The sequence below is a fragment of the Phlebotomus papatasi genome, chromosome 3 (genome assembly GCF_024763615.1).
Source record: "Phlebotomus papatasi isolate M1 chromosome 3, Ppap_2.1, whole genome shotgun sequence".
NCBI classification, from domain to species: domain Eukaryota; kingdom Metazoa; phylum Arthropoda; class Insecta; order Diptera; family Psychodidae; genus Phlebotomus; species Phlebotomus papatasi.
Genome location: NC_077224.1, coordinates 74,980,161 through 75,223,953, shown reverse-complemented (window position 1 = coordinate 75,223,953; position 243,793 = coordinate 74,980,161). Strand labels below are relative to the sequence as shown.

Below are 243,793 nucleotides of genomic sequence, written 5' to 3'. Positions count from 1 at the left end.
GATCATTTCTGACTTCATTTAGTGGTAGATAGTACACAATTGTTATCATTAAATCAATAGGAAACGGCTGCTCATATGCTACTTAAGTAGATAATTGCAATTGTTCTGAAATTGTCAAAAACCAGAAATCCTGAAAAGTTTCGTTTTCATGTAATTTTATAAGACCAATTTCAAAATCTAAAACAAGAAGGGGTAGGTTCCACTTAGGGTTAGGCTGATCCTCGCGGATATTTAGCCTGTAAAATTTAGCAATAAATATTAATCCCAAACTTTTGAAATAATTTCGGTCTTATGGGATGTAGTTCTTCCACAACGTTTTCAAAAACGTTGCAAAAATCATGAAAGGTCTAATGGCCTCAGCGGCCTCAGCACACTAGAGAAATCTATGTCCATATTTAATAGTATTTCCTGCACAAGCGTAGGTAATTTACTTTCAATATGGACATAAATTTCTCCAGTGTATAGAGGCCATAAGCCTTTCTGTCCACTTGCCAGTTTATCCCAGACATTCATACATAGGATTGACTTCATATCCTTTGCACAAATTTCTTTGATTAGTTCTGTAATGGCCTCTGCACATTACAGAAATTTATGTACATATTGAATCAAATTCCCTACGGTTATGTAGGGAAAACTCTTCAATATGGACATACATTTTCATAATGTGTGGATGCCATAAGTCATAATGTAGTACCATGTATGATTCCTTCTGTCTTCCCGGGAACTTTTCACAGTTGGGATAAGACTTATTTTGCAGGTGTTAATAGGGGAAACCGGGGTACTTTTAGCCAACAAATGAGGCTTTTTTTCGCGCATGAAAAAGGCTTTAGCCGACTTTTTAATGAAATTATTGTAATTGCAGCAAAATTGAAACAAATATCTTGAAAAAATCTATTTCACAAATTGTTCATCCGAATGGCAATATTGCTTGGAATATCAATAGTACTTTTTCATCTAACAATTATCCATGTATTAGTGAAAAATCATTAACAGTTTTAGCCCGCCACGGAAGAGTGACTACAAGTGCCTCGAGGGCTGTTTCAGTGTTTATCATCCTATTTAGAAAAGGAGATAATTATTATCAAAGTGAAAAATATATTTTAATTAATTTTATTAAATCAGAAACAAAGTACAACTATGAGATTTTGACTAACAACTTAGGAAACCAAATGCTGGGCCTAAAACTCTAACATTAAAATTACATTTTTATACCCATTTTATAAAAATGCTTCTGAATTGTAGGATAACAGGATCAGACTTAAAAATATTTCTGGGAATATGGGGATGTGTTCCTGCTTTCATTAAAAAATTCTTTGCTCAATGTACATTTTAATGGAAAAGAGAAAAATCCAAAATTTGGGTAATGACCGAAAGGGTAAGATCGCGAGTGCAAGCTGCCGAGATGAGGTACCTTCGGGCGGTTAAGGGAATCACTCATTGAGATCGAGTGAGGAATGTAGCCATTCGTGAGGAACTAAGAGCCGAGGAGCTGCTTCTTCGGGTCGAGAGATCACAACATTCGATGGTATGGACATGTTCAACGCATGAATGAAGGAATATTCCCCACAAAAGCTATGTAAGCCATTGTGAGGGGACCTCGACCTCGAGGCAGGCCTAGGACAAGGTGGCTGAATCAAATTCAGGATCTTGCATGGGAGCGCCTTGGGATCGAACTCGAACATCTTCCTGAAGTGGCGGAGGACCGACAGGCGTGGGCTGCTAATTTGGGTGTCATGGGCCCGCGACCCCAATAGGGATAAGCGGTTAAAATGAGAAAAATCCACTATCTACTTCTATTGTACATTGTATGCCTAATTGTACCCCGGTCTCCCCTATATGTTTTAAAAATTACCGAAACCCAAGTAAAAAGAACGGGCAGTCCTTGGAAAACTAAAGATATCCCTCTGAAAATTCACAAATTTAATATTTTATTTCTTGAAAACGACTTAACCGATCTTAATGAAATTTGGCTCAAAGTCGACTTAGGTATAGTGGTGCTACTTTGAGCTGTGGGGCTACCTTGATATACATTTTTTCTCATATTCTTTAAGGAAACTGGGTTTTAACATAATGTCATTTACCTCTCCAAAAAATTACGGAACAAAATAATTGTAGGACCCAGCTCCCTTTCGAAATATGAGAAAAATTATTTATCTGTGTAACCCCACCTCCCTCTACTATTTTTACCAAAATACTTAACAAACTGCTGCAGTCTTATATAAAATCTTGTTGGATAGAACGTGAGCTAACAAATTCTCTATAAGTAGAAAATTTTGCGACAATATTCGTGCCATAACCTCGAAGAACCTTCAGGGAATCTAGATAGTGAAACTTCATCACGTATTAGATTAGTTTTTATTTGAAAATAAATTTCACGTTATTAAATTACAATTGCATAATACAGACAATAATATTGTTTGCATTTTCATCTTTTATATCTCATGTGTTGAGTTCTGCATTTAATAATACATTTTGGTAAGAAATATTGTGTTCATAAATATTATACACAGAACTCCAACCGTGAACAATTAATTTCGAGTATTGCGTTGTTATTTTTACTATATCTTTTTGTTTCTTAAATGTTTTAATTAAAAAAACAGTTAATTGCATTCTTGAGTTTATCTTCTTTTTTTTCTTTTGCTTTACTTCAGGGCGGACGGTTGTGTTAAGCGCAATAAAGAGATATTTCTATTCTTTTATTAAAAAGTAACACTTTTTGAGAGGAGTGAAAGTTGTATAAAAAGTGTAGGATCGTTCAAATTGACATAAAACAAAAAAAAAGAGACTTATAAATTACTGAGAGACAAAAATAGGGGATGAAAAAACGTTGTGCGTTGTTTTTCTGCGCGTTCTTTCGGAAAAAAAATCCCTCTTAAGAAGAAAACTTTTAACAAAATTAAAAAAAAATACATATACAAATTTGTAATATTACAAATAAATTATAATATTTAAAATTATTGACTATACACACATCTTCCTGTCGTGAGAATAGAATCTCAGTAGTGATGATTCGTTTTTCTTTTTGGGGGGATCGAAGATCTTTGTGTCCACGGGGACTATACAAAAAAAGGGCAAAGTACATCGCTAAATGCTGTCAAGGTTCGCTGCATTGAAGCATTTTATGCGCTGCACTTAGCAAAGGATCCTCCCTATCGGGGTTTTGGAGAGGAATTCCTTTTATTTTTTTGGTGAATTGCAACAGTACCGAGCAAAATTCTACACTCATCCTTAGGATTTTTCTCTTCTTCTTCTTTTCTACACAAAAATGCGGATTTTTTTTTGTATTTCCACTGAGGCTTAGGCTTTTGCCAGCCTCGTCAACTCGAGACGAGCCACTTTTTATCCACTTTCGATCTCTCGCGAAACAATAAAATTATCCTCCTCTCATTTTTTTTGTTGCAAAATTTGCTTTCTCCCATAAAATACAATAATAAAAATATTTTTTTTTGTTAAATAATACACACAGGAAAAAAAATCACCACAGACAATCATTTACAAAATGTATAACAAATATTTCTTTCTCTCTTTGTCTCATTAAAACATTCCTTCAAAAATATCTTCGAATATCCTTCTTCGAAGACTTCGTCTATTTTTTTTTTATTCTTTTTATTATTTCTTTTTTTCATTATTTAAATTATTATACAGTTCATTTTCACTGATGACTACAAAATTATTAACGTTATAGTACGTCTTTTATTAGCGATTTAGTAGCGAGTTATTACTTATCTTTCAGCTGGATATCTCCTTCGGTTATTTCGTAACTTAGTTGCGATTTCTCCTTTTTTTTCGTTGATTTTCTTAATCATTTTTTTCTTCATTTATATAAAATAATTATTAAAAACTAAATATAGTTCTTTTTTTATTCAAATCCTCCAGAAACCGTCGAAAAGTCATTTGAGAAATATAGAAATGAAAAAGAATGAAGAAAGAGTGAAGTTTAAACTACCTTTTGAGGATGAAGTAGTTCACAGTGCTTAGTATCCTATCATCCTTCCTTCTATCGTAGAGCGGGCAGTTTCTCAAGAGTTTGAAGAAGCCTTCACCACTTTTTGTTGTTTTTCTTTTGTAAACTAAACAGCGTGAAGAGATACTACATAGACTTGATTGTTTTTTTTTCGGTTAACGGAGGAGATGATGAGGAACACAGTTCACTCCATGAATGATTTTGCAGAATTATCCACTCTTCAGACGCTTTTTTTCTCTTATTCCTTTGGCAGTTTTGTAGTAATTTTCTTTTTAAATCGTCCTCATGACTCATTTATCCACTTTCCACAGAGTTTACCGTGTTCCTTGTTATCTTATCAACTAATTTTTTTTATCGTTTTCTTGAACACTTCTTGTTCAATCTTTTCTTTTTTTCTTTTCTTTTTCTTCAATAAATTGCTAAATCATTCTTTTCTATACATTCTATACATTTTGGAATGTCACCCGTCAGGACAATCAAGAGGACTCAATCCTCTCTCTCTGACCACTCCCTTAGGGCTTATGATAAATAGTCAGGAGCTGGTTCTGGTACAGTTTCAGGATTGGCAAATAGTGGATTGGGAAATTCTGGTGGATGTGGCAATGGACCCGTTGTCTTTGGCTGACGCCGATAGGCCATCAACCAACACGAAACAGCCACAGCAACAGCCACAAGTGCCAGAAGGGCCGTAATGACCAGTGCAATGATCAAACCCACCATTGACACACAAATATCCTCCACACGCTGAGCCGCAGGAGAAACTACAAGACAAATCCCCATTAAAATCAAATCCCACAACCCTCCCCCCAAAATCCCCTCATCAACTTACTATTGCTAGAATCACCCAATCGCTCTTCCTTCCGCTCAAATGTAAGAATGGCATTCGACTGAATGACAATCTCTTCACGCAACTGACCCTCAAGGCCGAAATTACTTCCAGCGAGGGCAGTATTTGTCCTATTTACATTCGTATCTTCAATCTGACGACGTCTCCTGCGCTTGCCAAAGGCATCATAGCCACGACAATTGACCGGTTGACATCGTCCAAAGCAGACACGAATGTTACATTGGAAGCGTATATTGTCACTTGAGGGGAATTTGAAAGCATTGAAACTGGCTAGAAGACTATTTGTCTCCGAATTGTACTCCCATTCGCCAAAGATACTGGGATCAGTGGCACATCCATCATCATCTGTCACAATATATTCATTCTCAACATTCTCCTCCATCGTCTTGGCCACACAGCCACGTGCGAAGCCACCGTAAATTGCTAGAAAAAAAATTTATTTGACAATTAACATTAGTCATTCTGGGAGTGTAAAATTGTGATTGATGGGGAAGATTTTTTTTGTGTGACCAGTTCACATTTTTGACATTTTTGATGCAAAACTCAATCATAGGGGATGGTTTTCAGACTTCGTACATACTCTGATTACAAACACTTCATATTTTTTTTTCCAAATTTCTTTAATGAATCGTATCTAGCAACATTTTAATAGCTAGACTCAAGCCACATATTTATTGAAAAGGTCAGACTTATTAAGAAAATATGGGAAATGACTAGTGATAAGCCCAGATAAGCTTATGGTGGCTGAGATTTTTTACAGGTGACCTCAAAATGCGTGCAACTCGGGGTGCTTGGAAATCGGAATGCGTGAAAATTTGATTGTGAGTTGAATTTTGGGGGTAAAAATCGCGTTGAACCAATTTTATCCATTTCGACCGACAAAAACAGTTTATTCGACGCGATTCTTTACCCCCAAAATTCAACTCACAATCGAACTTTCACGCATTCCGAGTTGCACGCATTCCGAGGTCACCTGTAAAGAATCTCAGCTACCATAAGCTTATCTGGGCTTATCACTGGTCATTTTCTATTTTAAATAGTCTGAGTGGGGAAGACCGATAAAAGCAAAAAAAAAAACCTCATTGATATCGGTTAATAAACATTAGAGATAGAGTCCGGTTCATATGAGTATAGTAAGGGTCGGGGTACAGTGGGTTGGGGTAGAGACGGATGGGACCCATCGTTAGAAAGATCTCGTTTTCAGATACAGTATATGCTAAAATTTCATCGAAATCCCTTCATAAGCACCAAAAATGCAGTCCGGTCGAGACATTTTCGATTATAGCTAGGGTTAGGGAACATTGAGGGAGGAGTGCGAACCACCGTTGGAAAGGTCTCGACTTCAGCTACAACATACTAAAATTTAAAGAAGAAGCATTGTCTAGTTTTCGAAATATTTGAGATCGATTAATCGAAAATCGATATTTCGATTAATTGAACCTTCGATTTTTCTATTAATCGAACCTTCGATTAAATCGGATGAAATTGGGGTGTCATAAGGGCTATAGTACTCCACGAGACATTTCCAAAACATCAAAAGTTTTCGAATTCCGATAATTACAACCGGAGATATGGCCATTTGAAAGTTCAATTTTTGAGCCTTTATAGATAGGGTCAGGGGAGTCAGGGGACCTTAAGTTTGATATTAATCGAAAGCCCTTAGGTCCAGCTATAACATATTAAATTTTGAGATCGATCGATTTCATATGGGCTGAATTATTGAGAAAACAAATTTTGAGAGTGTTTCAAAATGACGGAAGGGGGGGCTGGGGTGGGGGGTGTGGGGCGAGTCTGATATCACCAACTTCTAGCCACCTATCGATATTTAACCTTTGCCGAAAACCGCTTGTCGATATCTCTTTCCGTTCTCTCTCCAGAAGCGTTTGTACTACGGGACGGACGGGACGGACGGGACGGACGTCCACGAAAATCGATTTTTGGCACATATTATATTCATGATCTATGAGTGTTAAAACGTATAAATCCAAAATTTGGGCCCGATCTGACGAGGTCGTATTTCACCTAGGAACAAAAAAGCTGAGATTGTAAAGAATCTCAGCTAAAATACGAAGTGTTAGAATTACGAAGTGTGTGCGGAGCCTGATATCCTTCCTGCGGATCAAGAAAAATGAAACGACATATTTTTTGTAAATTGTTTTATACAGTTTGGTAAGTAAGAGTGTGACCGACTTTATGTGTTTAAAAAATGACTTTTTTATACTCTTCTGTATATCGATATGTCATACTCATTGTCTCCGTTCAGTAATAACCTTTCGAAGAGACAAAGCCACTCCCAAAGTGAAGCCAAACCTATTCGTAAGTTCAAGTTTTTGTGCTCGCCGCTTTAGCACTGATTGCGCCATTTCGAATTTCGATATTCTTGACACTTCAATCGTCAACAATGTGAACAGTAGTATGTAAACGTTTGCTGCTATAAATGAATTCTTATGCAGTTTTGTGGAATTTTAGGATGGCAGAATGTTTGAATTGCAATTTTATTAAGATAAATGTCCTTTCGATGAACTTGCTCGCTTTTGTGTAACTCGTCGGTTTAAACTTTCGAACTTCCATCGGTTTTTTTCTGATATACCTTCGAATCGGTAAAAGAAAATATTCAACCGGAAAGAGCTCTCAAATCGTGAAGGTTATACTTAGATTGATAATAGGCTGGCCTTTCGGAGGCATTTTTTTTCACTGGACATTTTTTAGTCAGGACCTCTAAATTAGCCGATATTCGTCGTGTTAATTCCTTCAAAATGTATAATCTTTTCCTTCAAAATATGTACTTAATAAAACTTACGTTTAACGTCTATAATACCCAAATAAGGGTCTAGAGTGACTCATATAGAAAAAAATCCTTTGGCACTAATCTCAGGGTATTCTATATGATCTGACTGTATTTGATGAGACAAGAAAGTTTTTCTTCGACAACCATATGATCCGACGCTGTTTAGAGGTAGCTTAGCGACCATTTTTGTAGTGTAAAATCAGAAAATGGTTCCACTGAGAGGGTCGTTGAGTCACCTCTAAACAGCGTCCGATCATATGATCGTCAGAGAAAAACTTTCTTTTCTTGCCTCGTCATGTAGAACATCATGATATTAGTGCCAAACGATTTTTTTTCTCTTTGAGTCACCCTAGGACCATGAGAAACTAAGACTATGTGAAAACTAAGAAAAAACAGCGTTTTGAGCGACGTTTCTAAGATTGTTAGATATTTATCATCTCCAAGAAGTCGAGAACATCTTTCCTTAGGAGGAAAAACCTTTCTAATGCCTTGGTGTTGCATAACCATCTTACATTGCATTCTATAAGCAAATCCAGAAAGCGGGAACCACATTTGGAAAGGAAGTTCCAGAGCAGTCTATGTGTTGTGTGATTATGTCTTCCTCGCAATCTATTAATAAGATCGACTGCAGTGGTCACAGTGTCCCTCATGTCAAAACGTTGGGCGCATAAATTTTCCTCATGAAGCAGCAGGTGGAAAAATTTCAGATCAGGGATATGAGCCCGAAGGAGTTCATACAATCTTAGATTTTTTCCACTCATCTCGGGTGCTCCATCAGTTGTCACACTGAACAGATGCGAAGAGCATTATACTGTACAATAAACTCCATAACTGCATCAAGAACATTATTTCCTGTCATGGTCAACAGTTGCCTCATGTCCACTCAAGCATCTCTTCAAATATAGTGGAGTCAGGAAGGACCTCACGTATGAATTTGCAAGTATGAATTTTTCATGCACTCATGGCGTATAACGTATTTCTGAGGTTCGAATGTGACCTCAACTTAATATCTTACAACAAAGAGTCTATCGGTTTACAAAAAACTAGTCGAATATTTGAAGTCAGCTACCACTTATGCAGGTCACGCTCTTACTTAACACATTGTAATGCAAGAAAAATATTATTTAACTAGGACTCGAGCTTGAATTAAATGATTTCTTTATTATGTTGAAAAACAAATATAGAGGAAAGCACGCTACCTTTGCACGATTCAAGCTTAGAACAATTCAATTTTTTCTATGTTCTTTATAGATTTCACCCTTATCTCTTTTATGGAAATTTGAGGCATTGAACTAACTGTTTTAATATAATATTATAATGGGCTAAATTCATTTAAAACATACTGAGGAAAAATGAATTGTTCGAAGCTTCAGGCGTTCGAAGGTAGCGCAACTTCCCCAACTGTTTAATAATGTTTGTGATCCACGTCACCCCTCAATAACACAGATACGCAGAGAATTAAGTAAAAGAATGAAATGATAGAGCCTTCGCTCTATATTACAAACATCGTAAGTGCGATTCGAATCCCTTTAACTGGAAAACCTGTAAAATAGGTACGAGTATAATCTAAACACCTTTGTATAAGAGCATCGAATATTTAATAAACTTGAAAAATTCAATATCAAAAAAGTCTATTCACTGATCGAAAAAATATTGAAATTTAATAAATTGTTCAAAATTTCTGTTCATTTTATGATTTAAAAAGTTTAAGGATATTTTTATACTCAAATGGTTTTTGTTCTGCATGCGTAAAAACAATATAATTGTTTGATAAATTATTGTCAGTAGTGTTTAATTCAAAAGAGTCGAACGTCTAAATTTAGCACCTCAATGATCCGATATCAATATCAATCAACACTGTATAAACAGCAAATTCACTATTTGCTACTCCACCTCAAAAATTTGCAAATATTGACACCATTAAAACCCAGTGTATTGATATTCTGTATAAAACCATCCTGCACAATACGTCATTTAGTAAGCCAAATAGTAATATTTTTCCGACAATTTGTATCGTCAATATTTGGATAGAGACGCAACGCGTGTGTGAAAATTTCCACAAATCTTGTGAAGAAAACTATAGGGTGCTAATCTTCTATTTGCACCCGTTTTTAGCAAAGCACATAATAAATTGCATAACTGGTGAAAAGTGGATACAAAAAGTTAGACTTACTTGCTGGTTGGACGTCAACTTGCAGCATGAGATTGTCACCAATTTCCGCGGAAGTAATCTCCTGGCCATTGTAACTGACAATCTTCATTGAGCAGATGGGCGGTGGTCCGGTGTTGGCAATTGTTCCAGCTGTCGTCAGCATGGACACATTGAAACCAATTGTCACATTTTGCTCTCCCGTTTGGTAAACGCACTTAATGTGATATGCTTGAGCCTTGTAGGTGACCAATTTGGGATGTTTCTGTATCACGAGGACAAAGCTGGCAATTCCATTGACATGAATCAGACCACAACTGCCAAAGTGTACTTTGAACAATTCAGTTCTCTCTGCTGAATCAGAATCAAGATTGACAACTCTTCGACATTCCTCATCCTTACTGTGTCCTTTCACATACAGCACCCCATTGAATCCTGGCTCAGCAATGTGAATCTTCACTTGAACTCCATCAGCCAGACAACTAACGACCATTTCTGGTTGTGGGAAGTCCGTACGGAAGTTTGTGTGATTGCACTGAATCTCAGGTTCTCCTGTGTATCCTGCTATACACTGACAAATTGCCTGATGATTTGTAGCATTGCAGAGAGCATTAATACCGCATCTCTTGTCCACACATGGATCTTCGCAGGTCTTTGTCTCGAGATTGCAGTAGCGATGATCAGGACATTCATCGTTGCTTTCGCATTCTGGTCGATCTGTCCTGATACATTCACCACGATCCGTTAGGCGATATCCATGTTCAATTGGACAGATGCATCTACCTCTCTCATCAATAACCATTCCACGTTCTAGAGCACATACGCAGTGTCCAGTTTCATCGATCTTATAACCAGCTTCTGGGCGGCACTGCATGCACTCATTGTAGATATTCAAGGCAGAGCCTGGAGGACAAACGCATTTTCCGTCAATATCTCTAACGAAGCCCTTCTCAATATTGCACAACGATCTCTTGTCGCACTGAACTGCTGCATTTCCTTGGTAATCAGGCAAGCAAACACACACCATTGTCCTCACAGGTATCGTATCGAAGACCTTACATTCAGCATTAACTCCACATGGTCTAGTAGCATTGCACGGATTGATACATTCACTTCCAATACAAGCTGTTTGAGTTGGACAATCACCGTCATTTCTGCAGATGTCTTCTATAATGCGACAGCCCTTTTCGTAATCTGATACATAGCCCGGTGGGCATGCACATTCAGGACGATGATTGTACACTTGACAAATTTCATTGATGGCACAAACTGCGGTCTTCTCACAAGGATCCTGACATTTGTTGTTGATGCAGGCCTTGTCGAAAGGACAGTCTGAATCACTGCGACATCCTAGGAGGAGACAAGCCTGTCTAGGATCCCCACTGTATCCTGGTGGACATTCACACACAGCTCGGTGATTTATTCCGTAGCACTGTGCCCTTTCTCCGCAAGATCTTCCATCGGCAGCACAAACCGGCACGCATTGTCTATTGACACAACTATGTTGTCCAGAACATTCGTCATTTGACCTGCAGCCAATTCTGATGCACTCAATCTCTGGATTACCTTCATAACCCTGTTCGCATGAGCATACGGGTTTGTGATCTTTGATACGACATTCTGCATTAGGTCCACAATTGCAAGGGTTCCTGCAGATTCCGTTGACGCAAGCTTTCTCACTGGCACAGTCGGAATCTGCAATACAACCGCCTACTTTGAGTACAGGCTCAGTAGGCTTACACGTTCCACTGCCACTGCTGACATAGCCTTCTGGACAGATGCAGATCATCGTTCGGACGGGAGATGACGGTACAACTTCACAGATTGACGGTCGGTGGCAAGGTTCGAGGATAAGGCAAGGGTCCTGACACCGGTGATCAATACATGCAAGTCGAGGTGAACAATCAGTATCTACAACACACTCTGGCACAGGTTCTGGTCTACAGTCTACATATGGATTGCCTAGGAAACCTGGTGGACAACGGCATACTGCCATATGATTCTGTGGACGACACTCAGCTCGTGGTGAGCATATATTTCCGTAAACACATGGATTGACACATTGAGCATTCTCGCAATTTTTATCCGTTGGACAGTCACTGTTGCTTCGACATCCTACCACATGACAACGTTCCCAAGGATTACCACGGAATCCACTGAGACAGCGACACTGTGCTTTGTTCTCGTAGACATAGCATTCAGCATTGGTACCACAAGGATCTCTCACTAAGCACGGACTGACGCAATTCTGGTTGATACATGCCTTACCCGAATCACATTCAGAATCTGTTCGACATCCAACAGTTCGACATGCAACATTGGGATTTCCATGGTAGCCATCTTCGCATGAACAGACAGCTCGGTGATTTTGAACTAAGCATGTAGCATGCGTACCACAATTGCAAGGATTTCGACATTGACGATTGATGCAAGCTTCATTGTCCGGACATTCACTGTCACTTGCACATCCTGGCGGTGTCTGAATGATCAATTGGCGACATTCTCCATTGGTATCAGGCACCCAGAGTTCTGGACATTCACAGATCATTGTCCGGACAGGAACACTGTTGAGAACACTGCATTTGGCCGAAGAAGCACAAGGTTTGAGAACACCACATGGATCCTGGCACCTGTTGTCAATGCATGCCAATTTGCTGGGACAGTCAGTATCTCTGATACATTCAGGCTGACTCGGTGGGATGACCTTGCGTTCGCAGTACGAGAAGGGATTTCCGAGCGGTAGTTCTTCAGGGCAGTGACAAGTAGCCCGATGATTTCTGGGATAGCATAGTGCATTTTGAGCACATGGTGGATGAGCATCAGTTGCACATGGATTAATACAGTGATTGTCGATGCAGGCCCTATTGTCCGGACACTCAAAGTCTGAGTGACATTCCACACGAACGCACCTCTCGAAGGGATTACCTTCCAAACCAGGATTGCATCGACAAGCTGCACGATGGTTGTGCCCGTAGCATTCAGCATTGATTGCACATGGATCACTGACAATGCAAGGATTGACACATTGTCCAGTTAAGCAAGTCTTATCGTCGCTACAGTCAAAATCGGAAGTACATTCATGTTTTACGCAGCCAGATTGAGGATTTCCTGAGTATCCTGGACGACAATAGCAAATGGGATAGTGATCGACAATCCTGCAATCTGCATTCTGACCACAATTGCATGGATTGGCACAAATTCTATTAATACAGGACTCCGACAGAGCGCACTCTGAGTTGGATTTGCAGCCGACTGTAGCTTCAGATGGTGGCTGACATGATACTCGAGGATCGCCAGTATAACCCTTAGGACACTTGCAAACAGGCTCTCGATTCTCAATAAAGCACACAGCTCCACGTCCGCAAGGATCTCCAGCTGTGCAGGGATTGACACACAATTCATTGATGCACTTCCTATCAAAGGGACAATCATCGTTCTTGTAGCATTCTGCTGGCTCTGGGCGAGATGGTGTCTTCGGTATTGGTGAACACTCAATCAGAGGATTACCCTCATATCCAGGAGCACATGAACATATCGCTCGGTGAGTTGATGATGTACACTGTGCATTGATACCGCACTGTTCAACATGACATGCCACAATGCAAGTGCCTCGTGTACAAATCTCCGGATCTGCACAGTCAGCATTTGAAGTACATCCCACAGGTTGTTCCAATTTAATTGGAATACACTTGCCATTGGCATTGGTGACAGTATCTCCTGGACACTTGCACAGCATAGTTCTGTATGGTAAGGTATCCACAACAGAACAGATTTGATCCTGAGATGTGCATACATTGGATTTTCTACAAGGATTCTCACATCTACCCTCAAAGCAAGCCAATTTTGACGGACAATCGCCATCTGTTCGACACTCAGGTTCGACAGGTTGCCTTGGACGGTAGCATTCGACGAAGGGATTGCCTGTTGTGCCAGGGAAGCATTCGCAAACCGGTTGATGGTTGCGTCCCGTACAGGTAGCATCCTTGGCACAAGTTTCAGCTTCACAAACTGGTCGACAGACCCGATTGAGACGATCACATGCTTCATGATCAGCACAATCTTCATTGTACTGACACAAACCAGTGATACATGACACCATGGGATTACCTTGAGTGCCCGGTGGACAGGCACAGTTGGCTCTGTGATTCTGTGCAAAGCATTCAGCTCCACGACCACACTGAACCGGTCCGTACGAGCAAGGATTGAGGCATTTTCCACTGTAACAGGCCTTATCATAGGGACAATCGTCATTGACTTGACACTCTGGCCTATGGCACTGTACATGTGGATCACCACCCCAATCAGCTGGACAGTAGCAAAGTGGTCGATGCAGAGCTACACGACATTCAGCATTGCCACCACAAGGATTACCTTCTGCACAAGGATTAAGGCATTTCTTGTTTACACATGCCTTGTCATCCGTACAATCGGCATTTGATCGGCATTCTGGTGTTGTTACTGTAGGTTCCCGGAAGCAGTTTACAAATGGATCACCTACCATTCCTTGCGAACATACACAAACTGCTCGGTGATTTTGAGCACGACATTCGGCTGTCCTTGCACATGGATTACCATCTGAACAAGGATTCACACAAATGCGATTTCTACAGGCTTCTGTCAAGGAACAGTCACTGTCCGCAGAGCATCCTTCATCCTTCAATGGAGCTGTATTGACAAGTAAGAAATTGTAATGAACACTATTGAAATCTCTATTTTTTTAATCACTATGCAATAATTTGATTATTTTTTCTAGCTCTGGAACTAATTTATTGATTAACTCTTTTATGAGAACACTTCATGCTAAACTTGGTCCTCCGATATTCGGACCGAAAATGATAGATAAAAATCCATGCTAGAAGGGAGATTTTTCATTGTGAAATGTTACCCGACGGGTTATCTACTACTAATTGGAACTGGTGAACGTCGGAGAAAGCCCTATAGACAACGGCCGCAGCGATTCCACTGGATTTCCAGCAGTCTTTTCTGCCATGTCCGCTGATTTGGCCGCTAAAAATCCGCGTGGAATTCCCTGGATTTTACCGCTCAAAATCCACGCATAAGCTTTCGAGATGGAATTGACGCTAAATTTCTTCCTATTTGTTCGCGCACGCTTATACCATATTGCGCGAAAAGCGCTAGTTGAAAACTTGAAGTCTAATTTGATTGCACCGAATCCGAAAGCGGCGAACTTAGCGACACTGCCCATCGGGCAATACAATAGGGGAAGTGGAGCCATCACTCTCTTTGTGTCAAGTGAGAAAAAAGTACATGTGTAAAGCAAGTGGTCTCAAAAAAGTTAATAAAAATCTTGTAAACAAGTTTAAGAGTGTTTTTCATTTGGCTGTATCATCATCACAGGAGGGCCATCGTTTCATCATCCTTTCAAGCAGAATTAACCCCCCTGTGTCTAATTGCAGGTAAAATCATTGGAGGAAAACTCTTCCGGAAAGCGGGAGAATAGAGGTTAACCATTCCCTGTCTCACCCACAGGTATTTTACTGAGTTGAGGGCAACATTTCAAACAGAGAAGAAGAATTGAACTCTCTTTGTACTATCCCCAGGTTTGTCCCCAACACTAGTGTTCCATGGATGCTTGCGGAACTCTGTATAGGACCCTCTAATAAGAAATGTCCACAAGTTTCCATGGACTTTTCTCTGACGAATATTTCCACGTCTTTTTATTAGCGGTATAACCGGAAATTTCCATGCAACGGCCTTAGAGGCTTCCGTGGATTAATATTACGGAATTTCCTCAACTTATCCAGTGGATTTTTTCATATTTTTCTTCAAAATAATTCCTATAATTGATTAAATATGGCGTGAATTTTCATAGAGAATTTCCACACAAAAAAACATCCACAATGGACTATGAAGCATCGAACAGACTGAGCCATTGCTCTTTTAATCGATTTTCAAAGAAGCAATGGAAAAGTGAATATGACACCTTCATTGTTTTCGATTAGATAACTCACTGAGAACAGCGCCATCCAGTGTAAGTAAAATGTCAAAGGCGGGAAATATTTTCAGTTGTTCAAAACAATGTTCACATTATTCACATGTCTTTTATACTAAACTTTAATTTCACTAATGCCTAGACTCATTTTAAATACATTTCAAAAGTCTTCACAAGAGTTTTATGAGTAAAATTTCCTTTGTTTTGATTTTTCTTGACATCAGCTGATTTCGATTGTGATCGATGAAATTTCGAACAATACATTTAAATAGAGAATATTAACGGACTATGTGATATGGAACTGTCAAGAAGAAGCAATTGACCTGGCAATTGTTTTTTTTTTTGTTCAAGGTATTTAAATTAGGCTAATTTTACTAAAATATAATTTTCTTTTTACAAAATATTGTCTCAGAGAACAGAAAAAGATCAAATTGATGCAAAAATTTGTTTGATGTCGCAATTTTTTGAATAATTTTTCCACGTGTAAAAAAGCAATGACCATGTAAAAAAGCCCAGTCTGTTCGATGTGTAAGTGCCAATTGGCAACTTGGAACTTGGAGAGTATTCATCTATCACACGAACACTCATTTGTTCTACTTTTGAGTTGAAAATATTGCTACCATATCGTTCATTTTAGTATGTCTAGCTCGCAAGAATTATAGCGTTAGGGCGAAAAATAATTGCAGAATTTTCGGTTTATCTCCATGGAGTCTTGGGCGGAAAGATATCAGAAAATATACACGGAATATTCAATGGAAATTTTGTTTCAATTTCCTGGGAATTCTCTCAGATAATTGCAAGAAAATACTTCGGAATTTTTTTCAAGGAAATCCACGCGAAAAGAAGCTGATACAGTAGACTCTCTCAAATTCGGGCATTTGGAACCCAAATGTCAACCGAATTAGAGAGAAATTCGCGCAGTAAATTGTTTGAAATGCAACGATTTTTTGTTCATCTGCATACTCATATTGAGTTTACATGCTCATTGCTATTATAAATTTCATGAAAACATTTTAATAATGCAAAATCACATCAAAGCTAAGGCAAATTATGGCAAATTTGAGCATATTTGCTTCATTTGATAATCATAATCGAACTTGAAAAATGTCAAAAAACTTTTTTCGAATTTAACTGCCGTCCGATCTTAAAAGAGCCGAATTAGCGAGAGTTACTGTGAAACTTTGCGGCCGATCGGCTACAGGAAATGGTCAGGTTTACGCCAAGTACAAAAAATTAATGTCAAAAAAGATTATAATGACGGACCCCTTGCCGACAGTTAAATGCAAGAGGCCTTTTTCCCCTCCTCATTTGCAAAGAGGAGAAAGTGATAAAAGGGTGAGGACTCTTCAGCCTCTTTTTTTCGCTATCAGTCAATGTGTTGCGTGATAACCAAAGTGTCTCAGGGCGATTTGCCAAAAAGTATTCTAATCAGTAAGAGAAGTGTTTTCTCTCTTAAATGGTGAAGGAGAAAAGTGAGTGAAGAGAAGAAAAGGGTAGAAATCAAACAAGTGTTGGAGAAAAACGCAAAACTTCATTGGCAGAGAAAGTTCTGGAGTGTCCGGGACAAAGAAAACAGCTATTGGAGCCTGCGTGTCGGTTGGAGAGAAAGGAAAAGCTGATTTTTTTGGTCTTCAGTGTCGCTTAAAGGCTCAGGACTTATTTAAATCAATTTTCTTATCTCCCTAAAGGTAATTATCTCCAGCCAATGTTCCCCAGAAGATTCTTGTTGAGTACAATTGGATAATTGGGCGTTTTTTGTTTTCCATAAAGGTTAGAAGACTGAAAAGGGCACGCCATTTTCCCGCCAAGGGACGCATAACAAAATTCTGGTGTTTATTATCTTCCTAAAGGTAATTTCCACAAATTTTCTGACCAGGTCAGTTTAGAACATTTCTGATTTTTCCCAAAGCTTTCCGCTCTGACACCAAGCCTTCCTCAGTGATCAAGTCTTGTCTTTATTTGCTTTGTCATAAAGTGTCACAAATTCCACGCCCTGTAATATCCCTGACTTTATGATAAAGCTTGAATCCCTGACTTTATGATGAATATTTGACCATTATTGAGGAGGACTTGGAATCTGAGCCGAAAGTTTTGGAAAAATCTAAAATTTTCTAAGCTGACCCTTCTTTCCCCCACGTTCACCGGTTCCCATTAGTAGGAGACTTTTGATATTCTACACGTTTGACAGCTGTCACCCGAATAACAGAGAGCCGAATATCGGAAAACTCTGTGTAATACCATTACGCCAGTAAGTTGGGTTACGTGATTTTTTAACATATATGCACAAACTTCCTGTAGTATTCTTCTTCTTCTTATATTTTATGTAAGGCTTGGGGACTCACTGGGTCCATATAGCCATCATTTGGTATTCGCTACGCTACTCTCTGATATTCGGATGACAGCTGTCAAACGCAAGAGCCTAAAAAATCCCTCTTCTTGCATGGAATTTTATTTGTCATTTTCGTTCCCAATCAACCGAATATCGGTGAGCCCAGTGTAAGTGATCATACTAACAGTCTTGCCTATTGCGCCATTAAGATCCCCAAGTTCAATTGGAGGATACAAGAAGATTTCAAGTACAATTGCAAGGCCTTTAAGTTGCACACACTTCTCTTGAACAAGACAACATTACAAAGTAAACAACAGATACATTATTGTGATAAAAAAATAATCAGATTAAAATTTTAAATTAAAATAGCATTGCATAAAAACCTAATAAATTTTCACATATTCTATTTCGTCTTTTATGGAAAGGTAGAATATCATCATTAAGACCTTTTATTTTCGATCGGAATGCATCAATTTTGTTAAGTAAAATAAAAGGCGTAATTACTTCAGTTTTCAAAAGAGTTAATACTAGATTTGCCTAAACTAACCCGGGTATTTTCATGGAAAAATAATAAATCTTCCGGTAAATAAATCGGTTTTATAATAATTATTGCATAGTGACTTAAATTAAGGGATAAATATGTTTAAAAATGATGTTTGGAGATGATTTTTCAAAAATTTTGATATTTACAGAAAATTATGTACAAAAATTTTGCCAATATTTAAGGTGTATAATACGTTATTTACAACAAATAAAAAAAGAATATTTTGGAAAATGAAAACCTGCAATGAGTCTTTCAAAAAAAAATCATTAGTAATGCAATTATTGATCGCTAAGAGAAACATATGAAGCTTACCTAATTTGCATTCAACTTCGGCATCACCGACATATCCTGGTTCACATTGGCAGACCATAGTCCTGAGCGGGAGTGTGTCTACCACATTGCAAATTGCATGGGCAGCACAGGGTTTGGTTTCGTAGCAAGGATTCTTGCACACGCCACTGAAGCAAGCCAATTTACTAGGACAGTCAGCATCCATTGTACATTCCGGAGCTTTTTCAACGGGAACTAGAACGGAAAAGCAGATTAGTTGTAAACAGTTCAAAATTCTGCACTAATTCCACATTAAGATACTTACTGAATGAGCATGCAACATTTCCATCGCCTGTGTATCCTGGAGGACAACGGCAAGATGCTCTGTGATTGTCTACGCGACACAGAGCTCCGGGAGCGCAGTTGCATGGATCCCGACAGTGTTCATTGAGACAGGCCAGGTGGTAGGGACAATCTGTATCAATGGTGCATTCTGGTCGATTGCAGCTAACCAGAGGATTTCCTCGATAGTTATCTGGGCAGAAGCACCGAGCTTTGTGATTGTAGTCAGATCTGCAGATGGCATTTGTTCCACATTGAGTGTATGAACAAGGTTCAACACATTCCCGGTTGACACAAGCTTGGGTAACTGGACAGTCTGAATCAGAGCGGCATCCTATTTCGTAGCATGCCAAATGAGCATTTCCAGTAAATCCACTTCGGCAGACACAAACAGGTCGATGTACTCTGACATGGCACTCAGCATTTTGACCGCAGAGTCCACCATTGGATTCCAGGCACGGATTCACACACTTCTGATTGATACAAGCCTTATCATTTGCACATTCGCTGTCACTTACACATTCGGGACGAACTGTAGGTTCAACATGACGATAGCATTCCACATATGGTGATCCAGCGAAACCTGGCGGACACGAGCACACTGCCTTGTGATTGATAGCTGTGCAGAGAGCACTCAGACCACAAGCATCGATACACGGATCACGACATCTTTGATTGAAACAAGCACGATCGCGAGAGCAATCAGAATTGATTACACATTCTGGATACGTGCATACCGGAGCTCCATTGTGAACTCGACAGATTCCATTGACAGCACATGGTGAAGGATTGCAGGGATCTACTGGTTCAGCCAGTGGTACTTTACACTCCACGAATGGATCACCAATCAAGTTGGCAGGACAAGAACAAATTGGACTATGATTTATCACATGACACTGTGCACTAAAACCACAAACTCCTGGACAAGGATCAACACATTTTGTGTTGATACAAGCCAAATTCCGAGCACAGTCAGAATTTATCGTACACTCAGGGCGACATCCAGTACCAAATGGATTTCCAAAGTATCCACTGAGACACTCACAGTGAGCATTTTCTCCAGCTCTGCGGCACAAAGTGTTAAGACCGCAGGGAGATGGGTAGCACGGATCTCGTGTCTCTACTTGATCAACCCTTTCTGGTGTTCGAATACACTGACGGAATGCATCTCCAGTTGTTCCTGGAGGACAAGTACAAATGGGAATATGATTTGTTACTGAACATTCAGCTTCAACACCACATGTTCCTGGACAAGGATCCACACACTTGTTGCGAATACAAGCCCTATTCATGGGACATTCAGAATTTCCAACACACTCAGGGCGACATCCTTCATACGGATTTCCATGATACTCCGGAATGCACTCACAAACTTCATTGATACCCTCAACACGGCATCGAGCATTTATTCCACAAGGAGAAGGTTGGCACGGTGTTGGAACTTTCGGAGGCGGTGTTGGTTCCTCTGTTAAACATTAAAATATTATTATAAAATATATACCAAAAATATTCAATTTTTAAAGCTATAAAGGGAATAAACCAATATTGCCAATATTCAGTTTAAGCGATGCTATGAGGTCTCACCTCGTATTTGTATACATTGATAGAAAGGATTGCCAGTGTAACCTTGAGGACAATAGCAATTAGCTGAGTGAAGAGCGGCTCGACACTCAGCACCCGATCCACAAATGTCAATACATGGGTCTTGACATTTCTGGTTTATGCAAGCTAATTGACTAGAACATTCTGAATTAGTCACACACTCAGGGCGACAGTTTGGCGGTGCACCAAAATATCCTTCAAGGCATGCACAAGATGCACTACCATCAACAACTTCACATCTCGAATTGAAGCCACATGGAGAGGGCACACAGGGGTCTATATACTCAATCTTTGGTGGAGGTTCTCCTATAATAATTAAAATTATAAATATAAAATATTCCAAATTAATAAATCTTATCACGTTCACATACTTATTGGTTGACAACGGATAAATGGATCCCCGGTGAAACGAGGAGGACAACTGCAAATCGGATTGTGATTCACAACAGTGCATTTAGTTCCGACTCCACAAGTTCCAGGACAAGGATCCCTACATTTCTGATTTTGACATGCTTCATTAGATCCACATTCAGAATTCACAACGCATTCTGGTCTGCATGTTGGTGGACTTCCAATGTATCCCGCAACACATGAGCATACGGCTTGTCCATTAATTTCGCGACATTGACTGTTTGGACCACAAGGTGAGGGATTGCAAGGATTTGTAATAACGGGTGCTGTGGAACAATTAATTGAAGAAAAAGAAAAGAGCGTTTCAGATAAAGAATTCAGGGTGAAGTTATTTAATAGGAATTTACTTGGTTCCTGTCGACACTGCACGAAAGCGTTACCAGTCATTCCGCTGGGACAAGTGCACATAGGAATGTGGTTGATTACTTCACAGATGGCATTCAAACCACAAGTTCCAGGACAAGGATCGGCACATTTACTGCGCAAACAAGCCTTGTTTCTGGGACAATCAGAATTCAAAACACATTCTGGGCGACATCCTCTGTAAGGATCTCCCTGGTATTCAGGAAGACAAGTACAGATTCCGTCCCGGCATTGTGCATTAGCACCACACGGAGATGGGTTGCAAGGATCATCAAGAACGGGTTCTCTTGCTGGAAAAATAAGTCAACGTTGAAGGAACATTTTGATACTTTTCTAAAGTCAATGGCTTACGTGGAGGTGGGGCCGGGTGACAATTCGTAAACGGATCTCCAGTGTATCCTTCCGGACATACACAGATAGGTGTGTGATTTATTACGGAGCATCGGGCGCCTACGCCACAAGATCCAGGACAAGGATCTCGACATTTTTCCCGAATACATGCTAAACTGCTCTGGCATTCGGAATTGATTGTACATTCCGGTCTACAGTTAGGTGGCGATCCAATATATGTGGCAAGGCAAGAACAAGATGGCGATCCATTAATATCGCGACATTGCGAATTTGGACCACAGGGTGATGGGTTGCAAGGATCTCGATACTCTTCTCTAACGGGTTCTTGTGGAGGAGCTACAAAACAATATGAGTGAGAAGGGAATCTAGGCGAGATATTCTCGAAGGTCTTACGAGGTATTGGGTAGCATCTTGAGAACGGATCTCCAGTGTATCCTGATTGGCATATGCAGATGGGACTGTGGTTGTTCACGTGACAATTGGCATTTGTTCCACAAGTTCCTGGGCAAGGGTCCACACATTTCTGATTCACACATGCCTTGTCTAAGGGACATTCAGAGCTTACAACGCACTCAGGTCTACAACCTGGTGGACTTCCTACATAATTTGGTAGACAAGAGCATACCGCTTGTCCATTCACTTCGCGACATTGACTATTAGGACCGCAAGGGGATGGTTGACAAGGGTTTACGTATTCATTTTCGATTCCTGTGATATAACAAACAAACATGATAAAAATAAAGTTTGAAACACATGATTAGCCGTCACAGTCGAGTCAATCGTCAAGTAATTTTGCATAATGATATGAGTTGAGAAAATAAAGTAAGGCTTACTTTCAGGTGGGACAATATTACAATAGCGGAATGGATCGCCAGTATATCCTGGTCGGCAAGTACAAGATGGTAAGTGATTTACAACTTGACAATCAGCGTTCTGACCACAAGTTCCAGGGCAGGGATCTTGGCATTTGCTCCTAATACAAGCCCTGTTCGAAGGACAGTCTGAATTGAGAACGCACTCAGGTCTGCAACCTTCGTAGGGATTTCCGATATATTCCGGAAGACAAGAACAAGCTCCAGCTCCATTCTGTTCTCTGCAAATTGCATTAGCACCGCATGGGCTTGGAATACAAGGAGTTGCGTGTTCAACTGGATAATCCTGTTGTCTAACTTGACATTGTGTAAATGGATCTCCAATATATCCTTCGACACAAATGCACATTGGAGCATGGCTCACAACTCGACATTCAGCGTTTTGACCACAAGCTCCTGGACAAGGATCTCGACATTTCTGATTTATACATGCCAAATTATACGAACATTCAGAGTTGCTCACGCACTCGGGTCTACAATTTGGTGGAGATCCGATAAAGCCTTGTAGACATGTGCAAGAAGGAGCATCTCCTACTGCCTGACATTGAGCATTTGGACCACAAGGTGATGGTTGGCATGGGTTAATGGGTTCCTGAACCACTGGAGTTTCAACTAAAAGGGTTACGAATAAATAATAACCAAAATCTACGATAACGGGATATTGTATCTTACTTATTGGTTGGCAACGGATAAATGGATCCCCGGTGAAACGAGGAGGACAACTGCAAATCGGATTGTGATTCACAACGGTGCATTTAGCACCGACTCCACAAGTTCCAGGACAAGGATCCCTACATTTCTGATTTTGACATGCTTCATTAGATCCACATTCAGAATTCACAACGCATTCTGGTCTACATGTTGGTGGACTTCCAATGTATCCCGCAACACATGAGCATACGGCTTGTCCATTAATTTCGCGACATTGACTGTTTGGGCCACAAGGTGAGGGATTGCAAGGATTTGTAATCACGGGTGCTGTGGAACATTTAATTGAAGAAAAAGAAAAGAACGTTTCAGATAAAGAATTCAGGGTGAAATTATTTAATAGGAATTTACTTGGCTCCTGTCGACACTGCACGAAAGCGTTACCAGTCATTCCGCTGGGACAAGTGCACATAGGAATGTGGTTGATTACTTCACAGATGGCATTCAAACCACAAGTTCCAGGACAAGGATCGGCACATTTACTGCGCAAACAAGCCTTGTTTCTGGGACAATCAGAATTCAAAACACATTCTGGGCGACATCCTCTGTAAGGATCTCCCTGGTATTCAGGAAGACAAGTACAGATTCCGTCCCGGCATTGTGCATTAGCACCACACGGAGATGGGTTGCAGGGATCATCAAGAACGGGTTCTCTTGCTGGAAAAGTAAGTCAACGTTGAAGGAACATTCTGATACTTTTTAAAGTCAATAGCTTACGTGGTGGTGGGGCCGGGTGACAATTCGTAAACGGATCTCCGGTGTATCCTTCCGGACATACACAGATCGGTGTGTGATTTATTACGGAGCATCGGGCGCCTACGCCACAAGATCCAGGACAAGGATCTCGACATTTTTCCCGAATACATGCTAAACTGCTCTGGCATTCGGAATTGATTGTACATTCCGGTCTACAGTTAGGTGGCGATCCAATATATGTGGCAAGGCAAGAACAAGATGGCGATCCATTAATATCGCGACATTGCGAATTTGGACCACAGGGTGATGGGTTGCAAGGATCTCGATACTCTTCTCTAACGGGTTCTTGTGGAGGAGCTACAAAACAATATGAGTGAGAAGGGAATCTAGGCGAGATATTGTCGAAGGTCTTACGAGGTATTGGGTAGCATCTTGAGAACGGATCTCCAGTGTATCCTGATTGGCATATGCAGATGGGACTGTGGTTGTTCACGTGACAATTGGCATTTGTTCCACAAGTTCCTGGGCAAGGGTCCACACATTTCTGATTCACACATGCCTTGTCTAAGGGACATTCAGAGCTTACAACGCACTCAGGTCTACAACCTGGTGGACTTCCTACATAATTTGGTAGACAAGAGCATACCGCTTGTCCATTCACTTCGCGACATTGACTATTAGGACCGCAAGGGGATGGTTGACAAGGGTTTACGTATTCATTTTCGATTCCTGTGATATAACAAACAAACATGATAGGCATAAAATTTTTAACACATGATTAGCCGTCACAGTCAAGTCAATCGTCAAGTATTTTTGCATAATGATATGAGTTGAGAAAATAAAGTAAGGCTTACTTTCGGGTGGGACAATATTACAATAGCGGAATGGATCGCCAGTATATCCTGGTCGGCAAGTACAAGATGGTAAGTGATTTACAACTTGACAATCAGCGTTCTGACTACAAGTTCCAGGGCAGGGATCTTGGCATTTGCTCCTAATACAAGCCCTGTTCGAAGGACAGTCTGAATTGAGAACGCACTCAGGTCTGCAACCTTCGTAGGGATTTCCGATATATTCCGGAAGACAAGAACAAGCTCCAGCTCCATTCTGTTCTCTGCAAATTGCATTAGCACCACATGGGCTTGGAATACAAGGAGTTGCGTGTTCAACTGGATAATCCTGTTGTCTAACTTGACATTGTGTAAATGGATCTCCAATATATCCTTCGACACAAATGCACATTGGAGCATGGCTCACAACTCGACATTCAGCGTTTTGACCACAAGCTCCTGGACAAGGATCTCGACATTTCTGATTTATACATGCCAAATTATACGAACATTCAGAGTTGCTCACGCACTCGGGTCTACAATTTGGTGGAGATCCGATAAAGCCTTGTAGACATGTGCAAGAAGGAGCATCTCCTACTGCCTGACATTGAGCATTTGGACCACAAGGTGATGGTTGGCATGGGTTAATGGGTTCCTGAACCACTGGAGTTTCAACTAAAAGGGTTACGAATAAATAATAACCAAAATCTACGATATCGGGATATTGTATCTTACTTATTGGTTGGCAACGGATAAATGGATCCCCGGTGAAACGAGGAGGACAACTGCAAATCGGATTGTGATTCACAACGGTGCATTTAGCACCGACTCCACAAGTTCCAGGACAAGGATCCCTACATTTCTGATTTTGACATGCTTCATTAGATCCACATTCAGAATTCACAACGCATTCTGGTCTACATGTTGGTGGACTTCCAATGTATCCCGCAACACATGAGCATACGGCTTGTCCATTAATTTCGCGACATTGACTGTTTGGACCACAAGGTGAGGGATTGCAAGGATTTGTAATCACGGGTGCTGTGGAACATTTAATTGAACAAAAAGAAAAGAACGTTTCAGATAAAGAATTCAGGGTGAAATTATTTAATAGGAATTTACTTGGCTCCTGTCGACACTGCACGAAAGCGTTACCAGTCATTCCGCTGGGACAAGTGCACATAGGAATGTGGTTGATTACTTCACAGATGGCATTCAAACCACAAGTTCCAGGACAAGGATCGGCACATTTACTGCGTAAACAAGCCTTGTTTCTGGGACAATCAGAATTCAAAACACATTCTGGGCGACATCCTCTGTAAGGATCTCCCTGGTATTCAGGAAGACAAGTACAGATTCCGTCCCGGCATTGTGCATTAGCACCACACGGAGATGGGTTGCAGGGATCATCAAGAACGGGTTCTCTTGCTGGAAAATTAAGTCAACGTTGAAGGAACATTCTGATACTTTTTAAAGTCAATGGCTTACGTGGAGGTGGGGCCGGGTGACAATTCGTAAACGGATCTCCGGTGTATCCTTCCGGACATACACAGATCGGTGTGTGATTTATTACGGAGCATCGGGCGCCTACGCCACAAGATCCAGGACAAGGATCTCGACATTTTTCCCGAATACATGCTAAACTGCTCTGGCATTCGGAATTGATTGTACATTCCGGTCTACAGTTAGGTGGCGATCCAATATAGGTGGCAAGGCAAGAACAAGATGGCGATCCATTAATATCGCGACATTGCGAATTTGGACCACAGGGTGATGGTTTGCAAGGATCTCGGTATTCTTCTCTAACGGGTTCTTGTGGAGGAGCTACAAAACAATATGAGTGAGAAGGGAATCTAGGCGAGATATTGTCGAAGGTCTTACGAGGTATTGGGTAGCATCTTGAGAACGGATCTCCAGTGTATCCTGATTGGCATATGCAGATGGGACTGTGGTTGTTCACGTGACAATTGGCATTTGTTCCACAAGTTCCTGGGCAAGGGTCCACACATTTCTGATTCACACATGCCTTGTCTAAGGGACATTCAGAGCTTACAACGCACTCAGGTCTACAACCTGGTGGACTTCCTACATAATTTGGTAGACAAGAGCATACCGCTTGTCCATTCACTTCGCGACATTGACTATTAGGACCGCAAGGGGATGGTTGACAAGGGTTTACGTATTCATTTTCGATTCCTGTGATATAACAAACAAACATGATAGGCATAAAATTTTTAACACATGATTAGCCGTCACAGTCAAGTCAATCGTCAAGTATTTTTGCATAAAGATATGAGTTGAGAAAATAAAGTAAGGCTTACTTTCGGGTGGGACAATATTACAATAGCGGAATGGATCGCCAGTATATCCTGGTCGGCAAGTACAAGATGGTAAGTGATTTACAACTTGACAATCAGCGTTCTGACCACAAGTTCCAGGGCAGGGATCTTGGCATTTGCTCCTAATACAAGCCCTGTTCGAAGGACAGTCTGAATTGAGAACGCACTCAGGTCTGCAACCTTCGTAGGGATTTCCGATATATTCCGGAAGACAAGAACAAGCTCCAGCTCCATTCTGTTCTCTGCAAATTGCATTAGCACCGCATGGGCTTGGAATACAAGGAGTTGCGTGTTCAACTGGATAATCCTGTTGTCTAACTTGACATTGTGTAAATGGATCTCCAATATATCCTTCGACACAAATGCACATTGGAGCATGGCTCACAACTCGACATTCAGCGTTTTGACCACAAGCTCCTGGACAAGGATCTCGACATTTCTGATTTATACATGCCAAATTATACGAACATTCAGAGTTGCTCACGCACTCGGGTCTACAATTTGGTGGAGATCCGATAAAGCCTTGTAGACATGTGCAAGAAGGAGCATCTCCTACTGCCTGACATTGAGCATTTGGACCACAAGGTGATGGTTGGCATGGGTTAATGGGTTCCTGAACCACTGGAGTTTCAACTAAAAAGGTTACGAATAAATAATAACCAAAATCTACGATATCGGGATATTGTATCTTACTTATTGGTTGGCAACGGATAAATGGATCCCCGGTGAAACGAGGAGGACAACTGCAAATCGGATTGTGATTCACAACGGTGCATTTAGCACCGACTCCACAAGTTCCAGGACAAGGATCCCTACATTTCTGATTTTGACATGCTTCATTAGATCCACATTCAGAATTCACAACGCATTCTGGTCTACATGTTGGTGGACTTCCAATGTATCCCGCAACACATGAGCATACGGCTTGTCCATTAATTTCGCGACATTGACTGTTTGGACCACAAGGTGAGGGATTGCAAGAATTTGTAATCACGGGTGCTGTGGAACATTTAATTGAACAAAAAGAAAAGAACGTTTCAGATAAAGAATTCAGGGTGAAATTATTTAATAGGAATTTACTTGGCTCCTGTCGACACTGCACGAAAGCGTTACCAGTCATTCCGCTGGGACAAGTGCACATAGGAATGTGGTTGATTACTTCACAGATGGCATTCAAACCACAAGTTCCAGGACAAGGATCGGCACATTTACTGCGCAAACAAGCCTTGTTTCTGGGACAATCAGAATTCAAAACACATTCTGGGCGACATCCTCTGTAAGGATCTCCCTGGTATTCAGGAAGACAAGTACAGATTCCGTCCCGGCATTGTGCATTAGCACCACATGGAGATGGGTTGCAAGGATCATCAAGAACGGGTTCTCTTGCTGGAAAAATAAGTCAACGTTGAAGGAACATTTTGATACTTTTCTAAAGTCAATGGCTTACGTGGAGGTGGGGCCGGGTGACAATTCGTAAACGGATCTCCAGTGTATCCTTCCGGACATACACAGATCGGTGTGTGATTTATTACGGAGCATCGGGCGCCTATGCCGCAAGATCCAGGACAAGGATCTCGACATTTTTCCCGAATACATGCTAAACTGCTCTGGCATTCGGAATTGATTGTACATTCCGGTCTACAGTTAGGTGGCGATCCAATATAGGTGGCAAGGCAAGAACAAGATGGCGATCCATTAATATCGCGACATTGCGAATTTGGACCACAGGGTGATGGGTTGCAAGGATCTCGATACTCTTCTCTAACGGGTTCTTGTGGAGGAGCTACAAAACAATATGAGTGAGAAGGGAATCTAGGCGAGATATTGTCGAAGGTCTTACGAGGTATTGGGTAGCATCTTGAGAACGGATCTCCAGTGTATCCTGATTGGCATGTGCAGATGGGGCTGTGGTTGTTCACGCGACAATTGGCATTTGTTCCACAAGCTCCTGGGCAAGGGTCCACACATTTCTGATTCACACATGCCTTGTCTAAGGGACATTCAGAGCTTACAACGCACTCAGGTCTACAACCTGGTGGACTTCCTACATAATTTGGTAGACAAGAGCATACCGCTTGTCCATTCACTTCGCGACATTGACTATTAGGACCGCAAGGGGATGGTTGACAAGGGTTTACGTATTCATTTTCGATTCCTGTGATATAACAAACAAACATGATAGGCATAAAATTTTTAACACATGATTAGCCGTCACAGTCAAGTCAATCGTCAAGTATTTTTGCATAATGATATGAGTTGAGAAAATAAAGTAAGGCTTACTTTCGGGTGGGACAATATTACAATAGCGGAATGGATCGCCAGTATATCCTGGTCGGCAAGTACAAGATGGTAAGTGATTTACAACTTGACAATCAGCGTTCTGACCACAAGTTCCAGGGCAGGGATCTTGGCATTTGCTCCTAATACAAGCCCTGTTCGAAGGACAGTCTGAATTGAGAACGCACTCAGGTCTGCAACCTTCGTAGGGATTTCCGATATATTCCGGAAGACAAGAACAAGCTCCAGCTCCATTCTGTTCTCTGCAAATTGCATTAGCACCGCATGGGCTTGGAATACAAGGAGTTGCGTGTTCAACTGGATAATCCTGTTGTCTAACTTGACATTGTGTAAATGGATCTCCAATATATCCTTCGACACAAATGCACATTGGAGCATGGCTCACAACTCGACATTCAGCGTTTTGACCACAAGCTCCTGGACAAGGATCTCGACATTTCTGATTTATACATGCCAAATTATACGAACATTCAGAGTTGCTCACGCACTCGGGTCTACAATTTGGAGGAGATCCGATAAAGCCTTGTAGACATGTGCAAGAAGGAGCATCTCCTACTGCCTGACATTGAGCATTTGGACCACAAGGTGATGGTTGGCATGGGTTAATGGGTTCCTGAACCACTGGAGTTTCAACTAAAAGGGTTACGAATAAATAATAACCAAAATCTACGATATCGGGATATTGTATCTTACTTATTGGTTGGCAACGGATAAATGGATCCCCGGTGAAACGAGGAGGACAACTGCAAATCGGATTGTGATTCACAACGGTGCATTTAGCACCGACTCCACAAGTTCCAGGACAAGGATCCCTACATTTCTGATTTTGACATGCTTCATTAGATCCACATTCAGAATTCACAACGCATTCTGGTCTACATGTTGGTGGACTTCCAATGTATCCCGCAACACATGAGCATACGGCTTGTCCATTAATTTCGCGACATTGACTGTTTGGACCACAAGGTGAGGGATTGCAAGGATTTGTAATCACGGGTGCTGTGGAACATTTAATTGAACAAAAAGAAAAGAACGTTTCAGAAAAGAATTCAGGGTGAAATTATTTAATAGGAATTTACTTGGCTCCTGTCGACACTGCACGAAAGCGTTACCAGTCATTCCGCTGGGACAAGTGCACATAGGAATGTGGTTGATTACTTCACAGATGGCATTCAAACCACAAGTTCCAGGACAAGGATCGGCACATTTACTGCGCAAACAAGCCTTGTTTCTGGGACAATCAGAATTCAAAACACATTCTGGGCGACATCCTCTGTAAGGATCTCCCTGGTATTCAGGAAGACAAGTACAGATTCCGTCCCGGCATTTTGCATTAGCACCACACGGAGATGGGTTGCAAGGATCATCAAGAACGGGTTCTCTTGCTGGAAAAATAAGTCAACGTTGAAGGAACATTTTGATACTTTTCTAAAGTCAATGGCTTACGTGGAGGTGGGGCCGGGTGACAATTCGTAAACGGATCTCCAGTGTATCCTTCCGGACATACACAGGTCGGTGTGTGATTTATTACGGAGCATCGGGCGCCTATGCCGCAAGATCCAGGACAAGGATCTCGACATTTTTCCCGAATACATGCTAAACTGCTCTGGCATTCGGAATTGATTGTACATTCCGGTCTACAGTTAGGTGGCGATCCAATATAGGTGGCAAGGCAAGAACAAGATGGCGATCCATTAATATCGCGACATTGCGAATTTGGACCACAGGGTGATGGGTTGCAAGGATCTCGATACTCTTCTCTAACGGGTTCTTGTGGAGGAGCTACAAAACAATATGAGTGAGAAGGGAATCTAGGCGAGATATTGTCGAAGGTCTTACGAGGTATTGGGTAGCATCTTGAGAACGGATCTCCAGTGTATCCTGATTGGCATGTGCAGATGGGGCTGTGGTTGTTCACGCGACAATTGGCATTTGTTCCACAAGTTCCTGGGCAAGGGTCCACACATTTCTGATTCACACATGCCTTGTCTAAGGGACATTCAGAGCTTACAACGCACTCAGGTCTACAACCTGGTGGACTTCCTACATAATTTGGTAGACAAGAGCATACCGCTTGTCCATTCACTTCGCGACATTGACTATTAGGACCGCAAGGGGATGGTTGACAAGGGTTTACGTATTCATTTTCGATTCCTGTGATATAACAAACAAACATGATAGGCATAAAATTTTTAACACATGATTAGCCGTCACAGTCAAGTCAATCGTCAAGTAATTTTGCATAATGAAATGAGTTGAGAAAATAAAGTAAGGCTTACTTTCAGGTGGGACAATATTACAATAGCGGAATGGATCGCCAGTATATCCTGGTCGGCAAGTACAAGATGGTAAGTGATTTACAACTTGACAATCAGCGTTCTGACCACAAGTTCCAGGGCAGGGATCTTGGCATTTGCTCCTAATACAAGCCCTGTTCGAAAGACAGTCTGAATTGAGAACGCACTCAGGTCTGCAACCTTCGTAGGGATTTCCGATATATTCCGGAAGACAAGAACAAGCTCCAGCTCCATTCTGTTCTCTGCAAATTGCATTAGCACCGCATGGGCTTGGAATACAAGGAGTTGCGTGTTCAACTGGATAATCCTGTTGTCTAACTTGACATTGTGTAAATGGATCTCCAATATATCCTTCGACACAAATGCACATTGGAGCATGGCTCACAACTCGACATTCAGCGTTTTGACCACAAGCTCCTGGACAAGGATCTCGACATTTCTGATTTATACATGCCAAATTATACGAACATTCAGAGTTGCTCACGCACTCGGGTCTACAATTTGGTGGAGATCCGATAAAGCCTTGTAGACATGTGCAAGAAGGAGCATCTCCTACTGCCTGACATTGAGCATTTGGACCACAAGGTGATGGTTGGCATGGGTTAATGGGTTCCTGAACCACTGGAGTTTCAACTAAAAAGGTTACGAATAAATAATAACCAAAATCTACGATATCGGGATATTGTATCTTACTTATTGGTTGGCAACGGATAAATGGATCCCCGGTGAAACGAGGAGGACAACTGCAAATCGGATTGTGATTCACAACGGTGCATTTAGCACCGACTCCACAAGTTCCAGGACAAGGATCCCTACATTTCTGATTTTGACATGCTTCATTAGATCCACATTCAGAATTCACAACGCATTCTGGTCTACATGTTGGTGGACTTCCAATGTATCCCGCAACACATGAGCATACGGCTTGCCCATTAATTTCGCGACATTGACTGTTTGGACCACAAGGTGAGGGATTGCAAGGATTTGTAATCACGGGTGCTGTGGAACATTTAATTGAACAAAAAGAAAAGAACGTTTCAGATAAAGAATTCAGGGTGAAATTATTTAATAGGAATTTACTTGGCTCCTGTCGACACTGCACGAAAGCGTTACCAGTCATTCCGGTGGGACAAGTGCACATAGGAATGTGGTTGATTACTTCACAGATGGCATTCAAACCACAAGTTCCAGGACAAGGATCGGCACATTTACTGCGTAAACAAGCCTTGTTTCTAGGACAATCAGAATTCAAAACACATTCTGGGCGACATCCTCTGTAAGGATCTCCCTGGTATTCAGGAAGACAAGTACAGATTCCGTCCCGGCATTGTGCATTAGCACCACACGGAGATGGGTTGCAAGGATCATCAAGAACGGGTTCTCTTGCTGGAAAAATAAGTCAACGTTGAAGGAACATTTTGATACTTTTCTAAAGTCAATGGCTTACGTGGAGGTGGGGCCGGGTGACAATTCGTAAACGGATCTCCAGTGTATCCTTCCGGACATACACAGATAGGTGTGTGATTTATTACGGAGCATCGGGCGCCTATACCACAAGATCCAGGACAAGGATCTCGACATTTTTCCCGAATACATGCTAAACTGCTCTGGCATTCGGAATTTATCGTACATTCCGGTCTACAGTTAGGTGGCGATCCAATATAGGTGGCAAGGCAAGAACAAGATGGCGATCCATTTATATCGCGACATTGCGAATTTGGACCACAGGGTGATGGGTTGCAAGGATCTCGATACTCTTCTCTAACGGGTTCTTGTGGAGGAGCTACAAAACAATGGGATTGAGAAGAGCATCTATGCGAGATATTGTCAAAGGTCTTACGAGGTATTGGGTAGCATCTTGAGAACGCATCTCCAGTGTATCCTGATTGGCATATGCAGATGGGACTGTGGTTATTCACGCGACAATTGGCATTTGTTCCACAAGTTCCTGGGCAAGGGTCCACACATTTCTGATTCACACATGCCTTGTCTAAGGGACATTCAGAGCTTACAACGCACTCAGGTCTACAACCTGGTGGACTTCCTACATAATTTGGTAGACAAGAGCATACCGCTTGTCCATTCACTTCGCGACATTGACTATTAGGACCGCAAGGGGATGGTTGACAAGGGTTTACGTATTCATTTTCGATTCCTGTGATATAACAAACAAACATGATAGGCATAAAATTTTTAACACATGATTAGCCGTCACAGTCAAGTCAATCGTCAAGTAATTTTGCATAATGAAATGATTTGAGAAAATAAAGTAAGGCTTACTTTCGGGTGGGACAATATTACAATAGCGGAATGGATCGCCAGTATATCCTGGTCGGCAAGTACAAGATGGTAAGTGATTTACAACTTGACAATCAGCGTTCTGACCACAAGTTCCAGGGCAGGGATCTTGGCATTTGCTCCTAATACAAGCCCTGTTCGAAGGACAGTCTGAATTGAGAACGCACTCAGGTCTGCAACCTTCGTAGGGATTTCCGATATATTCCGGAAGACAAGAACAAGCTCCAGCTCCATTCTGTTCTCTGCAAATTGCATTAGCACCGCATGGGCTTGGAATACAAGGAGTTGCGTGTTCAACTGGATAATCCTGTTGTCTAACTTGACATTGTGTAAATGGATCTCCAATATGTCCTTCGACACAAATGCACATTGGAGCATGGCTCACAACTCGACATTTAGCGTTTTGACCACAAGCTCCTGGACAAGGATCTCGACATTTCTGATTTATACATGCCAAATTATACAAACATTCAGAGTTGCTCACGCACTCGGGTCTACAATTTGGTGGAGATCCGATAAAGCCTTGTAGACATGTGCAAGAAGGAGCATCTCCTACTGCCTGACATTGAGCATTTGGACCACAAGGTGATGGTTGGCATGGGTTAATGGGTTCCTGAACCACTGGAGTTTCAACTAAAAAGGTTACGAATAAATAATAACCAAAATCTACGATATCGGGATATTGTATCTTACTTATTGGTTGGCAACGGATAAATGGATCCCCGGTGAAACGAGGAGGACAACTGCAAATCGGATTGTGATTCACAACGGTGCATTTAGCACCGACTCCACAAGTTCCAGGACAAGGATCCCTACATTTCTGATTTTGACATGCTTCATTAGATCCACATTCAGAATTCACAACGCATTCTGGTCTACATGTTGGTGGACTTCCAATGTATCCCGCTACACATGAGCATACGGCTTGTCCATTAATTTCGCGACATTGACTGTTTGGACCACAAGGTGAGGGATTGCAAGGATTTGTAATAACGGGTGCTGTGGAACAATTAATTGAACAAAACGAAAAGAACGTTTCAGATAAAGAATTCAGGGTGAAGTTATTTAAAAGGAATTTACTTGGCTCCTGTCGACACTGCACGAAGGCGTTACCAGTCATTCCGCTGGGACAAGTGCACATAGGAATGTGGTTGATTACTTCACAGATGGCATTCAAACCACAAGTTCCAGGACAAGGATCGGCACATTTACTGCGCAAACAAGCCTTGTTTCTGGGACAATCAGAATTCAAAACACATTCTGGGCGACATCCTCTGTAAGGATCTCCCTGGTATTCAGGAAGACAAGTACAGATTCCGTCCCGGCATTGTGCATTAGCACCACACGGAGATGGGTTGCAAGGATCATCAAGAACGGGTTCTCTTGCTGGAAAAATAAGTCAACGTTGAAGGAACATTTTGATACTTTTCTAAAGTCAATGGCTTACGTGGAGGTGGGGCCGGGTGACAATTCGTAAACGGATCTCCAGTGTATCCTTCCGGACATACACAGATAGGTGTGTGATTTATTACGGAGCATCGGGCGCCTATACCACAAGATCCAGGACAAGGATCTCGACATTTTTCCCGAATACATGCTAAACTGCTCTGGCATTCGGAATTGATTGTACATTCCGGTCTACAGTTAGGTGGCGATCCAATATATGTGGCAAGGCAAGAACAAGATGGCGATCCATTAATATCGCGACATTGCGAATTTGGACCACAGGGTGATGGGTTGCAAGGATCTCGGTACTCTTCTCTAACGGGTTCTTGTGGAGGAGCTACAAAACAATGGGATTGAGAAGAGCATCTATGCGAGATATTGTCAAAGGTCTTACGAGGTATTGGGTAGCATCTAGAGAAGGCATCTCCAGTGTATCCTGATTGGCATATGCAGATGGGACTGTGGTTGTTCACGCGACAATTGGCATTTGTTCCACAAGTTCCTGGGCAAGGGTCCACACATTTCTGATTCACACATGCCTTGTCTAAGGGACATTCAGAGCTTACAACGCACTCAGGTCTACAACCTGGTGGACTTCCTACATAATTTGGTAGACAAGAGCATACCGCTTGTCCATTCACTTCGCGACATTGACTATTAGGACCGCAAGGGGATGGTTGACAAGGGTTTACGTATTCATTTTCGATTCCTGTGATATAACAAACAAACATGATAAAAATAAAGTTTGGAACACATGATTAGCCGTCACAGTCGAGTCAATCGTCAAGTAATTTTGCATAATGATGTGAGTTGAGAAAATAAAGTAAGGCTTACTTTCAGGTGGGACAATATTACAATAGCGGAATGGATCGCCAGTATATCCTGGTCGGCAAGTACAAGATGGTAAGTGATTTACAACTTGACAATCAGCGTTCTGACCACAAGTTCCAGGGCAGGGATCTTGGCATTTGCTCCTAATACAAGCCCTGTTCGAAGGACAGTCTGAATTGAGAACGCACTCAGGTCTGCAACCTTCGTACGGATTTCCGATGTATTCCGGAAGACAAGAACAAGCTCCAGCTCCATTCTGTTCTCTGCAAATTGCATTAGCACCGCATGGACTTGGTGTGCAGGGTGTAGGACGTTCTATTGGATAGTCCTGTTGTCTAACTTGGCATTGTGTAAATGGATCTCCAATATATCCTTCGATACAAACGCACATTGGAGCATGGCTCACAACTCGACATTCAGCGTTTTGACCACAAGCTCCTGGACAAGGATCTCGACATTTCTGATTTATACATGCCAAATTATACGAACATTCAGAGTTGCTCACGCACTCGGGTCTACAATTTGGAGGAGATCCGATAAAGCCTTGTAGGCATGTGCAAGAAGGAGCATCTCCTACTGCCTGACATTGAGCATTTGGACCACAAGGTGATGGTTGGCATGGGTTAATGGGTTCCTGAACCACTGGAGTTTCAACTAAAAGGGTTACGAATAAATAATAACCAAAATCTACGATATCGGGATATTGTATCTTACTTATTGGTTGGCAACGGATAAATGGATCCCCGGTGAAACGAGGAGGACAACTGCAAATCGGATTGTGATTCACAACGGTGCATTTAGCACCGACTCCACAAGTTCCAGGACAAGGATCCCTACATTTCTGATTTTGACATGCTTCATTAGATCCACATTCAGAATTCACAACGCATTCTGGTCTACATGTTGGTGGACTTCCAATGTATCCCGCTACACATGAGCATACGGCTTGTCCATTAATTTCGCGACATTGACTGTTTGGACCACAAGGTGAGGGATTGCAAGGATTTGTAATAACGGGTGCTGTGGAACAATTAATTGAACAAAACGAAAAGAACGTTTCAGATAAAGAATTCAGGGTGAAGTTATTTAATAGGAATTTACTTGGTTCCTGTCGACACTGCACGAAAGCGTTACCAGTCATTCCGCTGGGACAAGTGCACATAGGAATGTGATTGATTACTTCACAGATGGCATTCAAACCACAAGTTCCAGGACAAGGATCGGCACATTTACTGCGCAAACAAGCCTTGTTTCTGGGACAATCAGAATTCAAAACACATTCTGGGCGACATCCTCTGTAAGGATCTCCCTGGTATTCAGGAAGACAAGTACAGATTCCGTCCCGGCATTGTGCATTAGCACCACACGGAGATGGGTTGCAAGGATCATCAAGAACGGGTTCTCTTGCTGGAAAAATAAGTCAACGTTGAAGGAACATTTTGATACTTTTCTAAAGTCAATGGCTTACGTGGAGGTGGGGCCGGGTGACAATTCGTAAACGGATCTCCAGTGTATCCTTCCGGACATACACAGATAGGTGTGTGATTTATTACGGAGCATCGGGCGCCTACGCCACAAGATCCAGGACAAGGATCTCGACATTTTTCCCGAATACATGCTAAACTGCTCTGGCATTCGGAATTGATTGTACATTCCGGTCTACAGTTAGGTGGCGATCCAATATATGTGGCAAGGCAAGAACAAGATGGCGATCCATTAATATCGCGACATTGCGAATTTGGACCACAGGGTGATGGGTTGCAAGGATCTCGGTACTCTTCTCTAACGGGTTCTTGTGGAGGAGCTACAAAACAATGGGATTGAGAAGAGCATCTATGCGAGATATTGTCAAAGGTCTTACGAGGTATTGGGTAGCATCTAGAGAACGCATCTCCAGTGTATCCTGATTGGCATATGCAGATGGGACTGTGGTTGTTCACGCGACAATTGGCATTTGTTCCACAAGTTCCTGGGCAAGGGTCCACACATTTCTGATTCACACATGCCTTGTCTAAGGGACATTCAGAGCTTACAACGCACTCAGGTCTACAACCTGGTGGACTTCCTACATAATTTGGTAGACAAGAGCATACCGCTTGTCCATTCACTTCGCGACATTGACTATTAGGACCGCAAGGGGATGGTTGACAAGGGTTTACGTATTCATTTTCGATTCCTGTGATATAACAAACAAACATGATAAAAATAAAGTTTGGAACACATGATTAGCCGTCACAGTCGAGTCAATCGTCAAGTAATTTTGCATAATGATATGAGTTGAGAAAATAAAGTAAGGCTTACTTTCAGGTGGGACAATATTACAATAGCGGAATGGATCGCCAGTATATCCTGGTCGGCAAGTACAAGATGGTAAGTGATTTACAACTTGACAATCAGCGTTCTGACCACAAGTTCCAGGGCAGGGATCTTGGCATTTGCTCCTAATACAAGCTCTGTTCGAAGGACAGTCTGAATTGAGAACGCACTCAGGTCTGCAACCTTCGTACGGATTTCCGATGTATTCCGGAAGACAAGAACAAGCTCCAGCTCCATTCTGTTCTCTGCAAATTGCATTAGCACCGCATGGACTTGGTGTGCAGGGTGTAGGACGTTCTATTGGATAGTCCTGTTGTCTAACTTGGCATTGTGTAAATGGATCTCCAATATATCCTTCGATACAAACGCACATTGGAGCATGGCTCACGACTCGACATTCAGCGTTTTGACCACAAGCTCCTGGACAAGGATCTCGACATTTCTGATTTATACATGCCAAATTATACGAACATTCAGAGTTGCTCACGCACTCGGGTCTACAATTTGGAGGAGATCCGATAAAGCCTTGTAGGCATGTACATGCAGGAGAATCTCCTACCGCCTGACATTGAGCATTTGGACCACAAGGTGATGGTTGGCATGGGTTAATAGGTTCCTTGGCAACTGGTGCTTCAACTAAAAATTTTATAGCATATTAAAAGGGTAAAACGAAGGATTAGATCAAGGCATCTTACTTATTGGTTGGCAACGGATAAATGGATCCCCGGTGAAACGAGGAGGACAACTGCAAATCGGATTGTGATTCACAACGGTGCATTTAGCACCGACTCCACAAGTTCCAGGACAAGGATCCCTACATTTCTGATTTTGACATGCTTCATTAGATCCACATTCAGAATTCACAACGCATTCTGGTCTACATGTTGGTGGACTTCCAATGTATCCCGCTACACATGAGCATACGGCTTGTCCATTAATTTCGCGACATTGACTGTTTGGGCCACAAGGTGAGGGATTGCAAGGATTTGTAATCACGGGTTCTGTGGAACATTGAATTAAAGAAAAAGAAAGGAACGTTTCTTCAGATAAAGTATTCAAGGTGAAGTTATTTAATAGGAATTTACTTGGTTCCTGTCGACACTGCACGAAAGCGTTACCAGTCATTCCGCTGGGACAAGTGCACATAGGAATGTGATTGATTACTTCACAGATGGCATTCAAACCACAAGTTCCAGGACAAGGATCGGCACATTTACTGCGCAAACAAGCCTTGTTTCTGGGGCAATCAGAATTCAAAACACATTCTGGGCGACATCCTCTGTAAGGATCTCCCTGGTATTCAGGAAGACAAGTACAGATTCCGTCCCGGCATTGTGCATTAGCACCACACGGAGATGGGTTGCAAGGATCATCAAGAACGGGTTCTCTTGCTGGAAAAATAAGTCAACGTTGAAGGAACATTTTGATACTTTTCTAAAGTCAATGGCTTACGTGGAGGTGGGGCCGGGTGACAATTCGTAAACGGATCTCCAGTGTATCCTTCCGGACATACACAGATAGGTGTGTGATTTATTACGGAGCATCGGGCGCCTACGCCACAAGATCCAGGACAAGGATCTCGACATTTTTCCCGAATACATGCTAAACTGCTCTGGCATTCGGAATTGATTGTACATTCCGGTCTACAGTTAGGTGGCGATCCAATATATGTGGCAAGGCAAGAACAAGATGGCGATCCATTAATATCGCGACATTGCGAATTTGGACCACAGGGTGATGGGTTGCAAGGATCTCGGTACTCTTCTCTAACGGGTTCTTGTGGAGGAGCTACAAAACAATGGGATTGAGAAGAGCATCTATGCGAGATATTGTCAAAGGTCTTACGAGGTATTGGGTAGCATCTAGAGAACGCATCTCCAGTGTATCCTGATTGGCATATGCAGATGGGACTGTGGTTGTTCACGCGACAATTGGCATTTGTTCCACAAGTTCCTGGGCAAGGGTCCACACATTTCTGATTCACACATGCCTTGTCTAAAGGACATTCAGAGCTTACAACGCACTCAGGTCTACAACCTGGTGGACTTCCTACATAATTTGGTAGACAAGAGCATACCGCTTGTCCATTCACTTCGCGACATTGACTATTAGGACCGCAAGGGGATGGTTGACAAGGGTTTACGTATTCATTATCGATTCCTGTGATATAATAAACAAACATGATAAAAATAAAGTTTGGAACACATGATTAGCCGTCACAGTCGAGTCAATCGTCAAGTAATTTTGTATAATGAGTTGAGAAAATAAAGTAAGGCTTACTTTCAGGTGGGACAATATTACAATAGCGGAATGGATCGCCAGTATATCCTGGTCGGCAAGTACAAGATGGTAAGTGATTTACAACTTGACAATCAGCGTTCTGACCACAAGTTCCAGGGCAGGGATCTTGGCATTTGCTCCTAATACAAGCTCTGTTCGAAGGACAGTCTGAATTGAGAACGCACTCAGGTCTGCAACCTTCGTACGGATTTCCGATGTATTCCGGAAGACAAGAACAAGCTCCAGCTCCATTCTGTTCTCTGCAAATTGCATTAGCACCGCATGGACTTGGTGTGCAGGGTGTAGGACGTTCTATTGGATAGTCCTGTTGTCTAACTTGGCATTGTGTAAATGGATCTCCAATATATCCTTCGATACAAACGCACATTGGAGCATGGCTCACGACTCGACATTCAGCGTTTTGACCACAAGCTCCTGGACAAGGATCTCGACATTTCTGATTTATACATGCCAAATTATACGAACATTCAGAGTTGCTCACGCACTCGGGTCTACAATTTGGAGGAGATCCGATAAAGCCTTGTAGGCATGTACATGCAGGAGAATCTCCTACCGCCTGACATTGAGCATTTGGACCACAAGGTGATGGTTGGCATGGGTTAATAGGTTCCTTGGCAACTGGTGCTTCAACTAAAAATTTTATAGCATATTAAAAGGGTAAAACGAAGGATTAGATCAAGGCATCTTACTTATTGGTTGGCAACGGATAAATGGATCCCCGGTGAAACGAGGAGGACAACTGCAAATCGGATTGTGATTCACAACGGTGCATTTAGCACCGACTCCACAAGTTCCAGGACAAGGATCCCTACATTTCTGATTTTGACATGCTTCATTAGATCCACATTCAGAATTCACAACGCATTCTGGTCTACATGTTGGTGGACTTCCAATGTATCCCGCTACACATGAGCATACGGCTTGTCCATTAATTTCGCGACATTGACTGTTTGGGCCACAAGGTGAGGGATTGCAAGGATTTGTAATCACGGGTTCTGTGGAACATTGAATTAAAGAAAAAGAAAGGAACGTTTCTTCAGATAAAGTATTCAAGGTGAAGTTATTTAATAGGAATTTACTTGGTTCCTGTCGACACTGCACGAAAGCGTTACCAGTCATTCCGCTGGGACAAGTGCACATAGGAATGTGATTGATTACTTCACAGATGGCATTCAAACCACAAGTTCCAGGACAAGGATCGGCACATTTACTGCGCAAACAAGCCTTGTTTCTGGGACAATCAGAATTCAAAACACATTCTGGGCGACATCCTCTGTAAGGATCTCCCTGGTATTCAGGAAGACAAGTACAGATTCCGTCCCGGCATTGTGCATTAGCACCACACGGAGATGGGTTGCAAGGATCATCAAGAACGGGTTCTCTTGCTGGAAAAATAAGTCAACGTTGAAGGATTGCTCCGATACTTTTAGGAATTCAATAGCTTACGTGGTGGTGGGGCCAGGTGACAATTCGTAAACGGATCTCCAGTGTATCCTTCCGGACATACACAGATCGGTGTGTGATTTATTACGGAGCATCGGGCGCCTATGCCGCAAGATCCAGGACAAGGATCTCGACATTTTTCCCGAATACATGCTAAACTGCTCTGGCATTCGGAATTGATTGTACATTCCGGTCTACAGTTAGGTGGCGATCCAATATAGGTGGCAAGGCAAGAACAAGATGGCGATCCATTAATATCGCGACATTGTGAATTTGGACCACAGGGTGATGGGTTGCAAGGATCTCGATACTCTTCTCTAACGGGTTCTTGTGGAGGAGCTACAAAACAATATGAGTGAGAAGGGAATCCAGGCGAGATATTGTCAAAGGTCTTACGAGGTATTGGGTAGCATCTAGAGAACGCATCTCCAGTGTATCCTGATTGACATATGCAGATGGGACTGTGGTTGTTCACGCGACAATTGGCATTTGTTCCACAAGTTCCTGGGCAAGGGTCCACACATTTCTGATTCACACATGCCTTGTCTAAAGGACATTCAGAGCTTACAACGCACTCAGGTCTACAACCTGGTGGACTTCCTACATAATTTGGTAGACAAGAGCATACCGCTTGTCCATTCACTTCGCGACATTGACTATTAGGACCGCAAGGGGATGGTTGACAAGGGTTTACGTATTCATTATCGATTCCTGTGATATAATAAACAAACATGATAAAAATAAAGTTTGGAACACATGATTAGCCGTCACAGTCGAGTCAATCGTCAAGTAATTTTGTATAATGAGTTGAGAAAATAAAGTAAGGCTTACTTTCAGGTGGGACAATATTACAATAGCGGAATGGATCGCCAGTATATCCTGGTCGGCAAGTACAAGATGGTAAGTGATTTACAACTTGACAATCAGCGTTCTGACCACAAGTTCCAGGGCAGGGATCTTGGCATTTGCTCCTAATACAAGCTCTGTTCGAAGGACAGTCTGAATTGAGAACGCACTCAGGTCTGCAACCTTCGTACGGATTTCCGATGTATTCCGGAAGACAAGAACAAGCTCCAGCTCCATTCTGTTCTCTGCAAATTGCATTAGCACCGCATGGACTTGGTGTGCAGGGTGTAGGACGTTCTATTGGATAGTCCTGTTGTCTAACTTGGCATTGTGTAAATGGATCTCCAATATATCCTTCGATACAAACGCACATTGGAGCATGGCTCACGACTCGACATTCAGCGTTTTGACCACAAGCTCCTGGACAAGGATCTCGACATTTCTGATTTATACATGCCAAATTATACGAACATTCAGAGTTGCTCACGCACTCGGGTCTACAATTTGGAGGAGATCCGATAAAGCCTTGTAGGCATGTACATGCAGGAGAATCTCCTACCGCCTGACATTGAGCATTTGGACCACAAGGTGATGGTTGGCATGGGTTAATAGGTTCCTTGGCAACTGGTGCTTCAACTAAAAATTTTATAGCATATTAAAAGGGTAAAACGAAGGATTAGATCAAGGCATCTTACTTATTGGTTGGCAACGGATAAATGGATCCCCGGTGAAACGAGGAGGACAACTGCAAATCGGATTGTGATTCACAACGGTGCATTTAGCACCGACTCCACAAGTTCCAGGACAAGGATCCCTACATTTCTGATTTTGACATGCTTCATTAGATCCACATTCAGAATTCACAACGCATTCTGGTCTACATGTTGGTGGACTTCCAATGTATCCCGCTACACATGAGCATACGGCTTGTCCATTAATTTCGCGACATTGACTGTTTGGGCCACAAGGTGAGGGATTGCAAGGATTTGTAATCACGGGTTCTGTGGAACATTGAATTAAAGAAAAAGAAAGGAACGTTTCTTCAGATAAAGTATTCAAGGTGAAGTTATTTAATAGGAATTTACTTGGTTCCTGTCGACACTGCACGAAAGCGTTACCAGTCATTCCGCTGGGACAAGTGCACATAGGAATGTGATTGATTACTTCACAGATGGCATTCAAACCACAAGTTCCAGGACAAGGATCGGCACATTTACTGCGCAAACAAGCCTTGTTTCTGGGACAATCAGAATTCAAAACACATTCTGGGCGACATCCTCTGTAAGGATCTCCCTGGTATTCAGGAAGACAAGTACAGATTCCGTCCCGGCATTGTGCATTAGCACCACACGGAGATGGGTTGCAAGGATCATCAAGAACGGGTTCTCTTGCTGGAAAAATAAGTCAACGTTGAAGGATTGCTCCGATACTTTTAGGAATTCAATAGCTTACGTGGTGGTGGGGCCGGGTGACAATTCGTAAACGGATCTCCGGTGTATCCTTCCGGACATACACAGATCGGTGTGTGATTTATTACGGAGCATCGGGCGCCAATGCCACAAGATCCAGGACAAGGATCTCGACATTTCTCCCGAATACATGCTAAACTGCTCTGGCATTCGGAATTGATTGTACATTCCGGTCTACAGTTAGGTGGCGATCCAATATAGGTGGCAAGGCAAGAACAAGATGGCGATCCATTAATATCGCGACATTGTGAATTTGGACCACAGGGTGATGGGTTGCAAGGATCTCGGTACTCTTCTCTAACGGGTTCTTGTGGAGGAGCTACAAAACAATGGGATTGAGAAGAGCATCTAGGCGAGATATTGTCGAAGGTCTTACGAGGTATTGGGTAGCATCTTGAGAACGGATCTCCAGTGTATCCTGATTGGCATGTGCAGATGGGGCTGTGGTTGTTCACGCGACAATTGGCATTTGTTCCACAAGTTCCTGGGCAAGGGTCCACACATTTCTGATTCACACATGCCTTGTCTAAAGGACATTCAGAGCTTACAACGCACTCAGGTCTACAACCTGGTGGACTTCCTACATAATTTGGTAGACAAGAGCATACCGCTTGTCCATTCACTTCGCGACATTGACTATTAGGACCGCAAGGGGATGGTTGACAAGGGTTTACGTATTCATTTTCGATTCCTGTGATATAAAAGATTCATTTTGGGGTTAAAATATTGTGTCGTTCGTTGAATAGGTCATGTTAGGAAGTAGGAAAGACAAGATATTGGGCTTACTTTCAATAGGGATGACATTGCAATAGCGGAACGGATCGCCAGTATATCCTGGTCGGCAAGTGCAGGAGGGTGAATGATTTACAACTTGACAATCAGCATTTTGACCACAAGTTCCTGGGCAGGGATCTTGGCACTTGTTTTGTATACAGGCTCTGTTCGAAGGGCAGTCAGAATTTACAACACATTCGGGTCTGCAACCTTCATATGGATTTCCTATATATTCAGGGAGACAGGAGCAGCTTCCTGCGCCATTTTGTTCTCTGCATACGGCATTGGCACCACAAGGACTGGGATGGCAAGGGTTTATGACTTCCTTGGGATATTCCACTGAAATTTGTTGGATGTTGATTCAGTGTTAGGTTTAGAGAAAGACAGGATTATGTTTCACCTTGATTTTTGGAAGCAGTTTCGTAGCATTTTGGTAGGACTTAGCTTTTTGAGGTAAGGGTTAGGGCATTGGATGGAACTTTTTGAAAGCACTATACTTTTCACCTTTAGCAAAATTTGCATCACTTTCTAATTTGACATTATGTTTTATAGCCACCAATTTTTGTGTTAAGTAATTCCCGATTTCTTTTCGCTGAATATTTTTAGTAAATTTCGTTTAATTGAGCATAGTTTTTTTCTGAATATTGGCAATTATTGGTTTACGTATAGGGAGATACTGAAGCATATAGAAAATAAAAAGCGGCTGCAAATACAGAAAAGCAAAAGTTGACCTACCTTGTCTGAGGATACAGCCTGAAAATGGATCACCAGTGTATCCAGTTTCACAGGTGCAGATGGGTGTGTGGTTAATGACAGAGCATCGGGCGTTGGTACCGCATGAGCCTGGGCATGGATCCGCACATCGTTGATTCATACAAGCTTTTGTTGATGGACACTCTGGATTGATTGTGCATTCTGGTCGACATCCTGGTGGCGTTCCAATGTAGTTTGGCAAGCACGAGCATGCTGGTGTTCCAGCAACATCTCGACACTCAGCATTGGGTCCACATGGTGATGGAACACATACATTGATGGGTTCTGGAGGTTGCCGTGGGATTTCGTAACACCTTGAGAATGGATCACCAGTAAATCCGGGACTGCATGAACAGATCGGATTGTGATTTATGACTTGACACTTGGCATTTTGCCCACAGGTTCCTGGACAAGGATCTTGGCATTTATTGTTTAAGCATGCTTTCTGGAGAGCACATTCGGCACTCACAACGCACTCTGGTCGACAACCTGGTGGAGATCCTACCATTCTTGGTTGACATGTGCAGACTGCTGCACCATTAGCCTCGCGACAGATGGAATTGGGGCCACATGGTGATGGATTGCAAGGATTGATAGGTTCCTGAACGACAGGTACTTGTCGACACAGAACAAATGGATCACCTCGAAAACCTGGTGGACAACTGCAAGTGGGAATGTGATTATACACCTCACACTTGGCATCTTGACCACAAGTTCCTGGACAAGGATCTATGCATTTGGTATTAACACACGCCTTGTTGGGTGAGCAATCCGTGTTCATGGTACACTCTGGTCGGCATCCTGTATATGGATCTCCGAAGTAATTAGGAATGCATGAGCAAATTCCCTCGCGACAGTTGGCATTTGATCCACATGGCGATGGATCGCAAGGATCAGGTGAGGGTGTAACTGGTGGGAGACGTTCGATAATTTGTGTACACTGCGTAAATGGATCACCAGTAAAACCTGGTCGACAAGTACAGATAGGAATATGATTTTGAACACGACATTCGGAGTTAAATCCACAAGATCCTTCACATGGATCTCTACACTTTTCAGCAATGCACGCTCTGCTGGATGGGCAATCAGTATTAACAACACATTCTGGACGACAATTTGGTGGTGATCCAACATAGGTGGGTTTGCAGGAGCACGAAGGAGAGCCCTGAATGGCTTGGCACTCAGCATAGAGACCACACGGTGATGGATTGCAGGGATCAACAGGTCTTGGCTGTGGTGGTGGTTCTTGTTTGATGATGGGTGAGCACCTCGTGAAGGGATCACCTGTCATGTCAGGTGGACAGCTGCAGATTGGATTGTGATTGATGACTTCGCATCTGGCATTAAATCCACACGTTCCTGAGCATGGATTGGCACATTTGAATTTATGGCACGCTTTATTTGACGGACATTCTGCATTCACTGTACACTCTGGACGACAGTTTGGTGGTGCACCAACATATTCTGCTTCACACGAACACACTGCTACACCATTGGCTACCCTACATCTAGCATTTGGACCACATGGTGAAGGATTGCAAGGATCTACTGGTTGAATTGTCACGGGTTCCGTGGGACGTAAGTAGCACCTTGTGAAAGGATCACCAATGTATCCATCAAAGCACGAACACCGTGGTACGTGATTGATGACTTGACATTGAGCACTTTCACCACAGACTCCTGGACATGGATCACCACATTTATTCCTAATGCACGCTCTATCGGTTGGACAATCCGAACTGAGTACACATTCTGGTCTACATCCCTCGTAGGGATTTCCTTGATAGTCTTCGATGCATTTACAAGCTCCAGCATCATTGCGCCGTATGCATTCAGCATTGGGACCGCATGGAGATGGTTCACATGGATTTATTCTCTCTTGTTGCTGTACTACGCACTGTACAAATGGATTTCCTGTATATCCGACAGCACAGGTGCAGACAACAGCATGAGATATAACACGGCATTCGGCATTTGTTCCACAAGATCCAGGACACGGATCAACACACTTGTTATTGATGCAAGCTTGGTGACTGGGACAGTCTGGGTTGATAACACATTCTGGACGACAATTGGGAGGAGCTCCAACGTATCCACTGATACACTGGCAAGATGGACTTCCGCCAGCATTGGCTCGACAAATTGAATTGGGACCACAAGGGGAAGGATTGCAAGGATCATGAGGTACAGGTTCTTCCTTGGGAGCCGGTGGTGGTGGTATCGGTTGACAGCGATTGAATGGATCACCAGTTTGTCCAGCACTACAACTGCAGATCGGACTGTGATTGATAACCTCACATCTGGCATTGACTCCACAAGCTCCTCTACATGGATCAACACATTTCTGATTGATACACGCCTGAGTTTGAGAACATTCACTACTGATAACACACTCAGGTCGACATTGTGGTGGAGCTCCGATAAAACCTTGCAAACAGGAACATACAGCTTGATCACTAACTTGACGACATTGACTGTTTGGTCCGCAAGGTGAAGGATTGCATGGATCACGTTTTGGTTCTGGCACAATTTCAACAACACGACAATGACTGAATGGATCTCCCGTGTATCCTGTTGGGCAGGAGCAGATGGGAATGTGATTGACCACTTCACATTTGGCATTCTGGCCACACGTTCCTGGACATGGATCGCGACATTTGTTGCGTAAACAAGCCCTGTCTCGGCTGCAATCTGAACTGAGAACACATTCTGGTCGACATCCTTCATAAGGATTGCCCACATACTCAGCAATACAAGTGCATTCGCCATTGTTGCAGTGAGTATTAGGACCGCATGGGGATGGATTGCAGGGATCATGAACAATTGGTGTAACAGTAGCTAAAAAGATGACCATTAATTATTACGTAGGGCAAACTCTGAAAAAGGGACTACGACAAAAAGATCATCATTCTTACTTGGTGGAATTCTGTTGCATCTGATGAAAGGATCACCCTCAAAACCATCATTGCATGTGCAGATCGGAACATGATTTGTAACATGGCACTTAGCATCGAATCCACAGGATCCTGGGCATGGATCTTTGCATTTTTGATTTATACATGCCTGCTGACCACTGCATTCGGAATTGAGAACGCATTCAGGTCTGCAATTGGGTGGACTTCCAACATAATCTTCGAGACAAGAACATGCTGGATTGCCCCCAATCAGTTGACACTTGGAGTTTGGTCCACAGGGTGATGGTGTACAAGATGGAGGTCTCTCAGTGGTTGTAGGTTGAGGTACAATTTCTACAAGATAGACAACAGTCAGAAAACGAAGGAAACACAGTAATGTCGGTTTTGCTTACGGATTCTCGAGCACTGAGAGAATGGATCACCAGTGAAACCAGGAGGACAGGCACAAATGGGATTGTGATTCCTTGTTGAGCAATGAGCCTCAATTCCGCAGGTATTGGGACAAGGATCAGCACATTTTTGATTGATACAGGCACGATCAGCTGGACATTCAGAATTCACAACACATTCCGGCCGACACTGAGGAGGTGTTCCAATGTAACCAGGTTGGCATGAACAAACAGCTTGCTCATTAACCGCCCTGCAATTACTATTGGGTCCACAAGGAGTTGGAATACATGGGTTTTCTCTTCTGCGAGGTGGTTGAGTAACTGGTTCTTCGCGACAGAGGAAGAATGGATCTCCAGTGTAACCCGGTGGACAAGTACAGACTGGGAAATGATTGTCAACTGTGCAAATAGCATAGGTTCCACATGTTCCAATACACGGGTCCACACACTTATTGCGGGAGCATGAAAGATGTGGAGCACAATCTTGATTGACTTCACACTCTTGGCGACAGCCTCTAGTTTTATCATAAGGGTTTCCTTCGAAACCCTCATGACAGAAGCAAGCACCAGCTCCATTTCTTTCCCGACACTCAGCATTGGGACCACAAGGAGATGGTGTACAAGGCGTAGGAGGAGGAGCTCGTTCAGTAGCTGAAAAGTCAAATAATCCAAAAACAGTTAGAAAAGAATTCGAGGATTTGATCACAAATTAAAAGAAATCTCACATGGAGGTAATGCAGGATTGCATTGAACAAGAGGATCCCCTTCATAGCCTTGGGTACACGTGCAAACAGGATTATGTTTTACCACACTACACAGGGCATTTGATCCACATGATCCTGGACAAGGGTCTACACAACGTTCATTCACACATGCCAAATTGCTTGAGCATTCAGCATTGATGGTACATTCTGGACGACAGTTGGGAGATCTACCCACATAATTGGGCATGCAGGAACATGCAGCCTGATCACCAATCACCCTGCACTGACTATTTGGTCCACAGGGTGACGGAATACAGGGATTGCCAGAATCTCTTGATGGAGGTGGTACTGAAATATTAATGATTGGGGTGTTAAGGTTCATTCCTTAGGACGATAGAAAGTATCCAAGTGGGAAAAGAAATTCATGCTCACATTCAACTTGGGTACATCGTACAAATGGATCGCCAGTATAACCCTTAGCACAGCTACAGATTGGACTGTGATTCACAACCTGACACTTGGCATTTATACCACATGTGCCTGGGCATGGATCGATGCATCTCTGATTGACGCAAGCTTTGTCTTGCGTACATTCAGAACTAACAACGCATTCTGGCCGGCAATTGGGTGGCGAACCGCGGAAATTGGGTTGGCATGAACACACAGCGTGACTGTTCACCTCACGGCAAATACTATTTGGACCACATGGTGAGGGTTGGCAGGGATTTGTAGGCGGTGGGGTAGTTACTACATTCAGGGAGAGTATAGAAATAAACATTTTTTTTTTACAAATCTCATAAGATGGAAGTCGGAGAAAAAGCAGGACCCTTACCTTGTTCGATGATTCTACAGGCAGTTGAAGGATCTCCAGTGTAGCCAGGAATGCACAAGCAAGTAGGTGCATGATTGTGCACCTGACACTCTGCATTGACACCGCAGACTCCTGGACAAGGATCGCGACATTTATTGTTAATACATGCCCGCGATCGATCACAATCAGAATTTTGAACACATTCCGGACGACATCCACTGTATGGATCACCATAGTACTCAGGGAGGCAAGAGCAGCTTCCTGCTCCATTTCTTTCTTTACACACAGCATTTGCTCCACATGGTGATGGATTGCAGGGATTACGTACTTCCGGAACCGGTTGAGCTAATCAGAAAAAATGGCATTAACACTGGCTCAGATGTGAGACCTTTGCTTTTAGTATGAACAAAATTAGGAATGCTTAGAAAAGTATTCGAGCGGTAACTGATGTTGTGTAGAATTTTAAAAACTCAGGGAGATAACTTTCTTCCGAGTGCGTCAGTGGTGTTTTTTTTTTCAGGAGCACGAAAAACGCACAAGATTCTTTGCCAAAGCTTTCGGCACTGAAGTGCGCCTTCTTCAGTGGTCAAACTGTGATATTGTCTCTGAAAATTGTCTGAACTACCTCCGCTACTCCTAACGAAGGTACACAGAGAATTTTGGGATTTCTCTGCGGGAGCACTGCACTGGACATTGATCAGAGGTCAACCTCAGAGGTCAGAGGTCAACCTCAGAAGTCAGAAGTCAGAGGTTGCCCTCTGACCAATATCCAGTGCAGTGCTCCCGCAGAAAAATCCCAAAATTCTCTGTGTATCCTCATTAGGAGTAGTGTAGGTAGTTAAGACAATTTTCAGAAACAATATCACAGTTTGACCATTGAGAAAGACGCTCTGCAGTGCCGAAAGCTTTGGCAAAGAATCTTGTGTGTTTTTCGTGTTTCTGAAAAGAGAAATACCACTGACGTACCCGGAAGAAGGTTATCTCCCTTAGAAAAGTCTTGGGCTAGAATCGTAATCAAATTTGACAAAAAAAAATACAGTCTTTCTAATCAGGATGAATATGGATGATGTCTTACATCTTGGTATTTCAGTACAAATGGCAAATGGATCGCCAGTGAATCCAACATCACACTGACATACGGGCTTGTGACTAACAACACTACAACGAGCATTGATTCCGCATGAACCAATGCACGGATCTTTGCACTTTTCATTGATGCACGCCAAACTTGGTGAGCATTCGGCATTAATAGTACATTCGGGCCGACAATTTGGCGCTTTGCCAACATAATTGGGTAGGCAGGAGCAAGCCGCAGTATCACCAACAGCGCGACATTGACTATTTGGTCCACAAGGAGAAGGTACACAGGGATCGCCAGTGGGTACCACAACAGGACGTTCTAGATAGTGTTTTATACATATTTACAGAAATGCAATAGAAACACACAATAGTAGAGCATAGAAAGAGAAAAAAATACAAAAAAAGATATGTAAAAGACATGCAACACATAAATCAAAATATATACAAAATATATAAATATATACAAATTTACATGATATATGTATAGTGAATCTACAGATAATCAATCTTGTAAGAATCTATTGAGAATTTTTGTGGATACCTGTACAGTAGAGTCTCTCAAATCTGAATCTCTCAAATTCGAACGCCGTTTCGATTCAAAATGTCAATTGTGAGGTTATGTTAAAAAGTTCGTATTCTGGATGAATGCAAATCATATTTATGTGCTTCTTCCTGAATGTTTACATACATTATGATCGTATAAAATGAAAAAAAAAGTATATTACTACTAAGACTTGTGAGAAAGTACGAGAATTTGATTCAAAGTACAATTTAATCCCACATAAATTTCGTTAGTTTTGAAAAAAATTGTTCGAATTTGGGAGGTGAGAAATGTCAAAAATACCCCCCGAACGTTCCAATTTAGGAGACTCTACTGTATATGGTTCACAAAAATATAAAAATCTAAGTATTATCAATTTGGGTAAGCGTCGGGGGATGGGGCAGCTAAGAAAAAATGGATTTTTCCCAAAGCTTTCGGATCAGACTCCAGGCCACAGTGGTCAAATTTGTTCTCTTCTTGCTTTGTCATAGGTCTCCTTAGTTCACAGGGCATAAGAGCTGGGGCACTGCACTTGTACCTTTTAGATATTTTCACAAATTTCTTATTGATTTTTGTTCCGTTCGTCTTTCTTGGTGATTTCTTTGTTACTTTTTTTTCACAAAGAAGCCACGAAGAAAGACACATTTTTGGCGCTTAGTGGCGCTAGTAAAAAAAACTATGTTTTTCGATGAAATTCGATGTAATGGGATATTGTGACAGGAGGGAAAAAACGTGAAAGAATAAATGGTGAAAAGTGAGAAAATTCTGAATTTTATTTAACAGTACAAAAGAAAAATGAATAAGAAAATTGTGAAATTAGCTGAAAGAGACAAGTGCAGTGCCCCAGCTCTTATGCCCTGTGAACTAAGGAGACCTATCACAAAGCAAGAAGAGAACAGATTTGACCACTGAGGAAGGCTTGGAGTCTGAGCCGAAAGCTTTGGGAAAAATCATTTTTTTTTCCTTAGCTGCTCCATCTCCCGACGCTTACCGCAATTGATAATACTTGAATCAACCGTCGGAAAACACCAATAATAAAAATCTAACTTCTACATGGATGGAAGTAAAGATCTTTGAGTTCAAGCAATAGCAGATGATTCAAACAAGATTGAATACCAGGAAAGAGATGGAAAGATGGCAGAGTATGAAGTATATATAGAGAAGAAACATGCTTACTCTCTTCTGGAAGACACCGCACAAAAGGATCACCCACAAATCCGGGAGAGCAAGAACAGATCGGATTGTGGTTGATTACCATGCAGTGTGCCCCAACACCACAAGTACCCGGGCATGGATCAACACATTTCTGATTGACACATGCCTTATCCTGAGCACATTCTGAGCTTATCATGCATTCGGGACGACAGTTAGGTGGGACACCGATATAGTTCGTTTGGCAGGAGCAGACAGCGTGACTATTTACTTCCCGACACTGACTGTTGGGTCCGCATGGTGAAGGAACACAAGGATTGACGGGTTCGTGTTGTTCTGAATAGCACAAGGATTTCGAACAAAACAGATCTATTAGTAAAATTATCGAGTAACCCTCAGCAGAAATTTATCTTACTGGGTGGAGGTGGAGGTTCATGGCAGGATGTCAGAGGATTTCCCGTAAATCCAGGAAGACAGACGCAACTGGGAGCATGATTGACAACGCGACATTCAGCATTGAAACCACAAACACCTGGACAGGGATCCTTGCATTTCTGATTTATGCATGCCTTGTCACGTGCACAATCATTATTTGTAACACACTCAGGACGGCATCCACTGTAAGGATCTCCAAAGTAATCTGGGAGGCATGTACATGATCCAGCACCGTTGCGTTCTTTGCATACAGCATTAGCCCCACATGGTGAGGGATTGCAAGGATTACGAGGTTCTTCCGTAGGAGGAATTACTAGAAATTTTTAAGAGATTTTGTGAGATCGCAGATCGAAGCAGTGAAACGGTTAGGGTATTCTTACTTGGAATGGGTTGACACCCTGAGAACGGATCACCCGTAAATCCTGTCTGACATGTACAAACAGGCGAATGTTTAACGACATTGCAGAGTGCATTGAAGCCACAAGATCCAGGACAAGGATCCTTGCATCTCTCATTGACGCACGCCAAATTAGCCGGACAGTCAGCATTAAGAACACATTCTGGGCGACACTGAGGAGCCCGTCCGATATAATTGGGCAAACATGTGCACACTGGAGTACTTCCAACGGCACGACACTGAGAATATGGACCACAAGGTGAGGGAACGCAAGGATTGACTGGTTCAACAGGAGCAGGTCGTCCTAGAAATCATCGCGAATGGTTAGAAATTATTCAAAATATGTCCAGTTGGGTGCAAATTACTTTCTTCTGGGACACACTGAACAAAAGGATCTCCAGTTGATCCCGGTGGACAACTGCAGATGGGATTGTGATTTGTGACTTGACATCTAGCATGAATGCCACAGGTCCCTGGACAAGGATCCACACACTTGAGATTGATACAAGATCTATCTTGGCTACATTCGGAGCTGACAGTACATTCAGGACGACAAGCTGGTGGTGCTCCTATATAATTCTTCTGACATGAGCATATCGCATGGTCATGTACTTCCCGGCATTCACTGTATGGTCCACAAGGAGATGGACGACATGGATGTACAGGGATTGGTGGTTCGGCAACTAAATAAGTGGAAGGGTCAGTATTTTCAATATCTAAAGACTGCGAAATATCAATATAATTACTTCTGGGTATTTCATGGCAAGAGAGCGAAGGATTGCCGGTGTATCCCGGAAGACACATGCAAGTCGGAGCATGATTGACAACACTGCATTCAGCATTGAGCCCACAGACCCCAGGACAAGGATCGCGACATTTCTGATTAACACAGGCTCTGTTCTTGGCACAATCAGAGTTCATCACGCATTCTGGGCGACATTCAACGTACGGATCTCCAAAGTATTCAGGAATACAGGAACAACTTCCGGCACCATTTCTCTCCTGACAAATAGCATTGATACCACAAGGAGATGGAGAACAAGGCATTAGAATTTCAGGTTCTCGTAGGATGGCAATTGGGGTGCATCCAGTGAATGGATCACCGGAATATTGTTCAACGCATCGACATATCGGACGATGCTTGACTGTGGTGCAAGTGGCAAAGTTTCCACAAGAACCGGGACAGGGATCTTTGCATCTTTCATTGACGCATGCCAAATATCCAGGACATTCGGAATTACTGGTACATTCGGGACGGCAATTGGGAGCTCGTCCAATGTAATTGGGAAGACATGTACAAACTGGTGTAGTGTCTACTGCGCGACATTGTGAATTGGGTCCACAGGGAGAGGGAACACAGGGATCTCTAGGTGGTTCCGACACAACTGGTCGTCCTATAGAGTGTTTTATGTATGTGCACAATTTTTACAGTGTAGAGATAGTGTAAAAGGAAGGAAGAGAAAATCATGCGTAAGATTATACATATATACAAATTCCTGAAAAAACTATATATAAAAGATAAAGAAATATTTACAAAGAATACAGATACAAGAGAAAGATTCTTACTCTCTTCCGGGGAGCAGCTTACAAAGGGATCACCGGTGTAACCACTTGGGCAACTGCATATCGGATTGTGAACCACCACTTGACATCTAGCATGTATACCACAAGTGCCAGGACATGGATCCTTGCACTTTTCATTGATACATGCCCGATCTTGGCCACATTCTGAACTAACAACACATTCAGGCCGACAATTTGGTGGGGTTCCAACATAATTCGATATGCACGAGCACACAGCGTGATTATTCACCACTCGGCAATTGCTATTGGCACCACAGGGGCTGGGTACACATGGATTTACAGGTACAGGCACATCCCGAACTGATCACAGGTAACCCCAATACAATACACAGTAAGGAGAAAGAGAGAGAGAGAGAAAGAGTGTAGAGAGACAACACATAAGATATGTACAAAAAAATATTTACAGAAATATATAATAGAGATCAAAAATCCCGGAAAAAGGATGTAGATCGAAGTATATTGTTCATGAGGATATCCTCATGATCGTATCCCAACCTTTTCCCAGGAGAAAAGTATAGAACAGAAAGATGATCTTACTTGGAGGTGGTAAATTGCATGCACTTAGAGCATTCCCAATGTATCCAGGTAAACATGTACAGGTCGGTGAATGATTCACCACGCGACATTCGGCATTTAATCCACAAGTTCCAGGACATGGATCGACACATTTGTTGTTCACACAAGCCCTATTGCGTGGGCAATCGGTATTGAGAACACATTCCGGTCGACACTCAACATAGGGATTCCCAGAATATTCTGGGATACATGAGCAAGATCCAGCACCATTGCGTTCCTTACATACGGCATTGATGCCACATGGTGATGGTGTACATGGAGTTGGGATTTCTTCTTTTACTGAAAATTTATACATCATGCTTTATACAGAGGAACAGGGGACTCGGAAAATCAAGTGCAGTCGTACACTCAATAATTTCCAGAGTCTTTGTAAAGAAACAAAAGCAATATATACAACAGAAAAAAAAAGAATTTGGAGGAGATTAAACACCAATGAAAACACTTAGAAGCTAGAGTTAGTTACACATAGAAGTCTAAAGAGAGCTTACTCTGTACTACAACCCTCGTGCATCCTGAGAAAGGATCCCCAGAATATCCACCAATACACATGCAAATGGGCGAATGGGAAACGACACGACATTCAGCATTGAGGCCACATGATCCAACACACGGGTCACGGCATTTCTCATTAATACACGCTAGTATCGTTGGACACTCGGAATTGCTAACGCACTCTGGTCTACAATTAGGTGGTCTACCCACATAATTGGCGACACAGGAACAAACAGCCCGAGAATCCACGTTCTTACATAGAGAATTTGGTCCGCATGGCGTTGGCACGCAGGGGTTCTCATTGATAACAGCAATAGGTTTTCCTGAGATATTTCAGATATTACAAAATATTAATCTTGATCCACGATTGAATATGGGGAATGCACTCGGATTTCTTACTTTCTTCCAGTACGCACTGTACAAAAGGATCTCCAATGTATCCGGGTGGACAAGAACAAATGGGATTGTGATTGGTGACGCGACATCTGGCATGATGACCACATGTTCCAGGACAAGGATCAACACACCGTTGATTAACACAAGACCGATCATATCCGCATTCTGACGTTACAACGCATTCAGGTTTGCAATTTGGCGGTGCACCGAGATAGTTCGGTAGGCATGAACAAACAGCGCGACTGTCTACTTCACGACACGTACTGAAAAGTCCACATGGGGATGGTGTACAAGGATTCACAGGTTCATGAACAATGACTAGACAAAAGTACAAGATAAACGCGTTAAATATGATCTGTAATAAGTTTTTCAATACGCAAAAGAATTCTTACTGGCTGTTGGAATGATGTGGCACAATTGTAATGGATTTCCCGTGTATCCTGGCGTACAGGTGCATATAGGATAGTGATTTGTGACACGGCATTCAGCATTGATACCACATGTACCAATGCATGGATCGACACATTTGCGATTCATGCAACTCTTGTCGTGTGAACAGTCTGAATTTTGCATACATTCAGGACGGCAATTTATATAGGGATCCCCAAAGTATTCAGGCATGCAAACACAAGAACCAGCACCATTTCGTTCTTTGCACAAAGCATTTGATCCACATGGCGAGGGATTGCAGGGATTCACCACTTCAATGACTTGAACTACAAACACAAGGACATTATGAGGCGAGGTGCTTCAAATATATTGGGACAATACAATAACATTTATGGGACAACACAGGACATATAATCCATCAGAACACATTACGCAAAAATAAATCATGTACTGATGGGTACTAGGGACAAAACAGAGGCAGAAAATACTAAAAAAGAAAATGAAATTTAAATGACACTTACCTTGTCTGGGATTACAGCCTGCATAGGGATCACCTTCGTAGCTGTCAAAGCACGTACACATCGGTTGATGATTCTGCGTTGTGCACTGTGCATTAAAACCACATGAACCAATGCAAGGATCTCGACACTTTTGATTAACACAAGCCCTATTAGACGGGCAATCTTGATGAATAACACACTCTGGTCGGCAATTTGGTGGTGTACCAAGCATATCGGGTAAGCAACTACACACAGCTCGGCTGTCAATCTCCCGACATTCGGCATTTGAACCACAGGGACTCGGCAAGCAGGGATTGACTTGTTTTGGCGGAACTGTAACTTCAGGTTTCACAATACACTGTTCGAAGGGATCTCCGACGTAGCCACTTGGACAGCTACAGATAGGATTGTGATTGACTACTTGACAACGAGCATTGAAGCCACATGTTCCTGGACAAGGATCTTTGCACTTTTGACTGATGCAGGCTTGATGCTGTCCACACTCAGAGCTGACAATGCATTCTGGTCTGCAAGCCGGTGGTACTCCGAAATACCCTGTCTGGCAAGAGCAAATAGGTCTACCATCTACAACACGGCAAACGCTATTCGGCCCACATGGAGATGGTTCGCAAGGATTGAGTGGTGTAGGTGGTGGAGCAATTGGTTCAGCTCGGCAACCAGAGAACGGATCTCCACGGTATCCCCTTGCACAAGTACACACTGGAATGTGATTGACAACAGCACATTCAGCATTTGATCCACAAACTCCTGGACATGGATCGCGACAGTGTTGTTTGATGCATGCCAAGTGGCTCGGGCAGTCTGAGTTGAAGACACATTCCGGTCGACATCCAGATGTGTACGGATCACCAATGTATGGTGGAATACAGGAACATCTAGCAACGCCATTTCTTTCAGTACACTGGGCATTTTCTCCGCACGGAGATGGATTGCACGGATCATGGTGTGCAAGAGGTTCGGGAATCTTAGAGCATCCAACAAAAGCATCACCTTGGTATCCTTTAAGGCAGTTGCAGAATGCTGAGTGAGCAATAACACTGCACTGAGCATTGATACCGCATACATTATCACAGGGATTGCGACACTTCTCCTTGATGCAGGCTTTATCTTGAGGGCATTCTTCACTAACAACACACTCTGGTCGACAGTATGGAGGACTTCCGATGTAGGTAACTGCACACGAACAAACTGGCCGATGATCGCGAACTTGACAGATGGAATTTGGTCCACACGGTGACGGAACACATGGGTTTTCAGGCACAATAGGAATAACAGCTTTGTCTTCTGGGTATTGACAGGAGACAAAGGGATCTCCTTCCTGATCTGGAGGACAACTGCAGATTGGATTGTGATTGAAAACTTCACAGTAAGCATTGATACCGCAAGTTCCTGGACAAGGATCAACACATTTCTGATTGATACATGCCCGATTTTGAGCACAATCTGCACTGATGAGGCATTCTGGTTGACAAGCTGGCGGTGCACCCTTGTAGCCAGGCAAACAAGAGCAGATGGCGTATCCTTCAGGCGACACCAAACACCGACTATTGAGGCCACATGGTGTAGGATCGCAAGGATTTAGAGGTACAATTGGTGGGATTTGTCTCTGTTCTGAACAATGAACTTGAGCATTTCCAGTGAAACCTTGAGGGCAGTAGCAAACTGGGAAGTGATTGACTGTCTGACATTGAGCATTGAGACCACAAGCTCCTTTGCATGGATCCACACACTTTCCGTTGACACAAGCAAGATCAGGTCGACAATCTGGGTTAACGACACATTCTGGATGACAACCCAATAGAGGATCTCCAAAGTATCCTTTGCGACAGACGCAAGCTAGAACTCCTCCCTGCTGACGACACTCAGCATTTGGTCCACATCGAACAGTTGCACATGATTCCACCTTGTCATGGACAATAATGGATGGCGTTGAACAGTGTTCGAAGGGATTTCCATAGAGTCCTTGAGGGCAGTGACAGATAGGATTGTGATAGACCACAGTGCACACAGATTGATGACCACAAGATCCTGGACAAGGATCCAAACACTTCTGACCGAGACAAGCCAAGTTGAAGGGACAGTCAGCATTTGATAGACACTCCGGTCTACATTGTGGGTAATTGTAGGCTTCTGGTGTAGCACATGGATCGCAAATAGCAACGTCATTTCCATATACCGAGCAGAACATGTGGTTTCCGCATGGATCTGCAGCACAAGGATGCTTCGGCTCGGTAACTGGTGGCAGAAGTACGCACTGGAAATATGGATCACCGATGTATCCGTTAGGACACTGACACACTGGAGTATGATTCTCCATTCGACATTCTCCTCCAATGCCACACACTCTACCCTCGCACGGGCTCACGCACTTCCTATTCATGCAAGCCCTATCGGACGGACAATCTGAATTGATGGTACATTCTGGGCGACATCCTAGCTTAGGATCTCCAATGTAGGATGGCAGACAAGAGCATATTGCGCGATTGCCACTGACTTTGCAACCAGTATTGACACCACAGGGTGACGGATTGCAGGGAGACGGTCGAGGCGTTGGAGCTCTTTCTGGGAGAACATAGCACCGAGTGAGAGGATTTCCTGTGAGTCCTGGATTACAGAAGCAAACTGGGTGATGTTTTTCAACGCGGCAGTGAGCACCAAAACCACAAGATCCCGGACAAGGATCTCTGCAGCGAAAACCAATACAGGCTTTGTCGTAGGGACATTCATCATCCACGCGACATTCGTAGCCCCTGCACCCGGTGATACTTGTAGGATCACCACCAACTCCATCAGGACACCTACACATGCTATGCCCTTCCGGAGTGATGATACACTGGGCTCCAGGTCCGCAAGGATTGGGTTCACAAGCAGATCGAGGAATTTCACGACAACCACTGTAGGGGTCACCAATGAAACCCGGTCGGCAGTAGCATTCCTCGCGACTGTTGGCGACATAGCAATCAGCGTTACGACCACATGGACCAGGTTTGCAAAGTTCTGGAGTCAAAACGGGTTCAACACAACTCCTGTAGGGATTTCCGACAGTTCTCTCTGGGCAGTAGCAAACTGGTTGACGTGATGAATCACAGACTGCACCAAGACCACAAGGATTGGGATCGCAAGGATTCTTTGGCTCTACGCAGCCTCTGATGGTGTTAGGACTCTCAATATAACCTGCTAGGCAGGTACATTTGGCAAAGCCATTGGGAAGGATTGAACACTGGGTATTGGGACCACATGGGGATGGATCACAAGGATTCTGAGGCAGTACACATGGTCTTTCAGGTGGGTAACCTTCATATTCGGGCAGGCAGAAGCAAATGGGTTGGTTGTTGACAACGCGACAACCACTGTTTGGTCCACATGGATTGGGAAGACATTCATTGCCTTCAGGAACTAGGAAAAAGGAGTTTTTATCAGCAACCAATTAGACCATCTGAAAAAGAAGAGTTGAAATACTTACTGCAATTTTTGAATGGATTTCCAGTGAGTCCTTTCGGGCAGTAACAAATTGGATTTCCCCGATCGAGCTCACACAGTGCATTCAGTCCACATGGATTGGGTTCGCAAGGATTCTGCGGAGGTTGACAGGCAATCTCGGGATTTCCTGTGTACCCAACAGGACACTTGCAGAACGCTTGATGATTGATCACATCGCAGATCGCATAGATTCCACATTGACATGGGGAAACGCATTGTCCGTTGACGCAAGCTTCGTACTGATTGCACTCTTGATCGGATCGGCAGCCTAAGATTCTTGAGCATTCGACATAGGGATTGCCAACATACTCATCCCAACATCTACATTCAATTGCATGATTAGTTGGGAAACATTCGGCATTTTCACCGCAAGAATCTTCAATACAGGGATTGATACATCGACGATTGAGGCGATCACAATACTTGTCTGGAGAACAATCTTCATTGTACTGGCAGATGTTAACATTGTCCATAACTGAAGGATACAGTAAATTAATGATCTGTTGATGATAGTTTTGAAGAATGAAAGTTTTACCTGGAACACATCCTACATATCCGTTGCCATGATAGTACTCTGGACAACTGCAATCTGATCCGTGATTGGTGTTTATGCAAATAGCACCTGAGGCGCAGGGATTGTGCACATCACACGGGTGCTGGCACATCCCTCCTATACAAGCTTCTGTCAAGGTACAATCCTCATTTTGTGTGCATTTGACTGTGCCAGAAAAGAGAAAGGAAGAAAGTGTCTTTTGTGATATTTACAATAGATATTTTCACAATTTGGTGAATCATTTCTTGCTTTTATGTACTAATTGCAATTGAAGAATATTGAGAAGTAGAGCATCAGTGCTTTACATTTATCTGTACATCTGAAACATTTTCACCTGTACAATGGAATAATAAAAAGTTTGTACAAAAAAATGGTATTTGTTGTTAACAAATCCCATTAGTCTTAGCAGGTTAAATTGTTTGTTTTTTAATGTTTTATTTGGTAATATTTTGCAATTAGTATTGGATATGGTATATTAGAATGGTTGGATTATTATCTTACATGGTTCCATTCTGATGCACTTTATTGCCGGATTCCCTTCGTGCCCTTCCGGGCATGTGCATACGGGTTTGTGCATTTTTGTGTGACACAGAGCCGTTGGTGCACAAACATCTTTGAATTCACATGGATCATGACACAGATCCATGTAGCATACCTCACTCTCGATGCAATCATTGTCCGATTTGCAAGGGCCTGGACGTTTGGGAGTGCCTGGTGGTTCTAGTAATGGCATCAGGTGTGTGGGTTAATTCATATTAACAGTATTAACATGGATTTACATGGGATAGTTAACTCTATTAATTGTAAGAAATAAATAGATATTTCAAGCTAAATCTCGGATTGAATCTAATACGGGCTTCAAACCATGGCTTAGCCATATGGCTTAACTGCTCTAATTCCTTATCAATCAGATTTTTTTGGAAAGGACGATGTCAAAAAGCAATAAAATTGCTCGCTATATAGCATTTGGGGACCTTCGGGAACTTAGCTAAACTTCTAGTCCGAAGACCCCTTAACGCCTTAAATACACTTAGGGCCTTGACAGACCTGAGGATTAGCCGAGATACAGCTTAGCGTAATTATATTAGAAATAACGGTTAAAGTGCATTTCCATCATTTTCCACTAAGTCGTCTTTCGGCTTAAGTCGTAAGTGTGTTTAGGGCATTAGGCTGGATCGCGAGATATTTTTTAGCTCATAAAACTTGACGATAAAGGATCAGTCCTAACTATCTTAGGGCTGAAGTAAATTCAGGCAGATCCTCGAGAATATTTTCGCTTAGAAAATTTGACATTATAAATATATTCCAAACTGTGATACTTAATGTTTGACTTCCGGGGGTAACTTTGCTCACATTCTGTTCGTAAGCTTTTTTTTATTTTAGCACTTCAGGATCGATCTGAGAGATCTGAGCATTCATGGTAAATCAGATCAGTGAAGACCAATCTTAAATACTAGAATTAAAGAAATACTTACGATCAGCATCTACTTTTATCTGATCCTTTAGCGCTGAATTTTATAGGCTAATGGTGCTATTCCAATGAGAAAGTGACCATGTTTTTTTTTAACACATTACTGTTCTCAAGTACTAAAAAACACTATGACTGTTCCCATACGTCATTTCAAGGAAAACAATGAGTAGAGAATATTAATGCTGCTCGTCGACTTTTCCCCACTTCACGGGAAAACTCATGAAAAACCTAGGAAAACCCGCGATTGAGGCTAAAGTTGCCAACTCTCGACCATCCAACTGTATCACGCGATCATGCCACCAAGCTGACATGACAGATTACTCCACACTGACTGAATGTCAGATGACATTGTGATCGGGTGAAAACTTGCTCGGAGGTAATATTCGAATTCGGATTTCAGTTGAACTTTTCTTTGTATCGGTTCCTGTCATAACTAATTTGGTGATTTTGGAACACGAAGAGGACTGGGAAAAATATGAAGTTTTCGTGTAGGGATAAGAACTTTACATCTTGTCTATCAAGATAAAGAAAAGTACAAAATACTATGAAAGTAGAAACATTAAATTAATCTTGTCTATTTCCCAACCGAAATCCTAATGCGAATATTTCCACCGAGCAAGCTTTCACCCGATCACAATGCCATCTGACATTAATTGAATAACGTGGGAACAGTCATGGTGTCATGGCCTTTTTTAGTACCTAAGAGAACAGTACTGTGCTAAAAAACATGCTCATTTTTTCATTGGAATAGCACCATAATTCTAGAGAATTAGCATGAGTTTAGGCCTTAACTCTGACATTCCTAGACTTGAATAAGTAATTCTTCAAAATCATATATAAGCGTCACCCGGATATGCATCAAATAGAAATGCAGTTTATAAAACAAAAAGAATGCATAAACCTAACGGGGTGACTCATCCACATAATTAACTGGCAAGACAAATAACTATATCGTTAGGTTTTTCATTATTCGTGATTACTGCAACATTTTGGGTGAATTTGTACGTCCTTCAATTGAAGCATCTTTGGAATTGAGCTTTTCTCCTTTTGTTAAATAAAACCAGAGGTGGAATGATAACTTTTCGATACTATCAAATCGACAGTATCGATAAATCTATATCTGTTAGAAGAAGTTTATGTCGACTTTTTACGCATTGTTGAGCTAATCATTGTGACATTCTTAAAGGAATGAGGCTGTTGATAAATATTTCTATTAGTTATTGGAAGTGCAGATTGTAAACCTATTATTTACGATGAATGGTATACGTTGCAAAAATCATGGCAGTTATAAACGTTACTATTCAAATCCTTCCCTGGGCCGCTTCTAAGCCGTTGCGGTGTCATTGCCTTCAGGGTCTTTGTCACTGTACATATAAGCTGGAGAACCGAGAGAGTCAGTCCGGTCTAGAACGTCAGAGAAGAAGGACGTGTGGACTTGGGTCTCTCGGGGGAATCTGGCTGGGTACTAGAAGGTGTGGTGGCTAGTTGCTTAAGAGAGCCCATTTCCTATCAATTCTTCCAACCTAAGAATCCGACCGGTAGTTTACAAGATATCGTTTAAATTTTTCAGAACCGACAGTCGATAGTATCGAAAACAAGTTATCATGTTATCCTAGGCCTTAACACGCAAATTTGGTTTCAAAATCGGTTTATGAAGCTCAATTATATCCCGCTGAAGTCCAGTTCCATTTAAAAATAGGAAAAAGCCCAATCTAAAGAGTTACCCAATTCAAAGTTACTCTACTTCTCCTACAGCACAATTTATGGCCTCGAATTTTGAATTAGAAAACGAATTAATATTTAATAAGTCAGGCATAGCATAAATCAGCTTATGGCACTCATAAGCATATCATTGCGCATATCATTGCGGAAATACAATCAATAGCCAAAGGAGGCGTGGTCTATATTTCTGGGCGGGTCTCCTGTGACATTTCCCAATAGCGAAATAGTAGTAAATATTACTGTAAAGAGGTTATTGTATCCTACAATAATTTTTTTTTTATATTTCCATAGCTACTAGGCGTGATCAAAATATTTTTATGGACGGATATTATTTAGGGGATCAAATAGTATCAGTCTCCAAAAAAACAAGGTTTTAGGAGAATCTATGGAAAAATTCCTTCTCATTTCATAATCGAAAGTCTGTCTAGAAGATCTGATTTGTATAAAAGACTTCAATCAACATTAAAATGAATAATACAAATTTTTAAAATCTTATCAAACGTTTCCGGAACTTGCTCTTTAATCTGCAATCTTACAGGAAAAACTCATTCGGGAAAATTTAAGTCTTCATGAAAGAAAATTCTAAGAGTTAACTACCCCATGGTGGTTTATTAAAAAATGTAATATTAAAATATATCAGAAAGTTGCCTATCCCTCAAGAAGGTCAAATACAAAATTTGGAAAAGAAATGAATATATTTACAGGAAATCCAATTAGATGTGCAATTGAGAGAAATAAAATATTTACAAAGAAAAAATATTGCGTTGCAATTGTGCATTATCTAATGCAAAGTGCCCTGCAACATTGGTTTTGTTAATAACTTTTCTGTTCTATGTTCTTTTTTTTCTTTTGGTCTTCAATTAATCATTTTAATACCTTTGAAACAGTTGGTGTTAGAAATTGAGTCACAGAGCTTTAAGCAGCGCCCGTGAATGCAAATTTCGTTATTGGTGCAGTCCGCAGTTGAGCCACAATACATGGTAATATTTACAATATCAACATTTGTGGTGTTAAACACAGGTTTTGGTGGCATTAGTGGTGCAAATGTAGTAGGAGGAATCTCAAGCTCAGGCTTTTTTGTGCCCAATGACAATTCTTTTGGTACTGGCGTTGTTGGTTGACGATTGGAATGGGTTGTCTCGCTGATATTCTCAACATCCATCCCAGTACTCGTGGGAATTGTCGTACTATCAAATTCAACTTCAAGTGAAGGATCCCATCTTGTTGATGGTCTCTTGGTATTTCCCTGAAACGCCTTAGTGGTCTTATCATCATCCTTGCCAGTGGTCAGAGATTCTGGACCTTGAGTTGCATTCTCAAATTTGTACCCCTTTGTTGGCACTGTTACTTCCGTAGTTGTAGGCTCTTTAGATTCATCGAAAGTGTTTGTTACAAGTGAATTAGTAGTACTATCAGTGCTCGTACCAATTAAAGGAATTTTAGTAGTACTTTGCGTTACAGTTAAAGGGTTCTCAGTGGTTGTGATTACATCTATTTGTACATGAGAGATAGAAAAACACCAAAAATTTGTCATTTAGTTAATTCTTGAAGAAGTGTTTATATACAAAAGTGTTTGTGTTCTTTGCAAAAAAATACTCAAAGATTTACTTTACCGATCTTAGATCTAACAATACTTATTTGTTCGATGCACGCTCTATACAGACAATTGTACTGAGTGGTATCCATATTTACTCAAAGTAAGCATTTTATAGTGAGAGCAATTTAGAAAAATAAAATCAATCCATCACCATTATCTACATTATTTTCACATTTAGGATTAAGGAATCAATGGGAAACAATCAAATTGGAAGTCATACCTCTGACACAGGCACCAGTTGATGGATCACAATGAACTCCAGGAGGACAATGTTCACAGCCAGAACCAATATTTGGTTCTCGTCCCTCTGAAATTTTGCACATAAATAGTTGCACATAACAAATAAAAAAATTCTAAGCCTTCAAATAAGTTTTCCGTTTTCGGAAATATCTTCGGAAATTGTATTTTTGATTCGGTTGGACATTTGGCAACAATAACAAGTCATATCAAGGAATGTCGTGTTTATCATTAAAAAAAAACATGGTTGATCGATACTAAATTCGATGGTAAAAGGACAGATTTAATTTTTCTGAGAAATTTATAAATTAAAATTTGTGAATATGAATGGATTTTCGCTTCATTTGGAGCAAAATCAACTACATTGAAACTGAGGTATAGAGAATATATAAATAAAAATTTAATACTATATTTATCATGGAAAAATTATGTTTCCATTTAGAGTAGCGAAAAGTTTCCATTTGGAACAGGTTTTAAATTAGCTTAATTTACCCTAGTAGTGAGACTAGAGTTATTTAGTCATGACTAGAAACATTTCAAAATTGAACTCTAGGATACTACTAAAACGCTAAAGGCCGATGCTCCCTTGGATGAAAACATCGGTATCAACAACAATAAACATCGGCATTCTAGAATTATAAAACTTCTAGAATTATACTTTAAATTGCAAGAAATTTCATACTAAATACCAATAGAAGAAAAGTATACAAATGGCAAGTTTGTCAAAGATTTAATCTTTAACTGCTCTATCGGTAAATGGTCAAAAGAAAAATGTCAAAACTGCTATAATCAAAATTAGAACTTCTATCATCTTTATAAACATGGCTAGGTTAGGAGCAAAAAATTAGGCATTTTGCTACGACCTGCAAGAAGTTTTAATATAACATTTCAAAACTTATAATATAGAGTGCACGAATTCTGCTTGAATTTCCAGTAAAATATCAAACTGTCTTACAGGAAATTTTATAAATAAAGAGTATAGAACAATTGCTGTCTTATAGATATTTGTTGTCTTATAGAACAACTTTATGTCTTGTAAACTAAAATTAATACTGTGAAATGAACAAATGTCAAACTGCAATAATTTTTTTTTGAATTTAAATCTCCTGGAATTTGTATCTGCTAGAAGATTTACGTAGACTATCAAACTCAATTCACAACTCACAACCACAACACACCTCACTTGAGAGAAATCCGAAAAAGTTAAAATAACATTCCGGAAATGTTTATTTTACCCTGCAGTATTGATCCGAAATCGGTGTAAATATTCTACTTTTTAGGTGTAGGGTCGGAGGAACGTCTGTTCGACAGGGAACCCCTATTGACACTTTTGTCAAAATGTTGAAAATTATTTAATGTATCTAGTAAAATATAAGTAATATAACGTTTTTTCTGTAATATACCTTTTACTATAAACAGAGATGTTCAAATTTCATATCCCAAATGGTACAGAGTAGGGTGTCAATAGGTGCTGACACGAGTTCTTAAAGTGTCAATAGACGTTCCTTTCACCCTATTATGGGTTAAAGTCACCCTTTTTCATGATAACTTTACCCTTAAAAAGGTGTAAAATTAACATTTAAAAAAGTTGATATATTTTTACACCTAAAAAGTGTTAAAGTTATGAGCAAAAAAAAGTTAATCGCACCCCCGTTTTTTCCTCATAACTTTAACATTTTTTGGGTGTAAAAATATATCAACATTTTTTAATGTTACTTTTACACCTTTCTAAGGGTAAAATTAACATGAAAAAGGGTAACTTTAACCCCTAATGCACCTAAAAAGGGTAATATTTACACCGATTTTGGATCAATACTGCAGGGTAAAATTAACATTTCCGGAATGTTATTTTAACTTTTTCGGATTTCTTTCAGTGAGGGCAGAAATAAACTGTCAAAACTGCTAGAAAAAAGGAAGACTTACGCTAATTTCAATATACAATTTCTCTCATTTTTATTTATGTTTTGGTTGATATGACTTATGCTTTTAATTCCAATAAGATATCTATTGAGCGTTAATTTAAACATACCTGGAATACAATTGCATCCATCGCAGACCAATCCACCCCTGCAATCTGCTCTTGTCTGACATTGACATACTAAGAAGAGCAAGAATAAAATATCCATTGTATTAGACAACTTGCATTATTAATAGAAAACATGAAAATCTTACCTCGAACGCAAACCGGTTGATGATTTTGCACCTGACACTCTTGCAATTCATCGCAAGGATTAGCCTGAATACACGGATCAATGCATCGAGCATTGACACACGCTCTCTGGACAGGACAATCCGAATGGGAGGTGCATCCAATATCTGTGGAATTATATACATCAAAAAACAACTGTAGTGAAACCGAATGAGATGAAAAATGTCGGCAATGCGCAACATAGATCAACTAATTTCTTTTTTTTTTTCAGATAAATTTTTCCGGTTGTATGCGGAACTTTTCAATCCATTGTCATCCTTCGTGTACTCCAAGAAGGTTTATCAATAGAAGATCTTTTTTCCCATCTCTAATTCAAGATCAAAGCATATATTTTTTTTGGAGCATGTGAAGCCTTTTTAATGCATAGGAGAAAATGATACTTCATTTCTCATCACGATACCAAAGATATGAGATAAGATGCTAGAAATGAGAATTCTTTTTTCTTACACTATGTGCTGAAAGCCCATAACCCCAACACCAAGCAATATACAATTGCAAGCAAAAGCGTGCTATATACAAAATAATACAAGCTATATACAAGTCTTATGTACAAGATGGTCCAAATAACATTCAATGAAGTATCACTTGACCTAAAAGAGATCAGAGGATAATAGAGATGATTTCTGTTCAAAGTCTGCAGATCCATGGATTGCGTTTGATGATAAATGCGTGAGGGTGGGGTGGTTTTTTTTCTGGCAATGAAAGTCTCTTTTGCAGTTCAGTTGCATTTTGTTTTGTCTTGCAAATTTTGAATTTTCACGTCAGAGATCTTCTGAAACATGCAATGGCGAAAATTTTTTTGTGCCAAATTCAATAAATGTTGCCAAAAAATGGGCAAGAGGATAAAAAAAGAGATGACTTTGAAAGCAATGGTCTACGAAAAAGATTTCCTCTCTTGTGCCTCATTATCGCTTCTAAACGATAGAAAAAGAGAAGAGAGAGATGAAGTGTCCTGTGTGCCACTATGCCAGAGCTTTATCCTCATCCTCCGAAGCGTTTCATTGCTCAAATGACCACTGACAATCAATTCTCTATTCCTTCAATGTAATTTTAAATTTGTTGTTAACCGAGAGCGCTTCGTTCGCGATGAATAAAAAATTAATTGCCTTGGTCAATTGATGAAACGCATTTTCAGTTACTTTACCTGGTCTTTCATTACAATCAACGCTCATTCCGGCGTTGGACTCATTGCAAATGCAAAGAATTGTGTGATTTTGTGTCAGACAAGGAACAGTTTCAGGACAAAGGAAGGAATAGTAGGTACAAGGATTGATGCAAGTGTTTCCAATGCAAGATTCCGTTGTGTCACAATGCTCATCTTTAAAGCATTCTAGGTAAGAAGTTGGTGTGGTGTCAGCACTTAGAGGAGTAGTACTGTAAATATCAACTTGACCTGATGTTACAGTTCCTTCTGAAATAGTTGTTATCGTTTCAACTGGCTCTGTTCCACCATGTCTGCCTTCAATTTCAGGAATTGTTACAGAAGCTGTTGTCGTTCCAGGAGCTTCTGTTGTTATATATGAGGGTGTTGTACTCCCAGATGATGATGTCTCGTACAACATTGTTGTCGTTTTAGGTATGTTTGTTTCTTCTGTTGATGTAGTTTCGGAGGAACCAGTTGTACCTTGCGAAGTCGAAGTTTCTAACAACATTGTTGTAGTTTCAGGTGTGCTAGATCCCTCAGTTGATGTAGTCTGCTTAAAAGTTGTTGTATTTTCTGTAGCAACCGCTTCAGTTTTAGGGAAATTTGTCGTTGTTTCCCGGTCAGTTGTACCCTGAGGCGGCGAAGTCTCCAAACCCATTGTTGTAGTTTCAAGTGTACTTGATGTAGTTGATGTATTTTCAGTTGGAAAAGTTGTAGTTTCAAAAGCCTGAGTTGTCGCGTCGGAGTGGGTTTCTAACAACATTGTTGTAGTTGCAGGTGTGCTAGATTCCTCACTTGATGTAGTTTGCTTAGAAGTTGTTACAGCCTCAGTAGAAACAGTTTCTGTTCCAGGTACCATTGTAGTTGTGTCCCGGCCAGTTGTACCCTGAGACGACGAAGCCTCCAAAAACATTGTTGTAGTTTCTGGTGTGCGTGATCTCTCGGTTGATGTAGTTTCTGTAGGAAAAGCTGTTGTTCCAGGAGTCTTTATAGTTGTTTCTGATAGGGTTGTGCCCTCTGAAGATGAAGTTTCAAATAGCATTGTGGTGGTTTCGGCTTTGGTTGATCCTTCTGTAGATGTGGTCTCTCCTAATTTCGTTGTAGTTTCATAAATACTTTGAGTAGTATCAGACGTTCTTTCTTCAGTAACATACTGAGTGGTAATTTTCTCTGTTGCAAATAATTCAGAGGTTGTGGGGATGGTGGTTTCTTCGCGTTGTGTAGTAGTATCACGGGCTTCAATCGTTGTGATCTCGGAGACTTTTGCAGTTGTCTCTGTTAGCCCAACTGTGGTTTCTGAATATACAGGCGATTCAGTAAAACTTGTTGTAGATTGAGTAACAATCGAATCAGTGGACCTTTCACTAAATACAGTTTCAGTTCCTGCAGGTCCCAAACTTGTAGTTTCTACTGATTCTGGCTCAGTTCGTGGTTCAATGAAATCTATAATCTCTGTCGTCTTAGTTGTTAAGACCTGTGAAGTAGTATCAGTGAGGTCTTTTTCCGTTGACCGTGTTTCTGGAGTAGTAGTGTCTCCAAAACCTTCTGTTGTTTCAAATGTAGTTATTCTTTCAGTTAGTTCTCCGGTTGTTGATGATTCTGTAAAACCTGTTGTTGATGTTGAAACTAGTTCTGAAGTTTCAGTGGTGGTCGACTCTACTGAGGCCGTTGTCATCTTTTGTGTTGTTGTTTCAGAAACAGTCTTTCCTTCAGTGAATGATTCAGTTATTGATTGCTGCAGAGTTGTATATTCCTCTTTGGCTGTAGTAGTACTTGTTGGGAATGTTTCGTCGCGCCCAAAAGTAAGACTACTTTCACTGTCAGTACTCGTAATTATTCTTTCTGTTGTTGTTGTTGGAACCGTGGGAGTATTTTCTCTCAACTCCCCAGTAGTTGTAGAAGGTACCTCAGTTTCTGTCGGTACTTCCTCAGTTGTAGAGAATTCTCTTTCTCTTGTTTGTGTCGAAGGATATTGTGTACTGGTTGTTTCATAAACAGTAGGAATGTATTCAGTAGTTGTTACTTTCCCAGTCGTTGAAACCGTGGTTTCTGAAGTTGCGTCTTCCTTAAATTGCGTTGTAGGATATTGTTGTGTACTTTCTGTGGAAAATTCTGTACTTTCAGTTGTTAATGTGGTTCCGGGATAAAGTGGAGGGCGTCTGGTAGTAATAAATTCTCTTGCAGTTGTATCAGTTTGTGTAGTCGTTTGATATCTCGCTGTATTATCATAGGGATATTCTGACACAGTAGTAGACTCTTCTGTACTAGCAGTATACCTTGGATAAGTTTGAGTGGTTTTATCTCTAGTCCGTTTGGTTGATTCAGTCATTAAATTAACACCAGTAAACATTTCGTCTGTCACGGGATTATCTGTAAAATCCCCACGGGGTCCTGGACTTAATGCTGTAGTAGTTGTAGGAGGAACCGTCGTTGTTTCGCCACTTCTTGTAGACGTTTCAGCAGATACCGATTCACCTGCTGTTGAATAACTCGTCTCTGTTGTTGAGTCTGTTGAGAAAGTCACCTCTTTGGGTATCTCAGTCGTAGTGAATACCTCGGTTTCTGTGGGAATACTTTGAGTTTCAGCCGTTGTAAAATACTGAGTTATGGGAGTTCCATATTCTTTGCCCGTTGTTGTAGTTCTAACTTGTTCAGTAGTAGTTGCTCTTTCTGATGTTGTCGTTTCAGAAAATTCAGTGGTGTATTCAGCAGTAGAAGCACTCTCTCTTTGAGTTGGTTCAGTAATCTCTTGTGTTACAAATTTAGTTGTAAATTCAGAAGGTTCTGAAAATGTTTCGGTAGTACTGTATATCGCCGACTGGGTTGTCGTATCTTTAAAACCGGTAGTGGATTCTGCAAATTCAGTACCCGTTGTTGCTCTTTGAGTAGACTCAGAATACTCACTCATTGGAGTAGTCGTAGTTTCTGATTTTTGTGTAGAAGTATATCGCTCAGTACTTTCAGAGATTCCTTCAGATATTCCTGCCACAGTTGTAGTTTCTTCAATACCAGTTGTAGATTCCGTAAACTCTGTACTAGTTGTTGCTCTCTCAGTATATTCGGAATATTCCCTCGTGGGTGTTGTAGTAGTTTCTCTTTTCTCTGTAGTTGTATATCCCTCTGTATATTCAGAAGATCTTTCAGTTGTTCTTTCAGTAATTTCAGGAGTATATTCACGATATACTGTTGTAGATTCAGTAGATGCTTCAGTTGTAGTAGGAATAGTTGGGACGGTGATTCTTTTACTGGCCATAGTTGTTGTGGTTTGTTCACCCAAGTTTGTAACTTCAAATTCATCAGGTTCAGTCCTAGATTCAGGAAACCATGCATATTTAGCAGTAGTGTCAGTTACAGTTTCTATTGTGGTTTCTCGCAACTTAGTTGTAGGTTCTGTATGTTGCGTATATACTTCACTAGTCTCTGAAACAGTCTCAGTTGTCACTTTTGGAGTACTAGTTTCAGTAAAAATAGTTGTTGATTCAGACAGAGTTCTGCCTTCTGTGAATGATTCAGTTGTTGTCAATTGTTGAACCACTGTTGTTGTTGCTGTAGTTTCAGGCGTAGTAAATTCTTCTTGAGTTGTTTCTTCGGAAGCATAAGTTGAACCCCTCGTAGTACTTTGACCTAGGGTAACTTCTTCCTCAGTTGCTGTTTGACCAGAAGTTGTTTCTACTGTATAAGTTGTAGTTGATGCAGATGGAGTACTGAATTCTCTTGCTGTTGTCCCAGTTGGTGTCGTCTCCTTTTCAATGGAGTATGTTGTGTCAATTTCTGTTGTAAAATCAGCAATTTTCTTTGTAGTTGGTTCCTCGTATTCTCTAGCCGTGGTCTTACCCTCTGTTGTAGGTCCCTCCGTCTGTGCAAATTCTGTTGATGTGGAAAACAAATATTCTGTTTCTGTAGGAACACTCTCAGTGGTTGTAGTTGATACGGGTATATCAGTTGTGTTTAAAATTCTCGATTCTTTTGTATATCCTCTTGTCGGATAAGTTTCAGTGTACTCAGTTGAGGTTTGATATTCTGTAGTTTCAGGAGTTTCTGAAATAGTTTGTGTTGTTTCCCGAACAGGAACAGTTGTCTTATTTGTAGTCAAGTCTATTATAACTGATTCAGTTGTAGTCTCAGTAATACCTTCTGTCCACTGAGTAGAGTATTCTGTAATTTTTCTTTCTTCAATAATTGGTTTAGTTCCTGTAGTTGTTTCAAATATATCTGATTCTGTTGTAGTTTTGTAAGATGTAGGAAAGGATGAAGTTTCGGGTTGTTCTGTAGTAGTCATAGGAACAGTAACAGATTCAGTTGTTGGTGTTTGTGTTACAATTGTTGTTTTATTGGTCGTCAAATCAAGTATCACAGATTCTGTGGTTGTCGTAGTTCCTGTTGTTTCAGGAATCATCTCTCTGAAGGTTGTTGTTTCTTCAACATTTTCTGTTGTTGTAGTTTCGTATAACTTTGTAGTCATTCCAGTTGTTGTGTCAATAATCACAGATTCTGGAGTAGTTTGTGTACTTATTAAACTTTCTTCTGTGGTTGTCGTTGTTTGCTGTTGAGTTGTCGTAGTTTCTGTTGTAGTCTCTCTTGAAATATCTGTATTAAATCTCACATCAAGATATTGAGTAGATGTTTCAAAAGGAGTACTTGTAATGATTTCTTCTGTTTCACTTTCAGTATAGGATTTACTTTGTATACCTTCTGTTGTGACCTCTTGCACTTGAGTTAGGAAACACTTAACATAGGGATCCCCGGTTAAACCGGGTAGACATAGACACTGAGCAGTGTGATTTGTAGCATTGCAATGAGCCAAAATGCCACAAATGACAGTTGTGCAGGGATTTTCGCAAATCCCCATCCGACAATGCTTTTTGTCGTCACAATCCTCGTGTTTTGAACAGATCATCTTCTCCTCAATAACTGCTGTGAATTACAATTTTAGGTTAAAGTAAATATATTTTTTTTGTAATATTTACAGTGTTATATATATAGTCAAATAATCAAATACAGTGCAGACATAATTTGGTGGTAAGAACGTCTTTACAGTAGGCAGAAAGATAGTCAGAAGATGTAATAGTCAACTGTACAATAAATCATCTGTACAAGGAAACATCACGCAAAAAGTACATACAGTCCACAATGTCCTGATAAAATTAAGATTATTTCTGGGATTAGCTGCAGTCTAATATATACAGAGCATTAGAAGATTATTTTTGGTGGGATGAGAGAGTGAGTAAGAGGCTTTTTTTTTTGTTTCTCATTCACTTCACTTTCCATTTCATACAAAATTTTAAAAAAAAATTGAGTTACGAGGTTTGAAGAGTATTTTTGATAAGTGAAGATAGGTGAGGTGTTTTAAGAGTGAGCATGAGCGTGTGTGAATGTTCTTTTATTTTTTGGCAATTTTTCACAATTATTTTGTTTCTTTTGAATATTACTTGTTTTTTTTTTATTAATTCCTAATATTGCGAGTTTTTAATGTTTGTTTAATTTGAAAGAGGTCGTTTTGGAAGTAATAGACTCTTGGATGGGGTTGGTGTTTGTGTTTTTAGAGACAGTTGGTGTAAGAAGGGGTTTTGGGGGGTATGGATCGAGGTTTATTGGGCTTTTGGGATGTCCAGATGTGAAGTAAGAAAAGATAATAACAGTCGAAGGGATTGATTTTGAGGGGATTAACAGCATCGTCATGGGATTCATTTGGCGTGGGAAGATAATAAAGAGTTTTAAGATTGGTATTACGATTATTTCGATTTTGGCATTTTGCTCTTTACAGACAAATTAGGAGCATATTAGATTTATAGAAGAGATAAATTAAAATTAATTGTAAAACCTGGCTGGAGCAGCTGGGAAATTTTTTCTTTTGGATATAAATTTTAATATAGCGTATTTTCTGTTCATTGTCTTTGTTCCAAGTCGAAGAATTTCTCTTTTTTTTGATCATTTTTTTTGACTGAGATCGTTTTTTTTGTTTTTGAGTATTTTTACCTTTTAGACATCCATTTCGCGCATCAGCCACAAATCCTGGTGGGCAGAATTTACAGATGGGCTTGTGATCTTCGACGTAGCAGGGTGAATTTGCGGCACATGTGGCGTGATCGCATGGGTTAACACATTGATAGTTACGGCATGCCTTATCGGAAGGACACCCAGTATCTCTGAGACAAATACTCAGAGATGGATGGCAATCCTTCATGCAGATGCATACAGCCTTGCGATCGACAACCTGGCACTGTTTATCGGATGGACAGGGTCGGCCACGACGTGCATTTTCGGCACAAGGATTGACACAACGACCCTCAATACAACCCTTATTGGACGCACACTCATCATCCCGATGACACTCACGTGTCTCCGGAGCGCATATCAATTCCCCATATTCATTCACAATAAAACCGGCCTTGCAAACGCACACGGGACGATGTCTTCGAGTTTCACACCTTTTATTACCCTCGCACACATAAGTTGGATTTTCACAAGGATCCGTGCACTGTCCATTGGTATCACAGTGTAGGGTCTGATGGCAGTCACTGTCCTCACGGCAAGCTCGGACGGGTACAACATTGGGTCGGGGTGTCGTTTGGGCAGCACAATTGGGATCTGGGGTGCATTCAATATGGGGCCGACCAACGTAGCAATTGGGACAAGTACACCGCGGTCGGTGTAGAACCGTCTGGCACAGGGCATTTTCCCCACATGCACCGCGCATCGTGCATGGATCCGAACACTGTCCACCGATACATGCCTTCTCGCTGGGACAATCCACATCACTCTGGCACTCCTGGTCTAAATGTTCCGGGAATAACAAATAGTGTTTAGGGTGTTTTTTATTGTTTGTGGTGCAGTGAGACAGACAGAGAAACAGAGAGAGATAGAGAACGGAAAAAGAACATAGAGGTAAAAGACAGATTTAATTTTTGGCTTAACTTTACTGGAACTTTATGTTTTACTTCTTTTTTCTGGCAAAGGAGTAACATTCGACCTTCTGAATATACTTTGCTCATTTAGGGAAACTGCCCGTGCACATGCTTCGTACGATCCCAAGCTTCGTAATGACTAAATTTTCCTATGTTTCTGAATAAATGTTACTTTCAAATATATTTTAAAAACTGGGCAATTTCCGCAATATTTTTAGAACAGTTGATTTTATAAATATTCAATAAGAAATGAAGGATCCTGCCCTCTGGCGAAACACTCAAACTTTTTAATTTTGGACATTAGCTCGAAGAGAAGTGTAAATGAAAAATAAGCCATGCCCCGTCAAAGTTACTAGTTAATAAGAAGTGAAAACACGGGATTTTGATCTTTGATCTTCTCCTCCTTTATTCCTTGCCAACGTTTTGGAGCTTGATGGCGCCTTCTTCAGGTATGGAAAAAGAATGGTGGGAAAAGGATGTCAGGGAACTGGTTCACTACTACTTTTTCACTAATGGATGAAGTGGACATCACTTGGATGAAGTGGTCAGATTGGGAATCTGACCATTGCATTGTGAAAAAGTAGTAGTGAACCAGTTCCCTGACATCCTTTTCCCACCATTCTTTTTCCATACCTGAAGAAGGCGCCATCAAGCTCCAAAACGTTGGCAAGGAATAAAGAAGGAGGAGATCAAAGGTCAAAATCCTGTGTATTCATTTCTTAAAAACTATTTCATAGGCTAAAAATCATTATATTACTAGTTAATAATTATACTCAACACTTAGAACAAGCTTTCGTGATCTTGGATTAAGGGTTTTAGCTGGAGTAGCTCATACAACAGGTATATTGTTTCAAAAAATATAAAAAAAAACATGGAACTTCTAAGCTCTGAAACGTAGGCAAAGAATAAAGAAGGAGAAGCTTGGTCGAAGCTTTTTGGTCGGATGTCATCAAAAACCAAAGTGAATAAATTTTTCCAATTATTTAACTGATATTTCACTTGACTTCATATTAGAAGGCGGAGATCTCGTTGATCAGTTGATAAGAGCATTAGTCAACTCCACGGCGGAGCGATGCATGTATAAGTTATGAGTTAGTTTGAGCTCTGTCCGGTACAAACAACTGAATATCTAGAAAGGGACATTTTCACATGTGATAAGAACGTAATAAAATATAATTGGATGAAGAACTGGCGTGATGTGTATTGATAGGGGAGTCTCCGGTGGTGGCCAGTGGATTTGAAGTCACTTCACAAAGAAAAACATTTCTTCAATCTTTCCCAGAGCTTTCGGTCCTGGATGTGGATCTTCTTCAGTGGTCGACTAAACTATGTTTTTTTTTGTACTTTATGAGGATCGTTATTTTGTGTGGGATTGGACAATATCATCACTTTCAGTTTATCAATTACGAAGGTTTTTTTAGGAAATCGTTTTTACTGATTTTCAACTTTTGAGCAATCTTTCTTTAGATACTGATGTGAATTGGCGCTTTCTGTTAATAATTTTCCTTTGTGTTATCAACCTTTGTGGTATCCTCTGTGTTGATAACACAAAGGAAAATTTATTAATAGAAAGCCCCAATTCACATCAGTACCTTAAGAAAGATTGCTCAAAAGTTGAAAATCAGTAATAACGATTTCCTAAAAAGAACCTTCCCAATTGATAAACTGAAAGTGATGATATTGTCCAATCCCACACAAAATAACGATCCTCATAAAGTATAAAAAAAACATAGTTTAGTCGACCACTGAAGAAGGTCCACATCCAGGACCGAAAGCTCTGGGAAAGATTGAAGAAATGTTTTTTCTTTATGAAGTGACTTCAAATCTACTGGTCACCACCGGAGAGTCCCCTATCTAAACCATAATAAAATATATCACCTGGATGTCACCTAGATGTAGGCAATCTTAGATGGTCTACAATTGAAGAGATATACGGCATTGTTACATATGGTCGCGTAGTAGCAAATATCTCGATACTACTAATAATAATACGAGAAAGCCTAATTCATCCATGGAATATGGCGTCCTGTGATTAACTAACAAAAATTCAATAGTAAAATTTCGAGGAGGCGTGGCCTATTTCATTATAGGCAGATTTTTACGGGCTCTTCTCTTAAGTTGAAATACATCAAAATGTGGGCTCAAGAACAGTTAGTGCATTGTCCTATAAAACAACATTAAATACACAAAGAAAGCCAACTTCTTTGCTTTCACTTAACTTCATTCGTAAGGGGTGTGGCCAAAAATATAGGTAAAGATTATTCAGAAAGTCAAATAAAACTTCCCTGCAAAAAAATAACATTATAAACAATAAATTCCAGTAAAGTACAGGAGTCCTACTTTTTCTCTATAAATGAAAGTTTGAGAGAGTCTATACCGCAGAGGGGTTTACACATTCAAAAATGAATACCCCTTAGAGTCGGAGAAATTGTGTTTGGAAAGTGTGCTGTCTTTCTATATCTTTCAGTGTCTTCTCTAACTTTCAACATTTCGTTCGTTCGTGTTTTAGGGTATGGTTCATCAGAAGACAGATAAGTGATAGTGAATAAATAAATGATAATGGGCAGGAGGTATTGTGAAGGAAAAAGAATTGTCTTGCTCAATATTTGCCGCAATAATACAAATAAAACAAAAATACACGAAATCATTTCTGATTGAGAGAACTGTGATATAGGGAGATTTCTCACAAAATGTATCAATAAATTTCTCTTTTTTGTTTATTTCTTTTTTAATTCTTGTACAAATCATCCAACACATGCGCTCTGCCCGGGATAGTAAGAAGGATTTATTTTTTTATTTGTGGTAAATCACATCATCAGGCAAAAAGATTAATTGATGGTCTAAATATCATCTTAATTCAAAAGGATATATAGCACCTGTCCTATCCTTTATTTGTACAATTATCTCTTTCTGCGACTAATGGGTAGATTGGAGAGATATGTAGAAATAAAGGAGATGAAAAATAAAAGCATCGACTGCAATTTGCATATCAAACAGGCGATAATTGTGTGTAGCTTTGGAATACCAAATCCTAGTTATAAATTTTCACAAAAGATAATAAGAAAAAAAATCATATGCACAGGAGTATTTGTAATACACCAATTATTAAAAAAAATTGTTAGGGCGGGAAATATGTGTAAAAGGAGGGGTAGAAGTGATACCATTGATAAAAAATGTATAAAAAATATGTACAAAACTTAAAAGCTTAATAAAAATCATTAAGGATTGAACACAAGGAAGGACCAAAATTTGCCAAATAGATTAAAAAAATATATATAAACAAGAGCAAAAAACCAATTAATAGGGGTGATTTTAATGCACAAAACAAGACAAAAAAGGATTAATATTTGAAAAAAAAATTGTCCTTTGTACATAGCCCGAGCCTTTACACGTGCAAGCAGCCAATGAACTATGTGTGAGAATTGTCCCGTCCACAGTTCCCAATCTGCAATCTGGCATTCTTTTTCCAACAACAATACAAATTTGTGTCAAAGATTTATTATATATAGAAAAAAAATAGAGTAATAGGTGATGTAAATATTAAAAAAAAAATAACATTAAACAAATATCATGAGTGTGATTTGTGTGTTCAATGTGATATATATAAATGTGATAAATTATTTAAAATAAATATAAATTACATAAATTGTGTGATAGAAATAAATTCAGTCGTAGCATTAAAGTATATACAGCTTTTATTTTCTGCAGGATATATTGTTTTTGGTGTATATAAAATTGGTTTTTCTTTTTTTTTTGTGAAAATAGAAGGACACACTGTTCCATTTTTTGAGATAGAAATAAAAACGCTTCATTGCAGGCAAACCCAGTGAATGATTTTTGTTGATATTCTTTTTATTGGCAAGAATATTAATGGATAAAATTATGTGATATTTTAGAGAGCGAGAAAGTCCCACGATTCGAAGCTTTTTAGACGAGCTTGTTTTTTGAAATCTATTATAGATATCAAGGCAAAAGCTGGCTCTTTTCAGGCACAGATTGGGAAACCGCGATAGTGACAAAGACATTCCACGAGAGAAAAAATCATAGAGAAAAGCATCTTCTTGGACGTGTTCAAACACATGGAATGGTCAAACTCTGTTTACTTCCATTTCTTACGCCTATAAGTAATTCACTTATCATATGATTTGTATTACTTTTTTTCTTGTTTGTTACTTGATTAAAATTTAAATTTTGTCATTTCACAAAGAGTTAACGTTAGCCTACAAATTTATTTTGTCAATTTCACTCTGTGTTACTCACAAGTTACCCAAGCAGCAATGACTGATTTTTATCTATTTTATCTAAGTCAGAATATAGTAATTATAACAACAAAACAGATTTATACTGATTATTATGCCCAACACACAATAACATTTGTTTTGTAACCATGTTTTTGACATTTCAATCAGGGCGAATGAAACCGAGATCTAGTCATCTCGCTCTCTCTTATGTGAAATTTTGAAAACATGTTTACAAACAGAATTGATTCTGGGTTGGGCATTTTGCCTAATGCCTAGCGCACAATAACTTTTGTTTTGTAAACATGTTTTTAATATTTCAGTGAGAGTGAATGAAACCTAGATCTAGTGATCTCACTCGCTCTTACAGGAAATTTTGAAAACATATTTACAAACAAATGTTATTGTGCGTTGGACATAAAGCTCAGCGCACAATAACTTTTGTTTATAAATACGTTTTCAAAATTTCCCATGAGAGTGAGCGAGATGACTAGATCTAGATCTCACTCACTCTCACTGAAATGTTAAAAACATGTTTACAAAACAAAAGTTATTGTGCGTTGAGCATAAATATTAAATAAATGTTTTTATTACAAAAATCCAAAATTTTGCTTAGATTTTTTATGTAAGGCTTTTAATTTGCTTTTTTTTTCAAAACGATAGTATAGTCAGGGTCAAAATATACGAAGCAATGAGAGAATTTGGTAAGACTGACTATAGGATGACCATAACCGATGTGAGGACCAAAGTTAAAGCGAACGGACCGTTGTCACGAGAGTTCCGGGTGAACAAAGGAATTAGACGGGGACGGACTATCATGCGATCTCTTCAATTTGACGCTGGAGAAAACAATCCGTGACTCCAGTGTGAGCCTGAGGAGCTCATTCTCAATAATTCTACGCAGCTTCCAGCTTATGCTGTCGATATTGACATCATGAGACGCAATCTCTGCGCTGTACAAGAGTCCTTCATGCAGATTAAGTAAGTGGCACGAAGGAGAACTACAACTTTGAAGTTGTTAAGTCTTTCGTATACTTTGGGTTAACAATCACAGCCGACCACAATGTCTCAACGGGTCTCGGTCAAAATCCAAAAAGTCAAAATCCCGAAAGCCAAAATCCCGAATGGGCTAAGATTCCGAACGCCAAAATCCCAAATTCTTAAAAATGCCATGGAGTAGCTATGATTAGCTATGATAGTTATGATTGCACCCGATCTTGCTGGAGACAAAGGGACATTTTCTGTGTCCTGGGAAATTATTCTACACATTATTCTCAATATAATTTCATCCCTTTCAGGATTTTGAACATTCGGGATTTTGGCATTCGAAATTTTGGCTTTCGGGATTTTGACGTTCGTGATTTTGGCGTTCGGGATTTTGGCTGCCTCTGGTCTTAACAGAAGCCCGCGCATGGCTGCTTAAAGGTAGCAGGGCCTATTTTAGTCTATCAAGAGTTTTCTTAACAGACTAAGGTACTATTCTGTATAGGACTATGATCCTGCCGGTCCTCACGAATTCGTCTGAAACGTGGGTCCTCAGGAAATAGAAATGGAAATTCTTGGCCGCAGTTGAGAGGAGGCCTCTACGACAGATTTTTGGCCTCGTATGACAGACGATTCTGGAGCCTATACGACGGTGTATAGGCACTACCGAAAGAGAACTGTCGCCAAGCAAATATGCCTCAATAGACTCCAGAGGGCCGGTCACCTGGTTCACAGGAATTAGGACGACTTAGTCTGGAATGGTTTTAGGGGCGGACTCTATGCTTCGAGGAAACGAGGACGTCAGCTCATTGGAGCTTCGGAATTGGAGTACTCGGAATTGGAGTGACGGATCTTGGTCCAAGGTCGATAAATAAGTAAGTACAGTAGACTCTCTCTCAAATGAGCATTTGGGGCGGAATGTCATCCGATTTATCGATAGATGTGGGCGTCAAAGCCTTTGTAAATTCCACAAAAAGCGTTCAATTATAGAGAATCATGATAAAATAGGAAAAACTGCAGCGAAGTTGAGCAAATTAGCTTCATAAATAAACGTGAAAATTGTCAACAAAATTTTTCGCCCGATTGAAAAAGAGCCGATTGATCGAGAGTCTACTGTATACACAAAATTGCTATAGAATCCAACCAAATTGTAGGTGAAAGTGACAGATAAAAATTTTATTAAGTGAAAAGGATTTTTTTTTTAATTTGAGGAATGTTTGCGACGAGTCATCCGTAAATCGGAAAATAAGATATTGGAAAGAAAGGAAAGCAACGATCTACACCAGGGGTGTGCAAGAACCGTTTGAAACCGAATAAACGTCAAAATAAGTTTGTACAGGTAGCGTTTTAACTATTGACGTACAAGTTTAGTTTGACGTTTGTTCGGTTTCAAAGCGTTCTTGCACACTTCTGATCTACACCAAGGAAATAACAATCAAACAAAAATTTGTTCATAAATGGCCCTAGCTTTAAATAAAGTTACTGTCATATTGTTTATTGGCGCCATCTTATTATGTTATTGACAATTGAGTTTCAAAACTTGCAGGAAGACAATGCAACAATCATATCGAAAGTTGTGAATCAGAACTTACAATTCGCGAACATCTTTGATTTATTGGTAATTATATATACACAATACTGTCCATAATCGTATCAAATTGGTCATGAAAATAAATTGAATTTCATGAGTATTTGACGGCTGTCAAATACTCATATCAGATATCAATGTCAGATATCAGGATAAATGTGTATCCTCATTTAGTGAAAAACGCTCAACTTTTTCAATCACATAGTTTCGCATAATAAACATATAACCTCATAGTTTCACTTTAATTGTTATATACCTAATGAATAGGTCAAAATATTTTAACATTTAATCTTGGCTTCTAGGATTTGGCATGGTTCACAATTGCTATGCCATTAAGTTGCAATGGTTGAACCAGCAGTGGACTTTATTTCTGAATGAACCAGAAGTATTTCGGGTCTTCTGGATCCCGTTTCAACGCTAAAGTGTCAGAACACCTAGGCCAAAATGTAAATTGCAATGCTCTTTATTGCTTAGTCAGACCTTTTGGATTTTTTAGCCATAATTTTAACGTAGTTAGCCACGACTCTAATGTCTTCTACACATTGGGAGCAATTTTCGTCTAAAAATGATTTTCTGAGTCGTCTGCACAGGTGTAAACGTCAAAATTCTGTCAAAAATGCATTTTTTTTGTCAAAAAATACTCCCAGTGCATAGAGGCTTTAACACGTATCGTTTTAACGAGTTTCATAGGCAAGATAACATATACATATTTACATAACAGATTTTATATTCTGTTTTGCATAAATTTGTGCATATTCTGTAACAATACCAACAACTAATCACTCCTTGCTGCTTGAATAACTACTTTAATAAATTTAATTGTAAAAAGTAATTGTCAATAATGTAAAATTTATAAGTTTTTTTCTATTTTTTTAAAACAATAAATATTTTGGAATAAATAAATAAACAAATAAATAAAACTGTAAACAACAAAATTACGTGCTATTTATAGACATTAGTGAAATTATTGTTGCTGTTTTAATTCATTGTTTCTTTGGTTGATTAAAAAAAATAACACACAAAAGTGTAAAGTGATTTAAAAAAAAAGAACCATGATTGGGTTATGAAATTAAAATGAACTTACCTATTAGGCAGACATATTGGAGATTGTGAAGAACACATTTTCCGGTGGGACATCCAGTAGAACGGCAGTCAACGTACGATTTCTCAGGAAGACCTGCAAGATACCAAAGAGTAGGGTTAGAAGATGGAACTTTAGCTAAAGAGATTTTGATGTCATCTCTACATTGAGCGTATGGATCCCCTGTAGGGAATTCTGGTGGACAGTAGCACTCGGCAGTGTGGGCATTTCGTACACGGCACGCTGCATTGAGACCGCATGTCTGATGGGAACATACATTCACAATTTCACCCTCGCACTGGCATCCCTTACGCGGATCACCCGAACATCCCTCGACACAACTACACTCATATCCGCCGTATAGTTCGTGACACACCGCGTTCGCCCCACACGGATTCCGCAGGCATGTGCCCGGCGACAATTGTTGACACTCAATCTCAGGATTGCCCACAAAACCGGGTGGACACGAACACTGAGCTCTCTGGTTAACCACACGACACTGAGCATTGATTCCACATGCGCCTTGCTCGAGACAGGGATTTCGACACGATCCTGCTCGGCATTCTTTGTCAGTTTCACAGTCTGCATCAGAAGAACATTCGAATTTCGTACATTCCCTCGATGGTTCCCCATGGAAGCCATCTGGGCAAAGACAGAGAACTCGATGATCAGAAACTCGGCACAGAGCATTCCTTCCACATGATCCATCTCGTGTGCAGGGATCCTGACACTGACCGGAGACACATGCTTGATCATTGGCACAATCCAGATGGGTACGACAGCCAGCAACGCAAGCTCCACCATCGCAAAGTTGACCAGCTGGGCATGTTCCAGGATTGCATGCCATACGACATTTCCCCAAGGAACACTTCTGTCCACATGAACACTGACTGTCATCATTGCAGGTTTCAGCACAGAGAATACCATGTTCATCGCATTGACAGTAGGAATTGCACCTCTGTGGAGGAAGGACACAGCCCTGAAGAGGATTGCCCTGATAACCAGCTCGACAGCTGCACTGAACACCATGATTAACGACACTACACTCAGCACAGTTTCCACACTGTCCACTGACAGAGCATGGATCAGCGCATTGTCGATTGATGCAAGCTTGATCAGATGGACAAGTCAAGTCATTTCTGCATCCCACTTGACACACACGGTTTTCGCAAATGAGTCCTTTTCCGCAAGATCCATCGCTGTTGCAGACCGTTCGACACGTTCCACGAATACATCTTTCATCAGCCAAGCAATTTTGATCGTTGCGACAAGAGATTTGACAGACATTGCCATAACAAGAATGTCCAGGTGGGCAGTCTCTGTGATTGCCACAGGCAACATGCTCATATCGACAACCAATTGTTGGATCACCAACAAGAGGCAGTGGACAAGTGCAAATCTTCTGATGGTCAACAACTTCACATTCTGCATTGGTTCCACATGCCGTAGCTTCTAGGCAAGGATCTCTGCACTGATGACCAATACAAGTCAAAGCATCTGGACAACCAGAATTTGAACGGCATCCTACGGTGCAAATGAGACCCTGACACACCTCACCCTGTCGACAATCGTCATCCCTTCGACAGAGCGGTTTACAGGCTCCATTTTCGCAGCGTTCATTGTTGAGACATCCACCATCGCTTGCACAAACTGGTCGACACATCTCTTCAAAGCAAGCAAATCCACCAGGACATTCGCGATTTTCTGCACAGGGTAGAGCTGGAGCTCTGATACATCCAACCTTAGCAGTTGGACTTGGTACCATGCCCTGGATGCACGAGCATGAAGCTCGGTGGTTTGAAACTGTACAGACAGCATTAGGACCACATGGATTGTCGTGACAAGGATTGCTGCACAAGTTATTCCTGCATGTCTCACTAGCACTGCAATCTTCGTCAGAATGACATCCAAAGACGCATTTATTGTGAAGGCAAATATGTCCCAGGAAGCAATCATTGTCAACGCGACAAGTAAGCATGCAATTCCTGTTGATACACTTCTCATTGAGAGCACAGTCGTAGTCTGCTCCGCAAGATGGTAGACACATTGTATCCCTACATGTATGGCCTTCAATGCAGTCTCGCGAAGAGACACAAGCAACTGGAATTCTAACACATTCATTGTCCGGACTTCCAGTAAATCCAGTCGGACATGCACATTGTTTCAGATGGTTGTTGATAACGCAGTCTGCATTCATTCCGCAAGCTTGATCTTGTTCACAAGGATTCAGACACTGTCCATTGAAGCATACTTCATCCAAAGCACATTCTGTGTTGAGAACACAAACTGGCTTACATACATCAGCGTAGCAGTAAGTGTTGGAAGGACAATCTGCTGTTGAATGACAAGGAACTGGTAGTGGTCGACAACCAATAGCAATATCATTGGGATCTCCCTGATACCCTGATCTACACTGACAATGAGCAACATGTCCCTGAGGTTGACACTCAGAATTTGGTCCGCAGAGAGTATTTTCGCAGACATCCTTGCACTTGGGAACACCATTCTGTTTCTGGCACTCTGCAAATGTTGGACAATCTTCATTTCGTTCACACTCAACTGCCGCTCGACAGCCATCGTGGTATGGATCACCAACGGATCCCGGTGGACAGGTACATCGGAAGGATCCTCTACTGTTGCGACATCTAGCACCTGGACCACATGGACCATCTCGACAGTAATCGATGACGTCACACCTTACTTTAGGATCTCCCGTAAATCCAGGCTGACAATGACAGACTTGCTTGTGATTCTCAGCAGAACACAGAGCATTAGCTCCACATGGTTCTCCCATCAAGCAAGCTATCTTACACATGTGATTATCACAGGTCTTATCAGTGGAACAGTCAGAGTCCTGTTGACACTGTATTTTTCTACATCCACCTCTTGCATCACCGAAAAATCCAGGTTTGCAGGAGCATACAGCTTCGTGCTGTCTGGCAGTACATTCTGCATTTCTACCGCACAGAACTCGTCCACTACAAGCGTTCTGACACTGAGACCTTCCCGAAGAGTCTGTGACGCAATTTTCATCAATATCGCAATCATCGTCTGAGCGGCAAGCAAAGTCCTGGGTACAGATACTATTGAGGCAGTACTGGAAGTCTGGACAACTGGAGTTGCTTCGACAAGTCGGTTGACAAACTCCCTGGATGCATAGTTGGTCTCCATAGCAATCTCTAGTACTAGAGCAGAGAGAGCAACATACTCCTGCATTGCAGACAGTTCCTGCAGGACACTGTTGATCAATGCTGCAGTATTGAACAGGAACGCAACCCAAAAGAGGATTTCCCGTCATTCCAGGATGACATGAGCACACTCCTTGATGATTATCCGGAACGCACTCAGCATTCTGACCACAAACGTTCGCCAGAGAGCACGGGTTGACGCATTTAGAATCAACGCAGGTCTGAGAGAGTTGACAATCATCGTTGTCTGAACACTCAATCCTGATACATTCATGCGTAGGATTTCCTCTTGTGTTTCCTGGACATCGACAGACAGCAGAATGTGCCACAGGTACACATTCAGCATTTCGGCCGCAAGCTCCAGGATTATCACAAGGATTGCGACACTTGGAATTCTCACAGAGAGCTGTTGATGGACAATCAGTGTCTGTGTAGCATTCTCCAGGACTGCGACAGCCAGTATGGATGGGATCTCCTACCAGTCCTTCAGCACAGGAACAGACAAATGCTCCGGGAGTATTTGTACAAATTGCTGTTGGTTGGCATGGATTAGTAGCGCATTCATCAATATCTTCACATCTACCTCCCTGAAGGGAGTACCCTTGAGAGCAAGCACACACGGGTTCGTGATTGACAACTGAGCATGATCCTCTTCCACAATTGACAAAATCGCATGGATTGATGCATTTATTTGTCTCATCGTGGCAATGTCGATCAATAGGACAGTCTTCACTGGTAAGGCATTCAACCCTAAAGCATCCCACTGACAAATCTCTGGGATCTCCGAGATGTCCACTGGGACATGAGCAAGTAGCATGATGATTTTCAGCATCACAGAAGGCATTGGGTCCACATTGAATTGTTGCACAGGGATTTGTACATTTTCCCTGAACACACGACAATCTAGCATCACAGTCTTCACTCCTGAAGCATTCATTGGGTTGAACGCATCCTGGTTCAGTAGTTGCATCTCCAACAGTCCCGGGAGGGCAGACACATCGATAAGATCCGGGAGTATTTTCGCATCTTCCGGAAGGATGACAAGGTCTCTCTGTGCACTCATCAATATCTGAGCATCCGAAAGGTGTTCCAATGAATCCAACTCCGCATCTACACTTCCCACTGAGGCAAACCTGGCTAGTAGGACAATCTCCATCTGAACTGCATCCAGTCTGGCATACTCCGTCATTATTGCAGATTTCTCCCGGTAGGCAGTTGTTATTGGTGTAGCACACTTTAGCACAGACGCTATTGTAGCATCTCTCGCCGATGGCACAGGAAAGGGTCTCCCGGCAGGGTAAATTGCACTGATTCGCAATACACATATGTCCAGTTGGGCACTGAAGTGTTGCCACACACGTTGCTGGTACCCTGACGCAACCTTGTTCAGGAATAGGATTTCCTTCGAAGCCTGGAGGACAAGTGCAGGAAGTGACGTGATTGGCGCATTTGCACAAAGCATTGGGACCACAGACACCTTCATTGGCGCAAGGATCTTGGCATTTACTATCAATACAGGCTGTATTGGTAGGGCAGTCTTTGTTGCTTCGACATCCCAGTATACACGCTCCAGCTGAGCAAGCCTGACCCTTCGGACATTGACTGTGACTAGAGCAGGGGAGAAGACAAGTGTTCTGAACACACTTCTCCCCAATTGAGCAGTCATTGGCATTCCGACAGGCCACTTTGCACTGACCCTGTTGACAAACTTCTCCTCCACAATCTAGATCGGTTTTGCAGATCCTCACTTGACGGAAACATCCATCGCGAGCACCTGTAAGGGCAGCTTCAAACCTCTGTGGGCAATCACACTGAGCCTTCCTATTGACAACTGTACACAGAGCATTTGGACCACAAGCTGACTCGCATGGATCAATACACCGACCACCAACGCAAGCTGCATGTGGAGGGCAGTCTCGGTCACCAGCTGGACATGCTCCTTCTGGACGACAGCCTGTCGTGAAGGGATCGCCAATGTGATTCGGAGGACACTTGCAGGTATGACCGAGAGAGGTGATCGAACAAATGGCTGAAGGATGACAAGGATTTGGTGAGCATCCGTCAACGGGAACACACTCAACACTTGGAATTGGATTTGGTCGGAAGCCTCGAGGACATTGACAAACCGCACGATGGTCCTCAGCAATGCACACGGCATCAGTTCCGCAGGAATCCTCCTCGCAGACATCATGGCATTTATGAGTCAGTCTGTTGCACATCTGCGTTGGAGGGCAGTCGATGTTGTAGACACATGGAACAACTCGGCAACCATTGGCTAGATCATAGGGATCTCCCGCATATGGACCTGGTGGGCATTGACACTGAGCATTGTGATTGTTGCTTATGCAAACAGCATGAGGACCGCACTGCCTCTCCTCACAGGCCGGGCGACACCTCATGACGCCTTCATGACGAACACAAGCTTCAGATTCTGCGCACTCTGCACTCGTTGAACATTGACTTCTGAGCTCAGGTTGGCAACCATTGCGATCATTGGGATTGCCTGAGAAACCTGGCAGACATTGACAACTTCCAACGTGATTCGTAGCCACACAGACTGAATTGGCTGGACAAGTAAATTCTGCACAAACTGAGATGCACTTGAGAACGCCAAGGACATCCGGACGACAGGCTGCCACTTGATGACAATCTCTGTCTGAGCCACAGTCTGGGATTGAAGGCTGTTCGCAACGGGACGAAACAGGATTCCAGAGAAATCCAGTCGTACAGTGACAAACAGGATGACCAGCTTCATCCAACTGACAGACTTCGTGTGTTCCGCAAGCAACAGTTGAACAAGGATGCACACAATGTCGATCAATTGTACATATGAATCCATTCTCGCAGTTATCATTTGTATCGCAGGCTCCTTGATGGGCGTCTCTCTCTTCAGGTTGACACCCTACTACCAAGTCACTCGGTTGACCGTGGTATCCTTCAGCGCAAATGCAAGCCGATCTGTGATCTTTCGACAAGCACAGTGCATTTGGACCACACTGAACTTTGCTGCAAGCATCAACGCATTTTCTTACTCCCCTTCCGAACTGGAAGCAAATCTCTGGATTCTTGCAGTCAGCATCATTTGCGCACTGTCCAAAAACTGTACATCCATTGATTTTATCTTTGGGATTTCCTGTATATCCAGGAGGACAGATACATTTCCCTGAGTCACAGGCAGCTCGAGGGCCACATGCTACTCTATCACAGAGATCTCGACACCTGCCACCCTCACAGGCAAACCCTGGTGGACACTGAAGCTGAGGTCCACACTGACATCTACCAGGATCATCGCAGAATTCATTATGCGTTCGAGTGCACAGAGAGTAGGGATTTCCAGCAAATCCTGGCTTGCATCTGCAGTCATAGCTTCCTGGAGTGTTAATACACACCGCACCCTTTCCGCATGCATGACTTGAACATTCGTCCACATCGAAGCATTCAACATAGGGATTCCCAATGTATCCACCTGGACAGATGCATTCAATAGTTTGACCTCCTTCTCGGCACTCTGCTCCCCTTCCACATGAATTCGGCGAACACTTGGTTTTCTTCTGAGGACCACATCCTTCATAGGGATTTCCTGTTGTTCCCGGATTGCAGACACATTGATTCGTGATAAAACCGTATTCACAATGGGCATTGAGTCCGCATCCAGGATCACAAACTGGCGTCTGGAAAGGTGGCATACATAGCAATTCAGGATTCCCAACGAAGGATGGCTCACAGACGCATTTTCCAGACGCAGCATCGCAAGTAGCTCCAACTCCGCAGATAACACTGTCGCATCTATGCTTGCACCTTCCGTTTACGCAAACCTGAGGATTCTGACAAGGTTGCTTAGCTGAACACTGATCTGTTACGCATACACCACCAGGGAAGGGATTTCCATACTGTCCAGGAGGACATTTACATGTAGGCCCTGTATTTGTTACAATACACACAGCTCCCTGGCCACAGAGGTAGTCATTGCATTGAGATACACAATTTCCATCTGGTCCTTCGACAAATCCCACACGACACCTGCACCATGCCACATGCTTTTCAGGTTCACAAAAGGCATTGGGACCACAACGGAAGGACGAACAAGGACTGATACAAGTTCCTCCGACACAAGCCAAATTAACAGCACAATCTTCATTGTTGTGACATTCACTCTTCACTGAACCCGGTTCCAGGATACATTCACCCTTGTAGGGATCACCTCGGAAACCTTTGGGACAGACACATTTGTATCCTCCCTTTTCATTAATACAGTGCGCTCCATAGGAGCATGGAGCATGAGCACATTCATCCTCATCGACGCATCCTTGCAGTGGATCTCCTTTGTGGCCAACTTCGCACATACATTGAGGTGGATCAGTTGGGGTGCATTTGGCATTAATACCGCAAGGGAAACGTTCACAAGGATCTGAAAGAAGGTTGAAAAGGATTGATTTTAGAAACAAATACAGTTTAGTTCAGAAGGATTCATTTAGTTTCGTAATACTATTCTTCATAGCAAACTACGAATTGGGCATGAGACCTATCCATTAAAAAACTTGCGCCTGCTTCCTCCTTACAAATTTACCTGCAATTTTCCGAATTTGATTACTAAAGGCTCAATCGAAAGAATGTGTGGAATACTACAACCTTCGTTCAACTACCAAAAGGGGCGCTACAATCATAGAATATATTTTCGAAAATTGCGGCCGTCCTGTCAATTTTACGCAGTACTAACGCTTCTGGCGGGAGAACGAAAAGAGATATCGACAAGCGGATATCTGTAAAGGTTAAATGCCGATGGATGGTTTAACCGGCTTAACCTTTTAAGGACGATTGGGTCACCGGTGACCCAAAAATGAAATTTTTCCTACGATCTTCGAAAGTTACGCTTTGCTCTAAAAGATCAGAAAAAAGTTATTTTTTCTAATCCCCGATTTTTGGACCTTCTCGTCCTTAAAGGGTCAGAGTTAGTGATGTTAGATCCACCTTCTGTCCTCTTCCGCCATTTTGGAATACCCAAAAAAATTCCTTTTCTAAATAACTCAGCTCCTATGGATCACTCTCAAACATTAATACGTTATAGCTGGACCTAAGATCTTTCAATTAAAAGACGACTTAAGCCTCCCGACACCCCTGACCCGAGCTTATAAGGGGTCAAAATTTGAATTTTCACATGATCATATCTCCGGTTCTAATTGGTAGAATTTGAAAAGAAAATTTGGTGATTTGGAAAGCTCTTTTTAAATGCTACAATCACTTACAACTATTTGAACACCCCATTTTCATCCGATTTTACCGCAGGTCCAATTAATCGAAAAATCGATTTTCGAAACTTTGATTTTGAATATCTCGTAACTTCCTTTTCCAATATTTATGAAACTTTAGTACGTTTAGCTAAGGTCAAGAGCTTTTCCAACTGTGGGATAAGTTTTGCTATAGCTCTGGGATATAAATGAAAATAATCTGACCGGACCATATCTCCAGTGTTTTTGAAGTGATTTCAGTGAAATTTTTGTATTTTGTGTATCTGAGAACAAGATCTTTCTGACGGTCGCAACCGTTCCGACCCTATTCCATTGTACCTGTACTCTACCCTTTCTATACCGAAATTAACCAGACTCTATCTCTAATACTTATTAACCGATTTCAAGGATTTTTTTTATTCGTTGGACTTCTGTAGTCCCTGTACTCAAACTATTTAAAGTAGAAAATAGCTAGTGATAAGCCCAGATAAGCTTATGGTTACTGAAATTCTTTACAGGTAATCTCGGGAGTGCTTGGGAACCCGAAATATCTGCAATTCGGAATGCTTCGAAATTCGATTGAGGGTTGAGTTTTGGGGGTAAAGAATCGCGTCTAGATTTTAAGTGCTTTACAAATCGGCTTAAATCAGTTCTAAATCGGTAATGAACCGGTTATGAATCGATATGTAATTTTTGTTCAAAAAACAATTTTATTACGCTTAAAACTATTTTGGGCTATCTTTTGGGTGATTTATGAATCAGTTCAAATCGATTACTACGTGTCGGGCGTTGTTTGAGACCTAGTCCCCTGGGTCTAACAAAGTCCAGATATAGTGCTGTATTTATTTTTTAAACTGGACTTCCACGCGTGGCGGATTGCAAGGACTTGATTAAGTATGGCGTGACGGAATGACTGAATATTTCAATAAATAATTGTCTGATTCAATGTGTGTATTGATGGTCCCTAAAATATAACCTACAATTCAATTCTTACTTTAACACAAACAGCATCCGTTTGTTTCCATCAACCTCAAGCTATTTCACGAGTTTACAACCAAGTTATAATACTCTGTATCCTGGCTCAGGACCTAGCTTAATCGTCTCCCAAGGAGTTCAGCCAAACGCAAATTCCTTTCCCAAAAGAATTACACAACTGCACGTCACGCCACGCATTTTACAAAAAGACTGATAGCAAATGTGCCGAAAGGGCTTACATATTAAATTTTCAAATATTTCCGCCAGATAGCGCTTGCGTTTAGTACAGACGTCATCGAAAGAATAACCGACAAGTTCAGTCAGACATCTTAGCGTACCGCATCTAAAAGCAAAGTATTGAGCCTGTATTTAGCGGTACGGATAAGGATGCACTGTTTTTGGGGTGGGAGGGGGATATATCGAATAAATGTAATCTATAACACCCAATAAGGGAAATCATAAAGACAAAAATGTTTCTTTTTTACCTGAGAACTAATAAATATTAGTAGGAATAAGATGAATAGGTCTCATATTTAAAAAACGCACCCTGTAAGTCACGAGTTCCAGCAAAGTCACAAAGTCTGGAACGCTTTGCTACCCGTTTTTAAGGAGTTTTTGAGGAATAACAAAGGCGGCAAGCGGGGCAAGGGTAAATCCTGAAAAATGTGACACTTACTTTTGCACTTGTTTCCATCGAAGGCATCCATGAAGAATGGCGGCGGACAGATACACTCTCCGGGCTGAACACATTTCTCATTGACTCCACATTCTTTATCCGAGGCGCATCTTCGTTGAGCTGGAGCACAGAGTCCATGATAGGCATCTCCGCCGTATCCCTGAGGACAGTAGCATTCGTACGATCCCACCAGATTTCTGCATTCCGCTCCATAGCCACAGGCTTGCTTCCCTTCATTGCACTCATCGACATCAACGCAGGATCCATCAGATTGGGTACGATATCCCTTGGGACAGGCACAGTAACTCACTCCACCGGCAATTGAGATACATTCTGCCCCCGGAGGACACCTGCCTCCTTCCTGACATCCTGCCAGGATGCAATTTCCACCAACAAGCTTGTACGGAGCCTGACACTGACAGTCCAGACTATTGCATTCCTCGCACAGCAAATAGGGATTCCCATTGAAACCAGGTGGACATTGACATTCATAACTTCCCGGAAGATTTTTGCACAGAGCATTGAGACCACACGCCCTACCCCGATGTTCTGTACATTCATTGACATCGTGACACTTTCCACTGTCGTCACGAGCATATCCCTGACGACAGATACAGACAGAATGTCCACTGTAGGAATCCAACACGCACAGTTCTCCCGAAGGACATGGTTGGCTGTCTGAGCATGTGATAGCAATAAGATTATTTTTGGTGCAACCATCACGATAGGGATCACCAGAACTACCACCAGGGCACTGACATGAATACCCTCCGGGAGTATTTGTGCACACAGCACCACTTGGACATGGATTTCCTGCACACTCATCAATATCAGAACATCCACCAAGTTGATTTGCTGCTCCAGTATAACCCTCAGCACAGAGACACTGTGCCACCTGATTCACAATCATGCAATTGGCATTTGGACCACAAACAACAGCTTCACAAGGATCTGCAATGATATAAAGTGGAAGAGTTTAATCTCTCTAAAGTTCAAGGAATTGTTTGTGATGCCTTTGGATTTACTAGATATTTCCAGTGAAAATACAGCAATTCTCGTTTGATTAATGAACTTGGCCTAGAAAATCTTCAATCGAACTACATCTTTACACGTATACGATGATTCATATATTAAAATAGCGAGAATTACCAAGAGAATTGCTGAATGAAATATACTAACGGAATATCATGAGCAAGTTTGTAAAATGCAAATAAGGAGTCTTGAGAGAAAATTCTCAGACGGAGAGTCAATCGATTTGATTTTTTTAATTGAGATCTTCGCAGAATCGATTTTTCATATTATCTATTTTAATCGATTAAATTCAGGCTTCTAGATTGTACTTTAAGTTTGGAAGTGTATACTCGGAATTTCGTATCTTTTCCATAATTTGTGTTACAATACAGGGGAAACGATTAGAGATATCTACTTAAGGTTTTGAGCGAACCCTCGTTAGTGATCCATATAGAATTTTCGGAGATTGAAAATTAGAAATACAATTTAATAGAATTCATATTTTTTCATCTTTTTCTTTGAACCCACTCCCTGTGCGGTCATTATCGTTTTTCATCGAGATCGATCCCCAGGACAAAACGATATAGAAAATCCTTTCATATAGGCCGGAGGCGTGCAAGAACCGTTGAAACCGAATTAACGTCAAAAGAAACATGTACATCAATGGTCAAAACGCTAACAGAACAAACTTATTTTGACGTTGATTCGGTTTAAATGGTTTTTTGCACACCTCTGATATAGGCCATTAAACCGCCGCTTTGGATTGAGATTCAATTGTCCCAAAATCTGGTTTTGGGACAATTTAGACTCATTCTGAGACGGCAATATAAGCTGTTTCATTTAGACCATTTACACTCTCGAATTAGATTTAGATGAATTGTCACAAAATTCAATTTTAGGACAGACTAATCTCAATCTAATGCAGCGGTAGGCTCATAGATTTGGCTCTTATAAAACTCTTTTCTTCCAATTTTCCTACTATTCGAAATGTTTTCGAAAATGCATCCACGATCCACTTCAACTCAACCACAAAACGCAGTTATACGGACTTCAGATCTAATACTTAGCCATATGGCTTAACTTGCTCTAAATTCTTATCAATCAAGATTTTTTTGAAAAATATAACTCAGAATTCGATCATTAAGGACAGGTGACCTAGTAAATTCTAAAAGAGAAATAAAATTGGTTGATATTTAGGATTTTGAGACCTTCAGGATCTAGGCTAAACCCCTTGTCGGAAGACCGTTTTAGACGGCCTTGGTAAAGCGGTTTCCAGACTAGAGGTTTAGCCCAGTTCACGAAGGTGTCAAAATCCTAAATAGCAAGCAATTTTAATTGTTTTTTGAGAGCCTAGTAGGTCATTTATCTTTAATAATCCAATTTTAGGTAACTTTTTTCTAAAAGAAAAATCGTGATTGATAAGAAATTAGAGCAGTTAAGCCATATGGCTAAGCCTTATACGGGTTTCAGACTTAAGGCTTAGGCATCTGACTTAAGTCCTCTAATTCCTTACAGGCACGATTCTTTAGGAAATTGTTGTTTAGGATTGGATATTGATGGCAAATGTTCCATTAGATTTTGAGAAATCAATAAAATTATTTGTTTTTCTAAGACATTCGGGAATTGGGCTTAACCTCCTAGAACGCCCTAGAAAAAAATTGAGTTTTCCGAAAAGCATGAGTCGTCCGAAGATAGCGCGCTTTTTCCTTAAAATCTTGATTCATTTTTTGAAAATTTAGCGAAGGGAGATAAAATTGTGTAACGTCGCGTAGTCATATCGAATAAAAGTTGTAAGTACCGAAAATAGCATCTGTTTTTCCATTCATCATTTTTTTTTTTACATTCTATAAGACCGAACCTCGTTTAATTAAAAAAAAAAAACTTTAAAAATGCTATATGTAAATGTATAACAGTTCAATATCGGGAATTAAAAATTCGTTTTTAGTAGATAAAAAATAAATTAAGTCTCTTTGATAAAATGTTAAGATCTATTTATAAAAAATCAATCTTGATTAATCTTTTAATAGATTCATAGTAGGAACAAAAACTCATAACTAATGATTTGCTCACAAATGCTTAAAAATGGTTTATATTCGATAATCGAAAACTTTTAAATGAATACACAATTGCCTCAAAAGTTTGAGAATAACTTTCTTCAGAGAAGATTAATCTTTGTTTTTGAAAAACGTTATTTATGTCCATATTGAATCCGTTTATGTCCATATTGAAACAAATTGCCTATGCTTGGATAGGAAAAACTTTTCAATATGGACATAAATTTCACTAATGTGTGGAGGCCATAAGATATCTAAAAATGAAAAAAAATCCTCTATGTGTTTTTAAAGAATCCCAATCAAAATCCCGAACGCCAAAATTGGAAATACAGTAGACTCGCTCAAATTCGGGCATTTCGGACCGAAATGTCACCCGAATTAAAGAGAAATTTGGGCATCAAATGATTTGAAATGCGACGATTTTCTGTTAACCTGCATACTCATATTAAGTTTATATGCTCATATTAATTCTAAATTTCATGAAATCCCCTCAATAATGCAAAATCACATCACAACTGAGACAAAGAATGGCAAATTTGAGCATATTTGCTTCATTCGATAATCATAATCGAACTTGAAAGATGTCAACAAACTTTCTTCAAATTTAACTGTTGCTCGAATTAAGAGTAGCCCGAAGTTAAAGGATCCGAATTATCGAAAGTCTACTGTATTCAATAGTTTTACAGATATGGCGCGATACTCCAATACTTTTGAATTTCGAGATTTTGGCTTTCGGCATGATGACTCTTTTGGGATTTGTACTTTTGGGATTTTAGTTGTCATCGGGTTTTCGAGATATTCCAGACGTTACTTATGTAAAGATCTCATGTAGCTATCTTGAACTGTTTGGCCTGTAGGTTTGCTTCCGTCTACACAAAAAGGGGACTATATCTTACTTTGAAAATTGCAAGATTACACCTTACTTTGAGTAATTCTTCAGGAGAGAACATAAAAAATCTGATTTGTCATTACAATAATTAGGATTGCGCCACTACTTAATGACCTGCCTATGGGTGGGGGCCTACTTACAGCTACTGATGGCTACTTACAGCTGTAGGGCTACATTGATATACCATTTTCTCGAATATTTCTTAAGGAACTAACATAATGTTATTTAGATAGGCAAAACAATTGTGTATCTTTAAAATTTTTTAGTCTGTTTTTTTTTATTTATTACAATAACCATCACTTCAAAGAACCGAAAGAACAGAACATTTTATAAACAATTTCTCTACGTCCAAATGCCTATCAAAACGATTTACCTACTTATGGAGGGGTCGCCCAAAACCTGCAACGATATCCCAAACTGATCGTATTACAGATAAATATAAAATGAAACTGCAGAATTGTACTAAAATATAAACATTGAACTATTAGAGGAATATATAGCTATCGGAAAACACAAGATCCCTTTAATTCGAGCAATAAAGTTGTGTATTCTAATTTCAAGCAGTGGTTTTTACTGGGTCAATAAATTAATTAATAAAAGAAGTTACTTACGTCTACAATCATTGCCGATGTTAGGCTCTGGGCAGAGGCATCTCTTGTGCTCATCACAAATGGCATTTCCTGGGCAGTCATTGTCAACTTTACACGTGACAATGGCTATGCATCTGACTCGAGGATCGGGATCAGCAAGACTGCCTTCGGGGCACGAGCACTCATAAGTTCCCGGATGATTTCGACAAAGTGCCCCCACACCACACGATCCTGGTCTTGAACATTCATCCACATCGAGACACTGTCTGTGCGGATCCCCACTGAATCCCGGTGGACACTGACATGAGAATCCACCAGGAGTATTCTTGCAAATAGCTTCAATTCCACACTTTCCCGTCGGCCCATGCACTGTGTCACATTCATCAATGTCCACACAACCCGCCGCAATATCTCGCGGATTGTATGTCCATCCCTCATCACAGACACAGTACGCCTCCACGCCGTCTGGCTTACAGTATGCATGGGGGCCGCACTTAACGTCCTCGCATGGGGCTTTGCACGCGATCCTCGGCGGAGCACCCACATAGCCCGCCTGACACAGACACTTGTAGGAGCCAGGAGTATTAATGCACTGTGCATAGACCCCACAAATATTCTCATTTGTCCGACACTCATCCACATCGACACACACGGAACCTTGTGGCTCAAACCCATCCTGACAGAAACACTGACCCTCAATACACTCAGCATTGTTTGTGCAATCAAAATTACTTGCACAGAGTATATTCACATCAAATTGTTCACACGCAATCTTAGCGTCCGGCTTCGCGCGATAACCCTGCGGACACAGACAATTGTATCCCGGATTGGCATTTTCACATATTGCATGATCCCCACACGGTCTGTCCAGCGCCGTGCATTCGTCCACATCAACACAACCTCTGAATGGATCTCCCGTGTACTCTGGCTTGCATGAGCACACAAAACTCCCAATGGTATCCGTGCATATGGCATTTGCTCCACATGGATTATCCCGACATTCATTTACATCTACAGTGAAAAGGCAAATATAATGAAGTTAGTACATGAGACAATGGGATGTTGTCTGTCTGATTTGAGGGGTCGAGGATCCCATTTAAAGGATCATCCGCCAAAAAAAAAATCATTTTACTCTAAAAATCTAGCATATCAATCTCAGGTAAAAGAGAAATAAAAAAGACTCAAAAAGAACTGAATAAATCACTTACAGAAAAAAATACAAATAATAAAAAAAAACTACAAAAAGGAGTGTCTCTTAAGGTAACACAAAATAAAGTGAATAAAAATCATAGATCAAGATTCAAAATCTTTTGTGAGATTAAAGGGCAGAAGCAGCATACTACATTCCAGTAGATATTTATATTGAATTAGGTATTCAATACTGAAATATTTACAAAAGATATTATTTTATTAGGATTTTTTGAGAAGATTTCTACCAAAATAATTGTTTATTTATATTTTGCATTTTGGGAGCAAAAACAAATTGACATTGTCATTTTTATCAGTCAGAAAAATGTTATGAGCATCACACAACTATTTTTGTTACGCAAATATGTTTCAAAAACTACTTATTTAATTAAATGATTATAAATGGATCTACGAGTATTTTAATCTTATCAAAATAAAGCACGCTCTTACTAAATAAAAGTAATGATAATATGCAAAATTCAGAATTTGTTTGGAAACATATCGTCGATATTGCATGTATTGCCCAACGTACAATAACTTTTGTTTTGTAAACATTTTTTCGAAACTGCTTATAAGAGAAAGCGAGATGACTAGATATACATTGGTGGCCAAAATAATAGAATCAGCTCTGCAAAGACCACTATTTTACCTTTAGTATTTTTGTTTATTCCAATTCGTTGAAATAAATTTTGATACAGAAATGTTCAAATAATTACCGTACGGAAAATAAGTACAGTAGACTCTCTCTCAATCGGGAATATGGGGCAAAATGTCATCCGGTTTAGCGATAGAATTGAGCGTCAAAGCCTTTGTAAATTCCACAAAAAGCGCTCAATTATAAAGAATCACGATAAAATAGGAAGAACTACAGCGAATTTGAGCGAATTAGCTGCATAAAACGTGAAAATCGTCAACAAAATTTGTCGCCCGATTGAGAAAGAGCCGATTGAGTGAGAGTCTACTGTATTGTTTTGGCCGCTAGAGGTCTCTATTTTTCACAGAATAGACCAATAGTGAAATTTGGTTTGAACAACATGATAAGATCACTTTCATTTAAATTAAAGAATGTGGTCTATAAATTGAATAAGTTTAAATAAAGCCATATTTAGAAACCATAAATGACAGTTTTGCAATTTTTTTTGCCCGAACTCAATTTCAATATTGATGTATTTTGAGTAAAACAGAGACCTCTAGCGGCCAAAATAACTCTTATTCTACGATTCTAGTAATTTGAAGATTTCTACTTCGGAATTATATCAACAAAATGGGAAAAACTATAAAAGCTAAAATAAAAATATATGCTTTGCAGAGTGATTCTATTATTTTGGCCGCCACTGTATGTATCGTTCACTCTTATTGTTATATGAAATGTCAAAAACATGTTTACAAAACAAAAGTTATTGTACGCTGGGCATTACTTGCAACTGAACAAGACGTCTAATAAGAAAACGCCTATACTTATTCTTAAACTTTGTTTTATTTTTTAAATATTTAAAATTATCTGTAAAATCAACCTCTACTAGTTGTCTCGCTTTTTCATTATTGCAATTCCGAAAACTCCTTTGTAAACAAAACAAAAGCTATTTAGCGAATGGAATAATTTTGATCACGAAACACATTATAAAAAAATATTGTGTGTCGTGAAGAATAATTTCTTTTATCTTTGTTCTTTTAAATAATTTACATTAATTAAGCAAAAATTAGCACAATATATTTCTTATTTATTTAAATATTCATATTTTTTAAAGAAATTGAAAGTAAAACAAAATTGTGTATCTTCAAACTTTAGCTCTTAAATTTATACATGATTCCGCTCTTTTTAACTTGTGCTTTTTAACATTTCAGTAGAATCGAAACGTACACTGAGAAAAGACGGGGGTGCGATTAACTTTTTTTCCTCATAAATTGTACTTTTTAGGTGTAAAAATATATCAACATTTTTTAATGTTAAAAAAAAAATACTGTTTTATATTTACACTTAATTACTCCGATTTTAAGAACATATAATATTTTGGAGACTGTAATAAATAAACAAGTCACCAAAAAGCTATGTTCCTAGATTGAACAGGACACGTTTACCTAAACACGTTTTTTTTTTAACTGTAACAATTACTCTTAAACGTATTTATATAAGCAAATTTGGGAATTTTAAAATATTTATGATTTTGAAACAATTTATTAGAAATATACAAAGCCTGTTCATATTTATTTTTCTAAATTAATTTTTTTGATGTATATTTAGATAAATTTCTTTCTAATTTTATCCTTTGGTCTAAATGCGGTATTTGTAAAATCTAATTGGATGAAATAATAGATTCGTTTTGAATTAAAAAATAGCGGTTTACCTATACTTATTCACTTTATTCAGAATTTAAAATAACTTTTTTTCTGTTTATTAAGGGTCCGTCTGTAAAATGATTACCCCGTTTCTTTATTTTTTCAATTTTACTGATCGAACTCAAAGAGAGAGTATTTATATACTCGACTCTTTTCAACTAAATACCACATCGTCTAATAAAATCACTAATACATTTGCTTTTAGGCTAACAATTTTCCATCTGAATTTATCTCCTTATGGCTCCGGCACACCTTTTAGATCAGGAAAATTTGATGAAGTCGAAATTCGAATTCCTTTCTTTCTCACATGCTTTCAATATGTCTATCTCATTGTATTGTACTCTTCTTCTACTTTTAAACATCACTCCAAATTAAATTTAGCTCAATCGAATTTGCTGTGCGAAAGAATGAGATAGTCATATGGAAAACATGTGAGAAAAAATGGATTCGAATTTCGACTTCATGAAATTTTCCTGATCTAAAAGATGTGCCGGAGTCTTTAAGAAGTTATCAAATTTCTTAAATACGATAGCGGTTAACGAAAATGAAAATACCTAGAAAACAAAAATTGTTGTGTTTTGCTCATTACGAATGAAATATTCTTTCAAAAATTAAAATTATGAATTCATTATAAAGTTTTCTAAATAATTCAAGAATAAAAAACATAAAAACGACTGATAAATGTCAATTTGACTATTGCTAGTAGATTTATCTATTTACATAAGAGCAAGATCGAGTCTTGAGAATTTGTTATAAGGTATCAGGATAATAGAAGCCAAAAACCAATAAATATTTTTTTTTTGTTTTTAGTTAACTACAAGACTTTTCTTCTTTGTACAAAACATTCTCTTGAGAAAGATTCATTCCCTAAAGAAGATAGAATTTATAGAAAAGTCAAAGTCTCAATTCAGAGACGCATTCGACCCCTGCTTTAGTAGAAGAGTATTTTTTTTTGGTTAAAAGAGTCTCAGCGAAAGATGCATTCCCTGTCTTGTTGGGTAATTATTTTGTGTTAATGTTAAGTGTGTTAAAAAAAATGAAAAAAGATGGAAAAATGATAGATAACATGCTAATCGTGCAGCAAGGTGCATAATCGAAGATGAAATAAAAATATTGTTACGTACTGTCACAGAAAATGTCTCCTTGTCCGGAAAATCCCGACGGACAGAGACATTTGTGAGATCCTGGGAGATTAATACATTTAGCATTGATCCCACAAGGATTTGCCCTGCCACATTCGTTAATATCCACACATTCTCCATTGGTTCCCGCATCTGTGTAACCTGGTGGACAATCACACTTAAATCCACCAGGTATATTAGTACATTGAGCCCCCTCGGCACAAGGATTGTTAGAGCATTCGTCGATGTCTTGAAGTGTTTATTTTTGGATGATGATGTTTTTTTTTAGGTAATTGTTTGATTTTGTTTTTACGTTGGATGAAAGTTCATAGCGTTTGAGAAGCAACAAAGATAAATTAGTAAAAAAAAAACATATTTCGATTTTAAATCTTGTTCACACGATGATCACAGTTATTTGTGCTTAATGAGAGAGTGTACTTACCTTGGCAGTCTACCATGGGATCCCCGATATATCCCTCTGGGCACTGACATCGAAAACTTCCTACGACATTTGTGCACAGTGCATTCCGACCACATGGTGATCGGCTACACTCATCGGCATCTGCACAGCCACCCTGGCGGGCATCACCGTCGAAACCTGGAGGGCAGTCGCAGCGAAAACTGCCCTCGAGATTTGTACAGATAGCCCCAGGGCCACAAACATCAGGAATGAGACATTCGTTGACATCCACACACTAAAGAAAAAAAAACAGTCCAATGAAGTATCAAAGGATGGACAAAAAAAAGAAAGAATTTTAGTGTCTCTATTTTTTGAAAACATCTCATAGTCCTCCTTTCTCATTCCTGAGAGAAAGAACTATGCATTCAATGGCAATTGCTAAGGTAAAATTCTCTATTATGTATTCATACCCCGTCGTATGGATTTCCTTCGAAGCCATCCTGACATAGACATGTGTAGTTGCCCGGTTGATTTATGCAATGCGTATTAATGCCACACGATCCCGGTCTCTCGCATTCATTGATATCTAAAAGTGATTTTTCCATGAATAGAAATCAATCACACAATGATGGACTATTGGATGATAAAGAAACCACACGCTAAGGGACACAATACTGATGGTGGTGGAGATGACATTCTATAAGGTGTACAATATTTCAGGATTTCCATCAAGAAAAATTTCATTTGATTGCTAAAAATACTTTCTGGAAAGCTATTCTTTAATTTCTTTTTAAAATTAAAACTCAAATGAACTCAGATTGATCCTTAAGAATATTTAGCCTGTAAAATATTAAATATTAGAATCATGCTTAAGAAGTCAAAGTTTACGGATTAAAAACTATCGAGTGTCAACCTGTGTCTACTTGCGGCTTAACTCCAATATTAAAATAAGTCAGCTGGAATTGTTTAAACAGAATCTTTTAGTTAAACAGTAAAAGTGGTAAAAGTAAAATTTGATCCTTTACTAAATAAAATTCAAAATTTTGATCATTACGGCTCCGGAGCACTTTTTAGATTAGGAAAATTCAGGCGGTAAACAAGTATGTCCGTCATGATTCACTTTATGTACCGATCAGCGTGATCCTGGACTGGAGACTGATCGCACGATCCTTTGTTTAGACTGATCGTTTGATCCTGGACACTGGTAAAAATAAAAGGGTCAAATTGACCCTTTTCCAAAGGATGGATCATATTTGACTCTTTGAAAGGGTCACCAGGTACCCTTCGAAAGGGTAACGGTTTTGACATCTATTTAATTCCGGAATAAACGAATAAAAAAAACAATGAAAAAGTGATCTTTGGTGTTCGCTCAGATGAGAGAAATATGATATCAGTAATAAGTTTACAATAAAACATGATTATTCGTGATAAATGTGCATACTAAATTTCAAGAGATACAAAAGTGAACCTTTCAAAGGGTCAAATACGATCCATCCTTTTGAAAATGGTCAATTTGACCCTTTTATTTTTACCAGTGGAGGAGACTGATAGCGCGATCGTGGAGATTGATCGCGCAAACAATCTGATGTTTGAGACTGATTGTGCGATCTTAGAAAATAATCATACGATTAGCGCGTTCTTGAAGACTGATGATCACCGAGATTTTTCAATTTGATCGGCGCGATCTGCCGATCTGCAACTTACGCTTCACTCATTGAGGCCATTTACACTGCATTAGGTTCAGTTTTAATTGCCCCAAAATCCGATTTTAGGACAGTTTAATCTCAATCTAATGCGACGGTATAAATAGCCTCATCGGTTATACCTCATCACCCCCTAGGAAAATTTAATGAAATAAAAATTCACGTTTCTTACTTGAACGTTTTGGATATATCAATCTCACTCTTTGGCGCTATTCTTCTTTTTCTAAACGTGAAACAAATTCAATTAAGTTCAATTTAAATTTAACTACCGAAGAAAGGAGTACGAATTTTGATTCAGTGGACATATCTTAATTTAAAAGCTGTACCGGATACTTTCGTCGAAATTAAATTATTATGAAATAGGGTTAAAAGTGAAGTTGAGTTTCGTGACAAGATTTTGATTTCAAAAACAAATCCTAAAATTTCTTCAATTCAGAGTTTAGGAAAATAAATTTCCAAAATCATGTAACTGATTTTCGGAAATTCATTTGATAGCAAGAAATGAAATTAATTCTATTCCATTTAGAAATATAAACCGATTTTGTGTTTTTTTGTTTTTCTTCTGTATTTAAAATTTTTGAAATAGACGTAAGCTTGTGATAAGCCCTAACAAGTTTAAGATAGACAGATAGAAAGCCTCCCCCTCAGAAATGTATCAGAATTTCGGATTTTGATAGGGATCGAAAAAAACAAACTTAAAATATGAGCACAGAAATCTTTCAACCGAAGATCAAATCTACTAGATAAAAATTTGTTGATCTAACTTGAACTTAAGTTTGTAACTCAACTGTTGAGATAGTTAAATTGAGCTAAGTATTAAGATCGACCTTCAATCCTTTTAAACCAGATTTAAATTTATGTAAAAAAGAAAATGATAAAGCATATTTTTCTAATGCAGAGTACAATTATTAAATATTTTTATGTACACCAAAATTTAAATTTAAATTACATTACTTTGAAAAGTCTGTTCAATCTGTACCCAAAGCTTAAAACACCATGTAAATTTCATGAAATTTTCTAACTCTACCTCAAAGCATTGTACAATGTACATCTTTGCCTTTTGAAGCAAACAGTCAGACAAGCACAGCATGTTCTATCATCAGATCAACAAATTTTATTTATTGGTTGCAAAATAATCCATAAATACCAAAGTCATCCAATAAATCTGTTCAAAAAATTTTTATTATATTCCATCCCCGCTTCGTCTTTTGCATTTAGCAAAACATGGTTATGTGTGGTTGAAAAGAAGGCGCAAAAGGATTAGATTCAATTCACCTTCAACAGGCAACATTGCGAATAATATCCAATGATCTGGACAATTGGCTAGAAACATAAATCTCTCCTTCTCTCTATTTTATGCTTTCTGAAGATTGTATGCGGAATAATATTCAGGAAAAGATGGGAAGGGTATATGAGTGAGATTCAACAATTCATTCGCCGTAGGCGGCCCCATTTCGTCTTAAAACCATACTCAGCATTTCTGAAAGACGGCTTTTGACGGTATAATTTGCATATTTGGGGATGAGACCTTGAATTTCTGAACGAAGCTCTTCAGTCAGTGAATCAAAAACCTTAAGGCGATTGGATGTAAATTTACTGATCTATATTTGTTTACAATAACACAAAAAAAGAAACTTAACTTTTGCGATAAAGAATGCTAGGGTAGAGGCATGGCTTATGGTCACTATATAATGTTCCATTTGAATAGCTTCAGAATTTTAACTTTCAATAAAAAAATTGCTTATGAGCCCTATAAACAAACTCTCTATGACATACTAAATCGTATACTTTGGTAATTTCCTTAAACGTTTAAAAAATACATTTTTTCCACAATTTTTTTAACGAAACTTGGGTACTAATTTGGTAACGCTCAGTAAAAATTAAATTTGGTCAGTAAGGGAAATAAAACGAAAATCACAAATTGTAAATAACCAAAATATTTAAATATTTTTGGAAGGAGATATTAAATAAAACATTCTTATCATTTCGGATTTCATTTAAAAGGAAAACCTGAATTAAGAGGCTAAAAATTAACTGCTTTTTGCGATCTTTTTAGAAGTGACGGAAACGATCAAGCCTCGTAAAATTTTTGGTAAACGTTTTTTTTAAATGGTGCACGTGTACATTTTATATTAACATATTAAAAGTATTTAAATAACTTTACTCTAAAGAAAATAAAAATGATGTGCTAATGAGTAGTTTACTGGAATGCCTGTTGCAGCAGTCCTTAATTTACAGAAAATAGTAAAAAAGTAATTCTTGTGTAAAAAAAAAAACAGGATTAAAAACAAAATCAATATTCATAAAAGTATTTCATAGTTAAGTCCTGAAAAAAACGGAAAAAATTGCCAAACAGTAACTTCTTTGAAGGTTTAAGTGTATTTTGGTATAAGATATTGACTTTGACATGCTGTAAAAGGTCCATAAAAAATCTAGGGACCATTTACGTTCACCTAGAAGAGACTGGAACTGAAGGCTATAATTAATTTCAAATGGTCCAGAAGATTTTTGTGTTATTTTTCCCGCCAAACGGAAAATGCGCTTCAAAGTCTTGGATGTTCGCTTGATTTCTTATGGTGCTGGCACACCTTTTCGATTGAGTGAAATTCAATCGATCGAAATTTTACGTCATACTCTTTCAAACTAAAATCAGATATAGCTGTCTCTTTCTGTCAAATGAAATTTAAAATTGAAATTGAAATATCAATTTTCATTTGACAGAAAGAGAAAAACATATCTTATTTCAGTTTGAAAGAGTAAGAGGGAAAATTTCAATCGATTGAATTTCACTCAATTGAAAAGGTGTGCCAGCGCCATTACTATCTGCATGGTGCTTTTTTGCATTCCTCTCTTCAAAAATAACTCATAATTGGCTTCTAAAATTTTTCGTTATATTCTTAGATGGCCTATTGCTCAACGCACAATAACTTTTGTTTAGTAAACATGTTTTTGACATTTCGATGAGAGTGAGTGAGATCTAGATCTAGTCATCTCGCTCATTCTCATGGGAAATGGTGAAAACATGTTTACCAACAAAAGTTATTGTGCGTTGGGCATGTCAATCGATTTGAACAATTTAGAATCAATATTTTTGACCCTGAATTTCAGACTTACTTTTTATTTTTCAATTAGCCAAAAAGAGATTTTTATTATTAGTTTTTCAAAAATTATTTTCAGGTTAAGTGGTGTAGGAAATATTTAAAGCTTTTGACAAGAAATCTGGATTGTATTGTATATTTACACGGTACCGTGCCTTCGTATTATATAGCCCTGTCTTTAATCCAAACTGCCCTTGAATATAAATTAACTAATAAATAAAATAAGTAAAATATTTTATTAAATTTTAATTTTTCAAGCACAATTGAGATTTGTTTTTTATGGATTTAATAACCGTGAAGTTTCTTCAATTTGTAAAATAATTTTGCGATTTGACCGAAATATGAGAAATGGAAAATTTTGAATTTACATAAAATGTTTATAAGTACATGGCTATAATTCATGCCAACACCCTATTTAAGGGGTCAATCAGATTGTTCTTTCTTATCAATTTTCTTGATTTTTCTTCAACTGATTCTCCCTTCAGTACATTCTTTAGTAAATATTACTCATGTTTACATCTCAAGAATGGTAGCACAATAATACACTAAATGAATATTGCCACGATGGAGAGAATAGGCTTACGAAAAAGGGAAGAAGATACATAGTAAAAGATTTCATGTGAAAATTTTCACATTTCTTCGCCAATCTTCACACGCGAAGAAATCCTTTGATTTATTGACCACAACCCTTGTGTATTTTGTATAGAATAGTTTGTAAAGAAGCAAATAATCAACACCCAACAGTTAAAACGTGAGAAATAGATTTTCTTCTCTTTACTCTCTCCCCCTGCCCAACTCTTCTCCATCTAGATTAATTTTAAGGTATGTTCTCTCCTTGGAAAAAAGATCATCTTTGTGGTTATATACGATTTTTGCACGTAAACTTCGGGAGGAAACTCGAAAATTTATTCAAACAGCAAATATATAACGTAAATTTTCCATTAGATAGTCTTACACTCCATATAGCATGCTCAAAGCCTTGTCCAAAGCATAAATGTATGTATAAAGCTTCTAATTTCACATTCAACAAGAATACACTGTTGGTGTTTGTGGTAAGTGTAAAATAATTAATTGAAATTCCCATATTCATCTCATTATGGGGTCTCTTCTATTGAGAAGATTCGTTCACGTTCATCAGACGGACATACCCGCAGAGGTATGAAAGATATAAAAAAAAGACGAGACATAGGTGTCGGAAACATGAAAACAAGTCATAAAAAAATTTTATGCTAAATGTAAATCATTAGTAAGAATGAGTTGGATGTGTGTGAGAGCCACAAAAAAGTGAAACATCCTTCAAGACAAAATCATGTTTTTGCAATCAGAATTCACACTCCGTAACCACTAATTAATAGTCACTAACAGAATTTATATATAATACATTGGAAGCTTCTGGATAGCGTTTTTTTTTCCTGTGTTCTTGATGTCTCTCCACTACCTTCATCATCACTTCCCTTACTGAATAATATTAACTAATGATGTCTGCGAAATGGTATTTTTTTTTAATCTTTTCTATATTTACTTTGTTTTTGAAATTACTCACCCAGACAGAGTTCTTCGCCATCACCTTCAAATCCGGGTTTGCATTTGCACACAAAATGTGCTGGTAAATTGCAACATTCGGCATTCTCGACACATCGAGCTGCAATTGCTGGATCCTCGCACTCGTCAATGTCTACAAAGAGATAGTTGAATATATGAATTGAAAATCATATTCTTTATTCTTTATGGTAATAGTCTCTGCATGGAATATTAAAGGGCTTCACGGTTTTGCACAGATGAGATGTTGTCATTTGAAACCAAGGGGTGGATAACTGTATTATTTACGGTTAACAAATATTAATAAATCTATGATTTTTCGCAAGGATTTACGCCGACATCCAATTTCTTAGAGATATCAGTGTCAATGCTTATTGCAAAGATCGGTTCTGATTGATGATCTTCTGTAAAGATTGATATCGACTTCCATAAATTTCTTGAAATTCAAAGCAGAGGTTTTTAAAAATCTTTAGGGGAAGTGTGCCAAATTTCGGCCAGCTTCCAATTTCGGCCACTTTGAGTGTAATTTCGGCCATGGAAATAAATAAATTAAAATTATGCATGAAATCTTCGAATAGTTAATTAATTTATTTTGCTTCTAAATATTTATTCTTTTTAGGATGTATTAACATAAAGACTGTTAAATTTTAGGTATAATTTGAATTTAAATTGCGTTATAAAAACTCAATGTGGGAAGAGTCTTACAAAAAATGTAACAGATCGTTTGTGTTTCTAGCAGTCTTCTGATTTGTGGTGAAGTACAAAAGGTTTTCTTTCGGTGTTTTTCGTCAAATTGATTAGTTTTCATTATAGATTGTTTCTGTTTATGTTAATAATGAATCAATCTTTAAATTTCGGATAAAATTTCCCAGCTGGATCCTGTATTTCGCGTAAAAAAGTATATACTTTGTGAGCGTCTCTCCGGTGAGGCAGTGTTGCCTATTCCGGCAACATCTATTGCTTTCCTAAATGTCTTATTTATTTTATGTTTTTTTTCTTTAATTTCTGAGTTCTACAATGTCCAGAGAAAAAAATCATCGCTTCTATGAAAATGATGATGTGGAAAAGGCCTTGGAAGAGTTCAGGAAGGGCAAATTCCTACGGGAATCTGCGCGTAAATTTGAGATGCTACTCTTCAGGTCTTCAGGACAAATTACACGGAAGATCTCAGGGCTTGTGGGTCATATAAACGTATTAAACTAAATATTAAACTCGTTCCGTTTGACGTTATGAAATTTTCTACCCGTTGCGTTACAAAAGGTGGCCAGAAAAAATGTGGCCGGAATTTCACTCAAAGTGGTCGGAATACTACCCAAACCAATGTCCATATTTTTATTAATTTTTCAATATTTTAGGAATTGATTTGAAGAAAACAAAGATGATAAACTAGTTTTCAAGGTTTCACACAACCCTCCCGAAAAGGAAGTAACAAAAAATATCAATATGAATTAAAATTATTGCATTTCAAACTTAGGACTTCGGTACTTATTTGCAACTATGCCGAAATTTGGCACACTTACCCTATCTAAATTTACACGAAAATCTTGTTGTTGTAAAGTAAACACCGACTTTAAAACTTACTTGAACTTATGTCGATCATCAGTGGACAAGAACTCCTATATTATCTATGAATTGATAGGTCTCGTCGTCTGAATTCTAATATCTAATTAAAATTATCGTAGTGTTTACATCTGCCACACATGTATTTACTACTCTCCCAGTATTCAAATCTACGGTAGGGAAAGTGGGGCACCTTTGAAAGTGGACACCTTTAAAAATGGAATTTTTCACCTATTTTTAAATAAAATTGAGCCTTATCATGATATAATTTAGCTACACAAATTGATTGAGAAGGTAAATTACATTATGATATGGCCCAGTTTCATTTAAACAGGTGAAAAATTCCAATTTCAAAGGTGCCCCACTTCCCCCTATCTTATGAAAACAAGACATTTTATTCTTTTACTTCTATCAAAATAGTTGCCACAGTTTCAAATCATCCTTGATGGATTTTACGAAGATAAATGTCTATTTTGGATCTTTCAAATCTACGTAAATTTCCGATTTAGAATAAAATTCCACGCCTAAAGTTTGAAAAAGAAATTTCGTCTGATGTTGACAACTTGTCAAAATCGTAGTAGGGGAAGTGGGGCACCTTTGAAAGTGGGGCACATTTGAAATTAGGGTTTTTCACCTATTTTTAAATAAATTTGAGCCTTATCGTGATATCAATTAGCTGCACAAACAGATTGAGAAGCTGAATCCCGTTATAATATGGCCCAATTCCATTTAAAAATAGGAGAAAAATCCCAATTTCAAAGCTGCCCCACTTTCCCCTAGACCTCGATTTCCTCTATTTTCATATTGATTCCCAAGATTTACTTCAATCTTAAACCAAATGTTAATACACATGTTTACTATCTCTGTAAATATAATAATCCCATCCCTACCAATTTCAGATGCTTTCCAAAAATCTACGTCAATTTTCGATTTATTGTAAGATTCTACTGTCAGTTGTTGAAAAATCTAGATCGTTCTTGATTTTTTCTCTTTTATTTTAGTGTTTTTTTCTAATAACATTTCAAGGATTTTTGACCTCCCCATCAAGTCTAAATGAAGAGGTCAATTGTACGCACGATACCGTTCTTAAATCTGACAATCCTGAGAGAGGGTGGAGGCACCAATTTTTCCTATTTCCACTCCGGAGAAGACTGGATGATTTGAGTATCATTTGCTCTGAATAGAGCTATAAATGAACGAATAAAATTTCAGATTTTAATGTTTTTACCTAATTTAAACATAAAGAACCGGGATGCTACCAACAAATACCTAGTTAACAACAAATAGTTTTGCGTGATTAATATCTAGGCGGTTAGTTCTGCTGTGAAGTATAGAAGATAAATTCCAATATTCTCTATATATAATAAATGCAGCTTTTAATTAATAACTTGTGAAGATCATAATCTTCAAACAGGTCAATTAAATGAGCAAAGACATTTTGTAAATCTTATCTAAAAGGCTATAAAATCGGTGAAAAGCCGTACTATAAAACATATCAAGAGATACTTTAATCACATATGAAGCGCTATCTGACCTACTGAAAATTGTTCATGGTTGCATATCAAGTAGAAGAGATATCGAGATGAAGAGTACATTTTCATATCTTTCAACTGGTTACTTTTATGGGACTCGTATTGATTTCATAATCTTCTTCAATAAAATTAAACTATCCCAAATAGTTAGATGACCCCATACCACTTAATTCGACACACCTAAAACTTTCTTCAAACTCATCATCATCCATCTTAAGTGGGAATTCCGTCTGAGGTTTATACATCTCTCATCCTTGGTTTTTGCCGGAGGTATAAGAAGAGTATCATGTCCAGAAAATCGATACGACTCAATGATGCTGGAATATTTGCTTATGTTCCTCCTGATCACTAAACACCCAATGACGTTGATATGTTTGATGTTTTCGCACAAATAAGCCCCAACATATATACGCGCATTCCCCGCGAAAGAAGAGGCGCAAAGAAATATACCGAGTCAAGTGGAGAGTCTCCAATATTACTTTCCGGTTTTCCATTCTTTCTCGTTTCTTGTGTGTTTTACACACTCATGAAAATACTTGACAAGGTCGCTCTTCTTTAGCATCTTCAGAATCACAGAGACGCGTACCACATGGACGATGTACCCAACTACTAATCAAATGCAATTATTATTTGCTATATTAAATGGCCTGAGATACCCAATGGATTCTGATGGTGTTCTGTGGACACACCATGGGTGAAGATAGAATGATCCAGGAAGGACAATCTATAAAAAATCACACTCCCTCAGAGCAATGCTGAAAGATATAATACCTTGGCCATAGAGAGACTGTATTCTGTGTCTTGTTCCATTAAAACACAATTCCTGGAGATCTTAGCACAATGATAACAGCATAGACTATTTGTTATTATTCTGTACCACAACGGGGGAATTTATCTACCTCCTTCATGCCATTGTATCAATAAAATAAAAATAGAATAGCACGGGTGTTCTTTTCATTTTTCATTCTTCACTCACATGGTGAACACATCGCTATAAGAGACAAACTTCTTTCCTTTTCACCTTGTCTACAAAATCCCTATTTTAAATAGATGATGCTAATAAAATATTGAATGGATGATATAAGGGAGTCGCCATATTTCTGCATAAGAGGCATCTGTAGCGTCTTTCCAATGTTGTTTGTCTTATACTTTATAGACATCCAAACAAATAAATGAAATCATGCAAGCAATGTCGATCGATATTCCGACAGAATGTCTATCGATTTATCTTAAATCTTCAACAACAAAAAGGGTCCCGGTCAAAATCTCGAACGCCAAAATTTTGGCCGAATTTTGGATTTCGAGATTTCGACCCATTTGAGATTTTGGATTTTCAGGATTTTGGTGTTCGGGATTTTGGCTTTCACGATTTTGGCGTTCGAAATGTTGGCAATCACTGAATAAAAATATTAAATATTACGCCTAATGTGTCGAGAAAAGGATTTGAGAAATGTGAAACATTCTGTTTAGGGTTTCAATACGTGATTCCGGAACCTTGAAATTCCGGAATCCTAACTGTTTTTGGAATCAGGACATATTCTGGGATATTAATGAATACAACGAAGTCTTTTAGTCCCATAATCCTGAAATTTATTTCAATTTGAAATTTAATTCATGTTTAAACATGAAATTGCATATTAAGAATAGGGGAAACTGGGGCACCACCAAACACGGGGTACCACCAAACACTGCGATTTTTTAATCGGATATTGGATATCAGAGGATAAGACCGATTGGAATTTATAGGCACTATATGGTTGCTTGTCCACTGAAGGAATGGTCCAGATAGTCCAAGTAGTTTAGAAATAAAAATTAGTGTTTGGTGGTGTCCCAGTTTCCCCTACATATCGTCGGTTGTATCAGTAATTGGGTTATCTGCATTTCTTTTTTATCCGGAATTATTGCAACAGTTCACGCAGGGATGCGGTCATTTGGACTACAGATAGTACCTCATGGCCGATCAAAGCGCGTCAATATACAAGAGTAAAATACCACAATTTCGAAATCCTAGGGGACCCCGAAAATCTTATGATCCTGAAAATTCCTAAACCGGCCTCTGAGTAAGAAGGGATCCCCGAAGTATTGGGATTCTGAAATTGCATTAGGATTTCGGAACCCTAGGATATTAAGAACATATTTAGGATATTTTGATAAGTCATTTGACGTCTATCTTTGACGTAGATAACGTAGATGAATTTCCGAATTTTACCGAACGCAATCGTGGTGTACAAAATACCGGGATTTTCGGAACTTCGGGATCCCGAAATTAAGGCATTTCAATATAATTCCGAAATATTGAAATATTTTTATCCCGGGATCCCGAAATTCAGAAAATTCCAGAATTTCGGAAGCTCAGGTTGTATTCAACGATATTCGGAAATTCATTCAACGTTACCGACGTCAAAATTCTTAACTCTTTCGCGTCCCACTTTTATTCAGCAGATGAATTCATGCAAAATTGAGATTTTCCTAATGCTTTATGATCAAATATAATAGTTCAGAGAGGAAAAAAATTTTCCATTGCGTGAAAACTCGGAAAAACCCCGGGTCATATATGACCCTGTTGTCCTCAAGGGAAGTGTATTTACCATTTTCAAAATCTATATCACGGGCTTTTTAAGAGTTTTTTTTTGCTTGAAGTTACTAATTTGGCCAAAACCATGGCAAACTGGATTGTCTTGATGAACACTGTACTCCTGGTGTTCAAGGAATCTTCCTGGTAATCCCTTGAACAGTCACTGTCACAATATTTTGAGTGGTATTTGGCAAAAATAAACTTATCAACATATTTATTCACACACGATACAATTGCACAATATGAGACGCTTGCAGAATACTCTAAAATATTGCAAAATATGTTATAATACATCAGATATAAGATGAAATGTCCAGGAGCAAGATGTCCCACCTGCATTTCACAAAGAAAAACAATGTCCCAACTACATTTCGCTAAAGGTTTGGGACGAAAACACTGTTACCCTTGGGGACTATAGGGTCATATATGACCCGGAAAATTCTACATGCTTTTTTGGAAAATTGAGAGTAATTTATTATATCAAAATATGCAATATACAATCTTTGGATATTCTATTGTGTATTTCTAAAGAACTTTTTGCTGAAAAAAATAAATGAATATAAAAAATTTTGAAAAAGAAAAGTCATTTCACAAAGTTCGAAATTAGTGATTTTTGATCTCAAATATTTTCTTTTCCTGAATATCTGGAGTCTTGAGAAAATTAGCCAAGAATCTTACATCATTCTATTATGATGTCGTGCACAAACCGATAGATTTCAATTAATGTAAATAGTCAAAAGAAATTGTTTTTTCCCCGGGTCATATATGACCCTAATGACGCGAAAGAGTTAAGAGATACAAAGTTGGACATAAGTACAATAAGTTTGGAGATGAAAATTTTGATTCCAATTCGTTTACCCTATCTTAAAAGTGTAAATTTATAAACATGGATTTCATTGTAAATAATAGTCTGTTCAATACCTCGCTTCTGACCGATCCATATCCAAATCCAATGTCCATTACTGATATATTAAGAAAGATACAGAGAAAATGTTACAGTTTGAACTGTATTTTCCAAAGTATTTCACATTATCTCATTCCACCTAATCCTTCTTCCTTCTGGGTATTCTCTTTCTCTGTCTTCGATTCTGGATATATTCACAAAATTATTATACCGTTCTGCTGTGATGAGTACATGAATATAAATTTGCACATTTCATAGAGTACAATGATCTTCTTTTGCTCACATTTTAACCCTCAAATATATATAACTGCCCGTCTGTTATTCATGTCACATAAATTCCATTCTTAACTCACTTCTCCAATATTTAGTGTTATCTCACCATTAGTGGTCTCGAGTCCGAAAAAAAACTCTCGCCAAAAATAAATATTTGCAACACCCAATACCGCAGATTGTCACATGAAACTTCACCTTTTAGCTAGCCATAAATTTTGCCAAAGCGAAACCCAAGGGTTAATCATTTGATACCATTATGATGTCACTCAGTGTATACTTTTGCTCCATCTTCTCCCACCAGAAGTCGCAACAATAAAAGCTATATAAAAGATATTCTCAAGATTGGTGGATTTCTCGTGTGGACGAGCATCACACTCTTGAAATCCCATTGTTTCAAAAGATATTTTCTACTGAAATACATTTAATATGTCCACTCTTTCTCTTTTCTTCTTCCCGCCCCACCCTGCTACCCATCTAATGTGAAATCTCTCACGATTTGTGAGAAAACTTTTCTTTCTTTTTTTTTTTTAATCAAACATGAATACAGGTGGGATATATTGGATGAAAAATGAATTTCCCAAAATACTTTTAATTATACCAATTAACTACTCATCTTCCAGAGCACTACTTTCATACCATTTAATGCCTTTGAAATGAAATGATAAATGTGTGGGAGAAAAATGAAAGTGTTCAATTTAATGAAGTACATAATGTACTTGAAGAGTTCACAAGAAAAGATGACTTTCTTTTACACTGGATCGTGAAAGAATAAAGAAAAGTATTGTAACAGTAATTAAACTTGTCCCTGAAATGATCACAAGGCGTCCTATGACATACTAAAAATGTGAACAAGTGAAAAACACATTGCGGATTGTTTGAACTCGATTGGTTTCGCAATTAAAATTAGTTACGCATTAATTATTTTGATGAATAAAATCGTTTACCGGTTCAACTTACAAAGAAGAGCATCTAACTGAAGAATTTAAGGATTTCTCAAATTGTTTCACACTGGAGAGCATTAAATAGTATCATTAATGCATTATTTCCGAAAATAAATATTTTTGAGTTAGAAATTCGTGCTGTGGGGGAAACTGGGGCACCACCAAACATGGGGTAGTACTAAACACTATTTTTTATTTATAAACTATTTGGACTATCTTGATCATTTCTTCAGGGGACAAGCATCCCTATGATACCTATAAATTTCTATAAGTCTTGTCCTCTGAAGTCGAATGACTGATTAAAAAATCGCAGTGTTTGGTGCTACCCCGTTTTTAGTGGTGCCCCAGTTTTCCCTATATTTTTACAAATAGGTAATATCCAAAAGATACTAAACTAATTTAGTTTGAATGTAGTTCATATTTATCAAGCAAAGGTCTTTAATAACCGTTCAGCTCTGTAGTACTGCCCAAACCTCCCTAATTGGTCTCTAATTGATAACAAGCACTTAATAATTCAGCTCAAATACTGCTTGAAACATTTTACATAATATAATAGATTTTCTACAACTATCAATTAATCGGCCATTCCCGGTTTAGAGCAGAATCATATTGACAGTAAAATGCTCACCGTATTTCGTTAATTTATGCATTTTCATTGCAATTATTACGCAAATTCTCGATTACCGTATTACCTTATCTCATACTCGGTGGCACTAGGTGAAAATAATATAGAAAATTAAAGATATAAAACGAAAATACGCTAAACAGTGAGCAAAAAAAAAATTGTAAGAGAAATTACTCGTACAGTTTTTTTTGCTCACTGTTTAGCGTATTTTCGTTTTATATCTTCAATTTTCTATATTATTTTCACCTAGTGCCACCGAGTATGAGATAAGGTAATACGGTAATCAAGAATTTGCGTAAGAATTGCAATAAAAATGCATAAATTAACGAAATACGATGAGGCTACGACGAGCATTTTATTGTCAAAGTGATTCTGCCCTTAAAACCGTATTCAACACGATTTTAATTATTCTTGATCCGCAGGGCTATCAAACGATTTTAAATCCGCCTAAACAATTGATCAAATGCGATTACCAAAAAAAACGTTTGGCTTTACAAAATTTCAAAACCATTTCACTCTTTCGAATTGGCAGGGGCACATCTGGACAAAAATCTAAAGTGTCCGAAGAAAGCCTTTCCCTAGATTTGACATAGCTATGCGTCGTTTACAACGAATGTAGACACAAAGCAAATGCAGTAAGCACAGTTACTGATCCAATCAACGATATCCCTCTCTCCAAAAAATTTTAACAATAAAGTTTATAAGAAATTCCATGAGATGCAACATCATCTTCAAATAGTTTAATTAAAGGTTATCTTCATGAGAGTAATCTCAAAATGACAGAAAGAATAGAACAACATAAGAAAACATCAAAAGTACAGAATTATATGATAATCTACATTTTATATTATGTTCCTTTTTCTAATGCAGAGATTTTGCTATATAAGAATAAAACAGTAGACACCACAAAGTAATTATTCTGATGTGAGTCTAGGCGTTCTGATAGAACTAAACCAATAGAGATTATTGCGGAATCGGAGTTAATTAAAGTCACGAGGAACTTGTGATTTTCTCTTTCACTTTTTACCCCTCATCTGGGATATCTTAGTTTTTTTTCTCTTATTACACATATATGTTGGCTCTTCAACTATCCACGCTATTAAACCCCCCTGGTTTTTCAAACCACCTCTAGCTCATGGGCGGTCAGCATACCATCGAGGATAGATAAGGACGTTTAATGGTTTAAATGGGAAACTCCCTGTCAAAGAGAATTTCCACTGAGTCAGAACCAATCTAAAGCACTTCTTTTGCCAATGTCTACTTCTGCCCTCGCATAAGAAAAAGAAATGATCTGTTACTATACGGCAAATAATCTTATATACAAAAGTCAATGAATCTTGGAGAAAAGAAATAAAACACCAACAGATCCTCTTCTCACATATCTCCACGAACATTGGCAGTGCTAAGGTTCTTCAAGGGATATATTTTTGTAGCAAAATCGCACTTGAGATGTATTGCGGAAGAAGTCATCGAAAGGCATTGAACTTGATCGCAATGCAAGGGTTCTTATTATTGAAGGGAATTGAGATACATGCTAATTTCAAATTAAAACGATTACATGGATATTACATCTCGTTTCTCCACTCATTTTCCATCTGGCTCTTTGCTCTCCCGCGAGTTCACATTTCTAAACAAAAACCTTAAGCATCATTTCCTCTATAATTATAACCATTAAATGGCAATCAGTAGAAAGAATTCTTCAGCGTTTAGCAGACCGATATATTTGAATAAAAAGCTTACCAATAAAAAGTCTCAGCATATATGGGCGGATTGAAAAATAATAAACATAAAACATAGGAATGATATAGAATGATAGAGCTAGAACTGCGAAAATCAAATGATACTGAAAGAAATTGATACTTAAGTTTATGTGAAAAATTGTAGTGTAAAAGATGCATAATTCCTTTGAAAATAAAAAAGAAACGTGAATCACCGAAGCGTTTTTACCGCTAAAAGACAACGAATTGCTCATCAAATTATCTTCTTCTCTGAACTTCATATTATTAAAACCTATGAGAGAATGGTGTACACTAAATTGCGGTTCAAGTGTTTTCTAATGTGAAATGAGTAAAATCACATTTCCAAGTCATTCTCAGAACACAATTCACCGTCATCAACAAGAGTACATCTTTTACCCTTCGAAAGTACAATTCCGACGATTGAATCGACAAATATCGTGAGCTACAGGTTTTTTCAATTAGAATTTAATTGTAGCAATGTTTAAAGGGAAAATTATCTTAATAGGATCAACTAAGCACAAAGGTCTCATAATAATGAAAAGGAGACAAAAATTAAGCTCATTTACTATATGTATAACATTAACGTAGACAGGATAGATCTACAACAAATAGACGCAGTATTCAATTTTAAGGATCAGAATAATGATTTTGAGGGGGAATCCTGAATTAAGAGGACAAAAATGAGCTGCAAAAAATGAGAAGGAAACGACCAAACTTCATGAAATTTTGTGGTATATGTTTAAACTTATTAATTATTTAATTATTTTTCCTGCCAATTGAAAAGCTGAGATTATAAAGAATTTCAGCTAAAAAATCATAAATGGAGAAAACTCATTTTAAAGTTTTGGATGTTCGAACAAAAGCTTGCAAATTGGCTCTGCGTTCTTTAGCTTCTATCTCTGCCTTCAGAAATACTTCGAATAGACTTCTGAAATATTTGCGGTATAGAGGAAACTGGGGCAGTACTACACGTCGACTATTTCTTCATGAGACAAGGATCTCTACAGTATCAATGAATTCATATAACGTGATGTCATCATTTATAGACGTTAAACACTTATGGACAGCTGGGAATAATCTTCATTTTTTACCCAAAACAGATAGGAAAATCATAAAATTAGCGATTTAAGATATGATTAACAAATTTGTGATTTTTCGAAATTCGTTTTAGGTAAAAACTGAAGGTCACTGCCAGCTGTCCATAAACATATAACGTCCATAAATGATGACTCCACCTTAGGTCTCGTGCTTTGATTTCCAATATCTACTTGAAAAGAACCGTAGAATTTATTCCAACCCCATGTTTACAACTACCCCATCTTCCCTTACTCTTATGCCCTGGACACACTTACGACTAAAGTCCAGAGACGACTCAGCTAGTTCATAGCCAAGTCAGTTCCTGACACACTACAAATGAGGCTTAGCACCACAAAACATAACTTTCCTGGGTTTTTATGCAGATATTTCTGCTGAAATGCACTAATACTCCTCTGAAAATTAAACTATTTGTAATATCATGCCTCAGTGCACGTCCAATAATTATTGTTAATTACGATTATTTGTGAGGTGGAAGCTAACTCGCGACTTAAGCCAATTTTAGCTATTTTGGTGAATAATTCTTGTTGTTATACGTGAATTGTGAACTAAATTTAAAAGTAGTTTCATTTTTAAAGGACTATTAGTGCATTTCAGTAGAAATATCTGCGTAAAAACCCACGAAAGTTATGTTTTGTGAGTGCCAGAAAATGTTAAGCCTCATTATTTGTAGTGTGTCAGGAACTGACTTGGCTATGAACGAGTTTAGTCGTCAATGGACTTTAGTCGTAAGTGTGTCCAGGACATTAGATAGTTTACATTTCGATTTAAGCAATAAATATACATTGCCTTGTAATCAGTCTGGAGAGAACACTGGAGAAAAAATCCTACTATCCCTTAGATCTTTACTACGAAAACATTTACTTTTCTTCACCAAAACGCATTCAACTGACGTATAATACCACATTATTCTATGGTACCAAAACAAAAAATAAGTAAAGAAGTTTATTATTAATATAAATAAAACAAAATTGTTTAGATCTAATAATATTACTGTTTAGCCGAGACACGAACTATAGGCTATAAAAAGTTTTGTAAAAATGGATTTATGTCATCGCTACTAGCCGTTTTTCTTGGAGTTTTACATTCCAAAACAAAAGCAAAATATTGTAAATATTCATTTGCTTTGACAAAATCCAAACAAAAAAATATTTTGTAAAAATGCTCGTAAATGTTTGTGTATTCCTATGGAGGAGTTACGAAATGCTCGTAAATCGTATAACCCACTAACATGTTCGTAAAATTTTGTACTTTTCACAAACATTGTTCGTAACATGATCACTTGACGAGCATTTTTTGTACTTTTACAAACATTTGTTCGTAAATGATCGTAAACACACAAAACATGTTCGTAAAATTTTGTCATTTGTTCGTAAATGTTTGTTTTCCTGTCGAACATTTTACGAACATTTACGAACAAATGTGTGTAAAATTACAAAATATGGTCGTCAAATGATCATATTACGAACAATGTTTGTGAAAAAGTACAAACTTTTACGAACTTGTTTGTGGGTTATACGATTCACGAGCATTTTGTAACTCCCCCATAGGAATTCACAAACATTTACGAACATTTTTACAAAATATTTTTTTCTGTGTAGCACTAAAGGAATAGTATTTATTGTACGACATTGAAGCAAAGTAAAACACTACCGGTAGGTTATCTTCCAAATAAAGCTCAAGCTTTCAATTTAGTTTTTTTTTTTTATAAAAAGAAATAAGGCTATATTTTAAAATTGGAAAAAAAAACTTAAAAGTATAAATGAAAAGGAAAAACAGTAGTGGACATTTCGAAAATTGAGTTAGTTAAAAAAAAAACCTTCAAACTCAGAGAACAACTTGTGGACTGTTTTATTTTTATTTCATTGATTTTTGTTTTATAGCAAATATTATGTGTTTTCGTTTATCAATTTTAAATTTTTTTTCTACGATAGTGCCAAATTCTAAAATTAATTCTAAATCATTTTAACTTGAAGAACCAGAAAAAGCTAGATAGTTCTAATAGAAGTATATTCTATATTGTTAAAAATATACTTTAGAATTAATCAGATTGCTTTTGTGGTATGTGTCTTGGCAGTCTTAGCTCATCGTAGAAGATTTTGGGAACCGTTTTTAGCCGAATTTTCGTTTACTGTTTTCACTAAGCAAGTATTCAGTATTCTGAGGCTATTTTTTTCTACTACTTATTGATATAAAATATCGCTATAAAAGAATAAACTCAATCGTTAATCGTATCTTATATTTCAATTCTTTATTCAAGCAATTATTCTATAAATATTGAAATTTTAAAGTGAAATTGCAAAAATATACATTTCAATACTTTTATATTCGTTTTACTTATAAATCCAGTTTTAATATAGCATTTAAGTAATATTACTTTCATAAAAAGATGTATCCAGAAGACATTTTCACGCTTCCAACAATTACTGAATGAACCCTCCAAGCTAGTCAGACATCGCATGATAATTCTTTCACTCACACCCCAGCCCGTGTAGAGTGCAAAAATGATTACAGCATTTGAAGTGAATTGAAAATGTATGTATACACTTGTAGTAAACACTTTTATGTTATTTAATGATCATCATTGATGATCATCAATGGTCAGCAAAGTGCACGCACTTGAGCGTCATCTAATACGATGCACGGCAAGTTATGCATTCGCCAAGACGATGGATAAAGCAAGATATTGATTGGAGGTAAATTTATGATGAAATTTATGAAATATACATCCAATAGGTAGGTACCATCTCCATATGATATTAGATGCTCTTGTGTGTAAATTAAAGCCTCAGGATAATTTCTTCGCAATTTCCAAGCCCTTCCCTCATTCTTCATCAATTATCACGAAAGTTCTATCTATCACGATAAAATTATTTATCCTCTTCAACATAACTTAATGTAAGAGGATGCGCGCGCCAGTGAGAAGCAAAAGAAAAAAGATCCCTTTTATAAGATGCAAATTGACAATTTCTATTCAATATTATTCCTGCCAGCAACGTTAAATTGTAATTATCCCAATAAAAGTAAAACCATGACACTAACAAATGATTTGCATTTTGGTCAAGGTATCTACACATCATTTTGTTAAGTTAAATTAATACTACAACAATGTGAGCATGCACGCATTGAGAATTTCCCTCGACGAAAAATTTACTTCTAAAAGCATCATTCATTCACACTGCTGATCTTTCTCCATCTCACTCTTTTCACCGTGAATAATAGGATATTATAGAGACTGAGAGAAAAAAAATCTGCCATGATCGCGTGATGGAATGAAGATCGAGAGTCATTTAATATTGCTGGAAACACATAAATACAAGACACAGAACCATTAGATGAGAGTGATTTACTGATTTTGTGAAATCACTCTCAATCTTCCTTGCTCAGTCTTCTTAATTTATACTGGATTTACCAGGAAACCATCTGGAAGCTCTGAAGCTTCAAAGTTCAAATGAAAGAGAATTCAAATAAAAAAACTTTTAAATTGGCAGTAAGCGTGATCATAAAGAATCATTTTAAAATTTTGACACTGACGTTTAATTAACGTCAAATGAAGTGTCAAAATGTCACGCAGTACTCAGATTCAATATGAGACGGTTTATTCGAAAAACTTAACATATAACACACATGTCACTTGATTTTATTGATTTAAGGAAAAAAAACCCACACAACCTAATAAATCAAATAATTCTTTTATAAAATCAACTTATCAATTAATTCTATAAGAGTTTTACGAAGCTGACAAATTGAATTATGGAAATGAAATAAAAGCTTATCAATAGAAACTTTTAGACTGAGTAAGTGAATAGGTGTTTCTCTTAGTGAATTGTGAGCGACTATCGGCAATATAGTGTCGATCTGGAGCTAAAATTCTGAACATCGGCACGATTTTGCTAATCAATCGACAGATCAGCACAATTTGGCCAGAAATCAACAGATCGGCAGATTATCATGAGATCGGCAGAGCGATACAGTTACCTGCCTCATGACTAGATATATTAATCTTTAAAATTATTTACAAATATATAGTAAAGATTTCAAAGGGACTTCCTTCTACCCTTCCTATTCTGAGATAAAGGAAGTTTAGGGGGAAGTGGGGCACCTTTTAATTGCGGAAACTTTAAAATTACGGTTTAGATGGAACTGAACATTATCTTAACTGAGCATTAGTTTGTGGAGCTAAATGATATCAAGGTAAAAATAGGAGAAAAAATTTCAATCTTAAAGCTGCCCCAATTCAAGGGTGCCACTCTTCTCCCTATAGACTTAAAATTGTGTATTTAGTGTCAAAATGAAAGATTTACGATCCTGGGTTAAAGTCTAACAACGCTTCATTTATGCCAATTTCTGCTTGAAAATTTTCCGTTTTTATGGCATAAAAGAGCTTCCCAACCACCTTTAAAGTTAAAGTAAACTCGAAAAATTTTGACACTTTTATTTTAGTTTATTTTATTTCAGAGGAACAGGCCTATATGAATTCATAGATACTACGTGGATTTTTGTCCATTGAAGAAATAGTCGACATGTAAGTCAAAGTAGAGTAGACATAAAAAACTGTGTTTACAACTGCCCCATGTTTAGTTTAGCCCCAGTTTTCCCTATATAACCATGATAATATTTATTTTTTTATTTATTTATTTAAATGTACCGGACTTTTTGCCATTTTGTACATTTTACAGTTTAAAATTTTTTTTTCAGATAACATTGTATATGAGAAACATGTCCATTCGGACGCTTCAGTCATTTGCACCGGGCTGGACTGAAACTCACAACTGTGACAGTCGTGCAGGCGATCACACCATTCAAGAGCCGAACGCTCTTACCAATTGCACCACGGACTCCCTCCCATGATAATAAAATTGTAAATTTTGACTTTTTTAAAAGCTCAAGTTTTTTGAAAGTTCAAGTTAGAGAGCTTATTTCTCAAAATGACTGCATAGGTTTCAAGCGATAATGAACCGATACTGTTCCTATAATCAATTAATGTTTCTCGGATATCTATCATTGATTTGTATTAATAATATTATCTTCCAGACAAAATGTTTCTTGCGAGTCTTTTTTATTTCATATTTTTTTTATAGAAGATACTACACCATGTTTTAACTAAATTAGGATTTTGTTGAAGCAATTTCGCAGTACTAGAGAACAATTTGATATAACAGTGTTGAACATGCATGAGAAAAATATATTACTTGTGCCTCTGATTTTGCCACACAGCTTCCCAGAACAATATCTTAGCAGAACTTTATGGCTGTGCTGAATCTAGAATGTTGGTATGCTTGCCTAGAACACCAAACATTCGCTACATGTATATATACTGACAGAGGTATAAAAAAAATAAAACTTAAAAGATAGAGAGCAACGATTTGTGCATGGCAATAAGTCACGTTAGTGGCTTTCAGCACGTGTTTTGTGTGCTTCATTAAAAGCACTGTTAGGGTAGATCTTAAGCTCTCGCCTTTGCCTTCCACTATGCACCTTTTGTTGCCACACAAATAATCCGCCAATGATTAACATTAATGCTGTTCATATTTTGCTTGTAACCAATCTCACTAACTTCCGTATTAATGTTCTTTACGATGGACTCCACACATCAATTCATCAATCATTATCTCTGAAGTTTCTCGTGCAAAGTTTAGCTTCTTTTTTTTTGTTTTTTTGTTTTAATATTCCCATCAGTAACACAGAAGAGACTTACGAGTATATCTATAGAGAAAATTACAATAAAAAAAAGAATTTATCCTACACACCAAGAGCATGGCATCTCACAAGATAAGTCATTATGAATTTCTATAACATATACCATAAATTATCATAATCCGTTCAGTAGTACAATTTTCAATTGAATCTCTGATCTGTGAGTTACAGGGTGAAATGGTATAAAATGCAAAACTCATGTCAATCCATCGTTAAAATCAATGCATCAATGATCACACGACACGCATTTCCATCTCTTTATCTTCACACACATGCCATTAAAAGTCTTTTAGATGGCACCAAGAGAATGTGCGTTCTTGTGAGGAGTGATTGAGGACGAAGAAAATTATGGTCACTTGTTGTATAAAATGATTGTTCATTGCATGTCTTTAGGACTTAAGGTTAGGAGAAACACGATTGAATACCAGAATAAATTGCATATCCTTTTTTTACCATTTTAATGAAGTCATACACAATGTCTTCTTCAATTTAATCGTGAAATTTTCTTTTAGATAACCTATTGAAAATACTAACACGTCATTTTTTCTGTTTAACAAAACCCAAGACCACAAGGAATTTCTTAAAGAAACAGAGGACAATTGGCTTATTTGACTTTAAACGTAACAAATAGAAGACATTGGATACGTAATGATGCTTTAACACTGAGAAAAACTAATGCAATTCAATGGTTAATCAGAAGGAATGTTATTTTAGAACTTTTAAAGCTACAAAAAGAATTTTAATGATTATAATTCACTCGTAAAAATATTAAAATAACTTTGAAATTACCTCCTAACTTCCGAAGTGATCTTCTCATTGTAAACAGCGAAGGATAATTAAGTACATAGGTATTTTAGTACTAAAAGTAATAATGGACGTAAAAGGCAAACATACTCAAACAATTAAAAAAAACTTATGCAATTATCGTAAAAAACACCTCTAATTTAAGCAAAGGAATAAAACTAATTAAAATTGAAAGGCAAATTGCCAAAACCTTATAATTTCTTGAAATAAAAGCCATGAATTTCTCAGACGTCAAAAATGGATTTTCCGTCTTTTAGTACACTGAAGAAGGTCCAAAAAATGACATTTCGATCTTTTAGTACACTGAAAAAGTCAGAAAACTTAGCCAATGAAAACACAATGCAGTTTTGATATGCAAATTAAAATTTCTGGTATGTCTTACAATATACAAAAATCCTGATTTTTTTACGTAATGCCCTAGATAGACTTACGACTTAAACCGAGAAGTGGTTTAGTGAGAAACTATTAGGAATGCAATTTATCATTATTTTATATATAAGTACGCTAAGCTGTAGGTCTATTAAAAACATACGAATGCAAATAACTTTAGTTAGTAAAAGTGCCATTTTTTGACTAATAATTTTTGAATTAATACGTATACTAATAAAAACTAATAGAATGAGTAAAATATACTTGTCAATTTTGAATAAATCCGTGACTTTTTTGCATTTTGTAACGGGTTTGGAAATTTTCATAATATTTTTTTTTATTAAAAGGTTTTACATGCGACAAAACAAAAGAATACCGTCGTTGCGGGTGACTTTGCACTCGAGGGGTGACTTTGCACTCTGCTGTCCGTAAGACTTTCATAAATTCTAGCACTTATTGATGGTCTTCGCCGATCCGGTCTACCATGTCAAAGTATATGGGGATATGTTATGCACCAAGTAAGGTACAATGATCCCCAAAAGGATTCTTGTAGTTTCAGTAATAGTCAATAAAATGCCAATATAGGTATTTTGTCAAAAAACGGCTCCGTGAAAAAGTTATCTGAAGGTGCAATTCCAAAATCGATTTCAGAATAGTAAATTGTCCAAATCTATTCTAAATTTATCTGGCTAGAATAATCCACTTCGATTTTGTTCATTATTTTTACTAAAAACCTTTTTTTCACTATTATCTTCCTACGAACGCATGATTTATGTTATAAAATTGCATATAATGGTCTTTCTAAAGATTTATTATAGAAGTATTTGGCTAAAAATTATCCAATTTTGTGGGAACTTAAGATAAAATGACCGAGATCTACAAGATGGTATGGTCGCCATCTCGATTTGACGTTTCTGTCCGCCATTTTGAATAACTGTCAAAACAAAAATCTCATCCGATTGAGCTGAAATTTTAGTATGTTCTAGCTGATATCAAGGCCTTTTCAGAACATATATAAAATCCGACCTAGGTCAAGTGATTGTCTGGATATAGGGGCTCCAAGTTCAAAATTTTGACATTTTCATGAATATAGAACTACAGGGAGCTTCTCTTATCAAAACCATCACAAAAAAGACAGCGCTATCGTTAGGCGATGAGATATAACAAACAAACAATAAGAAAAGTAATGTTTTTGTTTATAACAGTGCATTATTTGAGAATCTTAAAAACTGTTTTCGCAAAGATGAAAAATAAAAAACTTAATTAAATGCGCTTTTCGTTAATTTTTTTTCAATTATGTTAGAGTAAATAAATATACAAAATAAAAGTCTCAACCATTTCTAATAGTTACTGAGGCATTTCGTTTAGGTTTCAAATATTGAATATTAAAAAATAAAGACCGCCAAAATATGAGTATTACAAAATTTAAAACTTTGAGCCTCTGTATCTAGGTAAATACTTAACGTAGACTGGAACATAGATACGTTTTGAAAAGGTCTGGACGTCAGCTACAACATACTAAAATTTCAACCCAATCGGACCAGTTTTAGGGTTTAACAATTATTCAAAATGGCGGACAGAAACGTCAAATCAAGATGGCGACCATGTCATCTTGTAGATCTCGTGCATCTTACCCTTAGAACTGAACATCTTCATTGTCGTTTATTATCAGAAATTGTTGATTTTTTAGTATTTATTAAAAAGTGCAAAGTCACCCGCACCTTATCCCCAGTGCAAGCCTTTTTCCTTGATTTTTTTTAACATAGTAAAATTTTATAAAATTAATGTTAGTGGCACAAAATCCATTCATTAACAACTAAATACAAATAATTTTACACATTAACCCCCCTCCCTTCACTTTAACTGTCCAATTTTTGAGGGTAAAGTTGAAAAACAGCGAAAAAACATGCAAAGTCACCCGCAACGACGGTAATAAAAGAATTTTAATATATCGCGAATTTAAACCCATTGACGCAAAACGCAAACTAGTCAATTTTGAAAAATTAATTAAAATAGATTTTTTTTAGGTTCACTAAATAGAATTTCTTATTTTCTCAATAATCCTTACGTTACTGTTACCACTCATAACTCGTAGCTTTACTGCTCATTCCTATTTTTTACTGTAAGAAATTTTAAATTTCGCTGTTAGAAAAATTTTGTAATTTTTCTTGAGAGAACACCTCAATTTGAACGGATACTAAATTTATCTCAGCACTGTACATAGCGGTTCCACTAAATTTAGTACTTGTACTAAAATTCTTGTAATTTCAAACCTCTTTAAATCTTTTGATTTAAATAGTGTTTGCCCTTTTGGCTATATTTTCTTGCTAGGTCATGGTGTGATGGCAATAACAAGGAAATCGACTTGAAACACGCAAACCATCACACTTTCCATCAATTTCAAGACTATAATTCAACTACATCTCAGTCAATTAATGTCATTTAATAGCGATTTATTTTTGTTTGTTGCATTTTAACAAATTCTATTGAGGCTGATCCCCTTTTCGATCATCATCATCATATACAATTTTGTGTTTCTTTTTTGTTTTTTTTTGCTCTTTTACCACACAAAATACCTCACACCAGGGTGCGTGTTCTCAAATTGATTTTAACTTCTCCAAAAATCCATCAACAGTAGCTGATTTCTTGGTACCTCTTTTTCGCTTTCGATGTGAGGAAGTTGATGGTTGGGAGTTTGGAAAAAAAAGTGATATTCTTCTTACTTTATTTACACAGATCTTTACACATAGAATAACAACATTTTACTCATTCCAATGTGAAAGAAAAGGTGGAAAAAAGATGAAGACAGATCGAAGAATTCACCATGCGAGACACTGAATGGTATAGAGAGGTGTACGATTAAAAAAAAATAGCAAACTTGTATTTTAATGATACCAGACCAGAATAAGAGTCACTCAAATAAATGAGTGGGGAAATAAAGAATATTATCTTATTTCGATCTCAAATCTTACTGTCCATCTCATATTTCTCTCTCTTTACTCCTTTGGGCAATCTTTTGTGAATGTGATTCACAATCTTTTCCAGACTCAAAATATTCCTTCACTTCTTGTACAGTTAATTTCATTTTGCTCTCCTTCTTGGCAATCTCGCCAATCAGACAAATACACACCATCCGGGCATTATAAGAATCCACGGTGGAAGGAGAAGGTAGAATGATTAATCGCGAATTTATTACTATGGATGCACAAGGTCGATTCCTATACAATTTTTATCTCTACTTTTTGTTAAACCATTAAATTTGTTTGGCAGGGACGCACAGGGCTCTTTTGGACTTTTGAATTTCTTTAGTTTAGAACAACACAATGAGATCCTGTCTCGTGGATCAGTTTCTGTTCCTGTATATGACGATTTTGATATAATGGATCAAGCCCACCGTTAATTCTCTAAACATGAAGAGGTTAATTTAGCTTCACACACCATTTGTATAAGTAAATCCCATTACGATAAAACTCAGTTTCATTTCAAAATCGGAGAACAAAGCCGTATGTCAAAGGTTCCCCTATTCATAATTGCCCCACTTCTTCTACAGTAAGGTACTCTTCAGACTAGAAGTTTAGCAAAGTTTCCGTAAGTTTAAATTTTCAAAAAGATAATCAAATGCTGTTATTTATTTAACTCTTCTATTTTGAAATTTAATAATAACTTAATAATAACATTAAACTAGTAAAATTTTGATTTATATAAGATAGTAAAATAAGGGCAATTAAATCCAGAAACCCTCTTGATTAAAACCATTAAAACTGCTTTACATTGATTAAAACACTATCTAGAAAATATGAACCATCGGAAACTAGGTTAAACCTTTTATATGACATCCGTGTAAGGGTCAGTAGTCCCAAAATTGAGTTTTTAACATAAACAATTTCATTATAAATTCTGCCTCAGAGAACAAAAATAAAAATTTCTATAGGGGAAAGGCTCATAATTTTGTCCAGTTTCTTATTTTGGACACTTTGAGGATAAAATTGGACACTAAAAATAAATTGATTAAAATGATGGATTTTTATTCCAATATTTGATTAATAATGAATTCTATCTAAATATTTGTTCTTTTTGGAAGATTTTAACACTAAATACGTTAAATTTTGAATATGATTTGAGTTGAAATTGCTTTGTTGAAAATTCAGTGTGAGCAATCGCTTACGAGAAATATGACAGAACTTCGTATTTACTTCCGTCTTATTTAGCTGTGATGAAGTACTAACAATGTTTCTTCGCTTTTTTTAAGTGATATTATTGAATATTCATTGAATATTGTGTTTTCACGTTAATGGTGATTTGTACATTTGACCTGAAGTGAGATTTGCCTTGTGAATTAGATTTTTCGTGTAAAAAATCGGAAATTTTTTAAGACATTTGCCAATGAGGTGATACTCCTTATTTTGGACAGATGTTTTTCTCACAAAATTTCGTGAAGTTTTAGCTTTTGTGATGACTAGGTTGGACAAATGCCTGGAGAAACAAAGGAGCATCATCTCTACGAAAGAGATGTAGCGAGAAATGCCTTGAAAGGCTCCCGGAAAGGTCAGGGAATGAGCGAATCCGCACGTACTTGGAGTACCGAAGTCAACTCACTTTAATGAATGATATGGAAAGTTTCCGGGCTTCTTGTGACATTCTACGTTTCCCTTACATGACCAGGAAGAGGACTTGGTAAGATTGGTTCATCAAATGAAGAACAATGGGCATCCTATTGAGGCGGATTAGCTGTCCATATTTACAGCCAAGTTGTCCGAATTAATAACCAAGTTGTCCAAAATAAGAGTCAAATTGATCTCTACATATCAATTCATTTTTAAACGTATTAAAACTAATTTTAGTAAAACCAAAGACAATAAACCTTTGCCAAGTTTCTAAATAACCCTTTTGAAAAGAGAGTAACAAAAAAAGTCAATTAGTATCGCAAATATCGCACTTCAAACTTGGGACATCGATGCTTATAAGAAGACTGTTCAAAATTATAAGCCCTTACCCTATAATTTTTTTTATTACTATTGGTAATTTTGGTAATATAATGGCGGCCAAAATAATAAAATCAGTTTGCAAAGCTTATATTTTTTAACTTTTATATTTTTTCCCAATTTGTTGATATAATTCTGAAGTAGTAACCTCCAAATTATTAAAATCGTGGATTAAGGGTTGTTTTGGCCGCTAGAAGTCTCTATTTTACACAAAATACGTCAATAATTAAATTCAGTTCGACCAAAAAAATTGGAAAACTGTCATTTATGGTTTCTAAATATGGTTTTATTTAAACTTATCCGATTTATAGACCACATTATTTTCATTTAAATAGAAGTGGTCCTATCGGGTTTTTTAAACCAAATTTCACTATTGATCTATTCTGTGAAAAATAGAGACCTAGATCGGCCAAACCAATACTTATTTGACGTAAGGTAATTATCTGAACATTTCTATATCAAAATTATTTAAACGAATTGAAATAAATAAAAATGCTAAAGGTAAAATAGTGGTCTTTGCGTAGGTGATTCTATTATTTTGGCCGCCACTGTATATATTATATTTTCTCAAATTCTAGAGTGAAATAACTCATCTGAACTAAATGATATTTTTTTAATTTTTCTCTCATCTAAAACGGTCGTAAGAGGTATTTAATGCCGAATCAGTAAAGAAAAATAGAACTACTGATATCCCAGTTTCGGAAAACAACTTAGGGCAAAGTATTCTGCTTTCGAACGTTTATGCCTTCGAATAATGTGATTTTTTTTTACTTTTCCTAAAAGATTTCCACATAATTGTCAAATAATTATCAATAAATAAGCTAACTAATATTTAATAGAAAAGTTTAAGTCTCTTAGGAAAATTTAAAGAAAATTCACATTATTCGAAGGTATGAACCTTCGAAGGGAGAGTACTTTCCCCTACCTAAGTTACATTTATGATTTCATTTTAAAGATACTTAATTTTTCGGAAAAAGCTTCCTCAGCTTGCGAAAAATTCCCCAAATAATGCTTATATCTTTGTTTTATAAACGATACATGATAAGTTTATTCCCAAACACAGTTATCAGTGCTCAATTGGTGGGAAAAAGTCTCAGAATCTAAACCTTTTCTACCTGAAAAGTTACTTTAATACTTTTACAGTACTGGATGACGTAAACGATGATATCGTAACGTGGGCCTTAATGGGATAATATAGCCGTAGATTGCATAATAGTTTAAGTCACCATGTTCTTAGGCGTGAGATAAAATCTTAGTGTCCGAAAGTGCCCCAACTGCAGTTATGCTTAACTTCTAGGCAAAACCTTCTGACGCTGCTCACAAAGCTGCACTTTTTTTTATTCTTATGATCACTGTGCATCCACTTTTTTCAACTATTTCAAGATCACTCCAGTAATTGACGGTGAAAAAGTTAGATAACACGATAATTTCGATAATCACAGTTGAAATCATCTTCATGTTGCTTTTTCTCATGTAGCTCTCATGCATTAAATTGTCAAACACAAAATGATCCTATTTCATACAATTAGACACACCTTCTTATACGGTAAGCTCAACTCCCTCGAGTCACGTCACTTTTACAGTTTACACAATTATTTTGTATACAATTTCCTCAATTATGACATCACAGGCAACAGTATTCCAGGGGAAGAAATGTAAGAAAAAAATGTGTACATAGTCTAGTATATAGCAATAAATTCCATAATATTGTACACCAAAACAGATTATTGTGAATATTCTTACTGAGATTATTGACTTTCTTGTGTAGAGCACTTAATGTAGAGAATTTACCGAGGAAATTGAAGAAATTTTCTCAATTCTTTATGATAGAACAAATAGCTTCTCTCTTTTCTATTAGATAGCATTCTCTCTACTCCCCATCCTCCTAAATCTCTTCAATAAAATTAATGCTCAAGATGATAGCCGAGAAAGCCAATATGAAGGCAGGAAAATCGTAAAATAGCCCGCTAATTGTATTGTTAATTGGACAGAGATTGAGGGTCATTATCAATAAATGTCTGAATGTTTGAAATTGCCGTCTCCTTTCCCTCTCTTACTCTCAACTCTTAAAATATCATTTTCAATACAGGTCAATGATCGTGAAATAAGCGTGAATTACTTTGAAAAGATTTACTGTATACAATAGAAAAAAGTCATGAATGATCATCTAGACATATAATGTATGATCATTGACGCTCCTTGATCAATTAGACGGAACGACAGACGGCGATTCAGTGGAATTTTGCAGCAACTGTCAAATGATTATTTCACCGAGATTGTGTCAATAACCACTTAAAATGTAATCACACCAGAAGGGAATATACTTAAGAAGTGAGATGAGAAACTAGTTTTCACTCTTAAGAAAGAAATTAATATTCATAGCAAATACCTTATATAGTTAATTCATCGAGAAGCGCTACTTTTTTTTCCTAAAACCGATAAAACCTGATTTAAATTTGTTGATCAATTTTCTCTACATTTCTTGCTTTCTTCACTGCAATCTCGTCTTATGCAAAGTTTGTTCATGCTACATTTCCCCACTGCATTAAATATGCCAAAACCCGTTGATAGAGCCATTGAATGGATACGCAAAGTGCAATTCCAACTATCACGTTCTGGGAAACATATTGATAAGATTATATATAAATCTAGCAAGCTCAAGGAATAGTCCACTGATTTATATCAAGACTAGACTACAAACTTAATTAATTTGGGAATAGATTTTAGAAAAAATAAGCTTGATAAAAAATTAATTAAAGAATCTTCAATATATTCTGGGTTTACATAATTACTTCGGTGGTAGCCAAAATCCCGAAAGTCAAAATCTCGAAAGCCAAAGTCCCGAACGCCAAAATCCCAAAAAGGCCAAAATCCCGAAAGTCAAAATCCCGAAAGACAAAATCCCGAATTTTCAAAATCCTGAAAGGGATGAAATTATATGGAGGAAAATGTTTAGAATAATTTCCTAAGCCACAGAAGATTTCCCTTTGCGTCCAGCAAGCGCGAGTGCAATCATGGAAGTAGTTATGATACTTTTAAGAATTCAGGATTTTGGCTTTCGGGATTTTGGCCCATTCGGGATTTTGGCTTTCGGGATTTTGGCGTTCGAGATTTTGGCTTTCGCGATTTTGACTTTCGGGATTTTGACCGGGACCCAATTACTTAAATATTACCGTAATCAAAGTTCGATCTTAGAAAATTGTTAAAGCGAAATTTTGCATTGTCAGAATTTCCGAATTTACAAATTTTACCCTATCGCGTTTTTAAATTATTTTAAATTGTATTGTTTATTATTATAATTTTTTAGTCGTAATTCAAGATTTAACCACAGAGATCGGTTCAAAAGCCTCGAAAAAAAGCTACTCCTCACCTCGATATTCAACGATTTCTGCACTAGCACTAAAAAAGCAAATTTAACCCTTTTGCTTAAGGGGTTACGTTTGTCAAGCAAACTAAATAAAACCCAATTTTTCTCTGATTTTCTTTTCAACATAATAAATATTTAATTTCATTTGAGTTCTTAAGCATATAAAAGTAGAATATATAAATTATATCTTGTGAACTTTTTATTGAATAATATTGATAAAAATCAGCCGTTGGGACCTCATTTTTGAAGATGGTTTTTGAAAAAACATACTTTTCGGTGGACAAAATTTCTCATTATATTCATCTGATGTCAAAAAACTCAATATTTCCTATTAACTGGTGAGTTAAACCCGTACTTGGCTGGTAGATTTTTTTTTTTTACCTTGGTGTGACCAAGTCTCACAAAGAAATCTCTAATAAGAGAACTCAGAAATTTAAATTAGCCAATATTTATTTTTTTAAATTAAAAAATCAAGTGCAATGTCCAAAATTCCATGCCTTGTGAAATCCCTGACTTTATGATAAAGCGAGAAAAGACAAGATTTGACCACTGAGGAAGGCTTGGAGTGTGAGCCGAAAGCTTTGGAAAAAATCTAAATTTTCTAAGCTGAACCCTTCTTTCACCGATGTTCACCGGTTTCCATTAGTAAACTTTTATTAAGTCAAAAAGATAAGTATGCCAAAACACTTTCTGTCATATTTACAAAATTTTAGAAAAATTCATCTCCGATTGAAGAAAATAAATATTCATTCCTGTTCGATAAAAGAGATAAATAAATTAAGAATAATATGCTACACAGCAAAGTGCTCTATTAAAATAAATTGAATTTTACTAAATCGAAAAGGTGTGCGAGTGGCATAATAATTGGAGTCCAAGTTCAAGACCCTATTAATTAATTGAGAAATAAATAGCAATTCTATTCGATAGAGTTCTTATCAAATGGGCTGGTCAAATGAGAATAGTATGTGAGATAAGTCTTTAGAATTCAATTAATAAATTTTAATTAGATTCCGTGTAAACCGCCTATGAGATGTGTAGGCAATGTAGATACGACTGTTTTGCCATGGTTTCCAATTGATTAAAATGAATAAACCACCTTTACCATGTAAGCATTCCATTAGACACTTACAAATAGTAATAACAGGGGAGGGAATAGCAGGAAGAATGAGACCCTGGAGTGCCACTGAGTAAATTTTTCTTAAGAGCTAAAATATAGGTGGCAACTACCTGGTGTACTCAAGAAGACATCTAAAGTCAATTTTCCAGCATCTCCACCTTCCTATTTGATCTCTTGTCTCTTAGCATCTTGTGTTGGGCACGCAAGCACGCATCGCGATGGAAACAATTTTCCACGCATTTCGTCATCGCGATGATGATCATCGGCATGAAAGGCTTATATATATATGTATATGGATGTTATGTTATGTACAGCAAAAATATCCGCAAAAGAGTAATAGCCTAACGGTTTACCACACGACCTTTCTTCATCAACAAATCCGCTCTTTCTCTCTCCTTGCGCGCACATAGTATTTCTTGTCAAGTTCAACGTCGCACAATTCAAACCCAAGTGATCTTTCCCTCTTATACCCAGGCTACCCATCTTCTTGGGTAATTGACATAACTCCGACTGTGCGAATCTCTTCATGTGTGCGCGCATTCGCTCATTTCTCCCCGACAATATCAGCTGAATCAACAACAGATCCAGCTAAATCAACATGTGTATAATTACATGAGAATTAAAATCGCAATTCTTGTTCAACGTATAAATCTTAATTGGCGCCAAATGACAACAAGACATCGCGAGAGTGCACACAATTAAATCACAAGACATATATACAAATATCTCATATATATATATATATATATATATATATATTTCAATAAACTTACCTTCGCAGTGAAGACCATTGCCACGGTACCCGGGAAAGCATGTACACGTAAAACTGCCCAGAGTATTTGTACAGTGGGCAAATACATCGCAAGGTCGATATTTGCACTCATTTTCATCTGCAATCAGAAAGAAAAGATGGATAAATGTTTTTAATTAATTAATTACTTTTATCTTCCTTTCTTCTTTTTTTTTTGTTCATCTTAAGCCCCATTCGACAAAACACCCGATTCCACTCTTTAGCAATAACTTTCATTGCGGCTATTTGCGTGATTATTACTTAAAAGCTCATTGTACATTTTAATCTTCCCGTTTTAAATTGCCTCTGTCTCATTCGATTTTTTAATATCTTCATCATTGACCTTCCTCCTGACCATCACGCTGGATTGCTTATCGCAAAACCAACCTAGTAAATTTCTCAAAGGACTTGAATTTGCCATTACAACTGCAACTCGGTCAGATTGAAACAAAACGAAAGACCACAAAATTCACATAAAACATCAAAAGCAAATAGATTATCTAAAAGAGAATTTTATATTAAAAACCATCGTGCCAATTCATTTATTATTACTCTTCATGAAAAAGGGTTTTAGCAAATACCCAAAGGCAAAACTGCATCTATCTGACTGATGCAGGAAGCCTTAAGTTCTCTCTCTCTACATAACCATTCTATCTCCCCCGTAATGGGCATACTTAAAATTGGCTCATTTGTGGGCGTGGAACAGTTAATTTTGCTTGAGAAAATCAGACAACAAACCACTCTATTACGACCAAGTAGCAATTATTATCTTGATAATGTGGAGATATTTGAACCATATACTGGCCACCTCTTGTACCCTTTCACACCAGTTTCTTCAAAATATTCGATGGAAATCTAATTGATCACGAAGTTTTACCTAATCAGACAGCTGTTTTCTATTTTTTAACGATTTTCTCAAGCAATCAACTATTTCCTTACTTCTCTATAGAGTACTTAATAAATGGATAAGGCCGATTTTTCTGATAATGACTCTAGAAAAATATTGCTTTTGTTAATTGTAATTCTTTACAATAGCAGCTTTTGTATTTGGAGGTAAAACTTGACTTCCGTCGATCAAGCTTAAATTTTGAGACGGTAGGTCTTGATACTTATGCATCGCAAATGTCATATCTGATAAAATCGATTTTTCACGGTCATCTGTTCGAAGCACAACAGCTTCTTAGAAAGAGTAACAAAGATTATGTATACCGGATACACCGGGATGGTACTATCAGATCCTGTATCCTGTCATTTTGTCCTCCCTTATCTACCAGTGCATTACACTCTTCCACTAGTAAAAAATAATTTCAATAAAACTTCCTCACATCCGAGCTCATACCAATAAAACTAATCTTAATATCGTCATAACTCAAAGCTTCAGTTTTATATGAACGTTTTGATCCCATAAAATGCAATTAAAAGCTATTGTGAGATACTATAAGTCCTACAAATCCTAAAAACATCGTAAATATGTTAAACTGCGTTAATAACTCGAGAAACAAATCATTTATTGCTTTCTACACTAAACGTTTACTGCCCTTTATATTTTATTATTGTATAAAATACATTACACTTCATTATTCCCTAAAGGACATGAAAAGCGCAACTATACCACGGTTTTATTTTATTTTAGTTGACAAACCCCATTTCCGAAAACGGACACAACAATTACCGAATTGTTGTAAAGAATTAAAATTAAATAAATCGAAACATTACAAAAAAAGCCAATTGCACCCTTCTGCACAATTAATATGAATGACACTACACCACCAAAATGTAAAGTTCATCGCACAAGAATGGCTGAATAGGCTCATTTGAAAGAATTAAATGAACTTTAAGATTTAAACATGGATAATGACTTAGGTCTGGGTTTATTCATTGACTCTTGAACAGATCTACTCATAGATCCAAAAATACATAGAATTCGTCTTTTAGACTTTTATTTTCTATTTTCTATTCTCTATTTTCCGTAGGATCGTTGGGCCACTGTAGAGACTAGGGCTAAAGTAAGGAACTTTTTCCTGATAAGATCACCGTAATGCCCAGCGCACAATAACTTTAGTTTGTAAATATGTTTTCAAATTTTTTTATGAGAGTGAGCGAGATAACTAGATCTAGGTTTCATTCACTCTCATAGGAAAGTCAAAAATATGTTTACAAAATAAAAGTTATTGTGCGCTGGGCATAAGACGAACCGACAAATCATGGGAAAACTTTCAGAGAACGCCCATAAATAAACTTGAATGCATCTTTAGAAATTTCAACCTTTGGGGATTTTCAAAAACTCAGAATGAAAAGTAATAAGTTCAGATAAGCTTATGGTAGCTGAGATTCTTTACATGCAACCTTGGGAGTACTTGCAACTCGGAATGTGCGAAAAATCGTTTGTGAGTTGAATTTTAGGAATACGGAATCACTTCGAGCAAACTGTTTTCAATGGCCGAAATTGATAAAATTTGCTCGATGATCCTTTATCCTGAAAATTTAACTCAAAATTGAATTTCTACGCATCTCGAGTTACATGCATCCTGAATGAAAGCACTCTTAGGTACCTCATAAAGAATATCAGCTACCGTAAGCTTACCTGGGCGTATCACTGGTCATTTTCTATTCTAAATAGTTTGAGTACATAAGACTAACCAATTCGCTATTTGGGAATTCAGGTTTTGACCCCTTATAGCTCAGGACAGGGGGCTCGGGCGATCCTAAGTTTTATTTTAATCGAAAACTCTTATACGGGCTTCAGACCTGAGATTTAATTATTTGGCTTAACTGCTTTAATTCTTAAACAATCAAAATTTTTTGGAAAAAAAATTGAGTTAGAATTGAATTCTTAAGGACAAATGATCTATTAAATTTAAAAAAAAGCAATCAAATTGGTTGCTATTTAGGATTTTGAGGACGTCGGGAACTGGGCTAAACCTGTAGTCTGAAACCGCTTTTAGGCTCAGCTATAACATATTAAAATTTGAAACTATGTGATCATAGAGGTTGAGTTATTGATGAAATAAATTTAATAACTACTTATATATAATCGCAGTAATATGATAATAATCTTTCTGAAAGATTATATTGTAGCATAAATTCTACAGATCTCACACCGGAACACGCTGCAGTACCCTCCATCGTTAGCCTCCCGGAGTAGAGCCCTCATTGCCCATTTGCGGGGAGCCACTATGATCGAGCTTCCTCACAGCTTCACGGTTGTAGGCAGACTGAGGAAGCCGATTTATATAGGCGTTTCAGGAGGACAGAGGCTTTCTCTCTAAACTCCTCTAAGCTCAACAATTCTACTACAATGTATGATCCTAATTTATCCGTTTGATATAATAATGGTTATCGCAAATTTGATAAACATTCTTTGGGATTCATTAGCCGTAAAATATATCTTTAAAATCTCCGCTGGGAAATTGCATAATAAGGCTATACACAGAAAAATTTTGACTCTAAATTTAAGAATATATAAGATCCTGGGAACTTAAATTGGACGTGAGTTCCTGAGGCGTTTAAATTTAGAAGCTCTGAGCGAAAGAAATGGGCTACTATCCCTAGCTCTGTCAAGTTAAGAGATCGGGAACTTAAGTTCAGCATTAGCTGGAAAATGAAAAATGTCTACAGATTTGAAAATTGCAACTAAAAGTAAATGATCAAGGATTTCAAATTAGAGCATTGGCATTCATTATATGGGATTTGAAATTAAATTCCTGGGTGTTTCCGTTTAAGAATTTTCTATTTTTCTGTGTGTAACAATCAAGTGATTTAATAATTCAAGAATGAATTGGCTAACAACTTGTTCCGGTAAAATGCTTTCGTTACGAATATTCGGAGGGGTCTTCGAATAAGTTGGACTTATTAAAATGAGGGTAGTAAGCCTTTCAAAAGATTTGTAGGAAAGTCATCGGTCCCATAAGAGGAAGCAGAGGAAGCTTCTACATCATTAATAAAGAAGGTTACGCATGATTTTTGTTCTTCATAATGCAACTTAAAATCGCATCTTCATCAGTGGATCAATTAACGATTTCAATTGGCTCATTGAAGAAGACCTATACCAAAGGGTTAAAAGCTTTGGAAATAATTAGAAGTCTTTCGATTTGATGAGATCGAATTTTTTAGTGAACACCGAAAGATTTCTACTACATTATTTAGTAATAAACGTTCCTTAGAATTTATTGTACTAAAACAAAAAAAACTTCTTTCCTGCCTTCAGAAAAAAGAAGCCTAATAAGACCATTTAAATACTACTGAAGAACAAGAATAACTAAAGCTACTAAGGGTGCTGCAGATACCAGACTAATTTATCTCACATTCTTAAATCGGTTCTTTTTATTAGCTATCAATAGCTTATCAGACCTAATAATTGGTTTTATTACTTAATTAAGATACGGCTAAAAAAATTTTAAGCCGTCTTCAATTTTCTTTTGTATTCACCATTTATGCCCTGGCTCAATGTGTGAGCTTGGTAATCTTGAAATGTAAAAGATCGTTAAATCCGACACCCTATCTTAGAACAAATAAATATTCATCGTATAGACAAAAAGTTTTCTGGCGCCAAGCACAAAACTTATAAATCTAAAGTCAATAAAACAATAAAACACAAAAATTAAGTGAGCGTTAAGGATGTTAATCCAATGGGTTGAAGGAACACGAAATGTATTATTGCTCACATCAAATTGCAAGAATGTTTCTCATAGTCTCAAGGACTTTATTCTCATGGATCTGGCTAAAGCTCAACAGATATCTCTATAGATGGGATTGTCTCACATTGACGAGACGAGAATCAGAGATAATCTTCTTTTGCAATTATAGCTACATTTACGACAGACACTAAAGAAGGATCTCATCTTTTTTTTTTCTCCTTCTCCTGCACTTGAGAAAAGTACATCTTACTGAGCCATATGTGCAATTGTAAACTATTGAGCCAATTCGTGCTGAATCATCAGTTGTTGGTGGATTTTTTTCTTCCTGTCTCTCGTCTGAGGAGTAATCGAAAACCACCTCAAGACTAAACCATGGTACTTTCTGAGTAAACCGCAAAAGGCGTGATGCACGTCTATTCAGTTTAAGTACGTATAATTTAGGACCGTAATTGAAAGCATGTTCACAATTTAGCTGAATTATTTCAATTTCCCCGTAAGAGTTCTTATAAATCCGTGTGAATTGCATGTGTGACTTTGAGAGCCCTTTTCTCTCATTAAGAAAAATAAAGAACGAAAATCAAGGAACTAAAAAAAAACTCTGACTTCAAATGATCAATGACAACCAAATTTGGCAGATTCTGATCACCGTGGACATTCATCATCATCATCACCAAGTCGGAATGTAATGTCTTTGATGTACAACACACGAAACATCTTCTCTTCCCATCGCTTCGTGAGAATTTTTCTACCCTTCCCTCTGCCATATCACAGTGAATTAATTCTGACAAAATTATGAAAAATTTCGCCATCTGAACACCCATATTCACTCAATTTCTCTTCACTCCATAATCTTCCCTTGATTATTTTTCTTCTTGATTTTTGCACAATTTGCCTGCTCAAAAAAAATTGTACAAAGCATAATTGAATACTTGAAGTATCGTGAAAGGTCTCCCTAACATCAATATTTAACTCTGCCATCGAAGCGCAAAGAATAAATTTGAATTGGTCACCCAGAGACACGCACATACCAAATTTAATGATATACAATAAATATTGTATTATTTTTTCCTCTCAATTCTTTTCCGCTTGTTCGCAAAATGCAAAATTTATAGCTGAAATTCGAACATTGTGGTGATATAAAAGGTGAATTTTGTATTTATTACCTGGCACTTGGCAATTACATCCACCAAAACCATCATTACAGTGACATTGAGAGTCCAAGCAAGCTCCATTGGAGCATACTGTGCCATCTTTGTCGCAATCATCTGCAAGAAAAGAAGAAGACAGGTGAATTAACACAATAAAAAAAAAACAAAAATACCCAGGAGAACAAATTCACATCAATACTCTTTAAATCAAAGTCACAACAAGAGGCGTGTCATTGAGTATAAAGTAGTTACAGACTGATCGTTTCATTTTTTGTTTACCCTTTTTATAAAAGAGTGACTTTGTACTGAATTCTTAACTTCAGCAAAAGCATCAATTTTGGAATAATTATAAAATTCAAAAACAAAAGAAAAAATAAAGAGAAAATCTTGATAATACTCTTTCTGTTTTTTATAATATCAAAATCTAGAATTTAATTATAAAAATCTTATAATTGTCCTTTGATATTGATATCAGAAATCATGTCACAATTATTTTTACCTAATTTACTTAGATTTTTAGAGTAGGGTATTCTCTTGTAGTAAAATGTGAGTGATAAATCGCAAGAGATGTAAAAGATCATGAAATTGTCTGATCCGTATTTAAGATATCTGAACAAAACCGACATATAAGATACAACGTTTGCAAAGATCGACAAAATAACTTCAATTGATAAATAGATCAGTGCGATCTTCTTGAAGATCATCTGAAAAGAAATATTTCCGAGAAAGGTCAATAGGGGAGGTGGGGCTACTTTGAGCTGTGGGACTATATTGTTATACGACTTTTTCGAATATTTCTAAATGAAGCTGGTCCTTACAATTATTTTATTTAGATAAACAATTATTTTGTCTATCCAAATTACTTCATGTTAAAATCCAGTTTCCTTTAGAAATATGCGAAAAAATCGTATAACAATGTAGCCCCACACCCATAGCTCAAAGTAGTCCCACCTCCCCCTACATCGACATAGCAGAAAGATCGGCTAATCGGTACAATCTTGGCAAAGGTCGAAAGACAGTCGAGAACTCTGTAAAAGATTAACATATCAACACGATGTTTGCAAAAGATCGACATATCGTACGATCTCTGCAAATAATTGTCAAACTTCTACAATCTTTGGAAAGATTGGAAAAATAACTTCAATTGATCAGTAAATCAGTACAATTTTCTTGAAGATAATCTGAATGGAAAAATTAAATTAAAAGGAATAGGAATAGATAAAAATACACCAAAGATTGTACCAATCCGCAAATCGGCAAAGATCGACAAATCGGTAAGATCTTTGCAAAAATCGTCGGAACAGCATACTCATCCCGAAGATCGACAAGTCGACAAGATTAACTCACGAACTGTGTGACCTTTACAAAAAGTCGCCAGATGTGTACAGTTTTGAGAAAAATCAGTACGATCGTTGCTAGCATTATCAGATCATCATAATTCTCGAGAAGATTGACAAATCTCTAGTTCGACACATTCTTGCTCGAGATTGACAGATCGGTATGATCTGTGGAAACATCTTAAGATCAGTATAAACGTCACGAAAATTGACATATCAACAAGATCTCAGAAAAAGATCAATACATCGCATCGGTACGATCTTCTCAAAAATCGGCAAAACTGAATTATTTTGCGAAAAATCGACAAATTGTCACTTTAGTGAGTTAAGTTCACCATAAATTGCTCAGTTACCGATAGTGTAAGTTCACTTAAAAATAAATTTAGCACAGTCCTCCAAATTTGTAGATGCTTAATTAAACACTGAGAGAAATCCGATGAAGTTAAAATAACATTCCGGAAATGTTAATTTTACGATGCAGTATTGATTCAAAATCGGTGTAAATATTACCCTTTTTAGATGTATTGGGGATTAAAGTTATCCTTTTTCATGTTAATTTTACACCTTATAAAGGTGTAAAATTAACATTAAAAAATGTTGATATAATTTTACACCTAAAAAGAGTTAAAGTTATGAGGAAAAATGTTAATCGCACCCTACTTTTTTTTCTCAGTGAATTTAAAGTTCTATTACACTGTTAACTGACACAGCAATGCTACAGTTTTTTTCATGATTATCCATACGGTAATTGTAAATTGTTGTTTCAGAATTTAACTATTGTTTTTAAATCGATTTTAAAAAACAAAAAACACTAATAAGTTTAAAAAAAAATATTTGCAATTCTACACTGAGAAAAAAAAGAGGCTGCGATTAACTTTTTTTCATCATAACTTTAACACTTTTTGGGTGTAAAAATATATCAACATTTTTTAATGTTAATTTTACACCTTTTAAGGGTAAAATCAACATAGAAGAAAGGTAACTTTAACCCATAATACATCTAAAAAGGGTATTTTTTTACACCGATTTTGGATCAATACTGCAGGGTAAAATTAACATTTCCGGAAAGTTATTTTAACTTTTTCGGCTTTCTCTCAGGTGTAGGTCAGAATTAAAAAAAAGCTAGACTTTAGATGTAGGACTATGTTAATTTATTGTTTTCTGAAGATGAAGCTCAAATTATTTGTATGAACCTTTCCGTTAACTCGAGTTACTTCAGATGTTTTGATTTGTGCAATTTGCATATCTTCATGAATAACATATGTTATCGTAAATCATAAGCACCGTTTTATGTACTTTTATGCATTTAAGGAATAACTCTGAAGATGGTTCAAGTGACTCATTAAGCATAACCAAGAGACTTATTTCTTCTTTTCTGTAATAATGACGAAAGCGTCAGTCGAACAACAACCTTTAAGAGGCCCTCAACTTGAGGTGTCTCATGGAATGTCTTCAAGGAAAATATTTGTTAAAAAAAAGCCCGCATGGTCCATTAGATTACATTGTGTATAAACATGTCACTCAATGACTTTCCCCTTTTAACCGTATAGATGTTTTTGTTCTATATGTCAAGAAGACAAGAGAATTGCGAATGGTGATTTTGAATTGTGCCGTTGGAAGAAGTAACAAGAAATGCAACTTACGAGAACATTTTAGCTTATCACTCAATTCATCCGATCCCAGATAGCAGTCTGATTGGCCATCGCACAGCTTGGACAGCTCATATAGTTGCAAGTAATCTGTGGATTCGTTTACTTGGCAGCCAAAGTAGCCATCCTCGAGGTTGAGAAAAAACACCTCACGATTTAAACCAAAACCCACATTTCTGTGGGATTGTGAATGTGCCTGTGGAAAAAAAAGCGAGAGAAAAAAAACAGAAAATAAGTAACAAGAAAAAAACTTGGTTACTGATACTGCAAAATTTTTAAATGTACACATGTGAGTGCATTAATTAATTAATTAATTGCAATTTTCTCATCTTTTGCCTCCTCTCTCTCGTGCTCTTTGCCATTCCAACTGACACTTAAAGTGTGTTGGAGGTATATAAATGCTAAAATGGGAGGTATAAGATTTACACAAATAATATGTAGAAAAAAAAAGATTTAAAAGAAAAAAGAAATAAGAGCGGCCCCAAGAAAAAGATACAGATTACACTTCTGAAACTGACATGAAACCTTGAATAATGTTTCACAACATCTTCTTCACCAACTTGAGGAACGCCAAAGAGAAAGAGCTGAAGAGCGGGAGATGTGCGCGTTGGCTGCCTCCCAATAACAATTTAACATTACATGAGATGCGATTATAATAACGAGAGTGAATGACGTTCAGGGAATACATCTCAATTACAATTATAATGCTGTATGTTAGGCTTGTCAGCTACTTTTCTCTGATCTGAGCGCATATCGATAGATTAACTTAAAAAAAAAATTGTGAAGAAAATCGTCTCAAAACACATGTTCACATTATTATAATTCTAATGTCTAATTCTTTAATCAATCTTCCTCGGTCAAGTGACAAGAGTCACGTGAACTCTACAATTTATATACATTATGAGCTGCGCATGAAACTTGGAAGTCTTTTTTTCCATGGAAATCAAAGAGATGTCGCTATCTAAATTTTCCTGAAGAACACTTTGAAAAATGATCCAGTTCGAGACTTAGATGTTACACCTCAAAATACTTTCGCATCATTTACCGGTTACCGGTTCAGAATTGACTTATAAACCACTTAAAAGATCGCCTACAATAGCTTAACTATTAATTTTCAGACAAAAACTATAATGTCAGTTCATAGCCGTTTCATAACCGACTAGAACCAATTCATTCTTATCAAAATTTTCAAGACCTTTCCTACGAGTCCAAACATGACGCCATTTGGTTGATAAATACGATCCGTAGGGCCTTTTTTAAGTCTGAACTTGAAAAATCAATATTAGGATATTATCGTAGGTGGGAACAATTTCCACCCAAAAAATCTCTGAAAGGATCTTGACTTGTATATGGTAAGTGTGCCAAAATTCGGCATAGTTGCATGCAATCGCCAAAGTCTCAAGTTTGAAATGTAATATCTTTAATAGAAATTGATTTTTTTATTCCTTCTACTTAAGAAATGTTGCTTAGAACCTTGTAGACAGTTTATCGTCTTTATTTACTCTAAAATCATTCTTAATACATTTTAAAATGAACAAAAATGTAGACACAGCTTTGGTGCCTTATTTCGGCCACCTTCATTCTCATAGTTTCTTGCCCTTCAGGAATTCTTCCAATGCCTTTTTCACGTCATCTCGTTTGTCGAAGCTACATTTTTTGTTATTCTTTTGCATTGTATAATCTGTAGAGTATGTAAAAACTAAAAATTCATAGAAACTCGAGGAACAAAAAAGGTGGCCGAAATTGCAAGCTGGCCGGAATTTGGCACACTTGCCCTAGTGCCTTGTAATAGTACGCAAACTTCTTCCTATAGTGGCAGAGGATTAACAAGCCTGGGCTGTTAATCTGGATGTTCTGAACCCGCTACCTCAATAGGTATAAGCTGTTGAGAATTATGATTTTTAAAATGATTGTAAATTTTTGGATCAATTAAACCCATAACTTCGTCAGATATAACCCGGATAGTAGCGTAAAAATCATTTTCGCTAAAGGCCTCTACACATTGGGAGCAATTTTCATCAAAATTTGCGTTTTGACAAAAATTTGACGTTTCCACCTATAACACTGCAGGGAATTTCCTTCAAAAAAGCGATTTTTGATGAAAATGGCTCCCAATTTGTACAGACCATAAAGGTTTCTACATATTGAGCCCTATCAGAAGTAGATTTCGTTTCTCCAATAGTGTCTTGGATAAAAGGTAAATGAAAGGTCACATTTTGACACGTGAGCACTTCAAAATGTGAAAAGGATGTAACTTCCGCCACCTTGTGAAAGTATTAAGAAGTAAGAAAATTTCTTTTTTGGACCTTTAAATAGATTTTCGATTTTTTCAAGATCTACTTCTGTACGGAAAGAATGGGAATATTTTTTTTTGTCAAAAATTGCATTTTTTGGCAGAATTTTGACATTTCGACATCTTTCTTTGGAGAAAATTGCTCCCAAGTGTAGAAGCCTTATTGGTATCTAAACACTAGAAGCAATTTTCGTCAAAAATTGTCTTTTTTTTTAAAAAAATTCTGACGGTGCCGCCTACAAGGATAGGGGAAATTTTCTTTAAAAAGAGATTTTTAAAGAAATTGCTCCTAGTGTATAGAGGCCTTAAGACAAAACATTTGCTCGAAAAAACGTTTTGTCGTTCGTTCAATGAAATTCAAAGATTCAAAATACGAATTATTTGATTATTCACACATTTTGTATTAATTGAAGAAAACGGGTATTTTCATTGTAGGCTTCTTAAAATTGCGGCATGAATAATAAGACCTTATTGATGCCTTAATTAACGCCTATCTAGTGAGAAGGCAATTTCGATTTCGATGAGCTTTATCTAATGAAGTTGAGAAAAAGGTGCTCGAGTAGGAGTTCGAGAATTTTTAAATTTAAAATTGTGCTTTTCCAATTGGACATTGAATCGTTCGAGTGTAATTCGTGGAAATTGATTAACAGACGACCGGAAAAATTGATTTTACCGCATATCATATTCGTGACCTATGTCATTCCATAACCATTGAAACGACCAACCTAGTTTATGTTTCAACTTGAACTACAGAATCTAAGCCAATCTAAGCTTCGAAAAATCCCAACTAATAAAACAAAATATGCAGACCCCATATTCACCTCAAAAGTCATACTTTTGAACCGTGTGATTTGGAACAAGAAACACTAATTGATGCAACAAATTTTCACTCAACAACGCATCACTAATAAATTTGCAAAGTGGCAAGAATTTCGCATGGAATTTCTCTTTTTTGCATTTGTACGGTAGAAACTAGTGAGAAGAATATACTTTCATCGATAATTTTCCATTTCTTTTCAACTGCCAATTTTCACAATGTACATCTCACATCAGTGAAATTTCATCTTCAAACATTTACATTTCTTTCTTCCATCAACACATATCTTATTCGTGAACTTTGCATTTTACCATTGAAATTAGCATCTTCACCGTGGAATCCGGTTCCTTGGTGTTTTGACTAATGAAGAAGAAAAAAAACAAGACATGAGTCTTCTCAAAACACAACCCAATAGCTAAAATTACAGCATGAAGTCACACAGGAGAATTACATGGAAAATAACTTTTAGCATTAGTGTTTTTTTCTCTTTGTGCCAAAATGTTCAGATAATATTTGGAATATTAATTTTAAATTTGGTGAATTTCAAAGCAGTGCGAAAAGTAGCAAATCATTTCGCCAGACCATCATCATAAGAATATTTTAGATGGAGATTAACAATAGGAGGCATGTAGAGGGCAAAAATGAGAGTCTAGATAAAAAATAACATTCAGAAATTAATAAATAAAGACCACCTAAGTCAATAGCACCTAATACAGAGACCATCAACAAATTGAACTTTGGTGCAGCATATGCTTTTGGTGGCGTGTGAAAATAAAATGCACTCAGGAAAAAATATGTTGTCCAGTTTACCAAAGTATAAGTAGTTCATTTAATTTAATTAATTTAAAAGTTTTTAATATTTAACATTAACTTGGTAAAGTATATTAAGAGGAATAGAATAGTAGTATTCAGAAAGTGCACTTTAAACAGATATAGGGGAATGTACTCCCCCTTCAAACGTTCATACCTACGAATAATGTGAATTTTCTTTAAGTTTTCATAAGAGACTTAAACATTTCTATTAAATACTAGTTAACGTGAAAATCATGTAGAAATCTCTTAGGAAAAATGAAAGAAATTCACATTCTTCAAAGGCATTAACGTTCAAAGGGAGAGTACTTTCCCCTACGTCTAAAATGCATTCGAAAATCAAACTATAAAGTACTAATCCAAGACACATACCTTACACAAAAAATTAGACTAGCCTTATTCACAAAACTAGAGCAATTAAAAATAGTATATTTATAATATGATTTCCTTTGAAATGTTTAGTACAGGATTAGGAAACTTTAAGATGAAAGAAATTAATAGGATTTCTCATAACTAACTTTTAATTAACGATTATGGTGTGTGTCTTCGCTTACTGCGAATATTTTATCGCACATAATGTTTCCCAATTAACGATCTTTATATGCAAATTTCTTTCTCTGTTTTCATTTATTATGACAGTTTTGGTAATATAAAGCCAAGGCCCAATATCCCCGTGTATAGCCCACATTTCTTCTCAGTGTATCAACAGTAAAACAAAAGCTTTTTTAGGCCACCCTGAGAATTTGAATTAGACGAACACACATTTTTTTTCCATCTGCTGTCTTTTCAAACACATTTTCCAACAATTCCAGCATTTGTAGCAAGAAATATATCACGAAGAAGTGGAATGATGATTGTAGAAAAAAAAAGATCAATATTTCTTTTTCTGACATATGTCAATCAAAAGATAATATGTTGAGGAATTGCATGATTGAGGTAGATTGTGGGATACGCAAGAAGCTTCAAGTAAGGATGAATGATGTGACAAAAAGTGCCAATTGATTGCGATGATTATACGAAAAAAGCTCCAGCAAATTTACTTCCGTATTATTTGTTCAGTTTATGTTCTTAGTCTCACCTCTTGGCCTATAAGGTATTTCTAGAAAACACCACAATGGTCACGATGGTCAACACCCCAGGGAAGCTATCAAAGGACAAAATTACCGCCAATAGATTGCAATTTATTTGCATGATGATCAATTATCGCCCATCCACATGGTAAAATGATTTGATAGAGAGGATGGCATTGTCTGATGGTATATTGTTATTAATTGCGGCATTTTGTTAAATCCAAACAAATACACAAATGACCACTTTGAATATCTCTTCCATGCCAAAACGCCCCATCTGCGTGATTGATGATTTTCCGTCACAACAATCACTTAATCTATCTGCAACTTTTCAAATTGCTCATTTAATACGCTTTTATTGTGATCTTTTCGCGACAATCCAACCCAGAACAATGCCCCTAACCTCTCTTTAGTACTCCTTTCGACTTCAATTGACTTCACAAACAACAAATATACAATTGAGAGCATTGAATTTCAATTACGCGACACTTGTTCAACAAGCTTTTTGCGTGAAGATCACCACTCTCGATCGCATTCTATACGATCCACTTACACTTTTCACGGTTAATGTCTCAACCGAACTCACGCCAGTAAACAGCTTTTCCCTTCCCCATTATACAAAAATTTCAATTACTAATCCCACCACGTGGATTTGGATTAATAATACCAATTGCATCGATTAACACGATGATCTCTGAATGATCAAACGCATAGACAAACAGTGAAGTGCAAAACTTAGCGTCTATTAGTGCAATTAAGTTAAATCGATGGAAATAGATTAAAGTTATTTGAGTAATTTAATAAATTTTGATTTCTAAAGACAAGGTTATGGGATGGAATATCTAAAGAGAATATCCAGGTTGTTCTTCTAGGATAAAATATTTAATTAAGGTTTTATTTTCGAAGTTTAAGAATTTTTTTAATAGGACATTATCAGAACGAGTAGAATTGAATTTGAAATTTAGGACACCACTGAATTTCGCATAAACCAATTTATAAGTTCGAGCAAGACTCATTTCGGAAATTCTGGAGTCCCAAATTGTCTTAGGGGAAAGTGGAGCTCTTTTGAATTGGGGCAGCTTTAAAATAGAGCTTTTTCACATGTTTTAAATTGAAATTGAACCTTGCAATATTATACCTTAGTTCTACAAACCATTTGTAAAGCTAAAATGCATCATGAAATTCCATTTAAAAATAATAGAAAAAGTCCAATTTCGAAGCTGCCCCATTTCAAAGGTACCTGACTTCCCCCTAATCGGCAATTTGAATTATACCCTATACATAAAGAAATAGATAAGAAAATCTGAATAAATAAATAGAAATAGATAAATTGAATCTCTCTGTACATCGTCTTTTACATTTATTTAATATTCACGTAACAATGCGTTTTCGATTTTAATTTTTTTTTTATCAACATGCGTTTGTAGATCAACTTTTACGAATAGTTAAAAAAGGTACGACATAGAGGAAAGTTTGAGGCAAAACCGATTAATATTGTATTTTTAATTTAAGCCTCCACAATACATTAGAATATTTAAAAATATAAAACTTCCATAAATATGTTCTTTCAGTAATTAAGATTTTATAAGTAAATACTTCCAAGACTTTTGATTGACATATTTTTTAATTTCCTAATACATATCATAATATTTAAAAAGACGTTTGGCCTTTTATATTACTTAACACACGTCATTTGCTTTTAAAACATAATGAGATGAGATTCCTTATAAGATTTTTGCTCTTCAGTGTAACTGACCCAACAATTAATGATTCTCCATTGAGAGATTATTGGAATTTTTTGCTTTGTTGCACATACTTTAGCCGCCCATATGAAAGTGTTATGGTGCTGGTAACCCATATTTCAAATAGATACAATTTAATAAATAATTAAAAAAAAACAGTGAATTACATCAGAGAAAAATGTTGTTGCCGTAGGAAAAAAACTGATGTTTTTAAATTGATTTCGCAATCAACACCTACATCCACTTTTTTCTACTTAATTCTCCATCATTGTGTCATTTTCATGCAAATCCATTTAGTGAGCTATTTGGAGAATTTAAATAAACACACAAGAGAGAGAGAAATTCACTTGAAGATTTTAGAATTTCAAATAGTGACATGAGATTTTTGATCTTGACTTGAGATAGATGATGGCATAAAGTTTCAAATTTCAAGGCTTGGTTTCATGATCAATTTTTTTCTGATCATCCTCAGAAATAAAAAAAAGCTGTGATTTAATGAAATTCGTTGAAATACTATTAATTTTGAGTCGTCACTAAATAGCATTTTTAACCATCATTGCAAGAGTTAGTGAATTATGCCATGGAGGGATTCCGCAAATTTATATGTTAGAGACAAGATAATTATAATTCACATGTGCTAAACAATCACACACGAATCCGTCAGGAGTGAGATATAATTGAGGTGTAGAGAGTAAATTAGAGTGAATTGAAGGAAGGTCATCAATTACAAGACACTTTGGAACATCCATGATGCATGCCTATTTGCTAATTCCTTTTAATAGCTAACATCTTCCACAAGGGGAAGCCATTCCGGGTATAAACATAATGTGATGTCACCTCTAACATTCCTACTCTGTTACACAAGTATGGCAAAAAAATATGACAGATATCCGTCAGTTCTATCTTTCTTTTTACGACTCTCCTACTTGATTAATTTCCTTTTGTTCTAGACTTCATATTAATACAATGGTAGACATAAATTAAATTACCATTTATTCATTTTATGTTTTATATCTAAATATGGAAATATTTAAACATTATTTGTAAATTAATTGCATTTTTTTCAGACTGACGCTAAACACTGACACTGTTCTACTGAACAGACTGATAGTGAAATCGTTGAAAAATCGTACAAAAAATAAAAATTAATATATCACCCATTTCAATTTAAAATGGTATAAATCAATATTTTCGATTTTAAGATTAAAATAAAAGAGAACTCAATAATTTTTCTGATAATATCTACACAGTAAAAAAGAGTTAACACTACATTAATGTGCAATATCGAACAGATCTACTGTATTAAATTTTGTAAAAGTGCTTAAATTATTTTTTTTATTTGCAGTTGAATTTTAAAAAAGAATATTCAAGTTATTTTAATAAAAAACTTAAAACATTTTTGTGCATTTTTATTTAATTTTAGGATTTTTAGATCATTTTGCGTCTTTTGATCATCGTTAATTTCTTTTTTGTTCTTATTTTCAATGTTTTTTTTCTATCTCAGGCGGGATCCTCTTAATGTGAAACACTCGTATGTATATATTAAATTTACAAATCGACCCTTGGAAATTACAAGGGGTCAACTCATTTTTTTTGTGATTTTGAGATTCTAATGCACTTAGAAAAACAATTTAATAAATTTTCAGATGATGTAAGTCATAAAATTTCGTTATTAGAAAAGTTTTTCAAAATTTTAATCTTTTTGATTACTTGCATAATTTTGTTTGAAGTAAAGGGGCACAAAATATATTCATCGTTCAAATTTTTGTGAAACAGGGGACTAACTCAAGCAAGTTGATGCCTTGTCATTCTAATTTCAGCAAAATTTGCGCATCATTTAGAACGACAAGGAGCTAACTCATTAAAAAAAAACCATATTTTGAAAGATAAAAATATAAAAGTATCGATGTTTATATTAATGCTCATACAAATAGAAAAGAAATAAGTTGTTTTTGTTCAGTCATTAAATTGAGATACTTATTTACACAAAGTTGAATCTTTCATGCTGTCTCCTGAAAAATGGCCGAAAATTAGTTGACCTCTTGTAATTTCCAAGGAGCGGTATGTAAATATATCGACGGTTCCATTCCATACTATTCTATCTCAGAATGACAACTTTTCAAGAGAGCCATTTTAAGTTGGCGATTTCCTATGCTGCCTGTGTAAATTTTTTTTCGAAAAAATTGAATATCTCGTTACCCGAACGCCGGATGACCACTAAATTTTCACCAGTTGTAGATCTCGGTCTCAGGAATAACATATCTCTCGGAGTAATATAATTCTAAGTCGACTTAGAATAGTATGGAATGGAGCCGTCGATATGATGTTCGATATAAGTTTTGCCCAATGAAAAGTATTTAAATTGAAGTATACGAAAATTGAAGTATAAATACGAAACTGAAGTATACAGAAATTGAACACTTTAAATAAAATGCACAAATTAATTCGTATTAATATAATATAAAATACTGTCATCAAACTGTAGTAATTTTTGGTATTTAAAAAAATAAATTATACAGTTTTGTTGAAAATATAGAAGATTTTATACAATTTGCAATTGTATAAAATCTTCTACTTACTTAATCCGATTTTAGAATTTTATAGTGTCAAAATTTTACTCATTTTTATTTATATTGTCAGTAATTAAATTACTAAAATCTAAAAATTAAATTACTTTATCACTTAGATTTATGAAAATTTTATTATTTTTTGCCTATACATACATACAGGGGGTTCTGGCATTATGCATATTTTCGGGACCGTAGAAAACCACGCAAAATGGTTTTATATACAGAGAATTTGCATTCCTGCGGGAGATTTCTTTCGTATAAGTTATAGAAATGCCCTAATGTATGCAAAATTTGTTAGCGCGTATATATCGGGCTATTTTTAACACCAATTGTGGAGCTCAGAGGCAAAATGACACATATCCTATGGTTAAAGCATAGGATATGTGTCATTTTGCCTCTGAGCTCCACAATTGTTCATAAGAAAGTCATTTTAAAGTTACCTCTTCGAAAATACTTACTTACATTTAGAAATATTTCAAAAATAATTTCACAAATTAGCTCCTGGTAGGCAAATATGAATAATTGTGTGTGCATAATCCCATTAAATATGTAATATTTTATGCATATTTCCGGAGCCCCCTGTTAATTTAACCCATTAAGGACTATTGCATCACTAGTGACCCAAAAACAAAATTTTTCCTGGTGCGATCTCAAGTGAAATTTTATTCTGAAAAGACACACTGAGAGAAATTCGAAAAAGGTAAAATAACATTCCGGAAATGTTAATTTTACCCTGCAATATTGATTCGAAATCGGTGCAAATATTATGCTTTTTAGGTGTATTAGGGGTTAAAGTTACCCTTTTCCATGTTAATTTTACTCTTAAAATGGTGTAAAATTAACATTAAAAAATTTTAATATATTTTTACACCTAAAAAGTGTTAAAGTTATGAGGAAAAAAGTTAATCGCACCCCCGTTTTTTTCTCAGTGCAAAAATAAATATTTTTGCTAACCTATTCTCATGTATATCTGGTTTAACGACTTTTCCTTGTGTTGATTTCTGTTAAGAATCTTTTCCCCATCCTCGTTGTGTCCCAAAACTACCGAATAGTCGTCACAAGAAACAATATAAAGAATATTCGATAACGCATAAGCACCTAAGAATAAACATGTACTAAAAACAATGTTCAGCAGAAAACTTCCCCTTTTCATTTTTTATTGTAATAGCCCCATTACTTTTGCTATTTTTGTGAAATAGACTTATGACAGTTTATTGTGCTTTCATGCTTTTTTCCAGAAAGATGTGTAAAATTGCGTAAATTTACAGAGAACGTGGAATTTTAGTGCGAAACATCCTTCTTTTAATAACATATAAACTTACTCTTTATCCTATTAATTTTCATTTAATTACTAGCTACAATGATAACTTAAATGCAAAAAATGAAGAATTTAGAAAGATTTTTTACAGTGTATAATAATGGAAATCTTTTCTCTTTCATTTGAAAGCTTTTTTTTTTTCTTCTGTAAACACGAAGGTCCAGACAAGCTCAGCCTAAAGCACGTTTTCCTCTTTTATTGCAATTCAATAGAAGAAAAACATTTCTCACAACACAAAACTCAACATCCCAATGACATTTTCTAATATGAAAATACACCACATGAAAAGATACATATCGCATTTGATAAATAAATTCTAGATAGACTTCAAATGAATTCTCTTCCTTTGCTTGCAAGAACATCACGTTATTGTCGTTTCTTCTCTAGTTTTCGTGTATAACCTATTCCCTTCAATACTTTTTTTCAACAGAAAAATTCACATCTCGTCTCACGATATTAACCATATCCCTTAGGAGAACATTGTGAATTTGAGTCTTTATTCCTTTTTGTTTGAAACAAAAATGTCAAACCAGCAGTGGCTCCAGAGTTAAAAGATCACAAGAAGATTCTCTTTCATTCTCGTTATACACAATGAAAAACAATTGTGGAGTAAATTCAAGTTGAGAATAGAAAATAAATTTTCCAAAAAGTCACACAACTTGTACTACATAAATTCAGATCTTCTATAACCATATGTTGCAACATTTAGAACCATTTTCTGTATAGTACCCACAGTGAATGACGATGAATAGGGAGAATAGTCCATCTATTGATGGATAAACAAGAGAAAATCTTCCCACAACTCAACAAGGACAAAGATTTTTACACGAGATTAAATGTGGGCTCATATTGACGAGCTTTCATGGCATAAAATCATCGTATTGAGGGCCTATTGTAATAAGCACAAGAGTTATGTAGATATGACTCTATTGAGAAGAAAGAATAAAAAATAAATATATTTTAAAAAAAGCGAATTTGAAAATATTCAATACATTTTTAAAACTTCAAATACTAATATGATAAATAGTTTTTATACTTTAAAAGTCATTAGATTGTTTTCCTCACACATATTTATCATTGCTTACCATTTGTATGATTAATGGTTTATTATGACAAATCTTTCAGTATCGTTACAATTTATGAATTAACGTGTATCGCTGTTAAGACGGTTGTTTTGGAAAAATAATCATTAAAATTTAAATTCCGCACTATAAAAAAATATTTTTTCTTAGTAATTTGTACTACAGATTAAATATTTGTATTTCAAAAGAAGCTTACAAAAAGCTTAATTTTAAATGAAGTTCAAATATTATTACTCTGACATTGAACTGTTCAAATTTCGTTCTGCGATATTAATTGGCAAAAAAATAAATGAAGAACCTTCATGCAATGTCTTCAGTATTTCCATTATTTTTCACAATTTTTCATTATTTCCATCTCATGGTTTTTTGAGTTTCAAATTAACGAAAGAAAAATTTCACTGTTGTTGGGAATTTGTACTAAGCCTAAGAAATTCTTTGTCCGCATGAGGGCACTGTTGTCTCTCGCAAGAGGCGCTGGCAACTGTTTTCAAATTTTGATACTCAAGCTTTTAGACGAAATCGGGTATTTGTGTCATTTTTGAAGAAAATAGATCCCAAACTCACCCCTTGTGGTTACGAGATTGAGTTTCTTTCAATAAATATAAAAATAAGAATACTAAACGAATAATTACATGTGAAAGATATATAGGGGAAAGTTCCCATACTTGATACCATTGGAAGCTTCGTAATGACTAAATTTTCTATGTTTCACAATGTATACAGTAGAGTCTCGCTATAGGCCATCGCTCTATAGTCCACAATTTATCGACCGTTGATTTCAAAACACTGATTTTAAGTTAGGTTATGTTTTTTAGTATGCGACATGCATAATTATTTTAATATTTTTGGCAAACTTTATTAAGTAGTTGTGATAATTGTGATCCACAATGAAGAGAGCAAGGACAAGTACCACAATCGCAAAGAAAGTGGAAGCCGTCGAGAAATTTCAATACTAAAAGTCGTTGATAATTTTAAAAAATTACATGGACTAGAGTGCGACCCAAGTGTCAAATTTGAAACCAAATATGGACTATAGCGAGACTCTACTGTATGTGACTCATCGCAACCATATTTTAAAAACTATGGGAAAGTGGCAAGTTTTTAAAATATATTGCGGAGTCACGTTTATTGATAATCATAGGAAAAATTTAGTCATTACGAAGCTTCCAATGGTATCAAGCATGAACACTTTCTCCTATCTCTAAAATTTTGAATCTAAATACTTCTAATAAATAAATAAAACATTTCCTCAACCATAAAACATTTAAATTTAAACTCAAATTTTCTCTAACTCCAAAGTAAGTAAGAATTATTTGAATACCACCCAATGTCCAAATTTGACTTAAAGTGTACATGACACTTTAATTAATTTAACCACTGTTATTCAAACAAATGACATTCATCTCCAATGTTTCCAAAATGAGAAATTGAATTAAAATAGCACGGTTGAGGTACATTGAATTCTTAATGCCACATTTTTGTGTCTCTGAGAATTGTGTCTCTATGACCATTATTTCTTAATTAAATTATAAAGAGATACTGGAATATATGAGAGCGTGTGCGTTTGGATCTTTGACAAAATTTTCTGTCGGATACTCCAAATGGCATTCCACGGTGTGAAAATTCAAGGTAATCTCCTACTACAGCTTACACCGGAGATCACTGGTAATTACAATTTTCTGTTGACATAATGTTTATTTCAATAATGATGGAGCTTGGAGGGAAATATTCATGAGTGGGTGGTTTTCTTTCTTATTCTTCCACAATTCTTGTACCTTCTTGTGTTGATTTTTCTCATTGAGAGGAGGCAAAAGTGACTGATCATTTGCATTTCTCACTTATTTGTGGAAAGAAAGAAAAAAAAATTATAATGCTTTATGGAAAAATACTGTGGATAGTTGAATTAAATAGACATGGAGGAAATTATTTTTCGCATTATCATTGCCATTGTATAGAATTTTTCTTTCCCCCCCTTGTGTCATTCTGTGATCTTGGATTAAAAAGGGCGTTCAATGGCAATGATTGAGTTTATTTTTCTCTCCCCATTGTTTTCTAGGCAACTCTGTATAAGAAGTTATATTATTTAAGAAAAAGAGTTCATATTGTGTCTATAAAAGGGCGGCTCGTTGAGAAGCAGAAAAGGAAATTCCAGTGATCACACTCTATGCACAGCACTGCTTCACTTTAAATGATATAGTGCTGGCATAAGACTCTTTTAGAACACCCTTTTTTGCAACAATCTCTCTTATTGCTCGAACTCATAGGGACAGCAATATATATAATCGGTGTGCTCACAGCCGGAGTACGTTTTTCCAAAAGTGTCTAGGTTGAAAGATATGTAGTTTTCAAAAAGAATTTCGAAAAAAAGAATTCCGAATTGAATGAAACAAAAGCCAAAGCCTAAGGGAAAGCGCGCTACCTTCAGACGACTGAAGCTTCAAACAATTAATTTTTCTAATGTGTTTCAAATAAATTTGGCCCATTATAATATTATTTTTTTTTAATAGCTGCTCCAATGTCTCAAATTTTCAAAACAGAGCTAAGGGAGGAAAAGCATTGAGAACGTAGGAAAATAATGAGTTGTCCAAAGCTTGAGTCGTCCGAAGATAGTTATCTGAAAAAACGTTGCTTTTTCAAATAACTATGCCCACTGAGACATCCATAGTATCCCACTAAGCAGTCTCTAGGCTTAAGTCCTTAGTCTGTCTGTGGCTTAAGAGAGAGTCTACTTCAACTTGAAATTTACAACCCGATTGCATTGTACCTGTTCAATAATACATCGGTAAAGTACCAACAATTACACTTAGGGTAAGTGTGCCAAATTCCGGCCAGCTTGCAATTTCGGCCATATTTTTTGTTCCCCGAATTTCCCTGAATTTTTAGTTTTTGGATACTCTTGAGATTGTACAATGCAAAAAAAAAAATAACAAAAAATGTCGCTTCGACGAGCAAGATAATCTGAAAAAGACATTGAAAGAATTCTGGAAGGTCAAGGAACTATGAGAATGAAGGTGATTGAAATAGGCCACCAATGCTATGTCTACATTTTTATTCATTTTAAAATGTATTAAGAATGATTTTAGAGAAAATAAAAATGATAAACTGTCTGCAAGGTTCCAAGCAACACTCCTTATAAAAGAGTAACAAAAATATTCAATTTATATTAAAAATATTACATTTCAAACTTGAGACTTTGTCGCTTGCATGCAACTATGCCGAAATTTGGCACACTTACCCTCTATTGATATGTTTAATTTAAATTTTACTAATTTTTTTTTATTTAAAGGTACTTTTATACGATTTTTTGAACCAATTTAAAGCGACAGAACACCGGTATACTGTCAGAAACTACGACAATGAAAAATTCGGAAACAGTTTGAAATTAAAAGTTCGAGCATTCCACAAAGTTGAAACACTTTGCCATGTCTCTTTTTCATGAATCCCCAACATATCTTCCCTTCTTTTGTTGCAACACCATGATGTCCTTTTAAGTTCACCATTTCTCATCATCCGCATGTAAGAAGCCCCATGAGATTATAAGAATATGTATGAAGAGAGTGCAAAAGACAATTTATGCAATTTATCACCAACCAATTAGCGCCTATCTCCCTCTGTGAAAATTGTATACAACCGCGACAACTATGGTATTATAATAGTACACTGTATAGAACACCAAAAGGAAGAAGTAAACATGGATATAAGAATAAATGACTAAAAAGGCTGTACAGACAGAATAAAAATTGCACAATTTATTGATATTCACTCACTATGGTCTCCACGAATAGTAAAAAAAAAAACAAAAAGGGAAACCAGTAAAAGATCATACCATTAGGTTCTATTCCATTCTCATTTAAAACGCCCTCTTTGACCGTGTCATGAGCGGAAGAAACGAACAGATAAAATATATCCAATCACTAAAATAGAGATTATTATTGCTTAAGCACAACAAGTAACTCCCCTTCTTAGGATACATCAACTCTTTTATAGCTCCATCACATCCAGTATGGCCTGTTTATATCTAAGCTTGTTAGTTACAAAGTCAATGCAGGGAAAAAAAACATTTCGGATATGCATTGAAGGTGTTGTCTTTAGCGCTGTCTCACTTAAGAATTAATTTGCACTTTGTTGATTTGAAATTGAATTCTTCTTCAAAAGGAAGTTAGGAATGTAATCAATGTGTCGTCTGCCATCCAATTTTATAAATGGCTTCGGTTTTAGTCAGCAAAAAGGAACTTTTGTCGGGAATTTTTTATTTAAAGCAGTATTGAGCAACATACACAATTATTTCTGTTCTGTAAATACGCTTTCGAAACTGCCTACAAAAGGGGTGGGGTGGCCAAGCGTTCCATTCTTTACAAAGTGTTCGAACTTGTGACTTATACGGGCTTTAGACTTAAGCCCATATGGCTTAACTTCTCTAGTTTCTTATCAATCAATAATTTTTAGAAAATTATCACTTAAGATTGGACAACATGGGAAAGTGATCCATTAAATTTTGAAAAACCAATAAAATTGTTTGTTATTTTGAATTTCGAGACCATCGGAAACTGGACTAAACCTTAGGTCTGAAGCCGGCCTTAGATGCTATACCTCAAAAGTACTTTTCATGATTTACCATTTAACGTTTTATAACCAATTTGAATTGATTAATGAATCATTCAAAAGATACTCCAAAATAGCCTAAGAGTAACATAATTGATTTTCGGACAAAAATCGCTTATTGGTTTATAACTGATTCACAATCGATTGGAACTGAATTAAAATTTTCAGGTCCACGACCTTTTCAATGAGCAATACTATCTTTAAAACCTTTTTAACATTTGACTTTAAAAACCGTTATTGGGAATGACTAAACGATATTATCATATATGGACGAAATGTTCGCTTAGGTAACCTCTAACAGATATTCAAAAGTACAGCGCATTAAGTCACTAAAGAGTTACCGTTTTAAATCAAGGAAAACAACTGTGGTACAAGAAGCCTAAGTAAGTAATACTTGATAGTGTCACGTTAGCTGACGGCGCCGATCAGTCGGTCTTATCGGCTAATCGGTGCCGATCAGTGTCCGAAATGGACCGAAATCCGCTGCTCAGCAGCCATAGTGATCCGCTAGTTGCAAAATAGTTTACCCTCTGCATTTAATTATTAATTACACTACGGGAGATTGGGGCAAAACTTGTCAAAATGCATTATTTAATTCTTTCACGAGCTCTGAGAAAACTTAAACGTTTTATAATGAGCATATTCTCAGAGAAAATTTACTGCTCTACAACATTGCAGAAGACTATTTTCCTCTATCTCGAAAGAAATGTGATTTTCGAATCATTTTCTAAAAGTCGATTTTGTGGAGATTCTCAAAATTTCTGGGGCAAATTTTGTCAGTCTTCGGATAATTTGTGACGTTTTACTCTCGAAAACGTTATAAATATCAAATAGACATATTTTTATAGGAAATTTATTCCTCTACGACTTTGTCAAAGATAATTTTTCTCTATCTTAACGAGAAATATGCTCAAATTGAGCTAATCCGTATTGATATTTTTTGTAAGCCAAATATTCCATAAATAGGGCTCAAAATTTCACTATTTTTATTTTACATAATCCTTCCTCGAATCCCTTGAAACTTTGTAAGTTTAAGAAGGTTCCTGAAGGCTATCTATAATAAAATTTTCAAGCCTCAGTCTCTTTTATTTTAGAAAATAGTGAATATTGAAACTTTCGTATTGACAAATTTTGCTCATATACATTCCAGTATATTTCTAACAAAATGTAGTAACTACTGACAAACCTTACTCCTAAAATATTTTTAATTATTTTTTCACATATAAAATTAAATAAGGTAAAGTGCCCTCAAGTCGACCGGTTCCTCAATTCGACCGGTAGAGTTATTTATTCAATTTATTTATATTTGCACTAATATTTGGCGTATAATCTAACATTAATAGGTCAATTATTCCATAAATAAATACGAATCGGTGACAATTTTATATAGAAATTCACCAATAAAACATTCAACTATTGACCACCGGTCGAGTCGAGGAACTGGTCGACTCGATGGCACTTTACCTTACCATACAACAAAAACTTGAAAAATAACCATAAAATTGAAATTCACAGACCTAAAAGTTGAATCAAAATGAACCGCTTTCATTGAGAATTCATTCGATAAATCATTAAAAGCATTTGGATATTGATCTCATTTGCTAATGAATTGACTATCTTTCAAAGAAAAATGTCGCCAGAGAGAATATAGCAATTCTTCGAGCGGAAGCTAGTTAGATAATCCGATTCACAGAAGAAATGGTTGAAAATTGCAATAGACTATTAGCCATTGTGGACAAGGTATTAAGTGGATGCTTCACAAAGCCACCGAAAGATTACAAGAAACGACCATTTGTGCTATAGGTTCTTTTTTTTATATTCTTTAATTCCGCATACCGGCAAATCTTTTAGCAAATTTGGCTTCCAAGTGTGGAATTTCACGTCTCTAATAAGCATATCTGTGACATATCCTCCCATTCATTGTCGATATCAAAGCATAGGGGCATATGGTGTCAGTTACAATATTAGAAAATGACTCACGACTGTTGAGGTTTGAATTTTTGCTTGCCTTGAAGAAATATATCTTCAGAAAATCCTGACACAATTGTATGGTAATAATGTGGCGATTTGGAACTGAGCAAAAAGGCATCCAATAAAGTATATTAAAGTATTGAGAGTTGGCTTTTAGTGTCTCATCCCACAAGCAATAAATTCCTTTTCCACCCAACCATTGCTATATCGGCACCCACGGCGAGGAACAGGAGATGCAGGAGAGAGGGAGAGAAAGAGGGCAATTGACCCGACACGCGGTCACTACGAAATAGTTGCCCATAATTGATAATTAGATAGAAACCAGGAGAAAATTCCTCATTCCCGTCATTCATTTTCATATATAACCATGATGAATGTTGAAAGTGCGAAAGAGATGGAATGATGCAATTTAATGATAATATTAGCTCTTCGCAATAATTTAATGACGTGCGGGGATCCCATCGTTTCAATCCAACACCATATATACTCTCGGTTCCCTTCTGACCATCCACCACAGAGAGAAGTGCATCAGACCAGGAAGAAATTTTCTCATACCTGTCTACGCCCATTGACATCCGTGTGTAGACTTATCCAAGCATTAGTAAATCCCTTCACCACTTCGTGCAATCATTCTACTTCTTCCCATAATGGAGCATCGATGGTCAACCCCCCCTTAGGAGATGGTTAACTTGATTCCACTACTTCATTAAGCAACATTATGTCATAAAATTCAATGATGCAAATTTAGATTTTTCATTCTTATTTCCCACATAGAAAATTCCTTATTCTCTATACTTTTTTTTATTACAGTTCTCTTCCTCTTTGCAACATCATCCAGACTATGTTGTATTGCCGAGAGCAACTAATTTATTGTTTTGCTCTAGATCAGACTATGAGGAAGAGGTTCAAACCTTAAGACAAGTGCAATAGATACCATATATGACCGAAAAATATACTGATGTATTAAAAACAATGAAATTGAGGATATAAATTTTGCAGGGGAAGAGAAGAAATTGCAAAAATTTAAACAACAACGTAATTTGAAGAATTAATCCACTTCTACAGTAGGAAAGTAAAGTCAGAAATTTCAGTTAAACCTTTAACGACGAGACACTTTCTACGGACCGAAAATCAACAATAAAAATTAAGCCAAACAAAATTTGTGAAACGTTTCATATCTAACTTTGGAAAGTTCAACAGAGTCTGATTCGGTACCTTTTTTAACTCTACGTGCGATAGGGACAAAAATAGCCCAAAACTTTAAGTAACTTTTCTAACAATAACAATAAATAATAATTTTCAGTCTAATGAAAAATATTACGTATGAGTAATGTAGTTTTTATTCACAAAAGGGTTTTGCTTAAAAAAAAATTGGAAGTATAAAAAATAATTAAAATAATTTTTCAATATGAGAATTTGAAAAATCGCCATTTTTAAGTTTAAATATTTAGTATACAGCAAATAGCTGGAGACTGGCAAAAAATATCCTAGATTCGTTCAACCTTCTGCTTTGCAATTACGTACAAACATATAGAAAAAATAAGTTTAGGTAGTCAGGAAAAATTATTTTCGTTATGGGACACCGGTGTTCCAATCGTCCTTAAAGGCTTAAAAGCATATAGTAAGGTGGGGTCACTGGATCGTTTTCCGAAGAGCGCTACTTACATAAATGCTTGTTTTAGACCAAATAAATTCTTTTTTACTTCTTCTAAATCCCAAGAATTATTCACTGTATCATTCAGAAACATAATATTAAAAAAAAATCAAAAATATTACAGAAAATTTATAAAATAATGATAATACTGAAATAATTTAGCATGCACTAACTGGGTCGCCTTTTCGCTAATTCACTTTTAATGAAACCTTTGGATTTAAAATACTTTTTTCCAAGTAGAAAAACAATAAATGTTTTCAATCAACCAGCTGTCATTAGCGATAATATCACTTCTAGAAAATTTTTAGTGAAGAACCCAGCTGGTACAAGATTGAAATGAGTCGATTAAACTCACTTATTTAATGGATAAAAATATTATTTTATTTTATTTTATTATTATTTTCAAACTTGAATAGTTATATTATGTTACTGTAGTAACTATATTACGAAAATAAAAATAAAAATTATATTTTAAGTGGATTAGTCATAAACGATCCAGATAGCGAAGCGCCCGGATTAGCACATTTGACTGTAAACAGATTCAATAAATCCTGAACTAATTTAATTCTAAGAATTAACAAAAATTTATCAACAAAAAATTAAAATTTATGGGGCACCACCGATCATGGGGTAGCACCGAACACAGATTTTTGTTTTTAAACCACTTAGACCACCAATATGTAGGTCTCCCCTCGACCCTATCTTTAAGCTACACTTCCTTAAACCTTTTTTTTTTGTTTGAAGGATCTTACATAATATTATCAATTCAATTACATAATGTTAATCTCCTCACGATCTAAGAAACCCTGAATATTTGCAAACACATAGACTCGACCTCAAAAACATAAAAATTCTAGCAGTTACAATCAAACGTATAATCTTACTTATTTTCCATGAAATTTTCATCAACACTCCCCGAAGTAAAGGTAAACTGATCCCATATAATCACATCCAAATGACTGCGAAATTTATTAATCTATGATTATGAGATCGATATCAGAGCATAGACACACGATATATAAGATCATTGCTGGGATGTGCTGTTTTAGCCATTTCATGTGAACTCAAGTATTGTTTTGCAAAAAGTACATTTTGCCGTTGCAAAACCAATAAATTAGTTGTACAGCTAAGATACTGTGAGTGCAATGTAAGATGATCTCTATTCCTCATTAATTCTTCCAACGTCTAATATTAAGATTGGATTTAATACTTCTAATTTTTACTCTTCACGAAACAAATCAGTCACACTATTCCATCTCTCTTACACCCCTTGGCCCATATAATGAAGATAACTATATAGGGAAAATTGCTGAAGATAGATAAACAGAGCTTCACTGTTCACAGTTTGAGACGAGGAAGATCCCATGACAGTAATTGTTTGAACTTTTTATTCCACCCAATCGATCACCTATTGGAGTTTGGATCTATTGAGGTTGGATGGGTTGATGGTGGTGTTTACTTTGTCTGTTCAAATTGCTCGCGCGCGATCATCCGCCTTTGTAGTCTCCTTCCTCTACTTTACATCTCTTAAGCTATGGCTCAAAAACAACAAGAGCGACGTATTACATCCAGAAAAGTTCATTGATCGCCTTCTATAACGGTCGAGTTTGTATGGTGCGCAAGAGACCAACTCAAATGGCACCGACACAATCTGCTCAAGAAAATGCAACAGAAACTCCAACAGTTGATGCTTTTTTCGCAAAAAAAAAAGAAAACAAAGTATAATGAAATCTTTCTCAGATGTCATGAAGGATCAATATTTTTCTTTGACGAAAACTTTTTCAGCAATAGCCCATTCAAGTATTACCCCAAGTGACATTTTGTCATAAAATAAAGACAGTTCCTCCGTTGGAATTTTTGCACATATTCAACCAATTGATTACACACCAAATATCTGCAAATACCACGAATCCACGAGACGACAATTCTCTTCCACACCCATAAAACAAAATATTCCCAATGGAATTTTCAAATTAAACTCAAGTGGATTTTATAGACATATGGCTTATGACGTTAAAAAGGAATTCTTTCACTGTTTTTTTTTCTCGACGTTTGAACGTAATGACACACATTTACTATAATTTTTGTAAACATATTTTTGACATTTTAGCTATAAAGTAAACACGACCTAATTTCACGATGATTCACATTACTCAACTTAAAAATTTGTTTACAAAATAAAAGGACTGATAGGAGTACAATAGATGCGGGTGACTTTGCACTCCGGGGGTGACTTTGCACCTCTGCTTTTCGTAAGTTTTTCTTTAATTCTAAAACTTCAGGATAATCACTAGACAATCTTTGAGTGTCCTCTTGATCTGTAGATCATCTTTGAGATTTAGAATTAAAAAAAAAGCTTACGAAAAGCATGGATGCAAAATCAATCTCGGAGTGCAAAATCACCCGCATCTACGGTAAGGGATGTCTTTTAGACTTCGCACAAACTGGATTCGAACATTTCACATTTTTCCCATGATCCTTTAATAAATCTGACTTATTTTTTTGGGAAATGTGTAACGTAAGACCATCCATTAAAATATATTAAGCCTGAAAGCCTTATCCTGCTATAGGGGAAAGTGCTCTGCCTTCGAACGTTCATTCCTTCGAGTAATGTGAATTTCTTCTACTTTTCTTAAGAACTTTATACACATGATTATCACGGAATTATCAACAATTGATGATAAGCAAACTAATATTTAATAGAAATATGTAAGTCTCTTAGAAAAACTAAAAGAAAATTCACATTATTCGAAGGCATAAACGTTCGAAGGGAGAGTACTTTCCCCTAATTTCTTATGCCCAACGCACAATAACTTTTATTGTGTAAATATGTCTTCAAAATCGCGTATGAGAGTGAGCGATATGACTAGATCTAAATTTCATTCACTCTCATTGAAATGCAAAAAAAAACTTATTTATGAAATATGTTTTTGACGAGCAAAGCCTAGGGGGAAGTGGGGCACCTTTGAAAGTGGGGTACCTTTGATATTGGGATTTTTCACCTATTTTTAAATAAAATTGAGGCCTACCATGATATAATTAAACTGTACAAACAGATTGAGAAGCTAAATTACTTTTTGATTTGGCTGAGTTCCATCTAAATATAGGAGAAAAATCCCAATTTCAAAGGTGCCCCACTGCCCCGTATAGCGCATTTGGCATTACACAACAACTTTTGTTGTATTTATTTTTTTTTTTTTTGAAATATCAGTGAGAGAGAATGAAGCAGATCTATTCGTCTTGCCTACTCTTTTGTGCTATTTCAAAAACATGTTTACAAAACAAAAGATATGGTGCATTGGGCATATGGGGCAGTGGGGTACCTTTAACTTGGAATAGCCTTGAAATTAGACTTTTTCTCCATTTTTTATGTGAAACTGGACCTTATTATGATATAATTTAGCTCCAAAAACAAATTTCGAAGCTGTATGACATTATAAAAAGACTCAATTCCATTTAAAAATAAGAAAAAACCAAATTTAAATGCTAGCCTAATTCCAATGTGCCCCACTTATCTCTTTAATTCTGTTTTATGAGCATGTCTTCAAAAGTACCTGTGAGAGTCAGGAAGACAATTTCTAGATAATTATCATTCATATCCTTTCTAAAATATCAATCACACAGTGACATTTCAGCATCCAATGATATTGGAGTTAATAAAACAAAAGCTATAATGTATACTACAATGATTCTTAGGAAGCTACACCTAGATGAATTTACATCTCATCTAATTCAAATGCATGTTGACCACATAAAAACCATAAAAGTAATGGTCATAATTTAGTAATTAATTAGGCATCTATGTCATACTTTTGAAGTGGGAAATAACATCGATATTAATAATGAGCTAATTATTACAATAAAAATTAGTTTCACCTCATTCCATAAACTGATGACAAGTAATTATTATCTCATAATTTTATTATTATCTATGAAAAAGGTCTTCCACTCGAACAATGATTCTTTCTAAGAAGGCATCAAAAGATTTAATTGTCTTTTTTTATTATTAGGAAGATGTTAATGTTATTTTTGTTAAAATTTTTAATTAATACTTCCTTCAAAGAAATTCCGTTATGAAAAAAAATATTACAGTTCTTAGAAATAGAAATATTGAACTCACTTCAATATTTTCTAAATAGTATTAAAATTTTCCATTACGCTTTCATATGGAAAACTGGGGCAGTAAAGAACATGGGGCAGGTTATTTTTTAAATTAAGATGTGAAGTAGTAATTGCAAGTGTGAGATTACATTTTACTGACGTAATTTACTTTAAGCCCCAGAAAAGCTATGCAAGCTATTGTGAGAAGGCGTCGACCTCGAGGCAGACCTAGGACAAGGTGGCTGAATCAAATTCAGAATATTGCCTTGGAACGCCTTGGGATCGAACCCAAATATCTTCCTGAAGTGGCGGAGGATCGACAAGCGTGGGCTGCTAATTTGGATGTCATGGGCCCGCGACCCCAATAGGGATAAGCGGTTGAAAATGAATGAATGAATGAATTTACTTTAAGATAATTACGTAAGTGCTCTTAACAAAACTTTCGACATACTGTAGTAGGGCAGAGCCTAGAAGAGTTGGAGGCAGTAAGCCCGTCTTAATGAAGATACTTCTAAGACAACGGTAGAGCGCTGTTCAGCTGGGGTAGTAATTTTAAAGGGTGCTATAACGGAGCAGCTATTTAGGTGGAGTTGCTTGTGAGTGATCGACAAGGTATTTCGAAGGCACAATCGAATCAATTCCTCAATCGGTATTCACCAGTGAAGCGAGGACGACGCTACATACCTCCGGGTGACTAGTGATAAAGGGTGCTCCAGCATGTTCTAGTATTGACTTGCAGCAATTCTTGCCACAAAACTGACCATATCTCTTTTGCTAGTTATTACATAGTTAGTTCAGATAAGAATAACGTAATGCCCTAGACACACTTACGACTTATTGGAAAATTATGGAAATTTAGTTTAATCATTATTTCGAATCTAATTACACTAAGCCATATCTCGGCTAATCCTCAAGTCTGTCGAGGCCCTAATACTGAGGTAGGATCGGTTAGACTACAAGTCTAACCTAAGTCATTACAATGACGTCCAAATAACGTTTCAATTAATTTAATTATACATTATTTAATAAAATTTTGCTACTTGGGTATTTTTATCGAAAATACATCGATCGCTCAGAATAACAAACGAATAACTCGCAGTAAGTAAATTTTACAGCAGAGAGATTTGAAGCTGAGATTTTACATGCGGAGTATAGGATTTTTGAGATTTGAAATCTCTATAACTTTGAAAAGAATTATCTTTCAAATATAATATTCAGGGAAGGTACAGGGCAGGTAGAGTGTATAAAGAAGTATCCAAATAGCGAATAAAACGATTTTTGTAAAAAATCGAGTTATTCAACTTATATTCTGAGTCGTCGACATATTTAAGTAAGACAGATGACTAAAGGATTTATCACGCAGTGTGCGATTGTAGGCAAAAGTTTTTAAGCTTCGGATGACAGAGGATATGTACAACGCGATTTTCTTTTATGTTCCTTAACGAATCTGACTGATTATTTTAAAAACCGAACGTACACCGGGAAGCAAGGCAACAAGAATTATATTTCACATTTCGCTGCTTAAACCCATGTTTACCAAACAAAAGTAATTGTGAGCCGTCAATAATTCAATTAAAATTATTTGCATATTTTTTTATTACACGTAAATTTTCTACGGCTGAGAGAGAAAACTTTATATGTAAAATTTTACTTTCTCAAATATCATCCTCAGATAATATACCACAATTTACTTCTATTCATTCATTCTCACTTTATAGCTGCACTTTGGGTAAATGCATGAACAAAAATAATAATAAAGAGATCCATCATCTTCATCGTTAAAGAAGTTACAGTGAAAAAAAAATCCCCCAAGTGGAATAACGGATTTACACCTAAATACAATTAAAATTTTCTTGCTTAATTTTAAGTCAATTCACTGGGTAAAAATGTCAGAGAAATCCGTGCACTTAAAGCTTTCTCTGCATTCACTCTCCACATAGCTCTTCTTAAAGTATAAATCAACAAACAAACTTGTCATCTTAAGGCCCATTTTAAAAATCATCCAAATGCATTTTAACGTCGTATTTAGGTGATGACTAAAGAACGGGATCCCACAGATAAACCTCTCATCTCCTTAGGAAAAACACAAGGCACTGTGAGAGCAAAAAACATATAATATAGATTTACGAGATGCTCAGAACTTGCAACTGTAATTATTACCTCTTGATCTTTCAATCACAATGTATTGACTCTTTTACACGTTAAGCCTAATGATATTTTCTATTCATACGAAAATTATTATTCCTTTTCTGGGTTTTGTTTCTTGGCCTTAAGGGGTATGTCATAAAACGGAACACGTGTTGATATGACAGTAAATCTTTAGTAATTAACTAAAATATTACTTGAGAATCAGGCCAAAAGAACTGTATAATAAATAAATTCCAGAAAAAAGGATTCACAAAATGACACCATTAAATCAAAATTCTTTAAAGAAGTAATAAATCAAAGGATGTGAAAAGGAGAATTTCTTAGAAGTTACGTTGATTAACCCTTAGTTTTAGCCTAAAGATCTTCAGTGAATATTTTTGCACATAAAACATATGTTAATGGTACAGAGATCAATTTGTTGTAGAGATGTTGCAAATATATCCAGCGAGATATCGCAAGATCTCATGAACAGTCAGTTAAGACATTTTATTTTCCCAGCAATAACCTTCACACTAATCTAATAATCTCTACAAATTTATGCTCAGCTAATGAAAGACCTGCCCAATGGAATAGAAATTTCATGTCACATGAAAAATGCTAAAATACTATCAAATCATTCTCTCAACTTCTTTACGACTCATCATAAATTTCTTTCAATTTCCTTTTATATCGATAAAGTATTTCATTGATTCTCATTCCTCAACATTTCTCCTTTTGAGATAGAAAGATGAATTAACCATAAATTTTGAAAGGGATCTTCCCAGTTTTTTTTCCTCTCTCTATCTCTCGATATAATCAAATATCCAACGACCCAGAGATTCGGTAGATTCGGTAGAGATTTAATGTAATAATAATTTTATAGGCAGTGGCAATTATGGTGATTTTTGTGTTTGATCGTTTGCATACTGTGTGAATACTTAACGAGGTGTAAATTCAATTAAACTACAATTAAATATTAGGGAAAGAAGAAATATGATGTGATAGAGGAAGACTAAAAAAAAAACACGAGATTTCTTCTTTTAACTCATCCGACTTCACTTAGCAACCACTTAACTCCTAATTTTCCGTAATTTTCAATTTAGAAAAATTTGCCAACATTAATACCCATCAATGCTATACATTTTCATTGTGACCTTACATTAAGGTGCACACAAATTGAAAATTAGTGTAGATAAATGACGAACAAAAAAAAACATTCACCTCACCTCTCATGGAAACTATGGCTATTTTCAAAAACGTTTGATTAACCAAAATAATAATCATTAAATAAAACTAATTTGAGGATGTTGGTAAGTTTTTTTTTTTACAATTCTTTTATTTGGCAAAGAACCCCCCTCTGTGCGATTTCACAACACCATCATCATAAACTAATTAAGCAATTAAACTGATCACTCACACAATAATTAATTACATTTCTTCCTCCCAAATGTCTGATGCAATGCCAAAGAGGATGAACTGTTATACTGATTCGCCAAAGGGTATCATAAGGAAAAACTGGCTAAATCCGTAAATATCAAAAAAATATAAAAAAGAAAGAAACAACTAAAGATTGATGAGATCTAGAAGCTATAGCAAACACTTGTATTTTAAATTAGTCACATCTTAGGTATATATCTCCTTATATAATTAACAATAAGTTTATAAAACGTGCAAGTTATTTTTTCAGTATTTTAAACAACAAATAGAGAGAATTCCATAAAACAGCAAAATGTTTTGATAGAGAAACTTCTATAAAAAATCATATGATTTAAATCTAAATAGTTTAAATTACAAACGTTTAGGACAGTAATGTACTAAATGACGTACTAAGAATGGATTTATTATTTCTTTCAAAAAATGTTGTACTAAAAAAAAGATAAAGTTTTCTAATAGCCTCAGTTGTGGTAATCCAAAATGAAATCCAATCTTATTTAGTAAACCCCAAGCCTTGTTAGAATCACGAGTATCCGCTAACAAAACGGACTTCTTTGAATATCACTTTCTATTTTAATTAGTACACTTATAGTACTACTAAAAATCCAATTTAATTATCTGAGTAAGCTGTGATAAGTACTAAAAAGTCAATAAATATTCCGCAACCTTTGGAACTAAGATATTTCTTCTGAAAAGAATATTCAAATTACGTTAATTTATTTATCTTTAATGGTACTAGAAGAAGGTTTTCAGGCTTTGCACACTAATAATCTGACTTCGAACACTTCATATTTTTTCTACATTCCCTTAACCCTTTAAGGACGAGAGGATATCCGCTGAACGAAATTCAATGAAATCAAGTTTCCTTTAATATTTTGGCCTAAATAAGCAATTCGTGGTTAGAAAAATTTTTTCCAGTACCTAGGAGTCTTGGAAAACTATGGGACATATATGTTCCAATCGTCCATAAAGGTAAAAAAACACAAAATTTTCCTAGTGGTTAAATTACTCTTTTGATTTACTATTTTTGTGAGATAAACGGAATAAACAATTTATTGAAGATGTTATCGATTGTGAAAAAGACCATTGAAGTACAAGTTTAAAAATAAGGCGATGAAACATTGAATTCCAAAGGAAAAAAATATAATACGCAAAGCGTTCTGATGAATAAAATTATCTATCTAATATATATCGTATATACCAATAATTTTTGGCCTCGGACAAGTATAAGAAGACTGATAAACACAAATTTTAGTATTTCCTAGATTGTAAAGAATCAGCTAAAACAAATAAAAATCCAATCACATTTTTTACATAATTTCATATTTTTATTGTAGTCCTCCAAACAGTTTCGAGTACTAGTAACACACAGATAAATTTCGTATTCCTCACAAATACAGCTGGTCCTATTTTCTTTTTTTTAAGATAGCACAATGGTACAGAGTAGGGTGTCAATAAGTCTTGCCACGATTTCTTAAAGTGTCAAAAGGTGTTCCTTTCACCCTATTATCACCTGGTCAAATTTATCACAGGAGTATGAAAAAAACCAAGTATTCGAAGTCAGAGTACTTTTGTGCGAAGCCTGAAAAATCTTTCCTATAAACTGTAATTATATTAAACAATTTTAAAAAATAATAATTTAAGAATTAAAACTAAATTATTTAAAAAAAAAACTTGTTTAGTTAAAGAATTTTTACAATAATAATAATATTTGTACTTATTCTTGTGGTTATTGTCAGTTGTATTGAAAATTAAATAATCTACCAAATTTTTAGTACTATCCAATTATGAATAAAACGAAAATTCAAAATTTGATTCAACATTCAACATAGTGTTGCAATTTTAACAACGTCAAAATGTAATGGCTTTGTATTACTGCTTGAGTATGTTTAAAAAAAAAATAAAACTATACCATAAGCCCCATGGCATAGTACATCATCCCGACATAACCTCAACCTTTAACTCTACTCTATATTTCAATCTTTTTCCATTACGCTATTTTTTCTGCAATACAGCAACGTTGTTATGTATACGTTAATTACCCATATTTGCTGTGTAAGTAAAAATTAATCAGTAAATAATCTTGTAACGGACAAAACGCGATATTAGATGAAAATAGCAGAAGAAAAAAATCTGACAAGGAAAATAAAATGAAACAGTTGTACCACTCTTCATTATTTTCAATTTCTTACCAATATTATTTGCATAAAGTACGGCACACAGCCAAGTAAATAATTTTTGAGCACATGTTCTTATGCTTGATTAGAATCTCCATTATAGAAAAAAAAACACAGCATATTCCCTCAAACATGAGTCTTTTAAGAAGAATACAGATGAGATGAAAAAAAAGAGGTATAAAATAAAATTAGATAATTACATAGAACCGTCAAGAACACGTCAGTCAATCGCAATTGTGGATTTAGCGAAGGCACGAAAATTTTTTCATTTATTTATCTCTCGTCTCTTTGAGAATAAAACACTCTTGAAGTAGCGCGCGTAGTAGATCACCAGGGAGTCAGAAAGTTAATTGTGCGATCAACTTCTATTGTTCTCAAGAGATATGGCGAGAAAACTTGGATAAATTGCAGAATAGGCCTAATAAATTAGAATTTATATACAAAATTTATTTCATTTTTCAAATTAACCATGTTTCTTGCAACATTGTTGCTTAAAAGCAATCACCATAAGAAACACCTCCATTCAACAATAAACTTTCTTTATTCAAATGACACGTTTTTCTTGCATAGTGACAATGTTTTCTTCTTATACAATATTGATTCCTTAATCGGAAAAAAGGAAAAGAGAAAAAAAAGAAACACATTACGAAAGAGTTTCAATTTGGTATACTTAAATCGTCAGTCACGGCGCTTCAACAGATACCCCCAACACACAACCCACACTCAAAAATTCCTCTTTGGGCTACCTTACTTCACCATCTTTATTCATTTATTCACATTTTGTAAATGCAATGAATATTTAATTACTCAACTATTCACTCAACACAAAACAATATCGCACTATGCAAACTAAAGTCCAAGTTTAAGCCATGCAAAAAAAAAAGCTCCACCGTATACAATTGTATTAAGAAAACTCATCGTATTGCACATAAATTAATTGCTAATTATCTATTTACAATATCATATGACTTCTTCGTCCTATTGAGACACCACAAATCTATTCCTCATTGCTGTTGTACAGCAAATCTCGGAAATGAAATGTTCACTGCAAAAATTTAATACAATGTTGGTAAAGATGTTTGAAAATTAATTGTTTTCCTTATTGCAAAAATTAAAGTTAAGGGGATTTCCAAAAAGCATTTTTTGTACAAAAATGAAGGTCAAGCGTGATAGCCTTACGAGTTGCTAGAATTCATGACTTTGATTCTATACCCCATACAATTCGTAATTTCGCATTTTTATCAATATTAAAAAAATTGTTTAGCATTATAACTTAAGGAAGAAGAATAATTATCATTAATAGAAAAATTATCAGCTTTCGATTCGGAGACGATTAGAACTGGCTCCGGTTTTTTTCGGAATTCCAAGACCTTTCGAAAGAGCCCAAAGACGATAACATTCGATTGAAAAGTACGCCCTCTAGAGCCTTTTAAACCGGTTTGGAAACCGTCGTCATTTGGAATGTTTCAACGGTATTTTGGTATATAGCCAAAATTCCCACTATGTAACTTTAAAAATATATCCAAAAGTATGGCGTGTTTTCGTCCACTCCTACAAATATGGTTTAAGAGGGGTGTGGGGAAAATAAGGGGCATGTTAACTATCCTTAGGTCGACTTATAGAGGTGGGGGTCTTCTGAATATCCACAGTCTCTATCTTTAACCGTTTGGCCTGCAGAAATGGTAACATACAGACAGTTAAAAAAATATTTTTCTTGAGCTTGAACATCAAAAACCCTTTGTTGGAAATGATTCTACAATATTTTCGTAAACTAAATGTGCCTAAAAAACAGTATAGAGTGGAACCTATACTTATGGATGTTATACACTTATGGACTGTGTGCAAAAATCTTAAGTTGAAACGTAAAACAAATTTCGAAAAGTTAGAAAATTATTAATTTATGATGTAATTAACAGTTTTTTTTTAATTTATACAAATCAGCTTAATGTAATAACTTAAGCTTTTTATGTTGTCCATATATTTGTATAAAATCCATAAATGCAGACTCCACCCTATACCGTATCCGTAAACTAAAAAAAATCATGGGATGTAATTCAAAGATCCTAATACTGGGTTTCACACTGAAGACTTATCTATAGCTTAACAGATTTATAATTTCTCAATAACCAAAATTCTTAGGAAAATTTGAAATATCATTGCAATTGCTTGTTATAGAACATCTAAGAACTTTGCTAAAACTATAGTTTGATGATTGCATAATACATGCTTCAGAATTCAGGTTGTTTAGGCATATGGCTAAATTTCTTCACCGAAAGAATTCAGAAGAAGTTAAAATAACATTCCGGTAATGTTAATTTTATCCTGCAGTATTGATCCGAAAACGGTGTAAATATTATGCTTTTTAGGTGTATTAGGGGTTAAAATTACCCTTTTTCATATTAATTTTACCCCTAAAAAGGTGCAAAATTAACATTAAAAAATGTTGATATATTTTTACACCAAAAAAGTGTTAAATTTATGAGAAAAAAAAGTTAAACGCACCCCCGTTTTTTTCTCAATGTTTGATTCCTTTTCCGGCAAAATTTTTATGAAAATTTTGATTTGATATTCGATATTAATGGCAAATGATCCATTCACTGAGACAAATCTGAAAAAGTTAAAATTACATTCCGGAAATGTTAATTTTACCCTGCAATATTGATCCGAAATCTGTGTAAATATTATGCTTTTTAGATGTATTGGGGGTTAAAGTTACCCTTTTTGTGTTAATTTTACACTTAAAAAGGTGTAAAATTAACATTAAGAAATGTTAATATATTTTTACACCTAAAAAGTGTTGAAGTTACGAGGAAAAAAAGTTAATCGCACCCTCTTTTTTCTCAGTGTTAGATCTTGAAGAACCAATAAAATTGTTTGTTCGATTTTCTCTAAAAATTTTCCTTAGAATTTTGGTAATGATTTCGAATTTTCAGGCGTAATAATGAGTCTAACGGGATATTTTTATGCGAAAAAATGTCTGTAAAAAGTCCATTGGTACTAAAAGACTGCAATTCGATTGAAAAATTACTTTGTAGCGTGAAATCTTGTACATATTAATGTAATAAAATTACTCGTATTAAAAAAAACATGTACACGAGAAAATTTTGTTGAATAATCCCATGAAGCAGGAAATTTTGCACCACTATCAATTCACCAATCGAAGTTGTTAGTAAATAAAGCAAGATTTTAATTTCGTTGACAAATTCCCAGAGAAAAACATAATGGGGAAGAGGTGAGAGAAAAAAAATTGAATAAATAATGTTTCAATAAATCTTAAGTCACCTCTACCTCAAAATCCCGCCAGCAATCTTTCACGATCTACCTCAATAGGTGATCAGTGGATCTCTTGGTGAAAAATGCACGAGAAAACTGTAAAAGTTACTGTAATAAGGCACAAATACATTACCATATCATTAAGTGGTAAGAATTCGATTGAGACATATAGAACCAATTCGACGGCACTTTACCAGAGAAAACTAAACTATATAGCGTTCGATTGAATGGAAATGAGATAAGAAGTCGTCGTAAAAGCCAATACAGCCGTATGTTTGTATCTCAAAAGAATCTTGCAAAATGCATTTTGTCGTTCTAATTAAGCATATTCCTCTTCAATCTAATAGCCTATCTCTGTCTCTCTCTCTTGGGAATAAAAGAGCTATTTTTCGTATTCTATATAAATGAATAGAACATTGATATATCTCTTCTACTTTTTGATCTCTCCCTCCCTCTCTTCTTCACCATATCGCGCATATTTTGACTTGGATGAAAAATTATTAAACGATGTCTTAAGTGAATTCCTCCATCATGCCTTGTTTCCCAACCATCGAGGAGACATTTGAATAACAGATCATTGCCGATCTCGTCTCACTCACATGTGCACATTCTTCAAATGCTAGTTCACTTGGGGAGAAAAAGGAACGTTTATTGAGTCGTAATAAGTGGAGAGATTCACCTAGCCTCTGGCAAGACTAACTGTAAGTCTTCTTGGAGAAATATACAACAAGAACATGTTTAGCGCCGTGAGAAGATAGATAAAAACGTCGGCACGGTTATATAATTTTTGCGACGACCACACGATACGATCATTCAATTTGAACAATTTTTAATTACTTCTGCACTCAATATCTCATCTTCATCTCTCACGCAGACCTTTTTTATTTACAAAGTGACCACATGTACCATTCCTATCAAAACATCTTCTTGGAATGTTTAATAGATTTGGATAGTCAAACATAATAACCACTTTATTTCCAATAGAACTTTGAGTCGTGCAAATTGTTTTAAGATTGTTCTAATGGGTTTGAGAGACAGATACCTCTTCTATAGAAATTTAGAAATGAATAAATACAAAAAAAATGTGCATTGTCGATAAAGCAAAATTAGACAGAGCAAATGTTGATTTGTGGGAGGGTCATCGAAGACTCAAAGTCAGTATCTCAAATCGTTTGGCCTATAGGCCAGAAAAAAGAGATATTATAGATATCAAAACCTCAGAATTTCAAAATTTTAGTAAAGTGTTTAGTAAAGGACTTAGTGTGACAAACCTCTAATAGCTGTATTATGCTTTAGACACATAATTACGGCTTAACGTAATTATAATCAAAATAATGATCAGATTACATTTCCATCAGTTTCTAACCAATCCGTCTATCGGCTTAAGTTGTAAGTGTGTCTAGGGCATTATATTCACTTTAGTATCCATGAAATTTGAAAAACTTTTTACAATGAAGCACCCCCTGCCGATTTTCCTGTTGAAAATTTGTTAAATCCATTAGTCGATAGTAGTAAGATTTTGTAAAGCAACAATGTTACCCCGACTAAAATACTTCTAATTTTTTTATTGAAATTACAGTATTTAAATTTTCAAAGGTGATTTGGGATACTTATTTACTGTAATTTGTAAGTATAATATTATAAAAATGTCTTGAAAAAAATATCTAAAAATTTTTCAAATAATACATTTTTTTAACATAGAAAATACTTTGTTTTTTTCAAAATCAGACAAATCGGTATTTTTTCTGTATAACAATGACAGAAGGGATGATATAGAGTATCTTGGAAAGTCCCTAACTTCTGACGAATGTATATTGACTTTATAGATAGCCCTACTAATACCCCCATCGCGTCAATCTGAATGAAACACTTTTATTTTTTTCTGCTCTCGTCTTTTAACATTCGTTTATGGCCCATTAATATTCTAAGTCTGAATTTCACTTTTCGGTTTGTACACTGTACCCATGGTATTACCATATACACCTTTGGTGTTCTTCAACTTCCCGTCACTCTCTTCGTTTACGGCTTTTTATGAGAGTCGCCCAAAAACCACCATGAGCCGCACAATCATTGAGTCATGAATGTCTTTAAATACCAAAAAGTGTGGTGAAAAAAAGAGCCACACAATCCATAGTTCAATGGACTTTTCAAAATTCTCCACATTGCGCTAACCTTTTCCTTCAACAACAACAAAAAAAATCTTTTCACCCAATACTGTATTCTCTACGTCTCTTAAGAATGCAATGCACTTTTTTCTTTATACCGCAGAAAGAATTCTTGGAGACAAACTCCCACGAATATTGCTTAAAAAATTATTTAAACATTCTTAAACTATGAAGTCTTCCCAAAAACTCTCATTTATTGACTTTTCTTCTCCCAAAAGAAAGACTATCTTGCGAAGAACGAAAAAAAAACTACCGCCTCCATTTATTAACTCTTCCCAAATTACTTAATTAAATGAGCAGAGATAGTAAACAAGCCTTCTAACATTACAGCAATTTACACCACTCTCATATCCGTCAATATCTCCTACATCTTCTTTTGAATAAGGTGAGGTATAAAAAAAGGGGTGGCGAAAGGGAAAAGACTTTCCAAAATGCTCGAACTCATGCTTTGCGCTGGAGATAGACTTGGTATTTAAAACTCTGTTCTTGTTGATTTCAAGATTAGAATTTTTCACTCTACACAGAAAAAAAATATTTTATAAAATTGTTCGTAAATGTTTGTGAAGTCCTATTGGGTACTTATAGAATGCTCGTAAAGTGTATAACTCACTAAAAAATAAGTAAAAATTTGTACTTTTCCCAAACTTTGTTCGTAACAGCATCACTTGACGAGCTTTTTTTGTTGTTTTACAAACATTTATTCGTACATTTTTATTTGTCTAACAAAACATTACGAATAAATGACAAAATTTTACAAACATTGATGAACAAATATTTGTAAAAGTACAAAAAATGCTCGTAAAATAATCATCTTACGCACCATCTTCGTGAAAAAGTTACAAACTTTTTTGTAGATTATACGATTTACAAGAATTTCGTAAGCCCCAATAAGAACTCACGAACATTTATAAAAAATTTTACAATTTTTCATGTACTCAAGTAACTTTTTGCAGAAATATTGTCCGTTGATGGCTGCACTCTTCATACAAATAGTAATCACTTAACGATAATCAGAGTGTCGGATTACAAAAAATGGGGATTATTTTGTTCGTTATATAATGGAAGCCAATTAGAGTCAGAATGACACTGAAATTCTCAAAAGACGACTAAAAAATTACGCGCCCAAGGAACATTTTCAAATTACTCAATGTTGCTTAGAACTGCTAAATTGCTTACTGAATATCCCACAGTGAATTTATCAGGGCATCAAAAGGTCTGACATCTACGATAAATTTTGGTTTCTGATCAGCCGAAATTGCAGACTTGTAAGATCGAAATATCGAGTAAACTGACGGCGCGATCAGCTTATCTTTCAGTTTGTTCGCGATTTAGAATTCATCACTTTCTAGAAAACAAAATTGGTTCAAATAAGGACCATAATTCAAAGACCTTTCAAATGAATCGAAACTTACAACAATCGGTTAAAAAATACGCTCTCTAGAGCTCTTTAAAACTTGACTAGGAAAAAATCAGTAAAAGGAAAGTTACAAGTGTTTCCCACGCCGGGTACCCGATTCCCAAAACCAGATAACTTCCGGGTTCTTTTCAGAGGTTATAAGATCCGGTTCCTAGACATTGAACCGATTCTAAAAACTGTATATTAAAAAAATAAATAAATAAAAAAATATATTACATTAAATAAAACAATATACAAAAGATCGTCAAAAACCAAGTCAGAAACAGATAAATTTGAGAAAAACAAAGATCATGTGAACGATTCCATAAAGCAATTTAAGGAGGTGCCTCTTAAGATATCAAATAGATATCTCTAATTGTTTGATCTTTAATTCTCATAACAAACGGACAGTTGGACGCATCGACAATGAACGGTATGTAACTTTATTTAACACAATTGGGATTCATAAAATTTTGTTAAATAAAAGTCACTGGGGATATTTAGGGGTTGAAGAAATATAATAATCCAAAACCCGGAGGATTGTATACATGTTTCTTCTCTCTATCAATAGAGTTCGAGCAATAAAAAAATAGACAAGAGACATCCAACAATAAACACTCGAAAGCAAAAGTACTTGTGAGATTTTAACGAAAGCCAATCCCATCACATATATAGTGTACTTTTCCAAGAACTACGAATAGTACCAATTCTTAACATCTCAATACATTTTCCATGAGAATAATTTATCCCACATCCCGACGCCAACAATCAAATATTTACACGAATAATTACACCAATTCATTTCAAGGCACTTAACACCTTCACCATCATACAAAATCCGTGTGGAAGAAGTTGGTTTTCAAAAAAAAAAAAAATTGATGAAATATTTCTTCTCACCACAAGAACTCCTCCCTATTTCATCGTCCAATTCCAATTTCTTATACCAAGTACACAACAAAACATTGGAATATTTCTACAGATCACTCTTTCTTTTTTGTACCAATTCCCTCTGGTACAGCAACCGAAAAAAAAAATTATGAAATTCTTAAAGACAAGCGAAAGCGATTTTTTTAAGCTAGTTTTCTTCCTCACAATTGAATCACATTTGTATTTTGCAAGGTACATAAGCACGAAATAGTTATTTCTTGAATACATTGATGCGGATTTGGTATGTACAAAAACCACTCTTTTTTTTTGTGCAATTGTTGGACAAGACAATTGAGATCTCATTGGAGATTTTTTTTAAGTATCCATGAAATGTCTCAAAATCAATTTTAAATACTGCAGAAAGACTTCAAATTTTCAGTTTTTTTTAATGCCATTACACCTGTCATGACAGCATTTTTTGCGTCACTATTTAAAGACATGTTAAAGACCATTTCTTCGAAATGAGTTACAGGTGCTTGCAAAAAATATTATCACTTACAAGTACAATATTAAAATTCGTTTTATTGCCTAATAGACCTTGATAGAAAAATGGGAAGTACCAAAAAGTTTTCCCAAAAATATACAATTAATTCCTTAAATAAGGTCTTGTAAGAAAGAGTGATAAAGCGGTATAGCAGAGGTGTGCAAGAACCGTTGAAACTGAATAAACGTCAAAAAAAGTTTGTTTAGGTAGCGTTTTGACTATTGACGTACAAGTTTCTTTTGACGTTTTTTGGTTTCAAACGGTTCTTGCACACCTCTGCGGTATAGCATTGCAGAATGCTCGAATTCCTGACTTTTAATCTATCGACAAACAAAACTGTCATTCAACTTAGAACAAAAAGTTTTGTTTTACGGATATTCTGACCGGTTCGTAACCGGCTGAAACTGAATTATAAGTCAACTAAAAAATGGCTAAAATTACGTAGAAGAGCAATTGATTTTTAACGGAAAACTAACCATGATACGGTCAAAAGGACACCTATTGGCATTTTAAGAACTTGTGTCATGACCTATTGGCATCTTATCTTGTACCATTTATGTGAAATTTGAACATCTATATTTGTAGGAAGAGGTAGATCAATGAATAAAACGTCATATTACTTGCATTTTATTAGATAGGGTAAGTGTACCAAATTCCGTCCAGCATGCAACTTCGGCCACTTTTTTTTGTTCCTGGAATTTCCATGAATTTTTATTTTTTTCATACTCTAGAGATTATACAATGCAAAAAATAACAAAAAATTTCGCCTAAAAAAGGAGATAATGTGAAAAATACTTTAGAAGAATTCTGGAAGGGCAAGGAACTATGAGAATGAATGTGGCCGAAATAGGCCACCAAAGTTATGTCAACATTTTCATTCATTTTAAAATGCATTAAGAATTATTTTAGATAAAATAAAGATGATAAACTGTCTACAAGGTTCCAAGAAACACTCCTTATGAAAAAGTAACAAAAAAATTAAATTTGTATTAGAAATATTACATTTCAAACTTGAGACTTTGGCGCTTGTATGTAACTAGCCCAAATTTGGCACGCTTACCCTACAATAATTAAAATTCAATATTTTGACGAAATTTCCAGGTATACCCCTATTGACCAGGTTCTCCTTAACCCTGATTCAAAACAAATACAGAACTAGTTGTTACAAAATCTGTATTTTTCATGATTCCAAGACATTTCAAATAATCAAGTCTTATCCGAATCTGCAGATAAATATGCCATCTCATTTACTTTTGACTTTGTAAATTTGTTCTTTTTTAGTGGTCCAAGGTCATTTTTGATTTAACAAAATGCCCGCCTATGCAATCTACAAAAGGTATCCGAATTTTCAAGATATTCCTATTAAAAATTCGCCATATAGCAAAGTACTCTGAAGACTTTAAGTCACTATCCCTCACCGTTTGGTCTCTAGTTGTTGTATCATTCAGACGAATAAACGGTTTAACAAATTTCCGGAAATTATTCCATTCGCAAAGTTAGGTCAAAAAATGAATACTTTATGAACTATATACATTACCACTTCTTTTTAGATCTTTAGAGTTCGAGCAAAAACTACTTAAAAAGTAACCCAAATTCAAATATTCAGTTAAACAAAACCTTAATTAAAATTTCATTACAGGAAATCAGAACAGCAATTTATCATTAAATTTTGTAGAGTCTTTTTAGCGCAAATGTTTTTTTTTATTTGCTGTTCTTCGTCAGTTCTTGCATGCACTTGTCATGGTGTGCAACGAGAGAGAAGAATTGCAATGATGATAAATATGCTTAAAGCATAATTTGCAGTATTTCCGAAGGAAATTCACAAAGTGTGAAAGAAGTTAAATGATCAATTCAGTGACTTACCGTACTCGAGAACAGCACAATCCACGTGACTAGCGGCAAAAATATTTTCATTTTTGCTGCAAAGAAATAAAAGAAAAAGAAAGATGCCATTAGCAAAATGCCTTGGTTACAATTTGTGTCTTGTTGCAGAAGAAGAAAAAAACGGTCAATATGTAAGTTATGTTAGAAATTTGTGTGATTAGCGTCCTTATCTCACAAAGTGCATGTTGGTAAACAGTTATATAATTTTATAAATTCCGTTTGTTTGCAACCACTAAGACACTACTAGTTTAACCAATAAATAATTGCAAAGTATTTAGTCAATAATCCTCAAGTCTTTCTCTCTCAGAACCAGACACATTCTCTTCTTGATCAACTTTTCTCGCACAGATGGTTAGATTGCATCCCATCTAGAAAATTTCTCTCATTCACGCATCTGATCATATATATGGAATACCGGAAAGTGATTTGCTATTTTCGCACAAACAACCACATTGCAACGCCCATGAAAAAGATATTTCCAAGAAAAAGAAAAAAGAAATATTAAAAACTTTGCCAAGTGCTCTAATTTTATTAGTTAAGATCGCTGTTAAAATTATGTTTTTACTTATATGACTTTTACTTATATTGCATATAATGACTAAAGTAAAATTTTTTGTATAAAACCATTTCGGCACATCGTATTTTCAAATTCTTTTGAGCTAAAAAGTATTGAAATATTTACTAAAAATGTTAATAAATATTTAGAGAGAATCTTGTATTCTAATTAGTAATGTCTTAGATACACTTATGGCTTCAGCCGGAGGGATGGCTTAAATTTAATAATGATAATAATAATTAATTATTTGACTAAATCTCGTCAGTTTCCAACTAACTGAAGTGGTCTTCAGACTAGAGGTTTAGCCCAGTTCCCGAAGGTCTCAAAATCCTCAATAGTGAGCTATTGCATTGGTTTAAGAGAAACTAATAGGTCCATTTATCTTTAATAATCCAATCCTAAATTAAATTTTTTCAAAGATCGTGATTGATAAGAAGTTAAAGCAGTTAAGCCATATGGCTAAGCCTTAGGTCTGAAGCCCGTATAAGCCGTTCTCGGCTTAAGCTGAGAGACAGATTAGTCAGGAGCTGATGGAATTGTAATCTGATCATTTTTTTTATAATTTCGTTAAGCGGTCTCTCGACTTAACTCGTAAGTGTGTCTAGGGCATAACCAGTTCCTGCATTATTTACAAAGAACTCTCTTCAGTGTTCGAGCAACAACTTTTTCGCACTCACGCTCGATTTATTTCTATCTTCTCGTGATTCCCGCAATCGCCAATATAACCATTGAGTACTACTGATCATACAGAAGTTTCTATAACTTTCAAGATATTCTAACTCTAATGCATTCTTTTCACTTGCATCTCATATTTCCCTCTTTCACTCTGTAACCATAAACCAATGACACCAGACATACTACTACCGGAAAATATATTAGAGGCGTACAAATTCATAATAAATAATATATATAGGTATGACGTGTGTTTAAACTACCGTTTTTCATACCTTACAATTCGCATATCAAGTCTCTTTTATTATTCTTTTGCGTATGACAAAATGTGTGGGCCGCGTTGATTCTCCAACCCCATTGTAAATTCTCGACACTCAACCGGTGTGAATGCAAAAATCCACAACTAATAAAAATTTCATTTGGAATTACACCAGCAGAAAGCCCATAAATGATGACTCTATCAACATTTAAATTATCCAACATGTCACATTCATTATTATTTACGATAGCTCTGTGACAATTGAACCCACTTTTTTTTTTCTTACTGAAATTCACACTCCAGCTCACACGATTTTGTACCATCTGGAGAATTTATCAACTATTCTGGAGAGAAAGAGGTTAAGTAGTGTCAACATAAATATTGTATCCAGTTTCTCACCTCCTAAGTTATACATACATATGTGGAAATATATGGATAATAAAATATTAATATGAAAGGAGGGTACACAAGGAGAAATATAAGTAAAACACTGAGACTCCATTAGTCAATTGTCTATTTACTTTCACAGTTTCCCAACATCTTTGCCATATGAATGAGCAACAGGAAAGATGTTTAAGAAAATGGGGCCTCCAGAGACCGAGAAATATTTACTGTCAAAATTTCATTCCACCTGTTTGATCTTTGCCGTAAGATGAAAATGATTACTTACATAAATTCTCCAAAAAAAAATAAAGAAAAAAAACCAAACCACACGCTCTTCTTATAAAACTATTAGTGTGTTTTATGGGATATTCAACTCAAAATTCACTTAAATGCACACATAAGGTTAAAGTTCTAATCAACCATGGTAAATGACTAATGAAATTTACACTCAATCTCTCTTTCGCTCATCAAATTAAAGGAATATTTCTATATAGGGGAAGTTAGGGATGCTTCGCACGCTCGAGCCTTCGAACAATCCGAGTTTTCTCTTTGTTTTAAAAATGCTAGTTCCTCATTTCTTAGGCATTAGATAGATAATCATAAACCTCATCTTCATTGCAAAAATAGGCAACCTAGCCCTTCTTTCCTAGGTTCTAGAATCACAAATGCAAAAATTGCCTAAAATGGGAAATTTTTATGACTCACATTTCGTGTGATTTCTCACAGTTAAATTGATTTTCAGAAATACTCACTTACACCAATAGATGAAGGGTTAATCTGTGTTGATATTTACGTAATATTTTTTGTATCGGAGGAAAATTATTTTCCGAGTGGCGAAAAAATCCTAAATACTACACTGCGTATTGGTTCAACCACTGAAAGTGTTATGGTTCGCCAACTCATCAGGTAACTCCAGCACCTTAAAATCACAACATAACCTCAAAGAGGAAAACAAAGGAAAAGAAAAATGAAGAAAAGACAGCTGATAAATTTTTAGGGTTGTCACATTTGAAATTTTCACATTTCAATCGATTTTTCGACATAAATTTGCAAGAAAAACAGTGCTTCAGAAAAATTAGAAGAAAACTGTTTTAGATAACTTTTTTCAGTGAAATAATGGTTTCCGTGGATTCGTGGAGCTTGAATCTAATAATCGGTAAATAATTTTTAATTGTGAGCAAGAGTTATTCCAGGAAAAAATGCAATGACGAACCTTAACAACCCATCGTGCGAATCTTGCCTCCACAGGCAAGGTTCGCACAAATCATCATACTTTTTTCATTTTCCTGTCCAGGAAAAAGAACAGATTTTATGGCAGTGAATGAGGCACGCATAGAAACTTAAAAGACCAGAGATTCTTGTGGTGTAGCGCAATTGATTGTCAATTTTACCGTTCAGCCAGAAAAAAATCTTGAATATTGACTTCCAAAAAGCGTGCGAACCATCCCTCACTTCCCCTAGCCCCATCATTCAGCAATATAGTCCCTCAAATAAGGAAAAATGAGGCCTGAGATGAAGAGGAAACTCATCTCATGGGGAAATAACCTCCAATATACTAAACACCTGAGATCAATCCACCTGTGTTCCTCTTTTTGATCATATTCATCTCATAGAGATTCTATCATGATGATCTATAAAATTTATACTGCACAGCATATTCACATTCCTACGGGGAACAATTTAGTTAAATTGAAAAATAACACCATAAAGTGTGAAAATTATAATCAATTACGTTAGCATCATCACATCACTGAAAAGCTGATAAAGACCATAGACAGTAACCTCAAAATCAGTATGTTTAGGAATTATTGATAAAAATCAAATTTCACATGTACTGCGAAAAGAAACTGATAATATAAATTAAATTATTCAGAGCAGAAAAAGTGAATAATTTTATTTATTTTTTTATTACTTAAGAACAATAACCTTTCGACATTTGTATAAAAATTTTTTGAAATACAAATTGCAAAAATGATGAATGTTATGATTTTGACTTGGTGCGTTCTTATTCGACTTCGTACGTAGCGTTCAAGTAGGGGAAGGTGGGGCTACTTTGACCTGTGGGGCTAGATTGGTACACGACTTCTCTGGCTATTTCTAAATGAAGTCGGTCGTTACAATTATTTTATTTGGATCCGCAATTATTTTGTGTATCCAAATTACATCATGGTTAAACCCATTTTCCATTAGAAATATGCAAAAAATCGTATAACAATGTAGCCCTACAACTCAAAGTAGCCCCACCTCCCTCTACACATTTTACACTCAGAAAAATATTTTGTAAGTTTTGTAATTTTTGTAAAAAGTTTGTAAATATTTGTAGTTTGTACTTTTTCGCAAACATTTTTCGTAACATGAGTACTCGACAAACATTTTTTGTTCTTTTACAAACATTTGTTCGTAAATGTTCGTAAACATTCAAAAATATTCTGAAAATTTTGTCATTTGTTTGTAAGGTTTTGTAAGAGATAAAAATGTTTGTAAAAAAAACAAAAAAAAAGTTCGCAAAAGTTTGTGAAAAATCACAAACTTTTGCGAACTTTTTTGTGGGTTACTCGATTTACGAACATGTAGTAAGTCCCCAGTACGAATTCGCAAACATTTACGAACAATTCTGTAAAATATTTTATTCTGTCCATCTGATTTTCTCCCTCTTGTTCAGCAGGCTAGTAAATCGGACACCTAAAAGTCGGACCATGAAAAGAGGCTTCAAAATCAAATACTTATAAAATTGGGCTGTTTCGTATCCGACTTTCAATCGTTTACCCTAGGGACTCTAGGTATCTTTTAAACTGGGTAGTTTTTAAAATACATCCTACTGTAGAATACTTTGGGAAATCCCCTTATAGGTTTTTTGCATTAAATCAATTAATGCAAAAAACGTATAAGGAGATTTCCAAAAATGTTCTACAGTAGGGCAAATTTTAAAACCTACCCCAGTTTAAACGATACCTAGGGTCCCTAGGGTAAAAGATTGAAAGTCGAATACGAAACAGCTCAACTTTATAAGTATTTGATTTCGAAGTCTCTTTTCATTGTCCGATTTTTAAGTGTCCGATTTTTAAGTGTCCGACTTTTAGGTGTCCGACTTTCAGCGCCATCATTCAGCGCCATCTATCTTTGAAACAACTGTGTTGTTTGAAATATTTCTCTCTTCGTGAACACCATAACACATTCAAATTTAAAAGCTCGATCACTGTAAAACTTCAATTATACAACACGATCTGGAAGATGGAACGATTAAAGAGCCCCATACCGCCAACGGTTGTAAATAAGGCAAAAAGAAAAGCATGACCCTATGATTTGTTATTAAATAAAATTCCATCTACTTAGATGATGATTGTTCTCTCCCCGTCTAACATCGTAAATTACGATCACGATCACAACAAACTCCAGACACTTTAGGTAATAATATCCTGCTTCTCTTTTTTTTTGGGGGGAGAATAATGACCATCTCCCCAGTAAATTGATTAAAATTAACAATTCACGCTAACAATGAAAATTTTATTATGCACAAGATTACCATATTTCACTCACACTGAATCTTTTATTGGTTTCCCACCCATCGAATCAATATCATAAGACACCACACACATATATGCCAGGGAGAGGGGTTTATGATTTAATGTACGAGACTCCTATATAGCTTAGGGTATTAGAGGTCATTTGTATGCGGCATCTATTGCCACCTGATCGGAATGATGCCACCTGACTGAAAGATAATTTAGTGGTCAGCATCCCAAGGGAGATTTGTGGAAGATATTATCCCTGTGAGTGAAGAATTTTTCTTTCCATCGCAGGGACATGGTAAGAGCCGCAATGGTTTGAGGATGAATTGAATTCCCTCAATATATATGATCATTTTTTATCGATTCTCCTATCCCAAGCCACCGCGCATGTATTATTGATGATCACTTTTCATACGTACCATCACGTTCTTCCCATATAATGTGAAATATACACATTTCTATCTAGTTCAATGTTGATCTTTCTCGATCGTCTTTAATGTTCCTTTTTTAGCCCCCAACAAGCGCCATGCACATGTCTCGGCATCTGCTTCAATCCATCTCCCTCACACACAATAGCTATAATTGCAGCAATATGCAGAGATATATGTACGAAGCATCATTGGATCTCTCAGGAGATGCAGAGAGGATTTTAAAATGCCATATTTAATCATCTCTATTCGTATAGTGCGCATTGTAAAGTGTTCAAGTGTAATCAATTTTCATGATTTAAGCGGGAGCTTAATTGAAATTAGCGATGCACAGCCGTCCAATGATTACTGATTATTTCTTCTCAACTTCTTTTACAGAGGATCTTGGCCACTCTTGCACCTAAAGCCACATGCATATAGAGATTAAACTTGGATGAATTTAATTATTCACTCACATGAGTGAGAAGAAGAAACACCAAAAAATTAACCTTTTTGCTATTATCCAATTCCTATTCTTGCAGTGTCTCTTCAATGTTGTTTTTTTTTTATTCTCACATCTTTTATTTATATTGTTTTCTGAGATTGTATGGCGGTTTTTTTTTAAATTCTTTATTTGTTACTTTAGTCACCCAAAACTATCCTTGTTTCCCCATTATAGCATTATACTATCTTACCCAGTCAAGTGTGAGATAATAAAAGTCACACATAAAATACATAATGATCGGTCGGCACAGATAGTGATCACAGAGTAACAAATAAATTGTTTTCGAATGTGGTTGCAAGGTGAGAGAGAGTGTGACTACATTTATACGCTTAGTAATTTTGGACATAAACTGTTCTGGGATTAAATTATGTAAAATCTGGTTTTGTTTTTAACTGTTCCTTTTTGGAAACTATTTCTCAAGTCGTGGCGGTCGCTCACATAATTTCGAAAACTTCAATACAAGGGATGAGTATGCTTAAAGAGGTTTGAGTTCCCAGTTCCCTGATAACATCCAGGGGCATGACGTTTCCTATGTTTCCCATGTGTTTCTAGCGAGCCGAAAAAACCTTGGAGTTTATACGGTGTTTTCTGTCATTGTGGAGTGAATTAGCAAAAAAATACAAATACAATCTAAGAGCCAATTTAATATGGAATGGGCAATCGAAAACCCCAAATTGGCAACCTACTTACTTTCGGAGATATCTCGTGAAATGTGTACAAAAACAGGGAAAAATTTGCACTAAAACCGGTAGCATTTTTCAGAGCGAATATCATCCCCCTGATAACATCTACAGTAGACTCTCTCTCAATTGGGAATATGGGGCAAAATGTCATCCGGTTTAGCGATTGAATTGAGCGTCAAAACCTTTGTAAATTCCACAAAAAGCGCTCAATTATAAAGAATCACGATAAATTAGGAAGAACTACAGCAAATTTGAGCGAATTAGCCTCAAAATTAAACGTGAAAATTGTCAACAAAATTTGTCGCCCGATTGATAAAGAGCCGATTGAGTGAGAGTCTACTGTATGGATTTCCCTTAAATTTCACGAGTTTCAAGTATTTCAAGCGGATTGCTATTGTAGCCGGGTTTCTACGCTGAAAGATTCCTCTTGGGACCAAGGCTTATCGCGGCTAATTGCCCGGCAGCGATCTAGCTCTGTGCACCCATCCGAACTCTTCCAGGCCATGTTACCGACTGACTGACAGTGTTGCCTGTCAGCCAATCTCCCCCACACGGCGGGCAACAGAACTATACCGCCAGTAAAAGGCCTTGCTTGGAGCGAGAGGCGGGAAATATGAATTTCCCGCAAACAGGAAAGGGAATCCACCAGCCGGGCTCTATTTTGCTATCGGTGGAAAATCTCGACAACACTATAAGGGTTCATCTCGTTTTTTGTAACTACCTAAGGGTTCAATAGGGCATCCTAAAGATATCTACCGATACCAAGTATTCCCAAATATTCGAATTTAGTACCCAATGGTTCGCAATCATTCCCAATGATTTTCAAGTGTTACCAGTAGATTCTTAAATTTTAGAGATCCTTTCAGGAATTGCTATTCACTTAAGAGAGTTCTCTGGGGTTGTCCATATTCCCAAGAATTTCCAAGTATTCCCAACTAGATAGAGGTTCATAAGTTTTTGCTTGACAAAAAGGAATATTTTGTAAAATTGTTCGTTAATGTTTGTGAATTCCCACTGGCGACTTACGAAGTGCTCGTAAATCGTAAAACCCACTAAAAAGTTCTTAAAAGTTTGTAGTTTTTTCACTAACATTGTTTGTAACATAATCACTTCATGAACATTTTATAAAGAATGGTTCGTATATTTCTGTTTGTCTGGCAAAACTTTACGACAAATGACAATATTTTACAAACAATTTACCGTGTATTTACAAACATTTATGAACAAAACCTACTTGTCAAGTTATCATGTGACGAACAATGATTGCGAAAAACTACAAACTTTTTCAACTTTTTAGTCGGTTATATGATTTACGAGCACTTCGTAAGTTCCTAATAGGAATTTACAAATATTTACGAACAATTTTACGAAATATTTTTTTTCTGTGTCCGCTTGCCTAGTGTTCTTAAGTGTTCCTAAAAATTATTTGTTCTACCTGTGTATGTGTGTATTCCTCATGGGTTCTTGAGAGATTATTCTTGTTATTTTCTAGTTCTCAATTGTTCCCAGTGCCTTGCTTGGCGCTTATAAAATCTGCCAAATGTTCGCAAAATTTTTAAAACAAATTGATCATGTTCGATCAGAATGCCAGAAATTTCAAGTGTAAACACTAATTTATGAGAAATTTTTTTGGAATTTCGGATTATTTTGGAATAAATGTGGCTTATAGTAAGCATATAAACGTAGTCTTGTGTGAAAGAAAATAGGGGGCTGCACAGACCTGTTGAAGATCGATTATAAACGTATTAAGATGTTTGTGTTCATTGGGTGATCTTCAGTGAGCTGATGGGTTTGATCACCTTTCAGCCCACAGAAGTCAAATCATCAATTTAGCTCTCACGTATATGTATATAGTGTCAAAGAGACAGGATATAAGTCTGTTGAAATGTCTCATTTTTCAAACATACATATACCCAGTTGCTAACATCATCACCCATCCTTTATAAGTTCTCCAATGACTTCCCGATGACACCATAGATCATGAAGTATTTTCACGATCTTACCCAGCATGATCGCATCCAGTATGCATAAGTGATCCCTACAACTCACCACAGCCTCTCACACTTTTTCCGTATATTATAACACCAGACTCACCAATGGAAAAATAGACAAGATGACAACATTGGACAGGGTTGAAGATTGTCAGACAGCACAAGACACTCTCAAGAGGTTAAATGACTAACCAACAAAATAAGAGAAAATTATTGCAATGGGTTCGTGTCTAGTGCAATTTGATCTGTCATAATTTCAATCTGACCGCCAATGGATGACGACAACCTGAAGATGGTTGAAGAGGAAGAAGAAGAAGAGATGAGAACATAGGGTTATTTCTCGACCGGATACGTCATTAATATTTATTGAATTTATTATTCTCATCGTGCTCTTGTTGGGTCTTTTGCCAATATCCCAAGACAGTTTTAGAGGCATCACCATTCGTTATGAGCAATAAAATTTGCAATGAAACAACACACGGCGAAATTATTACGCTACCATGCAATCCTTTTTTCTCCCCTACCCTTTATATCGTATCCACATCTTTTGCATTTTTAACACCACAAATCCACACCCTCCTAGAATATCTCATAGAACTATGCCGTCATAATTTTAAAAATACAAATATTCATAGATATATTAATTTGAGCACCACATGAACACAACACTTGAGAGAAATTCTTTAACACGACAACTTGTATACATTAAGCAGCAGTTTGAGAATAAGAATTACGTCTTAAACCATTTCAGTCGTATAACAATTATTTTTTATGATATTATAATTGTTTTTGCACAGAATACAAACACATTTAGTGTTCATGGGTAAAACTTACCCAGCAAAATAGGTATTTTATATCAACCAATGGGATAATATAAAATGAATTTAATGCGACTTTGGTCTTTTGCTTATTCTAATTGTACGTTCTCTAGATCATGTGTCTTGGTTGCCTACACCAACCGACACACCGAGATAAGCAACCTCCCTAGAATGCATTCACTAACCATTTACAGCATTTTCCATTTCAAATATACAATCAATCTTGAAAAATTGATTGCTCTCTTAGTAGTAAATTGCAATGATTAGTACAGATTTATTAGTAAACACCCATCTCTTTAACCTCATAAATATATTTATGAGGCAATTACAAAAAAAAAATACAGCTGAGCCTATACCATGGTAAAAATCGAGCTTTGTGGCATTCTTCAGAGAATGGCTTTAGGGAAAAGAAAGTGGTTTTGCAAACATGATGACTATAAGAATATAAAACGAGAGGTAGATAAATGCATATGTTTAATAACCCTAAGAGAAAAATTATTGAAGTTAGTGAACCTTTATCAAAGATAAACAATCAATATGGATCTCCACTGTAATTGAAAATTGATTTTGAACTTAGCAAATCTATCTCTCTATCGATCTATCTAGCAAAAATCATGCAAACTAAAACGTAAGCGATAGATCGATACCGATTTCGTATCAAACATAAGCAACTGATCGTCGATCTTTGTAACATATTGTCCATCCTCTTCCAAATTGGAAAAGCAAAACCAAATTCAGCAAGGTCAAAGATCAGGTTTTAAGAAATACAACACAGTAGCAAACCTATACACACCTACGACTTCAGCCTAGAGACGGTTTAACGTAAAAAAATTAAGGATCAGAATTACATTTCTATCAGTTTCTGACTAATCTGTCTCTCGGCTTAAGCTGAGAAAAGTCTTAGTTAGTGGGAAACTGATGAAAATGTAGTCAAGTTATTATTTCGATTATAATTACGTTAAGGCGTCTCTCGGCTTAAGTCGTAAGTGTATCTAGGGCATCTAGGGCATTACATTTATTCAAGTTATTCAAGTTGGAAGTATCTATTGCAAGAATAAATGAAAACATTCGACCGATTTTAAGAGAATCTCAAATAGATTTAATTGCACAATCCAATTTCCGCCACACAGCCATAAATATCGCTGAAATTGCCTACAACCTAGTCCTCGATGATTGAATATTTCTATTCAGTTATTCTATTATTCAGTTGTTCTATTCAGTATCGTTTAAAATTCGACAAACTCAAACATTGAAATAGACAGAATCATAAATGGAATAATTGGAAATCACAGAATACCACGTTTCATCATTAAAAGAATAACACATGGAATAACGGCACACCGACATAAATTTTTGACTTTGGTTATCCCTTTATTCGTTACTGTAACTACAAGCCATCCACCTTAGAAAAGATTAACAATTTGCATTGATCTTAACAAGATCTATGCAAATTTTAACAATGTCTATGTAGATCGACAATTTTATGCTCAAGTTAGCAACCCCTTGATCAGATATCGATATGAACAAATGATTTAGTGGGGTGAGTTGAGTTTATGAATTGCAAAAGACAATCCTCAACCTAGTTCTCACGCGAAATGTCCACAGCGCATCACCGCAAAAACCTGATCCCCCTTTGTCGTAGACCACAAAGAACAGGATCAAGTGCGGAAGAAATCAGAAGAAAAACCATTTGTTTATCATTCAATTAAGTAATGTGGTAATTGTGTCGGATCCCATGTCAAGATCAATATCATATTACAAAATATTTTTTCATCCATTCGCTGTCATCACCTTCAGAGATACCTTTTTTTTCCCTATATACAGTGCAGTTGGTCAGTAAGCGCCACTCATCACTTCTCACCTGACAACCATTATAGATGCAACCTCTTAAAACCAAATGGTCATATCAATTTCAATTTAAAACATCCAACGCACTCCCTCTCTCACATCACTCAATATTGTATCTTCATCGTATATCGCGAAGAATCTCTCATACTATGTGGAGGAAGAAAAAAACAAGACCTAAGAAGCACAAACTAAAGAATTAAGAGCAAACACATTAGACCGTGTGTAGGTTGATTTTACTGCATTCTTCCAATGTCGACAAGATTCTCTTTCTCCGCACGGAACTAATTATTCCGATATAGGGCAAACAGTGAGCCTCTTTAAGAGGAAAGTTACAGGAACACACTACTCTAGCAGTATCATAAAACATAACATTAGAGAGACAAACCTATTAAGAAACACTACATTATGTCCCAATCGATTTAAACAACCGCATCAGTCATTTGAAATCATTTTTTCTTTAACATTGGTCACTCTCGTTACCCAAAACTTCCGGACAACATTACAAGATTCACCGTGTGTGGGAATAATTGATGAATCTGAATGGGTATTCAGTAGAAACCCCACCTGCTGGCATCTCCTAACCATCTTCTCACCTGCGGGGAAAACTGCATTAATTTCTGAACTTCTGTAGATCAAATCCTATAGAACACACCAGTAATGGGTTCTAAGATATAAAATCTCAATCGATTTGTTTCATTAAATATTCCAACCATGTCAAAAATCACATTCCTTCACCTATTTTTCTCCCACTTTGGAATGTAAATTAATGATACTCTCTGATGATATTATAGCTCTCCGGAAAAAAAATCCCAGGGAATTTACAAAAGAATAACGCGGTGAGATTGCGATTGCAAGAAATGCCTCAATAAATATATAAAGTAATATTGTGAACATATAGCAAGACAATGACCTTTACACCACCGCAAGTGACCTTCAGAAAATCTTGTCTATTTTTGCATGAATGAGGAAGAGATATAAATCCACACAATGTACTTGATATCCTCGGCAATCTGACCAAAATAAAAATAGCGAATGTAGAGAGTAAAAGAAAACTATAACAAATTGATTTACAATCTCCCCATTCGATAGCTTCAGCAACACAAGAACACACCACAAATTCTTTAATGAAAATCCTGACTAATAACACCCACCAAGAAGGCTCATCACACAACACGGGAAGTCCACGAAGATGGTTATACAACGCCAGTAAAACTAGAAGAACATGAATATTCTAGAGGTGTCATTTGCTATCGAGAGAAAAGCAAAAAAAAAGTCAACCATCGTGTATAAGGCCTTATCTGAGGTATACAATCGAAATAGAATTTAATATATTTAAGATAATTTTCTCTCGAAGATGGTGAATCTATGATATCTACTCTGAGAGAAAAAAGAACAGGTTCATCATCTCCCAAGACTCGTCTTCACCTTTTCAACCACATCAACCCCATTCACAGCATCAAGACAGAAATCACACGATTCCTAGGCCAAGTGTCTTAAATTGGTTGCGTTGAAATGCTGCTTCAGCACCAAAATCATATTTCTATTAGAAACGTGACTCCCGTTCAAGAGGAATTTTCTTTTCACCTATAAGGCACATACCAATATGACGTGCAATTCCAAGTGGTAGATTGCTAATGTGCAGAGAAATAGTGAAGACGATACAGTTACGAAATCAACATGAAATGCTAAGGTGACTTTTACAACAATCCTCAAGTGAATGTGATTTAAAAGTTTAACCATATCAAGTTACAAGTTAGATTCTTAATTCAGTAATTTAAGGATTCGTTTATCTGTCTTCAAAGCCTTCGAGGGGTAGCTTTTAAAAAAACGGCGAGATGAAATCATGTCTTATGGAAATTAGTGACACTCTTATAGACAAGCTAGCAGGAATCTTCAATTTTTATCTAAAGCAAATTTTGAAAAGCCGCCAAATTATTAATCAAATCAAATCATAAAATGCTAATTTATGATATTTTAAAATATGTTTCGAAATCAGGAAATTACTACCTCTCATGTAACGACAATTACGTGACGTTGATGGCTGATTCTAAACTACTTTAAACTTTTAACCTTTTAAGGACGAATGGGACACCAGTGTCCTAAAAACCAAAACCATTTTTTTCTGATTATTTAGAGGACATGATAACTTTCAATTTCAATAGTAAAAAAAAATGTTTGTGTTTGTAAGAGCCTTAACAGACTTGAGGATTAGCCGAGAGACGGCTTAGCGTAATTTTATTAGAAATAATGGTTAAACTACATTTCCATCATTTTCCACTAAGTCATCTCTCGGCTTAAGTCGTTAGTGTGTCTAGGGCATGAGACACTGTTGTCCCATTTGTCCTTAAAGGGTTAAAGACAAGTGAGACACCGGTGTTCCAAACACGAATTGTTTTTTCTAACTACCTAGAGGATAAAAGAACTTTCTATAGTCAAAAAATTGTTTTTGTTTCTAAAAGACCGGTATTAAACTCGTCCTTAAAGAATTAATAGGGCTTTTAAGCTGTGTGTCAATACCTCCGACATATATTAAACATCAGGAAAATTTGGGGAATTGGTAAATCAAATCGTACTTAAATCGTAGATATATTTGACAAAAGGAGAAGAAACGGTCGCGGAAGGATAAAACGAGTTTCACAGGGCGTGATGTCCTGGAACTACTGAGTGATTCTGTGTTTAACTAGGTCGCGGGTTTAAGGCATCAAGTCCCATTACTTTTGACTACTTCTGAACAATGTCCGGGATAAACCTCAAGACATTTCCAGGTGAGAATATGAATTTGCATCAGTTACCCCGTCCTAAGCCTGGTTTGAGGTAGATGCTTCTTCATAATTATAACTATGAAATCCAATATCCGTCAATTTCCATTTGAAACCTTCGTAACATATCCGTAAACATTGGAGGCCATTTAGACCTTACTGGCTTGAGATTGAGTTGTCCAACAATCAGGCCAACGCAATTGGGACAATTTAATCTGAATTCAATGCGGCAGTGTAAATGGCTTCAATATCTACGGATACGTTACGGAGGAGATACTTCAAACGGATATTGACGGATATTTTATGGTTAGTCATGAAGAGACTTCGACCTGGAAACAGGCCTAGAATGAAGTGACTGAAGCAAATTCAAGTTCTTTCCTGGAAACACCTCGAGATATATAGGAGATTTAAGCGTGACTAAATACAACAGAATGCTTTCAAGTCACGAATTGACAATTTTGACCGTAAACTGGGTTAACAATTGTAATGTCGGTTGTAAGACCAACTCGTAACTTAATCAACGTCATCATTCATATTAGTTCAACTACAGTAGAGCCTCGCTATAATTCATATTTGGTTCCGGATTTGACAGTTGGGTCGCACCATAGTCCATGCCATTTTTTAAAATTATCAACGACTTTTAGTATTGAAATTGCTCGACGGCTTCCACTTTCTTTGCGATTGTAGTACTTGTCCTCGCTCTCATCATTATGGATCATAATTATCACAACTACTCAATTAAGTTTGCCAAAAATATTAAAATAATTATGACAACATTGCATGTCGCGTACTAAAAAACATAACCTAACTTAAAATCAGTGTTTTGTAATCAACGGTCGATGAATTGTGGACTATAGAGCGATGGCTTATAGCGGGGTTATACTGTACTAAAAAATGTTCTTATTACATCAAAAACTCTTACTGATAATGTAAAATCTCAGATTTGAATGCAATTTCACTCATACCATACATTTCTCCATGCTTCCAATATACCTGACTTCTCACCACGAAGAATATGATGTCACTTTGTACGAGTAATCACACCGCGGCTCAACATCAATTACAGAGAGACACGGAGCAGAATGCATACGGTGAGAAGTAAGAGATAGAGTAAGATTTACTTGAGATGCTTCAGCATCGTCATCGAGAGGTTGAAACAAGTAAAGAGGTTAACACACAAAGTAGTAAATCAATTAGTCAATAGGTGATTAATTATCCAATAAATTATATAAAATCACTTAAACAATTAATCACTTGGTATTGGTTGTTAATTGTTCTATTAACGGCTGATTTTTTTTTTGCCTGGCCCATAATACCCTCAAAAAATCAACAGGGAAACCATTTATCGACCTGAGATAGGGTATAAGAAAAGGCATGAGGTTGACTTGTGATGAGGTCAAATGCATCAAATGCCACTTGAAAACATCTTGTGTTTGTCTTTCCTTTTTTTTTTCAATAGAGCACATCTCAAGAAAACAAATCGTGATTGTCCCTTTATGCCTCTCTTACAGCAGCATTCATAATTCTCTTCAATAGTCTTAACCCTCCTCTCCATCTAGCACGACAGCATCCATTGAACTCCTACACTATGAGACACCTGAGATATTATCTTCTCCAGTGTGATTCTCCCTCTCAGAATCCCTCGACTTCCCATCAACAATAATACCAATGATACGTCAAGAGACAATAGCTCACCCCAATAAGCAATTAGCATTAAGAGAATTTATATTCTTATCTTCCTAGTGACTTCTGCAGACAACGGAAAAGGTTATTCCATAGTCAATTCCCACGCATCACTGAATACTTGCTTAAATTATGGTGCCTTCATCGATAATCAGCGTATGCAATCTTATGGAGAAATTGTCATAAAGGTTCTTCGTCTTTTGTAGGGATATACCACAACAAATGATGGAATTCTCTACCTCAAATGAACATGGGTATAAACTAAGAATTTTCCTGATTTGGGATTCAAAGTCACGTTATTTACAGGTTTAAAAGCTATCATGCTCGATAAAAGGTCAACACTGACTGTACTTCTTTGATTCTGACTACGAAAATTATTCTAACACAAGGAATCAAATGACTGTCTGATAGAGACGAAAGTTTTAATTAAGGGTTTGTAAATGTCCTTTTGAAGATTTATTAGTAAAATATTGGGTTTAAATCCTTGGAAACATTCAACTTGGTAGTGATCTTCACTACCGAATCAAAAGAATGTCTTTCTTATCACTATTAGACATTACAAAGGACAAAAGTGCTTCCTGGGAGCTATCTATAGTGTGTTATAAGACTGGCTATTTAAACACATTGCTATTGAGTCAGATTCCTTAAAAGGATATGGGAAAACTATGAAGTGTTCGAAGCCAGAGTGTGTACGAACCCTAAAAGTCTTCCCCTATTTAAAATTGAATGCAGAAGGCCTTATTTTCAAAGCAACATTTCAGAAAAACTCGAAAAATAAGCAAGAAAACAAAAGACTTCAATGCCTCAAAGCGGGAAACCCGGTTTCCCAGTTCTGTAGATTCTAAAAAAACGCTCATAACATTATGTAAATCACAGTACTTTATAAAAACATTCACATTTCTTCAAGTTGTACTGAAAATACCAGCAAGGGGTAAATTTTCACACAGAAAAACTGTCAAAAGAAACATGTCGTTCATCTAACATTTCAAACAACAATCAATTAAATTCCATACTCTTGAATGTATTTATTCATTTTTCAGGCACCTCAGTGAGTCCTCATCCAGCTACAAGAATTCGCCATTTATGGCAAAGGTAAGATCACAGAGAAATCCCGAAGAAAAAAATAAATATATACACCAAGTTAAGCAAAATTGCCAACTAAGAACAAGAGGGTGATTAAAGTACGAAGAAGCTTAGAACGAGGAAAAAAATGAATTAATTTCAGTCACAATTGTAATTAATTAAAACTTTGGAATAATTAATTTTTTTCCCTCTTCCTATCTTATACGTATCTTTCAAATAATTCCAAGAACTTGTGGGATGTTTGCAAATGCTTCTTCCTCGAATTGTCTCATATACGGTTGTTTGATCATCTTCAAGGACCACACAATTTAAATATATTATTATTAATATTTTCTCTCACACACAGACTATATATTTGCATAAAATTGCTATGAAGAGGGACATCATTAGCGAATGAAGTTGGAGAAAAAATAGTCACCGCACTTAGTCAAGAAGCGCGAACTTCCTCATTATTTGCTTTTATTTAATTCCATGGAGTCGCAAAGCATCTTGATGATTTTGACCATTTACCCATTTACCTTCCAACACGAAAATCGTAATTACGGTCTCGTAGGAGCCAATTATCTAACGAAAACTTTAATGTATAATTAGATTTTTGTAGATGAAAACTATTCAGAAGATTGTGGACCTTTTTTTTGCGTTCGAGAAGATTGGAATGAAAATTGGCAAAAATAGTTGATCTTGAGAGAAAATTTGCAGTTTTGTGATAACTAAACCACAATAATCATTGTAGATTGTTTTCTTTTGGCACAACCTTCACCTTCAGAAATGTAAATTTTATGGGCAAAAATCACTAAAAGTGCCTTTGAGACCCATGTTCAAATCTTCTCTTCATTATTATTTCATCCTCATCAAGTTGCAATTTTGTGGGGCACTTAACAACTCGTTCTCATCCTCAAGTCCAAGCACAGAATGAAATAAAATTCTTGTACAAAAGTTAATTGTGGACTAATGAATAAATAAATGAGTAAAAGAAACGACAGCAAGTCTCAAGAAACTCACACTCATTAGATTGTACTACTAGTTTTCGTTCGTGAGTATTAGTGGTAAAGTGAACAACACTACTCTCTATTTGCCATACTATTAAATTACCCTTTAATGTTATGTGAACAACTAGGTATGGTGAATTGTGATATAGAATGACTCAAAACTTTATATCTTTTCCTTTTTTATTCCGAAAATGCAAGAGAAACATTACACTATGCACAACACATTCACCTTAAACATATCAACATCCACCCAATATGTTTTTTTTTTCAAAGGAAGGAGAGTGAAAGAAGTCTTATGATCAAACATGTACATATCTCTCAACTTGTACTCTCTTTATCCCCATACCCAATACACTTCACTGCAAAAAAGACACCCAAGTTACAAACTTCACACTGCTGGACTCTATCGCGATTCGCTGATCAAGAGCGAATGTACAGTTAGATTCTGTGAATTTTATATAACGTTTTTAATGTAATTTAACCAAGAGAGAAGACAACACACCATGAGGATTGTAAGAAGCACTTTGGCTCAGTGAAATATACACCTCTTCAGCCATAACACACAAACCATCAGACCAGCGAAGAATACTCCAGTGGGAACCTTATGATATTTACAGACAATTTCAGTAGTGTTCATACCCTGCAAATCTTCAATTTGGATTGATAAACTCATAATTTACTGTACTTTTCTTTTCAAGCTCTAACGTACACAGAAAAACATATTTTGCAAAATTGTTCGTAAATGTTTGTAAATTCCTACTGGGAACTTACGAAATACTCGTAAATCGTAAACTCCACAGAAAAAGTTCGTAAAAGTTTGTAATTTTTCAAAAACATTGTTCGTAGCATAATTACTTGACGAGCTTTTTATCTTTTTACAAACATTTGTAAAACGTAGCAACGTACATTTTTGTTTATTAGAAAATTCTTTAGAAACAAATGACAAAATTTTACGAACTTTCTTTTCTGTGTTTACGATCATTTACAAACAAATGTTTAATAAAACTAACCTATTATTTTCATAAAATGTGTGACTAGCTATTAAAATATATTTTTATTAGGTCAGATTTATTAAAGTTATATGGAAATATGAAGTGTTCGAAGCCAGAGTATGTGCGAAGCCTTAAAGCCTTCCTCTTCGAAGTTTTCAGTAATTAAAGTTAATAGTATTATTGAATAATTTTCCTAATTCTTTCGGTTGTATACTATTTACAGTTACGATTAGGTGAGTGCTATCACTTAAGAGGATAATAAAGCCAGAAAATGGCGGCTCCATACAAAAACCCAAAATTAAAAGTGTATCAAGTCTTACAATTTTTGAGATATTTCTTTGAAAATTTAACTGAGAGTAGTTTTTTATATTATCTTTTAATTCTATGTTTTAATTTTTTGAAAAACGGTTTTCCTTTCGTAATATAATTTTCCAAACATTCGTATACTCCTAAAACATGCCACAAAGAGGCTGCATTATCTCCTAGAATATGAAAGATAGAGAGGTATATTTTTTTTTAATTTTGTTCGTAAAGACATGCTCTATAAAATGCCTGTTTCACTTCTTTCACTTTTCATACAAATTTTCCAAGTATTTTTCAATTGAAAATTGTCCAAAAAATGACAGTTTTCATTGCATCTTTGTACCGAGAATATAATTTTTTCCGAATAAATAATTATTTTTGTACCAATCTACATTTCATTAGCTTTCAAATGGTACATTAGAATTGGAAAAACTCCTAACAGTTTTTTTGCAATTAAATTTTAAACAACATGCTGCAAATTGGAAATTTTCATGAGCTTTTGATAGCTTTCCGAGCTTCCGAGAAATTCTACTCAAAACTGTTCAGCAATTCGCCACAAGATAACGCGTGGATTTTTGGTCGCATTTTTCACCATGTCTTTCCTTTTCTCTCTGACCTTCAGCACGCCTGCAGTTTTTTTCGATCAGGCGGAGGAGAAAAAAAATGCAAAACAACAAAACTCATCCACTGTGTGAGAAATCTTATGAATTACAGCTGAGCCAATTTTTATGATTTTCACGATCAGTTTTGTTCTTTCAAAAAATTGTAGAAAATCGTAAAAATTATGAATCGTCAATCATCATGGGCATTTCACAAAACCAGCTAATATCGGTGACTACAAAATATGCGGATATAATTTTTCTCGGAGAAGAAACAAAGTCAGTGATAAGCCTAAATGGGCTTATGCTATGTGTGATTCTTTCATTGCAAATTCGAATTGGGGGCAAAATCGAAGTCCAGTCCAGATGACCTGATGCTAGCTGAGATTCATTACAGGAAACCTCGAAATGCGTGCAACTCGAGGTCGTTGAAAATTGAAGAGTGCAAATTCGATTGTCAGAAATGTACAAAAATACATGTAAAACTTTAATGCCAAAATGGGTCAGAAACTATTCCGCAATCCGCGAAAAAATCCACAGCCCGGGAAAATCCACAATAAATTCTGCCGGCTGCGTAAATCCGTGAGAAATTCTTCGGTCCGCAAAAGATTCCGCAATCCGCGAGAAATTTCGCGGTTCGCGAAAATTCGTGAACGATTCCGCGATCCGAGAAAATCCGGGAGAAACACCGCGATCCACGAAAATACACGAAAAATTCCGCGGCCCACTAAAATCCACGAACACACCGCGATCCGCGAAGTTACAAAATAAACATAAAAGGAGCGAAAAAGCATAATAGTATTTCGAGATAATTCAGAAAAAACTGAGTTTTTACACATTTTTCAAAATATCTCAGGAACCGCCGATTTCTAAAAATTCGGTTGCTCATTTGCGGCATCAGGGTTTGCTCCAAATATATACTCTTTATTAGTAGGTGCGATTATGAAAGAATCGCACCTAAAAGTATAGTGTTCACGAGTTTGACGATTTCGGGAAGTTTCTTCCCCGGAAAAAAATCGACACATATAATCATTCGAGGAGAGATGGAACAGTGAGAGAGATGGACCACTTCGCCTCCTGCCTACACCTTATTCACAATCTCCACCTCATTTGGTCTATTTGTGCCCTTCAACATTCTACTGGAAACCCCCAAGTTACAGCTTTCTACCTTTAAAATTGTACGAAAAAATTAAAATTGAATTTTTTTGGATGTCTGAAAAATGGCCAAAAATATTTATTTCGTCATAAGAATACGTGTATTTGGGGGTTGAGGAGAGATGGAACTTAATAGTTTTGGCAACACTTCCGGTGTGAATTTTGATCAATGTTCTTCAAAATCTTTTCAAGTAAATCTTAGATATTATTTTCCCAAAATTTATGGTAAGATTGATTTGATACACTCAACGAAATTGCCATCGAAGTAATATGAGCCACATATTCCACAAAATAAATCATTTATACTGAAAAAATATAATAAACCCCAATAAATTCAATGAAATAGTGTTCATGTCTAAAATCACTATTCTAAATTAATAAAATAAACTAGAAATGTTTTGCTAAAATTAGGGGTGTTCCATCTCACGCGCACTTTTTTTGAGTGTCTCAAAATGCAACTTCTTTTAAATACTATTTTTCGAAGTGACTTTTTTCGTCTAAGCTTTTCTAATATTGATATTTGAAATTTAGAGTCTTCAAATGATAAACCAGTGAGATTCGTCTTTGTCTCGCATTCAAAACGCATCCGCAATATTGAATATAAAAAAGGTGTTCCATCTCTCCTCGAATTAAATCTGTATAAAAACTTGTAAAATGAAAAATGTACAAAATGGCGAAGAAAAACCGGTACATCAAAATAAATAAATAATAAAATAATGTTCCAAAAATTAGCTCGTCCACGGACACAGAAGTTTTTGGAAAAAATTTGTGCTTTCTACGAGACTCAATAAGATACCTAATATGAAAACGAATTTTTTCCGCAACGTGGCTCATCCATGAACACTGAAAATTTTCGGAACAAATTTGTACCCTCCAGGAGTAACGAAAAGATACTCAATATTAGTAACTAATTTGTTCCGAAAGTCACCATCGCAGCGAGGAAGACGTTAAATTTGTGGCATTTTTCAAGCTATAATATTTACGGTTTCACTTTTTTTATTTTGAGATTCCCGAGATTTCTTCCCCTCCTGCTACCAGCACTCGCATGTGATTTTGTAATGCACAAGTCTGTATAAAACACTGTTAAGCTGAATTTTATTTGATGTTCCTTATGAACTTTCGCCATCGAAATCCATTTCGACTGAAGTACAGACCTTAACTGTTAGACGAAACGGACGAGATCTTTTAAATTGCATTAATTTGTTCCCGATAATTGGAACTAAATGTCTATATTTGGTTCCGACTTTTAGCAACAAATTTGTACTTCTTAAGAGAGACAAAAGGATTCCCCATATTATTAACGATCTTTGTTCCAAAAATTAAATCGTCCACGGACACCGAAAATTTTTGAAACGAATATGTTACAAATGTAGGGATAGTATTTTTATGAAAAAAATCTACAAATTTGTTCCTGACAGTGGGAACAAAACAGTAGAGCGCAACAAAATTCTATTCCAACTCACAGATCAAATTTGTATAAAACGAAATCTACTGCAATTTGTAGGTATTCCACGGTATCGAAACGGTTCTAAAAGAAAACTTACCCAATTGTCACTATTCTTAACAAAACCGTGAGGAAAAATATTGGAACGAATAAATACCTTTTCTAGGTACATATTTGTCCTGTAACAAATTGTTCTAAAGAAAATTTTTACCAATATTTTGGTCAGTGTCCAAAAGTTTTTACTGTGATTGTGCAATTTGCTAACAATACTACAATTGGACTTCAGATAAAAATTAGTTATAGTTTCATAACTGGTTTATTATATGGATTCATAATCAATTATACCCTTTTCAGAATTGTAAGAAATTGCATGACCTTTGGAACTATACCAAATGTCACCCTATTCGGTTTATAAAAATACGCTCTCTAGAGCATTTTTAACCTTTGACCTTGAAAAATCTTTAATTCAACAGTATTTTCTTATATGAAATTATCACCGAGTCGGCCTCTAAAACATATTTAAAAATAAAAAAAAATCGCAGGATGCGTTTTTAAAGATTCCCAAGAAGAACACGGTTTTTGGAAAGAATGAAGGAAAAATAAAGGTCATGTTAATTATTTATTAGTTTGACCTGCCAATATTATAAAGTTTTTAAATTTCGAATCGTAAGGGATAGGGGAAAGAACTCTCCTTTCGAACGTTCATTCCTTCGAATACCGTGATTTTTCTTTTATTTTTCCTAAGAGACTTATAAATAATTATCACATAATCATAAATATTGATGATAAGCTAACTAATATTTAATAGAAATGTGTAAGTCTCTTACGAAAAATAAAAGAAAATTCACATTATTCGAAGGCATGAACATTCGAAAGGAGAGTACTTTCCCCTACCAAAAAAGGCCAAAAAATAAACCTGTTTCCCCCTATCTTTTAAATGTGTCAAATGCAATTTGTCCTTTGAAGAAATAGAAATTTTGGACTATGAAGAAAATAAAAAAAGAAATTTTGTCACTTGAAAATTTAATTTTTTTTATCAATTTTTAGAGACAAAGATATACGTAAAACATGTATGTCTCATTTTTCTCTCCTTCACAAAATCTCATAATGCATCCCAAGGCTAAAATCCGCCTTTGGGTTTTCAACCTTTTTCAATGAGTTTTTTGTGTGCTCTGGGGAGCGCTTCGCAGAAGGGTAGACAGACAGACGATGAGCGTGAACAAAAAACAGTAGAAAAAACGAGACAACTGATGGCGCGTGATGCCTCTTTTCACCACCAGGGGACATCACGGATGCTTTGAGTAGCTCCGCGAGAGCTTGAATCTGGAGCTTTTTTTTCCTTGACGATGCTCTTAAGAAATTATTTTTAACAAGAAGTAGTAAATCATGGAGGTAGTGAACTTTTCAATTTATTTTTTACTAAACATAACTATTAGCGAGATTTTAAATCCTACTATTAGGTCAGTGAGTTCCTGGCTTTTTCAACGTTTGATTTAATTAAGTTTAAGTTAACAAATACATTAAAGAAGTAATTTTACTGTATACGGAATTGATAGGTGCAACTTGTTTTGTGTGCCATACATCGCTTAAAACTCCCTCTAGCAAATTAACCGACAAGTCATTATTAAATAGATTGTTATGATGAAAAAATGATGAATGGACTAACCGATCTTATCAGAAACGTATTTGTTTCTTCGAAATACCATCATCTTGTTAGAATTCTACGGTTGTCAATATTCCGTTACGGACTGTATATTCAAATGTTGCGCTACAGATTCCCAATAGAGTTCTTTGCATTCAATCCACCAAAGAGATAGTGATAAGAGAGGAAGATCCATTTATCAACCACCTCCGTCTATTCTCCCAATATATATATTCTTGCCAATTCTGATGATGAGCAACTGAAACTCCCAGTAGCTTATTTGCATTCACACATCTTTGATATTCGGTGAACAAACACGCGAGACAGAATATCTCTCTCCAAATGGCATACAGAAGAACTTACTTGGCAATTTTGCTTGTAACAATCAAGAATCACAAAACGGTAAATTCAATCTTCAAAGACACAGTCGCGATTAGAACCCAATAGCATTCAACTCACAAATAAGCAATGGCACAGTGAGAAAGAAAAAAAAGAAGAATATTTCACTGAATCCACACAATAATTCCTATATAGGAGGCAAAATAAATTGCATTATAATTCAAACCTTTTGTGAATAATATAGGCAGTGTTACTCGACTGGATTCATACAGAGAAGACTTCAATTGCGACCCAATTATCCTCACTAAGAAGTAATCTTATTAAATTAACGCTATACGAATTATGCAAATTAACATTTACAATGGATAAAAAGCATCAATTGTATGAAAAGATATTCAATAGAATACTATATGAGAGAAGACTTTCAAGAATGTCTGGAAGTTTACGGTATATCGGTGAAAACTACAAACTTTACAGATCTAATTGTTTACCTCCAACTTTTGGATGATTTTCCATAGCACTTCTTTTCTCAATACATTCAACACCGTCATCCCACTCGCACGATTCTCAAAGAATCTCTCACATTTATTTATTCTCTTTCAATGCATAATTCTTCTAGTTTTCTGTACTTATGGAGCCTATTTTGTTTTTTTTTATTTGTTTATTCATCGCCTTCACGAAACTAGCGAAAGGGAAAAAATGCTCCAATAACTTGCTTCTGCTAAAATCAATGGCAATCAAGGTTGATTTCTACTTGTGCTTGGAATAAAGATTGCCTTATACAAAATATTAAGCAAAAAGCAATTTAAGACACTTCAATCATTCATGAAATAATTTCCTCAATTTTCAATATTTATCTTTTTTTATGCAACTACTTTAAACTCACTTTTTTTCAACATTGATTTATCTCATCTCTCTTATTACTAACGACTGCGTGATTTTACCGAGGGGTTAATTGCAAATACTAATCATATTTTTTCTCAGTAGTTTTTTTTTGGTATTGTGTGTAATAAGCTATAAATACTAGTAAAAATAAAATACTCATCGGAAACCTTTTGAAAAGATGGTTTATAATTGATCTTCAGAAGAGGTAAAAAATAAATCAATAGGGGTTGATTTGATCCCTTGAAAGGTTCAGAATAAACCATTCGGTGTTGAAATGATCACTCAAAGTTTGCAAAATTAACATTTCAGAATTCATTTGGAAACGTAACAGGTTAATTTTCCCAACAAAAAGAACCTTTTGGGGTCGATTTGAAACCCCGAAAGGTTCATTTTGAAAAAATGTTAATTTTGAAGCTTTTTTAGGATAAAATATGATCCACCTCCTTGTAAGGTTTACACCAAGGTTTACAGTAGGTTAGACGAATGAGATCTTATCCACTCTATCTGAATCACTAAACCTGTGTTTATAAAGTAAATATCGTGAATTTCCTGTAATAGACAGCGCACAATAAGTTTTGTTTTACAGACATGTTTTTGAAACAGTCTATAAGAGTGAGCGAGATGACTAGATTCATTCCCTTTCACTCTCACTGGATGTCAAAAACTTATTTTAGAAAACAAAAATGATTATACGTTGGACATAATGCCAGAAGCACAGTAAGTTTGTTTTGTAAAGATATTTTTGACACTGCAGCGATTGTGAAATCTAGTTACTTCGCTTACTCTCACTGGCAGTTTCGAAAACATGTTTACAAAACAAAGATAATTGTGCGTTGGGCATAGGAAAAAATTGTTTTATAATGCCATGCACAAAATGACCTTTGTTTTGTAAACATGTTAAGAGTAAAACAGGGCTTTAGCCACAATGCACAATAATCTCTGTTTTGTAAACCTATTTTTGACATTTCATTCAATGAGAGTGAAAGACATCTAGATCTAGTCATCTTGTTCACTTTAATAGGCAGCTTTGAAAACGTGTTTACTAAAAAAACAGTTATTGTACATTATGCCCAACGCACAATTACTTTTGTTTGTAAACATGTTTTCAAAATTTTCTATGAGAAAGAGCGAGATAACTAGATCTCTGTTTCATTCATTCTCATTGAAATGTCAAAATCATGTTTACAAAACAAGAGTTCTTGTGCATTGAGCATTAGGTTTATTCATTGGGCAATATACCCTGTATACAATAACTTCAATTTTGTAGACTTGTTTTCGAAAATGCTTATAAGAGTGAGAGAGATGACTATATATGCATTGCACTCACTCTCATTGGAATCTTAAAAACATTTTTAGAAAATAAAATTTATTATGCCCAACGCACAATGACTTTTGTTTAGTAAACATGTTTTCCACATTTCAATGAGAGTGAGTGAGATCTAAATCTAGTCAAACAAAAGTTTTTGTGCGCTGGTGATAATGCGTCAGCCATTATGCCCAACGCACTATAACTTTTGTTTTGTAAACATAAATTTCAAAATTTTCTATGAGAGAGAGTAAGATAACTAGATCTAGACCTCACTCCCTCTCACAGGAAGCTACAAAAACATGTTTACAAAACGAAAGTCATTGTGCGTTGGGCATTATGCACAATACATAACAGTTTTTGTTTTGTAAATATTTTTTGACATTCCAGTAATGTCCAGCGCACAATAACTTTGGTTTTGTAAACACGTTTTTGACATTTCAATGAGAGTGAATGAAATCTCAATCTAGTCATCTCGCTCACTCACACAGGAAATTTTAAAAACATGTTTACAATCAAAAGTTATTGTGCGTTGAGCATAAAACTGAAAAAAATCTCGATCTAGTCATCTTGCTCCTTCTCCTAGACAAATTTAAAAACGTGTTTAGAATCAAAAGTTCTGTGTGCATACCATTAGGAGCAACGCACAGAAACTTTTGTTTTGTAAACGTCGTTTTGAAATTACTTATTAAAGCAAGCAAAATAACTACTTTTCACTCTCTCAATGTCTGACACATGTTTACAAAGGAAAAGTTATTGTACGTTGCGCATTAGTCTGATTCTAAAACACCGAAAAATTCTAATTGATTTTAGAGAATAAATTGCAATTTATTGACCCCTAAATATTTTTTCAAATTCATACAAGTTTTTTCTTGTAATACTCTTTCTGAAAATAGCACCACAGATATTTTATAGAAAAAAAAAGAATATGGTTTAAGTTGGAATTGATGACTTTTTTAATGGCTAAAGGTGAACAGCTTTTCGTGTCCACCTCCGCCACTTTCAATTGATTGGCTTAAATGTGCGAATGAATTTTTATTTTGCTGATTGTATACACTAGCCAGAATGCTAATTTGACCACTTCTCTTCCCAAAAAAAAGGCAACCATTTACCGTTGTACATTCAAATTTTGCATATTTTTCACTCTAATTTTCATAAAATTTTTGCTGGAAGAAGCAACCAACACGTTGAGGTGAAAAAGTAACAAGAAATATAAAATAAAAAACCACAGTCTCTCTCTCAATTCAGTCAATTAGCATATGAAAGATATTTTGGAAGCTACGCGCGAAATTGCTCTCTGATGTCATCTTAATTTACAATCAATTTGGAAATATATATAAATTTAAAAGCCTCAAATTACTTTGTGTGGTTGTGATGAGGAACAAATGCCTAAAATTAAATTAACTCGACCGATAATGATCCAGGAAATTGCATGTAGTGTGTAATTTGAGAAATACTCTGCCAAAGTGCTTCAATTGCCTTTTATAACATCTCCACATAAAATACCTTTAACTTTGCCAACAGTCCCCTTTTACGTACCATCTTCTCCCTCTCTCCACTACAATTCCTTTTTAAACTCTTGACTTAGGGAGTCTTTTGACATAAATTCCAACCGGAATTGTTTTAAACCTCTCTTGTCAGTTGCAAGACGAAATATGAAAATCTCATAAAGATTTATCCCTCATAGTATTATATCTTTCTTCACCATGCTATATTCTTCAACATAAAATACCACCCAGATGCAAATTTTTGTGAGAAGAATGCTGCAAAACCCATTTGAAGCTTAAGATCATAAGACAACATGTATACCATCACTTTCTTATAGTCATTTTTGAATGCAAAAATAGAAGACAAACAAAGCAAAAAAAAAAACACAACACCCAATTTACATTCTGCAATGCAAATATCAAATTTAAACTCTTCACCATTCTCAGACATTCATTGAATATTAAATCAATTGATTTATGAAGAAATGTAATACAAGTACAGGCAACAGACGTTGACAATGAATAAAAAATACCTTCAAAAACTAACTCCTCCCTAGAGACAGAATAAAAGCACAATAGATAATCCAACTGAAAATCCGTTTGAGAAATGATTCAGCAAAGTTGAAGGTGTACAGACAGTTGCTCTTCCTCCCCAAACGGATGTCTTATTTCCCATTCGAAAAGAAAAAGAAAAAAAGAATAATCCACAGAGAAACATCCAAGAATTATTATTGCAAAAAGACAAATGGATACAATGAATAGCCATTGCTACTGCAAAATATGCGACAAACATTATATTTTTAGTACCACACCTGACTTTGTCCACTGGCAAAAGAGGTGGATAATTGCATTTTGTTGGCATTTCTTCCACCTCTATAATTGCTCTCCCCCGAGCAAATTGCATCTTTTAATTACCCCCACTGTGATCATAAAGAAATAAAACTCAAGTCACTTGTAAAATGTTTAATAACATGTCTATCAACATTGATGTTTATATGAAAACTTTCATGCTTAATAAAAAAAAAAGAAATCTAATCGTAAAATTAAAAGAAAATTAAATTTTAAAGGATTTATCGGAAATCTACGAAACATTTTAATATTTCATGCTTCTGAAAGTTTTTTTTTTAATAATGTCACAAAGTTATGTGAGATTAAAAAACAGTTGAAGAGTAATAGAATTGTTTTTTCAATAAAAATTGCTTATCGAAGCGATGCAGGCTCGTCAGAAATTCAAAGACTTTGGAGTGCAAGCATAATATTAATCGATTGAGAAATACGCTCTATAGAGTCTTTTTAAATTTTGACATTGAAAAAACTCTTATTAGAAATGATTCAATTTTAGTTTCGTATGGACGAAATGTCCGCCTAGGTAATCTCTAAGGCCGGCTTCAGACTGGAGGTTTAACCCAGTTCCCGAAGGTCTCAAAAATCTTTATAATAAGCAATTTTATTGATTTTTTAAAATCTAATGAACCATTTGCCCTTAATATTCAATCCTAAACAACAATTTCCTAAGATATCATGCTTGATGAGGAATTATAGGAGTTAAGCCAGATAGCTAAGCCTTAGGTCTGAAGCCCGTAAAAAGCATAAATCCCAAAATGCAAGATTTTAGGGGCAAAGTGGATGATTGGGGAGTAAATGAGGGGTATGTGAACGATCCTTAGATCGGCTTATCGGGGGCTCTCCTGAAGGTCACAAGTTTCTATCTATAACCGTTTGGTCTCTAAACGTGCTAATGGCCGGACGAAGAGACAGACGGATACATGAACAAACAGCGTGACGCCAAAAAAAACCTAAACTTCTGATTTTTAAAATTCCACCAAAATACAACTTTTTAGATAGTAAGGAGTCGAAATAAATGTATAACCCGATGTATACATATTTATACTGCTCTCTCTGTAGAATCCTACCAGTAAAATGCAATAGCTTTTCATCCTATTCCATCGAATATGTATGGAACTGATTTGCTTAACAAAAAAGTTCTTTGCAAAAACCCATCATAACCATCATAACTAAAAAATACTCATCTTTCAACGCGATGAATAATTTATGTATTTTGAATTTTGAATAAGACCCTTTAACATTTATATTGAAAATCATATAAAGTTACTTAACCGCACGCTTCATGCAATTTAAAGAAGAGCAGTAAATTAGTCCATCAAAAAGATTTACTATGCAACAGATAATTTAACTGTCAATCTCACACCCAATAAATCAACACAAATTTTCATTTGGAAAAGCCAATTTTAGAGTCAAGCCTCCAGCCCCTATAATTTAATTTTGAAAACCGATACATCATTTCAGTGATCAACGAAATAAATAAATTTAGAAGCACGTATTATTACAAAAGAATTCACTTTTGAAATCTTACTGTAAATTTCTAATTTTATTACACCGTAAATAATCATTTGGAGTAATTTAAGTTAAATTGAAAGTCATTGAGCATTGGAGAAAATATTTAAAAAAAAAAGCATTCTATCACAATGTAATTCATACTTAATAATCCATGGGTGATAATTAATTTTATATTTTAGTATAATGTGTCACAAACACTATTTGAAAGAAATGTGATGAAAAATTTCACCACATTTCTTTCCACTACTATCTCTTCTATGCGGTAAAAATATGGTAGAAATTTTTTAAAACAAAATTATACGTTTTGGCCAAATTTAAATAAACCATGAGAAAAAATTTGATGGGAAATTATTTAAATTGCCATTAGTGAATAAAATAATACACTTTGTGGTGCTTTTAGTTGAGAAAAATTGGATGAATCAGCCACACAGCCCACTCAAGGATCCCAACTGAGATCTTATTGATGAAAAAAAAAATTTATGCAATAAGCATTCTCAAGGTAGTCAACACTGCTAAAATATTGACTTTTCATAGCCAAAAATAAGCTCTACTTGGCATTTTCGTCATTCCTGCACACATTCAAATAATATTGTGATCTTTGCGACAGGCCTGTGTGCTTAGGTGAATTTTTCCAATCCGTGGGATGTAGAGCAAGCAATATTCAAGGTGAGATTGAATTTTAAATTTATTAATGATCTCTGATCATCTCACTCTTATACCACCCGTAAAATACAATCACACCAAACGGTGAAAAATTTCTCAAATGTATTATTAACATTCTTTATGGTTTTCTGCATTCTTTACACTCAGATAAAAATACAATAGTAAAAGTTACCATGCCCCATAGAAAATTTACTATACCAGATAAAAAAAATATCTTTAAAGAGATGTATAAATCAAAAACTTCAAAAATAATACAATTTATTCTCGTTTTTAGGAATCACAAATCAGAGTTGAGTAACAATTTTACTATGTGTATATTAGAATCTAATATGTGCATGGTAAATTTTACTAACCTAGTTTAAATTTACCTACTATAACTGAGTAAAAGTTTATGTACATTAGAACCTAATATTTAGATTCTAAAATTTTACTACCTTGGCTTAGAATATATCAGTTATACTCGAAATGTTGCTATCTGAATATTAAAATCTAATAACTTTTTAGTACATTCAACTAATCTAGGGGAAAGTGCCCATGCTTGATACCATTGGAAGCTTCGTAATGACTAAATTTTCTATGTTTCCACAATATATATGTGACTCATCGCAACAATTTTTTAAAATTATAGAAAAGTGGCCAGTTTTTAAAATATATTGCAGAGTCACGTTTATTGAGAAACATAGGAAAAATTTAGTCATTACGAAGCTTCCAATGGTATCAAGCATGGGCACTTTCCCCTACATATATTATATCACAGCAACTACAACTGAGCAACAATTTAACTATTTGTATAAAAATTTCTAAGAAGAAAATCGATGAATTACTACTGTTTTCTGATAGCTATTAGATTAGAAAAATCTAATGCAGAATTTTAGAAAACCTAACCAAATTTTTCCCATTACAAAATGAAAAATCAAAGAGGAAATTGTTGGAGGAAAGAACATAGATGAGATATATCTCATCAAAAGAAATGACATGAACGAAAAAGGAAAATAAAGATAGACAAGGCAGAGTCAGGTGTTGTGATGTATCGAAAGTCATGGGACACACAACTCAATTCGCTTTGGTTGAGTTCACATCGTATAGTAAAAGCCCTTGTGGGCATTCACGATTCTGTCTTTGGTCAAGTTTTCATGTCGTTCCCACCTCTTTGTCCCATCATCTTTCTCGCGTCCACCGTATAGTTCACATGAGGAAAAACCAAAACCCAGAATGAGCCACTCTTGCACTATTGTATAAAGCACATAGACATAGTTGAACCTATGATATGGAGTTAAAATCATAAATATGGAAATCTATGTTGCATGGACAACGATGACTCCACTTAGAGATCTGCATCGATTAAGATATACTGCTTGTGCAGTAACCGATGATAAAAAAAAACACTCCCTGCATCTTCCCTCATTATAAAATCACATAATTATTGTTATTACTTTAGATACACTCTGCAATTTTTCCCCATCCCCAACTCTCATACATATAGATACACTCAACAAACATTGACCTTATATAGCATTCCAACAAGGAATTCTGAACAAGAACCGAAATACAATTAATTTTTCAATTTATTTCCATGCTGAAAAACCAATGAGATTCCATCTTTTGTGCGACCAGCGGGAAGATCTCATTTATCTCCGGAGGCCCTCATATGATAAAGTGATTGTGATTTTTGTGCTGAAGAATGAAACACATCAAACAATATAAATAGCATTTCGGGTGGTACAAAAGACATCCACTAAATTGTTCATCTTTGTATATTGAATGGCGGAACAAGTAAAACGTAAATTTTTCCAATTGACTTTTAATTTTGCCGCTCGCATTACGTTTATTGAAAGGTGTGAAGACAGAATGATGGTCGGGATATTTTAGTTTTCATCAACAAGGAACACATAACAGCATGACAATTTTCTCACGAAGACGATGCGAAAGGAAATCCACACAATCGCTCAATTTACCCACGTTTTACCTTACAGACTGTAGCTAAAGAATAAGCTCTTACGAATTTATTGAAAAAAAAACTATTGATTAAGGAAAAGGTGAAGCAAAGTGAGGTAGCATTAACCATTTATTGCACAAAGTAAAGTGTTTTGAGCACAATTATTTACTGATCGGAAATTCAAAATAATGCTTAAATATATTTACTACCCGGGGCAAGTTCAGTCAAGCTATATACATAGAGCGACAATTCGAAAAATTATCCTGACTCCTATTTCCCTTTAATTTCTCAGGACGTCTTGAGAAATTTAAAGGAGGAAGAGCCAAAGATCTAAAAATAGTTTGACAAATTAAAACAAGTAAGGAGCCAAAGACCAATTCCGTGTTTCACTGTCCGTTATATGTGATTTATTGACCGAAAATTATCTAACGTATTTTTCGTTAGAAGTAATCGGAAACGTAATCGCAGTGTCCTTATTATTCAGCGGCAGAGGACTCCGTTTATATCCTTGCTAAAGGATAAGGCTATACCGAAGCCATCGTCGGGAGGTACGGATACTTCTCTCAAAAGTAATGATTCTTCTATGTTATTTTTTGCCCTGAATGTCCCGTCCAAGGTAAAAAAAAAATTCAGCTAAATAAAAATAACATAAATTCATACACAGATTATCGCTTTCATCTTCTATCACAATTGCAACCCCTAATGGGGTTCATTTAATGTTTTGTGAAGAAAAAATCTACGTTAGGAAACTAAGTTGAACCGGACTGGAGTTCGTCGATAAGCTTTCAGCTCAAGCAAGCGTTCATCAGGGATAAAGTCAAAGACTTCTTTTCTGAGATTCGTTTATAGGGGCAACAATTTTGATACAAAGCATGTGCAGAACGAAGGAGAGCATTTCACAACACAATTTTATAATAATGTTCACAATTTTGGCTACCACGTGCCTTGATGTCAGGAGAATCCCTTTTGGGAGGTAAGATTAAGATTTTTTATGGGTTTGCTTAAACCTTTATCGGTTCTGCTGCATACACGCCACTTATTTGAGCTATTTGAGCCCATTATACACTCCCCATTACTCCATTCTACCTTAACCCCCAAGGCGGTCCTCTAGCTTTATATCTCGGCTTCTGTGTGCCAGAGGTAACACACATAGTGCCCTTTCTATATTGCAGCAGACCAGCCTTGGTTGGATCAGTTGCAGTGAATGTGTATTTGTATCAACAGATCTCTTTATGCCGAACTCGTTTCTGTACCAGCCTCTCTTGTTTAGGCGATTCATTGTCAATGCATTAAGCATTACCTTTTGATCCATTCACTGGACTAATTCGATACGGATGTTGAAAAATCTGCAGCTGTCGAGTTTTGAACCCGAGATTTCACAGTCATAGAGACACTACTCTATCAACTGATCCACTGAGGCTCTTAGTTTGGGAGGTAAAAAGTCAAAATGGGTTCGAGTAATAAAAATTATAAACTAGATACCGTGCTGCCGAGTTTCAACTTCGCTAACTATCCTTAGTGAAGATTATTCAAACCTGAATATACACTAGACATGGATTCAGTCGTCAGCCTTAGTTAATAATTGTCAAATAGGTCAATCATTTTACTAAAGGATACAGACTAAGCTAATTAACTTTTATTTGACTTGAATTTCGCAATAACTCTTTTGCATTATACACAATCAACATCAGACCCTAATCCCCAATTTGAAACCTAGGGGAAGCTGGGACAGTAGTGAACATGAGGTAGTTAGTTATAAACACTGAAATCGTCCCAGTTTCCCTGTTATATAAAAACATCTCTTCAACAAACTGAATTAAAATGGATGCATAATTATTCAAAGAACTGTAAAATCAAGTTGACAAAATAACTAAACCTCTTCATCGTTTAAATGACTTTCCCTTTTTTACAGCTGCCGTTTTCATCCACAAGATCTTCTTGGCATACGGATCCAAAAGGGTGGAGAAGGAAGACAATAAAGAGGAGTGAATCAGTGGTAATCAGTGACGTATTTCCACTTTTCATTCTCCACCTTCCTCCTCCACCCTTTTTTTTCGTTCCTCTTTCAATTCATCCACACTCTTTTTCGCTTCAACTAATTTGACACAGTAATTGGCTTTGGAAGCACACAGAACACCATCATCATGAAGAAGAAGAACGCCCAAGTCACAAAACTTTTAAGAATGGATGTTGGTGCGATTTGAGACGATGACGATGGTTGTGAGGAATGGGAGAAGACAATGAAGCAAAATACAATTAAAGAATATGAAAGGAAGGAGAGAGAAAAGGGGTTTTTTCATATACATATACTGGGGATAAAAATGAGGAGAACCATCTCTTCAACCTAAGACTTTGAGCGCAATTTATCACTTCACCTGGAACTCTCCATGGCAAAATCCCATCTTGTCCTCTTCATGTAAGCCATCTCTCTCTCCACTTTGCCACAACCATCCCGAAGAAATTTCATTTTCATTTTCAACTTGCGGTGCCCAAGGTTCAACCACTTTTGCTCTAACCTTTAACTATATACAATTCACTCTCGCGACCGGCATACAACAGACACACCATCAGACCCAATGCAATGGATTCTCTCTTTAGTCTTATTTTGCGACTTTGCTGAGGTATTCTTTCGCTTTTTATTTTGTGTCCAACCTTATGCCTTTTGCATGGTGGAAGTCCAAGGAGGTGAAACAGCAAAAGTCTTGCGAGTTGAGGAAGAACAATGAGATATATACAATTCCTTTAGCCTCAAAATTACTCAACATTGGGCCATTTGTGGTGTACCTATATATTAGGTTGTTTGATAATGAAATGCCGGTTTTTTCTTACTAAAGAGGTTAATGCTAATGAAAGCTGCAAAACGATGCTCCATTTAACTGCTTTCAACACTTCGTTTACCAGTCATATTCATTCAAATATTGTTGCGAGCAAATAACTTTAAATTTAAAATATGTAAAAATCGATGGGACGATGACGCTGGAGTCGGAAAAGAGAGGCGGAAATATAGACGACTGATAACGACGATGAAGGGTATTTCAGGCCTTCGTGATCCTGAATGTTAAATCGTCAGTCGTCACCACGGGAAACTCCCACACAAAGCGACTAGGTTTAAAAGGTTATTGAAAGCAACCGGATACAAGAAAAAACAGGATGTTTGGGTACCATTTCAATTATCAAAACATACTTTATGCAGAATTAACGATCAGAGGGTCAACAAAACGCTTCTTGAGCGTAACCAAGACTGGACTGACAGTTAAGAAGGTTCTGTTGATATTAGATGATCGGTCAGTAGATTAATTTTTTGAATAATAAGAAACACGGATTTGACCTAGATCCTTCTCCTCCTTTATTACTTGGACAACGTTTCGGAGCTTGTTGGCCCCTTCCTCAGGTTAAATGTTGTACTGTTAAATGTTATACATTGTAGACCTGAGGAAGGGGCCAACAAGCTCTGAAACGTTGTCCAAGTAATAAAGGAGGAGAAGGATCTAGGTCAAATCCGTGTTTCTTATTATTCAAAAAAGGTTCTGTTGTGTAATTGGTGGGATTACAAGGGAATCATCTACGATGAAGTTCACCATTCACGTGAAACATTTCGGAATAATGTAAACTTATTTTCAATGAATTGTATACGTTTGCAAAAATCCTGGCTGTTATAAACGTTACTATTCAAATCCGTTCCTGGGCCGCTTCTAAGCCGTTACGGTGTGATTGCCTTCTGGATATTTGTCACTGTACCTATAAGTTGAAGATCCAAGAAAGTCAGTCCGGTCTGCGAGGGTCTCAGTAGCGCAATAGGCAAGACCGTTGGTTCTTGGGCGGATGAGATCTCTAGCTCGACTCTCACAGTTGTGAGTTCGAGTCCCGCCCGGTGCAAAGATCTGAATTTTTAGAAAATGACATTTTCGCTGTGATATAGCGTAATAAAAATGCACCGCCTCTGCCCAAAAAACTCCGGGAGCATGGAAGAAGCATCCACATCACGGAGAAGGCGCTCCTGGGCGGTCTACACATGGACTTAGAGGATTCTTTCAACACGGGATACAACAGCAGCAATATAACCTGATTGCATTGTAACAAGTATTGCGACACGATTAATAATAGTCCGGTCTAGAATATCAAAGGAGAAAGACGTATGGACTTGGATCTCTCGGGGTAATCTGGCTGGGTCCTAGAACTAAGTTGCCTTAAGAGATTCCATTCAATGGAAAGCTAGTTGCGTTTTATAATGTAAGCCCTAATAGGGCTCACATAAACATATTAAAAGTTTTAGAGGGAAAATGCAGAACTGAAGGTTCCATCTATTCTTCAACTTCCTTGAAGTTAATGGTCCACGGCAACTTACGTTCACTCACTGAAATACGAAGACGATTGACTTGAATAAAAGCCTTAACCTACACACAGAGAAGTGATTTTAAGAAAGCGGTGTTGAAATTGGGGTTGAATTTGGTGTTGGAGTTGCTTGAACACCAAACGTAGTACCATTCACACCAAATTAACACCTAGTTTTGAATCAATGGTGTTATATGAAATGCTTTGGAGGTGTTGTATTAACTCCACCACAGAAATGTCTAAAATGGTGCAATAGTAACACCATCAATTCTCTATAATGGTGCTGTCACAACGCCAAGCGGTGTTCTTCACTATCCTTCGTGTGCTCTTTTCCCTCCCTGCTGCATCAGTAACAAATTGGCCAGTGAAGAGTGCGAAAGTCATATTACGCGATTTTCTGTGCTTTATCTAAAGTATTAATTGTGTTAATTAGTGCATTTTCGGAATGTATTTTTTTACCGATAATTTAGATTTAAACAATATATCGGTGGCAGAAGTGTTTTCTTTTTTTCAATGGGATTTTCCAGCGGAAACTTCACAGAGATTTCTTGGTGAGTTTGCCCTTTGATTAATAATCTATATCAGGAAAATACCCCTCAATAGGACTCCAAAATCCCATTTATTTATTTAAACTGGTGTTAATGCTTGTTTACTGCTTTTGAAAAATTTCAGGTCAAACTGGGCGAATGACGATTTTGAAGGCAGGAGTCCAGAAAGGACAATTCGGAAGATATCTCAGGAAATGTTCAAGCTTCATCATTAACGAAATTGAAAAAAAAACAGGAGTTTTCTATCATTATCATCATCATTTTCAACCGATTATTCCTTTGGGCTCGTAGAAATATTGACCAAGGTAAGTAATTTATTTATTTTGAAACCGAAATTATAGCTATACCAATTTTTTTTTCAATGGCTACGGCACATCTTTTACATCAGGAAAATTTCATGAAATCAAAATTTATATCCCTTTCTCTCTCAAGAGCTTTGCATAATGTCTTTCGCCCTCTTCATTTCTGTTGAACATCACACCGAATTTAATTTAGTTCAGTCCAATTTTGAGGACTTATGCAAGTCTTGTGAGAGAGAAAGGGACGTGAATTTTGATTTCTTCAAATTTACTGAGCTAAAAAATGTGCCTTAGGCATGATGATTTATATTGAGAAATATAAATACCTATACATCGCAATCGCACACATTAATATGTAGTAAATTTATTTAGCTTTCCAAACTTAAAGATAAAATTGCGAATACGTACTTAAACTTATCTTAAGGAGGGTGCCTGTATTACTAAAATTTTATGCGTTCTCCTGGATATAACACTTTAAGCAAAGAGACATTCGCGCAGGACCCAATCTCGAGAGTTCGAACATTTCCTAAAGTTGGGACGCTTTTCCGCCCATTTATACCTAGACCTAAAATTTAAGAACCGTGCATGATTTTATTATTGTTTAATTCTATTTTTTGTTAGATAAAGATTAATTAAGATATTTTATTAAGAAAATCTCCGTGTTTCATTTAAAAAACTGAATATCTAATTTTCTTTTTCAAACATAAAATCAAATGTTTATTTCTAAAAAATGCACTATGCTTTATATATGTTTTCAGATGAGGAAAATTGATGGCCTAAGGGAAAATATCCAGCCGTGAGAACAAGTGGAAAAGAGACGTAAAGCCACATTTCAACTGCGATGTTCAATGAGGGAAAAAATTTGTTTTCTTTGGTATATTGGGAAAATCCAGGTAAATTATTAAAAAATAAAAAAAAACAATTATTCATGTGTTAAAATCTTTTTACAAAAAAATGTGATTAAAAATATGAATTAAAAAAATTAATGTTATATTATATTTAACGCAAATATTATACTTATTTGTACTTAGAGTTTTAATAAAAATATTTATTAGAGCAATAAAATTCGTGTTTCATTTATTCTATTTCGTACGGCTATAGGTTTGGATATGGAAGCTTTTAAAAAAATCGTTATATTTAAAAAAAAATAGTGGTGGAAAATTCACACTTTTATTGGTGTAAAACGAACACCTATATCTTCTTGAGATGGTGTGATACAAAATCCACAATGGTGTTCCAACAACGCTAAATTTGGTGTTAATAATTGGTGTAAAATTGGTGTAATCAGAAATCCAAAACCGGTGTTGGTTGCTTATTTGGCACCAATTGGTGTATTCTGAACACCAAATTGGGGTTAGTTGATTTTGGGGTTGAGGTTGGTGTGTCCGACAACACCAATTGGAGTTGTCATGCCACTGAAATTTCTCTGTGTGTAGCAACCGAATGAGAGTGAGGATTAGGGTATGCCATAAGGATGAAAGATTAGGATTGATAGATTCGGCTGTCGACTTTTGGTTTGGCTGTTGACTTTGAAAGAAAAACGTAAAACGGCCAATTTTCCAACGAGTTTTTTTTTGTAAAGAAGAATAAAATATGATGCAATAGGATTATAAAGGAAACAACAGCAAATGACTTGCCTTGACCTAATTAAGTTAACCGTAACATTGATATAAAAAAGACCACTGAATATAATAGAATAACCGGAAAGTCATTACTGAACGACCAAATGCATTGAGGAAAGGAATAGGCTGATGGTCAAGAGAGTGGCATCGATGTGTTGTACCGCGAGACAAGACAATTAAAATTAAAAAATCCCTCAAACAAGCGGCAGCTATCCCAACGACAACAAGACATTCGCGCAACGCAAATGACACAAAATAATGGATTAGCTGTTGGATGACTTACATGACAAGACACTGCACAATTCCCATCGTCTTCACATCGTTTACCCCGTCACCAATGCAGAAGCCACCTTCAAACGAGGGAATTGTGTATGTGCAGCAAACTATAAATAGTTTTGCTAAATGACTCTCCCTAAAGAAGAAGATTCACCTCCATTTGTCCGAAGAACCAAAGCCATTCGGCTCAGACGAATGGGGAGAGAAGTATTTTTATAATTGTTTTAACTCTCTTATGGCAAACATAACAGCTCAAAAGGCAAGACTTCATCCTCCAACTGACCGAGACAATTACCTACTGCAACAGACCCCAGCAAAAGAAATATGATGAGCATTGCAGAAAAAAAATCAGACACACATATAAAACTATTGAAAAAAAAACATTCTTTTTAATGGACATTCCTCACATAATCACTTTCTACTGTGGCAAAATTAACAAATAACCAGCTACCGTAAATGGATGGGAGCAAGTATTTTGTCATCAACTTCATCGAAAAACTTCTTGAATCTCTCACTTGCGGCAATCTCCTCAACAGATGGGATTTCTTAGAAATGAATAAAAACCACGATGGAGATGAGAAAAAAAAATCAGAGCACTTTTAGTGTCACCTGGGACAAGATGATGATGGTAAGAGTGGTATTTATAAAAAAAAAAGGATGGAGACACTTGTTTGAAGGGGAGTGTAACTGATGATGTGACAGCACATGCCATTCAAAAACCAGTTATATTCTGCGAATAGAAAACTATGATCTTGAAAATGCAACTAAAAGTTGTTCTTGAAGGAATTTTACTTAAGCAAAAACAACAAAATTCTTCAGAAAACGTTACAGAAATTCCTATAAAACAAAGTATGATATTTTAGCTGAGATTTTACAAAGTTATACGCTGTGCACTAATTTTTTTTTATCTTGTTCACTCTATGTCCTGGGATAACATGAGATAATTAAGCACAGTATTTTTAAAATTTTCTGGTATTAATATTATTTTGAGTAATTTTTATTAATTGTTTGCTTTTTTCATTAGTCCTCTGGTTATTTACCAAGCAATAGGAAAACGTGTAAAAATTAGATAATTGTGTAAATTTTCACACAACGAAAAATAATTTTACAACGATAATTTATTGATTTGTTTTTTGTTGTCACCGCGATTACTGTTGTAACATTAGACAAACATGTATCTTACTAAAATATATTTTATGTAATAGTAAATTGTGTAAACTGATGGCAAAATTAGCAATTGATTACGCAATTGTGTACTTTTCTTTACATATTTTGTGTAAAATTTTATAAATCTTAAATCAAATGTGTAGAATTACATGAAACCATTAAAGTAAAAAACCTTTAATATTTTGAGTAAAGAGAAAGAAATGTAATTTAAAAATAAATTTGCAATAATCCTTACAATTTCCTTAATGTATCTGTTGTATGAATATATTTACACAAACATTGCATCAACAGAACGCACTAACAATGTTTTTTGTTTGTAAATTTCCATAAGAATAAATTATTTTTCATAACAGCTACACATTTATGCAATTTTACTCAAAATGTGTAATAAAATATACACAACTGTGCAATCAGTTCTTAATTTTGTCCGATTTTTTGTTCACAAAGTTTATCATTACACAAAATTTATATTACACATTTCAAGATTACACTATTTCCTTAAGTATATTTTTGTGTAACCTTAGACCAATAATTGTTACGTAAAGCAAACCAACAATTGTCGTTGTATTCTTCTTTTACTGTCCATTGGTATCCATATTGCAGCAGTTTATTTTCAAAAGAACATGCTCTATGTGTAGTCCAATATATGTCTAATATACGAAAAGTTAGAAACCCCTAGGTACTTATTAAAAAAAATCCAAAACAAAAAACAAAACCAACTTTAAGAGCAATCAAACGATAGTGAGTAGGTTGAAAAATATAAAGACGTTTTCACTCTTCATTTCATTTTCATTGAGAATACTTGTATCATTGCGCCATCGCCATCATCAAATGCAAAGTATTTGGCACAATTTTTTAAATTCATATTTGAAAGAAAGTTCTCCAATATTCTTGTGTAATTGACCAATTTTCTGGGATATATATCATATCAGACGCAATTTCTCTTCTTTTACCCATGCCGATTACTCAATCGAGAGTGTTTGGCGGTGGATAATGATGGGTACTTGGTAAGAAAAGAACAGAAAAAGTGAACTAGACAGTAAAATAGTCACTTTTTCATCACATTCTACACAATTTCCGCGAAAAAATGCCACATTTTTCCAAGCACAACGGCCTTATTTAGAAGATTACTTTGCCATATGTGAGACACTTCATCTTCAACGTCCCCCTACCTCTATCATAAGTAATCGATACCGAAAGGTGTGCGAATTAACCAAGCTCACACACATTCAACTTAATTCAACTAGATATATATGTATGAGAAGGAAAAACATGAAATACAATATCTCTACTTGGTGTGGCGACCTAGTTTTTACCATCTTTCTATATAATCGTGCGCGCGAGCTTATACTTTTCTCAGTAAAGTACATAACAATATATTCAACACCATACCAAACAGACTTTCCGATGACTCCATTTCTCAGAGTGTACCAAGGAGAAAGTATCCACCAGTAGTTCCCCCAAAAAAAAACAAGCATCAACCATACCAACTAAACACTCAGTAAAAATAAACTCAGCCAAATATTCAGGTAACATACTGACATATGAAAAAATTGGATCATTTTCACAATAAAACACCTTTTTCACCAGTCTTCTCAAATACTTATTGTGTTTCCACATACTACGAAATCATTTTAATACCCCAAACTAAACAATGATCTTCATTTCAATTGAAAGACGAAAGTGAGAGATTAATTTCCATCTCATTAAGTGGTTCATGTATGAATTTGTTTTAGAGGAAACTGAGGTAGATTAACACAGGAATGTTTTTCGGAAATACTGCCTAAATCCATAAAGTCAAGTAAAACCTTGGGATAAATTGATGTGCGCTTTTACAACCCAAAATTATTGTTTACAAAGTTACACAATTATATACTTCAGGGTAATGTTTTATCTGAAATCGTGTAATATAAGTTTTGTGTAATGGTAAATCGTGTAACAAAACGCAAAAATTAACAAATGCTTACACGGTTGTGTAAATTTTGTTACACATTTTGTGGTAAATTTCACAGATTTTACACAAAATGTGTAAAAATTGCACAAATGTGTAGCAGTACAAAGAATTTCATATTTGTGTAAATTCAAAACGAAAGTCATGATAAAAGTGCAAAATATTTACTGTGTAAATCAAACATGAGCTATGTTAGAATAGCCTAATTCAGAACGTTCTGCAAATGGGAATACAGAATTTTAATGCTTGAACTAAAAGAGATACATAGTAGTAATTGTGTTTCTCTACCTTCTCATCCTCCTTTAGGGGAATTCTGTAACAGCATGAGAGTATCATATTCCAAATTTCGAATTCTTTACGTGGCGAATTCGGCAAAACTATTCAAAAATGCGATTCGTATTTTCGAGTACGAAGAGCTTCATATTTAGTGCTTCATAGAGATCTTTCTAATGGCCATTCAATTTTCACTGGCCTCTTATATTATCCGGCTCCCGAATTTAAACAAAAATTGTCATATGACATTGTCAGACTTTACAGAATTTCCCTGCTGAAGCTTTAACGGTAAAGGTATCAATTTCTGGTCTTCAGTAACTCCCCAATAGAAAAACCTTATCCCCAGAGGTTGTATTTTCCCCTTGCCCTGCATGTGTTTTTTTCCTAAAATTGATCCAACAGATATGTTTTGAAGGTAGCCCAAGTACGAATTTCGTCCCAACATATCTATGACCGGAAAATTCGCCATTTTGAATTATTGAAAGTCAAAGTTCAACGACTCTTGGAGCCCTCATTTTTCGACCGATTTGCTTAAATTTGGATTTTTTGGAAAGGTCTTGATATTTTCAATCGATAGAAGCGGTTAAGTACCGGTAATTGAATTGTTTTATTAAAAAAATATTTTTGTATTGAATATACTTATTACTACGTCACAATCTTATTACTTGATTTTTTGCTTTCCACATAAGATTTTATAAAAAAAAATTACCATTTAGAGCAAGTTCTGAATTAAACTATTTTGCCCTGTAAAACACTTTCCAAAAATTTACACTGTTTTTGGAAAATCAAATCATATTGTGTATTTGCTATTAAGTATTCACTACTACCCGAATTGCCCATATAATCCAACCCAAAGCACACCTTAAAAACCTATTACTTTTTGTCTTTCACCCAATTATTTTCATTCAACTCTCTGGTGTATAATTACGTGCATATTCGAAGTGTTCTACATGTGTTTCAGACTCCTACAACAACAATTTGAAGGCAAAACGAAAGACTTCAATCAAAAGACTTGAATATACAACAAATAGTATCAGAAACAATTTATTGCAATAAAAAAAGCTTGAATAAAAACTGCAAAATCTTCATCAAAATTTATCACTTAAAATCAACTCAATTAGCAAATTATTGTTAAACTGTTTTTTCTACAATCCATTGTACTTTTCCAAGTTAAAAAAAAACCACAACAAGAATAAAAAAGGTGCTAACAATAAATTCAAAAATTCTTCTATGCAAAAGTACTGTAGAGAATGTAAGCTGTCTAATTTGGCGACTTAGGCGGAGGAAGATTGAAAACATACATTAAAATCTGCAAGAAAACACATCAACTAATCACTAAGTAGTTTGTATTATTTTTCATCATTAAAACTATACAACAACAGTGTGACAAGGTTGATGATTGTGTAATTTCTTCCCATTGAGAGAATTATGTTAGTATTTTTTTCTTCACTTCGGCCTCTCAATTAGAGACACACATTTATTTGTGAAGTACACATACGATAGATTTGCGTGGGATGTGCGAAAATTAAAGCAAAATATTACACACAGCCTCAACTGATGCACTTAAAAGTTTCTCTTTGAAATTATACGGATAATTAAATCATTAAAGCCATTTTGTTGTCATAGAATGGCAGGTCAATGTCACAAATAATGGAGCACTAAATATTTTTCAATAGCATTTAACTCTTTTTACCAAAAAAACGCTCAATAAAATATCTTCAGTAATGCAAGGCATAATTTCTTTTGTAAATTAAGATCAATATTAAAATATACAAAAAAATGACGGAGTGCATGCTCTATAATTCAAGTGTCTTGGGTTCAAGTTCAAATTTCTTTTAGGAGAGAAGATTTTTTTTTAATTAAAAATGCTTGAATAACACCGAGAATCATTGCATTTCATTCTATAGAGGTTATTAAACTAACTTGAAATTAAGAATATAGAAATAAATTATTTGTCCGATGCTTGAGTCGTCCGAAGGTAGCGCAATTTCCTTCAAATATTTAAGAGAAGTCAAATAATGAGAAAAAGATATAAATTTACATTATTCTGCTAATATACAATTTTATTTTACGCGAAAAAACTTTTTTATTTACTCTCTAAAGCGTTTAACGCTAAACCGAACGAAAACAAAAGGTTTTGAAGCATTGCACTCAAAATTCCTTTTAAAAAACCTTTAAATCTTTATGAGCCTCTCTCTCTTGCAATTATGGGCTGTTCATGACACTTTTTTATTTGAAGATCTTTGCAATACAGATGCCACAAAAGTTAATTTATTTGCATGAAAGAGGGTCTTTAAATTCTTAAGGTTATTCAATCCATACAGAAATTATTCATGAAGTTAAAATATTTTGTTGCATTTCCTGCAAATAATAATCTCAACAGAGTAACAAAATATAAAAAATAAATAAATAAATAAATACAAATGAGCAATAAAAAATTAAATTGGCTAAGTAAAATATCAAAGTTTAGTCAGTAAAAAACACAAATTTTTTTGCAAAAGTGTATTTAATTTTATGTTATAATTACTAACGTCTCACGTAGTTGCAAGTAAAACAAAGTACTTCTTATTATCTTCAACAAAGAGATAATGAGATGACTTGAATCATAATTTTACTATATTCTTAACGTCTTTACCATGCCATTTTAAAATCAAAAGGAATTTCATGAAATCAAAATTCATATCCTTTTGTTTTTCAAAGATTTTGCATATGTATATTCCACTTTTTTGCTATCTTCTTCTTCTTCGGAACATCACAACAAGTTTAATTTAATATGAGTGTGAAAGAATGGGATAAATATATGCAAAATATTTGAAAAATATGTAAATTTTGATTTCATGACAAAAAATTCCTGATCTGAAAGTTGTTCTGAATGCATAATGGCTCCGGTAAACCTTTTAAATCAGGAAAATTTCATGAAGTCTAAATTCAAATCCCTTTCTTTCTAACACGTTCATATGTCTATCTCATTCTTTCGCACTCTTCTTCTTCTTTTAAACATCGCAACAAATTCAATTTAGCTTTATCGAATTTGGAGTGCGAACGATTGAGATAGACATATGCAAAACGTATGAGAAAGAAAAGGATGTGAATTCGGGTTTCATGATATTTTCCCAATGCTGCTGAAGGCATAAGTTTCTAAATAGAATAGGGGAAAGTGCTTTTTTCCTAAGAATTTTCCTAAGAAAGAATTTTTCCTATGTCTCTAAATAAATACGACTCCGCAATATATTTTAAAAACAAGACACTTTCCCCTAGTTTTTAAAATATAGAAAAGACGAGTCACATTTATTGAAAAACATACCAAAAATTTAGTCATTATAAAGCTTGAGACTGTGTAAAGCATGGGCACTTTTCCCTATAGGTAAAATTTGAATTTTTGCTGCTGATTTTTACAGTGTCTGGAAATTTACAACGATAATCATTGGTTTGCTTCCACATATTGGTTTGAAACGTTAAACAAAAATTATTCCAAATAAAACGTGTAATTTTTCTTGTGTAATTGTAGTTTTCGTGTAATTTTTATACATTTTTGTTAAAAGCTCCAACGATAATCCTGATGGAAAAAGTGCTCAAGAATAATTTTTCAACTAAAAGTGTTTTATACAAATTCATTTTGAAATACATACTTTCATTAAATATTTCAGTCATATCCCGTTATTAATTTGCCTAGTTTGAAAATTTAAAAAAAAATGTCATTTTGAGAATATGATGCTTTTCAAATACTTTTAGAGATTAAATAGTTAATTACATGTGAATAACCCTTCGATTCATAATCTTACAAATAACAAAATATTTATGAAAGGCTTCGTATTGATCTTTTAATGTAAAAATACTTCACTACTCTTTCATGCAATGTCTTTCCGGACAAACAAAATTCGAAATTCTTCAAGAATATTAGTTTCCAAATTGCTTTTTATTCATTAAAGAAGGGGAAAGCTTTCAGGCTTCGTAAACATTATGGTTCCGAAAACTTCATATTTTCCCATATTCCTTTAATGACCACACAATTCCTGAAAAAAATAGGTCAGATTCATTAAAGGAATATGAGAAAAATATAAGGGAGTGCTGGCATGCTAACGCACAGAGTGAACCTTCAAACACCGCAAATTTTCTCTTTGTTTGCAAAGAGATAGATGGTCATTTCTTAGCCATAAGATAGATCATTATTAAATTCATTAAACGAGATGAGAAATAGTAGGTCAGCTCTTTGCAAACAAAGAGAAAATTCGCATCGTTTGAAGGTTCACTCTGTGCGAACCATACCTACATTCCCCTAAAGTGTTCGAAGCCAGAATATGTGCGAAGCCTGAAACCCTTTTTATATTTTTAGTGTTTTATTTTATTTGATAAAATCCCTAAATTTTATAATAAAGTTCTTTACCACAAAATTGAAGCTTCCGTAAAAGATTGCTTTACTATTTGTGACACAATACCAGTCCTTTATTACAAGCTAATGTCATGTAAAAAGATCTGCGATATGCCTTTGTTTTCTGTTGTCTCCATCATGATGCCCCATATTTCAGGCCGTTTAAAAAAGTCACAATGAAGTCATCAGAGAGTGAAAGACTTATCTTTTTGTGCGTTTTTATCTACTAGTAATCTCGCAAAAACATCCCGGGCAGGTTTTTTTTTTATAAAATCGTGTAATTTACGCTAAATACTGAACTCGCTCAGCACTGCAATTAAGAATAAATTGCATAATATATTGTGGAGGATTATTTAAATGAGATTCAAACTGGCATTCCAATTGACGATACATCGTCTAAAATAGACAATTCTTGGTCAATAATGGAAGAATGGAAAAAAGTAATTTTTGCCATAACAATTGAAATAGGAAAAATTCTATAAATTCATCATTGCATGTCGTGATAAATTGTTCTTGATGATTCTTTTTGTAATTCCTTTCCAGCAATATCACCCAATCTCATCACAGTGAGAGATGATCTTCAATAAAAATTTAATAAATATTCGCAAACAAATCGTCATTCAGCGGAGAGATGATCAGCAGAAAAATCCACAAACATTCTGGTGATCATAGCATTTTGATAGCATCATCAGATATATTTGACCACCTCTGTCATTATTCGCTCATCAACAATTGAAATAATCTTTTGAGGAAGAAACATAGTGAGAAAAAGAAATATCTGAAATTAATGTATATCTCCATACACTAACAATAATTCCCATAATTAATACTGACATTGCTCTCCAAACAATTTCATACTCTTTTTTTTCTCAAAATCTTTTGCTCATTCATCTATTGAAAATGATTCTCAACTTCTTTTTTTTTACAAATCATTACTCCAAATTCATTTTTTTTGTTTCACCTGCTGGAGGCTTAGGCAAGCCACGATAGAAGTTTATTGTATGCGGAAGAAGTAACATGTTATGAGATTGTAAGATTTATTTTATAGGATTTAAAGAAACAATTTTTTTTTCATCCAGACGTCTTGTGGCGCTGAACAAATCATCTTCAATATTTTTCCCATCTACATAATATCCCAAAACATCATATATGCTCCATGACTGAGAAAACCAATAGATACTCTCAACAATAGATCATGAGGAAGCTCCTCTTAAATCGAATAACTCTCCACAATATCGAACTATGATCAGACAAAATAGATGACTTTTTTTTTCGAGGAAAAAAATTATTATTTGAGTTGTTACATAAATTTTGTAGTTTAGAAAATAATAGTAGGGGAAAGGGCTCTACTTTTGGACGACTCAAGCTTCAGACGACTCAAGCTTCGGACGACTCAATTTTTTCTAAATTTTCAATAGATTTAATTCATGGCCAGTGGTGTACCAAAAGATTTTGTCGCCCGGGAAAAGTATCTTGGCCAGCGTCCTTTGTCTCTCTCATGTGAAATATCTACTTATTTACTTTATGTATTAAATGTTTTCCTATCTACAGGATACATTCAACAACAATGGTGGCCCAACGTTCCATAAAGAAGCAAGGCCTTCATGCAAGGAGAGTTCGGAACATCGATTGTTATTTTGTTTTTTCAAACGGGATGAGGTTGTCAGATCCCGGTGGCAGCCAAAATCCCGAACACGAAAATCCCGAAAAGACCAAAATCATGAAAGCCGAAATCCCGAATTTTTAAAATCCTGAAAGGGATGAAATTATATGGAGAAAAATGTTTAGAATAATTTCCCAACACACAGAAGATTTCCCTTTGCCTCCAGCAAGCGCGAGTGCAATCGTGGGAGTAGCCATGACACTTTTAAGAATTCGGGATTTTGGTTTTCGTAATTTTGGCCCATTCGGAATTTTGGCTTTCGGGATTTTGGCGTTTGGGATTTTGGCATCCGGGATATTGGATTTCGGGATTTTGACCGGAATCCTTCAGACCCAAACCCCGGGGATGGGTCGGGGATTCGAACACGGAGATTTGAACCCGGAATACTTAGAGGGATCATAGAGCGGGATCATAGAGCGAGTGCTCTACCACTTGATCCATTGAGTGCCCTTTACTTTTTTTCTCGAAATGTACATGGCTTTTTTCCAGGGTATTTGAGGCACTGAACTAGTTAAAATATAGTATCATAATTGGTTAAACTAATTAAATACGTATTGAAAGAAAATGAGTTGTTCGTTGCTTTAGTCGTTTGAAGATAGCGTCCTTTCTCTTTGGGTTTATAAATTTTAAATCTGTAAAATGAATAGAGGTTAATAAAAAAAATCCATGAACTAAAATGAACAATTCTATTTTTTTTCAATAATTCTAATTTCCCAATATAAGTTACTCCTTGGATTCAGACGTTGACTGGGTTAATATTTGTCGAATGGGCTGCACGTTCCACATATACATTATATTTGTTTTAATGATATTGTACACGGGGCAACTCTAAGTATATCAATATCAATAAGAGGGAGTATAAAATTCCATATTCCTCGAATATCAAGTAAGAAAAGTTTTCTTAATCTAGAAAATTAAGCTTGTTCGAAACAACTGATGTACGCATTCCTGACATATGCACTTTACACAAAAATATAATATTCTACATTCGAGTCTAACACAACATGATATCTCAAAACCGTTACGTTTGAAAAACAAAAAGACTAAAACACTGAAATTCATTCAAAATTATCATCTTCATGAGATTAGTCAGCCTTTATAAAAAAAAAAAACAGTCGGTGTACACACCCATGACAGAAGAATAGGCAATTTTTCATTTTATCCAAATAAATGTGACAAGGGAGGACCATCAAATTCATCACCTAAAATTTTTTTTTTTGCCAAATTATTGTCATTTTTCTCAATCCGCCCGCGACATACGAATTATCCCTCTATTCGCCATATTCGCTAGCAACAAATAAAAAAAAAGAAACACCTCGTTCGAGTCACGATGAGCGGTATAAGATCGGTTAAAATTCGAACGTGGGTGGTTGCAATCGCAATTAGCACCGTATGGCACGACATGACATAATAACCATTCACACCATTTTGCAACACATACAAAAATCATACTTGAAATCTTTACCATATATATATTGACGGGGAGGTTAGTGAATTTCTTTTCACTCTCTTCCATACTAACATATATACAATATACTACTTGAGAAATACATTTGCCCATTCATTCATTAAATCACAATAATTGGAAACAACATAACTCCTGAAATTTCACTATATTCCAACACTGTTGCCTGACAATCTTATTGGATCGTATTTTCATCTTGGAGCATGAATGTGTTGGGAAAAAAATAAAAATTTCATCAATTGATTTCCGTTTCCTCACTTATAGAGAGAAGTTGTGTAAAGTCAAAAACAGCAAAAAACCCACGAGATGCCATCAAAAACACTCAAATTATATGCATAATTTTGAGGCGTGGTAGACAAAAATTCAAGTACATAACGAATTCACGCGTAATGTCATGAAATAAACGAAAGACATCAATGACTTAGGCGACGAACCTCTCCAAAAATTATACACTTCCAAAATAAACTCCATAGCATTTAAATCAATTAAATTTTTTCTTTTCATGCTTAATTCTGTTCAACTAAATTGTACTTTGTTGCATTTTGTCCTCATCTTTACCCTTTTTATTTTGCACCTTCATCCCAAGAATTCTTAAATCGCACTGTGAAGAGTTGGCATAAAAGATGGGGAGAAAAAAAATAAAAAGTGGTAAACGCAATTGAGTTACAAGAGTCGTGTGTGTTATTTACGCGATTCTATCCACTTGAAAACCACAATTTACAGATAGAGTCTCGATTATAGTCTCACTTTTATATGCAAATAATCCACCCAAGCGTCGACCATCGATTGCACACTTTATCAATTCTTTTTCTCACATTTCATTCTCCTTAAGCTCTCCTTTGCCAACATTGCACTTCTAATATATGAGAACGCACAATTTTTATTTTTATACACCCATGTTACCGCAATTTTTTCCAACTTTTGCCCTTTTAGTCCACGTAGAAAATGCTACAAAGTACTTTTGTATTTTCAGCATGTTCAACATTATTTACGCGGGTGAAGAGATATCACCACCATGAAACACTTAACATTGCAAGAGGTTATTTTAAGAAATTCAGACATGAAGCTCTTAAGAGAAAAATATTCGATGTAAATGGGGTCATCACCAATCACTTTCTGTCTCAATAGCCATCAACAATTAATACTTGAAAATTGAAAATGATGGAGATGGACCAAAAAAAGATTATAAAAGTTGCAAATGGACTGCAACCAATAGGGGGTCTTCCCAAGAAGCGAAAAGGCTGACTGATTTCTAGAAGTTGAACTTCTTAAATGCTTATTATAATGACTCATCGATCCATCTGCCGATCTTTGCAGAAATCGTGCAGATTGGTTGATTTCTGCAAAAATCGCATCTAGCTGCTGCATATCTCGGCAAAAATCGCATTGATCTTCTGATTTACAAAAATTTCTGATTTCTAAAACTTACGGAAATCTTCCAATTTATTCAAACATAAGATCGATTTTGCTCAGATCTACAAGTCTGAGCAAAAATCGCACAGATTTGCCGATTTCTACAAAAAATCACGCCGATCTACCGATTTTGACATAAACTCTGCCGCTTACGGTACGTAACTAGAGCCACTTGTTTATCCTTTCCATAAGTAAACGGCCATTGAATAAGAAATATATACACATTCTAATATTTATAGTTCTCTAATGAGTCTAATAACAATTTCAATCATGAATCATAAACGTAACGATTTAAATTTAATTTGTTTTAACGTTCAAGGAAATGGATTAAGAACTATCTTATAGACCTTTTTTTGCTATAAGTCCCTGAACTACATGAGAGTCATAATGAGCAGACTTAAAGAAAACCATATTTCTAGAATATGCATGGAGAAGAAAATGTTACTTGGGTGACTTAATAAAGAGCATTATCCCCACGCCTTGCATCAGTGTTAGCGAACACTTTCCTAGTATCCGAGAATACAGACGATCTTATTTATTAAGCCAGTTTAAAAACCGGACTAGCCCCCAAAATGCCATTGTATCCCTCCACTACCTTACCTCTTTTCTTTTTCTTTTATTCCTTTTTCTCCAACCAAATAAAAATATTTCTGCCAACTCTTAGCACCACACCAATAAAGCCCAAGTGATATAGAAAGTCACCAAATAGACGACCTCCACAGTGTTATACTCAAAGTCTCAAGATTTTGTTGTTCCACTGCAACATTCACCAATAATGTTTTTCGATCTCTTTTAGCCAGAGTCTGCGCACAGAGACACGGTAAGTTGACCTTTACAGTATTCATACTCAATCATATTGACTTTAAGATTATTTTGCATATAAAATGGCAATCATATCACAAGTTATTTTCACTCAACGTATCATCGTAAAATTATATAACAGATACAATATATTTTCTCAACAATTCGCGAACACCGTTGTACCTATTAAATATATTTTGTGCAAAACCAGTGTGGTAATTTTCTCTTCAAGAGAGAACTATCCCAGATATTTAAATGAAGTTTTGGGGGGAATAGAGAGAAACATCTTTTAACACATACATTTTTTTCAAGCTTGAACAACTAGAAACTTGTTTATTTATTATTATAATAAGGTGGGATATATAAATGAAACATTTAATGTTCATACATTTTAAATTGTATGTTTATGTCTGGTTCTCTACCTTGTACAGTCTAACGAAGTTGAATATATATATAGTATTCCTCCTGAAGACATTACAATCCCCCAGCCACTGATTCTCCCAACAAGACAATCATATGAATATGCATCTCATTATATGGGGGATCCTCTTTTCAACAACGACACTCATTGTTGCTGAACAAATAATCCCTTTTGCTGACTACACTTAGTACCCCATCTCCTATACTTCAGAGTCTTACATGGGGGACTTTTCATCCCAAGGAAAATACCAGAGAGAGAGAGAGAAGAAAAAAACGATTTAAAACTGTCGCAGCTTTGCAGAACGCTCGAATTTGTTTTTATTGTGTTTTTTCTCATGTTCATCTGTTCACAACTATATGCACTCAATTATGAATCGCTCAAATGATTGTCTTAAATATCGTGAGGGTGGTATAATTGAATTTCGGAGACAAATCGCGGGGTGAACAAGTTTGTCACTGACGATTAAATATGGTTGCTGATCTGTCGATCTCAAGGATTTATCGACGCCGACGCGCCGATTATAGGGATTGATTGATGTAGATCAGCCGATCATGGGGACTGATCTGCGCCGATTAGTGTTTATGAACGGCAAATCGGCATTCATATTTAACCGTCAGTGACAGACTTATTATAGCTGACGATCTGCCCATTATGAACACTGACCAACGCCAATCAGCCGATCATGGGAGCTGATCGGCACCGATGAGTCGATTATGGGGATAAATTTACGCTGGCCAATCATGGAGACTAAACTGAGCCGATCAGCCGATCATGACAACTGATCGACGCCGATCAGCCAAGCATCCGATCTCATATTTAAGTTTACTCAGTTACTATATTTATTAACCCCCATGGACAAAATAATTATCGGTTCATATCTAGTT

General features: G+C 36.4%; 1 protein-coding gene across 1 annotated transcript; it reads right to left on the bottom strand.

Annotated features, from left to right (window-relative positions):
* Positions 1–2,341: 2,341 nt before the first annotated feature.
* On the bottom strand, positions 2,342–149,761 carry LOC129806766 (uncharacterized). Its single transcript, XM_055855538.1, has 94 exons — positions 149,152–149,761; positions 146,187–146,288; positions 140,370–140,486; positions 112,021–112,152; positions 106,147–106,262; positions 105,719–105,971; positions 105,280–105,525; positions 100,652–101,641; positions 96,087–97,037; positions 86,188–93,618; positions 86,026–86,118; positions 77,203–78,000; positions 71,222–76,140; positions 70,053–70,271; positions 67,857–67,941; positions 62,818–63,011; positions 62,277–62,751; positions 58,814–62,209; positions 58,295–58,618; positions 57,906–58,220; positions 57,503–57,829; positions 56,976–57,293; positions 56,421–56,738; positions 55,601–56,248; positions 55,220–55,537; positions 54,838–55,158; positions 54,438–54,770; positions 54,064–54,358; positions 52,325–52,668; positions 51,271–51,594; positions 50,871–51,185; positions 50,460–50,786; positions 49,738–50,385; positions 49,346–49,678; positions 46,413–49,268; positions 45,690–46,016; positions 45,280–45,594; positions 44,887–45,222; positions 44,529–44,819; positions 44,130–44,441; positions 43,420–44,070; positions 42,985–43,299; positions 42,592–42,927; positions 42,225–42,530; positions 41,835–42,140; positions 41,125–41,763; positions 40,690–41,004; positions 40,297–40,632; positions 39,930–40,229; positions 39,540–39,845; positions 38,830–39,480; positions 38,390–38,704; positions 37,997–38,332; positions 37,630–37,935; positions 37,220–37,548; positions 36,532–37,162; positions 35,699–36,406; positions 35,332–35,637; positions 34,922–35,250; positions 34,234–34,864; positions 33,794–34,108; positions 33,401–33,736; positions 33,034–33,339; positions 32,624–32,952; positions 31,936–32,566; positions 31,496–31,810; positions 31,103–31,438; positions 30,736–31,041; positions 30,350–30,655; positions 29,639–30,289; positions 29,199–29,513; positions 28,806–29,141; positions 28,439–28,744; positions 28,052–28,357; positions 27,341–27,991; positions 26,901–27,215; positions 26,508–26,831; positions 26,138–26,447; positions 25,755–26,062; positions 25,044–25,694; positions 24,604–24,918; positions 24,211–24,546; positions 23,458–24,150; positions 22,747–23,397; positions 22,307–22,621; positions 21,914–22,249; positions 21,547–21,852; positions 21,160–21,465; positions 20,771–21,091; positions 19,170–20,651; positions 18,887–19,099; positions 9,773–14,413; positions 4,794–5,234; positions 2,342–4,725 (listed from the first exon to the last, which is right to left on the bottom strand). Exons 1-94 carry the CDS (start codon positions 149,444–149,446, stop codon positions 4,484–4,486), a joined length of 57,660 nt encoding a protein of 19,219 aa, XP_055711513.1. The 5' UTR covers positions 149,447–149,761; the 3' UTR covers positions 2,342–4,483.
* Positions 149,762–243,793: the final 94,032 nt, after the last annotated feature.

What these genes read in the sequence shown, in the direction of transcription:
- LOC129806766 (XM_055855538.1), bottom strand. Translation starts at nt 149,446, where the DNA reads ATGTGTACATTTAAAAATTTTGCAGTATCAGTAACCAAGTTTTTTTCT. An exon ending in CGATGGAAACAAGTGCAAAA is followed by an intron (nt 93,619 to 96,086) that starts GTAAGTGTCACA and finishes ACCTTCTTTCAG; the next exon opens with ATCCTTGTGAACGTTTCCCT. An exon ending in TCACCTGGCCCCACCACCAC is followed by an intron (nt 42,531 to 42,591) that starts GTAAGCTATTGA and finishes TTATTTTTCCAG; the next exon opens with CAAGAGAACCCGTTCTTGAT.